Source organism: Scyliorhinus canicula, chromosome 4, assembly GCF_902713615.1.
Source record: "Scyliorhinus canicula chromosome 4, sScyCan1.1, whole genome shotgun sequence".
In the NCBI taxonomy this organism is placed as follows: Eukaryota; Metazoa; Chordata; class Chondrichthyes; order Carcharhiniformes; family Scyliorhinidae; genus Scyliorhinus; species Scyliorhinus canicula.
Genome location: NC_052149.1, coordinates 134,694,022 through 134,982,379, shown reverse-complemented (window position 1 = coordinate 134,982,379; position 288,358 = coordinate 134,694,022). Strand labels below are relative to the sequence as shown.

Below are 288,358 nucleotides of genomic sequence, written 5' to 3'. Positions count from 1 at the left end.
CCTTTATCCGAAAGGGCGAAGGTGATTTCATCTTTTATATACCAATTCAATGTTATGCCATTTGGCATGAAAATCGCCCCAGCCACATTTCAACGGTTAACTAACAAAGTTGTTTCAGGATTACCCAGTTGTGCAGTATACATTGACGATCTGGGCATTTTCAGCCAGACATGGAAAGAACATTTAAAACATCTGATGGAGTTATTCGATCGACTTCAGGAGGCAGGTTTGGTGATAAACCTAGTCAAAAGTGAATTTGGAAAAGCCCAAGTCACTTTCCTTGGCCATACAATCAGACAGGGTCGAATGGTCCCACGGGATGTGAAAACAAAAGTTATTGGGGAGTTTCCAATACCCTCCACACAAAGGGAAATAATGCGATTTCTTGGCATGAGTGGATTTGATCGAACATTTGTGGAAAGTTTTTGCAGCGTTCACTGATGGACTTGCTGAAGGAACGTCGAAAATTTCAGTGGACAGTGGAGTTTCAACAGCAGTGACTGCCTGAAAGCTGTGATAACTAATGCTCCTGTGTTGGAGAATTACTAGGAACTCTGTGATCATAAGAACATATGAACTAGGAGCAGGAGTAGGCTATCAGGCCCCTCGAGCCTGCTCCGCCATTCAATGAGATTATGGCTGATCTTTTGTGGACTCCACTCCACTTTCCGACCTGAACACAATAACCCTTGATCCCTTTATTCTTCAAAAAAACTATCTATCTTTGTCTTAAAAACATTTAATGAAGGAGCCTCAACTGCTTCACTGGGCAAGGAATTCCATTGGATTGAACTAAAGTATCTGACTTTAAAGAGAAATGCCAAGACATAGAGAAATGGATGGATTGTGCAGAGACCTTCTTGTCCAAAGTGACTGGCAATCGAGAAGGATTCCAGTTGGAGGAAGAAGAACAAAAATGGACTATGTTATTATTAAATGTTTGCGTGTTTTGTTTTGTCAAAAAAATGTATATTCATTGTGCATATTTCTTAATGGAAAGCAAAAAGGTGAAAAATGAAACCATCTTGAAGTTGATGTTTTTTTTTCCCTTGGGGGGAGATGTCATGTGAGTACCTTTAAAAAATGTGGGGTTATAAAATAGCTGTAGTGGATGTACCTTTAAGAAATAGGTGTTTATCAGTGATGTCAGAGTGTGGGTGGAGCTGGGCTGTCTGTCTGCTTTTACTTTCGCTTTGGGTTCGCAGCTACAGGGTGTGTATAGTTTTGTTTTAGATTTAGTGGAGCTGCAGTCACAGCAAGAAGGTGTATTAGTCTCTCTCTCTCTGTAATCTAAAGACAGTCTTTGGTGATTTAAAACTAATACCTGTTTTTGTAGAAAAGTTAAACCTTTCTGTAAAAAGGGTTCTTTTTGTCTTATGGATGTTGCAAGGAAAGATTAAGAGTTACTTAGAGAGTACTGTATTCTTTGGGGGATATATTGGTGTTGATAGTTGTTGAGATGTTTACTGTGGGTTTATAAAGTGTTAACTGGTTTCATAAATAAACAGTGCTTTAATTTAAAAGTACTGTAGATTTCTGTTGCATCACACCTGCAGAGTAGGCCCGTGTGCTCCCCATAACCAACTATCTAATAAAAGTTGTGGGTCAGGTGAACTCCATGATACACTTTGGGGTTCTCTGAACCCTGGCCCATAAGAAATTTCCCATCATTCCCCACTGTGATCCTACCCAAAATTAGGTGGGAATCAGGAAATGAATTGTGTGATGATGCTGCAATAGTAATTTGAGACACATGGGCACAGACTATTATTGCAATGAAAATTATATTATATTGTGCCTGTTTATCAACAAAAGGAGTTCTTGTATATTGTAACTGCTTGATTTATTGGTAGTGGGAGTGAAGTGCAGAGTCAACGTCATTGAGTCTCATTGAGCACAGAAGAGGCCTTTTAGCCCATTGAGTCTGCACCAACAAAACAACACTAAATCTACACTAATTTTACTTTCCAGCACTTGACCCATGGCCTTTAATGTTATGAAATTTCAAGTGCTCATCCACGTACCGTTTAAAGGTTGTGACGTTTCTCGCCTCTACTACTCTCCCAGGCAGTTCATTCCAGACCCCCACCACTCTCCGGGTGAAAACAATTTTCCTCAGATCCCCTCTAAACCTCCAGCCTTTCACCTTAAAATTATGCCCCCTCATTATTGAGGCTGCCACTAAGGGGAACAGCTGCCTCCCATCCAGCCTGTCCACGTCCCTCATACGCTTATACAGTTCAATCAGGTCCCGCCCTCAGACTTCTCTGTTCCAAAGAAAACAACCCAAGCTTATCCAGCCTCTCTTCATTTCCACCAGAATGAAACTGGGACTCATAGGGTTAAATTATGAGGCCAGGTTGTATAAAGGCGAACTCCTTGACTTTTAAAATATTGAAAGCGGTGTTTTTTATAAAATCAAATCCCTACAGTGCAGAAGGAGGCAATTCAGCCTGTCGGGTCTACATCAGCCCTCTGAAAGAGCACCCTACCTAGGTCCACTCCCCGCCCATCCCATCCTAGCTCTGTAATCAAACTTGCACATCACTGGACACCAAGGGCAATTTTAGCATGGCCAAACCACCTAACCTGCTCAACATTGGACTGTGGGACAAAACCGGACTAAACACAGGTAGAACGTGCAAATTGCACATAGACAAGGCTGGAATCGATCTGGGTCCCTGGCGCTGTGAGGCAGCAGTGCTAACCACTGTGCCCCCTCAATCAATTGAAGTGTTTAAATGATAAAGGAATTCAATAGAGAAGATATGAAAAGATTAATTCTGGGTGTGGGCAAAACCTTAGAATTAAAGCCAAGTCAACGAGGAGTGAAATCAGGGACATTTTCACACAAAGGGGCTCATCTCACTAATTTTAAATACGATGGATGGCAAATGGCAATTGGAACAAGAGCAGAATGGATAGATTTCTGCTGGATACAGGTAAGAAGGAATTTGGAGAAAAGGTTGGAGTACAGAAGGGCCAGGACCGAACAGGATGGCAGAGCAGGTTTGAGGGGCAGAATGTTTTCCTCATGTATTTATGTTACTTCTGCCTTCTTAAACACGGGAATAGGAGGGTGGCATGTGGTGCAGTGAATAGCACTGGGACTGCGGCACTGAGGACCTGGGTTTGAATCCCGGCCCTGGGTCACTGTCCGTGTGGAGTTCGCACATTCTCCCCATGTCTGCGTGGGTTTCACCCCCACAACCCAAAGATGTGCTGGTTAGGTGGATTGGCCATACTAAATTACCCCTTAATTGCTAAAGAAAAATAATTGGCTACTCTAAATTTAAAAAAAACATGGGAATATGCATTTTAGATTGTTGGTGCGTTGGAAGCCACTTGGGCAAGATATGTTAAGTGAACAGTCTTGGTGTGCGATAACCTAATGCACTGCAGAGGTTTGGTATCATTAGAAGTTGAAGGAGGGGAAAAGATAAGAAGCGGACCAGGAAAGTCTTGGAATAGTTGAGTCTGAGAGTTTCAGAGCCGGATGGGCTGCTGCAAGGTCAGAGGTGGGCAATAATAATAAAAAGGAGGTGATGTTTGCGATGGGGAGTAGGTGTGGTTGGCAGCTCAGCTTAGGGTTAAAGAGGGCAACAAGAATACAACGGACTGGTCAGTATGAAATCATGACCAGGGAGAAGGATGTAATCAATGGTTGGGTAAAAGGGGGAAACTGACGATGGTGACTTTGGTCATCCCAATATGTATCTGGAGGAAATCACAGCTCACTTGAGGATCCTGACAACACAAAGGCAGCAAAGAGGTTGATGACAGAGGGATAGAGCTATAAGAGTTGTGTACATGTTGAACTGTCTCTGCATGGTGTTCGGTCTGATTTTATCTTTGTGTAAGTGAATGGATTTTGAGTGAGTTAAAATTGGGACAGGGATATCACCAAGCGACAAAAGATGAAGAAGAGAGAATCCAGGATAGATCTGTGGGGAACTCCAGAGGTAATGGTGCAGGGGTGAGAAGAAAAAATAGTTCTGCAGATGCTTTGTCTACAATTGGATAGGCGAGAGTGAACCAAGTAATGTCCCTTTGGAGGGGAGGTATTGAGGGTGTTGTGGTTCAACATGGCAATGGATGAATCCAGGATTTGGGGAAGCACGGGAGCATTGTGGTTAGCACAATTGCTTCACAGCTCCAGGGTCCCAGGTTCGATTCCCTGCTTGGGTCACTGTCTGTGCGGAGTCTGCACATTCTCACTGTGTGTGCGTGGGTTTCCTCCGGGTGCTCCGGTTTCCTCCCACAGTCCAAAGATGTGCAGGTTAGATGGATTGGCCATGCTAAATTGCCCTTAGTGTCCAAAATTGTCCTTAATGTTGGGTGGGGTTACTGGGTTATGGGGATAGGGTGGAGGTGTGGACCTTGGGTAGGGTGCTCTTTCCAAGAGCCGGTGCAGACTCGATGGGCCGAATGGCCTCCTTCTGCACTGTAAATTCTATGAAATTCTATGAAAAGGAGAATAACCATGTCAGTCAGTCAGAGAGGATAATTTGTCACTTTAAAAGTGGGAAGGAGGTTGGCGAGGGATACAAGAAGATGGCTTTGCCTATGAGCAGTGAGGCAGTGTGAGGGTGACAATGCTAAGAGGTTGGTTGAAAATATTGGTCGGAGTGTTTATGTAGAGGATGACAGGAGGGAATTAAAATCAGAGATGAGGAGACGAGGAGAATGGAGATAGAGCTTGAAATCATTGAGCATGCGGAGTCGTTCAGTGCAGAGACTGAGGGAGGGAGGTGAAGAAATAGATTAATGACTGCAGTGAAAAATAAAATCTGGCAAATAGCTCAACCTGAACAGATTGGGTGGAATAATTGTCCAGAGAACAAAGGTTCATGTTGTTCATATGAATAGACTTCTGACTCATAGCATGGTATTTATCAGAAAAAGAGCCAGGGTGTAAGGATGAGAGGAATTCAGGATAAAGGGAGGAGGAGACAATGGCCTCTTGGGTACCTCCCAATACGGAGAAGCCTAATCAACGGTTTGAGTTCCACTCCGCAGGCAAGAATAGTATTAAAAAAAAATTCTGAGAAACTGTTATCCGATAAAATCAGTTTCATAGTAATCTTGTTTCTCTTCAACATATTACCAGCCCCCAAGTCGAGTCAAAGATACATGCTTTAAAATCCTACAAGAACCATCCCTCAAAATGTATCGGGCCTATCATTGACACGATCTGAAACCAGCCTGCCGACTCAATTTATCAAGTGATCGTGTGTTAAAATCTTCCCAGGCGAAATCATTTAAGAATAGGTAGTGGTTGAAGGAAAATGGGTAAAGGGATGTGGGACGGGGTGAGCACAATATGGCCACTAATCATGTGGTGAATGAACAGCAGCACATGCTTGGGTGAATGGCCTGCTTCCCTTGCTGCTTCATTTACTAAGTATTATTTCTGCGCAGCTCCTATAAAATCAATATTCACTTGGAACATTCGCACGCAATTAGCAGAGATAACTTGCTCATTAAATGCAAATCATGCATGAGATTTTTTGCATATTTAAGAATCAAATACTGCAATTTAACTTAAAGCCACATGTTTGATATTCAAACAAAATGAATACAACTCCATGGTGTAACACCTGTCTCAGTGGCAGCAGGACAAGTATTGAAGCAATTTTAAACAATTCTCTCGTGAAACAATTCCCTTTTTGCAATAGTTTTAATAATCCATTTCACAATGTGTCACTATGTGAGGGAGGCTAATGAAAAACTAGCTGCTGATTTAAGCATTTTTATTGCAAAACCTATTAGTCGGCACAATGGTTTGACAGAGGAAATAAAATGGTGATGTTTCTACATGTTCATTATCGTTAATATCTTTGAAAACAAAGAAAAATGAGAGACTGTCTTTAGTAAACATGATCGTTTATCTTTTTAATCATCGACGCAGTGTCATGCAATAACAGCTTGCTTCTATATAACTCCTTTAGCTTCATAAAATGTCCCAAAGAAGGTGCGTTATCAAACAAACTTTGACACTGACAACGCAAGAGAATATTAGAACAAATGAGTAGATTTTAACGAGTGATTTATGGGAGGAAGAGAGGTGGTGAGGTATCGGGATGCTTCGGATCCAGCATTTAGGGTCCTGACAGCTGAAGGAATGGCCAACAATGGTGCAGAGATGGACTGAGTGGCACAGCAGCAGAGTAGTTAACACTGTCGTCTCACAGCGCCAGGGACGCGGGTTCAATTCCGGCCTTGGGTGACTGTGTGGAGTTTGCACTTTCTCCATGTCTGCGTGGGTTTCCTCCGGGTGCTCCGGTTTCCTCCCACAGTCTAAAGATATGCAGGTTAGGTGGATTGGCCATGGTAAATTGCCGTTAGTGTCCAGAGGTTAGGTGAGGTTGCGGGGAGGTGGGCCTGGGTGAGTTCTTTCAGAGGGTCAGTGCAGACTCAATGGGCCAAATGGCCTCCTTCTGCAGTGTAGGGAGTCTACGATTCTATGAAATTGGAGATGTTGAAGAGGCTGGAATTGGAGGATTTCTGAGAAACCGAAGCTGCGTGGGGCTGAAATAAGCATTAAAAATAGGAGGTGGTCAGAAATGAGGATGCGAGTGTTAAAACTGAGATGTTGATGGACTGGGGGCTAATGTAGGTCATTGAGCATAGGGGTGATAGGTGCCCGGAACTTAGAGTGAGTTAAAATGTGAAGAGTTTTGGATGTGTTCAAGTTTACAGGCAGTGGAAGATGGGAGGATAACCAGGAAATCATTGGAATAGTCAAATCTGAAGGTAAGAAAGGCATGGAGAACACATTGACAATCACACTAATATGAGAAAGTGACAAACTAAAAACTTTTTACAACTTTAAGGAAAGTATAGCATCAGGATACTTCTGATGAAAATTTATCACATTAAACTGTTTTAAAACCAACTGCTGGCGCATTGACCGTCTTTTAGTTTTACTTCGCTTGACAGCCAGATAACCAGCCTGTACAACTGTAAGCATAATTGGTGAAGTACGAGGAAGAACAAAAAAAACAGTCTACCCACCATTCTGAAATAGTCAGCTAAATAATTCGGAGTCCACTGAAGGACATCGTTGCGATTGGGAAGGTTTCTGAAAGCCATCTCTTTGTTCGCAAATTATTTTTCAATCGATTTCATATTATCACATGCAGCTGAAAAGAATAACTGGCCTTTTCTCTTCCTGTCACACACCACAACCTTCACAGTACCTAGAAAGGAAGTGCGTAGGGTGCTGATCGATGAATAAAATGAATACAGCAAATGTTTGGTTCGTTCTTTAACATAAAAAATGTAGCCTGAAAAATAAATGCTATTCATAAACCTTTAAGTGAAACTGTACCCTAACATCCTTCTCGATTTTATTTTAAGATAATCCACAAAGAAATGGACTTGACTAATTTCCTTTGTTACTTCCTCTCCTTATTCTACAGAAATATAGCAGAAACCGTCCTTCCATAATACCAAACGTCAGTGCACGAAAGACACTTGGTTTAAATGAGCTGAGTAATTTATCGTTGCTACTTAAAGCTTGGAGCAGAACTAACTTCACTAAACCAAATGTGGGAGGTGCATATTCAGCCCATAGTCCAGAAATACCAGTCATAATTTGCCTTTTAAAAAATACATGATTAAGATTGAATCTGACGGCACCAGACACTGTAAAATGAATGTTTAGGAATTAATTTCAACCTGGAATTTGTCAGATACAGTAGTTTTGCAACTAGGTTGCTAGTCTAGAAGCAATTTTCACAATCATTCAGAGAATGAGGGGTTAAATCCCACTGTGGCAGTTTAAGAATTCGAATTCAGTTTTGAAATTCTGGAAATAAAACTGCTGGCGTCAGTAAAAGAGATGGGAAAGCTAGAAACTGTCAGAGAAACCCAAGTGGTTTATTAATGTCCTTTCAGAAGGAAATTGGGTGTGTTTACATTGTTTGGCCCAAAAGTGACTCCAGTCTCACATCCAACTCTACAATTGTATCAAACCACTTGGTTCAATAAACCAGCTGACCGGCAGCTTCGAAGGCAAATCAGTGACAAGCGATTAGTGCCAATCTTAAGAGTACAAAGAACAAAGAAAATTACAGTACAGGAACAGGCCCTTCGGCCCTCCCAGCCTGCGCCGATCCAGATCCTTTATATAAACCTGTCTCCTATTTTCCAAGGATCTACTTCCCTCTCTTCCCGCCCTTTCATATACCTGTCTGGATGCCTCTTAAATGATGCTATCGTGCCCGCCTCTACCACCCCCGCTGGTAAAGCGTTCCAGGCACCCACCACCCTCTGCGTAAAAAGCTTTCCACGCACATCTCCCTTAAACTTTCCCCCTCTCACCTTGAAATCGTGACCCCTTGTAACTGAAACCCCCACTCTTGGGAAAAGCTTGTTGCTATCCACCCTGTCCATACCTCTCATAATTTTGTAGACCTCAATCAGGTCCCCCCTCAACCTCCGTCTTTCAAACGAAAACAATCCTAATCTACTCAACCTTTCTTCATAGCTTGCACCCTCCATACCAGGCAACATCCTGGTGAACCTCCTCTGCACCCTCTCCAAAGCATCCACATCCTTCTGGTAATGTGGCGACCAGAACTGCACGCAGTAATCCAAATGTGGCCGAACAAAAGTCCTATACAACTGTAACATGGCCTGCCAACTCTTGTACTCAATACCCCGTCCGATGAAGGCAAGCATGCTGTATGCCTTCTTGACCACTCTATCAACCTGCGTTGCCACCTTCAGGGTACAATGGACCTGAACTGCCAGATCTCTCTGTACATCAATTTTCCCCAAGACCCTTCCATTAACCATATAGTCCGCTTGTGGTGAATGAGATTCACACGGTATTGTAATCTGGATATATATGTATCAATATTGTAAGTGCAGTTGCACTACCTGACCACCAGGGGGAGTAGCTCTGGGAGTACTCGAGAGTTTGTACTGGGCTCCTCCCTTGGCTCCACCCAGGACTCCTCCCCCTGGAGCTGCTGTATAAAGATTCGTGCCACAGGGTCAGCCAGCCAGTTCACCGAAAGTTCAACGGCTAACAGGCTGGCTCTGTTATAAGTATATTAAAACCGCTATTCTAATCCTACAAGAACGTGTCCGTAGAATTGTTGGTTCCAACACCGCTCTTGAATTTGATCTTCCAAAATGCATCACCTCGCATTTGCCTGGATTGAACTCCATCTGCCATTTCTCTGTCCAACTCTCCAATCTATCTATATTTTGTTGTATTCTCTGACAGTCCTCCTCGCTATCTGCAACTCCACCAATCTTAGTATCATCTGCAAACTTGCTAATAAGACCACCTATACCTTCCTCCAAGTCATTTATGTAGATCACAAACAGCAGTGGTCCGAGCACGGATCCCTGTGGAACACCACTACCACTAGTCACCCTTCTCAATTTTGAGACACTCCCTTCCACCACTACTCTCTGTCTCCTGTTGCCCAGCCAGTTCTTTATCCATCTAGCTAGTACACCCTGAACCCCATACGACTTCACTTTTTCCATCAACCTGCCATGGGAAACCTTATCAAACGCCTTACTAAAGTCCATGTATATGACATCTACCCTATGACATATGCCCTTCCCTCATCAATTAACTTTGTCACTTCCTCAAAGAATTCTATTAGGTTTGTAAGACATGACCTTCCTTGCACAAAACCATGCTGCCTATCACTGATAAGTCTATTTTCTTCCAGATGTGAATAGATCCTATCCCTCAGTATCTTCTCCAACAGTTGCCTACCACAGACGTCAAGCTCACAGGTCTATAATTCCCTGGATTATCCCTGCTACCCTTCTTAAACAAAAGGACAACATTAACAATTCTCCAGTCCTCCGGGACCTCACCCGTGCTCAAGGATGCTGCAAAGATGTCTGCTATGGCCCCAGCTATTTCAACCCTCGCTTCCCTCAGAAACCTGGGATAGATCCCATCCGGTCCTGGGGACTTGTCCACCTTAATGTCTTTTAGAATACCCAAAACTTCCCCCTTCCGTATGACAACTTGACCTAGAGTATTTAAACATCCATCCCTAGCCTCAACATCCATCTTGTCCCTCTCCTTTGTGAATACCGATGCAAAGTACTCATTAAGAATCTCACCCATTTCCTCTGAGCCCACGCGTAAATTCACTCGTTTGTCTTTGAGTGGGCCAATCCTTTCACTAGTTACCCTCTTGCTCCTTACATACAAATAAAAGACTTTGGGATTTTCCTTAACCCTGTTAGCCAAAGATATTTCATGACCCCTTTTAGCCCTCTTTATTGCGCGTTTGAGATTCGTCCTACTTTCCCGATAATCCTCCAAAGCTTCATCAGTTTTGAGTTTTGAGCCTCGATCCTATGTATGCTTCCTTTTTCATCTTAACTAGTCTCACAATTTCACCCGTCATCCATGGTTCCCTAATCTTGCCATTTCTATCTTTCATTTTCACAGGAACATGTCTGTCCTGCACTCTAATCAACCTTTCCTTAAAAAACTCCCACATTTCAAATGTGGATTTACCCTTTAACAGATGCTCCCAATCCACATTCCCGAGCTCCTGCTGAATTTTGTTATACTCTGCCTTTCCCCAATTTAGTACTCTTTCTTTCGAACCACTCTTGTCCTTGTCCATGAGTATTCTAAAACTTACGGAATTGTGATCGCTATTCCCAAAGTAATCACCGACTGAAACATCAACCACCTGGCCGGGATCATTCCCCAATAACAGGTCCAGTATGGCCCCTTCCCGAGTTGGACTATTTACATACTGCTCTAAAAAACTCTCCTGGATGCTCCTTACAAACTCTGCTCCATCACGGCAGCACGGTAGCATGGTGGTTAGCATAAATGCTTCACAGCTCCAGGGTCCCAGGTTCGATTCCTGGCTGGGTCACTGTCTGTGTGGAGTCTGCACGTCCTCCCCGTGTGTGCGTGGGTTTCCTCCGGGTGCTCCAGTTTCCTCCCACAGTCCAAAGATGTGCAGGTGAGGTGGATTGGCCATGATAAATTGCCCTTAGTGTCCTAAAAGAATAAGGTTGTTGGATTAAGGGTATGGGGTGGGGTGAATATGTGGGTTTGAGTGGGGTGATCATTGCTCGGCACAACATAGAGGGCCGAAGGGCCTGTTCTGTGCTGTACCGTTCTCTCAGAATCTACGCCTCCAACACTACACGAATCCCATTCAATGTTGGGGAAGTTAAAATCTCCCATCACAACCACCCTATTGCTCCTACATTTTTCTATCATTTGTCTGCATATTTGTACCTCTACTTCATGCTCACTTTTGGGAGGCCTGTAGTAAAGTCCCAACAATGTTACTGCACCCTTTCTATTTCTTAGCTCCACCCATATTGCCTCAGTGCTCGCATCCTCTATCGTGCCCTCCTTAATCACAGCTGTGATATCATCTATGACGAGTAATGCAACTCCTCCAGCCCTTCTACCTCCCTCTCTATCCCTCCTCGAGCATCTATACCCTGGGATATTCAGTTGCCAGTCCTGCCCTTCCCTCAACCAAGTCTCAGTAATACCAATAACATCATATTCCCAGGTACTGATCCAAGCCCTAAGTTCATCTGCCTTACCTGCTACACTTCTCGCATTAAAACAAATGCACCTCAGACCACCTGTCCCTTTGCGTTCATCATCTCTTCCCTGTCTACGCTTCCCCTTAGTCACATTGAGTTTATTGTCTCGTACCTTTAGTTGCTGCTTCTTTACTGACCTCTACTTCCTAATCTGGTTCCCACCCCCCTGTCACATTAGTTTAAAACCTCCCCAACAGTGTTAGCAAAAGCACCCCCTAGGACATTGGTTCCAGTCCTGCCCAGGTGTAGACCATCCGGTTTGTAATGGTCCCACCGCCCCCAGAACCGGTTCCAATGTCCCAATGTCCCAAAAATCTGAACCCCTCCCTCCTGCACCATCTCTCAAGCCACGTATTCATTCTGAGTATTCTTGAATTTCTACTCTCACTGTCCCGTGGCACTGGTAGCAATCCTGAGATTACTTCCTGTGAGGTCCTACTTTTAAAACTTATCTGCCAACTCCCTAAATTCTGACTGTAGGACCTCATCCCTTTTTTTACCTATATCGTTGGTGCCTATATGCACCACAACAACTGACTTCTCACCCTCCCCCTTTAGTATGTCTTGCAGCCGATCGGAGACATCCCTGACCCGAGCACCCGGGAGGCAACATACCATTCGGGAGTCTCGTTTTCAACCACAGAAACGCCTGTCTACTCCCCTTACAATTGAATCCCCTATGACTATAGCCCTGCCAGTCTTTTTCCCGCCCTTCTGTGCAGCAGAGCCAGCCACAGTGCCAAGAGCCTGGCTACTACTGCCTTCCCCTGGTGAGTCATCTCCCCCAACAGTATCCAAAACGGTATATCAGTTTTGGAGGGAGATGACCGCAGGGGACACCTACACTGCCTTCCTGCTCTTTCTCTGCCTTTTGGTCACCCATTTCCTGTCTCCCTCACCAATCCTAATCTGCGGTGTGACCAACTCACTGAACGTGCTATCCACGACCTCCTCAGCATCGCGGATGCCCCAAAGTGAGTCCATCCGCAGCACCAGAGCCGTCATGCGGTCTAACAGGAGGTGCAGCTGGACACACTTCCCGCACATGAAGGAGTCAGGGGCATCGGTCGCGTCCCTGAACTCCCACATTTCGCACGAGGAGCATAACACGAGTCTGGGATCTCCTGCCATTTTTACCTTTACCTTAACTGATTAGAAATATAGTATCAAATAATTAATAAGTGAAAGGAATAAAGATTTTACTTACCAATCACAACACACGAAGAGTTAAATTTCTCCCAGCAACTGCTAACTGGAGCACTTTCCTTGCCAGCCAATCAGGTCATTGCTTTGCTGAGATGTCACCCTTCATGGTACCTTCCCGTCAACCACGGTTGGTTTTTTTTTGGTTAGAGGAGAAGGTAGGAAGGAAGGGAAACACTGAGGAAGTGTTTCGGGTTTAACTGTCACTTGACAACAGCCCCTTCACAAACCACCTTCAAATTACGCTGACCGCACTGCACGTATGCAAATCTCCCGGAACAGCCAATCAGTAGCTCCGCTCTGCTGCCTTCTGCTGGATGCTTGACTTCACTCGAACACCTCAGGTCTCTTCCACAAGTACACCTTCAAATTATGCTGACCGCACTGCATGTATGCAAATCTCCCCGGAACAGCCAATCAGTAGCTCAAATCAGTAATGCCAATGCCCAGAGAAAGAATTTTGGAAAATCAACTGGCACCGTGGATTTTCAACAGGAATAAATTACAGGTTGGATTGTATTTGAAGGTTTTTTTTTAAGATAGAACAGTACAGCACAGAACAGGCCCTTCGGCCCTCAGTGTTGTGCCGAGCAATGATCACCCTACTCAAACCCACGTATCCACCCTATATCCGTAACCCAACAACCCCCCCCCCCCTTAAACTTACTTTTTTTTAGGACACTACGGGCAATTTATCATGGCCAATCCACCTAACCCGCACATCTTTGGACTGTGGGAGGAAACCGGAGCACCCGGAGGAAACCCACGCACACACGGGGAGGACGTGCAGACTCCACACAGACAGTGACCCAGCCGGGAATCGAACCTGGGACCCTGGAGCTGTGAGGCATTTATGCTAACCACCATGCTACCATGCTGCCCTTATGGCTTTTGTGTAGAATATCTTTGGCATTCGCTGTTGACTTTCCACATGGTTGAGTTAAGTAGCTTTCAAATAAAACAGGGCTAAAAGGACATAGGCCCATAACTCAGTCCCCATTTTTAAGTCATAGGCAGTATTTTCCGGCCCCCGCAGCAGGTTTTTCCAGAACGTAGGCGGCTTGCCCTTGGCTGTCGATGGAATCTTGTCCCACCGAGCTCCACGGCATTTTGCATGGCTTACCCGGCCCCGCTGCTGATGTATCGACGACGGGGGTCAACTTCGGCAGGATGAGAAGATCCCACCAGCTGGAAGGGTTGCAAAACTCCACCTGGGCGGGATTCTCTGTAGCCCGACGCCGAAATCGTGATCGGCGATTGGGTGGAGAATGGATTTTCGTGCCAAAATCAGGGCTGGAGCTGGTTTGATGCCAGTCCGCCATTCTCCGCACCCTCCAAACTGACGACATCATGAGGCACGCCGCGTGCTCCGCCCCGGATAGGCTGAGTTCCAGACCGCGCGGGACATGTGGTCCCAACAGTCTGGAACCTCACGTGCCAGCTGCGGACTGTGTCCAGCACCGCCACACTCGGCGAGGATCCATGCTGCTGGCCAGCGGGCTTCTGCTAGGGCTGGTGGGTGGCCAAGGGGTAGGCTGTGGGGTCACGGATGGCGGTTTGGGTTCGTGCGTGGCCGGTGCCATGTTGTGCGGCGCGATCGCTGCAGGTCGTCAGCCGTGCAAATGCGTGGCCCGGGGCACGGCCATTCTACAGTTGCTTTTGCAGCAGGAGGCGGGAGTTTCAGTCGGCGCCAGTGCTAGCCCCTCACCAAGGCCAGAATCAGTGAGGGCTTCATGCCGCTTTTTCAGTTGTAAAAGATCACACATGCTCTGCTGGTGATGGTACTTAGCTTTTGAAATGGAGAATCTAGCCCTCTGTGTTCACAATATTTTTAAAAGCCTGTGATACATGCACTCCTATCAATCTTTGCATTAATTGCAAAGGCTATGGATAATAGTACTGAAGATGAGTGCTCCAGACCTTGCCGCGCTCCGAGCCAAACTGTTCCAGTACAGCGACAACACTAGCATCCACATTCAAAATACTCACATATGTCCTGTTCACGAAAAGCAGGACAAATCCAACCTGGCCTACAACTATCCATCAGTTTACTCTCGATCATCAGTAAAGTGATGGAAGGATTCATCATCACTGCTATCAAGCGGCACCTACACAGCAATGACCAGTTCACTGATGCTCATGTGGGCTTCCATCAGGGCCACAAAGCACCTAACCTGATTAAAGTTCCAGACATGAGCTGAACAGCTGGACTCAAGAGGTGATGTGACAGTGACTGCCTTTCACCACAAGACAGTGTTTTTAAGAGTATTGTATCAAGGAGCCCTAGCAAAAGTGGAGCCAATGAGAATCAGGGGAAAAGCCGGTTAATCATTTTAGTCACGGACTTCACTGCAGTAATTCCTCAGGATAGTGTCCTAGGCCCAGCCAGCTGCTTCATCAAATTACCTCCCTTCCATTATAAGGTCAGAAGTGGGGATGTTTGTGGATGATTAGATAGATAGATAGAGAAATACAGCACAGAACAGGCCCTTCAGCCCACGATGTTGTGCCGAACTTTTGTCCTAGGTTAATCATAGAATTTTGGACACTACGGGCAATTTATCATGGCCAATCCACCCAACCTGCACATCTTTGGACTGTGGGAGGAAACCGGAGTACCCGGAGGAAACCCATGCACACACGGGGAGGATGTGCAGACTCCACACAGACAGTGACCCAAGTCGAAATCGAACCTGGGACCCTGGAGCTGTGAAGCAATTGTGCTATCCACAATGCTACCGTGCTGCCCTTAAGAAGAAATTAATCTACACTCCATTATTCTACCCTAATCCATGTACCTATCCAATAGCCGCTTGAAGGTCCCTAACGTTTCCGACTCAACTACTTCCACAGGCAGTGCATTCCATGCCCCCACTACTCTCTGGGTAAAGAATCTACCTCTGACATCCCCCCTATATCTTCCACCATTTACCTTAAATTTATGTCCCCTTGTAATGGTTTGTTCCACCCAGGGAAAAAGTCTCTGACTGTCTACTCTATCTATTCCCCTGATCATCTTATAAACCACTATCAAGTCGCCCCTCATCCTTCTCCGTTCTAATGAGAAAAGGCCTAGCACCCTCAACCTTTCCTCTTAAGACCTACTCTCCATTCCAGGCAACATCCTGGTAAATCTCCTTTGCACCTTTTCCAAAGCTTCCACAGGGTAGCACGGTAGCATAGTGGTTAACACAATCGCTTCACAGCTCCAGGGTCCCAGGTTCAATTCCGGCTTGGGTCACTGTCTGTGCGGAGTCTGCACATCCTCCCCGTGTGTGCTTGGGTTTCCTCCGGGTGCTCCGGTTTCCTCCCACAGTCCAAAGATGTGCAAGCTAGGTGGATTGGACATGATAAATTGCCCTTAGTGTCCAAAATTGCCGTTAGTGTTGGGTGGGGTTACTGGGTTATGGGGATAGGGTGGAGGTGATGACCTTGGGTAAGGTGCTCTTTCCAGGAGCCGGTGCAGACTCGATGGGCCGAATGGCCTCCTTGTCCACTGTAAATTCTACGATCTATGATCCTTTCTAAAATGAGGTGACCAGAACTCCAAATGTGGCCTGACCAAGGTTTTGTACAGCTGCATCATCACCTCACGGCTCTTAAATTCAATCCCTCTGCTAATGAACGCTAGCACACCATAGGCCTTCTTCACAGCTCTATCCAGTTGAGTGGCAACTTTCAAAGATCTATGAACATAGACCCCAAGATCTCTTTGCTCCTCTACATTGCCAAGAACCCTACCGTTAACCCTGTATTCCGCATTCATATTTGTCCTTCCAAAATGGACAACCTCACACTTGTCAGGGTTAAACTCCATCTGCCACTTCTCAGCCCAGCTCTGCATCCTATCTATGTCTCTTTGAAGCCGACAACAGCCCTTCTCACTATCCACAACTCCACCAATCATTGTATCATCTGCAAATTTACTGACCCACCCTTCAACTCCCTCATCCAAGTCGTTAATAAAAATCACAAACAGCAAAGGACCCAGAACTGATCCCTGTGGTACGCCACTGATAACTGGGCTCCAGGCTGAATATTTGCCATCCACCACCACTCTCTGTCTTCTATCGGTTAGCCAGTTCCTTTCCAGATGCTCAGAAATCCTATCCCTCAGTACCCTTTCCATTACTTTGCCTACCACCGAAGTAAGACTAACTGACCTGTAATTCCCAGGGTTATCCCTATTCCCTTTTTTGAACAGGGGCACGACATTCGCCAATCTCCAATCCTCTGGTACCACCCCTGCTGACAGCGAGGACGAAAAGATCATTGCCAACGGCTCTGCAATTTCATTTCTTGCTTCCCATAGAATCATTGGATATATCCTGTCAGGCCCGGGGGACTTGTCTATCCTCAAGTTTTTCAAAACACCCAACACATCTTCCTTCCTAACAAGTATCTCCTCGAGCTTACCAGTCTGTTTCACACTGTCCTCTCCAACAACATGACCCCTCTCGTTTGTAAATACTGAAGAAAAATACTTGTTCAAGACCTCTCCTATCTCTTCAGACTCAATACACAATCTCCCGCTATTGTCCTTGATCAGACCTACCCTCGCTCTAGTCATTCTCATATTTCTCACATATGTGTAAAAGGCCTTGGGGTTTTCCTTGATCCTACCTGCCAAAGATTTTTCATGTCCTCTCTTAGCTGTCCTAATCCCTTTCTTCAGTTCCCTCCTGGCTATCTTGTATCCCTCCAGCACCCTGTCTGAACCTTGTTTCCTCAGCCTTACATAAGTATCCTTCTTCCTCTGAACAAGTCATTCAACCTCTCTTGTCAACCATGGTTCCCTCACTCGACCATCTCTTCCCTGCCTGACAGGGACATACATATCAAAAACACACAGTACCTGTTCCTTGAACAAGTTCCACATTTCACTTGTGTCCTTCCCTGACAGCCTATGTTCCCAACTTATCCACTTCAATTCTTGTCTGACAGCATTGTATTTACCCTTCCCCCAATTGTAAACCTTGCCCTGTTGCACGCACCTATCCCTCTCCATTACTAAGTGAAAGTCACAGAATTGTGGTCACTACCTCCAAAATGCTCCCCCACTAACAAATTTATCACTTGCCCTGGTTCATTACCAAGTACCAAATCCAATATGGCCTCCCCTCTGGTCGGACAATCTATATACTGTGTTAGAAAAGCTTCCTGGACACACTGCACAAACACTACCCCATCCAAACTATTTGATCTAAAGAGTTTCCACTCAATGTTTGGGAAGTTGAAGTCACCCATGACGACTACGCTGTGACTTCTGCACCTTTTCAAAATCTGTTTCCCAATCTGTTCCTCCACATCTCTGCTGCTATTGTGGGGCCTATAGAAAACTCCCAACAAGGTGACTGTTCCTTTCCTATTTCTGACTTCAACCCATATTACCTCAGTAGGCAGATCCCCCTCGAACTGCCTTTCTGCAGCTGTTATACTATCTCTAATTAACAATGCCACCACCGCCCCCCCCCCCCCCCCCCCCCCCCCCACCTCTTTTACCATCCTCCCTAATCTTGTTGAAACATCTATAACCAGGGACCTCCAAAAACCATTTCTGCCCCTCTTCTATCCAAGTTTCCGTGATGGCCACCACATCGTAGTCCCAAGTACCGATCCATGCCTTAAGTTCACCCACCTTATTCCTGATGCTTCTTGCATTGAAGTATATACACTTCAACCCATCTCCTTGCTAGAAAACTAGTACTAGAAAACCCCCCACCCAGGATATTGGTGCCCCTCTGGTTCAGATGCACCCCATCCTGCTTGTACAGGTCTCACCTTCCCCAGAATGCGCTCAAATTATCCAAATACCTGAAGCCCTCCCTCCTTAACCACTCCTGCAGCCACGTGTTCAACTGCACTCTCTCCCTATTCCTAGCCTCGCTATCACGTGGCACCGGCAACAAACCAGAGGTGACAACTCTGTCTGTCCTGGCCTTTAACTTCCAGCCGAACTCCCTAAACTTGTTTATTACCTCCACACCCCTTTTCCTACCTACGTCGTTGGTACCAATGTGCACCACGACTTCTGGCTGCTCACCCTCCCCCTTCAGGATCCTGAAGATACGATCCGAGACATCCCTGGCCCTGGCACCCGGGAGGCAACATACTTTCCGGGAGTCTCGCTCACGACCACAGAATCTCCTATCTATTCCCCTAACCATTGAATCTCCTATTACTATTGCTTTTCTATGCTCCCCCCTTCCCTTCTGAGCCCCAGAGCCAGACTAAGTGCCAGAGACCTGGCCGCTAGGGCCTTCCCCCGGTAGGTCATCCCCCCCAACAGCATCCAAAACAGTATACTTGTTTTGAAGAGGAACGGCCACGAGGGATCCCTGCACTGTCTGCCTGTTAGTTTTCTTTTCTCTGACTGTAACCCAGCTACTCTTGTCCAGTACCTTGGGTGTGGCTACCTCCCTGTAACTCTTCCCGATAACCCCCTCTGCCTCCCGGATGATCCGAAGTTAGAACATAGAACATAGAACATAGAACAGTACAGCACAGAACAGGCCCTTCGGCCCTCAATGTTGTGCCGAGCCATGATCACCCTACTCAAACCCACGTATCCACCCTGGGTTTGGTACGTTTCGGCGTGGCCAGTTCGACGTAGCCGATTCGACGGAGGAATTTTTCTGCGGAGGGACGTTTCGGCGTCAAATTAGTTATAGTCGCAAAAACTTAAAAGTTGGATTGGAGGGAGAGAGCAGCCGGCAGTGTCAATTTCAGCGGCCGGCTCACTTTGATCCGGAGAGGGAAGCTGCTCTCTCACTGAAACAATCAGCCGGCCGCTGAAATTGACACTGCCCGCTGCTCTCTCCCTCCAATCAGAAACATTAAAACTTAAAAGTTGGATTGGAGGGAGAGAGCAGCCGGCAGTGTCAATTGCTTCAGTGAGAGAGCAGCTTCCCTCTCCGGCCGCTGAAATTGACACTGTTTTAATTAGATCCACGACGGGGGTTTTAAATTTATTTAAAAATCTATGCTAGCGCTTCCCATTGTGAGTCTACGGGGGTCTGACCTCTCCCCCCGCCCCCAGTAGACTCTCAACGGGAAGCGCTAGCATAGATTTTTAAATAAATTTAAAACCCCCATCTTGACGTCTTGACGTCCCTCCGCCGAAAAATTCCTCCGCCGAATCGGCCACGCCGAAATGTCCCATTCCAATCGGCTACGCTGAACTGGCCCCGCCGAATCGGCCACGCCGAAACGTCCCATCCCCATCCATATACCCGTAACCCAACAACATCCCCCTTAACCTTACTTTTATTAGGACACTACGGGCAATTTAGCATGGCCAATCCACCTAACCCGCACATCTTTGGACTGTGGGAGGAAACCGCAGCACCCGGAGGAAACCCACGCACACAGGGGGAGGACGTGCAGACTCCACACAGACAGTGACCCAGCCGGGAATCGAACCTGGGACCCTGGAGCTGTGAAGCATTTATGCTAACCACCATGCTACCCTGCTGCCCCAGGTTCATCCAGCTCCAGCTCCAGTTCCCTAACACGGTCTCTGAGGAGCTAGAGTCGGGTGCACTTCCCGCAGGTATAGTCAGCGGGGACACCAGTGGTCTCCCTCACCACCCACATCCTACAGGAGGAGCATGCAACTGCCCTAGCCTCCATCCCCTCTTACTTTACAGAATTAGCTGCCCCGTAGACCAACTGGACCTCCGCCCTCCGACTCTGCTTCCAGTCAGCTGTACTCTCTGTAAACACCTGGTTCCCTTCACGCTCTTTGAGGAAATGTAGGAAATGAAATGTAAGGAGCACCTTACTCCCTCCTCACCTAACTCCCTCAGTCACCAAACTCTCACTGTAGCACTCAAATGCACCAAGTTCAGCACTCCCTCAGTCACCAAACTCTCATTGTAGCACTCAAATGCACCAAGTTCAGCACTCCCATAGTCACCAAACTCTCATTGTAGCACTCAAAAGCACCATGTTCAGCACTCCCTCAGTCACCAAACTCTCCCTGTAGCACTCAAATGCACCAAGTTCAGCACTCCCTCAGTCACCAAACTCTCATTGCAGCACTCAAATGCACCAAGTTCAGCACTCCAGTGCAAACAAAGTCTGCACTGTAGCTGGGTCCTTTTTATACTGTGAATCTAGCCTCTGAAAACTGGCTAATCCAATTAACTAATTAACAAGCTCCAGCTGCAAGTACCTACAAGTGGAACCTTGTTTAAGGCTGATTCAAACTTTACCTTCTTCGAAACCAAACAGCAACTTTTAAGTTAATTAACTAAATAAAATAAATACTAGACTTTAGATAAAAATGAACCCTTATACTCCCTCAGTCACTAAACTCTCACTGTAGCACTCAAATGCATGGAAAACATTCAGGCTTGGGCTGATAAGTGGTTAGTAACATTTGTGCCACACGAGTGTCAAGCAATGACCATCGCCAAAAGGAAAGAATCTAACCATCACCTCAGGACGGTACGGTAGCACAGTGGTTAGTGCTGTGACTTCACAGCGTCAGGGTCCCAGGTTCGATTCCCCGCTGGGTCGCTGTCTGTGCAGAGTCTGCACATTCTCCCCGTGTCTGCGTGGGTTTCATCCAAGTGCTCCGGTTTCCTCCAAAAGCCTGTCCACCATCCACAAGACACAAATTAGGAGTGTGATGGAATACTCTCCACTTGCCTGGGCAAGCACAGCTCCAACCACACTCAAGAAGTCAGATGTCCTCCAAGACAAAGCAGCCCGCTTTATTGGTACCCCATTCATCAACTTAAACTCCCTTCACCACTTGTGTGCAGTGGCATCAGTGTGTACCATCTATAAGATGCACTGCATCAACTCACCAAGGCTCATAGATCATAGATTTTACAGTGCAGAAGGAGGCCATTTGGCCCATCAGATCTGTACCGGCTCTTGGAAAAAGCACCCCACGTAAGCCCACACCTCCAGCCTTTCCCTGTAAACCAGTAACCCCACCTAAGTTAAGGGCAATATAACATGGCCAATCCACTTGACCTGCAAATCTTTGGCTGTGGGAGGAAACGGGAGCACCCAGAGAAAACCCATGCAGACACGGGGAGAACATGCAGACTCCGCATAGACAGTGACCCAAGCTGGGAATCGCACCTGGGACCCTGGAGCTGTGAAGCCACAGTGCTAACCACTCTCCTACCGTGCTGCCCACTGCTCCTCTGAAAGCACCTCCCAAACCTGCGACCGCTGCCATCGAGAAGGACAAAGGCAACAGACACATGGGGACACTATGTCCTCCTCCAAGCTGCACACCACCATGACTCAGAACTATATCCCGGTTTCTCCACTGTGTCTGGGTCAGAATTCTGAAATTCCCTCCCTAACAGCACTGCGGGTACCTACACCACATGGACTTCAACAGTCAAGAAGGCAGCTCATCACCAGCTTCCAAGGGCAATTAGGGATGGGCAATAAATGTTAGTAATACCCATTCGGTAGCACCTTGTTAGTACTGTTGCTTCGAAGCACCAGTCTGTGTGGAGTTTCCATGTTCTCCTCGTGCCTGCGTGGGTTTCCTCCGGGTGCTCCGGTTTCCTGCCACAAAGTACCGAAAGACGTGCTTATTTGGTGAATTGGACATTCTGAATTCTCCCTCTGTGACCGAACAGACGCCAGAGTGTGCGACGAGGGAATTTTCACAAGAACTACATTGCAGTGTTAATGTAAGCTTACTTGTGACACCAATCAAGGTTATTATTATATCCCATGAATGAAAAATGAAATGAAAATCGCTTATTGTCACAAGTGGGCTTCAATGAAGTTACTGTGAATAGCCCCTAGTCGCCACATTCCGGCGCCTGTTCGGGGAAGCTGGTACGGGAATTGAACCGTGCTGCTGGCCTGCCTTGGTCTGCTTTAAAAGCCAGTGATTTAGTCCAGTGTGCTAAACCAGCTAAACAAACAAAAGCAAACAATCCACCATAAATCCCATTCCCTGTATTTATAGTGAAATCCTGTAATTATACTGCCTCACAAATTGTGGGAGTGCAACACTTCCATTAGGAGAAAAGGATAAGGTGTCAAATTTACACAAGCGTTTTCAGTTATAAATGTGGACATAGGAATGAGGAAAGATGACAGGAAATGTATGTAAACACAAGTTTTAATATTTAATACGGGACTCTCCGTTTCTAAGACTAAGGGCATAATTCTACGGAAAAGTCTCTTAAGTGAGTCAGCGAGTGGGAAATGCCGCGACCTTCCCGGCGCTCGGCCCAGCGAACCCAGCAACGCAATTCAATTTTAATTGGTTCACTTAACGAGTCCTCACGGGCTTCTCATCGCAAATGCAGGTTCGCCAACTGATTTGCCAGGACCGCGCTCGTCAGTACCCCACTAACAAGGTCGTGCAGCACTTAAGCTGCACTTGCTCAGCCAAACCCAGCCAACTCGCAATAATGGCGCCAAGGAGGCCGGCCCCAAGATTCGGGGATGCTGATCTGGGGAGGCTGCTGGACACCCAACCCTTTCTCCAACTCCTCCCCTTTCAATCTCCCCAACCCATCCTTCACATACCTCCACCCACTGTGAACCATGCATGTGGCTGATGATGCTCTCTGTGTCTTCTCAGGAAAAGCATTCCCATAACCGTCGGGAGAGGGCCCAGGCTGGTGGAGGGGTGCCGGACTTAAGAATCCTCACTTCCTTCGAGGAGCATGCCCTGGAGGTTACTGGGGTGGCCGACGACAGATCAGTCACCCACACGGAGGCTGGCAGACGCAGCAGAGGTGAGGAACCTCTGGGTGTAGACTGAGCTGTGATCGCCTTGCAGACTGACACATTCCTCACACAGACCACATGTCCATTCTCCCACAGGTCCTGCAGCTGACGTGCTGGCCCTTCACGGGTGGAACCCTCTCCTGACTCGGAGGAACACTTTGGAGGAGAGCTCTGGGGATGCAACTGTTATAATTGCAGCATAGTTGTCATCCCCACCCTCCACCAGCGCAGATACACACACCTCGGTGGGACATTTTAGTGGACAGGCTTTGGGGGCACAATCTGGTGAGCACCACACTGTCATGAAGCACATCAGGTGGAGCCAGGAACCTCCAGACGAGGGAACAGTCAGAGGGCTGCTGGATCCCAGCCTCTGGAAGTTGGTTACCCGGAGCTGATGGAGACGATAGGGAGTGACCGGGACATTTAGAGGCGGATGTCAGTGTCATTCCAGCAGATCTGTAGCCGATTGGAGGAATCCCAGAGGCTATGGGCGCAGGGTGTGGCGCAGGCAATGCATGGCACTAAGGCCAACACTACTAGGGTGGAAACTGCAGAGGAGAGCCTGGTACATGATGTCCGCATCATGACTGAAGTGATCCAAGGTGTCGCACAGTTGGTGACGGCCATGGCTGAGTGTCTCAGCAGAATGTCCGACTCGCTAGGAGATGTCACCCAGTATCAGCTTGATGCGGTTATGTGGGACATGTCCCGCTCTCAGATGGGAATAGCCGAGGCACTGCGAAGCTTTGCCCAGTCACAGGTGGGCATGGCTGAGGCACTGCAGAGCATGTCCCAATCATGGAGGAGCATCGCTGAGGGCGTCAACACAATGGTGCAGACCATGGGGAACCGGCAGGGCTGGCAGGGCCAGATAATGCAGGGACAGCCGGGGCTCAAACCAGCTGCCCCTCCATCCCAAGGTGGACCCCAGGGCCTTATGAGCACTGACTGGTAGGAGGGGACAGTGGGTGCCAACCTGGAAATGTCCCATGGAGTGGGGATGGTGGCCACCAGCTCCCCAGAGTTAACCCCTCTGATGAGGCGGAGTCTCAAGGTCAGCACATGGGACAGGGTGGCATGGCTGTGCATCTACTGCTGACAAGTGAGCCGGGGCCCTCCGGCCCCAGAACCCCCAAAGGACATGCCGGAGGCATCAAAGGTCACGGGACAAGGTAGACAGCTGGATGCCTCCACCTCAGATGTGCATCCTGGGGAAACACTTAGACATAGTGGTAGAGCGAGGAGGGCCAGACATGTTGAGGATCACTGAGGGCACCATTGGGAGTGGGGTATTGTACAACACATTAAACACCTTTTTTGCACAACCATTATGATGCCTCTGTTACTTCGTTCCGCAATGTGGGCTGACCTTTGGAGCCTTTGTCCATCTCTCCAGGCATCACCCCCAACACCACCATCTCCTCCCCCCTTTTCCTGTGGTGCTTACCCATCCTCTGGCCATGGGCATGTCCGCAGAGCTGTGCCCATCCCCTGGGTATTCGGATGTTGAGTGTGTGGTGTTGCCTCCCGCAATGTTCAAGCACAGTACCCAGGCATCAGAGTGTGATTGGGATGCTAGGCAATGACTTCCACATGCTACATGGCCCGTCCCTCCCCACGGGAATCCACTTGGCATATGTGAAGTGCTCACTTAACCACGATTGCCAATTCCCCATTAGCAATAGCCTCCAGCCATATAGCCAGGGGCCTCAGAAGTCGTGGGGGTTATGGGTGGTCAGTGAGGCAGACAAGCAGGGACAAGGTTGCCCCTTCCCCTCCCCCCCAGTAACCATCCCCCCCAGTGCTTCCCACTGATCCTCCCATGGCTTGCCACCCCCACGTAGGTTCCCCCATCCCCATTTGAGGGTCCTTCACCCCCTACTGAGCCCTGGGGTGGCAAGCCCAATGCCCCCATGCTCTTTGCCTGTGAGCAAAGATGGCTGCTCCCTCCTCTGCTGCCCACAGAAGCCCTTTCGCCAGGTTCACATTTTTAGAAAATAGTACTAATCGGCGCCAGCCTAAGCACTGGCTACGGAGGCCGGTGAATGACAGGAGGCTGTTGAATATGGGGTGGCTCCCGTTAATTGTATGGAAATTGGGCTTAATTGGTTTCTCGCCACGATTCGGCGAGATCGCGATGGCCTCTACCGCTATTCACCGGCCTCGTTTCACTTAAGCAAGAGCATAGCGAGGCCAGAGAATCGTGCTCTAAACGTTGACGCCAACGCAGAATTCATGGACTTTCACGACAGAAAAACTGGCGCCGAACCTGGATTGATTCAGCAACTGTGGAGGGACGAGCACTGGAACCACGTGAAAGACAATCACAAACGGTGCGGGATTCGCCGGGTGATTGACATTTGGGAGGCTGACAGGCTGCAGCCGCATGTACACATTACAATGCCCACACACACTCATCCCAGCCAACAAGACGGCATTAGTTATGCTCAGCGCACCCATACAGCTGATGGGTCAGCTGGGGCCAGAGGGCACCTAGGGGATTGCCCTGGGGGAACACCTACATGACCTGTGGGCTATTAGCGTGTGTGCAGCTGCATGGCTGTTTTTGCCAGCAGCGGCATCGTGCTTGTCCACCCTGACCCCACAACCCATCTCCTGGCCATCCCCTGCGATTCCTTCCGGCCCTGGCAGAAGCCCCCCAGCCAGCGGCACAACGGTCAGCAAACTATGGCGATGTTGGACACTTTCCTGGTCTGGAGGGTGTTAGCTATGTGGAGAGGCTGAATAGACTTGGACTGTTTTCATTAGAAATACGGAAGTTGAGGGGTTACCTGATAGAGGTGTACAAGAATATGAAGGGCCTGGATAGAGAGGATGGGCAGGCACTCTTTCCCAGGGTGGAGGGGTCAGTCACCAGGGGGCATAGTTTTTATGCAGAGGGTGGTGAGTGCCTGGAACGCGTTGCCAGGGGAGGTTGTGGAAGCAGGTACATTAACGGCGTTCAAAAGGCATTTGACAAACACATGGATAGGTTGGATATAGTGGGATACGGCACAAGGAAGTGCTGAGGGTTTTGACAAAAGTTGGTATCATGACCGGTACAGGCTTGGAGGGCCGAAGGGCCTGTTCCTGTGCTGCATTGCTTTGTTTTATTCTTAGTTTCCATATTCCCCCTCTCTCCCTCAGCAGCTACAACGGCGGTTTCCTGATTTTTAAAAGCGCAAGCGAACCTCACCGTCGGGAACTTGCCTTGTCGGAGGTGGAGCCCGCTAATAAATATGCAACAGTGTTTACTGCACGTGCGTTCCGGACCGCATTGACACCGCTGCCGAGGAGGCGGAGAATTGCGATTTGTCACCAAATCGGTGTGACGGGAGCTCTCGACCCGAATCCCAGGACACCCCGGAGCTCGAGTCGGGGATGACACCGATTTCCCATCACAGTTGTCTCCATCACCCTCCACCATCCCAGATACATATACCTTGGTTGGGCACCTTAGTGACGAGGCGCCTGGGACACTCTCTGGTGCGCACCACACATATGCTCCAGAGTACAGCAGGTGGAGATTGGAACTACCGAGGGGATGGATGGTCGGAGGCCAGGGACTAGCTGCTGGTCAGATGGATTTCGGGCTTCTGGAAATGAAAGTCCTATCCATTGTGGAGATGCAGTCACAGTGCCAGGGACTGCAAGATGGTTTGTCCAACCGCGTGCAGTAGCAGGAGGTGGTGCAGACATGTGTGCCACCCAGACCAACACCGCAATGGTGGTGTCTGAGGGTGGAGCACTGTGCGTGAATGTTTCGGCATGTGAAAGGCCTGGGGCACTCTGTGCCGGAAGTAGCCGATGCCCAGGACAGGCTGCTCTCTCACGGGCAGCCATGTGCCAGGGTCACCTGGACATTGCAGCAGCGCTCCTGAGCGTAGCCCAGTCACAGCGAGACGGTCTGGACGGCACCAGGCTTCCAAGACTGGCAGCGCCAGGTGGCGGGGTGCTTCTGGGGTTAGCTCCGCTAGCAACCCCATTCCATGGAGTAGCCTGGCGGGGCCATCAGGCCCCTGAGGGAGGAGGAGGTGATGGGGCCCGTGTGGTGACTCCCGCAGGGAAGGTGCCAAACCACTGCAGTGCCTCGACCTCCACCCCTCCTGTTCCTGGAGCACCACATGGCAGTGGGCAAATTCAGACTGCACCATGCTACCATCGGAGCAGCAGCAGGGCCCATCCCAGACGACGGCCGCCACAGGACAACCAGATCACAAGGCGGAAATCGCAGCAAGCTGCCTCCACTCCTGATATACCATCTGAGGATCCAGTTCGGCGTAGCAATAGGGCCTGCAAGGCCAGAAAAGTAGACACCAGTTAAATTGGCACAGGTGCAAGGCACAGGTTACCGATAGGAGCTAGGGTATGAATCTATATTTTCACATTAAACATCTGTGCACGATGCTCTGTTAGATGGAGAAGGGGGCTGGTCTGGGAGTAGAGGGGGTGTGAGGTTTGGGGGGGGGCGCGAATGGGTGGGTGCTGGGGGTTGGATTGGCCCAGCGCTCACACTCAGGTGCCACCCCCCCTCCCCAAACCCTGGGCCATCTCCACCCCAGGGATTCGATGGATCAGTGTGATGGAATGGCCAGCTCGCGTGCAGGGATCACCCAGGTGGACGGTGGGATGTGGTCCTGTAGGCAGAAGTCAGACATTGTCAAATGATGTGGAGCACCAGAGCTCATCGCAGAGCGGGTTGTCATCATTCTCCATCCCATGGACCAAACCCGCTGTTACTGCCAACCCAGGGCCCGCACCCTGGTGCAGAAGGTATGTATCACGGAGGGGATTGCAGGGGATGGATGTATGTGGTGCAGGGGGTGGGATGAGCTGTCTGTGCCCCTGGTCAGTCCTACCCCAGTCAGTGAACATGGAGGCAATCAGAGCTTACTATGTGCATTGCCCTGGCGCACACGTTGTGCAGCCTTCTGTGCCTGCCTGGGCCCCATGTCCTGCCCATCCTCACTCTCCCTTGCATCCTCCTCGTCAGACAAGGACTGCCATTCATGCTCCTCCAGTATGTCGCCCCTCTGATGCACGATTTTGTGGAGGGCACAGCAGGCCACCGAAATGTGGGAAACTCACCTAGCGCTATATTGGAGGGCCACTCCAGAGCGGTCCAGGCACCTGAACCGCATCTTTGGGATGCCAAAGCAGCACTCAATCATACTCCGGGTTGTGGCATGTACGTCTTGTAGCAGGACTCCGCATCGGTCTGTTGTGCTGCAAGCTCTCTATTTTCACCATCTGCCACCTGTTCCTCTAGTGCACGCCCTGCTATCTCCGTAGTCCTGCTGCCAGGGGTACCATTGGACGGCCAGGCTCTTGCCAGCGGTACGCTCTGCGGGCCCCGTCCGGCACCCCCCCCGTAGGGGCTACTGTGGGCTTTGTCCTTGGGCGGGCCCATGATGCCCCGTCGATGGTGATGGCCATTTGGGGTAGGGGTGGTATGGAGGAGGGTGGGGTGCGAGGGTGTAGGCTAGGGCACAGGGGTGGTGGGATGGAGGCTGGGGTGCAAGGGTGGTGGGGTGGGGGCACCCAGACAACCGGTGGCACTCTGCAGAACTAGGAGCCAAGGTGGGTGGTCAGTGGGGTGTCCAACACGATGGCAGCCTAGCAGGCCGCGGCAATGGCGGTGCATGCGTGGACACCGCCCCAGTCCTATGGGGGGGGGGGGTCGCCCCAGCCCCACAGCCCATCCCCAGCAACAGCATTCACCCCCCCCCCTCCCCCCCAAGCCCTGCCAGGGCCCCCTCCAACTCAGCCAGCCTGGTCAGTGTAAGGATCAGAGCCCACGGTCAAGCCTCTGCATGTCCTACCTCCTCTCTCTTCCTCATCAGCCATGCCACCTGTTTCTCGATTTTTAAAAGCACAAGTGAACCTCCTAACCGGGCATTCCCCCAATGGAGGCAGAGAATTGCAGAGGTGCCAGAGAATATGGGGCAGCCCCGCTAATGATATGCAAATGTCGTTTACTGTACGTGCGGAGTGAGACACATTGACCCCACTGTTGAGGCACCGGAGAATTGCGATTTGCCGTGTACCCGACGTCCGCCACGATTTAGACGTCAAACCAAATCCTCCGCCCAATCACATTTCCCGATTTCGGTGCTGGCTGATGGAGAATCCGTCCATGATTTGAAAAGTCATGGGTTCAGCAGATTTCAGTCAAAATAGTTGGTCCCAGACTATGAATGGGACTGAAAAAAATCTTCAAAGTTGGAACTGGCTGGCCTTTGGAAATGCTGGTGGAGCAGTGGGAGGAGGGGTATTGTATCCAGTCTAGTGACATCAATATGAAGCAAATAGATGCATCAGTGTGAGTTTTATATATACTGCAGTAAATACAAGCTGTTGCAAGTTTCGGCATTAATTATAAATAAAGAGGAAATGGCGTGGCAGTTTCTGGGCAATATCTGTCATATTACATTAGTTCAGTTGAACGCTCTGAGTAACAGTGAGTCACTGAAAATCTACACGCCGTGAAGATAATCCATGTTTGAAGAATGTCGAACTACATTATATTGACCACAGACTTTGGAAGGATTGTCATTTGGAGAATCAGCCACGGTGTTCCAAATAGTGGGCAGCACGGTAGCACAAGTGGCTTCACAGCACCAGGGTCCCAGATTCGATTCCCCGCTGGGTCACTGTGCGGAGTCTGCACGTTCTCCGTTTCAAAGAACAAAGAAAACTACAGCACAGGAACAGGCCGTTCGCTCCTCTCCCAGCCTGCGCCGATCCAGATCCTTTATCTAAACCGGCCTATTTTCCAAGGATCTACTTCCCTCTGTTCGCCGCCCGTTCATATACCTGTCTAGATGCCTCTTAAATGATGCTATCGTGCCCGCCTCTACCACCTCCGCTGGTAAAGCGTTCCAGGCACCCACCACCCTGTGCGTAAAAAACTTTCCACGCATATCTCCCTTAAACTTTCCCCCTCTCACCTTGAAATCGTGACCCCTTGTAATTGACTCTTAGAAAAAGCTTGTTGCTATCCGCCCTGTCCATACCTCAATCAGGTTCCCCCCTCAACCTCTGTCATTCCAACGAAAACAATCCTAATCTACTCAACCTTTCTTCATAGCTAGCACCCTCCATACCAGGCAACATCCTGGTGAACCTCCTCTGCACCATCTCTAAAGCATCCACATCCTTCTGGTAATGTGGCGACCAGAACTGCACGCAGTATTCCAAATGTGGCCGAACCAAAGTCCTATACAACTGTAACATGACCTGCTGACTCTTGTACTCAATACCCCTGTGGTGGTATGGATATGAGCACTGCCATTGGTGCAGAGCACTGGCTTCCCATTGGCTCTGGCTGGTCATGTGCCTCTCGTCCGATTGGTTAGGACTAGTCATGTGACTGCTCTCCAATTGGTCGAGAGGCACGTAGGCCACGCCTCTGAGGCGGGGTATAAGTACCCAGAGTTCCCGGCGGTCGGTCATTCTCTGAAGTCGACCACCGGGCTAACAGCTAGCTGATTAAAGCCACAGTTCGGATCCTACATGTGTCTTGAGTCGAATTGATGGTACATCAACCCCGTCCGTTGAAGGCAAGCATTCTGTATGCCTTCTTGACCACTCTATCGATCTGCGTTGCCACCTTCAGGGTACAAAGGACCTGAACTCCCAGATCTCTCGCTACATCAATTTTCCCCAGGACTCTCCCATTGACCGTATAGTCCGCTCTTGAATTGGATCTTCCAAAATGCATCACCTCGCATTTGCCTGGATTGAACTCCATCTGCCATTTCTCTGCCCAACTCTCCAATCTAACTATATTTTGCTGTATTCTCTGACAGTCCCCCTCGCTATCTGCAACTCCACCAATCTTAGTATCATCTGCAAACTTGCTAATCAGACTACCTATACCTTCCTCCAGATCATTTATGTATATCACAAACAACAGTGGTCCGAGCACGGATTCCTGGGGAACATCGCTAGTCACCTTTCTCCATTTTGAGACACTCCCTTCCACCACTACTCTCTGTCTCCTGTTGCCCAGCCAGTTCTTTATCCATCTAGCCAGTACACCCTGAACCCCATACGACTTCACTTTTTCCATCAACCTGCCATGGGAAACTTTATCAAACTCCTTACTGAAGTCCATGTATTTCCTTTCATGTTAAATATAGGGGTGGAGGATCTTGATTTAGTCTCAGTGTTTTTGACATTATACAGTGAGAGTGAGGATGGAAGTTGTGGTATAAAAGATATGAATGATGACCTTTCAGTCACTGTGGCTTTTGAGCAGGACCTAATTTCATAGATTATCATAGAATTATCATAGAATTTACAGTGCAGGAGGCCATTCGGTCCATCGAGTCTGCACATCCTCCCAGTGTGTGCGTGGGTTTCTCCGGGTGCTCCGGTTTCCTCCCACAGTCCAAAGATGTGCACCGGCTCTTGGATAGAGCACCCCACCCAAGGTCAAGACCTTCACCCTATCCCCATAACCCAGTAACCCCACCCAACACTAAGGGCAATTTTGGACACTAAGGGCAATTTATCATGGCCAATCCATCTAACATGCACATCTTTGGACTGTGGGAGGAAACCGGAGCACCCGGAGGAAACCCACGCACACACGGAAAAGATGTGCAGACTCCGCGCAGACAGTGACCCAAGCCGGAATCAAACCTGGGACCCTGGAGCTGTGAAGCAATTGTGCTATCCACAATGCTACCGTGCTGCCCCATGCTCCATTAAGTGACCAATGCTCTTGTCGGAAACAGGTCAGAACCTCATGTGCAAATCAATGACTGGGATTTTCCAGCCCTGCAACAGGGCAGCCAAAATCCATTACGTTTTGCCGGGACTGGAAGATTCTTGCGGCAGGCAGGGCCAGAAAATCCCAGCCAAGGTCTGGGTCCTAAGATGCACTTCACTCAATCACAGAATTAGACATAGACATAGAACAGTACAGCACAGAACAGGCCCTTCGGCCCTCGATGTTGTGCCGAGCAATGATCACCCTACTTAAACCCACGTAACCCGTATACCCGTAACCCAACAATCCCCCCATTAACCTTACACTATGGGCAATTTAGCATGGCCAATCCACCTAACCCGCACATCTTTGGACTGTGGGAGGAAACCGGAGCACCCGGAGGAAACCCACGCACACACGGGGAGGACAGTGACCCAGCCGGGAATCGAACCTGGGACCCTGGAGCTGTGAAGCATTGATGCTAACCACCATGCTACCGTGAGGCCCCGAATTGTTACTGAAAAAGAAGCCTTATGACCCATCGTGTCTGTACCGGCTCTCCAAATAAGCAATTCACCTAATGCTATGGGAGAAATAGCATTAGAACCTCCCCATAACCCTGCACATTTTCACATTTCATATAACTATCTAATTCCCTCTTCAGTTCTTCAATTGAACCTGCCTCCATCACACTCTCAGACAGTGCATTCCAGACCTTAACCACTCGCTGTATGAAAAAATTCCACCTCGTGCTTCGTTACTTCTTCTGTCAATTACCTGTCAATTAATAATCATAATCTTTATTGTGTCACAAGTCGGCTTACTGTAATGAAGTTACTGCGAAAATCCCCTAGTTGCCACACTATGGCGCCTGTTCGGGTACACAAAAGGTGAATTCAGAGTGTCCAATTCACCTAATAACATGCCTTTCGGGACTTGTGGGAGGATACCGGAGCACCCGGAGGAAACCCACACAGACACAGGGAGAATGTGCAGACTACGCACAGACAGTGATCCAATCCAGGAATTGAACTCGGGTGTCTGGTGCTGTGAAGAAACAGTGCTAAACACTGTGCTGTCATGTCGCCCCTTAAATCTGTGCATTCTTGTTCTCTATCTTTCCATCGGTGGGGACTGTTTCTCTTTATCTCCTCTGGCCAGATCCCTCTATACTGAATACCTCCACCAAATCTCTTCAGCACCTTCACCACTTAGTCACTCAAGGCCAGAAGCTTCATATGGAAAATTTCAAATGCTCCGTTAACATTCTCCAGAGTGGACACCAGCCCACCACTCGAGTCCCTAACCTGAATAATCTCCCGAGAGGCCGTCTGCCGCCTCAGCTGGTGAGGTAAAAGACGGCTGGTTTTTCTCCCATATTCGTCAATAACCCCCTTGAACGCTGCAGATAGTGTAACCCCTTACACGCTGACAACAGATCAAACTGGTCTGCAGCTTCTTTCTGCTTGTCAGGTTTGGGTCTTTCGAGTTCCTGCAATCCACCTCCATAATCTCATCCGCTAGCTTCTAGTGCTCCTCTCTATACTCCTTATCCACATATGAAATGAAATGAAAATCGCTTATTGTCATGAGTAGGCTTCAATGAAGCTACTGTGAAAAGCCCCTAGTCGCCACATTCCGGTGCCTGTCCGGGGAGGCTGGTACGGGAATCGAACCGTGCTGCTGGCCTGCTTGGTCTGCTTTAAAAGCCAGTGATTTAGCCCAGTGAGCTAAACCGGCCCCAGTATGTTTTATGCAATATAATCTCCCTCTTAACACTGCCTTCAGTGCTCCCCATAAAATTCCCATTAAATCCGATGTACACATCTACAGCTTTTGATATACACCCACAGAACCCCATGTCCGCCAATAACACCACATCCAACCTCCACTCCGGGCGCTGAACCGGGCCGATCTCCATTACCAAGTCCACCAAACGTGGAGTGTGGTCTGAAATTACTGGAGCTGAGTACTCTGTTTTCCTTATCCAGGAAGAATGGATCTTCCCACCACGAAAAAGTCTATCCTAGAACAGTATTTTTCAAACTTTTTTCCCTGGGACCTACTTTTACCAACTGGTTAACCTTTGGGACTATGGCAGCCGACCTTCACGACCAATAGCGGTTGACCATCGCAACCCAGGCCTGCTGATCGTCGCGGCACACACTGGTTAACCTTCGTGGCCCACCAGTATTTATTACTTTCCATGGTGAATCTGCTTGATCCTCATAATCTCACTTCCTTTGTCATTCAAGGTTACATTTCTGCTAAGTGCATGAGCTAACGATTTAAGTTTGTGCTGCATTTTTTGAAAAAAATCAAGAGGTTGCATATAACACACATGGGCTTTGCATCCTGATTTTCACTGGCACAATTCAGAAGGCCACACCTCAATAAGTTATTTTTAGACTGCTTTGTAGTTTTCTTCTTTGTTGGGTGTTCACCAAAAGCCCTTGTGCTCTGCGTGCAGCTCACACCAGCACTGCTTTGTCTTTCCCTGGACTCTCCTGTGAAGATCTCTCCAGCAGATTCAGTTGTGGGAACCTGGCCTGTTTGTGAGTCTGGCCCTCTCTTCCTTAATACAAACTGCCCATCTTCAGTTTTCCATACAGTCCTGTTGCTTGCTTGCTGGAAGCTACAAATGGAGAAATCTTACTTTCATGGTTTTGTGCCCAAATCACGGACATACAGGGTGCTTGGCGCCAGTATACGGGCCGTGTTCGTGACTTGTTCTCTGCTACCGCTTCTGCCAGGAAGACTCCATTGTTTCAATTTAAAGGCCAATTGCAGCCAGCATTCTTAAATCCCGATCGCGGCCGTTGGAGGCTTCTCCCTCGATCAGGAATGCCACGACTGATTGTTCGCCGACCCTCCTGACACTCACCCATGACCCACCCGCAGGTCACGACCCTGGGTTTGAAAAACCCTGTCCTGGAATATACCTTATGCACTGGGGAAAAGAATAGTGAATAAACTGCCACGGATCTGCCCCTTTTCACCGGATCCCCCAATCTCTTTACGTTCCAAGTGACAAGTCTCATGAGGGGCCTCTCACCTCCCAGTCAGCCATTTCCACTGTAGGTGTATCCAGTTCTTACGCCAAATACTTCAGCCCAATGCCCACCCCAAGATGGCCACCAACCCCACCCAAAAGGCGAGACAAAGTAAAACCCCTGGTCACTTTCAGATTTCTCTCATCTCCAACCATACAACATATAAAAAGTACAAAATATCTCAAACAAACCTTACCCTACCTCCCCATTCAAATTCCAAACAAACCTTTTTAATGAAGTCCAAGTCTCTGTCCCTTGACAAAAGCCTCCGCCTCCTCCGATGCATTGAAAAAAATGGTCTTTTAACCCAAAAGTGACTCTCAGCCTCTCCAGGTACACCACTCCACATTTTACTTCACTGTACCAGCCTCCCTGAACAGGTGCTGGAATGTGGTGACTAGTGGGTTTTCACAGTAACATCATTGAAGCCTACTTGTGACAATAAGCTATTATTATTACTATTACTAATTTTGCTTGATTAAACTCCACTCGCCGCTTCGCCAAATCCGCTACGACATTCTGTTATACCCGGATAGTGCTTCCTTCTCACCTTGAGTCCCGAGTCTCTTTGGCCCATTGCAGAACCTGATCCTTCTTCAGGAAGCTGTGGAATCTGATAATCACCTCCCATGCTGGCTCACTTGCCGGGGCTACTGCTGGAGTGTTCAGTGGGCCCTCTTCCCCTCTCCCAATGCATTTCCTTACTTATCAAAATGTTTCTCGGATTGCTTTACAAATTCTTGCACCGACACCCCAGTTAGCATTTCCACCGTAAAGGACCAAGCTGTCCAAAGATGTGCAGGTTAGGTAGATTGGCCATGCTAAATTACCCTTCGTGTCCAAAAAAGGTTAGCTGGGGTTATTAGGTTACGGAGATGGAGTGGAGGTGAGGGCTTAAGTGGGTCGGTGCCGACTCGATGGGCCGAATGGCCTGCATCTGCACTGTATGCTCTATGTTCTATGTACACTCGCTAAGGCTGTCCTCCAGCTTCCCTCCCAATCAGCCTTCTGAACTTTCTGGTTCCGTCGATGGACTGCCACCTGTAGCCTTCTTGCCACCAACCTTTTTTGTAACTTTCGATATACTTTCATCAACAGATGCCTAATACAATTAGATGGGCCAGGTTTGATCATCAAAATCCCCCGGAAGCAGAGCAAAAACGACCAAAAAACAAGAACCCTCGGCAGCTCTTGAGGGACAATTTTATCACACAGAGTGGGGAGTGTCTGGAATGAGCTATCAGAGGCAGTAGTAGAGGCGGGTACAATTAAAAAATTTTAAAAAGCATTTAGACAGTTATATGCGTATCGAGGGAGATAGGCCAAATGTGGGCAGTTGGGGCTAGCTTAGTGGTAAAAACTGGGTGGCATGGACATGTTCGGCTGAAGAGCCTGTTTCTATGCTGTGAACCTCTGATTCTAGGAGCTACCTTATGTGCGACCTTCTCCTGTATGCCGCCACCAGAAGTTCATGTAAAACAAAATTTAACTGTTTCAATATAATCTTGTGTGTTTAAGTTTTCTTTTCTTAATATATGTTTTGATTTAAGATTTTAAAATCTCCAAAAGCATTACTGGAATTAATAGCTCCTAACTTCAGTACACATATCTTCTCATCGTAAAGCACAAATACGAAATAGTTGTGCTATCTTGTGAAGTTTCCCTTTGGGATTTGGTTTGTACAGCACTCTCCATCTGCCAATTCATAACATGAGGATCCTGTATGTTTTGTTAACTCTTCTGTCAACCTGCCCTGCAGCCTTCAATGACTTATACACATATACAATACAGTTCTTCTGCTCCTGCAACCCTTTTAGAAATGTACTCTATAATTTATACCGACTCTCCTGTTCTTTCTATCAAAATTAATCACCCACACTTCTCTGTATTGAATTTCAGCTGACATAGAATCCCTATAGTAGAGAAGGAGGACATGCAGCCAATTGAGTCTGCATTGATCCTCTGAAAGAGCACCCTATGTATGTCCAATCCCCTACCCTATCCCCGTAACTCCAACTAACCTGCCTATCTTTGGATACCAAGGGGAAAATTTAGCATGGCCAATCCACCTAACCTGTACATCTTTGGATTGTAGAAGGAAACTGGAACACCCGGAGGAAACCCACACGCAGAACATGCAAACTCCACACAGATAGTCCCCCAAGATCGGAATTGAACACATGCCCCTGGCAGCAGTGCTAACTACTCTGCCACCGTGCTGCCCATTGTGTCACTTGTCCATCCATTCCACCAACTTATTTTTGTCCTTTTAGGATGAGGACCTCAACACAATTCACTTTTTCCATTGCATAAGCCCCATCCTGCGGAACTGATCATAGAGCTTCAAATTCACCATTAAAAACGACTCCAAAATTAGCATTTTAAGATTATTTTTATTATTTATGTTGCCTCTGGGGCCCTTCCTACTGCTACCTTCCTGCACACTCCTGTCAAATCTTCCAGCTGCTTTGCTCTGGAAATTAGCCACCCTGTTTGACCTTCCCCTCACCCCTTTAGCACTGATGGTCTTAGCAATCTTATTGAAAACCGCTCAGTTAACAAAATTGATGGATGTCATATCCAGGATGTCAATCTGAAGATGTTCTGCCTCAAGGATCCAAGGAAAGGAAACTCAATAACACCACATCCTGAAACAATATACAGGGAAACTGCTACAAAAGAAGAATGGGGACCAAAGCACGGTTAAAAAGTGCAAATCTTGACCTAAAACAAATCTGTTATTAGCACCTCTTGACATTGCAGAATTGCAACAAATACGAAGCAACACCAACTAAGCCCACAAAAAACAAAATGCATCACGTGTGTCATGATACACTGCTCTGATGAGATAAAAGAAAGGATGCTGATAAATACTGTCACATCGTTAATTAAAGCAGCAAATTATTAGGTTAATAAAAGGTGTTAGCTGTGGGTCAGTGACTCCCATTTCCCAGTGCTAATCACTCACCTGAGTCAGATGGCTTATTGGTTGCAGTTTCATACCAGAGACTTCAGCACAAAATTAAGGTTGACACTTTGGTGCAGTATTGAGGGAGTGCTGCACTGGTAGGCTTAGTCCCCAAGAGGTAGAGGTAAGTGGCATAAATAGAGTGGAATGGCAGTAGGAGAGAGAAATTGGTGGTGGTGGGAAACATAATTGTCAATTTAACAACACTACACCAGCCAATATTGAGAGACTATAAACTAACTACATTAGGACAACTGATTATTTAGTGACAGGATTTCAATTAAAATATTTGCATATGGATTTGTATTAGACTGTAAATGTTTACATTGGCAGTGCCCATTACAAATGCTGACATGGAAAGCATCACAGAGGGCATTCCACATAGAGACTGCCCACCACATGTGGAATCTTTAATAATATATAAAAGTACATTAATAGTCATAGAATGCAGCAAAGTTCAGAATATTCTTAGAATGCACGATGCTACTGGAAGCAGCTGTACACCTCCTTAGCTGAATTATTGATGATAGGGAAGTGAAAGTGTTAATAATACCCAGACAGTAGTCTGATATCTGACCTTGAATAACAAGCTCACGATCCTCAAATTTGTGCCGCCTCGAGCAGTTCTCCAGGTCCCCCAGCTTTGCTCAAAGCCCCAATTGGCCTCGACCATGCTCCGCAGCCAGCTTGCTCGCTCCCTGGCTGGCCCTTCCACTCGACGTTCAACACTTACTCCCTACCTTCTTCTTGGCTGTTTTTCTTAATCCTTTTGACATCCTTTGCCTTCCTTGTATATTCTTTCAATCAATCATTCGCAAATTGCCCCCAGGACCGGACTTTAAAACTCCTAAAAGCATGCCTCAAACAGGAGCCACCCAACATGCGACTTCCCCTCCACATGCCGCCACCGGAAGTCCGCCAACCTGCAGGAAAGTCACCCATCTGTGAAAACCAGGCATTCAAGTTACTTTGGATTGATTTTTTTTAAAAATGCCTTATCACATCCTTAGTTACAAAGCCATGCATTGAGTGGACAGGGCAACCCCTCAATCCATTGAATTGCTTGCCGCTAAGACCAATTCAAATTGAATCCAATTGATGGTCTCCAGAAGACAGATATACGAGATCAAAGCTGACATGAAAAGGCATTGCATCGCATCGCATTGATCTTAGCCAAAAGGCTGAGGATGCAAAGTTACTGTTACAGATCTAAGTAAGGGTCAGTTTCGAGAGAAGTGAAGGGAACAGCAACCTTCTAAACTAGTAGTGACTGTTGTGGCTGGACTTTCATCCTCTAGGTGGGTAGCAGGGGCCAGGTGGGCGGCAGGTCACACAGGTAATTTGCTATAGGAGGCATAAGAGGCATGGGGGTGAGCAGAGGGACATTATTTGGCCTAGGGGTCATGAGAGGCCATGGAGGGTGAGTCTAGGGGCATATCTTAGCATAGGTGGCATGAGGGGGGCCATGGGGTTTGGGTGGGGGGGCCTTACCAGTTTTGGAGGGGTGCGCATGAGGAGGATCTTTTGAACTCCCTTTTCAAAAGATTCCATCATGCAGACCCAATGTTCATGACTCCTCCGAGGGGGCCATGAACCACGAATCTTTCAAAACCTGGCCCGGCTCCATGAACATTGTGGTGGAGAAGAACATTTCTGTCCTCAAATGGAGGGTGTGGGCTTTTGACAGGAATCATTCTGCACACTTTAAAGGCACTCCCAAAAATGAGGAAGTCCAGGAATGGTAAGTCCAGGAATGGTATTGGAAATCCCAGAATCAGGGCCTGTCGATCATTTTTAAAAGGCTCCCGAGTCGTACGAACTCAGTGAAAATTCAGGTCTTGGGTTAGGAAATACGTTGGGCCGGAATCCGCTTGTAAAATATATTGGGCGCAAATCGGCATAGACATCGCGGGACTGGAAGATCCCTCCTGCAGCCAATCGCTTACACAGCGTGGGTTGGGGTTGGGGGGGTGGAACGCAGAGAATCCTGCCCAATGTGCGTAGTTTGTTTCTAAATATTGTATAAATCACGCTGCAAATTATGGCAAGGTAGAACTAGCTTGAATGTTTGTGGTGTTTCGCTGTTAGCTTCACACAATGTTGGGGGGGGGGGGGGGGGGGGAGTGGTTTTTGTCCCCATTTCTGGTGGGCGGGAAAGATGGTGGGGGTGGAGAATCCAATTGGAGTCCCCAAACAGCTTTTATACCTCCAGGGTTTCCCATTCAGCTGCCCTCACCACCGCCAATGAAGTAATTGGCTTCCGCCATGAAGGGTCACAAACTCCTTTACCATGCATTAGTGGGTTTCCCTTCTGTGTTATCCTCCATGTTAGGAATTCTTCCCAACAGGGATTACAATAGGTCCTGACAAAATGACCTGGCTACGAGAACTCTCCTGTGGCGCGGAGGTAACTACAGCCCCCAGGGAGGAGAGGGTCTTGCCCGGGCAATACCCCCAGCAGTGCCCCAGCATTGGGGTCGGGGGCATTCCCTGTAGCATAAGGGGTGTGGGGCCGTGTCCGTTAGTGGAGGGGGGGTTCCCTTTCTATTTTCGATTGCGGAGGTCTTTCAGAGCCAGCATTTTGACACCCTTTCATTTTCTTTTCTAAGTGTTTGGAAACACGCCAGTGAAACCTGGCAAGGCAGCCGGCAAGCTGCCCCCTGGAGACACAGAAAACAAATCGTAAAATCCGCCCAAAGAATGCAGCATTAATTTCCCGATTAGGAATTGCTGTATTAATAACACATTAATTACAAATTAAACTCACCACAGAGAGTTTGGGCTGGTATTTTAACAATATAAATACCATTTTAATGAGAAGATTCCTGTATGAGCACACAAGCATATGTAATAGGAGTAGGAGTAAGCCATTTGTCCTTTTAGCACTGCTCTGCCATTCAAACAGATGTTTGTGGTGAGTTTTGCATTCCCATCTGCTCCGGATAACGTTTGATCCCCTTGCCAACAAGAATCTCCCATCTTAAAAATATTTAACCACTCCGCCTCAACTGCCTTCTGAGGCAGAGAGTTCCAAAGTCGTACAACACTCAAAAGAAAAAAAATCTCCTCACCTCTATGATATAAGGGTGACCCCCACGTTTAAAACAGTACACCCTGGGCTGGATTCTCTGGTCGCCGAAATCGTGTTCGGAACGGGCCAGTAAATTCAAATTCCTGACAGAATTCAGGGGAAGTGCCGCTTCCACGATGCACCGCCCCCTCCAAAGCAACATACTCGCAGAGTAAGCCGCGCCACGTATCCACGGCCTTCGGCCATTGCTTGATGCCCGATCGTGATGCTCCGCCCCAAACCAGCGGAGTTCCCGACGGCATGGGACTCATGTGGTCTCACCCGTCAGGAACTCGTCGTGGTGGCTACGGACTCAGTCCAGCGCCTCACAGTCAGAGGAGGGCCGATCCACGGGCAGGGGTGGACATATTTGGGGCTGGGGGCACTGTGGTGGGATGGTCCGGGTCGCATGAGCTTGCCGAAGGGGGGCGGGGGGACGACTATTTCGCAGGCCACGTCCGCGAGCGACATCCGCCATGAAGCATGGCCACGGACCTGGCAATTCTCTTGGCTGTACCAGCAGCTAGAGCCGTGTGCTCTAGGCTGCCTTCCTGCTAGCCCCCAGCAAAACGCTGAATCAGTGGTCGTTTTACGCCAGTTTTCCTGGCGTAAAACGCCACTGTTTCCACGCAGGAAACAGCTTTTCAGTTGAACTCCTCTTACAATAAAGGATAGCATTCCAGTAGCCTGGTTGATTACATGCTGTACCTACGTACCAATGTTTTGTGACCCATGCACTATAACACCTAGATCCCTCTATATCTTAGAATTTTGCGGTCAATCTTCATTCAGATTTTTCATTCTTCTTGCCGAAGTGAAAAAATTCACATTTTCCCACATCTGCCAGTGTTCTGCCCACTCACTCAACCTATCTGTCTATGTCTGCAACATCTTTATGTTCTATTCAGAAGATACTTTCCTACCTACCTTTGTGTTGTCTGCAAATTTAGCTATCTTGCCTTTGTTCGCCTCATTGAAGTCATTATGTAAATTGTAAAATGTTGAGGCTCCAGCACCGACTCCTGTGGAACTCCAGGCTTAGCACAGTGGGCTAAACAGCTGGCTTGTAATGCAGAACAAGGCCGGCAGCGCGGGTTCAATTCCCCTACCGCCCTCCCTGAACAAGTGCCGGAAGGTGGTGACTAGGGGCTTTTCACAGTAACTTAATTGAAGCCTACTTGTGACAATAAGCGATTATTATTATTATTCGTCACATCCTGCCAATCAGACAAAGGCCCATTTATGTATACTCTCTATTTTCTGCCGACAAGCTAATCTTCCATCCATACTAATATGTTAGCCCTACACCATGAAGTTTTATTTTCTGTAATAACCTTTGACAGAGTATCTTATCAAATGCTTTCTGGAAATCTAAGTACAATATATTCAGAGGCTCCCCATTATCCACAGCACATGTGACACCTTCAAAGAACTCCAATAAATTGGTTAAACATGATTTCTCTTTCATAAAACCATGCTGACTCTTCCCAATTATCTGTTCTGCACAGACAATTTAAATTTGAAAATGTTCAGCCTTGAATGATCGCTAAAGCTAAACAGACTTGGTGGGAGACTGCCTGGGAACATGAGGTGCAGTCGAATTTACTGCAGTGTTTCTGTGTTGTCGTAAAAACCTGGCTCACTCGGACCACAAAAATGGCCAGCAAACCACACAGCTGTCTTCAACAGCGATGAAGTCTACAAAAAAGAATGGAACCAATGGAATACCAGGCATCGGCCGAGGTGCTGGATACAATGACAAACATGTTGACTATGCAAATTCCTGCTTTACTAACATCTAGAGGCTTGTGCCAAAATTGGGAGAGCTGTCTCACAGACCAGTCAAGCAACAGCCTGACATAGTCATACTCATGGAATCATACCTCACAGACAATGACTCAGACATCAGCATTACCATTCCTGGGTATGTCTTGTCTCACTGGCAGGACAGACCAGCAAAAGTGGTGGCACAGTAGTATACTGCTGGGAGGATGTTGCCCTGGAAGTCCTTAACATTGATCTCGGCCCTGTGAAGTCTCATGTCCTCAGGTAAACATGGGCAAGGAAACCTCTTTATGATTGCCACATACCACCAATCGCTCATCCACTGAAGGAACCGATGTGCAAAATCAGTAAGAACTGGACAATATCCAGGATGGCAAGTGTCAAGTAACATTTGTGCTACATAAGTGCTAGGCGATGACGATCTCTAACAAGAGAGGATCTAACCATCGCTCCTTGACGTTCAATGACATTTCCATCACTGAATCCCCCACTATTGACATTTTGGGGGCTACCATTGACCAGAAACTGAACTGGACTAGCCATATAAATACTACGGCTACAAGAACAGATCAGAGGCTAGGAATCCCAAGGTGAGTAAATCACCTCCTGATTCCCCCAAATCTATCCACCACCTCAATAAGGAGCAGAGTTAGGCCATTTGGTCCATCGAGTTTGCTCCGCCATTTGATCATGGCTGATATGTTTCTCATCCCCATTCTCCTGCCTTCTCCCCATAACACCTAGTCCACTTATTCATCAAGAACCTATCTATCTATGTCTTATAAACACTCAGTGACTTGGCCTCTACAGCCTTCTGCAGCAATGAGTTCCACAGATTCACCACCCTCTGGCTTAAGAAATTCCTCCTCGTCTCAGTTTTAAAGGATTGTACCTTCAGTCTGAGGCTGTGCCCTCAGGTTCTAGTCTCTCCTACTAGTGGAAACAACCTCTCCATCTCCACTCTATCTAGGCCTATCAGTATTCTGTAAGTTTCAATGAGATCCCCACTCATATTTTTAAACTCCATTGAGTACAGATCCAGAGTCCTCAACTGCTCCTCATATGACAAGTCTTTCATTCCTGGGATCATTCTTGTGAATTTCCTCTGGGCCCCTCAAAGACCAGCTCATCCTTTCAGAGACAGGCCCCAAAACTACTCACAATATTCTAAATGGGGTCTGACCAGAGCCTTATACAGCCTCAGCAGTACATCCCTGCTCTTGTATTCTAGCCCTCTTGAACTGAATGCTAACATTGTATTTGCCTTCCTAATTGTCAACTGAACCTGCACGTTAACCTTAAGAGAATCCTGAAATAGGACCCCTCGGTCCCTTTCCAAAGCCTTTCCCCATTTAGAAAATCGTCTATGCCGCTATTCTTCCTACTAAAGTGCATAACCTCACACTTTTCCACATTGTACTCCATCTGCCACATCTTTGCCCACTCTTCTAGCCTGTCCAGGCCCTTCCGTAGCCTCCCCACTTCCTCAATACTACCTGTCCCTCTACATATGTTTGTATCATCTGCAAACTTAGCAACAGTGCCTTCAGTTCCTTCTTCCACATTATTAATGTATATTGCGAAGTGTCATGGTCCCAACACAGACCCCTGAGGCAAACCACTAGTCATCGACTGCCATCCTGAAAAGGACCCCTTTAACCCACTCTCTGCCTTCTGCCAGTCAGCCAATCCTCTATCCATGCCAGGATCTTGCCCCTAACACCATGGGCTCTTATCTTATTTAGTAGCCTCCTGTACAGCACCAAACACCTTCTGGAAATCCAAACAGATCACATCCACTGGCTCTCCTTTGTCTAACTTCCGCTTCACCTCCTCAAAGAATTCTCAGATTTGTCAGGCATGACCTCCCCTTGATGAATTCATGTTGACACAGTCCTATTTTACAATAGTCCTCCGCAATCTCATCTTCAATAATGGGCTCTAGACTTCCGGTGGCGGCCATGAAGGAGTAGGTCGCATATTTGATAGCTCCCGCCTGTAACCGACTTTTGGACCTTTTCCTCCCTTTTTTTCTGGATTTTATTGGATAAATCGGTGAAGAGTGAGACAGTGAAGAGAAATCTCCACCCAGTGTATGGAGAACCATACACTGGACCAGAAGCGGCCGTGTGGGAAGACAAAGTCCTACAAGGAAAATGCGAGCAGAGCTGGCAACGCGGGAAAGCATGGCGGAGAGTAAGGGCCGCGGGGAGAAGGCACAGTGGTCGACGGAGCAGCTGGTGAAGTTTTCGAAGATTGCTTCGCCAAGCTTAACAACACACTGGACCCGATCAAGCCTTCGATTGATCAGGTGGTGCAGAATCAAGAAACCCACGGACGTGCGATCCAGGAGGTGGAGAAAAAGGTGTCCGAACATGAGGAATACATAACCGTGCTGGAGACCAATGTGGAGATGATGAATGACCGCCAGAAAAGAATGCAGGAGAAGCTGGAGGACCTGGAGAACAGGTCCAGGAGGCAGAATCTGAGAATCGTCGACCTCCCTGAAGGCAGTGAGGGACCGGATGCGAGGGCCTATGTGACGAACATGCTGGAGAAGTTGATGGGGGCTGAGGCGTTCCCTCGGCCCCTGGAAGTGGATAGAGCGCACAGAACCCTCGCGAAGAAGCCCCGAGCGAACGAGCCGCCGAGGGCGATGGTGGTACGCTTTCACTGATTCCTGGACAAGAAACACGTTCGACGGAGCAGCAGGTGGGAGAAACGTGAGCTGCGCATTTATCAAGACCTGGGCGTGGACTTGGCCAAGAGGCGAGATGAGTTTAATCGGACAAAAACAGCGCTTTTTAAGAAGGGGATGAAATTCGGGATGAGTCACACATGAGGAACAGGATTTTTACTTCGAAACACCAGATGATGTACGGTCTTTCATCAAGGAAAAAAGGCGGGAGGTGAACTAAAGACACTGAATCCTTGGAGAGTATTGTAGTGGCGATTTGTTAAAAATCACTTTTGCACTGGTTTGAATAAGTAGTGTTACGTGCAATAAGGGGCTGTTTCGATGGCTAAAGTTAGTTTTGTCTTACTGGGAGCTGGTTGAAGGGGGAGTGGTTTCTGTGGTTGTTTTTTCTGTGGCTGTTTTTTCACTGCTTTTTCTGATGTTCGTTTACTGGGGAATGTGATGCTTTGAATATGTATGTCCAAGTGGGGGGAGAGGTGAGAAAACAATGGGGAGACAGACTGTTTGGTACCATGGGTGGGAGCTATCAAGTCAGCTTAGTCAGCTGACTCACGGAAGCACAGTGTGGGGGCGAGCAGGTGTTAATCTGGAGCTTGAGAGGGGGGTTAGGTTTCTAGTGCTGTTACTGGAGGGGAGGGAGCGGGGAGGGGTGGGAGCTGCTTTGCTGAGAGGGGAGGAACTGTTACTAGGGGACAAATGGGAGGTCGGGGTCGGCGAATTCCTGAGAGAGGGCTCAAGGAGGCTGGGAGTGCGAGCTGGAGGCTGGCCTAAAAAGGGTGATGGCTAGTCGGCAGGGGGGCGGGAAGCCCACAACCAGGCTGATTACCAGGCTGATTACATGGAACATCAGAGGGTTGAATGGGCCAATCAAGAGGGCTTGCGTGTTTGCGTATTTGAGAGGGCTGAAGTCGGACATGACAATGTTACAAGAGACACACCTAAAGGCTATAGACCAGACTAGACTGAGAAAGGGGTTGGTTGGCCAAGTATTCCACTCAGGGCTGGACTCAAAGAACAAGGGGTAGCAATCTTAAAACGAGTGGCATTCGAGGCAGGAAGAATCGTGTCAGACATGGGGGTAGGTACATAATGGTGAGTAGGAAGCTGGAGGGGGTGCAGGTGGTACTCGGGAACGTATATGCTCCGAATTGGGACGATGTGGAATTTATGATGTGGGTGTTAGATAAGATCCCAGACTTAAGAGTCACATAACTTGATCATGGGGGTAGATTTTAATACAGTCATTGATCCGGAAGTGGACCTGTCAAAATCCAGGACAGGGAGGATGCCTGCCACGGCAAAGGAATTGAAGGGGTTTATGGAATTTATGGAACAGATGCGGGGAGTAGACCCATGGAGGTTTGAACGGCCGAGGGCGAAGGTGTTTTCTTTTTTCTCCCATGTCCGCAAGGTGTACTCTCGCATCGACCTTTTTGTTCTGATGTGGAGACGCCGGCGTTGGAGTGGGGTGAGCACAGTAAGAAGTTTCACAACACCAGGTTAAAGTCCAACAGATTTGTTTCAAACACTAGCTTTCGGAGCACTGCTCCTTCCTCAGGTCTTTTTGTTCTGAGCAGGGCTCTAATACCTGGTCTAATACTGGGCCTGGTATTGGGGAATGATCCTGGCCAGGTGGTTGATGTTTCAGTCGGTGATTACTTTGGGAATAGCGATCACAATTCCGTAAGTTTCAGAATACTCATGGGCAAAGACAAGAGTGGTCCGAAAGGAAGAGTACTAAATTGGGGAAAGGCAGAGTACAACAAAATTCGGCAGGAGCTAGGGAATGTGGATTGGGAGCAGCTGTTTAAGGGTAAATCCACATTTGAAATGTGGGAGTCTTTTAAGGAAAGGTTGATTAGAGTGCAGGACAGACATGTTCCTGTGAAAATGAAAGACAGAAATGGCAAGATTAGGGAACCATGGATGACGGGTGAAATTGTGAGACTAGCTAAGATGAAAAAGGAAGCATACATAGGATCGAGGCAACTCAAAACTGATGAAGCTTTGGAGGAATATCGGGAAAGTAGGACAAATCTCAAACGCGCAATAAAGAGGGATAAAAGGGGTCATGAAATATCTTTGGCTAACATGGTTAAGGAAAATCCCAAAGCCTTTTATTCGTATGTAAGGAGCAAGAGGGTAACTAGAGAAAGGATTGGCCCACTCAAAGACAAAAGAGGGAATTTATGCGTGGACTCAGAGGAAATGGGTGAGATTCTTAATGAGTACTTTGCATCGGTATTCACAAAGGAGAGGGACAAGACGGATGTTGAGGCTAGGGATGGATGTTTAAATACTCTAGGTCAAGTTGTCATACGGAAGGGGGAAGTTTGGGGTATTCTAAAAGACATTAAGGTGGACAAGTCCCCAGGACCGGATGGGATCTATCCCAGGTTTCTGAGGCAAGCGAGAGTCGAAATAGCTGGGGCCTTAACAGACATCTTTGCAGCATCCTTGAGCACGGATGAGGTCCCGGAGGACTGGAGAATTGCTAATGTTGTCCCTTTGTTTAAGAAGGGTAGCAGGGATAATCCAGAGAATTATAGACCTGTGAGCTTGACGTCAGTGGTAGGCAAACTGTTGGAGAAGATACTGAGGGATAGGATCTATTCACATCTGGAAGAAAATAGACGTATCAGTGATAGGCAGCATGGTTTTGTGCAAGGAAGGTCATGTCTTACAAACCTAATAGAATTCTTTGAGGAAGTGACAAAGTTAATTGATGAGGGAAGGGTTGTAGATGTCACATACATGGACTTTAGTAAGGCGTTTGATAAGGTTTCCCATGGCAGGTTGATGGAAAAAGTGAAGTCGTATGGGGTTCAGGGTGTACTAGCTAGATGGATAAAGAACTGGCTGGGCAACAGGAGACAGAGAGCAGTGGTGGAAGGGAGTGTCTCAAAATGGAGAAGGGTGACTAGTGGTGTTCCACAGGGATCCGTGCTCAGACCACTGCTGTTTGTGATCTACATAAATGACCTGGAGGAAGTAATAGGTGGTCTGATTAGCAAGTTTGCAGATGATACTAAGATTGGTGGAGTTGCAGATAGCGAGGAGGACTGTCAGAGAATACAACAAAATATAGATAGATTGGAGAGTTGGGCAGAGAAATGGCAGATGGAGTTCAATCCAGGCAAATGCGAGGTGATGCATTTTGGAAGATCAAATTCAAGAGCGGACTATATGGTCAATGGAAGGGTCTTGGGGAAAATTGATGTACAGAGAGATCTGGGAGTTCAAGTCCATTGTACCCTGAAAGTGGCAACGCAGGTTGATAGAGTGGTCAAGAAGACATACAGCATGCTTGCCTTCATCGGACGGGGTATTGAGTACAAGAGTTGGCGGGTCATGTTACAGTTGTATAGGACTTTGGTTCGGCCACATTTGGAATACTGCGTGCAGTTCTGGTCTCCACATTACCAGAAGGATGTGGATGCTTTGGAGAGGGTGCAGAGGAGGTTCACCAGGATGTTGCCTGGTATGGAGGGTGCTAGCTATGAAGAAAGGTTGAGTAGATTAGGATTGTTTTCGTTGGAAAGACGGAGGTTGAGGGGGGACCTGATTGAGGTCTACAAAATTATGAGAGGTATGGACAGGGTGGACAGCAACAAGCTTTTCCCAAGAGTGGGGGTGTCAGTTACAAGGGGTCATGATTTCAAGGTGAGGGGGGGAAAGTTTAAGGGAGATGTGTGTGGAAAGTTTTTTACGCAGAGGGTGGTGGGTGCCTGGAACGCTTTACCAGCGGAGGTGGTAGAGGCGGGCACGATAGCCTCATTTTAGAGGCATCTAGACAGGTATATGAACGGGCGGGAATAGAGGGAAGTAGACCTTGGAAATCAGGAGACAGGTTTAGATAAAGGATCTGGATCGGCACAGGCTGGGAGGGCCGAAGGGCCTGTTCCTGTGCTGTAATTTTCTTTGTTCTTTGTTCTACCGGGGGGTGGTGGATACTGAGTACTTGGCAATCGCAGTGTCGTATCATGCCCCATGGGTGGCACACGGGTTAGTGTGGAGAGAGGGCACGCCCACTATGGAGGCTGGGTGTGGGGTTGTTAGTGATGAAACGATCTGTGGGCGGGTGAACAAGAATATCCAGAACTACCTGAAAACAAATGATACAGGGGCGGTCTCTGCAGCGACGGTCAGTGGTCAGAGGAGAATTAATCTCGATACAGGCCCACAGAGAAAAGGCGAAACGGGCTGAGAGGGATAGGTTAGTTGAGGAGATACTCCAGGTGGACAGGAGATACTCAGAGGCCCCAGACACGGGGCTACTGAGGGAGCGGCGGAGGTTACAGGCGGAGTTTGGGCTGTTGACTACAGGGAAAGCAGTGGAACAGCTGAGGAAGGCAAGGGGGGTGATTTAGGAGTATGGGGAAAAGGCAAGCAGAATGTTAGCACACCAGCTCAGAAAAAGGGAGGCGGCCAGGGAGATAGGGAGACTAGAGAGTAGAGGTGGGAATACAGTTCTGGACCCAGTGGGGGTGAATGAGGTGTTTAAGGACTTTTAGAGCAAATTGTATGAGTCGGAACTCCTGGCGGAGGTGGCGGAGGTGGCGGGGAAGAGGCAGTTTTTGGATAAGTTGACGTTCCCGAGGGGGGATGAGGATCTGGTGGAAGGGCTGAGAGCCCCAATTGAAATTGAGGAAATAATTGAGGGGCTGGAGGGCATGCAATCGGGCAAGGCCCTGGGGCCTGACGGCTACCCGGTGGAATTCTAAAAGAAGTTTTCAGAGATACTGAGCCCACTGCTAGTGAGGACATTTAATGAAGCATGAGAGAAGGGAGTCCTCCCCCCAACAATGTGGCAGGCCTCGATTTCATTGATCCTGAAATGGGCGAATGACCCAGAGCAATGAGGGTCATACAGGCCAATTTCTCTACCAAATGTGGACACCAAACTGCTGGCTAAGATACTGGCCACAAGGATAGAGGGTTGTGTCCCGAGGGTGATAGGGGAAGACCAGATGGGATTTGTAAAGAGCAGGCAATTCAAGGCCAATGTTCGAAGGCTGCTCAATGTTATTATAATGCCCTCAGAAGGAGAGGAGGCGGAGGTGGTGGTAGTGATGGATGCGGAGAAGGCTTTTGATTGGGTGGAGTGGAATTACCTGTGGGAGGCGCTGAGAAGGTTTGGGTTTGGTGAGGGCCTCATTGATTGGGTGCACTATCAGGCACTAGTAGTGAGTGTGTGTACGAACCGGCTGTGGTCGGGGTATTTTAAACTATACCGTTACTGTTTGTTCTGGCCAGAGAGCCATTGGCCCATGCACTGATATCGGCACCTCTTCCGTTCTCGCCAGCATGATACTCCACAAGTCCGGTGGTGGTGGCAGCTCCGGGAATCTGGGGGCAGTGGAGGAGATACAAGAGAGTGGAGGGAGCATCGGTTTGGACCCCGATTTATAATAATCATCGGTTTGTACCGGGTAGGCTGGATGGTGGGTTCCGGAGATGGCAAAGGGCAGAAATTAGGACAATGGGGGATCTATTTATAGACGGGAGCTTCCCCAGCTTGAAAGCCTTGGAGGATAAATTTGAATTGCCAGCAGGGGATGGGTTTAGGTATTCGCAGGTGCGAGACTTCCTGAGAAAGCAGGTTTTGGCTTTCCCACTGCTGCCGCCACGGGGGATTCAGGATAGAGTAGTCTCCAGTACTTGGGTGGGAGAGGGGAAGGTATCAGATATTTACCAGGAGCTTTTGGAGATGGAGGAAACTCCACTGGAGGGGTTTAAGGGCAAGTGGGAGGACGAGCTAGGAGAGATAGAAGCGGGTCTGTGGGCAGTGCCCAAAGCAGGGTTAACACATCCTCAGGCTTAGCCGGATCCAATTCAAGGTCGTCCACTGGGCACACATGACGGTGGCCCGGATGAGCAAGTTTTTTGGGGTTTTTCGGAGTTTCGCTAAAGCAATATCCACGGTACTCAAAACATGGGTGGTGCCGAGTCCAGAGAGTGTCGGAAGAGCCAGGAGTGCAGGGGCCGAAAGAGGTCGACATCTTGGCCTTTGCCTCCCTGGTAGCCCAGAGACGGATCTTATTAAAGTGGAGGGACTCGAAGCCCCTGACTGTAGAGACCCGGGTTAGTGACATGGCTGGGTTTCTCAGTCTCGAGTAAATAAAGTTCGCCTTAAGAGGGTCAATGGTAAGGTTCACCCGGAGGTGGCAGCCGTTCGTCAACTTTCCCAGGGAAAATTAAAATGTCAGCAGAAGCAGAATTCCAAAGCGGGGGGGGGCACGGACTGTTGTTTAATGGTTGGGGTGTGTGAAGATTGTGATGGGGGTGGAAATGTTTATTGTACCGTGTTAATGTTGCTGTTATTGTTCTTATAAAAACTTGCAAATACCCTAATAAAAATATTTAAAAATAAAAGAATGGGCTTTAAAATCTTACCAATGACCAAAGTCAGGCTAACTGGCCTATAATTTCTGGTCTTCTGCCGACCTTCTTAAACAAGGGCCATTTTCCAGTCCTCTTGCACCATCTCTGACTCGTGATTTCTGAAAGATCACCTTCACAATCTCCTCAGCTATCTCCTTCAGAATCCTGGGGTGTATCTCCTGATTTATTTTCTACCTCACATCGTGATGACTGCTCGGGGGGCTTGCACATAACTCCCATCAAGGGTCCTTTTTCCTTTGCGATTCCTCAACTCCACCATCACAGATTCTATGCCTTCCGACCGCATCTCGTTTCTTGCTTTCGATTTAAGTTAATTCCTTGGTAACAAGGCAAATCCGCCCCCTCTGTCCATCTGCCTGTACTTTCAATAGGACACATATCCTTGACGATTTAGATCCCAGCCCTGATCCACTTGCAGCAACGTCTCTGTGAAGCCCCCAACATCGTACCCGCCAATTTCGATGTGCGTGACAAGCTCATTTACTTTGATTTGTATATTGCGCGGTATTTAGGTGCAACACCCTCAGTCCTCCGTTGACCGATCACCTTCTCATAGTTGTCCACTTATCTGCTGTACCTGAAGTTTGATTCCTGGCGCTTTCCATACTCTCTGTAGCAAATGTTGTGCCATTGTTTAAGAAGGGCCACAGGGAAAAGCCTGCGAACTACAGACCAGCGAGCCTAACGTCTGTGCTGGGTAAGTTGTCAGAAGGTATTCTGAGAGACAGGATCTGCAGGCATTTGGAGGCAAGGGCTGATTAGGGACAGTCTTTGTAGTGGACAATCAGGTTTCACAAATTTGCTCGAGTTTTATGAGGGGACAACCAGGAAGGTAGATGAGGGCACTGCAGTCAATGTTGTCTACTTGGACTTTAGCAAGGCCTAACAAGGCACTGCATGGTAGGTTGTTGCATAAGGTTAAATTGGATTGGATTGGATTTGTTTATTGTCACGAGTACCGAGGTACAGTGAAAAGTATTTTTCTGTGAGCAGCTCAACAGATCATTAAGTACATCGGAAGATAAGGGAATAAAAGAAAATACATAATAGGGCAACACAAGATATACAATGTAACTACATAAGCACTGGCATCGGATGAAGCATACAGGGTGTAGTGTTAATGAGGTCAGTCCATAAGAGGGTCATTTAAGAGTCTGGTGACAGTGGGGAAGAAGCTGTTTTTGAATCTGTTCGTGCGTGTTCTCAGACTTCTGTATCTCCTGCCCGATGGAAGAAGTTGGAAGAGTGAGTAAGCCGGGTGGGAGGGATCCTTGATTATGCTGCCTGCTTTCCCCCGGCAGCGGGAGGTGTAGATGGAGCCAATGGATGGGAGGCAGGTTCGTGTGATGGACTGGGCGGTATTCACGACTCTCTGAAGTTTCTTGCGGTCCTGAGCTGAGCAGTTGCCATACCGGGCTGTGATGCAGCCAGATAGGATGCTTTCTATGGTGCATCTGTAAAAGTTGGTAAGGGTTAATGTGGACATGCCGCATTTCCTTAGTTTCCTGAGGAAGTATAGGCGCTGTTGTGCTTTCTTGGTGGTAGTGTCGACGTGGGTGGACCAGGACAGATTTTTGGAGATGTGCATCCCTAGGAATTTGAAACTGCTAACCATCTCCACCTTGGCCCCATTGATGCTGACTGGGGTGTGTACAGTACTTTGCTTCCTAAAGTCAATGACCAGCTCTTTAGTTTTGCTGGCATTGAGCGAGAGACTGTTGTCGCTACACCACTCCACTAGGTTCTCTATCTCCCTCCTGTATTCTGACTCGTCGTTATTCGAGATCCGGCCCACTATGGTCGTATCGTCAGCAAACCTGTTGATGGAATTTGAACCATGTTTTGCCACGCAGTCGTGTGTGTACAGGGAGTAGAGTAGGGGGCTAAGTACGCAGCCTTGCGGGGCCCCGGTATTGAGGACTATTGTGGAGGAGGTGTTGGTGTTCATTCTTACTGATTGTGGTCTGTTGGTCAGAAAATCGAGGATCCAGTTGCAGAGTGGAAAGCCAAGTCCTAGGTTTTGGAGCTTTGATATGAGCTTGGCTGGGATTATGGTGTTGAAGGCAGAGCTGTAGTCAATAAATAGGAGTCTGATGTAGGAGTCCTTGTTTTCGAGATGTTCGAGGGATGAGTGTAGGGCCAGGGAAATGGCGTCTGATGTGGACCGGTTGCAATGGTGTGCGAATTACAGTGGATAAAGGCGTTCTGGGAATATGGAGGTGATGCGCTTCATGATCAACCTCTCAAAGCACTTCGTTAGGTGGATTGGCCATGTTAAATTGCACTTAGTGTCCAAAATTGCCCTTAGTGTTGGGTGGGGTTACTGGGTTATGGGGATAGGGTGGGGGTGTGGGCTTGGGTAGGGTGCTCTTTCCAAGAGCCGGTGCAGACTCGATGGGCCAAATGGCCTCCTTCTGCACTGTAAATTCTATGATAATCTATGATTACGACTGAAGTCAGGGCGACCGGATGGTAGTCATTGAGGCACGTTGCCTGGTTCTTCTTTGGTACCGGTATGATGGTGGTCTTCTTGAAGCAGGTGGGGACCTCAGAGTTGAGTAGGGACAGGTTAAAGATGTCTGTGAATATCTCTGCCAGCTGGTCCGCGCAGTCTCTGAGTGCACAGGGATCCCGTCCGGGCTTGTCGCCTTCCGAGGTTTCACTTTCAGGAAGGCTGATCTGACTTCGGAAGCTGTGATGGTAGGTATGGGTGAATTATGGGCTGCTGGGGCACTCGACAGCGAATTGTTGGTTACCTGCTCATACCGGGCATTGAGTTAATCGGGGAGGGGTGCGCTGCTACCAGAGATACTGCTCGGCTTCGCTTTGTAGCCCGTTATGTTGTTTAGTCCTTGCCACAACCGCCGAGAGTCTGTCTGTGATTCTAGCTTGGTTTGATATTCTCTCTTGGCACCTCAGATGGCTTTGCGGAGGTCGTACCTGGATTTCTTGTATAGGTCAGGGTCATCTGCCTTGAACGCCTCAGATCTGTCCTTCAGTAAGCAGTCAACCTCGCGATTGAGCCATGGTTTCCGGTTGGGGAACGCACGTACTGCTATCTTTGGCACGCAGTCGTCCACACATTTGCTGCTGAAGTCTGTGACAGTGGTGGCATATTCATTTAAGTTGGTCGCTGAGTTCTTAAATACGGACCAGCCAACTGTCTCTAAGCAGTCACGTAGGAGCTCTTCTGTCTCCTCGGACCAGCACTGCACAACCTTCTTAGCTGGATTCTCCTGCTTGAGTTTCTGCTTGTATGCCAGGAGAAGGAGCACAGTCTTATGGTCTGATTTCCCAAAGTAGCGGGATGGAACGGTAGGCGCCCTTGATTTTTGAGTAGCAGTGGTCAAGAGTGTTGTCGTCCCTGGTGGGACAGGAGATGTGCTGGTGGAATTTTGGCAGTACACTCTTGAGGTTGGCTTTGTTGAAGACTCCGGCCACAATGAACAAGGCCTCTGGGTGTTTTGTTTCGTAGTTGTTTATAACTGTGTACAGTCATCCAGCGCCTTCCTCACTTCTGCCTGGGGTGGGATGTAGAGGATGTGATAATGGCTGAAGTGAACTCGCGTGGAAGATAGTATGGGCGGCACTTTACGGTCAAGTATTCCAGGTCTGGGGAGCAGTAGGTCGCCAGGGTCACCACATCCAAGCACCAGGAGGAGTTGATGAGGAGGCAAACCCCTCCACCCTTCGCTTTGCCTGATGACGCGGTGCGGTCCGCCCGGTGAATTGAGAAGCCTTCAGGTTGTATGGCAGAGTCCGGTGAGGTGGGGGTGAGCCATGTCTCAGTGAAGCAGAGCACACAGCAGTCTCTTACTTCCCTCTGAGAGGCAAGTCTGGCGTTAAGTTCATCCAGCTTGTTTTCGATCGCTTGGACGTTTGCCAGGAGTATGCTGGGGAGAGGGGTCTTGAAACCGCGTTACTTCAGTCTAACCTGCAGACCGCCGCGTTTCCCTCGCTTCCATGGTCAGCGGCTGCTGCTGGATGATCCTGGGATCCGATGGGAGACGTCAGCCCTTGTGGAAGGTCGGCGGTTGCGTCTGGCGGGATCCAGGGCGCTGGCGGGGACCAGGGCGCTCTTTACGTATCCGGGGTCACATCTGGCATGGACCCGGGCGCTGGTTGAGGTAGAGGGGTTGCTAGGGGGGCATGTCTGCCATCCGGATGGGTCCCGGCGTTCTGCGGGCACGGGAATACCTTGCAGCGCGTTCGGGTCCTCGCGCGGGGTCTCTGCCGTTTCTGGGGTCCTGGGCAGGGGCCACAATAAATCTCACGGAACTCAGCGGTGTGCCTCAGAGATCAGTGCTGGGTCCACTGCTATTTGTTATATATATTAATGATTTGGATCAGGCTTTAGGAGGCATGGTTAGTAAGTTGCAGGTGACACCAAGATTGGTAAGAAGTCTTACAACACCAGGTTAAAGTCCAACAGGTTTGTTTCAAACACGAGCTTTCGGAGCACGGCTCCTTCTTCAGAAGAAGGAGCCGTGCTCCGAAAGCTCGTGTTTGAAACAAACCTGTTGGACTTTAACCTGGTGTTGTAAGACTTCTTACTGTGCTCACCCCAGTCCAACGCCGGCATCTCCACATCATGGCTACCAAGATTGGTGGCATTGTGGACAGTGATAATAATAATCTTTCTTATTGTCACAATAGTCTTACATTAACACTGTAATGACGTGACTGTGAAAATCCCCTAGTTGCCACACTTCATTTGGGTACACTGAGGGAGAATTCAGAATGTCCAATTCACCTAACAAGGTTATCTAGGATCAAGGTTAACAAGGATAATCTAAAAAGGTAATCTAGGATTGCAATGGGATCTTGATCAATTGGGCCAGTGGACTGATGAATGGCAGATGGAGTTTAATTCAGATAAATGTGAGGTGATGCAATTTGGTTGATCGAATCGGGGCAGGACCGACTCAGTTAATGGTAGAGTGTTGGGGAGAGTTATAGAACAAAGAGATCTGGGAGTACAGGTTCATAGTTCCTTGAAAGTGAAGTCACAGGTAGTCAGGGTGGTGAAGAAGGCATTCGGCATGCTTGGTTTCATTGGTCAGAACATTGAATACAGGAGTTGGGACGTCTTGTTGAAGTTGCACAAGACATTAGTAAGTCCACACTTGGAATACGGTGTACAGTTCTGGTCACCCTCTTATAGAAAGGATATTATTAAACTAGAAAGAGTGCAGAAAAGATTGACCAGGATGCTACTGGTACATGATGGTTTGAATTATAAGGAGAGGCTGGATAAACTGGGACTTTTTCCCTGGATCATAGGAGGTTTAGGGTGAACTTATAGAGGTCTATAAAATAATGAGGGGCACAGATAAGGTCGATAGTCAATATCTTTTCCCAAAGGTTGGGGAATCTAAATCTAGAGGGCATAGGTTTAAATTGAGAGGGGAGAGATATAACAAGGTCCAGAAGGGCAATTTAAAAAAAAAAGGTGATGAGTTTCTGGAACGAGCTGCCAGAGGCAGTGGTAGAGGTGGGTATAATTTTGTACTTTAAAAAGCATTTAGACAGTTATATGGAAAAGATGAGTATAGAGGGATCTGGGCTAAATGCAGGAAATTGGGACTAACTCAGTGGTAAAAACTGGGTGGCATGGACAAGTTGGGCCGAAGGGTCTGTTTTAATGCTGTAAACCTCAATGACTATGAGTCTGATTGGGATTCTCCATCTCGCCAGCCCCGTTTTCCAGCGCTGGTCGGGCCCCCCCGACAGTGGAATTCTCTGTTTTCACAGCCGACCAATGGAGTTTCCCATTGTAGCCACCCTGCGCTTTCGGGAAACCCTTGGGTGTGGGTGCATTGCCAGCAAAGCAGAGGAGGGATCTCGCTAATGGAGAATAGAACATAGAACATTACAGCGCAATACAGGCCCTTCGGCCCTCGATGTTGCGCCGACCTGTGAAACCACTCTAAAGCCCATCTGCACTATTCCCTTATCATCAATATGTTTATCCAATGACCATTTAAATGCCCGTAATGTTGGTGAGTCCACTACTGTTGCAGGCACGGCATTCCACGCCCTTACTACTTTCTGAATAAAAAACCTACCTCTGACATCTGTCCTATATCTATCTCCCCTCAATTTAAAGCTATGTCTCCTTGTGCTCGCCATCACCATCCAAGGAAAAAGGCTCTCACTGTCCACCTGATCTAATCCTCTGATCATCTTGTATGTCTCAATTAAGTCACCACTTAACCTTCTTCTCTCTAACAAAAACAGCCTCAAGTCCCTCAGCCTTTCCTCATAAGATCTTCCCTCCATACCAGGCAACATCCAGGTAAATCTCCTCTGCACCCTTTCCAATGCTTCCACATCCTTCCTATAATACGGCGACCAGAACTGCACGCAATACTCCAAATGCGGCCGCACCAGAGTTTTGTACAGCTGCAACATGACCTCATGGCTCCGAAACTCAATCCCTCTTCCAATAAAAGCTAACATACTGTACGCCTTCTTAACAACCCTATCAACCTGGGTGGCAACTTTCAGGGATCTATGTACATGGACACCGAGATCTCTCTGCCCATCCACACTACCAAGAATCTTACCATTAGCCAAGTACTCTGTATTCCTGTTACTCTTTACAAAATGAATCACCTCACACTTTTCTGCATTAAACTGCATTTGCTACCTCTCAGCCCAGCTCTATAGCTTATCTATGTCCCTCTATAACCTGCAACATCCTTCCGCACTGTCCACTACTCCACTGACTTTAGTGTCATCTGCAAATTTACTCACCCATCCTTCCACGCCCTCCTCCAGGTCATTTATAAAAATGACAAACAGCAGTGAACCCAAAACAGATCCTAGTGGTACACCACTTGTAACTGAACTCCAGGCTGAACATTTTCCATCAACCACCACCCTCTGCCTTCTTTCAGCGAGCCAATTTCTGATCCAAACTTCTAAATCACCCTGAATCCCATGCCTCCGTATTTTCTGCAATAGCCTATTGTGGGGAACCTTATCAAACGCTTTACTGAAATCCATATACACCACATCAACTGCTTTACCCTCGTCCACCTATTTGTTCACCTCCTCAAAGAACTCAATAATGTCTGTAGGGCACGGCCTACCCTTCACAAAACCTTGTTGACTATCCCTAATCAAATTATTCCTTTCTAGATGATTATAAATCCTATCTCTTGTAAACCTTTCCAAGACTTTGCCCACAACAGAAGTAAGGCTCACTAATCTATAGTTACCGGGGTTGTCTCTACTCCCCTTCTTGAACAAGGGGACAACATTTGCTATCCTCCAGTCTTCTGGCACTCTTCCTATAGACAATGACTACATAAAGATCAAAGTGAAAGGCTCAGCAATATCCTCCCTAGCTTCCCAGAGAATCCTAGGATAAATCCCATCCGGCCCAGGGGACTTATCTATTTCCACACTTTCCAGAATTGCTAACACCTCTTCCTTATGAACCTCAAGCCCTTCTAGTCTAGTAGCCTGTATTTCAGTATTCTCCGCGACAACATTGTCTTTTTCCTGCGTGAATACTGACGAAAAATATTCATTTAGCACCTCTCCTATCACCTCGGACTCCACGCACAACTTCCCACTACTGTCCTTGACTGGCCCTACTCTTACCCGAGTCATTCTTTTATTCCTGGCATTCCTATAGAAAGCTTTAAGGTTATCCTTGATCCTACCTGCCAAAGACTTCTCATGTCCCCTCCTGGCTCCTCTTAGCTCTCTCTTTAGGTCCTTCCCAGCTAACTTGTAACTCTCGAGTTCCCTAACTGAACCTTCACGTCTCATCTTTACATAAGCCTCCTTCTTCCTCTTGACAAGTGATTAAACTACTTTAGTAAACCACGGTTCCCTCGCTCAACCACTTCCTCCCTGCCTGACAAGTAGATACTTACCAAGGACACGCAGTAACTGTTCCTTGAATGAGCTCCACATTTCAATTGTGCCCATCCCCTGCAGTTTCCTTCTCCATCCTATGCATCCTAAGTCTTGCCTCATCGCATCATAATTGCCTTTCTCCCAGCTAGAACTCTTGCCCTGCGGTATCTACCTTTCCCTTTCCATTGCTAAAGTAAACGTAACTGAATTGTGGTCACTATCACCAAAGTGCTTGCCTACCTCCAAATCTAGCACCTGTCCTGGTTCATTACCCAGTACCAAATCCAATGTGGCCTCGCCTCTTGTTGGCCAATCTACATACTGTGTCATGAAACCCTCCTGCACACATTGGATAAAAACGGACCCATCTAAGGTACTCAATCTATAGTGTTTCCAGTCAATATTTGGAAAGTTAAAGTCCCCCATAACAACTAGCCTGTTACCTTCACTCCTATCCAGAATCACCTTTGCAATCCTTTCCTCTACATCTTTGGAACTTTTCGGAGGCCTTTCGAAAACTCCCAACAGGGTGACCTCTCTTTTCCTGTTTCTAACCTCAGCCCATACTACCTCAGTAGACGAGTCAAACGTCCTTTCTGCCATGGTAATACTGTCCTTGACTAACAATGCCACCCCTCCCCCTCTTTCACCACCTTACCTTAGCTTACTGAAATATCTAAACCTTGGAACCTGCAACAACCAATCCTGTCCCTGCTCTAGCCATGTCTCCGAAATGGCCACAACATCGAAGTCCCAGGTACCAACCCATGCTGCAAGTTCACCCACCTTATTCCGGATGCTCCTGGCGTTGAAGTAGACACACTTTAAACCACCCTCCTGGCTGCCGGTACACTCCTGCAACCTTGAAACTTTACTCATGACTTCATTACTCTCAACCTCCTGTATACTGGAGCTACAATTCAGGTTCCCAACCCCCTGCTGAATTAGTTTAAACCCTCCCGAAGAGCATTAGCAAATTTCCCCCCCCCAGGATATTGGTACCCCTCTGGTCCAGGTGTAGACCATCCCGTTTGTAGAGGTCGCACCTACCCCAGAACAAGCCCCAATTATACAGGTATCTGAAACCCTCCCTCCTGCACCATCCCTGTAGCCACATGTTCAACTGCTCTCTCTCCCTATTCCTCGTCTCGCTAGCACGTGGCACGGGTAACAACCCAGAGATAATAACTCTGTTTGTTCTAGCTCTAAGTTTCCACCCTAGCTCCCTGAATTCCTGCCTTATATCCCTATCCCTTTTCCTACCTATGTCGTCGGTGCCTATGTGGACCACGACTTGGGGCTGCTCCCCCTCCACCTTAAAGATCCCGAAAACACGATCTGAGACATCACGGACCCTGGCACCTGGGAGGAATCTCCTATCTATCCCCCTAACTATGGAGTCACCAATGACTAGGGTTCTACTCCTTTCCTCCCTTCCCTTCTGAGCAACAGGGACAGACTCTGTGCCAGAGACCTGTACCCCATGGCTTACCCCTGGGAAGTTCCCCCCCTCCCTCCCCCACACCAGTATCCAAAGCGGTATACTTGTTACTAAGGGGAACGACCACAGGGTCGTTCCAGGGGACGTCCCAGGGGATCCCTGTACTGACTGCTTCCTCCCAGCCCCTCTCACCGTCACCCATCTATCTTCATTCTTCGGATTAACTACATCCCTGAAGCTTCTAACTATGACCACCTCTGCCTCCCGAATGATCCGAAGTTCATCCAATTCCAGCTCCAGATCACTAACACGATTTCTGAGGAGCTGGGAGATGGGTGCACTTCCCACAGGTGAAATCAGCAGGGACACTGACGGCGTCTCTCACCTCAAACATTCTGCAGGAGGAACATTGCACTGCCTTCCCTGCCATCCCCTCTAGATGAAAACAAGAAAAAGAAAGGAAGTGCTTACCTGATATTCACTCAACCCTTTAGGTTAGAGGAGGTGGAAGGGTGGGGGATACTACAAGTGTAGTGTCTCGGATTTAGCAACCGCCCAACTTATATACAGGTACTACCACGGCCGACTTCCGGTTTCCTGCTGCTCTGAAACACAAAAAAACAACTCCGAATAAAAAAAGTTAGTTAAAAAACTGAAGACTGCTTCTCCTGAAAGGTAAGTTTTTAAAGCGGGAAACTTACCTTCCCGACAGACCCCTGGTTACTGCTCTCGCTGCGACCGCTGAAAAACTGAAGGCCGCTTCTCCTGAAAGGTAAGTTTTTAAAGCGGGAAACTTACCTTCCCGACATACCCCTGGTTACTGCTCTCGCAGTCTGTTCTATTAATTGTTCTGGAAACTTTACTGACCCCTCCTGAGCCATCTGCCCCTTTAACTTGTTTAAAGTCCTCATTATTAACTTGCACTCCTGCCTGCTCCTTTAATTTTAATTTTCAGCCCTATCTGGTCCCAGCTTGATTTGGGTGAAGACCATCCCATTGGAACAGCTCCCTCCTTCCCTAGTACTGGTGCCAATGTCCCATGAATTCAAACCCATTTCTCCCATACCACCCTTTGAGCCACGCATTTACCTCTTTAATCTTATTGAGCCCGTGGCTCAGGTGGTAATCCGGAGATTATTACCTTTTTGATTCAGCTTTTGAATTTAGCCCCTAGCTGCTCATATTCCTTCAGTAGAATCTCTATTCTTGTTCTACCTATTTCATTCTACGTGGACCACGACAACTGGATCTTTACCCTCTGCAACCCAGATGAGATATCCCAAACCCAGCACTATGTAAACAACACAACCTTCGGGACTCTCGATCCTGGTGACAGAAAGCAGCGTCTATGTCCCTGACTATACTATTCCCCCAGTTACGACTACTTTTCTTTTTTCTCCCCCCATTTGAATAGCTACCTGCACCACAGAGCTCAGGTAGTGCTCAGTTTGCTCAACCTCCCCATAGTCCTCACTCTTATCCACACAGGGAGCAAGAATCTTGAATCTATGGACAAGGGCAAGGGCTGAGACTCCTTGCACAGGAACTCACTGCCTCCAGGTGAACTCACTGCCTCCAGGTGAACTCACTGCCTCCAGGTGAACTCACTGCCTCCAGGTGAACTCCCCATTTACAGAGCTCACTGTTTACAGGTGAACTCATTGCTAACTGGTGGGCTCACTGTTTACAGCTGAAATCATTGTTCACAGGTGGGCTCAGTTTATACACTCATTCCCTCCCCCACCAATGCATAATTGTGTGTGTACCATGTACACATTGGGCAGCACGGTAGCATAGTGGTTAGCATAAATGCTTCACAGCTCCAGGGTCCCAGGTTCGATTCCCGGCTGGATCACTGTCTGTGCGGAGTCTGCACGTCCTCCCCGTGTGTGCGTGGGTTTTCTCCGGGTGCTCCGGTTTCCTCCCACAGTCCAAAGATGTGCGGGTTAGGTGGATTGGCCATGCTAAATTGCCCGTAGTGTCCTAAAAAGTAAGGTTAAGGGGGGAGTTGTTGGGTTACGGGTATAGGGTGGATACGTGGGTTTGAGTAGGGTGATCATTGCTCGGCACAACATCGAGGGCCGAAGGGCCTGTTCTGTGCTGTACTGTTCTATGTACAAGATACACTGCAGGAGCTCACCAAGGTTCCATAGGCAGCATCTCCCAAGGCCACAACCACCTTGAAGGACAAGAGCAGCAGATTCCTGGGAACCCATCCACCTGCAAGTTTCCCTTCAAGCCACTCACCATCCTGACTTGCAAATATATCGTCATTCCTTCACCGTCGCTGGGTTAAAATCCTGGAACTCCCTCCCTAACAGCACTGTGGGTGTAGCTACACTACACCGACTGCAGCAGGGGCAGCAGCTCATCGCTACCGTCTCAACGGCAATTTGGGATGGACAATCAATACTGACCTAGCCAGTGAAATCCACATCCCTTGAATGAATGAATGAAACAAAAAAAAACATTACCAGAAATAAACCTTGCTCATTTGAACCTGCACTTCCCAAAACTGTCATGAAACTGGGAATTGTCACACAAACTGATCTACATCCAGTCCCCCATCGACTTCCTCACCCACCCATCGTGGCTTCAGGCTCCTCCTATCCCCTGGCACACAAACTAACCTACACCTAGCCCCTCACCCATCTATTACCCAGCCATCGTGGCTGCAGGCTTCTCATGCCCGCAAGCCCACAAACCGATCTGCACCCAATTCCCCACCCACCTCTCCACCCATCCATCGTGGCTGCAGTTTCCCCGTGCCCGCTAACTCAAAACAAACATTCCATACCAGAATCCAAGGGACTTCCAGTGCCAGTATCTTGAGCTGGTGTAAGGACAAGTGATAATTGCTCTCACCCTCCGTCATGAGGTTGAAGTACTTGGATCAGGTTCTTGAAGTTGGTTCTTTAATATCTAAAAACACAACAACATAAAAGGGTACGTGAGAAATGGGAAGGGAAATGATATGGAGGAAAACAAGAGGTCCACAGTCATCCCATCAGCCACTATTTCATGGAACCATTCAGAGTGAGGGGTGAGAGGCCAAGATGCATAAGGCAGCAGTTTACCATTTCCCTCCATGGCATTGGCAGCACTGGGTATCACTGGAGCTGTGGCACTGTTTGCAATGAATCTGTGGAATATTTCACCGAGGACGCTGACAGGATGCAAACACATTGGTCCTCCACCCATCTTCTGGCTTTTCCAGCTGTTGTGGGCCACCTTAACATCTACAAGAGACAGGGCAGAATGGCAAAGACCATGGGTGCGATTCTCTGTTGGCCAATGCCGAAATTGGGAAAAGCGATTGGGTGGAGAAATGGTCGTGAAGCCAAAATCATGGCGGGCGCCATGCTCCGGTGCCTCGACAGAAGTGTCAAAGCATTCTACTCCGCACATACAGTAAACACTTTTCGCATATCTTTAGTGGGCTTCACCCAGTGTTCCCCGGGGCCTCCACGGTGCTCTGTCTCCGCCGAGTTTCACTTGTGGTTTCAAAAATCGCAGAGGGGTGACTGTGGGCTGCCGGTCCTGTCGTTGGAAGGGCTGGCTGGCTGGGGTGGGGGGGTGGTGTCTGCCAGGCCCTGGGGGTGGGGGGGTGACCAGGAGATGGGTCATGGGGTCGGGATGACCCCCATATGACTAGGGTGCAAGGCAGCCATCTTTCTGCATGCACACCCCACTGACTGTCATCCGTGGCCCATGGTTGCGCAGAGTGACACCGGCTGTATGGGCGCACCCACCTCACCAACCCACGCACCCAGCCACCTCACCCCACCCCCAATCTAGCAATTCCACCCCCACCAACTGGTGGGGGGTGGTGAGGGAGTGTCCGGGGGTACTATCTGGCAGGTCAAGTCCGATGCAGCCGGCGCCATGTTGTACGGCGTGACCGCTGCAGGCCCATGCGCAGCCACGGACCGTGCAATTCTCCGGCCGTTTATTACAAGAAGGCAGTGTGTTTTACGTGGCACGGCTGCTAGCCCCTCATCGGTTGGCTGGTCGGTGCTGGGGCCTCTTCGATTTTTCCGTCATAAAACTAGACACTTCCTTCGCACATAGCTTCAAAATCGGAGAATCCAGCCCAGGGTCTGGGCTGGCAGATGGAGGAGGAGGCATAAGACTGTGCAGGATAGTGGGGTTAGCTTGCCACTCACCTACCCATCATCAACTAGCAGTCAACAGTCCCTTATCAGCGGCAAAGGGTATCAAACCACATGGGAAGCCACCAGGTATACTCTGGCAGCATGCCTGAAGGCTCAGGTGGAGGTAGGGGTCTGTGGTGTCTTTCATGTTGGGGCCCCTGTGCCCACGGGGAGATCCCCTACCAGAAAGCGCCAGCCCACTTGAAGACCCACAATTGCCACACCTGCACTTGGCCGGATTCGGGTTAGTGGTACCTGGAAGCCCGGGTTCGGGTTAGTGGTACCTGGAAGCCCATCTCCCTGGCATTCTTCTCCAGCATTCATCACTGGTTTGGACCAGGGCTAGATGCAGTCCCAGAAGTGGCCACCTCACCCCGTGGTGCTGCTGGGGCTGAAGAGCTGCTGGCTCTTTGATCCCGTCTCAGTGTGTATGCTGGGGGGTGTGGCAAGTGGGCACCCAGCCACCTTTCTGCCTCTGTTCCAATTAAGTTTGAGGGAGGCAGGCTCGTAGATGGTCTGTTCAGCTGCCAATTAAGGCCTTTAAATGGGTAATTAATATCAACGAACAGCAAGTGTTTTGGGGGGGGGGGGGGGGGTAAGGTGCAGAAATCCATTCCCTGCCTTTGCCATTGATTCCTCTCCATCCCTCATCTCCTGCAATCCCCATGCCTCCAGTTCCATCCAACCCTGACTCACCTGTTGTCTGGGGTCCCTCACTGATCCTGGCTGGGCCTCTGTTGATGCATTGCCATCAGCTGCCACCACTTCCGCTGCCCCTGTCCACAATGGACAGATGCCAGCCTCTGATTTGCCAGCAGGGTGGGCAGGGGTGGGGGAAGGGGTTTCCACCCCAGAATCCTTGATCTCGGGGATTGTCCATCGCTGGCTCCTTAAGCCCAATTGGCGGTTAATACAATGTGCAAGCCCCCCACTATATTTACTAGCTGTCAATTAGTGAGAATGCTGTCACCTTGATTTTTTTATTATAAAGTGCTTTGAAATTTTTTTTACAGTACCCAATGAACTTTTTCCAATTAAGGGGCAATTTAGCGTGGCCAATCCACCTACCCTGCACATCTTTTGGGTTGTGGGGGTAAAACACTCGGAAACACGGGGAGAATTTGCAAACTCCACATGAGCAGTGACCCAGAGTTGGGATTGAACCTGGGACCTCGGCGCCGTGAGGCAGCAGTGCTAACCACTGCACCACCGTGCTGTCCACTGTCACCTTGATTAAATATTGCTCCACGAGTGAAAATTGGAAGACATAAAAACAGGAAGTACTTGCGTTTATACAGGGCTTTACAACCAATAAGGGGCTTTTTGAAGTGTTGCAATTGTATAATTTGTGAACTGTAACATGCCACAAACAGCAGAGACAATCACCAGATATCTGCTCTCTTGGTGTTGGTTGAGATATAAATATTGGCCTGGGCAGAATTACCTTGTTCTTTATCAAATAGGACAAGGAGATCTTTTAGAGAGAGCAGACAGGGTCTAGGATTCATGCTTTTCTGAAAAGCATTTTCTAATGCTTTTCTGGGCAGCACGGTAGCACACGTGGCTAGCACTGTGGATTCACAGCACCAGCTCAAGTGGGTCAGTGCAGACTCGGTGGGCTGAATGGCCTTCTTCTGCACTGTATATTCTATGTATCTGTGAAAGACAATCGGAATCTATAATCCAGCACTTCCTCAGTACTGCACTGAAGTGCTAGTCTAGATTTTGTGCACGGATCTCTGTGCTGGAACCCACAACATTCTGACTCAGATCTCAGCATGATCTCATATCGGGCAATGAGCAGAAATTAATTTCCGGCATAAGGGGAATTTCAAGCTACTCAACACAACCTAATAATAATTTGCTCATTGGTATTGCTGAAAAGAGACACACTGTTGAAACTTTCTGTCTTGCTCTCATCGTGACAGATGCAAGAATACCAAATCACAAAAGGATGAACAATTTATATTGCAAGACAAAAGTGGTGCTGATTAATTGGCAAATTAGTCAGGACGAGAGAGCTATTGTTTCCATTGCTTCTGTTTATTCAAAAAAGGTGCAACGCCTGGACATATTCTTTTGACCTGCAGAGGAAAAATCTCTGCAGAGGAATGTACGTAGCCTCCAGTCAGCGTAAATGAGCTACATTGCGAACTTGACTGATAATCTACAATTGTTTTTTTAGTCTAATAATAATAAATCGTTATTGTCACAAGTAGGTTTACATTGACACTGCAATGTAGTTATTGTGCAGATCCCCTAGTCGCCACACTCCGCGCCTGTTCGGATGCACTGAGGGAGAATCCAGAATGTCCAATGCATCTAAGAAGCACGTCTTTTGGGACTTGTGGGAAGAAACCAGAGCACCCGGAGGAAACCCACGCAAACACAGGGAGAACATGCAGACTCCGCACAGATAGTGACCTAAGTCAGGAATTGAACCCGGGTCCCTGGTGCTGTGAAGCAACAGTGCTACTGTGCCAACCAATTCTTAGTATACTCGGGATAGTTCAGCAGATGCAGCCCAATAAGTTAATTGCACCAAATATTAGATGTCCAGGATCTCCCGTTCCAGTTTGCTTTGGGCGGGTTTGGTGGCGAGAGTGAAAAATATTGCGAGAAGGCCAAAGGTGCATTTCATGATGATGTAAAAGCAGGAAGCGCTTATCCCCTCCCCCAGTAGGTGGCGGACCACGTTGCCTGGCTTTCAATATCGGGAACCTCATTTTAATAAATTAACATGAAATTATCAAGCCCATACGCTGGAATCATCATTCCATGTCAAAATCTCCATCCACGGCGCCATGGTGCCAGAACGGTGTTTGGCACACCTGGTCTCAAAAGGAACACCAGGGGAGCTTTTGAGGCGAGTGCAGTGCTAAAGGCGGAGAGGGCAGTGCTCAGGGTGGAGAGGGCAGTGCCCAGGGTAGTGCCAACCTGATTCCAGCTTAATGCCAGGGAGTGTCAGGTGGTTGCAACTGGGTGAAGGTGTTTCCTGCTTTGCTAGCTGGGGTGGTCTTTTAAAACGGCGCTCGGAACATTGAGTTGCTGATTTGGTGGCAGTGTGAATGTGTCTCTAATTTACTTGTCTCTCAGTCTGGAAGAAACAGTCTCGAACACGTTCGTACTTTAGAATATTCTTTATTGGGCACCCCTCTAGGTATTCCAAAGAAACACCTCTGAGTGTGCCAAGGTTTTGCCCAAAGCATCCTATCTTTATATATATTTTTTAAGGGGCTGTCCCTTACATTCACTTGAGCTTGCCTCCAGTACAGATTACAGCTTGTTTTTACCAAATGTTTAGTACATGATTAATTTGTTATTGTCATATTTTCAATACATAATTTTACAGACATTGAGGTTATCTATTGGCACATGAGCGTATAGCAATTTTAGCAAAACACCAGGTGTCCAGCCATGATTTATCAATGGCTCTTACATTTCATATTCCGTCATTCAGCCATCTTCCTTGTTTCTCAAGGCTATTTGCCTTACAGTTATGAATCGGCTCACGAATTCAATAACAACTCCCTTATTAGTAACTTTCCACTAATGTGTCCCATTAATTCTGGATGGTTCCAGCTATTAACCCTTGCTTCACATTCTCATCCCCCCTGTGATCATTCCATGATCACACAGCCCTCAGGGACTTATCCTTGAGAGTCTGAGGAATTCCTCCGGGAAATCATCCTTCGGTCCAATGACCTCATACACATTTCCGGCATCTACTAAATCCTGCTTGTCTAACTGGGAAAGCTGCTGCAGCATCTGTGGCATCACAGAGGCGCCTAAACGATTACAAAAGCATTTAACACAGGTTATAATGATACATAGTAAAAGGCAAATAGCGATAAAGATAATAAATCCATGAAACAGATAGGTGGTCCAGGAACTAGACCACAGTCCTCCCCATCAGTCGTCCAAGGAGAACTGGCGGAGTCTCTTTACCCCATCCCTAATGTCGTCCACTAGGTGAGTAATGTTCTCTGAGCTATCAGGGATATAAGTACAGCACTCAGAACCCACTACAGTACATGTACCTCCCTCACTGGCAAGGAGGTAGTCTAGAGCCATGCGGTTCTGTAAAGCAACCGTCCAACCAGCTACTAATTCTGTGTTGAGCTCACTGAGTCCTTCTGCGGTATCATTAGCCACCTGCTCCAATATATCCCGGAGCTCTAATACTGCCGACCTGCGGCCAAAGGACAGTAGCTATCACCTCCCAAGGTACAAGGGACCTAGTGGTTCGGGCGTGGGGATGTTTGGCTAGATCTGTATAATGGGTGATGCCAGGGACTACAAAGCCCATGTAGCAAGAACCTGACTAATTTTCCGGCAACCAGGGATATGGTTTATGTCCGCATATAAAATAGGTATCATTGTACGAGGTCAAGTTCCCCTTGGCATCCGTCATCATGATTCTAGTCGGCTCCCCCCTCCAGGGGCCACCACTTGTATGGTTTTCTATTGATGACCAATTAAAGGTGAACAAGCCTTTTTGTGTAAGATTAGTTATGGGTGGTTGCCAAATCAAGGTCTGGTTACATTGGCTGGTATCTACGGGGTGGGTCCCATTGGCATGATCCTTTTTAAAACATATACTACCTTTTGGAAATTTAGCATACTTGGGGAGGATCAGGTAGGGTGGCTGACGGGTTACAGTAAATTTTGGCCACCACCATCCTTTAAATCTACTCATATTGAACCCGGCCGATCGCCAATCTATCATATCTTGTGTATCATTATCAGGGTTGGTGCGATTACGTCGCAGAGCCCATTCTGCGACCTCCTCGATCAAATAGGAAAGAGGGACCAAAGGAATACCCCCATGGGCATGGCTAGGAACATGCATACATACCCAACAAGAGGAGACATTCAATTTCTTTGCATAAGTATAAGACATAAAAAGGAATGAATTCACAGTCACATGGTGCGTTGCCTGCTTCCTCCTGGTAGGCGGGTGAGTATGAATAGTCTTACACATTCAGGAACTCGTGGCTTGCCTTTCCTCGTACACCAGTAGTCCCACCGGCAAGCGTAGCGATCGCAGGTCAGGGATCTGCGGATAGTCAGGAACCGAGGCTTCTGCTCGTCTTGATGAATGATGGTGGTACAAGTATCGACCGGAGTTGCTGTCCATAAGGTCTCATCTGTGGTGCTGTTGGCACAGCTAAAAGTGTCCTTACGACAAAGGTGCAGAATTCGTCCGCCGGGTCTACATCGCCGGTCGCTAGTAAATGTAAACTGGATGGCGCTGGCGAGGATCACTAGTAAAAAGAGCAGCTTCATCGTGGGGTCCTGCTCCTATTCCGAGTAAGGTCGTATGTACCTAAAACTTAAAACGAGAGTTAATAATCACGAAAACTTCACTAGTTTACAGTGGTGGGTGTGAATCCACGCATTGCGTCCTTCAACTTTGACTGCCGTGGGGGTGGTAAGGAGAACTTGGAACGGTCCTTCCCAACGTGGTTCCAACCCCTTCCGTGTCCAATTGCAGATCATCACATGATCTCCTGGTTGTACAATATCAGAGCTAGTTAAAGGTGGCACTTCCTCTTGTGCGGCATGTACTCATAAGTGGAGACTCTTTAATACTTTAGTCAAGGCTATTATGTAATTAGCCATTTCTGTAGTCATGTGGTGGAACTGGACCTCTTGGGGAATCTCACAATCCCATGGAGTGCGGAGTGCAATAGGTAATAGTTTGAGCCAAGTGGCTACAGTCTCAGCTTGCAATTTAAAAAGTCTTTAAAGTCTGGTTAGCTTTTTCCACTATCCCAGCTGCTTGGGGTCTGTAGGTGCAGTGTAACTGCTGTTTAATTCCTAGTTGAGTGCAGAATTCTTTATTAATCTGTCCCACAAAGTGAGGTCCATTATCAGAGCTTAAACGATAGGGAATTCCAAATCTTGGTACAATTTCGTGCATAAGAACATTTACTACAGTTGAAGCCTTATTATCTACAGTAGGATAGGCCTCTATCCATTTACTAAACACATCAACAATCACTAATACATGCTTATAACACTGGCATCTTTCCAACTCAATGTAGTCCAGTTGCAGGGTCTCAAAGGGACCCTCGGGCAATGGTGTTTTCCCCTGCTCACAGGGCACTGCCTTACCAGGGTTATACTGCTGGCATATCAAGCAGTGACTGCTAATTCGTTGGGCTATCTCCTGCAGTCTGGGATGCCACCAGGTTTTTAACAATATATCACCTGTAGCGCGAGCACCACAGTGAGTTGCAAAGTGTACACATTCGGTCACCCAGGCTGCCAAAGCATCGGGCATACATGTCTGCCCTGCTGGGGTGAACCACAGCTTACTTTCTTTATCATATGTACATCCCAATTCTTCCCATAACTTTTTATCGCTAGCAGGAGCGTCCTCCTGTAGCTGGATTACATCAGTAATGGTTGGCATAGGTTTTTTTAGAGGGAGACTTGTCTTTTGAGCTTTTAGTCTGGCTCATCATTTTAGGCACTACCATGGCCTTTGACTTTGAGGCTTCTTTTGCTTGGTGGTTGGCCTGCCTATTTCCTTCATCTACTGGAGTTTTTCCTTTCGTATGGGCAGTACACTTTATCACTGCTACCTTTTCTGGGAGCATAAGAGCTTGGAGTAACTGGGTTACTAGCTGCTGATGGGAAATTGGGGTGCCAGCGGATGTTAAGAATCCTCTGTTCTTCCATAATTGTCCCAAATCATGTACAACTCCAAAGGCATATCTGGAGTCTGTATAAATATTTACTTTTTGCCTGCTCCTAGTGCGCATGCGCGTATTAGTGCAAACAATTCTGCTTGTTGGGCCGAGAGAATGGAGTTTCAAATGCTGCTGATTCTGTCTCCCTATCCTGGTTGACTATAGCATATCCTGATAACTGCTCCCCCCTTTCACCGATGGAAGCACTTCCATCTGTGAACATGGTCAGGTCTGGGTCGTTAAGAGGGTGAACATTCAAAACTTAAGATTTGTAAGTTCCAATTAAAATGCATCTTCAGCTGTGTGGACTGTTCATTACTTTATCAGAATTTAAAAGGCTAGAGCTCACAGGCAAACCAGCATGGGAGTGTCAAGACATCTTCTGGATTACACACAAAAGCTTGTTGAAAGGGTTAATTGTCTTGCAGAGACAAAAAGGGGCGTATAGTGGGTGGATAAATTGGAATGATGCCATTCGCATCTCTAAACTTTAAAAAAAATATTTTTCACTCAAATGGACTGGGAGTAAAAGTTGGAGTGCTGCCAAATTCCCGTTATCAAGTCTTTCAGCGAACACAATATGTTATTGAAACTCATGGACATATTTCATTTACCCATCTGTTGTTTATAAGTAATTCTGCAATCTCATAATTAAAACATCTGCGTTGTGAGACAGTTTCGTTTCACCCTACTGAAGATTATTTGTGTCAGGGAAGTTTTAACCCTGAACTAATGAAACACCGGCTTGACCATATTTGTCATATGTATTTCAACTATCCTAACCTCCACTGAACACCATAAAACTAATATTTTAAAAAATTGTTAACTGTACTCAAAACTATAATCTTTAAAGCCAATTCGTAGACAATTTGAAGCTTTCAAATAATCACAGCTCGTAAAAAGTCAAGGTCTGAAGTCAAAGTCTGAATACAGAGACAGTGAATAGTTCAGAACAAAGTTTAAATGCCTAAAACTCTCTCTCTGGAACTCTTGTCGCTCTTTCTCTTTATCTAACTACCCCTCCCCTTCTCTGTCTCTCCCTGACTCGCTCTCTCAACTTTCGCTGTCTCTATCAGTCTCTCTCTCTCTACGTAACTCTCTCTACGTAACTCTGTCTGTCTCTCTTTCTCTAAAATGGAACAAAATTAAAATACTGAACAAAATTTTTCATTCTCCTTCGAAAACTTTATCTGTGTCATTCCATTTAAGTCAATTTCCACTGATTAATTTTAGAGGCATTAGTTTTTCTTAGAGATGTATATTTCTTTGTGCAGATGACCTGCTTGCTGAAATGGTTAAATTTTTGTACAGAATCAAAAGTGGTGGAGAACTTGGCATGATGCCATCTCCGTCCGCTATGTGACCTTAGACATTACCCATCCTTTCTTTCAATTTTCAATGTTCGTTATTTAACCAGTTTTTGGAAAGAGACATTACTGGATGTTTATTTTCCTTTTATTTCAAATTAGTTGAATTACTGCTGAATTTATCTGGACGGCTTAAAACGATCTGAAGTTATTCTCAACATGTATCCATTGTTAAATTTCTAACCGTAATCTTGTATTGATTTTCCTCCCCATTTTTTCCGTTTTGGGAGGGTTAGTCATCCTCAGATATTCCTGAACAAAACTAATTGAGTGTTTGACCCCTTTCTGATCTTTTGGACTTCACTTAATTTAATTGTTTTTTTCTCTCCTTGAGACATTCCGGGACAGTCGTTAGCCGTAATTGTTGGCAGTTTTGTGAGGTCTTTACGCTATCTTTACCCACTTGATTGCTTTGCTTAAAGGAGTTAGAGCTCAATTCCTTTAAACCAGCCTGTCTTCCAAATGGTGTGAAGGTTGAATTTATCATTTGTGCTTCTAACTTTATTTGTCTTATCTTTACTTCTGTGTATCTCACCATTTTTCTCTGTTCCACAGAAATCACACCCATCTTTGATCATTGTTTTCTTTCCAGAGTATTTTGCTCTTCAAAAACCAAAAAAAAAATTTTAAACTGACTTTTTTACTCATTTGGCCTTGATACTAGATTTATTGGATGTTACCTCACCGTCTGTCCGCCTTGCCAAGTGATTCTAATTTTAGGCGGTCAAAGGTTTGACTACTCGCCTTGTCCACCGGCTCGAGCGGCGTCCAGCTCAGCAAATCCTTCCAGACTTACACTAAATGTTAGGGGTGAAAATATTCACACGAAGGCCTGAATATCAGTAACAAAGCAGTTTACTATGTCAGAATTCTGGGAGATAAGATTTGGGAACTCTACAGTCCCTGACAGCACCTTATCTCACTTAAGCTTAAACTCACATGAATTAATATACAGATTCAAGGCGGATAGCCTAATGACTTGATTCTTTTCCCATATGTGCCTTCCTTTTTTTTTAAGACGTTGGCTGTTTTAACTATTTCTTTCTCTGTTAATTTTATACCCAATTTTAATGCATTATTTTTCCCCCAGTGGCCATTTTTCTTCTAAATTTGTATGCAATTCTCCTGACAATTGTCTCAGTTGCTTGGAATATTCCGGATATTGTTCTCACAAGGTTTGAAGCGCGCTTCCACTATCAGAGGTTGTATCTAATGTGTTACCCATCTTTAACACGATTGGCAGTTAATGATCCTTGCGATTATTGTTTATTTAGCGAAATGGTCCTAGACCACTTTATTCAATCGTGAATTTAAACGGGGTTATCCTGCTCCGTTGCCCAATTCAGGCAGGCTCATCCGTGCCTGCAAGCCTATCTAACTACAAGGTTATAACGCCCTTGTTATATTTTTAACTTAGGGTTGATCACGCACCCTTCTAAAGCCTCTTATCGCGGGGGCACTTTTAAACAAAAGCAAGGATCATGATAATGCCAAAACCTCTTCTGTAGCTATTACTGTAGGGCCAAACTCCCTCCCTTTAAAGCACTAGCCCCGACTATGCCCAGTGACGATTACTGTAGGGGTCACACTCCCTCCCTTAAAGCACTAATTCCTGACTGTGCCTGTGATTATTACTGTAGGGGTCACACTCCCTCCCTTAAACGGGTTCGCCGGACTGACCTGGATTTCGTAGGAGCGTCCCTGAGCGCTGACAGCGGGGCTGAATCGTGGACGGTACAGCGGAGGGGAATACCAAAGTGGCAAAAGCTTTACTCAAAATGGTGGCCCAATTCCTCCTTCGCTCCCGGACTCGATCAGTCGCTTATGCCGCCAATCCCAGCGGAAACTCTTTGAAATCCCACCGCTGCCACCAAAATGTGAATGTGTCCCTAATTGACTTGTCTCTCAGTCCGGAAGAAACGGTCTCGAACACGTTCGTACTTTAGAATATTCTTTATTGGGCAGCCCTCTAGGTATTCCAAAGAAACACCTCTGAGTGTGCCAAAGTTTTGCCCAAAGCATCCTATCTTTATATATTTTTTTAAGGGGCTGTCCCTTACATTCACTTGAGCTTGCCTCCAGTACAGATTACAGCTTGTTTTTACCAAATGTTTAGTACATGATTAATTTGTTATTGTCATATTTTCAATACATAATTTTACAGACATTGAGGTTATCTATTGGCACATGAGCGTATAGCAATTTTAGCAAAACACCAGGTGTCCAGCCATGATTTATCAATGGCTCTTACATTTCATATTCCGTCATTCAGCCATCTTCCTTGTTTCTCAAGGCTATTTGCCTTACAGTCATGAATCGGCTCACGAATTCAATAACAACTCCCTTATTAGTAACTTTCCACTAATGTGTCCCATTAATTCTGGATGGTTCTAGCTATTAACCCTTGCTTCACATTCTCAGCAGGACAGGTGAATCAGAGGCCACCCGCTAGTGACAGGTCACGGAACCCGTCACTTTAATTTATTTTCTGTGTCCCAAAATATATGGTGGTAAAGTCCCCACGTCGACAGCCTTAATACTGCTTTTCTGCCCGATAGTGGCTTTCGTCAATATCGGAGAAAGTCCCGCCCACTTTGTTCTGAGTTTTGCAAGTGTGGTAGTCACCACTGATGTATATACTGTATATATGTGTTTTACGGAAAGGCCCCTGTACTACAGGTATGGGGATAGATCCCTGCCTGCTGGCTCCGCCCAATAAGTGGAGTATAAATATGTGTGCTCCCTGTACAGCAGCCATTTCGTCAGCTGCTGTAGGAGGCCACACATCTGTGTAATAAAACCTCGATGTGGAGATGCCGGCGTTGGACTGGGGTGAGCACAGTAAGAAGTCTTACAACACCAGGTTAAAGTCCAACAGGTTTGATTCAAACACGAGCTTTCGGAGCGCGGCTCCTTCCTCAGGTGAATGACGAGGTATGTTCCAGAAACATTTATATAGACAAAGTCAGAGATGCTGGACAATGCTTGGAATGCAGGCATTTGCAGGTAATCAAATCATTACAGATGCAGGGAGAGGGATAATCACAGGTTGAAGAGGTGTAAATTGTCTCAAGCCCGAACAGTTGGTAGGATTTTGCAAGTCCAGGCCTGATTGTGGGGGGTGGATGTAATGCGATATGAATCCAAGATCCCTGTTGAGGACGCACTCATGTGTGCGGAACTTAGCTATAAGTTTTTCCTCGGCAATTCTGCGTTGTCGCGTGTCCTGAAGACCGCCTTGGAGAACGCTTACCCGGAGATCAGAGGCTGAATGCCCTTGACTGCTGAAGTGTTCCCCGACTGGAAGGGAACATTCCTGCCTGGTGATTGTTGCACGATGCCCGTTCATTCGTTGTCGCAGTGTCTGCATGGTCTCGCCAATGTACCACGCTTCGGGACATCCTTTCCTGCAGCGTAAGAGGTAGACTACATTGGTTGAGTCGCACGAGTATGTGCCGCGTACCTGGTGGGTGGTTTTACGTGTAATGGTGGTATCCGAGTCGATGATCTGGCATGTCTTGCAGAGATTGCCCTGGCAGGGTTGTGTGGTGTCGTGGTCGCTGTTCTGAAGGGTGGGTAATTTGCTGCAAACAATGGTTTGTTTGAGGTTGCGCGGTTGTTTGAAGGCCAGTAGTGGGGGTGTGGGGATGACCTTGGCAAGATGTTCATCTTCATTGATGATGTGTTGAAGGCTGCGAAGAAGATGTCGTAGTTTCTCCGCCCCAGGAAAGTACTGGACTACGAAGGGTACTCTGTCAGTGGTGTCCCGTGTGTGTCTTCTGAGGAGGTCAGTGCGGTTTTTTGCTGTGGCGCGTTGGAACTGTCGATCGATGAGTCGAGCGCCATATCCCGTTCGTACGAGAGCATCTTTCAGCATCTGTAGGTGTCTGTTACGCTCCTCTTCGTCTGAGCAGATCCTGTGTATACGGAGGGCTTGTCCATAGGGGATGGCTTCTTTAATGTGTTTCGGGTGAAAGCTGGAGAAGTGGAGAATCGTGAGGTTGTCTGTGGGCTTGCGGTAAAGCGAAGTGCTAAGGTGACCGTCCTTGATGGAGATGAGTGTGTCCAAGAATGCAACAGAATTTGGCGAATAGTCCATGGTGAGTCTGATGGTGGGATGGAATTTATTGATCTCATCGTGTAGTCGTTTCAGTGATTCTTCGCTGTGGGTCCAAAGGAAAAAAATGTCATTGATGTATCTGGTGTATAACATCGGTTGCAGGTCCTGTGTGGTGAGGAAGTCTTGTTCAAACTTGTGCATGAAGATGTTGGCATATTGAGGTGCAAATTTGGTCCCCATGGCTGTTCCATGCATCTGGGTGAAGAATTTGTTGTCAAAGGTGAAGACGTTGTGATCTAGAATGAAGTGGATGAGTTACAGAATTGCATCTGGAGATTGGCAGTTGTCGGTGTTGAGGACTGAGGCTGTTGCAGCAATGCCGTCGTCATGGGGGATGCTGGTGTAGAGTGCCGAGACATCCATTGTGACGAGGAATGTTCCTGGTTCAACTGGTCCATGGGTGCTGAGTTTCTGTAGGAAGTCCATCGTGTCGCGACAGAAGCTGGGTGTACCTTGTACGATGGGTTTCAAGATGCCCTCGATGTGGCCAGAGAGGTTCTCACGCAGGGTCCCATTGCCTGCGCCGCCATCTTACCCGCCTCAGGACCCCTGGCCGTCGGGCACCTCATCAGGCCGCTCATCGCCTGCAACCGCCGATGACCAGCAGCGTCTCGCCTCGATCACGATTGACCAGTCTCGACCACACAACCTCGCTTCAACAAAAGGTGAAGGTCAACGGGCACGAGATCTGCTGCCTGCTGGACTCCGGGAGCACAGAGCTGCATTCACCCCGATACGGTAAGACGCTGCTCCCTCACAGTACACCCCGCTAACCAGAGCATCTCCCTGGCCTCCGGATCCCACTCCGTGGCAATCCGGGGGTACTGCACCACCACCCTCACCGTCCAGGGCGTGGAGTTCAGCGGCTTCCGCCTCTACGTCCTCCCCAACCTCTGCGCTGCCTTCCCTGGACTTCCAATGCAACCTCCAGAGCCTAACCCTGAAATTTGGCGGGCCCCTACCACCCCTTACCGTTTGCGGCCTCGTGACCCTTAAGGTCAATCCACCTTCCCTTTTTGCAAACATAACCCCGGATTGCAAACCCGTCGCCACCAGGAGCAGACGGTACAGCACCCAGGACAGGACCTTCATCAGGTCTGAAGTCCAACGGCTGATTTGTGAAGGTATCACAGAGGCCAGCACCAGCCCCTGGAGAGCCCAAGTGGTAGTGGTCAAAACTGGGGAGAAAAAAACAGGATGATTGTTGACTACAGTCAGACCGTCAATCGGTACACGCAGCTCGACGCGTACCCCCCCCCCATGCATATCTGATATGGTCAATCAGATTGCACAGTACCGGGTCTTCTCGACAGTGGACCTGAAGTCTGCCTACCACCAGCTCCCCATCCGTAGGGCGGACCTCCCATACACGGCGTTCGAAGCAGACGGCCGCCGTTACCACTTTCTTAGGGTTCCCTTCGGCATCACCAACGGGGTCTCGATCTTCCAACGGGAGATGGACCGAATGGTTGACCGGTACGGACTGCGGCCCACTTTCCTGTACCTGGGCAACGTCACCATCTGCGGCCACGACCAGCAGGACCATGACGCCAACCATTCCAAATTTCTCAACACCGCCACTCTCCTCAACCTCACATATAACAAGGAGAAGTGCGTGTTCAGCACGAACCGCTTAGCCATCCTCGGCTATGTGGTCCAAAACGGAGTTCTGGGGCCCGACCCCGATCGCATGCGCCCCCTCATGGAACTCCCCCTCCCCAACTGCCCCAAGGCCCTCAAACGATGCCTGGGGTTCTTTTCGTATTACACCCAGTGGGTCCCAAACTATGCGGACAAGGCCCGCCCACTCATTCAATCCACCATTTTTCCCCTGACGGCCGAGCTCACCAGGCCTTCAACCGAATCAAGGCCGACATCACCAAGGCAGCGATGCATGCGGTCGATGAGACGTTCTTCTTCCAAGTCGAGAATGATGCATCAGACGTCGCTCTGGCCGCCACCTTCAACCAGGCAGGCAGGCCCATGGCATTCTTTTCCCGCACTCTCCATGCCTCCGAAATTCGGCACTCCTCCGTCGAAAAGGAGGCCCAAGCCATTGTTGAAGCTGTGCGGCATTGGAGACATTACCTGGCCGGCAGGAGATTCACTCTCCTCACTGACCAATGGTCGGTAGCCTTCATGTTCAACAGCACACAGCAAGATCAAAAATGATAAAATCTTGAGGTGGAAGATCAAGCTCTCCACCTCCAACTACGAGATTTTGTATCGCCCCGATAAGCTCAACGAGCCCCCCGACGCCCTATCCTGAGGTACATGCGTCAGCACACAAGTGGACCGACTCTGGACTCTGCGCGACGATCTCGGTCACCCAGGGATCACCCGTTTTTACCATTTCATCAAGGCCTGCAATGTGCAAGTCATTGAGATGTGCGGATTGTCTACCTTGTGACACACTGGACTGAAATTCAAATAGTACATTACTCATCTGTGGATAGACAGAATGTCTTCCTGGCTTGATGGCAGCATCTGGTTCACGACAAACCCAATCTTATTGCCAATGTAAGTAACAAAGTGAAACTACTGTCTGCACCTGTTTAAATTTCTGAGACTTTCAGACGGAGTTTCCGTTTCTGTTGACGCCGGGGCAGGATTGATGGAGTTCCACAATTGCAAAACTGGTGCTGCACCTGGACCAATTTAACGAGCGTTAAGGGGCTAGCACCGGCGCCACGTGGAACACAATCGATTCCAATGAGAAAAAGTGCCGGATTAGCTTGGTTCAGGATTGACATTTAGGAGGCGGACAAGCTTATACACACTTCACTTTCCACACACCATCCTAGTCAACTAGATAGCAGCAAGATGAGTGGCACCGTGATTTGCCGATGTGGAACTGGAGACACGTGGACGACGTGGAGGAGAGGCATGTTCCCCGGGTGGGCTGTTCGCCAGGCCGGGCGCAGGTAGCAGAAGTCATCAGCTCCATGGGCGTCTGGGCCGGCCAGCAATGCCGAAAGAAGCTGCACTATTTCCTCAGGGCAGTCAGGGTGAGTAGACAGCACGGTGCTCCGGGCACAAACCCCCCCCCCCCCCCCCCCCAGGAGTTGGCCAAACCCCCACCTTGCTCCACATGCTGGCACCCGTACCAGCTGCCATGGCCCGGTGCCCTGGCCAATGAAGCCACCAACCACCCACCCCACGGGCTGCATGCGTTTGAGTGTCTAACACTGTGCGTTTTCTGTTCCCCCCTCCCACCCCCGACCAGGAGAAGGCCGTGTACAACCACTGAGAGCAGGACTGGAGGGGGACTGTCAGACCTGCAGCCCCTCACCGCAGCGGGCCGAGGGCATTGGAAGTGGTCTAAGGGCCTGAGGAAAGGGCAGTCGCCGGGGCGGAGGTCGGCATCGGGCGAGGAAGTGAGACTGCACTGAATTGCAGTTCCCCGTAACACGTGTGTCACCCCTCCCACCACCACCGCTCCACGCACCCCCACACCACCCTCGTACCCCCTCTCCACCACCCCTGACCCTCTCACTACCTCCAATCCCCCTTGGCCATGATGTGATCATGCGTCTTGTCTTGTGTATTGCAGGAGCTGCTGGTGACAGCGCGGGCCCTTGTGGTGTCCGCTGAACCCAGTATCAACCAGCGACAAAGACAAGAAGGGTGCGAGGGTTGGGCTGGACTGGGCTTGCCGCAGAGGGGGCGGGGAATAATGGACAGATGTTGCGGGTGTGGTTGGCTCCCGGACTGCACTTCAGCTGACATCTCTGCTGACATCAAGCCAGGTGGATGGAGGAAAGTGCTACTGTGGGCAGGAATCAGATGTTGTCCAACAATGCGGAGCACCAGAGCTCATCCCAGAGCGGGTTGTCATCATCCTCCAACCTATCCTCCATCCTCCAACCTAGGGGCCTCACGGTAGCATGGTGGTTAGCATCAATGCTTCACAGTGTCAGGGTCCCAGGTTCGATTACCGGCTGGGTCACTGTCTGTGTGGAGTCTGCACGTCCTCCCAGTGTGTGCGTGGGTTTCCTCCGGGTGCTCCGGTTTCCTCCCACAGTCCAAAGATGTGCGGGTTAGGTGGATTGGCCATGCTAAATTGCCCGTAGTGTAAGGTTAATGGGGGGATTGTTGGGTTACGGGTATACGGGTTACGTGGGTTTAAGTAGGGTGATCATTGCTCGGCACAACATAGAGGGCCGAAGGGCCTGTTCTGTGCTGTACTGTTCTATGTTCTATGGGTCAGACCCGTGTTATTGCCAACACAGGTGGGGGGGCTCGAACAAAAGCTGGCGTTAATTTCCTGCTCCATGACGTCACTCCTCTCCTCGATGTTCTGGAAGACACAGCAGGCCAGCATAATGGGGGGAAACTCTCCGACCACTATGCTGGAGGGCTGTTCCTGAGCGGCCCAGGTACCTGAACCGCATTGTCAAGATGCTGTAGCACCGCTCGATCACGTCCCTGGTAACTGCAAGGGCGTCGTTATAGCGGGCCTCAGCGTCGGTCTGTAATCTCTGGATAGATGTCATCAGCTTGGACCTCAGCAGATAATCCCTGTCACCCAGGAGCCAACCCCCCAACCGGAGGCACCTCGAAGAGGCCAGGAATCGTCGAGTGTGCCAGGATGAAGGCGTCATGCTCACTGCCCGGGTATCGGTCACACACCAGCTGCACGTTCATCAAGAGTGTTCTTCCAAGTTCTTTCAATTTGTGAAGAGCAGTTGCTCTTGAGGCAACATGCATCTCGTCGATCATCGCCTGGACTCAGGGCATCTTGGCAATGGCAGTGAACCCTGCTTCCTGGGCATCCAGGTGGGCTTTGTCCATATTGAAATGGATGCATTGTGCCGATTGTACTTATAGGGCCTCTGCGACGAGCTGTGCACCAAGCTCAGTGAGATTCTGCACAGGTCCCCACCTGGAAGAACCCCATGGCATAAAGGTTCAGGGCGACCAGCACTTTGACGGCCACCATAGTGAGTGTTCCCCCCATCCCACGGAGGTGCCAGCTGCACCATGATCCGGCAGATATGTCGCAATGTGCCCTTGCTCAGCTGGCGTCTTCGATGGTATGCCCAGTCTGGTTCGAATGACAGGTGCTACCTATAAACGCAAGGCCTCATGCGGTACCTCCTTTGCATCTCCTCTCCCACCTCAGCCTGTTGGATGGCTGGCTCTCCATCCTCACCAGTTGCCTCCTGTTGCTACAGCGTCATCCTCCTCGAGCAGCTCCAGCTCGTACAGCCTCAGTGCATCCCCCAGGGCTGCGGCGACTAGCAGGAAGGCCACTATTGCTGGTTGAATTTCAATATCCAGTGTCTTAGGGCAGCACGGTGGCCTAGTGGTTAGCACAACCGCCTCACGGCGCTGAGGTCCCAGGTTCGATCCCGGCTCTGGATCATTGTCCGTGTGGAGTTTGCACATTCTCCACGTGTCTGCGTGGGTTTCGCCCCCACAACCCAAAAATGTGCAGAGTAGGTGGATTGACCATGCTAAATTGCCCCTTAATTGGAAAAAATAATTGGGTAATCTAAATTTATTAAAAAAAAGAAAAAAAAAAAAAAATCCATTGTCTGCAGGGGGAAAGCCGACATGGTCGCATGGTGCGTACCCCCGTGCCCAAGCAGGTCCAATGGGCTGCACGGTGGCCTCAATTGGCACTGCCAGCCCTCCCCCCTGCATGTCCCTCCTCCCCTGCTCACCCATCTCTGCACCGCTGGCCCTGTCGGGGCTTCTGGCCCTATTGCCTGTCCCTGCTACCAAGGGTACCATCGGCTGGCACTGCCCTTGCCAGCGGTGTACTCCATGGCCCCCGTCCGTTGTGCTTGGGGCCATGTGATGCTCTGCCGATGGGTGGTCTGTGGCGTGTGCAGCAAGATGGCTGCCTTGCAGTACGCGGCAATGGCAGTCCGTGCCTGGACAACACCCCAGTCCCGTGGTTGGGTCACCCTGGGCCAAACACCGGTCCCCTGGTCCCCCCACCCCCTTCTGGGCCCTGGCAAGCCCCCCCACCCCACCCGTAGCCAGCCTGAGCAGGCCACGTTCACGCTTCTCGGGGCGGGGGGTGTCCAGACGATCAAAATGAACAGGCTGCCCAGGCCCGAATGTGGCATTTCACAGTAACTTCATTGAAGCCTACTTGTGACAATAAACGATTATTATCCATCCCAATCTATATCCCCAAGGATTTTTTTTCCAGAAATTATTTCCAGAGCCGTATATAGAAGACTGTTAAATACATTAAGAGCCCACAGTGTTACGCTAAGGTACTGGCTAGAGGATTGGCTGACTGGCAGAAGGCAGAGAGTGGGGATAAAAGGGTCTTTTTCAGGATGGCAGCCGGTGACTAGTGGTGTGCCTCGGGGGTCAGGTGTTGGAACCACAACTTTTCACAATATACATTAATGATCTGGAAGAAGGAACTGAGGGCACTGTTGCTAAGTTTGCTGATAATACGAAGGTATGCAGAGGGACAGGTAGTATTGAGGAAGCGGGGGGGGGGCTGAAGAAGGATGTGGACAGGATAGAAGAGTGGGCAAAGAAGTGACAGATGGAATACAAATTGGAAAAGTGCGAGGTTATGCACATTGGTCGGAAGAATGGAGGCATAAAATATTTTCGAAACGGGGAAAGGCTCAGGAAATCAGAAGCACATATGGACTTGGGAGTCCTTGCTCCCGATTCTCTTAAGGTTAACGTTGGGAAGGCAAATGCAATATTAGCATTCATGTTGAGAGGGCTAGAATACAAGAGCAGAGATGTACTTCGGAGGCTGTATAAGGTTCTGGTCAGACCCATTTGGAATTTTGAACCCCATCTCCAAGGAAGTGCTGGCTATGGAAAGGGTCCAGATGAGGTTCACAAGAATGATGCCTGGAATGAAGAGCTTGTCATATGTGGAGCGGTTAAGGACTCTGGGTCGTTAGAGATTTGGAACCAACTACAGCAGCAACTCGGACTGACCGAAATGTCTGACAAGGCCCTCATCTACAATAATCACAGGCACTAATGATGCCACGTTTAAAAGGTGGAGACAGGACGGAGGGGTGACAGTCAGGGACCTATATACTGACGGTAGGATCACGCCTCTGGAGGAAGAGCATTGCGGAGGCCCCAGAGAATATCAGGTCAGGCCCGCCAATGATATGCAAATGGAGTTTACTGTACGTGTGGAGTAGAACGCATTGACATCGCTGTCGAGGCACTGGAACACTGATTTCGCGTGAACCCGGCGCCAGCCACAGTTTCAGCATCAAGACCAATTCTCCACCCCATTACCTTTCCTGATTTCGGTGTCAGTCTACGGAGAATCACGCCCTTTATTCTTTCAGGGTAATTTGATATAGACTATGCACCTTTCATATCAGAAATTGATGGCTTTTTGCCAATTTGTGAGTATGCGTAATGCACAGTGCGCTGATCAGGGTTATCATTATCTCACAGGATAGCTTCAATACAATCTTTTTCAACATCAAGCTTTTCAACATCAAGCTTGTACAGCATATATTGACCAGTGAAGTAGGCTTAAATAAATGAATAAAGGACAGCATTCTATTGTCTTCTGAATTACTTGCTTTGCCTGCACGTTAATCTCTTTGATTCATGGACAACACCTAAACCTTCTTTAACATAGAACATAGAACATAGAACAGTACAGCACAGAACAGGCCCTTCGGCCCTCAATGTTGTGCCGAGCCATGATCACCCTACTCAAACCCACGTATCCACCCTATACCCGTAACCCAACAACCCCCCCCCCTTAACCTTACTTTTTTATTAGGACACTACGGGCAATTTAGCATGGCCAATCCACCTAACCCGCACATCTTTGGACTGTGGGAGGAAACCGGAGCACCCGGAGGAAACCCACGCACACAGGGGGAGGACGTGCAGACTCCACACAGACAGTGACCCAGCCGGGAATCGAACCTGGGACCCTGGAGCTGTGAAGCATTTATGCTAACCACCATGCTACCCTGCTGCCCCAGTTTATGCAGTATTTTATGCAGTACTTTATGCAGTATTGTCAAGTTTCTCTCCATTTAGATGATATTTTGTTTTTCTATTCTCCCTGCTAAATGGACCTCACATTTTGCTCCATTGACCAAATTTTGCCCACTTAAACTATCTATATCACGGTGGCACAGTGGTTAGCACTGCTGCCTCACAGCTCCAGGGACCCAGGTTCAATTTTGAACTTGGGTCACTATCTATGTGGAGTTTGCACTTTCTCCCCGTGTCTGCGTGGGTTTCCTCCGGGTGCACCGGTTTCCTCCCACAGTCCAAAGATGTGCAGGTTAGGTGGATTGGCCATGCTAAATTGTCCCTTTGTGTCCAAAGGTTAGGTGGGGTTGGTGCTGGGTTGTGGGGATGGGGTGGAGGTGTGAACTTAAGTAGGGTACTCTTTCAGGGACCGGTGTAGACTCGATGGGCCAAATGGCCTCCTTCCGGACTGTAAATTCTATGATATCTCTTTGCAGACTCTTTGTATTGTCCTCAAATCTTGTTTCACTATCTATCTTTGTATTATCAGCAAATTTGGCTACAATAGCATCGTTCCCTTCATCCAAGTCATTACTGTAAATAGTTGAGGCCCAACAAATCCCTGAGGCACTCCACTAGTTACTCCAACCCCAAAATGATTTATCCTGAATCTCTGTTTCCTGTTAATTAGCTAATCCTTGTTATATGCTGATATATCACCCCCAACGCCATGAGCTCTTAATGTGGCACCTTATCGAATGCCTTTTTGAAATCCAAATTTGCTGCATCTACTAGTTCTCCTTTATTCACCCTGCTGGTTAGGTCTGCAAAAAACTCTAATAAATTTGTCAAACATAATTTTCTTTTCACAAAGGCACACTGACTGTCTTATTGTATTATAATTTTCTAAATGTCTTGCTCCCACCTCTTGTAAGAATTAATTCCAGCATTTTTCCAATGACAGATGTTAGACAATGATTTCCTGCTTTCGGTCTCCATCCTTTCTTAAACGGAGGTGCTATATTTGTGGTTTGCCAATTCGCTGGGACCTTTCTAGAACTTAGGGAAGTTTTGAAAGATTACTGGAAATTATTGCCCATCCATTGTTGTCTGTTAGACCACTTCTGAGGACAATTATTAGTTAATCCCTAGGGGACTAGTAACACAAGTAGGCCAGGCTGCATCAGGCAGCAGATTTCCTTCCCTGAAGGGTATTAGTGACTGGTTGGTCTTTTTGAACAATCTGACAGCTTCATGGTCACATGTACTGACCCAGCTTTTTATTCAAGGTGAATTCACAGTTACAAACTGTCAGGGTGGCACTTCCTCTGATTAAGTAACATAGCCCCAACACCACCACACCCCTGTTGCTAGGATATACTGTGCTTGGAAGTTGTGGTCACCTTTGCCGTCCGGCTGCAGTTTTTAACTGTGGGCTCACAGCCAGCACGTCGTGTTGGACGAGGTTTTGTCAGCTTGCTGTTTTGTAGATGTAGGTCAGAGTAAAGAACTTTCCCCCTCCCTGCAGAAAGGTATTTTCTTTTGCAACGAGAGGGAGGCATTTCTAGATTTGTTGTGGTAGAAACTTGTTCTTTCACTAAGCCCAGGCTTCTTGTAACAAGTGGGCCAGTGAATTATATCTCAACTGATGGATGATTAGAGATGTTGGTGAAACAAATGCTGTTATATAACTTAGTGTAGTGGTGGCAACTTTATTTAAAATGAAAGCGTGAACAGGAAAATGTTGCCACACGTCAGGGAGGAAGAGGAAGAAGAACATTGACTTGTAGAATGTGAGGCAGAGTAACAAAATGTTAGGACATCCCCTATAACCTCCTTTCTGAAGTTAATCTTACATACAACTACTGTACTCTCAGATAAATGCCTTGTTGAATCATTAATCTAATATTCTTCTAACTTGTAAAACTTCCATGGCATTGGTTGTGGAAATATTCGGGTTATATTTTAATGGGCCAAGGAGAAACAGAAATTCTGATTCTGGCTTATAAATTAAAACCCCCAGCCTGCTGCCAATGTGTTTGTGGCCCCCATCAGGATCATCTTTCTTCCCCACACCCAGGGCTCCACAAGACCTGCCCTATTACATTTTCCTGTTTTCCCAACCGGTGAGCCACACCCGTTTGACACCCAGTCACTGCTAGGATTTAGATGGGGGCTCAAAACTAACGTAGTTTGAAACCTCATTTGGTCACAGGTTACGGCAGAGTGTTCGTTTCACCAACGTTATGTTCAAGAGTTGATCTTTCCCCAAGCTAATGTGAGGTATAGCCTTTACAGCAACTTTCCAACAGCCTTCTAAAGGACCTTTACTGACCTACATTTTCAGAATCAGTATGATTAAGTCCTTTATATGATCCATTGGAAGCTGATCGTGAGCCTATGAATATAATATTTGATGTGCCTGAGGTATAACTTGCAATTATACTGACTGATTCAAAGCAGTGCGAGGTGTGAACCCGATTTCTGGGTATTAAATTGAGATTACCAGTTGCATGTAAGAATTGCATTACTGAAAGACACCAAGAGGAGGATAGAGGTCATCACACCTCGAGGTGAAGGGGAAGAATAGATCAGGAATGGTGTCTTCCCTTTCTGGAGAGAGTTAGCTGGATTGTTCTTTCACCGTGCTGCTAGAATCAAAACAGAAACCAAACTCAAACCTTGAAACTCTGAAAAAGCATCCCAGTGGAATAGGATTTAATCACACCCCATTACTGGGCAGAGCACAGCCTTTTGGGCCAATAAATTGGCCATCAGCCAATCAATCTATTGAGTCCCAACCCATCTCTCTCTGTCACTAATGCTGGCAACTCTAGTTTAAACTAGAACAGTCTTCTGGATTCTTCCTGTTTGAATTAAAAATATAGGGTGCTTGCCTTAAAGTGGCATGTCCATTAATCATCCATGGATCAAAGACGTAACGGAAAAAATAAAAGAAAGAGGAAATAAAGGAACTATTCATTTTTGAATTCTGAAAGTGCTTCTCATTGTGGGGATAATCTTTAAGGCAACCTTCCTGCAGCATTATTCTATTTTCAATCACAAAATGTTACATCACAGGAGGCCATTCAGTCCATTGTGTCCATGCTGGCTCATTGCAAGAACTATCAATGAGTCTCACTCTCATGTTCTCACCCTATCCTCCTGCATTTTCTCCCTTTTCATATGTCTGTAAAATTCTCTTTTGAAAAGAGCAGTCAGATCACAACTCGGGTACGGAAATAAATTACCTTCCCCTCACCAGTTAATTTGCCAAAATAATTAAATCTGCATCATCTGATTGCCAGTGTTACTGCCAGCTCACTTAATATGCTGGACAAGACAAAAAGATTTGATTTTTAGGCAGAAAGGGTATGGAGAGGCAATGCAGTCTTACCAGCTCTCATGAATGCGCAGGAACAGAGGGAGCTGCGGTTCAGGTGCATAGCTCTTTCTAGGTGGTCAGATATATTGTGTGATTAGCAAAGCACTTCAGATCTTGGGCTTCATAAATAGAGGCATTGAGTACAAAAACTGAGAAGTTATGCTGAACTCTTACGAAGCTCTGGTTCGGCCCCACCTAGAGTACTGTACCCCATTCTGGTCACCGTACCGAGGAAGGACGGGAGGGTCTTTGAGAGGGTTCAAAGGAGATTTACCAGAATTGTTCCAGGGATGAGGGAATGTAGTTACAAGATTAGTTTGGAGAAGCTGGTTGCTCTCGTTGGAGCAAAGGAGATTGAGGGAAGATTTGATAGGATTGTACAAGATTATGACAAGATCATCTGAAGGGACACAGATTTAAGCTCTTGGGCAAAAGATCTAGGGGTATTGCAAGGAAGAGCTTTTCTACACATTGAGTGGTAATGACCTGGAACTCACTACCCATGAGGCTGGCAGAAGCAGAAATGATCAATTATTTCAAAAGGAAATTAGATGGGGTCTTAAAAGAAATAAACCTGCAGGGCTATGGGGATCGAACCGAAAAGTGGGACTGATTGGTTTGCTCCATGAGTGTTAGCATAGACTCAATGGGCTGAATGGCCTCCTTCTGTGCCATAAATGTCTCACTGTCTCTATGACACTGAGCTTCAATTAAAAAGGGATGACTCTGAGAGGAGATTCAGTACTTGGTAAAATGCGCTACTGAGTGGTATACACCAGGGAGCTGATGAAGAATTTGAGAGATTCCATGAATGTCAATGATAGCGAATAACTATAGTTGGAGTCATGCCTCTTGAGGTGTTAAGCACTCTAAGAAATTGTGTTTTGGAGCCCTTGGGGGCAAAGTCATTTTGTTAAAATGCTGAGTACATTGTGTAGGGCTTTGAGAAACTGTGAGAGTAAAAATGGTGCTGACGGGGTGGGTAAGTAAGATGGGTCAAGTTGCAGTGCAGCATGGATACCTTTGAAGATTAGTTACTTTAACCATCACTAAATGAGAAAAACTGAAACTCCGTTTGCTAAAAATGTGAATTAACAAAAAAATGAGCATTGTTTCTCTATTGCATGAAGCAGATTTAAGGCAAACTACTGTTTAAGATACAGTCCCGAGAATATATACTCATGCACTTTGCCTCACTTCACATATTAGCTATCAGTTTGGTAATATCATGGATAATGGTGGCTGTACCTAAATCATAGATTCATAGAATCCCTACAGTGCAGAAGGAGGCTATTCGGCTGATCGAGTCACCCTACCTAGGCCCACTCCTTGCTCCATCCCCGCAACCCTATCTAACACTTTGGACATGGACGGGGCAATTTAGCATGGCTAATCCACCTAACCTACACATCCCTGGACCGCAGGAGGAAACCGGAGCACCCAGAGGAAACCCACGCACCTCATCGAGTTGATATTTGCTCTGAATGAAATCTGTTAGCAGTTATATAGTACACTGCTTATTCTGCCCACATATACCAATAACGATGCATAACTGGAGTTGTAACAATGCTTCTGAAGTTTCAAGGCTATGTGAGCCTAGGGCAACTCATTATCCAACTTCTTCTTTGGCGATCGCTCGCTAATGAGCATGATTGTCCACCTCAGAAACAGAAAATGGGTTCTGTGGATTCTTGCACGGCTGATGTGCCTGATCCTAGAGCTGCATCTTCAACTGCAGGAGTTTCCAGAAGATGGCATCAGTCCTTGGACAGGGGGAGGTGGTGGGGTAGTGGTATTGTCACTGGACTAGTAATCCAGAGACCCAGGATAATGATCTGTGTTTGAATCCCACCATGGCAGGTGGTGGAATTTAAACTCTATAAAGTATATGGAATTAAAAGTCTAATGGTGATCATGAAACCATTGACGATTATCGTAAAAACCCATCTGGTTCACTAATGCCCTTTAGGGAAGGAAATCTGCCATCCTCACCTGATCTGGCCTACATGTGACTCCAGACCCACAGAAAAGTGGCTGAGTGCCAGGTCTGTGGACTCGGGATCCCCCTCAGGTACAGGGTAGCGTGGCTCAGACCGCCATTTCTGCAGCATGTGTTTTAAATGCCCCCCTTTGGTGCTACATACAGGCCCTGGCTGTTCACTCCGCTGACTGCTCACTGTGTCCTGTAAATAATCTGAGAGCCTCTGATCATCTGGGAACTCACCCAGCCTGCCACTCAGGAAACCTTCAGACCCCAGAAATATCATCCAAGGGATGGACGTGACCTGCTTAATCACCGGCACACAAGATACTGACACTCAATGCACTCATCAGAAGCGCTGGGGAAGCAGGAGAGCAGCAGAGCTCACCCTAAACAAAGGACACATGCACAGTAGCCTTTTACACCCTCCCCAGCACACAGCCCCTCTGAGCAGAAGCCTCAACAGTGACACTATCAGATAGCTCACCCTTCAGGACCACGAGCTGTCTCCAATCGTTGCCTGCGCACCGTGCTCCTGCTTCTATCCATCCTGCCCCTGGCCAGGAAACCTGACTGTGGTGATATGCCTGTGAATAATATTGTATATAGTTAGCAATGTGACCTCCAATCAGCTGGTGGAGTCAGATATTGGTCATGTGACATCCAACTCTCCCCAGCTGGAAGTAACAGGAGTCGTACACAGGGTAGTTCTAGGAGAGTTCACAAAACTCAAATAGCAACTTAGTCTGTATGGTATTCTGTTTGTTACCTGTCCACGTGTTAATCAATAAATCATCAGTTTAGTTAAGTCACCAGCAGTTCTGTATGAAACATTGCAAAGACAAGGTAACAGGACACAACACTGACCAGTTCTCTGTCACAACCTGTGTTACACCCAGGCCCCACATCACACTGCAGCCAAGTTCCCAGCAGATGCACACTTCCCTCACTCACCCCATGCAAACCTCTAAACATGGAGGCAATTGGTGGGACACATTTATCCTCTCCACTTCACATCCTGCCATCCTGCTGGTGGGATAACACATGGTCAATCGAGTAAGGAGACCCAGAGTAGACCCCAATAAGGGAGACAGGACAGGGGCCACAGAGCCTATTGCTGACATGGGTTGCGAGGATAGAGGATCCCCACATCACAGGTCCGGTGCCACTTACTGATGGGGACAGGTGTACAAGGGTGGATGGCAACATATCGGGGAGATCAGCTGAAGGTTGGGGGTGGGGGCATGTTGAGGGTGGCACGGCAGTACAATCTAGAGTCACCATGTAACCTGGTGGCTTTGGATAGTCAAGGGAATATTCATCTTGTTAACATATCTGTCTCTCTCTCCACCCCCCCGCCTCCCCTCATAGAATGAATTTCGGAGTGCAGCCAGCTAAGCTTGCTATCTACCTGCCCGCAGCTGCTGTTGCGGTTGCAGAGGGGCTGGAGGCACAGGGCCTGCTCAAGGAGGACCCTGCACAGGGGGAGCCTGCCTCAGAAGCTCAGCCGCCAGCCGATGAGACTCCAGTGCTGGCCATTCAACAGGCTGAGGAGGTTGCGAAAGAGGCGCTGCATCAGGGCTCGTATGTACTGTCGGCGCCGGTCCTTCGTAGAGCTGCAGGAGCACCTGTGCTGTAGACAATTTTGACGAACGAGTAAGACCATGCAGCATATGGTCGTGCACCTGGCATCGTGGGAGTTTGGAGGACGACGCCCATTCCCGGTGGCCGTCAAGGTGACAGTCGCCCTGAACCTTTATGCCTCCAGATCATTCCAGGGCTCGAGCAGAGACCTGTTTGAGATTTTGCAAATGTCCGCAAACAGGTACATCGGTGCTGTGACAGGTGCGCTCTGCGCCCGGACAGCAGCCTACACAAACTTCAATCTTGACCCAGCGCACCAGGATGTCCAGGCAGGAGCATTTCCACCACTGCTGGCATTCCCCAGATAGATGGAACGCTTGTACTCCCCCATTCACCAGTTCATCGGGGGTGCCCTTCATCCATAGGAATGGCTTCCACTCCCTGACTGTGCAGTTGGTGTGCGACTACCAGCTGCACATCATGCAGGTCTGCGCCCGATATCCAGGCAGCGTGCACACCGCATACATCCTGACACACTTTTGAGGCTCTCCCTCAGGTGAGGTCTTGACTTTTGGGTGACAAGAGTGATAGAATCAACTATTTCCTGATAGATCTGATAGGTAAAAAGGTTATTTTAATGTAAATATTAAGACCCAGTTTTAACACCCATTTTAGAAAGAGGATTTCAGCACTCATAACCTCAGGTCATGAAAAAACACATAGCTTCAACAGAGACACAAAAAGCCTGACACATGCATAAACTCATTGGGGATAAAAGCAACATTTTCACTAAGTAAGATGAAAAAGCTATCATCCTGATGAACATATTTTCAAAATCAGTTTGACATTAAGAAAATAAGCTGTACCAGTAATCTAGATCAAGGTCGAAGTAAGCACCATAGCAACATGGAGGCACCATTGTTCATAATGTGGATAAAGCAAAGTCAGTAGAAACCAGTCTTGATAAAAGCACAGAATCGCATTCCATAACATACACAAATATTCAAACATGAAACATTCAGAACTTATGTTGCATACTAAGGATTGACAGTTAACCATTGAATCAAATGTATTTGATTCTAACCCAAACCAATTAGGACGACATAGAGGTGCAGATAGATGTCTAAAGTCTGATAAAATTCTCTTTAAACATGATGGTCCGTACGGCCATCTTTATCCAGGATCATCCTATACTTTGGTCTAACTACTCGCTATGCATATTTTCATATTTTCCACTCTGACTCTTGAAGTAAATGCAAGCTGTTTGCCGTAAGCAAGAAACTATCTCTGTATTATTTTGAAAGTTAAATTGTTTATAAGTTACTTCTCTTTAAGTCCTTTTGCTAGCCGGACTTTATTGAGAATAGATTTAAGTTTCTCTCAATTGTAATCAAATAGAGGCAATAAAGATTCTTGTTTACATCCGAGAAGATTAACTCCAATTTCTACTGAGTTTTAGTGTCGTAAGACTTCACTAATTCCGCATGGTAGATCTTATCAAAGAGCTACCTATTTGAGGTCATGGCTTATGATGCCAGTCCTGATAGAGACAATGGCCCCGATGCAGCAATCAGGAGAGTCACTGACTGGTGCATAGACATCCTTACGATGCGCTTCCAATGCTGCTCTCGTGGGCTCTCCAATGTAACCCCAGGAAGTCTCGAACATCGTGCTGTCCCTCTCTTCTTCCCTCCACCTGCCCTGTAACTCGCACCTTCCTTCAACCTGCCCTGCCCTTCATTTATTCCCTCCCCTGTCCAGGCCCTCACTCCTTCCCTGTCCCTCACTCGTTCTGTCCATTTTCCCTGTCTCTCATTCCTTCCCTCCAGCTTACATGTCCCTTACTCCTTTTCTCCATCTTAACCGTTCCTCATTTCTTCACTCCACCTCCCCCTATCCTTCCATTCTTTCCCAATACCAGAGCTCCTCCTCCCCTCTCCGAGGGTGATCCCTGCATATCTGCTGGCCAATTCATCTGATAGGCCCATAAATACTTGGGGGGGGGGGGGGGGGGGGAATAAAGAAGTTCTAGGAGATGGTGAATGGTTAGGGCTCACCCATTGGGTAAGCTGTCATACAAGGTGAGCTCACACTTCTGGCTCTGCGCCCTGCCAGGTACCGCTGAGGGTGTCACCATGTGGGACGTTAATGTCATGGGGACACTGCCCTGCCCCATCCTCCAGCAGCACCCACTCCCCGCCCCCACCCTCCCACCAGCACATCATCTACACTCAGACCCAGCCCATTCCTAACACCCAGCAGACAGAGGTTAGAGTCATGCAAAAATATTAGATGGTGAGTGCATACATGGTTGTGTCTAAGCCCTGTCACCCATGTGCTACACCCGTGCCAACTCAAGTATTATCTAACTTTCTTGTCTTCTGTGGCCTACCGCTCCTTCTAGATGTAACCCCAGACAGTACATCAGAAGTGGAGGTGGCCTTCTGTGTGTCTCGCCCTCTGACGCCTTTGTTGGCTGCCCTCTGGGGAGCTGGATGGGCCCGGTGGACATTCAGGTCTCACAGTTGGAGATGTGCCACCCTGTTTTGCCCGCTGCCCATGAGATGTACCAGTGTCATGTGGTGGCTGGGGGGGGGGGTTTGAAAGTTAAGTCAGTTCCAACAGCTTCCCTGCGAGAGGTACAGGCATGGGTTCCATTACTTCATCCTCCCTGGGGGTGCTCGATGGCCCCCGGCCTACTCCACGGGATGAAGGGGAGGTCAGAGTGCAGAGTGAGCCCTGGTGGTTCCGCCGTCACGTGGTGCTGCCAATCCTGGTGGCCCGCTCTCGTCTGAGCCATGGTCTTGATATCCTCAGCGATGAAGCACTGAGACTGGGACATGTCCCTCAGCGAGTGAAACATGTCCCTCACTGCCTTGTTCTCAGGGTGGCACAGTGGTTAGCACTGCTGCCTCACAGCATCAGGGACCCAGGTTCGATTCCGACCCCGGGTAATTGTCGTGTGGAGTTTGCAGTCTGCGTGAGTTTCCTCCGGGTGCTCCGGGTTTCTCCCAGAGTACAAAGATATACAGGTCAGGTGAGGTCATGTTGAATTGCCCCTTAGGGTGTGGTTGCAGGACTAGGATGAGAGATTGGACCTGCAAAAGGTAATTCAGAGGATCAGTGCAGACGTGATGGCTGAAGGGTCTCCTTCTGCACTGTAGGGATTCTAGGTCTCTCTGTGCCTGTGACATGTCCCTCTGTGACTGGCTCAGGTCAATCAATACCCAGTCAATGCTGTTGATGGCCTCAGCCTTGATCCTTTGTGAATGGGCCAAGCTCTGGAGCACTGCATTAATGTCCTTATATGTGCTGAGAAGCAGCTCCAGCTTGTCAGGCTCTTCAGCGCTAATTCTGACCCCAGTAAATTAGATGACAGCGCGAATGGGAATTGCTCTTAATTCACATGGGCAGAGCGTTGGCCTCTTTGCATGTCCTGCATTGCTGAACAAATAATGCCTCCAATGGAAATGCGAATTACTTGTTATTCAGTTCCAGCGGGATCACTTATCTCCCAAACAGAGAATCTTGGCCAGTGTATTTGTAAATAAAAGCTTGTATCAAGACTTCACCACATAACTGTCTGAGTTTCGCATCCCATCCAGCATTCATCCCATAACCAATATCATCAAAACAGGTTCTGTGGTCATTAACTTGTTGCTGATTGTACTAAACTGGCTGCCACATTTCCATTACAGCAGTGACTACACTTCAAAAAACACTTCATTGAATGTCATGCACTTTGTAACATTTGCAGATGATGAAAAGTGCAATAGAAAAGGGGCAGCACGGTGACATTGTGGATAGCACAATTGCTTCACAGCTCCAGGGTCCCAGGTTCGATTCCGGCTTGGGTCACTGTCTGTGCGGAGTCTGCACATCCTCCCCGTGTGTGCGTGGGTTTCCTCCGGGTGCTCCGGTTTCCTCCCACAGTCCAAAGATATGCAGGTTAGGTGGTTGGCCATGATAAATTGCCCTTAGTGCCAAAAATTGCCCTTAGTGTTGGGTGGGGTTAGTGGGTTATGGGGATAGGGTGGAGGTGTTGACCTTGGGTAGGGTGCTCTTTCCAAGAGCCGGTGCAGACTCGATGGGCCGAATGGCCTCCTTCTGCACTGTAAATTCTATGAAAACTATGAGAAATACAATCATCTTATGTGGCTCCATTAGATGCAAGTGCTTAATATGAGTAGTGTGCTCAGTGTTCACTTTGCCACCTCCAGATGGGGCACAGGACAAACTGATTCTCATGTCAGCATTACCAAGCGCTCAGATAAAATAAGGGGATGCCTCCATGTTTGAAAAGGATACATAATGTTCTCCCAACATGTTTCCCCAAACTTCGACTGTCAAGCTGTAAGTGGTGAGTGATGCCATAAAATTAAACCATATGTGAACATAAGTCACTTGACAATCTTCCTAAAGCAAACACAATTCTGTCACATTTGCTCACAGGCCCAGTTAGAACATAGAACATACAGTGCAGGAGGAGGCCATTTGGCCCATCGAGTCTGCACCGACCCACTTAAGCCCTCACTTCCACCCTATCCCCGGAACCCAATACCCCCTCCTAACATTTTTGGTCACTAAGGGCAATTTAGCATGGCCAATCCACCTAACCTGCACATCTTTGGACTGTGCGAAGAAACCTGAGCACCCAGAGGAAACCCACGCAGACATGGGGAGAACGTGCAGACTCCGCACAGACGGTGACCCAGCAGGGAATCGAAACTGGGACCCGTCGCTGTGAAGTCACAGTGCTATCCATTTGTGCTACCGTCAGCACTCAGTTGCCTTGATTCAAGTTGCTGGAGAATGGCGATAGAGCATTACAGAGTATTTGCAGTCCAGAATCAAGCCATTCAGCCCATTAGGGTCCCTCGTCAGGATTCATACTTCACAGGAGTCTCTTTCTATATCACTTCACCTCATCATTCTAATCCTTCCTGCCTTGTGTACCTACCTAGATTCCTCTTAAATCCATTAATACTATTCACCACAACTATTCTATATGGTAGCCAAGTTTCACATAACCACACAAATAAATTTCTCCTTACTTCGTATATATCCTATCGCACCTTGTCTAGCTGTGCAGCTAAAGCTGCCAGGTTACCCTCTTGATATAAACTTAACCCTGCTTTGGGTAAAATAGCAGCAATGGGAAGGGATGAAGAATTCAAGTGGCCATTAATGGGCCACAATATGACCCACATCCTTTAAAATGGGGGAAATGTTGGGGGCTGGGTTTAAACGATGGGCAGGCCACATGCTGAGTTTTACAGCATCCCTACCTTCGAGCACACTGGTGGCATGTCACAGTAGATGGCATCAAAATATACATTTCAGTCAAATTGATGGGTCTAAGTGACTATCAAATTCAGATTTGTCTTGGGTGGGGGGGGGGGGGGGGGGGGGGGCGGGAACTGTCACTGTTTTAAAAGAAAAATACCACAGATGCTGGATATCTAAAATAAAAACAGAAAATGTTGGAAATACTCTACAGTTCTGGGAGCATCTGACTAAGGGGTATCAACCTGAAATGTTAACTCTGGTTTTCTCTCCACAGATGCTGCAAGAATCTAAGCACATAAGTTTTAAATTGGAGTCACTTGCTGTGATGCACATAAATATTTACTTTCCATTTATTTCTTTATTATTTAGCTTAGTACATTACATAAGAATGTTCCTTACAGTAGCTGGTTGCATTGACTACTAACTTTCACTTCCAAATAATTAATCCCAAAAGCAGTCCTTAAAATAATTATAATGCTGAGTCCAGCAGAATTACAGAAACTGGAAGCCACAATTTTGGGAGAAAGAACTTGCATTCCTATAACGCCTTTGATGACCTCAGGACATCTAAAGTACTTTCATGCAACTTTTGAAGTGAAGTCATGGTTCTAAAATGAGAAATGACAGCCAAATTCTACATGCAGCAATGTACATCAACTGTAACCTTGAAGTCAGGCGCCAAAGAGAAGCAAAAACAGAAAGTGTTTTTTTTCAATGAGTTTGGTTTTGCTCCACCGCTTGGAGATGAGTTTCAGGTGAAGTGAAACTGTAGACTATTTTCGATCAGCTCATCTGCCTGTTATGCTTGTGATTCTCTGATCATTTACTATTCAAAGAACCTTACAGAAATGGAGTCAGATGCCCACAAGCTGTGTCACTCTTACAATCTCAGGAGCCATGTAGTTTCAAAAGAATCGTGTGCTATAACTGGTGAAAGGAAATATATAGAGGGCTACGATCAAAATGTTGAAAATTTACTTTCAACGTGAGGAAGGAGAAAAAAAATCATGGGCCAGATTCTCTGATTTTGAGGATCTATGGCATTTTACGTGGGAAAAATCGATGCCGCTTTCTGATCGATCCTCCGACCAGTGAGGGACTAAGCAGCTGCACCACATAAAATACCCGGCCTCCACGAAATAAATGGTCGGAGAATTGCCAGGCCCGTGGCCATGCTTGGCGACGACCTGCAACGGTCGCACCGTACAACATGACACCAGCCATGCATGGACCCTTTTGCCAGATAGTGCCCCTCTCGACACTCTCTGGCCACCCCCACCAGTCCCTCCTGCCCGCGGCAAAGCCCCCACCCCCCCCAGCACGACTGTGGTAAAAATAGATTCTCCGCCCGAACAGCGATTACGAAATCGGTTTCGGGAAACATAGAATCTTACCCCATGTTTCTGTTTCAAGATCGATTAAATATGGGTTCATCAAACCACTCAGGCTCGTCAGCTAGCTCCTCGGATTTCTAAACTTTACAGGTAGGCTTTGACTTTACCACTTTCAAGTTACAAATGGACTCGAAAATTCAACTTCATGCAGCCAGGTCAGCAAGTTCATACATGACTTTCTGTGCCACCCATTTGTATGACTTGACAGGTCAAACTATCATTATTAGGTTGGAAAAAGTGTTTTATTCTGTTAAATGTATTTTGCATAACCATCACAATTTTAATTCATTTTTCACTCATGTATTTAAAATGCGCTCAGACTTGCATAAGATCAAAGTTAAACATGCAACTGGCAGCGATCAAATGGCTTCTCTATTCTTTTTAACTAAATTTTAGAGCACCCAATTATTTTTTTCTAAGGAGAAATTTAGCATGACCAATCCATCTAATCTGCACATTTTTGGGTTCTGGGGGTGAAACCCACGCAGACACGAGGAGAATGTGCAAACTCCCCAGGACTTGGATTAAAACCCGCGCCCTCAGCGCCGTCGGCAGCAGTGCTACCTACTGTGCCTCATGCCGCCCTTAAATGGCTTCTTAATATCCCTCACACTAACTGAAGAATTCAGGCTAAGGCGTGCAGACATCACGTTACCTCAGCATCTTGACAGGGCAAAAGTTGAGAGCATTTTACACTGCCTGGAGCCCCATCAGTGATTTATAACCTGGAACCAATCCCCCACTTATATCTTTTTCCTACGGGAAAATCAGTCCCAACTTGTGATATTTTGACTTAAAACGCACTTTTCAGGAACCAATTGTGTTGCAAGTCAGAGGACTGCCTGTATTGGATTATGTAAACAATTGCAGTGTTGCGGTAGAATGTACCATTGTTGCCACAACCTCAGCTAAGGCGCAAACAATTCCAACATCCCTTGACCCAGAGTCGCAACTTAAGTGAATTAATCAATAATTCTTATAAACGTTTCAAGATCTTTGGCCCTAGACTGCCCCAAGGACTTACAGGCACCAGATTTGTAAGTAAAAACACAATAGCTGTTGATTTAACAAGAAAAGAGTTGAGACATTCAATAATTGAACTAGAACAACGGCCTATTACTTTACCCTTTGACCAGTCCACATCAATCCCAAAACACACAAGACCGACGCACAGAGGAAGGGAAGGGATAAAATGATAGGGGATAAAAATGTGAAAGATGTTTGGTGCTGATGTTGAATTCCAGGGAATTGACTGGCTCTCGGGGGTGGTGTTCAGGAATGTTCTGCCAAACTCAAGAGGGGTCCCATTTTGTAGAGTGAAGTTGGCTATCTTCTCAGGACACAAGTGTTGAAAACCACCAGTTGGATTGGATCTTCTGGTATGTGCATTCAGTTAGAACTTGCAATTATCAGCCTTACCGAGGTAAGGTCAGGGTTCTACAATTATCTGATTTTAAAAGGAGGTTTTCAAATCACTCAGCCAGCCTGGTGCTGGTCTGGATCTTCCTGCACGTTTAACTGGTTCTGAAGAGAGAAAGGCCTTTTCTTCATGACATTAGAGAGATCATCAGGAGTGAGAGAGAGCAGCTCTCCAAGCCTGTTAAACATAAGTGAACTGCACTTCTTAATAATATGAACTGCACTTCTTAACTCTACAAAATGGGGCCCCTCTGAGTTTGACAGAATATTCCTGAATACCAGCACTGATCACCACCAAGAGCCAGTCAAGTCCCCGGAATTCAACGTAGCCGATTGGCTGCCAGCCAAGTCCATCAAAATATGTCACCACTGGACTAGACAAAATAGCACAGGGTGTTCTGAGGCCAAACCAAACAGCACATCTGCCTGGGGTGGGGGGGGGGCATCTTCAGTAATCATCCAGATACAAAGTTATAACAGCCAAGATAACAAAAGAGAATCAGGTTTAAATAGGAGGATCCTTACACCATCAGCAATGTGACAATTTTAAAGATGCAAGGCAGGTGTAGTTATAGATGGCTGGCAACAGTGGCATCATTACCAATACTTGCTGTTTGAAAACAAAGAAGAAATGATTATGATCTGAAACTGTCAAACGCAACGTGAGTTTGGCAGGTTGTAAAGCCTGTAACCAAAAGATCAAATGTGTTTCTCTGAGCTTTTGTTGAGCTTTATTGAAAGAGTCTAGTGAACTTTATTGAAAGAGTGTAGGAAGGCAAGAACAGAGAGGTCAGAGAAAGAGTGGGTTGGAGAAATAAGCAAGTGACTGGAAACACAGGGTCATGCTTGCAGAATAAATGGATGTGTTTCACAAAGTAGTCATCCAGTCTGTAGTTAGTCTCCTTATGTAGAGGAAATTGCATCAGAAGCAGCAAATTCCTGATTTTATATTGAAGTAAGCACAAATAAATCACTTTTCGCCAAGGTGTATAGAAGGCCCTGGATAATGGATTGTAATCACAATTTCCAATGAGGTGAACCATAACAGATATATTTGCTATCATATCTTTCATTAATCCTGTGAAAATTATTTGTGAAGATCAATGATTTTATTTTTGAATTTGACAGGTACAATGAGAAAGAAACTGTGGATATGCAGAGAGAAACAGGGACAAGAATATGCTAAATGAGTACTTTGCATCAGTATTCACCAAAGAGAAGGAATTGGTGGATGTTGAGTCTGGAGAAGGGTGTGTAGATAGCCTGGGTCACATTGAGATGCAAAAAGACGAGGTGTTGGGCGTCTTGAAAAATATTAAGGTAGATAAGTCCCCAGGGCCTGATGCGATCTACCCCAGAATACTGAAGGAGGCTAGAGAGGAAATTGCTGAGGCCTGACAGAAATTGTTGGATCCTCACTGTCTTCAGGTGATGTCCTGGAGGCCTGGAGAATAGCCAATGTTGTTCCTTTGTTTAAGCAGGCTATCAAGGATAATCAGGGAACTACAGGCCGGTGAGCCTGACATCAGTGGTAGGGAAATTACTGGAGAGAATTCTTCGAGACAGGATCTACTCCCATGTGGAAGCAAAGGAACGCATTAGTGAGAGGCAGCATGGTTTTTTTGAAGGGGAGGTCGTGTCTCAGTAACCTGACAGAGTTTTTCGAAGAGGTCACAAAGATGATTGATGCAGGTAGGGCAGTGGATGTTGTCTATATGGACTTCAGTAAGGCCTTTGACAAGGTCCCTCATGGTAGACTGGTACAAAAGGTAAAGTCATATGGGATCAGGGGTGAGCTGACTAGGTGGATACAGAACTGGCTAGGTTATAGAAGGCAGAGAGTAGCAATGGAAGGGTGCCTTTCTAATTGGAGGGCTGTGACTAGTGGTGTTCCGCAGGGATCAGGGCTGGGACCGTTGCTATTTGTAGTATATATATATATATATATATACATGATTTGGAGGAAAATGTAACTGGTCTGATTAGTAAGTTTGCAGACGACACAAAGGTTGGTGAAATTGCGGATAGCAATGAGGACTGTCAGAGGATACAGCAGGATTTAGATCGTTTGGAGACTTGGGCGGAGAGATGGCTGATGGCGTTTAAGCAGACAAATGTGAGGTAATGCATTTTGGAAGGTCTAATGCAGGTAGGGAATATACAGTGAATGGTAGAACCCTCAAGAGTATTGAAAGTCAGAGAGATCGAGGTGTACAGGTCCACAGGTCACTGAAAGGGACAACACAGGTGGAGAAGGTAGTCAAGGAGGCATACGGCATGCTTGCCTTCATTGGCCGGGGCATTGAGAATAAGAATTGGCAAATCATGTTGCAGCTGTATAGAACCTTAGTTAGGCCACACTTTGAGTATAGTGTTCAATTCTGGTCGCCACACTACCAGAAGGATGTGGAGGCTTTAGAGAGGGTGCAGAAGAGATTTACCAGGATGTTGCCTGGTATGGAGGGCATTAGCTATGAGGCGTGGTTGAATAAACTTGGTTTGTTCTCACTGGAACTACGGAGGATGAGGGGCGACCTGATAGAGGTCTACAAAATTATGAGGGGCATAGACAGAGTTGATAGTCAGAGGCTTTTCCCCAGGGTAGAGGGGTCAATTACTAGGGGACATAGGTTTAAGGTGCGAGGGGCAAGGTTTAGAGTAGATGTATGAAGCAAGTTTTTTTTTACACAGAGGGTAGTAGGTGCCTGGAACTTGCTGCCGGAGGTGCTGGTGGAAGCAGGGATGATAGTGACATTTAAGGGACATCTTGATAAATACATGAATAGGATAGGAATAGAGGGATACGGACCCATGAAGTGTAGAAGATTGTAGTTTAGTCGGGCAGCATGGTCAGCACAGGCTTGGAGGGCCGAAAGGCCTGTTCCTGTGCTGTACTTTTTTTTGTTCTTTGTTATTCAGCCTCCGGAATGTATTATTTTCCTTAACAAGATTTTGGCTGATCTGTATCTTAATTCCTTCTATCAGTCTTGATTCTGTGACCCTTAATACCCTTACCTAACAAACAATTCAGGTCTGAAATTTTCAATTGACCTAGTCTCAACTGTATACCATCAACAAGATGCACTGCAGCAACTCACAAAGGTTCCTTCAACAGTACCTTCCAAACTCCTGACTCTAATAGATAGAATGACAAGGGCAGCAGATATATGGGCGCACTATCAGCTGCAGGTTCTCCTCCATACGATACACAATCCTGACTTGGAAATATATTGCCGTTCCTTCACTGTTGCTGGTCAAAATCTGGAACTCCCTCCTTAATAGCACCGTTGAGTATACCTGGCCCACATGGATTGCAGTGGTTCAAGGCAGCTTACCACCACCTTCTCGAGGGCAATTAGGGATGGGCAACGCATGCTGGCCTAGCTAGTGAAGCCCACATCCTGTAAGAAATGAATTTTAAAAAGTCTCTAACTCCATCCCTGATTCACAGAGACAACCTCTGTGGTGGTTTACCAATCTACCCAACTGTGTTCTCAGTTCTCCCAGAGGATATTGAGAATCTGAGTTCTCCGTGTATTGCCTCAAACTCTGCTGGCAGAATCAGTTCACCATCCAGCCCATGTGCCTGAAGAATTGGTCAAATCGTTTAGAAGTTTGCCGCCTTGTAGAAATGAGCATTCCTGTTCCTTCACACATTTTCTGTCCCTACAAGATATCATCGTAGATGTGGTGTTTCCTCACAAAGCCGGCCTTGACAAGCTTTTATTATGAATCCACACCGACTCTCAAGACTCTCTCGGGTATTCTGTGGTGATTATTGTAGTTTGGCATTTGACTGGAATGAAACCCATCCTCCTTTTCCTTCAGATCCATTCTCACGGTCTGGGTGGAAATGAGGATGCCATCAGAGATTCCCTCTGCTCCTGCCAATGGATAACACACATATTGCAATTAAATATCATCTCTTCCAATGATTTGGAGAACCCTGGCCACCAGATAGTATTTTTCATTGTGGCTCGACATTTCGTGATACCCAGATGACTTTGGTGTAAGCTCTGCAATAAATCGAGTCATAGGACTCTAAATATAACCAGCTGCTCTTCATAAATTAACAAGATATTGCCTCAGAAGAGGATTTTGTGGTCTGTGAGAAGTGGCAAGGTGAGGGGCAGCATGGTGGCAAAATGGCTGGTACTGCTGCCTCAGTGCCAGGGACCTAGGTTCAATTCCGTCCTTGGGTGACTAAAGTCGAGTTTGCAAGTTCTCCCCGTGTCTGCATGGGTCCAATATTCATGTTTTCTAAATTGCACAAGAACTTCCCCCATTTGCTTCTCCTCCCACACAAAAAAAAATTGCTGGAGTTCTACAACATTTTGAAGAGGTGGAAATTCTTAGATCACTAGCTTAATGAGGACCTGCACGGATCCCCATTAATGTACCATATGGTCTCAGAATTTAAGTCGGTTGTGAGAATTCACATTTGTTCTTAAGGGTACATCCTGCTTCTTCTAGATGTTGTAGCACAGATCTCACTGGTATTATGCTTGATTAAAGTGGAACCATGTGCTAGGACGTCATCCATGTGGAAAATTACTCGCTCCACTCTTTCAAGGATACATGTTATTTGCCTATTAGCATATCTCAGGAGGAGGCGTGAAACTAAAAGATAATCCATTAAAGCAAAATCTCCCAAATGATGTAGTAATTTTGATGCCTCATTTCTAAGGGCAGTTGCCAAAAAACAATATTTGTATCTAGTTTAGTAAAATTGGATTATTTCCCAGCTTTGTGTTTTCATCCCAATTGATGTTCTAACTGGACGGCAAGATCCCAGAATGGAACCCTGGTTCAAACTATCGTAACTTTTATTTTTTTATAAAGAAAACGTGGAGGAACAGAGTTACAGGAATGCCAATTGGTTTTAGCAAGAAAAAAGATTAAACATGAAAAGTTGGATTATTATACAATACTCCTTTAATTTAGTTTAACAAACACACAGATTTAAAGATTAACATGGATTACAAAGTACATCCTGAACTACAATGGTTTCATTGAACAGTGAATCCAGTCCAAGATTTCACACCAACCCCTTTAGGATTTCTTGGTCTTCATTGTTGTGCAAACTGCTCACAATGGCGTTAACCTTTGATTCCCAGACGGTATTAAATTGACATCAAATGTCTGTCTACCTCTGAAGTCTGCTATCTCACCTTAAATTTAATTTAAATTTAGAACTCAAGACTTCTTAAAGAGTCTTTCTGTTCCAATTCCCTGGTTATCTGGACTGTATCTTGTCCTCAGAAAGCTTGCATATTTGCAACTCCTGTCCAGCCTCTGCTGGCAGAGTTAAGAGCTGTTCATTCCTCCATGATCCACTGCCTTGATTTCCAGTTAAAACTAAATAAAGGAAAGATCTTCCCTCTGGGCAATGGGCCCCTGTTGCTAAGCAATGCTCCAGTAACTACTATTTATTCTTCACACCGTAACCCTCTCTAAGCAAAATTGGAACTTAACCAACCGCCATACACACAAACACCTTCTGTCCAGCATGAATCTAACTATAGGTTTTACCCTTCCAGGCACATAAACATTAAATTAAACCTACTTAAAACTATACCTTATTTCTAATGTTTACAATACAAATATAAATCCCTTAAAACTACCTTTATTTCCCCAACATTTGCCAAACACCCAACCACAGACGTTGGATGAATTTGCCTTCCAACAGATTTAACTGTGCGAGATCTACATAGATCCTTTGGGATACATTAGATTTTGGTATTGGAATCATACCTGAACAACAACTTGTAGGGTGTGTGTCAGATGAGATTACTGCTTATCATAACATTGAGGCAACTTCCTGCTTTGCCTACTGCAGAAGTGGACGAGGAACCTTCCTCAACACACCGGCTTTGTCTCAGCACGAAAGGTGAGGTAATGAGCTGTTTTCAACTTCTCAAGCCCCTTCAACAACTGTAGAAATTCAGCTCTAAAATCTTTCGGCTGCTGGTGGTTTTTCAATTCCTTCACTCCATGGATCAATTGCAAATCTGTACTATCTCTTCTACATAAGAATGAACAATCCTGGTTCTGAATTACATACAAGATTTCAGTGATTCTCCTTTCCTTATATTCAAGTTTCGTAGTCATCTGTCCTGTGATGTTAAGTTGTTTGCCTCCTGTTCCATGGAGTTGTACCCTAGGTGGCTGGAGCAGCTCTCACTCCAATCACGATTCAGCATGGGGGAAAAGCAAAACTCCAGTATGTAGTTTAAAACAGGTTTATGCCTGTTGAATAAAATTTTAGCACCCCAATAACTTCCCATTGCCTCTTTCATCTTGCCCAGCAACAGCATGTGCAAATGATTAACATTTTCAATTGTTGAATTTTAATTACCAACATACATGAGAAAACAAAGGGTAAGTATGGGAAGTTTGGGGAGCCTTGGATAACAAGGGATATTGTGAACCTCGTCAAAAAGAAAAAGGAGACTTTTGCAAAGTCTAGAAGGGTGGGGACAGTTGAAACCCTCGAGGAGTATAAAGAAAGTAGGAAGGTACTGAAGTGGGAAATTAGAAGGGCTAGGAGGGGGGGTCATGAAAAATCCTTGGCAAGTGAATCTTAAAACTTTTTATTCATATGTAAAAAGGAAGAGGGTGGCAAGGGAAAAGATTGGACCACTTAAGGACAGTGGGAAGAATCTATGTGTTGAGCCAGAGAAAATGGGTGAGGTACTAAATGAGCAATTTGCATTAATGTTCACCAAAAAAAGGGACTTTGTGGAAGATGATTCTTGGGTAAGGTATGTGGACAGTGTGGATCATGTTAACATTGAAAAGGAGGTTGTATTGGGTCTTTTAAAAAATATCAAGATAGATAGGTCTCCTGGGCCGGATAGGATTTATCCTAGAATACTGAAGGAAGCAAGAGAGGAAATTGCTGGGGCATTGACTGACATATTTGGATCCTCATTGGCTGTAGGTGAGATCCCAGAGGACTGGAGAATAGCTAATGTGGTACCATTGTTAAAGAAAGGTAGCAGGAATAATCCTGGAAACTACAGGCGGTGAGCCTCACGTCGGTTGTCGGTAAATTATTGGCGAGAATTCTCAGGGACAGGATTTATACCCATTTGGAAACAAATGGACTGATTAACGATTTACAGCATGGTTTTGTGAAGGGGAGGTTGTGCCTCACTGATTTGATCGAGTTTTTTGAGGAGGTGACAAAGGTGATTGATGCGAGGGGAGGGCGGTGGATGTTGCTTAAATGGACTTCAGTAAAGCCTTTGACAAGGTGCCTCATGGCAGACTGGTATAAAAGATGAAGTCACGCCGGATAACAGGTGAGGTGGTAAGATGGATACAGAACTGGCTCGGTCACAGAAGGTAAAGGGTAGCAGTAGAAGGGTGTTTTCCTGAATGGAGGGTTGTGACTAGTGGTATTCCACAGGGATCTGTGCATGGGCCTCTGTTGTTTGTAGTGTACATAAATGATTTGGAGGAAAATGTAGCCAGTTTGATTATTAGGTTCGGGGATGACACCAAGGTTGGTGGAGTGGCAGGTAGTGTTGCGGATTGTCAGAAGATACAGCAGGACATAAATAGGTTGGAGACTTGGGCAGATAAATGACAAATAGAGTTTAATGAGGACAAATGTGAGGTAATGCATTTTTGGTATGTCTAACATAGAGGGGAAATATACCGTAAATGGCAAAACTCAGAGATCTGGGCGCGCATGTCCACAGTTCTTTGAAGGTGGCAACACAAGTGGACAAGGTAGTCAAGAAAGCATACGGAATGCTTACCTTCATTGGACGGGGCATTGAGTCTAAAAAATGGCAAGTTATGCTACAGTTGTATAGAACCTTGGTAAGGCTGCCCTTGGGATATTGCGCACAATTCTGGTTGCCACACTACCAGAAGGATGTGGAGGCTTTAGAGAGGGTGCAGAGGAGGTTTAGCAGGTTTAGCCTGGTATGGAGGGTGTTAGCTATGTGGAGAGGTTGAATGGACACGGACTATTTTCATTAGAAAGATGGAGGTTGAGGGGTGACCGAAGAGATGTCTACAAGATTATGAGGGGCATGGATACAGTGGATGGGCAGGCACTCTTTCCCAAAGTGGAGGGTCAGTCACCAGGGGCATAGGTTTAAGGTCCGTGAGGAAAGTTTAGAGGAGACGTGCGAGGCAGATTTTTTTTTTAAATGCAGAGGGTGGCGAGGGCCTGGAATGCATTGCCAGGGGAGGTTGTGGAAGCAGATACATTATTGCCGTTCAAAAGGCATCTCGACAAAACACATGGATAGGATGGGTATGGAGGAATACAGCACAAGGAAGTGATGAGGGTTTTGGCAAAGGATGGTACAGGCTTGGAGGGATGAAGGGCCTGTTCCTGTGCTGTATTGTTCTTTGCACATCTAAACAAAAGAATTAGCAGTGGGAATAGGTAACTCGGCCCCTTGAGCTTGCCCAAACGTTCAATAAGATAATGGCTCATATGACTGTCACCTCAATCTTACATTTCTAACTACCCCGATAACTTTTCGCCCCTTATCTATTAATACTCTATTTAGCTCTGTCTGAAAAATATTCAGACTACGCTTCCATTGCCTTTTGAGGAAGAGCGTTTCAAAGAGAAAGACAATCTCCTCATTTCTGTCTGAAATGGATGAGCCTTTATTTTTAAACACCCTAATTCTAGATTCTCCAACAAGAATAAACATTTAAGGGCGACACGGTGGACCAGGAGTTAGCACTGCTGTCTCAAAGCGCCAGGGGCCAGGGTTCAATTCCAACTTTGGGTGACTGTGGCGAGTCCGCACATTCTCCATGTCTGTGTGGGTTTCCTCTGGATACCCCGGTTTCCGCCCACAGTGCAGGTTAGGTAGATTGGCAAGCTAAATTGTCTATTAGTGTCCAACGGTTAGGCGGGGTTGAGGATGGGGAGTGGGCCTAGGTAGTGTGCTCTTTCAGAGGGTTGCGGTAGACTCGATGGGCCAAATGGCCTACTTCTGTACTGTAGAGATTCTAAGTTCCAGGGGATAAAAGCTTAGCCTGACCAACCATTCCTCAACCCATGTATTCCAGGTATTAGTCTAGTAAACATTCTCTGAACTTCTTTCAATGCATTTACATCCTTCCTTAAATAAGGATACCAATACTATAGTAAGAAGTCTTACAACACCAGGTTAAAGTCCAACAGGTTTGTTTCAAACACGAGCTTTCGGAGCACGGCTCCTTCTTCAGGTGAATTCTTCACCTGAAGAAGGAGCCGTGCTCCGAAAGCTCGTGTTTGAAACAAACCTGTTGGACTTTAACCTGGTGTTGTAAGACTTCTTACTGTGCTCACCCCAGTCCAACGCCGGCATCTCCACATCATGGCTACCAATACTATACACAGTGCTCCAGATGTGGTTTCACTAATGCACAGTCCAATCTCCCTACTTTTGTATTCAATCCCCTTTGCAATAGACAACAGTATACTATTATCTTTCCTTTTTATTTCTTAAAAGAAATTTAGAATACCAAATTATTATTATGTGTTTTCCATTTAAAGGGCAATTTAGTGCGGCCAATCCACCTACCCTGCCCATCTTTGGGTTGTGGGAAATGAAACCCACAAAGACACGGGGAGAATGTGCAAACTCCACACGGACAACTATTATCTTTCCTAATTGATTTGATTTATTATTGTCACATGTATTTGTACACAGTGAAAAGTATTGTTTTTTGTATGCTATACAGACAACACATACCGTACACAGGGAAGGAAGGAGAGACTACACAATGTAATGTTACAGTCATAGCTAGGGCGAGAAAAGAGATCAACTTAATACGAGGTAGGTCCATTCAAAAGTCTGATGGCAGCAGGGAAGAAGCCGTTCTTAAGTCAGTTGGTAAGTGACCTCAAAACTTTGTATCTTTTTCCTGACGGAAGGTGGAGGAAGAGAGTATGTCCGGGGTGCGTGGGGTCCTTAATTATGCTGGTTGCCTTTCTGAGGCATCGTGAATTGTGAATTATAGACAGAGTCAATGGATGGGAGGCTGGTTGCATGATAGACTGGGCTACATTCACAACCCTTTGTAATTTCCTGCGGTCCTGGGCAGAGCAGGAACCATACCAAGCTGTGATACAACCAGAAAGACTGCTTTCAAGCCAAATTTCCTTAGTTTTCTGAGAAAGTAGTCGTTAGTGGGCTTTCTTTACTAGTGTCGGCATGAGGGGCGGGGGGGGGGGGGGGGGGGGGGGGGGGGGGACCAGGACAGGTTGAAGCTCTCGACCCTTTCTACTTCGTCCCCAGTGATGCAGACATGGGCATGTTCTCTATGCTTCCTGAAGTCAATCATCATCTCCTTCGTTTTGTTGACATTGAAGGGGAGATTATTTTCGTCGCACCAGTTCACCAGATTCTCTATCTTATTCCTGTACTCTCTGTCTCATCATTGTTTGAAATCCGACCCACTACCGTGGTGTCATAAGCAAATTTGAAAATCGAGTTGAAGGGGAATTTAGCTACACAATCATAGGCGTATAAGTATACTAGGAGGCAGATGGCACAGCCTTGTGGGGCACCTCTGTGGAGGATGATCGTGGAGGAGGTCTTGTTGCCTATCCTTACTGATTGTGGTCTGTGGGTTAGGAAGTTCAGGATCCAGTCGCAGAGGAAGGAACCGAGGCCCAGGCCACGGATTTTGGAGATGAGTTTTAATTACTTGCTGTGTACTACTCATGTATGAGGACACCCAGATAGATCCCTCTGCATCTCACCATTTAGACATGTTCCTTTTTTATTTTTGTTGCCAAAATAGATAATTACATATTTTTCCACATTATAACCAATTGCCTTTTCTGCAGCCAGGGAGAAGATCACCTCTGATGTTCTCTCCTCGGATGGGCTAATTATTACATTCAGCAGCTGCCTGATGTTCGTAGTTAGCTGTGTATCCTTGACAAAGACCGTCAGGTCCTCTGCAATCACCTCTGGTGCACAGTTGGACAGTCAAGATACTTTTTCCCAGGATAGAGGGGTCAGTTACTAGGGGGCATAGGTTTAAGGTGCGAGGGGCAAGGTTTAGAGATGTACGGGGCAAGTTTTTTTACACAGAGGGTAGCGGGTGCCTGGAACTCGCTGCCGGAGGAGGTGGTGGAAGCAGGGATGATAGTGACATTTAAGGGGCATCTTGACAAATACATGAATAGGATGGAAATAGAGGGATATGGACCCTGGAAGTACAGGAGATTTTAGTTTAGATGGGCAGCATGGTCGGCGCAGGCTTGGAGGGCCGAAGGGCCTGTATCTGTGCTGTACTTTTCTTTGTTCTTTGTTCTCCAGTCTCCGAGCCCGGACTTTTGCGAATATTTATGTGTCCACGTCGGGTCGGTATGATCTGCATTCCGTCTTTTTTGGGTATCAGCGGTATCGTGGCCTTTGTTAGCATTGGAGACAGGGTACTCCTCGCTAGCGAATCCACAAACATTTCCCGAAGGTGTGGGCCTGGATTGGTGCAAATTTTTTTGTAGAAGTCTCCTTCACTGCCTGCATGGAATTGATATTCTCCATGATCTCCCCCAATCCTATTTGTGCTTCCAGTTGTAGCCACCTAAGATGGACACTGGGCTACAAAATGGAGAACTGCTAAGGCTGCAGGGAAAAACAGTCTTAGCAAGGACAAGCAGTTTGCAGAAGACTAATTAGCATTCTGCACGTACAGAAACCAGTTTTTGGCCAGGTGCAGAGTTTCAGCCAAAGGTGTAAATGGCAACAAGATCTACATAGTAATGAGGTGATCCAGATCCAGACCCCGCACAATAGAAACATTTAAGTATGAATGGATACTTTTGAGTAGACGCCCAGACAACGGCACCACAGTATCCAACACAAAGAACCATAGGGACCGCCCTACCCATCGAGGGACGACCCTCAGATTGGGAGGTTTAGAAGATATCGATTGGGAAAGGCCCAATCGATACATGGCAGGTAAAAGGCCCGCCCCACGGGGGCACGGACTTCTAAGACCTATAAAAGTAGACCCCGCACATGGTTCGGTCTGCTTTGGCTCCGGCTCTGGCTGCTACTTTTGCTCCGGCTCCGCTTTGCTGCTACATCGCATCCTGACTCCAGTTCCATCACCAGCCGTTGAGCCATCAGCCATCGAACTGTAAGTGCCAATAAACAGCCTGAAAGTAACCATGAAGCTCCTGGAAGAGTCGGGCTTCTCGGGCTACAAACTCAACCTGGGCAAGAGTGAGGCATTCCCAGTGTACCCAAATGGGGGAGGGACCCAGGCCGACACTGCAAAGGAGGAAAGACATGGTTGGCCTGGCCCTCCCGAACCTGCAATACTATCACTGGGCAGCCACAGCCAAGAAGGTGGGGGGATGGATATAACAACCGAACCCAGAATGGGCGAGGTTGGAGGGGTCTTCCTGCAAGGGAACGGAGCCCCCGCCACGGCAGCGCTCCCATCTCTGCCGGCAAAATACACATCCTGCCTAGCTATGGTATCCACATTGAGGAGGAGGTGGAATCAAATGAGGCAACAGTTTGGTTTAATCGAGATATCGTCCATCCCTTAATTAGGGTGCTCTTTCCAAGGACCGATGCAGACTTGATAGGCCAAAAGGCCTCCTTCTGCACTGTAAATTGTGTGATACTGGAGGAACTACTAAACATGGACAGCAAGGAGGGGGAACCGTGGGGACATCTGTGGATGACTGTTGGAAAGGGCAAGCACACCATTGGATGGAGCTGGGCAGAAATGCGAGTACAGACTCAGGACAGAAGTGAGTTGGGGACTCTGGAGCGAGGCACACCACCTCCTGCGCAAGGCTACCAGAAACTGAATGAACAGGTTCTTCCCGGAGGTGGAGGATAAATGTGAACAGTGCCAGAGATGCCCGGCCAACCTCGTCCATATGTTCTGGGCCTGCCCCAGACTTGTCGAGCTCTGGACAACCTTCTTCGAGGCAATGTCCAATATTGTGGGTGTGAGGGTGGAGCCATGCCCGAGAGTAGCAGTCTTCAGAATATCAGACCAGCCAGAACTATATATGGGGAAGAGGTCCAACGCTCTGGCTTTTGCTTCCTTAATCGCACACCGGAGAATCCTGCTCAGCTGCCGATCAACAGCACCAATCACAGCTGCAGGCAGACCTATCGGAGTTTCTCCATCAGGAGAAGATCAAGTACACCATCTGAGGGTGTTGGAAGCCAATAGTGATTAGCAACAAAGGGGGGGTGGGGGAGACTGGGGGGGGACCGATGAGGGGAGACAAGAGCACACAGAGCAGAGGGGGGGGGGGGGGGAACAAGGAAGGAACCCAGGGGAGTAGCAGAGAGTGTCATGGGAAAAAAGGGGAGAGGAGAGGGGGGGGGGGGGAGAGGAGAGGGGGGGGGAGAGGAGAGGGGGGGGGAGAGGAGAGGGGGGGGGAGAGGAGAGGGGGGGGGGAGAGGAGGGGGGGGGGAGAGGAGAGGGGGGGGGAGAGGGGGGGGGGGAGAGGAGAGGGGGGGGGGAGAGGAGAGGGGGGGGGAGGAGAGGGGGGGGGGAGGAGAGGGGGGGGGAGAGGAGAGGGGGGGGGGAGAGGAGAGGGGGGGGGGAGAGGAGAGGGGGGGAGAGGAGAGGGGGGGGAGAGGAGAGGGGGGGAGAGGAGAGGGGGGGGAGAGGAGAGGGGGGGGGAGAGGAGAGGGGGGGGAGAGGAGAGGGGGGAGAGGAGAGGGGGGGGGGGGAGAGGAGGGGGGGGGGGGGAGAGGAGAGGGGGGGGGGGAGAGGAGAGGGGGGGGGGGGAGAGGAGAGGGGGGGGGGGAGAGGAGAGGGGGGGGGGGAGAGGAGAGGGGGGGGGGGGAGAGGAGAGGGGGGGGAGAGGAGAGGGGGGGGAGAGGAGAGGGGGGGGAGAGGAGAGGGGGGGGAGAGGAGAGGGGGGGGAGAGGAGAGGGGGGGAGAGGAGAGGGGGGGGAGAGGAGAGGGGGGGGAGAGGAGAGGGGGGGAGAGGAGAGGGGGGGGGGAGAGGAGAGGGGGGGGGGAGAGGAGAGGGGGGGGGAGAGGAGAGGGGGGGGGGGAGAGGAGAGGGGGGGGAGAGGAGAGGGGGGGGGGAGAGGAGAGGGGGGGAGAGGAGAGGGGGGGGGGAGAGGAGGAGGGGGGGGGGGAAGAGGAGAGGGGGGGGAAGAGGAGAGGGGGGGGGAAGAGGAGAGGGGGGGGGAAGAGGAGAGGGGGGGGGAAGAGGAGAGGGGGGGGGGAAGAGGAGAGGGGGGGGAAAGAGGAGAGGGGGGGGAAAGAGGAGAGGGGGGGGAAAGAGGAGAGGGGGGGAAGAGGAGAGGGGGGGGAAAGAGGAGAGGGGGGGGAAAGAGGAGAGGGGGGGGGGAAAGAGGAGAGGGGGGGGGAAAGAGGAGAGGGGGGAAAGAGGAGAGGGGGGGGAAAGAGGAGAGGGGGGGGAAAGAGGAGAGGGGGGAAAGAGGAGAGGGGGGGAAAGAGGAGAGGGGGGGGAAAGAGGAGAGGGGGGGAAAGAGGAGAGGGGGGGGAAAGAGGAGAGGGGGGGGAAAGAGGAGAGGGGGGGGAAAGAGGAGAGGGGGGGGAAAGAGGAGAGGGGGGGGAAAGAGGAGAGGGGGGGGAAAGAGGAGAGGGGGGGGGAAAGAGGAGAGGGGGGGGGAAAGAGGAGAGGGTGGGGGAAGAGGAGAGGGTGGGGGAAAGAGGAGAGGGGGGGGGAAAGAGGAGAGGGGGGGGGAAAGAGGAGAGGGGGGGGGGGGAAAGAGGAGAGGGGGGGGGGAAAGAGGAGAGGGGGGGGGGGAAAGAGGAGAGGGGGGGGGGGAAAGAGGAGAGGGGGGGGGGGGAAAGAGGAGAGGGGGGGGGGGGAAAGAGGAGAGGGGGGAGAGGAGAGGGGGGGAAGGGAGTCCCCCCTCTAAGCAGAGGAGAGAAGAGGTATCCCCCCAGAGGAGAGAGAGAGAGTGCCCCCCCCCCGCCCCCCGCCAAAGCGAACCCACAAAGACAACAGGAACCGCATAAAAGAGCGAAATACAGCAATAGGTACCCAGGGTGAAAGGCTGTGCCTGGAAGGAGCCTGACTACCAACAGGGGGGTGGAGGAGGGGAGCAGGGAGGGCAAGGGTGGATGTAAAATTGTACATAAAGAACATCATACCTTGTAAATATTGTGTGCTTTATATGTTAAGCTGTTATATTGTTAAAATTGGAAAATGCCAGTAAAACTATTAAAAAAAACATTTGCCAGATCTTTGCCCACTCACTTTACCTAGCTATGTCCCATTGTAGCCTCCTTACTGCCCTTCACAACTTACTTCCTACCTATCTCTGTATCATCAATAAATCTAGTAACCATTCCTTCGATGCCTATATCCAAGTTTGAGGCCTGAGTATTGATCCCTTGTGTCACACAACTCATCTTACCAACCAGAAACAGACCCGCTGATGCCTACTCCATTTCCTGTTAGCTAGTCAATCGTCAACCCATACCAATGTTACCCCTACACCATCAGCTTTTATTTTACTCAATGTGCTTTGATGTGGCATCTTATCAAATGCCTTCTGGAAATCAAAGTCCGACAGAACATTGACAGGTTCCCCTTAATCCACACACAGTTCCACTCACCCATTGACCAATAACCAGAGGACAGAAGTTTGAAGAGGTAAATTCAAAACTAATCTGAGAAACCATGATCTCAAAGACGGAATAGTCAACGGCTGGAATCTGGATCATTAATAATTTATGCTGGGAAAAATCTACATAAAGTTCAAAATGTAAGTCTTGTGCTCGAGAGTAGGACGAGAAGACCAGCGATGAAGGTGCCAGCCTTTGACTGTCACGTGTGCTGGCTCACTACCAGTGGGTGTGGGTCACGTGGTTCTAGCTCCCGGCCGTGGGGCGCGGGTGACGTGGTGCTGGCTCCCGGCCGTGGGGCGCGGGTGACGTGGTGCTGGCTCCCGGCCGTGGGGCGCGGGTGACGTGCTGCTGGCTCCCGGCGGTTGGGCGCCGGGTCACGTGGTGCTGGCTCCCGGCGATTGGGAGCGGGTCACGTGGTGCTGGATCCCGGCCGTGAGGCGCGGGTCACGTGTGCTAGCTCCCAGCGGGTGGGCGCCGGGTCACGTGGTTCTAGCTCCCGGTGGGTGGGCGCGGGTCACGTGGTGCTGGCTCCCGGCCGTGGGGCGCGGGTGACGTGCTGCTGGCTCCCGGCGGTTGGGCGCGGGTCACGTGGTGCTGGATCCCGGCCGTTGGGCGCGTGGCGCGCGGGCATTGAGAAAAGAGGCGCCATGAATGTCACGATTGATAAGGAATCGCTCAATGACAGCTTCGTCACCCTGTGCGGGATCTGGGTGCTGTGTGAGTCTGGACGCTGCTGTCTGCCGCTGGGAAACAGAACCGACACTGAACTGCAGCCCAGGGTTAAGGCGGGAGGGCAAGGATCGGGGGAACCTCGATCCCATGGGGAGAGGGCACCTCGACCCCCCAAGGGGCGGTTGGACCACCATCGCGTGTGGCGGCGGGGGAGCTGGGGGGTCCTGAGGAGGAAGGGGTGATGGACAGGAAACCAAACTCCTGCCTCAAGTGAGGTAGGAGGCAGCACAGCCATGTCCGCTCTTTGGGGAGAGCGGCACAGTCGAGGTATTGGGATGGATAATAATAATTGTCACGATTCGGCTTACATTACACTGCAATTAAGTTACTGTGAAAATCTGTGATAACAGGGTTCAGCAGTGCTCAGGAAAGAGGACCATAGTCACAGCTTAAGGCGGGGGGGGGGGGCGGGTAGGGGTACATTTCAGGGTCTCATTCAACCTTTACACAATATGTATTACATGTACTTTCCAGGAAAGCTCTGGATGGATTAGAGTGATGATTCCTTTTTTTACGATCGGTGTACCTGTATACACCCCTGCTGAGAATGGTGATTCCCCACAGGGGGCAGCACGGTAGCATGGTGGTTAGCATAAATGCTTCACAGCTCCAGGGTCCCAGGTTCGATTCCCAGCTGGGTCACTGTCTGTGTGGAGTCTGCACATCCTCCCCCTGTGTGCGTGGGTTTCCTCCGGGTGCTCCGGTTTCCTCCCACAGTCCAAAGATGTGCGGGTTAGGTGGATTGGCCATGCTAAATTGCCCGTAGTGTCCTAATAAAAGTAGGGTTAAGGGGGAGGTTGTTGGGTTACGGGTATAGGGTGGATACGTGGGTTTGAGTAGGGTGATCATGGCTCGGCACAACATTGAGGGCCGAAGGGCCTGTTCTGTGCTGTACTGTTCTATGTTCTAATAACCTGAGCTTTGGTTAGAATCAAAGCTACGGTTTTCCTGGTTGCACTTAAACACTGATATGACAGAAGATTCCCCTCCATATCTCCAAGCCTATTTCCAGCATAACCTTTTTCAACAGCATTTTTATTTTCACATTTCTGAACTATCTATGTGACCATTCCGAGGTGTGAGAATAAATTCAGTCAAGGCCTCCTATTTGGTTTGAATAGTAACTAACTGGACTTAAATATCAGTCAGTCAAATTGTTATTGATCGCTGCTCTGCAGGTATAACCTTATGTTTGCACCAGTATAAGTGGATTCCTCAGTATGTCTTACAAACAGCTGTCAATGTTCTGGCTGCTTGAGCATTCAGTAGGGGGGAGGGAAAGGAATAAAAATAACGGATTGGGCAGCATAGTGGCGTAGTGGTTAGCACTGCTATATCACAGTGCCGAGGTCTCAGGTTCGACCCAGGCTCTAGGTCTCTCGTGTTTTCACGTTCCCCCCATATTTGCATGAGTTTCGTCCCCACAACCCGTAGGTGGATTGGCCACACTAAATTGCCCCTTAATTGGGTACTCTAAATTTGTTAAATAATTAATACCCGAAAAAAAACGGATTAAAAAAACAGGATCTTCACAGCTGCAGTTGAGGTCCTTGAGGTTCAGGCGGTGATCTCTTCAGAATGCAAGTTGTTGCAAACCATTGGTGAGTTTAGATCTTTTAAGGACCATCATCCATTAGAACTCCCAGACTAGGGGCTGGATTGTCTGTCCTGCTGTGCCACATTTCTGTTTCAGCACACTGGCGGGAAGCTCCGTTACGCCGGCTGGTCAATGGGGTTTCCCATTGTGGGGCAGCCCCATGCTGTCATAAAACCCTTGGGCTACTGGCAAAACGGAGCATCCCACCGGCGAAGAATCAAGACCTCGGTCTTTGGGCAATCACCATCACACAGGAGATTCAGTCTGTGCAATTCTATCATGTGACCATCAGAAGGACTCTCAGTCTCCCTGAGATATTACTGGAATTTTCCACCTGAGAATTTACAGCAGATTTCACATTCACTCTGCCCTTCAACCACTTGTCTAATAGCTGCAAAGATTCTGGCTGTATCGTGAAGAGAGTTCTCAGACTGGGCTTTTCCCAGCCATTCAGACAGAGGAATAATCTGTTACTGACCTGATGGAAGAACCTGCTCACAGCTTTTCAAACCAGTAGTCCCCTTCACAGGTCTGGTTTGGCGCCTCTTGAATCGCCTGGCAGAGAAAAAGCTGAGAGTGTGCCTTGAAGCTGCTTCGTGCTTCGATCTTTCATGTAACAAACAAAATGGGTCTTGCTTCTGTTCCAGAGTTTCTGAAAAGCTCCATCAATCCCAAATGTGAATCGGTCCAAGGCCCAGATTTCAAATGAGCTGATTGGCTGCTTACCAAGTCCATCAACACGACATCATGGATGGGCTATGCCACAGAGCATACTGAATGAGGGGATCTGCTGGATCAGTCCACATAGTTTGTGTGTGTGTGTGGGGGGGGGTGGGGGGGGTGGTTCTGTTCAAAACCAAAAGTCTTGTGATTTTAAAACCAGCCAGCAGGATAGGCATTAAACGAGAAACACAAAACAGTTCAGGATTTAGCAAGTTCCTTACAAGATGCACCTGTTTTATTGAGCAGAAGATGGCAACTCTGCATTACTTGGCTGTTGGGGTGTGTGGTGAGCTGTTAGCATGTGGGAAAGTACCTGGCCTTGAATCTTTGTCTCCCACTGACAATCAGTCAGACGCAGGAAATATGTGCTGTTTGTGAGTTGAGGAGAAAACCATTTCATCAGTTTGAAAACAATTTGTTTCATAGAAGTTCAGACATGATTCATTTATGTATGTGAGTAACATGGGAGCTTCACTATTGGCAGGTTATTCATACAGGTGCCTGTGACATAGTTACACAAAGTGCAGTGAGAAATGGCTCTTCAGCAGTAAATATACCAACTTTAGTGTGGAGGTAGATTTTGGCAAAAATTGTTGGGTGTCTCACCTTATGGAGGAAATGCTGCAATTGGAGATATGTACTAGCACTCCTACTAAATTTGTTTATATTTTGGTCACCATTTTACTCACTCTTGGGGTACTTGCATCACTGGTCTGGCAAGATCAGCATTTATTGCTCATTCCCAATTTACCTAAGAAGATGAAAAAAAAATGAATGCATGCCAGATGATGCTGCAACTGGCTTACTGTACCATGTTGATGTGGGACTGGAGTCAGATAGGCCAGACCGGGTTTAAGGACAGTAATTTGCTTCCCTGAAGGGCATCAGTGAACTACCGTAATTTCCGGACTATAAACCGCTACTTTTTCCCCACGTTTTGAACCTCACGGCTTATACAACGGCGCGGCTTATTTATGGATTTTTCCCGCTTTCACTAAACCAATGAAATTGCTTAACGGGTTAAGGTAAAACAATGTAACTTTTTAGTTTACTGTTTAGATTAAATCGAGCGCGCTCAAACATCCCATCATTCTGATTACGGTAGTCATTTTGTCACCCTCATCATGGCAAAGACACGGAGAAATGCATATGATGCAGCTTTCAAGTTGAAGGCGATCGATCTGGCTGTTGGAAAAGGAAATAGAGCTGCTGCACTAGAGCTTGGTCTTAATGAGTCGATGATAAGACGTTGGAAACAGCAGCGTGAGGAATTGACTCAGTGCAAAAGACAACTAAAGCTTTCAGAGGGAAGAAAAGCAGATGGCCCCGAACTAGAAAATGAGCTCGAAGACTGGGTCAACATGCAGAGAGCAGACGGCCGAGGTGTTTCAACTGTACAGATCCGACTGAAAGCCAAAACAATCGCCACCGCAATGAAGTTTGAGAATTTTAGAGGTGGACCATTGTGGTGTCTCAGATTTATGAGACGTAAAGGCCTGTCCATCAGGGTACGGACGAGTTTGTGTCAGCAGCTCCCTCCCGACTACGAGGAAAAAATTTCAAACTTCCGCAAATTCACTGATGCAAAGATAGCGGCGCATTCCATTGGCCCGCACAATATCATAAATATGGATGAGGTTCCTCTGATGTTTGACCTGCCTCTCACTCGGACTGTCAACAGGAAAGGTGAATCATCCGTCATGCTGAAAACAACTGGGCATGAAAAAACGCACTTCACCTGTGTTCTGAATTGCACGGCATCGGGAGAAAAGCTTCCACCGATGGTGATTTTTAAACGCACGACGATACCAAAAGAAAAATTCCCTACAGGAATTGTTGTGAAAGTCAACAAGAAAGGATGGATGACGGAAAGCCTAATGCATGAATGGCATACGGAGTGTTACGGCAAGCGACCGGGAGGATTCTTTCACAGGAACAAGGCATTGCTTGTTTTGGACAGCATGAGGGCCCACATAACAGATTCTGTGAAAGAAGCCATCAAGAGGACAAACTCAATTCCAGCTGTGATTCCTGGGGGCACAACAAAGTATTTACAGCCACTCGACATCAGTTTAAATCGTGCATTTAAGGTGGCGCTTCGTGTTCAGTGGGAGGCTTGGATGACAAGTGGGGAGAACTCCTTCACTAAAACGGGCCGCATGCGAAGAGCAACTTATGGTCAAGTCTGCCAGTGGGTCCTGACAGCGTGGAGCATTGTTAAAAAATCCACTATCATCAACGGGTTTCGAAAAGCTGGATTGCTGCGTGTTGAAGAGGGCAGCATGAGCTCAGCGGGAAATTTGCCTCCGGATGAAAGTGACAAGAGCGACAATGAAAACAATCCAACATCGGATGAAGCAATTCTGAGGCTATTCAACTCTGACACCGAAGGAGATGACTTCAGTGGTTTCAGTGCACAAGAGGAGGATAGTGACTGTGATCACCTGGGTTGGTGATATCTTGATTACGATCAGTAATAAAAGACTTCTTTTTACACATGATTTATTTATTCATTTTTATTATATATTTTTAATGTTTCAAACTGATGATTCTATGTTAATCTTAAGAGCTTAATCGGATTGATTTCGCTCCACAGTGACCAATGACTTTCTTGGTAGGCTATTCTTTACCGCTAATTTTTTATTTTTGTTACAAGCCGTATTTCGTTAAAGCCTGTGTAAAGCTCATTTGTTTCAATGTACCGGTAAGCACCTGCGGCTTATATACGTGTGCGGCTTATTTATGTTCAAAATAACAATTTTTAAAAAAAAATCAGTGGGTGCGGCTTATAATCAGGTGCGCTTTATAGTCCGGAAATTACGGTAGTTGGACTTTGTAAAACCAAAATTCAAATTGGTAAACTGCCATGCTGGATCATTTGCCAGTAAAATGGCAGCATATTACTGTACCCCCATGTTGTCTACCTTTAACAATCCAGTTTGCATTAACAGTCTACCCTCCGCATTCGTACAGGCACTCTTTTTCCTCTCCCACATTCACACTTTAAATGTTGTGAGGGTTCCCACCTCTACCACCCTTCCAGGCAGTGAGTTCTAGATTCCTACCACCCTCTGGGTGAAGAAGGTTTTCCTCATATGAGAATTGAGAGATCAATCTGTGCCCCCTGATTATTGACCCATCCGTTAAGGGGAAAAGTTCCTTCCTATTCAAACTGTCTATCCCCTTCATAATGTTAGAGACTTCAATCAGATCCCCACTCAGCCTTCTCTGCTCCAAGGAAAACAACCCCAACCTATCTTGATGGCTGAAATTCTCCAGTCCAGGAAACATCTAGGTGAATCTCTTCTACACCCTCTCCAGTGCAATTATTTCCTTAACGTAGTGTGGCAACCAGAACTGCTGTGGCCTAACCAGCCTTTTAAACAGTCCCATCATAACCTCCCTGCTCTTGTATTCTATGTCTCGGCTAATAAAGGCAAGTATCTTATATGCTTTAACCGCAGAGAGCCACAGATATGCACACCAAGTTCCCTCTGATTCTCTGTACTTCCTAGGTCCCACCATTTATTGTATATTCCCTTGCCCTGTGTCCTCCCATGATCTCACACTTTCCAAGGTCAAATTACCACTGTTAATTTACCACTGTTCTGCCCATCTAATCAACCCGTCTAATCGTCCTGTAATCTAAGACTTTCCTCCTCACTATTTACCACACTACTATTTACCACACCATCAATCTTTGTATCATCTGCAACTTACTGATCATAACTCCTACATTCATATTCAGATCATTAATGTACACGACAAACAGCAAGGGACCCAGCAACAATCCCTGCGGAACACCACAGAACCCAGGGTTCCAAGCACAAAAACAACCTTCGACTATCACCCTCTGCCTCCTGCCAGTAAACCAATTTTGGATCTATTTAGCCAAATTGCCCTCGATCCCAAGGGCTATTACCTTCTTGACCAGTGTGGTGTTGATAGCGCATAAACCAGTCTCCATGTGAGACCTTGTCAAAAACCTTGCGCAAGTCCATGGTCCATATTACGGGCCAGGGTTTAGAAAACTCCAAAGTATATCATGGAGTTCACCTGATCCATGACTTTTAATAGATTTTGGTTATGGGGAGCACAAGGGACCACTCTCCAGATGTTATGCAACAGAGACCTTAAGTATAAACATGCAGTAAACATCTTATCAACTACCGACACACGTAACCCCACAGGTACAATATTCTATTGGTAACCCTTAATACCTTTCCAAGCAACAGCCATAAGCCAAACCCTTTTTTAACAAAGTCAGCGGGCGGGATTCTCCGACCCCCCCCCCCCCCCCCCCCCCCCGGGGCCGGGTCGGAGATTCCCCGGGGGGGCGGTGCGAATCCCGCTCCAATGCTGGCTGTCATATTCTGTGGCCCGCAAAAAAGTCCGCCAACGGGAATCGCGAAGCACGCTTGGCGAGAATCGGCGCAACACGATGATCCCTGGGGCTGCTGCAAATCTCCAGCCCGGATGGTTGGTGTAAATCAAAGTAGGTCTGAAACGGCATCAACTAGTTATGCTGGCTGACGCCAGCGAGTGAGGAGGTAGGGGTCGGCTTGGGGCGGCCACCGGAGAGGAGACGGCACGGCCGTGGCTGGGGGGCGAGTGCCAGTTGAGGTTGCTCCCTAGGGCCGGGGATGGGAGTGCTGGTGATCGGGGTCAGTGCCGGGGGTGGGGGTGCCAGGGAGGGGATCGGGGGTGCTGGGGAGGGGAGTGCCTGGGGGGGGGGTTTGCCTGGCCAAGTGCCAGCTGGCAACAGTCGCAACCATGCAGCCCATGGCATATGGGGGCGGTATGGGCAATGATGACATGTCGTGTGTCCCCACCCCCTGCAGACCGTTATGTTTGGGCATCACCCATCGATGTCGGCCGCCGTAGCAGGAACCACCCGTCTACATGTTTCCCTATGGGAGCTGGAGCAAGAGCATGCCAGGGAGGCGGCGGAGGCTGCCGCAGAGGGGCAGATGGCATCCGCCCAGCCTGGAGAGCCGCCCGCCCGACAGGACGAGGAGGTGGTGGTGCTGCCACGGTGACGGAGGCACCCTATGAGGCCCCGTGTATACCGGCGCCGCTCATCGTACCAGGATCTCATGGACCGAGCATGCAGGAGGAGACTCAGGATAAGCCTCACGGTAGCATGGTGGTTAGCATCAATGCTTCACAGCTCCAGGGTCCCAGGTTCGATTCCCGGCTGGGTCACTGTCTGTGTGGAGTCTGCACGTCCTCCCCGTGTGTGCGTGGGTTTCCTCCGGGTGCTCCGGTTTCCTCCCACAGTCCAAAGATGTGCGGGTTAGGTGGATTGGCCATGCTAAATTGCCCATAGTGTAAGGTTAATGGGTTGATTGTTGGGTTATGGGTATACGGGTTACGTGGGTTTAAGTAGGGTGATCATTGTTCGGCACAACATCGAGGGCCGAAGGGCCTGTTCTGTGCTGTACTGTTCTATGTTCTAAGCCGGGAAACTGTTGCCCATATTTGCCACCTGATGGCACACCTGGCACTGCGTGGGACTGGGGTGGACACCCTCTCCTGGTGGCCGTCAAGGTGATGCTGGCCCTGAATTTCTACGCCACGGGTTCGTTCCAGTCGCCGAGTGGAGACCTGTCCGGTATCTCCCAGGCATCGGTGCACTGGTGCATCTGTGCAGTGACTGACGCCCTGTACGACATTGCGGACCGCTACATCCAATTCCCTGTGGACAGCACCCACCAGGATGTCCGGGAAGCGGGCTTTGCTGCCATGGCCAGGATGCCCATGGTACAGGAGGCAATTGATGGGGTGTACGGCGTCATGCGGCCACCAACGATTAACAGGGCCGTGTTCATGAACAGGAAGGGGTACCACTCCATGAACATTCAGGTGGCCACCGCATGAAGATCCTGCATGTCTGCGGCCAGAATCCGAGGGCAGTGTGCCTGACTCGTTCATATTGGCACAATTGTTCATCCCCGCCATGTTCGAGGGACACCCCACCCCTAGCTGAGGGATTGGTTGCTGGGCGACAAGGGTTACCCGTTGCGGTCGTGGCTGATGACGCCTATACGGAGGCCAGAGGCTGACGCGGAGACCCGCTACAATGATGCCCATCCAGCGACCAGCGGTGTGGTTGAGTGTTACTTTGGGCTGCTACAGATGCGCCTTAGGTGCCTGGACTGTTCTGGAGGGGCCCTCCAGTACCCGTCGGAGATGGCCGGCCGCATTGTTGTGGTCTGCTGCGTCCTGCACAACATAGCCCAGCAGAGGGGAGATGTGCTGGAGGCAGAGGAGGGGGAGGGGAAGGAGCAACACAACGAAGGGCAGGCCTCTCCAGATGAGGAGGATGGGGGCAATGTACGGAGGAGACGGGCTGGACAGGGACGGGAGGCTGTCCACCGTCACCGGCTGGGCCAGTGTGCACGGGACGGGTTGATAGCCGCATGGTTCACGGGGGGGTAGGAATCGCGAGTATGGGCATGGACAGCACAGTACGGCACCAGCCCACAACCCTCACCCCGCCCACCACTGCATCACCCACATGCACACCACCCCTCCATTGCACATCCACCTGCGGCACAATGGGCAGGGCTCAGACAGTAGAAGTGGGTCTACTGCATGACATGCAGGATGATGACAACCCGGTCTGCGATGAGCTCCGGCCTCTACATCTGACTCATGGCCAGGGTAACACCCTCCACCGGGGCAGTCCATGCATGCGGCCTGGACACTGCAGCGCACGGTCGCGTCCTCTGCCCGGGGGTGGGATGGCGTGGGAGACTCGGCGGGGGAGGGGGGGGGCTTACCTGAACTCGACGACCTATCACCCCTCACACACACGTTGGCGCTCACCTCACACCCCACACGTATCGGACGGAACATAGGGGCAGCTCCTGTAGGTGTGAATGTGATTTTAATGACAAACAGTTCAGACATGTGTGCCCTCGCCCCTATAACTAGTCTGTGCTCTGCACCCGTTTCAACTTACTCAGTGTCTAATCTTTTGGCCTTACGGGCCCTGTGACTACGTCTAAATGGTTCCCCAAACGGTACAGCAGAACTGGAGGTGGACTGCTGTGATTCCTGCCCTGTGACTAGGGTCCCCTTTGGCGGCCGTTTCCTGGCATGGCCCAGCCTGGATGGGCTAGGCTGCGCTTCGGGCGAGAGGGGTGATGAGCTGCCCACCAGATGCACCTGTGTGGGCGGGGAGTCCAAGGTGTTGCGGTGTTCCGGGACCTCCCCTGCAGGGGGACCCGCAACGGGCCTCAGCACCTCCTCCTCCCTCGGGGTACCCGATGGCCCCCGGGCCTCTCCAGGGGTCGGACATGTGAACGGAACCAGCACCCGATGTACCACCGGCACCTGGCGCTGCCAGTCCTGGAGGCGTGCCCTGGTATCAACAATCGTCTGCAACTTTGCAGCCATAGAGCTCAGGGAGGTGTCCATCCCTTCCTGTGTCCGGGCGATGCCGGCCAGCACCTGGGCAATGGTGCCGATGCCCTTAGCGATGGCCTGCTGAGACTGGTCCACGGAGTTGTGTGCCGCTGCGATCTGCTTCCTGTGAGAGGGCAGCCATTTCCTGGACCATGGACGCCGCCTGCACGGAAAGCCCCAGGCCTTGCATGCTGCGACCCATGTCTGACACCATCGCACACATTGCCTCCACCGTGGACACCCCCCGTGCGGTTTCGGACTGGGTGGAACGTGTGGCCTGCACCACTCACTGCTCCTGCACGCGGGTGGAGTCTTCCACCTGTGTCTGCAGGTGCTGCAAGCTAGCCGTCACCCCCTTCGATCGTCCCTGGGTCCTTGTCTGCATCGGGTCTATGGGAGGGTGTGGTAACTCCAGGAACCCAGGACCCGTCTGGGAGGCAGCTGGCTGCTGGGGCCGGGCTGACCTTCGACCGTCCGGCCCCTTGGCTGCTCCCAACCCCACCTGCTGTGTGGTGCGCACCAGTGAGTGTGCCAGAAACCTCATCGCTAAAGTGACCAACCGAGGTGAGAGTCTCTGTGATGGTGGAGGGTGTCGGAGATAGCAGTGGCATAATGTCGAGGTCCTCATTGGACCCAAAGTCCGGGGTCTTCTGGGGTGGTGTTTCCTGTCTGTCCGTCGCCTGTCTTTGGGTGTCCTGGGTGGGTGTGTCCTGTGTGTGGGTGTCCTGGGTGGTTGAGTCCTGTGTGTCACTGTCCTGGGTGGGTGTGTCCTGGGTGGTGGTGACCTGGGTGGTTGTGTCCTGTCTGTCAGTGTCCTGGGTCGACTGGGACAGGGGCTTGTTGGTGTGGCTTCCCTCCCTGTCGCTGGAGGTGGCACTACGGCGTCAGCGCACTGACACTAGATGGGGGCGGCGGACGCCTGATGGTCTGGGTCTATCCCTGTCTTGTGGACGCCCTGGCACTGGGTGGGAGCGTCGTATGCCTGACGGCCCAGGTCGGTCCATGTCCCGTGGGCGCCTTGGCACTGGGTGGGGACGTTGTATGCCTGACGGCCCAGGTCGGTCCCTGTCCTGTGGGCACCCTGGCACTGTGTGGGGGCGTCATGAACCTGACGGCCCTGGTCGTTACATGTCTTGTGGGCCCCCTGTCACGTCCTGGGGACGGTCGACATCCGCAGGGACGGCTGCCCTGACTAGGTCATTGATTTTCTTGTGGCACTGGCTGCCTGTCCTGGCTGTTACAGCCACGGCGCTGACGACCTCTGCCTCCTCCCTCCACAGGTGCCGGCTAACGTGTGGTGCGACCCCGCGGCTGTGTCCGAGTACAGGGCCTCCTTCCTTTCCTCCACTGCGTCCAGGAGTGCCTCGAAGTCCCGCTCCTTGTACGTCGGCACTGCGCGTCAGGCGGCCATTTTGCCAAGTCTCTGGTGGTGGCGTCTTTTCTGGAGCGACGGCGCGCGGGTCTGTGATGGGTCACGTTGTCGCGATTGGCATCACACTGGTGCTAGCCCCTTCCAGGGCGGAGGATTCCTCAACTTCCGGGCGGCCCGACGCCGTAGTGGATCGCGCCGATTTTGACACCGGCGTCGGGCCATCGTGCCGATTTCGGAGAATCCCGCCTAGTAGGTTTGAATTCTCCACAGCAACAGGTATTACTTTGAAATCATCAAGTGAGCTGAAGACATTCTTTAGCTTGTGGAGAGAGAGATTACACGCTCTGCTTGCTTTGAACACAGCTCTCCAACTCTGAAAACCAAACCAAAAACAGAGCCACAAAGCAGCTTTTCAGTTCAAAACAAAAGTGAAAGACAGACAGACAGCCCAGCTCCACCCACACACTGACATTACTGCAGCTATTTGATAACATTTCTTAAAGGAACATGCACATGACAACACTACATCAACTGCATTACCCTCATATACACACCTAGCCACCTCAAAAAATTGGATCAAATTTGTATGACATGATTTCCCTTTAACAAAGTCATGCTGAGTTTACTTGATTAATCCTTGATTCCTCAATCAGTTATTAATATTAATAATAATAATAATAATATTAGTGTCACAAGTGGGCACCCTGGGGCAGCACGGTAGCATTGTGGATAGCACAATCGCTTCACAGCTCCAGGGTCCCAGGTTCGATTCCGGCTTGGGTCACTGTCTGTGCGGAGTCTGCACATCCTCCCCGTGTGTGCGTGGGTTTCCTCCGGGTGCTCCGGTTTCCTCCCACAGTCTAAAGATTTACAGGTTAGGTGGATTGGCCATGATAAATTGCCCTTAGTGTCCAAAAAATTGCCCTTAGTGTGTTGGGTGGGGTTACTGGGTTATGGGGATAGGGTGGAGGTGTTAACCATGGGTAGGGTGCTCTTTCCAGGAGCCGGTGCAGACTCGATGGGCCGAATGGCCTCCTTCTGCACTGTAAATTCTATGTAAGTAGGCTTGCATTAACACTGCAATGAAGTTACTGTGAAATCCCGTGGCCGCCACATTACAGAGCTTGCTCGGGTACACAGGAAGAATTCAGAATGTCCAAGTCACCTAACAGGCACGTCTTTCGGGACTTGTAGGAGGAAACCAGAGAACCCGGAAGAAACCCACGCAGAAACGGGAAGAATGTGCAGACTCCGACAGACAGCGACCCAAGCCAGGAATCGAGCCCGGGTCCCTGCCGCTGTGAAGCAACAGTGCTAACCACTGTGCTACCATACCGCCCATTAATTCTGTCCCTCATAAAATGTTTTCAATACTTTCCTTCCCACTAAAATTAGACTCAATGGCCTGTAATTACTTGGTCTCTCCCTACCAGTCTTCTTGAATAATGTCCAGTCCTCTGGAGCCTCTGCAATCTCCTCCCTTGCCTCCCACAGCAGCCTGCGATACATCTTATCTGTGCCTGGGGATTTATCCACTTTTACGCCCACTAAAATCGTTTGTACCTCCTCTCTCTTAATGGTAATTTGTTCAAATACATCACTCTCCCCTTCCCTAATTTCTATACCTCCATCATCCTTCTCCATGGTGAACACAGCTGTAGAGAACTAATTTAGAACCTCACCTGTGCATTGAGTTCCACACACACATTACCACGTTGGTCCCTAATGGCCCCTATTCTTTCCCTCGTCATTCTCTTGTCCTTAATATACTTATGATACACCTTTGGACATTCCTTTATTTTACCCCCAGTATTTCTTCTTGCCTTTCTTCACTCTCCTAATCTCTTTATAGGTAACCCCTTGCACTTTTGTGCTCATCTAGATCATCTGCAGTTTTGAGCCCTCTGTATCTGCTCTCGGTCTCACTTTTTTTCCTTTTCCAACCCTGGATATCCTGTGACATCCAGGGTTCTCCGGACTTGTTGCTTCCTTCACATTTACAGAAACATGTTGGCCCAGTACTCTTTTCTTTCTAAATGAATCCCACTGCTCTGATGTAGATTTTCCTACAAGTAGCTGCTTCCAGTTGACTTTGGCCAGATCCTGTCTTACCCTATTAAAATTGGCCATCCCCAATTCGAAACCTTTATTTCCGGTCTATCTACGTCCCTTTCCAGAATTACCATAGATCATAGTGAGTTATGGCCACTATCACCAAAGTGTTCCCACACTGAAACTTCTACCACTTGTCTGACTTCATTCCCTAAAACTCGGTCCAGCACCGCGCCCTCTCGTCGGATATTCTTTGTACTGGCATAAACATTGAGCGTGATTCTCCGACCCTGTGATTCTCCACTCTACGTGGCACCAGCCCCCTCCGGCGATTCTCCGTGCGCGATGGGCCGAGTGGTCGTCGAGATAGGCCAAGTTCCGCCGGTGCCGTTCACGTGTGGTCCTACCTGACGGGACCTCGGCATCCATCCTGTGGGGGGGGGGGGAATCGACCCGGTGGGGGGAGGGGGGGGAATGGCCTCCACTGTGGCCTGGCCCGTGATCGTGGCCTACCGATCGGTGGGCCGGCTCCTCCTGGTGTGGGCCTATGTTCCTCTGCGCCGGGCCCCTGAAGCTCTCTGCCATGTTGCGTCGTTGCCGGTGCGGAGAAGGCAACTAGTGAGTTCGTGCCGGTCATAATGGGCATGTGCGAATTTGCGTCGGCCGTACGGGCATGCGCAATTCGCGCCGACCGTAGCGTGGATGCGCAGACCCGGAGCGCCGGTTCTGAGGCCGGTATCAGCAGCTGGAGCTGTGTGAGTTGCTCCAGTGCCGTGCTGGCCCCCTGTGCGGTGCAGGATCACTGCTCCTTGGGGCCTGTTGACGCTGTCATAAAACGCGATGGCATTAACGACGGCGTCAACACTGACGGCCTCAGGATCAGAGAATCCCACCCATTATTTAAAGTATTTTTATTCAGCAAATTTCCAACACAGAAATAACCCCACAAAACTCCCCTAGCGTCACCCCCTCAACAGTCAACAGTAACCAACTCCTGAAAATGTATGATGAACAAACACCAACTATACTAGAACCCCTCACTTGCGCCTCCCCTGAGCGCAAACGTCATCTCCAGGGTCAAAGGTCAAAACTCCAGCAAGCCCCCCCCCCCCCCCCCCCACCCCAAACAAAACTCACCTACAGGCAATCAGTGAGGCAAAGGATAAAACATCTGCCCCCACACCCGCCTGCAGCTCCGACCGGTCCAACACCCCAAATATCACTTCTAGGGGATTGGGCTCAACATGTAAAACTGCCAAAATGGTGTGGAACAACGTCCTCCAAAACCTTTCCATATGCACATTGTTCACAGAGACCCTCCCACAACACTCACAGATATCCTCCACCCCCCTCGATATCCAGCACATCCTTGATTTAAAAAGAAATTTAGAGTATCCAATTTTTTCCAATTAAGAGGCAATTTAGCATAGCCAAATCACCTACTGTGCATATCTTTGGGTTGTGGGGGTGAAACCCTGCAGACACTGGAAGAATGTTCAGTGACCCTGGGCTGGAATCGAACCTGGGTCCTCGGCGCCATGAGGCGGCAGTGCTAACCAGTGCACCACCGAGCCGCCCGATCCTTGATTTTGTAAAGTGCACCCTTACACTACCTTCAGCTGTATCAACCCCAACCTCACACACTATGTTGAGGCACACACATCAAACCACAGAGCCTCCTCCAGCACAACCCCCAAATCTTCCTCTCACTTCGCTTTAACCCCCCCCGCGCGGACACCCGTCCTCCAAAATTCTCCCATAAATCGCCAAGACGAATTCTGTCTCCAATCTCTCCACACAGACAGCATCGCCTCCAACAATGAAGAGGCAGGCGCTATCGGGAAGGTTGGAAAGACCTTCTTCGCAAAATCCCACATCTGCATATACCTGAAACTTTCACCCTGAGCCAGTCCAAACTTCTCGCCCAACTCCTGCAAACTCACAAACATCCTCCATGGAACAGATCCTTCATATCCTTAATCCCATTCTCTTCCCATCTCACTCTTCCTATCCCTGAAACCTTGCATCCATCCTCCCTGGCTTGAACCCATGATTCCCCCTAGTCGGCATCCCTCCTGACCCGGCCCTCAACCTAAAGTGCTGTCTAAACTGCCTCTAAATCTTCAACGTGGCCGCCACCACCGGACTCACAAAATACTTCACTGAGGCCATTGGGGCGGCGCTGTTGCCAACGCCCACAACCCTGACCTCCCCTGCAAGAGTCCAACTCCATCCTCAGCCACAGAGCACACTTCCCCCCCCTCCCCTCAACTCCAGTCCCGCACCTTCTCTGCATTTGCCGCCCAATTGTAATATAACAAATTTGGGAGGCCTAACCACTCCCATGACGCCGTCCCCTCCGCAGTATCACCCTCCTAATCCTGGCCACCTTCCCTGCCCAAACAAAAGAGGAGCTCAATCTGTCCATCCCCTGAAAAATGCCTTGGGGCAATAAGACTGGCAGGCATTGAAATAAAAACAGGAATTGTGGCAAAACATTCATCTTAACTGCCTGCACCCGGCCCGTCAACGACAGAGGGAGATTGACCCACCTCAGCAAACCAGCCTTTACCCTTTCCACTAAACTAATGAAGTTAAACTTCAGAAGCCCTGCCTAATTCCTGGGTCACCTACACCCCGAAATACCTAACATAAGATTCCGCCAGGCGGAATGGCAGCCTCCCCATCCGCCACACCAGAGGAGAGACCACAAAATACTCATTTTTCCCTAAATTCACTTTGTACCCTGAAAATTCCCCAAATCTCTGGAGCAACCCCATTATAGCGAGCACTTTTCCAGGAGACTCATCCGGAGTGAGACTCATACAGAGTGGGAGATTGAAACTTGGTAATTTGGTGCAGTGAGGTAAATCAGCAAAGGTAAGTGGAAAATCTAATTCTGCTGTTTTTCAGTTAAAAGTGCAGTGTGGAGCTTAGTGTCTGATTGGTTGAAGCTGCCCCCACCCTAATTGCTGAGAGGCAGTTATCTGGCAATCACCTGAGGCCTCTTTAGGGGCACATTGTATTCTTCTCTTTGAAGTTAAGGTATTTTTTGAGTCATCGGTTAGCTGAGGTCTGTATAAAAGACAGACAGACAGCGCACACAGTAAGCGAGCACTTTTCCAGGAGACTCATCCGGAGTGAGACTCATACAGAGTGGGAGATTGAAACTTGGTAATTTGGTGCAGTGAGGTAAATCAGCAAAGGTAAGTGGAAAATCTAATTCTGCTGTTTTTCAGTTAAAAGTGCAGTGTGGAGCTTAGTGTCTGATTGGTTGAAGCTGCCCCCACCCTAATTGCTGAGAGGCAGTTATCTGGCAATCACCTGAGGCCTGTTTAGGGGCACATTGTATTCTTCTCTTTGAAGTTAAGGTATTTTTTGAGTCATCGGTTAGCTGAGGTCTGTATAAAAGACAGACAGACAGCGCACACAGTAAGCGAGCACTTTTCCAGGAGACTCATCCGGAGTGAGACTCATACAGAGTGGGAGATTGAAACTTGGTAATTGGTGCAGTGAGGTAATTCAGTGCAGAGTGTGAGGAGGTGCTCTTTAACCCTGGTAAGTGACTGGTAAGTAGTCTCTCTTTTTCTTTTCATTGTCTAATTTATTTATTTTTATTTTGAAATTGTAGTTGTTTAAGTTTACCAAGGGTTTAAGACATGGCAGGAGATCCCAGACCCGTGTCATGCTCCTCGTGTGCGATGTGGGAGCTCAGGGACACGTCCACTGTCCCTGGCTCCTTCACGTGCAGGAAGTGTGTTCAGTTGCAGCTCTTGTTAGACCGCTTGACGGCTCTGGAGCTGCGGATGGACTCACTTTGGAGCATCCGCGATGCTGAGGAGATCGTGGATAGCACGTTTAGCGAGTTGGTCACACCGCAGGTGAAGGTTACTGAGGGAGATAGAAAATGGGTGACCAAAAGAAAGAGCAAGAGTAGGAAGGCAGTGCAGGTGTCCCCTGCGGTCATCTTCCTGCAAAACAGATATACCGCTTTGGATACTGTTGAGGGAGATGGCTCACCAGGGGAAGGCAGCAGCAGCCAGGTTCATGGCACCGTGGCTGGCTGTGCTGCACAGCAGGGCAGGAAGAAAAATGGCAGGGCTATAGTGATAGGGGACTCCATCGTAAGGGGAATAGACAGGCGGTTCTGTGGACGCAATCGAGACTCCAGGATGGTATGTTGCCTCCCTGGTGCAAGGGTCAAGGATGTTTCGGAGCGGCTGCAGGACATTCTAGGGGGGGGGGGGGAGGGTGAACAGCCAGCTGTCGTGGTGCACATAGGCACCAACGATATAGGTAAAAAACGGGATGAGGTCCTACAAGCGGAATTCAGGGAGTTAGGAGTTAAACTAAAAAGTAGGACCTCAAAGGTAGTAATCTCAGGATTGCTACCAGTGCCACGAGCTAGTCAGAGTAGGAATGCCAGGATAGATAGGATGAATGCGTGGCTCGAGAGATGGTGCAAGAGGAAGGGATTCAAATTCCTGGGGCATTGGGACCGGTTCTGGGGGAGGTGGGACCAGTACAAACCGGACAGTCTGCACTTGGGCAGGACTGGAACCGATGTCCTAGGGGGGGTGTTTTCTAGAGCTGTTGGGGAGGGTTTAAACTAATGTGGCAGGGGGATGGGAACCAATGCAGGAAGTTGGAAGGTAGTAAAACAGGGACAGAAACAAAAGGAAGTAAGGGGAAAAGTGCAAGGCAGAGAAGACATAGTCAGAAATACATAAGGGCGACAGTACAAGGTACAGTGACTGAGGGGAGCACAGTGAATAGGCCCAGTAATAAAAGGAATAAAACTGGAGATGTTAAGATTCAAAACAGAGGTAAAAAAACTAACATAAGTGTACTTTACCTGAATGCTCGTAGTATTCGGAATAAAGTAAATGAGTTGGTGGCACAAATCATCGTGAATGACTATGATTTAGTGGCCATTACTGAAACATGGTTAAAGGATGGTCACGACTGGGAGTTAAATATCCGAGGGTGTCAAACTATTCGGAAGGACAGAGTGGATGGTAAGGGAGGTGGTGTTGCTCTGTTATTTAAGGATGACATCCGGGCAATAGTAAGGGATGACATCGGTGCTATGGAGGATAAGGTTGAATCCATTTGGGTGGAAATCAGGAATAGTAAGGCGAAAAAGTCACTGATAGGAGTAGTCTATCGGCCACCAAATAGTAACGAGATGGTGGGGCAGGCAATAAACAAAGATATAACTGATGCATGTAGAAATGGTACAGCAGTTATCATGGGGGATTTGAATCTACATGTCGATTGGTTTAACCAGGTCGGTCAAGGAGTTTATAGAATGTATCCGCGATAGTTTCCTAGAACAGTATGTAATGGAACCTATGAGGGAACAAGCGGTCCTAGATCTTGTCCTGTGTAATGAGACAGGATTGATTCATGATCTCATAGTTAGGGATCCTCTCGGAAGGAGCGATCACAATATGGTGGAATTTAAAATACAGATGGAGGGTGAGAAAGTAAAATCAAATACTAGTGTTTTGTGTTTAAACAAAGGAGATTACAATGGGATGAGAGAAGAACTAGCTAAGGTAGACTGGGAGCTAAGACTTTATGGTGGAACAGTTGAGGAACAGTGGAGAACCTTCCAAGCGATTTTTCACAGTGCTCAGCAAAGTGCTCAGTTATACCAACAAAAAGGAAGGACGGAAGAAAGAGGGAAAATCGACCGTGGATATCTAAGGAAATAAGGGAGAGTATCAAATTGAAGGAAAAAGCATATAAAGATGGCAAAGATTGCTGGGAGATTAGAGGACTGGGAAATCTTTAGGGGGCAACAGAAAGCTACTAAAAAAGCTATAAAGAAGAGTAAGATAGAGTATGAGAGTAAACTTGCTCAGAATATAAAAACAGACAGTAAAAGTTTTTACAAATATATAAGACAAAAAAGAGTGGCTAAGGTAAATATTGGTCCTTTAGAGGATGAGAAGGGAGTTTTAATAATGGGAAATGAGGAAATGGCTGAGGAACTGAACAGGTTTTTTGGGTCGGTCTTCACAGTGGAAGACACAAATAACATGCCAGCGACTGATAGAAATGAGGCTATGACAGGTGAGGACCTTGAGAGGATTGATTATCACTAAGGAGGGAGTGATGGGCAAGCTAATGGGGCTAAAGGTAGACAAGTCTCCTGGCCCTGATGGAATGCATCCCAGAGTGCTAAAAGAGATGGCTAGGGAAATTGCAGATGCACTAGTGATAATTTACCGCAATTCACTAGACTCTGGGGTGGTCCCGGTGGATTGGAAATTAGCAAACGTGACGCCACTGTTTAAAAAAGGAGGTAGGCAGAAAGCAGGAAATTATAGGCCAGTGAGCTTAACTTCAGTAATAGGGAAGATGCTGGAATTTATCATCAAGAAAGAAATAGCGAGGCATCTGGATAGAAATTGTCCCATTGGGCAGACGCAGCATGGGTTCATAAAAGGCAGGTCATGCCTAACTAATTTAGTGGGATTTTTTGAGGACATTACCAGTGCAGTAGATAACGGGGAGCCGATGGATGTGGTATATCTGGATTTCCAGAAAGCCTTTGACAAGGTGCCACACAAAAGGTTGCTGCATAAGATAAAGATGCATGGCATTAAGGGTAAAGTAGTAGCATGGATAGAGGATTGGTTAATTAATAGAAAGCAAAGAGTTGGGATAAATGGTTGTTTCTCTGGTTGGCAATCAGTAGCTAGTTGTGTCCCTCAGGGATCCGTGTTGGGCCCACAATTGTCCACAATTTACATAGATGATTTGGAGTTGGGGACCAAGGGCAATGTGTCCAAGTTTGCAGATGACACTAAGATGAGTGGTAAAGCGAAAAGTGCAGAGGATACTGGAAGTCTGCAGAGGGATTTGGATAGGTTAAGTGAATGGGCTCGGGTCTGGCAGATGGAATACAATGTTGACAAATGTGAGGTTATCCATTTTGGTAGGAATAACAGCAAACTTGGATTATTATTTAAACGATAAAATATTAAAGCATGCCGCTGTTCAGAGAGACTTGGGTGTGCTAGTGCATGAGTCACAGAAGGTTGGTTTACAAGTGCAACAGGTGATTAAGAAGGCAAATGGAATTTTGTCCTTCATTGCTAGAGGGATGGAGTTTAAGACTAGGGAGGTTATGTTGCAATTGTATAAGGTGTTAGTGCGGCCACACCTGGAGTATTGTGTTCAGTTTTGGTCTCCTTACTTGAGAAAGGACGTACTGGCGCTGGAGGGTGTGCAGAGGAGATTCACTAGGTTAATCCCAGAGCTGAAGGGATTGGATTATGAGGAGAGGTTGAGTAGACTGGGACTGTACTCGTTGGAATTTAGAAGGATGAGGGGGGATCTTATAGAAACATTTAAAATTATGAAGGGAATAGATAGGATAGATGTGGGCAGGTTGTTTCCACTGGCGGGTGACAGCAGAACTAGGGGACATAGCCTCAAAATAAGGGGAAGTAGATTTAGGACTGAGTTTAGGAGGAACTTCTTCACCCAAAGGGTTGTGAATCTATGGAATTCCTTGCCCAGTGAAGCAGTTGAGGCTCCTTCATTACATGTTTTTAAGGTAAAGATAGATAGTTTTTTGAAGAATAAAGGGATTAAGGGTTATGGTGTTCGGGCCGGAAAGTGGAGCTGAGTCCACAAAAGATCAGCCATGATCTAATTGAATGGCGGAGCAGGCTCGAGGGGCCAGATGGCCTACTCCTGCTCCTAGTTCTTATGTTCTTATACTAGGGGGAGATGGCTCATCAGGGGAAGGCAGCAGCAAGGTTCATGTCACCGTGAACACGTATAAAAGACAGACAGACAGCGCACACAGTAAGCGAGCACTTTTCCAGGAGACTCATCCGGAGTGAGACTCATACAGAGTGGGAGATTGAAACTTGGTAATTTGGTGCAGTGAGGTAATTCAGTGCAGAGTGTGAGGAGGTGCTCTTTAACCCTGGTAAGTGACTGGTAAGTAGTCTCTCTTTTTCTTTTCATTGTCTAATTTATTTATTTTTATTTTGAAATTGTAGTTGTTTAAGTTTACCAAGGGTTTAAGACATGGCAGGAGATCCCAGACCTGTGTCATGCTCCTCGAGTGCGATGTGGGAGCTCAGGGACACGTCCACTGTCCCTGGCTCCTTCACGTGCAGGAAGTGTGTTCAGTTGCAGCTCTTGTTAGACCGCTTGACGGCTCTGGAGCTGCGGATGGACTCACTTTGGAGCATCCGCGATGCTGAGGAGGTCGTGGATAGCACGTTTAGCGAGTTGGTCACACCGCAGGTGAAGGTTACTGAGGGAGATAGAAAATGGGTGACCAAAAGAAAGAGCAAGAGTAGGAAGGCAGTGCAGGTGTCCCCTGCGGTCATCTCCCTGCAAAACAGATATACCGCTTTGGATACTGTTGAGGGAGATGGCTCACCAGGGGAAGGCAGCAGCAGCCAGGTTCATGGCACCGTGGCTGGCTCTGCTGCACAGCAGGGCAGGAAGAAAAATGGCAGGGCTATAGTGATAGGGGACTCGATCGTAAGGGGAATAGACAGGCGGTCCTGTGGACGCAATCGAGACTCCAGGATGGTATGTTGCCTCCCTGGTGCAAGGGTCAAGGATGTCTCGGAGCGGCTGCAGGACATTCTGGGGGGGGAGGGTGAACAGTCAGCTGTCGTGGTGCACATAGGCACCAACGATATAGGTAAAAAACGGGATGAGGTCCTACAAGCGGAATTCAGGGAGTTAGGAGTTAAACTAAAAAGTAGGACCTCAAAGGTAGTAATCTCAGGTTTGCTACCAGTGCCACAAGCTAGTCAGAGTAGGAATGTCAGGATAGATAGGATGAATGCGTGGCTCGAGAGATGGTGCAAGAGGGAGGGATTCAAATTCCTGGGGCATTGAGGCCGGTTCTGGGGGAGGTGGGACCAGTACAAACCGGACGGTCTGCACTTGGGCAGGACTGGAACCGATGTCCTGGGGGGGGGGGGGGGGGGGGGTTTGCTAGAGCTGTTGGGGATGGTTTAAACTAATGTGGCAGGGGGATGGGAACCGATGCAGGAAGTTGGAAGGTAGTAAAACAGACGGAAGCAAAAGGAAGTAAGGGGAAAAGTGCAAGGCAGAGAAGACATAGTCAAAAATCAAAAAGGGCGACAGTACAAGGTACAGTGACTGAGGGGAGCTCAGTGAATAGGCCCAGTAATACTAAAAGGAATAAAACTGGAGATGTTAAGATTCAAAACAGAGGTAAAAAAACCAACATAAGTTTACTTTACCTGAATGCTCGTAGTATTCGGAATAAAGTAAATGAGTTGATGGCACAAATCATCGTGAATGACTATGATTTAGTGGCCATTACTGAAACATGGTTAAAGGATGGTCACGACTGGGAGTTAAATATCCGAGGGTATCAAACTATTCGGAAGGACAGAGTGGATGGTAAGGGAGGTGGTGTTGCTCTGTTATTTAAGGATGACATCCAGGCAATAGTAAGGTTGAATCCATTTGGGTGGAAATCAGGAATAGTAAGGCGAAAAAGTCACTGATAGGAGTAGTCTATCAGCCACCAAATAGTAACGTTATGGTGGGGCAGTGAATTAACAAAGAAATAACTGATGCATGTAGAAATGGTACAGCAGTTATCATGGGGGATTTAAATCTACATGTCGATTGGTTTAACCAGGTCGGTCAAGGCAACCTTGAGGAGGAGTTTATAGAATGTATCCGCGATAGTTTCCTAGAACAGTATGTAGTGGAACCTACGAGGGAACAAGCGGTCCTAGATCTTGTCCTGTGTAATGAGACAGGATTGATTCATGATCTCATAGTTAGGGATCCTCTCGGAAGGAGCGATCACAATATGGTGGAATTTAAAATACAGATGGAGGGTGAGAAAGTAAAATCAAATACTAGTGTTTTGTATTTAAACAAAGGAGATTACAATGGGATGAGAGAAGAACTAGCTAAGGTAGACTGGGAGCAAAGACTTGATGGTGGAACAGTGGAGAACCTTCAAAGCGATTTTTCACACTGCTCAGCAAAGGTTTATACCAACAAAGAGGAAGGACGGTAGAAAGAGGGAAAATCGACCGTGGATATCTAAGGAAATAAGGGAGAGTATCAAATTGAAGGAAAAGCATATAAAGTGGCAAAGATTGGTGGGAGACTAGAGGACTGGGAAATCTTTAGGGGGCAACAGAAAGCTACTAAAAAAGCTATAAAGAAGAGTAAGATAGAGTATGAGAGTAAACTTGCTCAGAATATAAAAACAGACAGTAAAGTTTTTACAAATATATAAGACAAAAAGAGTGGCTAAGGTAAATATTGGTCCTTTAGAGGATGAGAAGGGAGTTTTAATAATGGGAAATGAGGAAATGGCTGAGGAACTGAACAGGTTTTTGGGTCGGTCTTCACAGTGGAAGACACAAATAACATGCCAGCGACTGATAGAAATGAGGCTATGACAGGTGAGGACCTTGAGAGGATTGTTATCACTAAGGAGGTAGTGATGGGCAAGCTAATGGGGCTAAAGGTAGACAAGTCTCCTGGCCCTGATGGAATGCATCCCAGAGTGCTAAAAGAGATGGCTAGGGAAATTGCAAATGCACTAATGATGATTTACCAAAATTCACTAGACTCTGGGGTGGCCCGGTGGATTGGAAATTAGCAAACGTGACACCACTGTTTAAAAAAGGAGGTAGGCAGAGAGCAGGAAATTATAGGCCAGTGAGCTTAACTTCGGTAGTAGGGAAGATGCTGGAATCTATCATCAAGGAAGAAATAGCGAGGCATCTGGATAGAAATTGTCCCATTGGGCAGACGCAGCATGGGTTCATAAAGGGCAGGTCGTGCCTAACTAATTTAGTGGAATTTTTTGAGGACATTACCAGTGCAGTAGATGACAGGGAGCCAATGGATGTGGTATATCTGGATTTCCAGAAAGCCTTTGACAAGGTGCCACACAAAAGGTTGCTGCATAAGATAAAGATGCATGGCATTAAGGGTAAAGTAGTAGCATGGATAGAGGATTGGTTAATTAATAGAAAGCAAAGAGTGGGGATTAATGGGTGTTTCTCTGGTTGGCAATCAGTAGCTAGTGGTGTCCCTCAGGGATCCGTGTTGGGCCCACAATTGTTCACAATTTACATAGATGATTTGGAGTTGGGGACCAAGGGCAATGTGTCCAAGTTTGCAGATGACACTAAGATAAGTGGTAAAGCGAAAAGTGCAGAGGATACTGGAAGTCTGCAGAGGGATTTGGATAGGTTAAGTGAATGGGCTCGGGTCTGGCAGATGGAATACAATGTTGACAAATGTGAGGTTATCCATTTTGGTAGGAATAACAGCAAATGGGATTATTATTTAATCGATAAAATATTAAAGCATGCCGCTGTGCAGAGAGACCTGGGTGTGCTAGTGCATGAGTCACAGAAAGTTGGTTTACAGGTGCAACAGGTGATTAAGAAGGCAAATTGAATTTTGTCCTTCATTGCTAGAGGGATGGAGTTTAAGACTAGGGAGGTTATGTTGCAATTGTATAAGGTGTTAGTGAGGCCATACCTGGAGAATTGTGTTCAGTTTTGGTCTCCCTACTTGAGAAAGGACATACTGGCACTGGAGGGTGTGCAGAGGAGATTCACTAGGTTAATCCCAGAGCTGAAGGGGTTGGATTATGTGGAGAGGTTGAGTAGACTGGGACTGTACTCCTTGGAATTTAGAAGGATGAGGGGGGATCTTATAGAAACATTTAAAATTATGAAGGGAATAGATAGGATAGATGCGGGCAGGTTGTTTCCACTGACGGGTGAAAGCAGAACTAGAGGACATAGCCTCAAAATAAGGGGAAGTAGATTTGGGACTGAGTTTAGGAGGAACTTCTTCACCCAAAGGGTTGTGAATCTATGGAATTCCTTGCCCAGTGAAGCAGTTGAGGCTCCTTCATTAAATGTTTTTCAGGTAAGGATAGATAGTTTTTTGAAGAATAAAGGGATTAACGGTTATGGTGTTCGGGCCGGAAAGTGGAGCTGAGTCCACAAAAGATCAGCCATGATCTCATTGAATGGTGGAGCAGGTTCGAGGGGCCAGATGGCTTACTCCTGCTCCTAGTTCTTATGTTCTTTACTCCCCAGTGAAGTGCTCGGCTCTGAAATCTGCAGCAACAAATCATCGGCATATAAGGAAACTCGTGTTCCACCCCACTCCCCATTATGCCCCTCCACCGAGTTCCTCAGCACAATAGCCATGGGCTCGACAGCCAATGCAAAGAGAAGGGGGGACATGGGGCACTCTGCCACGTGCCTCGTACGCCGATGTAATATGAAATACCCTGAGTTCATACTGTTTGTGCACACGCTCGCCATCGGCTCCTTATAGCAGCTGCACACTAAATTTCTCCAAAAACACCATCAAATAGCTCCCCTCAACCCGATCAAACACCTTCTCCACATCGAACGCCACTACCTTTCATTTCCCTCCCCTCTACTGGAGAAAGCACCACGTTCAGCAACCTCGTCACATTCGAGGATAACTGTGTTCCACCTTTGGGAGACACTCTTCTAACCTTAACGCCAACACCTTTGTCAGTATCTTGGGATTCAGCAGAGATATGGGCCTATACGACCCAGACTACACTGGTTTCTTTTCATTATTTAACAACAGCGAGATGGAAGTCTGCCTCAATGTTTGCGGCAAGACATCTCTACCCAACACGTCATCAAACATTCCCACCATCAACGGCGTCAACTTGTCCTTAAATCTTTTATAATATTTGACCGGAAATTCATCGGGTCATACCGCCTTCCCTGCCTGCTTCCTCCCATTTCCACTTTAACCTCCTGCTTCCCCACCAGCACTTCCAACACTGCCCTCTCTGTCTCTCCCAACCTTGGACACTCCAGCCCACCCAGAAACTCCCTCATCTCCTGCTCCTCCGGTAGCTCCTACCTATACAGATCCCCATAAAACTCCTCAAACACTTCATTAATTTGTTTTGGTGCCACCACCAACTCCCCTGCCTTAACCTGCACCAAACTGTCTCCCTTCGGAGCTGACCTGCCAGCTTCTTCCCATACTCATAGACAGCTCCCCTCACCCTCCTCAGCTGATGCACCGCTTTCCCCGTGGACAATAGGTCAAACCTCGCCTGCAACTCCTTCCTCTTTGCCAGGAGACCCGGGTCTGGGTCTCCCATGTACCTTCCATCCACCTCCAAAATCTCTTCTAGTTGCCATTCCTCCCTCTCCATCTTAGCTTTAAACAAGATCACCTCCCCCCTCACCACCGTCTCCCAGACCACCGACCACAAGACCTCCCCAGAGCAATAAACCCCACATACTCCTCAATCACCTTCCCTATCTTGTCACAGAAGTTCCAGTCTGCCAATAACCCCACATCCATTCTCCATCCTGGCGTCTGGGCTACCCACTTCTCCAAAACCAATGCGGAGCATGACCCGAGATCACAATTGCAGAGTACTCCAACCTCTTAAGCCCAGCCAACAGAGCTTTCCACACCACAAAAAAGTCAATTAATACATCTTGTGCACCTGGGAGAAAAACAAATACTCTTGATCCCTTGGGTGTAAAAACATCAACGGGTCCGCCCCTCCCATCTCCCTCATGAGCCCATCCAACGCTTTTGCAACCCATCCACCCTCCTCTGCGACTGGGTCAGCGTGCTCGGCTTGCACCTGTCCACCTTCGGTTCCAACACTACCTTTCGGTCCCCCTCCCCTCCCTACTATCAGCTCATGGGTGGCACGGTAGCACATTAGTTAGTACTGTTGCTTCAGAGTGCCAGGGACCTGGGCTCAATTTCCGGCTTGGGTCACTCTGTGCGGCGTCTGCACGTTCCTCCCGTGCCTCCTCCAGAGACTCTGGTTTTCTCCCACTTGTCCCGAAAGACATGCTTGTTAGTTAATTTGACATTCTGAATTCTCCCTCAGTGTACCCGAACAGGCACCGGATGTGGCGACTGGGGGATTTTTTTTACAGTAACTTGATTGCATTGTTAATTTAAGCCTATTTGTGACACTAATAAGGATTATGATTATGATCATGGTTATCTAAATCCAGGATGGCACTCAACGCCCTCTTCACAAACTCGCATCATCCCAATTGGGGCCACATACGCTTGCCAGCACCACCAACCTCCCCTCTAACGGACCTATCACGTACCTGCCGCCCGCCCCCCCCCCGATTAGACACCACGGGTGGGATTCTCCGACCCAAACCCCCCCCCCCCCCCGGGCGCTGGGTTGGAGAATCGCCGGGGAGGGGGGGGGGCGGTGTGAATCCTGCCCCCTCCGGCTGCCGAATTCTCCGGCACCGGGGATTTGGTGGGGGCGGGAATTGCGCCGCGCTGGTCGGCGGCCACTGGCACCAGCCCCCCAGGTGATTCTCTGGCACGTGATGGGCCGAGTGGCCGCCCGTTTTCGGCCGGTCCCGCCAGCATAAATTAGAGTAGGTACTTAACGGCGGGACACTGGCTGCGCGGGCGGCCTCCGGGGTCCTTGGGGGGCGGGGAGGATCTGGCCCCGGGAGGTGCCCCTACGGTGGCCTGGCCCGCGGTTGGGGCCCACCGATCTGCAGGCGGGCCTGTGCCGTTGGGGCACTGTATTCCTCCGCGTTGGCTGCTGTTTTCCTTGTGATGGCCGACGCAAAGATGAACCCCCCTTCTGGGGGGTTGGCGTTCCCGCGCAAGTGCCAACTCGCGCCGGCCGGCGGAGGCCCTTAGGCGCCGGTTGGAGTGGCGCCAAGCCCCTTCTGCACCGGCAGATGGGGCGCAAACCACACCAGCACCGGCCTAGCCCCTGAAGGTGCGGAGGATTCCGCTCCTTTTGGGCGGCCCGACGCCGGAGTGGTTCATGCCTCTCCTCGGCGCCGGGACCGCCCGCCCCACCGGGTAGGGGAGAATCCCGCCCCACCTTCTCCATCTGAAACTTCATCCTGTTGCCCACCAATATCGCTACCCCCCCTCCTCGAGCCCTACTTTCGAACCCCCCGAACCCCGAATGAAACACCTGACTCACACAACCCTTGGTGAGCCACACCTGATCTTTCACCCTTAAATACATATCCTGCAGCATCACCACATCAGCTTTTAAACTCTTCAAATGAGCAAAAACTCTTGACCTCATCACTGGCCCCCGAATCCCCCCACGTTCCATGTCACTATTCTGACCAGAGGTCTCTCGCACACCTCCTGTCTGCTATCATCATAACCCGGGCCCTGTCCCTCCGGCCAGGCCTGCCCCAATCTTTTGTTATGGTTGAACCTTCTTCCAGAACAGAATCCCCCCTTCCACTTCCTCTTACAAACACCTCTCCCAGTAATCATTCCCTCCCCCAACTTTCAACCTCGCAGGTCCATTGAGCCCTGTTCGACCAGGATCCAGCGACTGGGGCTCCTCCCCCCACCACACCCCCGTTCACTAGCCAACGTTTGTTTGCTAGTGCAGTGACCCATGCCAGCGCTTCCCCCTCCTCAGTAAACCGGCTCCACATACCGCAACAATCCCCCACCTCCCTCCTATTAAAGAACAATACATAACCATGCCCATAGAAAAAATGAATAAAACCAAAACCAAACACAAGTGAATAACAGTAAGCAAAACCTCCCCATTCGAGAGACAGAAAAAACAACAAAACCCCAAATAAATGGAAAACCTCCATAAGAAGAAAACACCACCCCCATCCTAACAAACCAAGTCCAAGTCCCAACTCTCATCTCAGTTCCAGTCCTTCAACTTAACGAACACCTCCACCGTCTCAAAATCAAAATTCCTCGAGTTGTGCGTCACTCTCAACTACGCAGGGTAGACCACTCCAAATCTCACTCCACTGCTATACAATGTCACCTTCACCCGTCCAAAGGCCATCCGTCTTCTCGCCAGCTCCACCGTCAGGTCTTGGTATATTTGTATACCAACGCCTTCCCACTTCATCTCTTGTCTCTGCTTCACCCAGCTCAAGACCTTCTCCTTACATGGAACTTGTGAAAGCAGATTATAACCTAGCTCCCTCAATTCTTGTTGTCGGACCTGATCCCTTTTTCTACCTATGTCGTTGGTACCAAGGTGAACCACAACCTCTGTTTGCTCTCCCCCATCAGAATGCCCGCCAGCTGTTCAGTAACATCCCTGACCCGGGCATCAGGGAGGCAACACACCGTCCTTGAGTCACTTCTGCGGCCACAGAAATGCCTGACTGCTCCCCTCATATCCCTGAGTTGTCCCTTGTAACAGTGGACAGGTTTTGGGGAATCAAGATGTAGCTTAAGTACACCAGAATTTCCAGCCGAAAATAACGTGCTACTGTAGAGACAGTAATCAGCTGGTTCAGTTTGGGTTCTGGTGAATGGTTAACCCCTTGGATGTTGTTAGTGGGGGATTCAGCACCGGTAATGCCTTGAGACAGTTAGATTCTGTCTTGTTGAAGATAGCCATTGTCTGTATAAGGACCCTGTTGATTCCCTTAGTTCATATTTCTTTTACTTTGTCTTTATTGTTTTTGGCCCATGGATCATTAGTGGAGAAATACCTTTAAGTCAAACAGAGGAAGTAAGGAACTCAAAGTGTCAAAATAGTACACTGTTATCAAGTTCTGTATTTTGGGCAGAATAACCCAGACTTTATGGCACCCAAGAGATTGGAGGGGTTTGATTTGATTGGCCATCTGCCAACCAACAGATTGGCCATGGACAGTATTCTGCCTGGCAACCGACAGCAATTGATTTCTGTCAAGTGGGAGAACCCAAGAGGGTTCTCAAGGAACCCAAGGGGCAGCACGGTAGCATGGTGGTTAGCACAAATGCTTCACAGCTCCAGGGTCCCAGGTTCGATTCCCGGCTGGGTCACTGTCTGTGTGGAGTCTGCACGTCCCCCCCGTGTGTGCGTGGGTTTCCTCCGGGTGCTCCGGTTTCCTCCCACAGTCCAAAGATGTGCGGGTTAGGTGGATTGGCCATGATAAATTGCCCGTAGTGTCCTAAAAAGTAAGGTTGGGGGGGGGGGGGGGTTGTTGGGTTACGGGTATAGGGTGGATACGTGGGTTTGAGTAGGGTTATCAATGCTCGGCACAACATCGAGGGCCGAAGGGCCTGTTCTGTGCTGTACTGTTCTATGTACTGTTCTATGTTCTAAGCCATTAGACCCTCAAAGTGGAAGCAGCTCTACCTCTCTGCTCTACCACCAACATTCTGAAGGCAGAAGCCTCTAGACCTTCAAACCCTTGAATGCTACCTGCTATTTCTGTGAGTCGACTGTGAAAATCGTTACAAGGTGAAATAAAAGATAACATTCATCGGAAACCTAGACTGAAGAAGAAACTAACTTGAAGACATTCATCTGAATGAGTCTTATCCTTTTACTGTCATTACACCCCTCTTTCCCCTCTGTATTTGTTTGTCGGTTTGTGTAGAGGGTGCGATGAGTTTAAAGGGAAGGGGTTAGAGATTCGATAGTAGTTAACTGGTTGTATTTGTTGCCTATTTAATTATAGTTACTCTTAATAATAAAAGTTAAATTGAGTTTAAATTTACAAACCACCTGGTGACTATATTTGTTGGGTAGCCGAAGACTTTGGGTATTTAAATATAAAAGTTAATTTCAACCGTGTTGGGACTCCGTGTCAAGTGGGGCTTGAATTGACCTCACAATCATAGATCATCGAATTTACAGTGCAGAAGGAGGCCATTCGGCCCATCGAGTCTGCACCAGCTCTTGGAAAGAGCACCCTACCCAAGGTCAACACATCTTTGGTCCAGCGTGTCGAACACCTGGCACTTGTGTTAGGAATGTTACTTGCCATTTTTCAACCCAAACATGTTGAACAGTCCTCCTGACGTTGGTAATGGAGGGAAATTTAATAGCAGACTACTTGAAAAATAGTGGCAGGATTGGACAGTCAGCATGGACTTACGAAAGAGAAATCATGCTTGACAAATCTGTTGGATTTCTTTCAGAGTGGAACTAGTAGAGTTGAAGTGGGGGAGCCAGTGGATGTGGTTTATTTGGACTTTCAGAAGGCTTTTGACAAAGTCCCACATCCAAGACTAGTGTTTAAAATTAAAGCACATGGGATATTAGGGGTTGTATATTGGGATTGATAGAAAACTGGTTGGCAGACAGGAACCAAAGAGGAGGAGTAAACAGATCTCTTTACGAATGGCAGGCAGTAATGAGTGGGGTACTGCAGGGATCAATGCTGGGACCCCAGCTATTCACAATGTATATTAATGAATCAGATAAGGGAACTAAATGTAATATCTCCAAATTTAAGGATGACAAAGCTGGGTGGAAGGGTGGGCTGTGAGAAAGATGCAGAGATGCTTCAGTGTGATTGGGCAAATGTATAGCTGATGCGAGGTTATCCACTTGGTAGCAAAAACAAAGGGCGGGATTCTCCCGCAATCGGCGGGGCGGGCTGTACCGGCGCCAAAGAGTGGCGTGAACCACACCGCCGAGGTGCAGAATCCTCCCCACTTTACTGGAAGGGTTCGTACCGCAGGGCTGCCGTGGACCGGCGTGAGTTGGCGCATGCGCAGAACCGCCGACGTGTTGTGACGCATGCCCAGGGGGCTCCATGGCGGAGCCTTACACAGACCGGTGCGGAGGGAAAGGGTGCCCCCATGGCACAGGCCCGCCCGTAGATTGCCCGGGCCGGATCCCCCCTGAGGACTCTGCAAACTGCCCTCAAAGCCAGGTCCCGCCGGGCTAGACCATGTCTAATCCATGCCGGTGGGAAAGGCCAAAATGGATGGTCGTCCAGCCCATCGGGGCCTGGAGAATCGCCGGGGGGGAGGGGGGAGCCACTGCCAACGGCCCCTGACCGGCACGATCCCTGCCCCCGCCGAAAAACTGCCGCCGGAAAATTCGGCAGCCGGCGGTGGGGTGGGATTCACGTCCCCCCAGCGATCTCCGATCTGGTGGGGGGTCAGAGAATCTCGTCCAGGAAGGCTGATTATTATCGAAATGCCTAGAGATTGGGAATGGAGCGTGCACTGTGTCCTTCTGCACTAGTTGCTGAAAGTAAGCATGCAGGTGCAGCAGGCGGTGAAGAATGGAAATAGTATGTTGGCCTTCATAGCAAGAAGATTTGGGCACTGGAATAGGGATATCTTGCTGTAGTTATACCGGGCCTTTGTGAGACCACGCCTGGAATAGTATGTGGAGTTTTGGTCTCCTTATCTGAGGAAGGATGTTCTTGCTATCGAGGGAGTGCAGCAAAGGTTTACTGGACTGATTCCTGGGATGGCGCGACTAACATATGAGGAGCGATTGAGTCAGTTAGGATTTTATTTGCTGGAGTTTGGAAGAGTGAGGGGTACCTCATAGAAACCTACAAAATTCTAACAGGACTAGACAGAGTAGATGCAGGAAAGATGTTCCTGATGGCGGGGGAGTCCAGAACCAGGTGTCAGTGTCTAAGGATACTGGGTAAAACCATTTAGGTGAAGTTTTGAGGGTTGGCTGCAGGTGGGATTGAGCAGTTTGGGGGCCTGTTTGTAGGGGGCAACTTTGCAAGCTTAGAATACCTGGAGGAGCTGAAATGAAATGAAAAATGAAATGAAAATCGCTTATTGTCACGAGTAGGCTTCAAATGAAGTTACTGTGAAAATCCCCTAGTCACCACATTCCGGCGCCTGTTCGGGGAGTCTGTTACGGGAATCGAACCGTGCTGCTGGTCTGCTTTCAAAGCCAGCGATTTAGCACTGTGCTAAACAGCCCCCTGTGAGCGACCTGGTAGAATTTCTGAGGTTTGAAAATATTGGGTGGGATTTTCCCCGACCCGGCGGAGCAGACGGTCCCGACGCCGAGGAGTGGCATGAACCAGTCGGGCGGCCCCGAAGGTGCGGAATCCTCCGCACCTTCCGGGGCTAGGCCAGCGCCGAGTTGGCGCATGTGCGTGAGTGCCAGCGTGTTCTGGCGTCATCCCAGCGCATGCGCAGGGGGGTTCTTCTCCGCACCAGCCACGGCGGAGGACCACAGCAGCAGGTGGGGAGGGAAAGAGTGCCCCTCACGGAACAGGCCCGCCCACGAATTGGTGGGTTACGTTTGCGGGCCAGGCCACCGTGGGGGCACTACCTGGGTCCAGGTGGTTCCCCCCCCCCCCAAGGACCCCGGAGGCAGTTCCCGCCGGTAAGTACCAGGTCTAATTTACGCTGACGGGAACGGCCTAAAACGGGCGGCCGCTCGGCCCATTGCGGGCCGGAAAATCGCTGGGGGGGAGCGCTGGCAGCGGCCGCCGCCCGGCACGATTCCAGCCCGCACCAAAACCCGGCGCCGAAGAATTCGGCGGGGGCGGGATTCACCCCCCCCCCCCGGCGATTCTCCGGCCTGGCGGTGGGTCGGAGAATCCCGCCCAACAAGTTTGTCTTAAGAGGGTTGGTTCGCCCCGCAATGGAAGCCATACATCGACTTCTTTAAGGAGGATTGAGGTGTCAGTGAGGAAATGAACAGAAAGGCATAATGGGTAGTTAGGCCAAGTTAGTAGTAAAATTTTACTGCAGTAGAATAAGGAGTTAGGTTAGTGGACTTTTAAACACCAACTGGGATTCAAGGCAGGAAGAGGGGGATGGGCAGCCACTAAGACCATTTCTTTGTTGCCAGGGATACTGGGAAAAGGGGCCTCAGGCCAGGTTAAGGAATGTGGGGAAAGCCTATGGGAGCTTTGCATTTGTACCGTTGCCTTATTTGGTCGTATGTATGTGACACTTGATGCAACTTGAATGTATATGAAATTAGATGTTTTTCCTTTGTCCTGCACTCTGACTGTTGAAGAGGCAGGAGACTGGTGGTGTCCTGCTCTCCCAATAGAGTGAGTCACCCAGCTAGCTGGTTAATATAAACAATAATTGATACTTGCAAATCCGTCTCATTATTGAGCCCACACTGGCAGCAAAAGAATCGGGATTGTCATCAGCAGGGGCGACGGGGGGGAAGGCTGGACTGGAGGAGGGGAGGGGCTGGTGGGGTGGTGTTGGTTATTTATTATGTTGTGCCAGTTTGCTCATTCTCTTACTTGTGTGTTTGTTGTTTATATAAATGCCTCAATAAAATATTTAAAAAAAAAAACAATATTCTAAATTCTCCGGCAGTTACTAATACTTCTGGAAAATTGGGAAATATTGTCAATGAAAAGTGTTTTTCCATACTTTCTTACACTTTAAAATTTGAATCAAGTCATGTAAAATATGATTATGAATTAATTTTGTATTTGAATATTGCTATTGATAACATGGTGTGTTGCATTGCATTATTATTGTATCATTGGAAGTTTAAATCATGTCTTTTTTTGTTTTCATTTCTAATGTTATTCCTTGTGTTACCAAGCCATTACATTACATACAAAGGGCATCATATGGAATTACATCACTGACTATGCGAAGGTGGGGGAACATGTAGAGATGGATATTATTAAATGTTTTCTGTGGAATAGACGTTTCATATGTAACTATTCCTAATGATTTTTATCTCGTTCAGCAAAAAGCCTCATTCATGGAACACGTGGACTTTACAAATTTATTTTCTCACACACCGTTACACCAATTTATTACAGATTTAATTTTCATTGCAGTAATATTATTTGGTGTTCTTGTGTTTTTGCTTTTTCTATTAATTTTCCCTCTCCCCCCACCACTTTCTCTCCTGAAGGTGTTGGCTAAACTGCATTGTAATTCCACATGTCTCCGACATTCCAATCCCTCAACCAAGTGATTATTCTTAATATGTGGCACTGTGCAATAGGTTATTCAGCTTTTATGGATTTCGGAACCTGAAGTCCAGACACCTACACATCCACAGGGATCACTGGATAGCAGCAAAGAAAAATATCCTTTTCCATTTTCCCCTCAATGCTCCAAGGCATTGAGGTTAATTTTAGGACTAATGCCTCACGTTAGACTATCTAATTCAATGCAGACCAAGAATTGGAGTGTAATCTTCTTGGTACCGTGCAGGTGGGCTCGAAAGTGGGACTGGGAGGAATTTCATAGATGTTAGCTTCAGGACAGTAGGCAGATGTGTTCCCGCTACTGAAAGATCTTCTGCCCAGCAGCATCATGTTGCCGATCTGCATAATGAACTGTCCATTGAGGGCCAAGCCCAATGGGTGCATGGAGGTGGCTTGTTGTGGCTTGCCTAGGGGAGGGGCAGAGTGGCCTGCCCCTTCCCTAGTGAGCCACAGCAGTCGTTGACATTCCGAGGAGGGATTTCCCCTTCAGAGGAGATGGCCTTGCAGCTGTAGCAACTTTGTTTTAACCAAATCCAAACGTGTTCAAAAGGTGCTTCAAGATGGAGGCACTCTCACGTTATTGCTCCTGTGACACTGGCAGGGTCCACTTCTAGCAGTAGGGCTGTCAGCCTTGCAAGACTGATGGCCTTCAGATTGGACCAGTAGCCTCAAGGACTGCCCACCTCATAATTGGCCCCTTCCAGGAAAATCTCCCAAGTGGGTGCCCTAATAGACCAGGGTCAGGACCTGGAAGTGGTCCTGACTCCATGCTGATATCCTGGGAGCAATAGATTCCACCATGCTCACTCTCTATGGCTGAGTTACTGATTGCTTTAGCCATCAAAATTTGTTTAAAACTCCATTAAAAGCACTTGCACTCCTTTAGATACTTTAAACTCCAGTACTTGGAAGTAAATGTGGATTTCAGAAATAATCAGCTCCACTATGGTTTTATAAATTTTAATTTTTTTTCACTTTTAATGCAGTTATGAAAGTTGGATTAACTTGCTATGAGGTTGGAAGATCACCAGCACCAAGTACTGTTGCCATCCTGTTTAAAAATGTGGTAGATACATGTAAGTCTTTTCTGTTTTTACCACTGAGAGTACTTATTTTGGTTATTGGTATTACAGTTAAAATTTTTTGTCACGTATTACATACTTCAAAAATTATCGACAAATTATTTAAATTAAAATTGGTATTGCACCCATTAGAGTGATTGTTAGCACATCTAGTAGTGAAGGCGGATTGTCATTGAAGTCACGCGCTCTGATTTCTATAAGTACTAAAGTTTGTGTCAGAAACACATTTCTATAGTCATTGCTGAATCCTGGAATTATGTCAGGTGTGAAGAGAAAAAGAATGTTAGCTTTTTGTGTTTTCGGTCGGGAAAGAAAAGGCTCAGTAACATTTGAAGGATAGGCTACCCTCCTGCTTGTCCACGGGAGAACCCTGCCTCCACAATGCATGAAATGTCCAGTGTGTTCCATTACTGTATATAAAGTGGGATTGCAATTCTTAAAGTGAGCTTACATCACCTGATTCCATCATTTCCCAACAACTAGAGAAGATGTGTTGGCTGCAGCGAGAGTCTCAGAGCTCACCATCCCGTCTCACCCAGACAGCTTCTCTGTTGCCTTTCTGGAGCTTCTGTGGAAAATATCTACATATTTTCAAAAAATATTTTAGTCAAGGCATTTTCAGATTACATACAAAACACAACATAAAACACTTTGAACAAGTATTTCTCAACAAATACCCCTGTCTTAAACTCTTTAAACACTTTGTAACTATACTTTAAAGAATAGATAAAACGAACAAAAAAACCCGAAAGGTCCTACTGCCGAACCCACCCCTTTGCTGACACTTAAGAATTCTTAAAGAAGGGAATGAATGGTTTCCACCGCGAATGGAAACCCTTCTCTGATCCCCTCATGGAAAACTTTATCTTTTCCAAATTGAAGAATTCTGCCATATCACTCATCCATCCCTCTGCTTTAGGCAGCTCCGAGGCTCGCCAACCAAACAAGATCCTCCTCCGGGCTATCAGGGAGGCAAAGGCTAACACGTCGGCCTCTCTCCCTGTCTGCAGTCTCAGATCCTCTGAAACCCTGAAAATCGCCACCCATGGGCTCGGTTCTACTATCAGCCCTTAAAACCCTGAAGCCCTTAAAACCCTAAAGTCCTTGCAAATGCTTCCAAAAACACCACCAGTTCCGGACAGTATCAAACATATGGGTGTGGTCTGTCAGCCGACTGGAGCATCGCCCACATCCTCCACCTCTGAAAGAAAATCGACCCATACGCGACTTTGTTGTGTGCACTCTATTCACCACCTGAAATTGTATTAACCTTGACCTCACACACGAGGAAGTTGTATTTATCCTTCTCAATGCCTCACTCCAAATCCCTCATTCAAAGGTTTCTCTAAGTTCTTCCTCCCATTTCATCCTAATCTGTTCCAACGACGCTTTCTCCCTTTCCATTAGTTGTCCATAAATTTCGGAATCATGCCCTCTCCAATTTCATCCTCTGACACAATCTTGCAATCAGTGACAGCAGAAACATGGCCAACTCTTTTTAAAAAAATCTTAGATCTGCAGGTACCAGAATCTGTTTCCTTCCGGCAGGTGAAATTTCTCCACAAGCTCGTCTAATTTTGCAAATCTCCCTTCCACAAAAAGGTTTCTGAACCATTCTATCCTCTCTTTTCTCCATCCTTTGTATGTTGAGTCCAGCCCTGCAGGGGTAAATCTCTGATTATTACAGATCAGAGCCCACAACATATCCTTTATCCTAACATGTTGTCTGAGGTGGTTCCAGATCCTCAAAGAGATGACCACCACTGGACTTGTGGAGTACCTTGCTGGTGAGAATGGAAGGGGCGCTTACAGCAGTGCTCTCAGACTTGTCCCTCTGCATGAGGCCTCCTCCATCTGTCTTCACATCGAACCCTCCTCTGTAGCCCACTTCTGAACCTTCTCCATGTTTGTTGCCCAATAGTAATTGAGCAAATTTGGGAAAGCCAAACCGCCCGACACTCTGTCCCGATCCAAATACATCCTCCAGGTCCTAGGTAGCTTCCCCACCCGTATAAAGTTCGAGATCATCCGGTTCATCCTCATGAAAAAAGAAGATCAAGAGGTTCTGGACGAGAAACAGAAACTCCGGGAGGACCGTCATCTTCACGATCTGGATCCGAGCCACCAGAAACAGCGGACGAACATCCCAGCTGTTGAAGTCTTCCTTCGTCCGATCTCGCAAACTGATCAGATTGAATGTATGCAGCTGTGCCCAGTTATGAGCCACCAGGATTCCTAGATACTGAGAGTTTATTTTAACCAGCTGAAAAGGTAGCATCTCCGAATCCCTCCCCTGTATCTGTGTATCGATCGGCAATACTTTGCTCTTTGCCACATTAAGCTTATATACTGAGAACAAGGCAAATTTTGCCAGTATCTCCAAATTCTAATCTATACTGGAAACCAGGTCACTGACGCATAACAGCAGGCCGTCTGCATATAAGGCGATTCGGTGCTCCAACCCACCCCGCCCCATAAAGTCTTTGGAGAGAAGCTTTCAGAAGGCAGACTGAGAAACACAACTCCGTTCCTCAGAACCCAGAGCAGAACTCTAAAATGAAACTAGAAGCGGACACAGGACAGGGCTGCAAAACTAAACTCAAAACAGACCTAACTCCTCCCATGAGCGACATCATGCCCTGCCTAAATGTTAACACCATCACAGCTTTAGCAGACATCATGGGCTTTGTGTGCTCTCGCTCAAGCGAGATGAAGCCGGTGAATAGCAGGGGAACGAGAACCAGGCTGGGCACAAAGCCATTTGTGATGCAACAGGCCCGCACCTGCAAGCGAAATTGGGATGCTTCTGTAGCGTGGTAGGGGGTGGGCCACTATGGGTGGGTGGATATGCGCAGATCCGCCATCCCAACCCCTGTTCCCATACTGGGCAACCCAACCGCTGCCTGCCCACCGATCACCCCTAACTCCCACTGACCAAGGAGGCCTCTGGCCTTGTGGCTGAAAGCTATTGCTAATAGGGAATTGGCAATCGTGGCTAAGTGAGCACTTCACAAGTTCCAGTGGATCCCCGTGGTTGGGTGGGCCATGTAGCATGTGGGGCTCATTGCCGAGCATCCCAGACACACGTTGATGCATGGACATTACTTGAACACTGTGAGATGCAGCCCCATAGACGCAGCCAACCTTTGATCACCCTGGGATGGGCCCCAGCCCTGGGCACATGTTGCGGCCGGTTGAACATAGGCAGAGAGTGCCGGATGGGCCTGCTATGTCTGGGGGGGGAATTGGGCTTGTAATCGGTGGTCGGCCTGGATTATGGAACAGAGCCAGAGTCGTCACAATGGTTGAGGTGAGGGTATTTTAATTTCGTACAAGTGTGAACCACTGCCCCACTATCACTCCCCTCCACCGTCCCCCAATGAACATTCCACTCCTTATCCCCCACCCCCCAATGCCCTCCGTGATCCTCAATGTGCTTGGCCTTCCTTGCTCTACTGCTACATCAAGGTGTATCCAGGATACACATCAGGTGGAGGAAGCCAGCTGCTTACCACGTCCCATGGCCTTCGATGCCCCTGTCTGGCATCCCCTGGGGCTGGAGGGCCTCGGCGTACTGGGCGGCACATGCACAGCTGTCCGCCCTGTTCCGTATGCTGGTTGTGAGACGTGGCTTCAGTGGAGTGGAACTCAGGAGAGCTGGTGGCACTGTCGCCAGTCCATAGGATGGGTCCAGGTTGCCAGCCAACACTCCTCTCAGTCAGTGCCCAAAGGGCCTTGGAGTTCATCTTGGGAGGGAGGGGCAGCTGGTTCGAGCCCCGGCTGCCCCTGCGTCATCTAGCTCTGCAAGCCCTGGCGGCGCCCCAATGTCTGCACCAAGGTGTCGATGCCCTTGGTGATGCTCCTCAATGTTGCTCGTTCTGGGTGAGTGTGCTTAACACTCAAATTTGGCTCTGTTTCGTTACTTCGCTTTGGAGTCGCCAGGTATCGTTAAGATACCGCCACAAGTTTCAAGGTCAAGTTCAAAGCAATAAATCCATACACCAATTAGTAAGTTCAAACAAGACACGTTTATTATATTACAATAATCTACTAATCATGCATATAAAACTATAAGACTAGGCTAATCCTTCCACTAATAGGCCAAATACTTATCTGGATAAGGGTACTGCCGGATCAGGGAACAACGGCTTCTAGCTTTGTCCTGGGTCCGCAGGCTTCCAGTAGTTATGGACTACAGGGGGTCAGGAGTGTCTACTCTCGTAGCATGCTTTGTGACTTACTTGTTGGCGGCTGCTGTCCAGACCTCTCCTCCTCAAGGTTTTTCTGCTGCAACGGTGTTCTGCTGGGAGGGCTGGCTGGTCAAGGAGAGGCTGGCAGAGAGAGAGAACTGGGGTCGCGGTCTCTGTCTTATACTCCTCTCAGGGTCTTGCGCCCACCTGGGCGGACCCTCTATACTCTCGCAATCGATTGGGTCTCTTCCCAATCGATTGATTTGAGTTCCCCAATAACGGGGCAGTACCTCGATCACTGGGGCGGTTCTTGGGACTTATTGTTTTGGACTTCCATTCAATGTATCGATTTGTGTTTAACTTGTTTCCATTGTGCCTGGGGATCGCCCGGTATCGCCTCATTAGTATGCTAACTGTTTTCTTTTCATAGTGCTGTCTGGTTTCTGCAGCAGTCAAAACTGGTTTCTGCAGTAGTCTGAATATACAAGCGCTTTACAAGCTGCTTGCTTTTACAACATGTCCAATTTCCCTGCATTCCTTGCAATCTTCCATTTTGTGTTGGGCAGTGGTCGCCCCAGGTGGCTACACAACTACTTGAACAAGCTCCGCAGCGCCTCGGCCATGCCTATCTGAGGGCGGGACATGTCCTTCAGCACCTCACCAAGGTCAGCCTTGTACTGCGTTGTGTGTATCTGTGCTGGTGGAGGGTGGAATGACAGCTGTGACACATCGACTATGGTCTCCATGGTTTTCTCATGTGAGGCGGAGGTGGGGACCTTGGATGGACCTGTGGGGGAGATGAAACTGGGGTCAGTGGAAGGAATGGGTCAGTTTGTGTGGCAATAACAACTTGCGTGTGACTGTCCATCCAGGTGAGGCCCGGTGGATCCTCACCTCTGCATCGTGCGCCGACAACCCCATAACCGCCAAGGCCCATTCCTTAAAGGTTGTGAGGATTATTATATTCGGCACCCCTCCACCAGCCTGGGCTCTCTCCTGGCGATTGTGGGAGAGCTTCTACTGTGGAGACATAGAGAGGGCATCGTCAGCCGCAAGTACGGTTGTGTGGTTCACATTGGTGGGGGTTGTGTGGTGTGAAGGGAGTGTTGGGGTGAAGGGGGGGGGGGCAAGGGTGGGTTGGGGGGACAGATGGAGGGTTGGGGCAGGGGTTGGTTATGGGGAGAGGGGTCAATTTACCCATGCTGTCTGGTGTAGGTCATGGTCCTTGCGGCACTGGAGGCCAGTCCTCTTGGTTATGTTTCCCCAGCTGACGTTCACTGCTACTTCGTCCCAGGCGGCATTGGCTGCCCTGTGGCTCACTCTCCAGAACTATCAGGGGAACAGGACATCCTTCCTGGCCTCCCAACGCATCTAGGAGCATCCCCAGGCCCACGCTTCCAAACCTGTCTCCAAGTGCTGGCCAAGTGGAGGCCTGGATCAATGATATGGCGGGGTTTATCAAATTGGAAAGGATGAAATTTGCCCTAAGGGGATCAGTACAGGGGTTTTTCAGGCGGTGGCAGCCTCTTCCAGATTTCCTAGCAGAACGGTAGGGAAAAAGGCCAGCAGCAGCAGCAGCCCTGGGGGGGAGGGGGGGTCGTTTCGGTGGTTGGGTTTGAAGAGACGTGTACATATGTTCTTTGTTTACGACGGGCGTTAATCTATTTTTTCTTTTTTGTATTTACGGGGGGGGGGGGGGGGGGGGTCTGTTCTCTTGTTTTTCTCAGTTAATATATAATATTTTCTGTTATTAATATTCTGTAAAAATTTGAATAAAAATTATTTAAAAAAAAAAAACAACTTACAAGAGGAGGAGAGTATACCACAGCTATCCACAGTGATAGTAGAGCACAACAAGGCTGAACGTAGGAGCAGACCATTCAACTCATTGAACCTGCTCTGCCATTCAGGGACTATGGATGATCATCCACAGCAATGTGTTATTGCCCACACTAGCCTCATATCCCTTTATGTCATTAATATTTAGCAATCTGTCAATCGCTGCGTTAAGCATACTCCATGAGGGAGCTTCCAAAGCCATCTGGAGGAGAGAATTCCAAAGATTCACCCACCTCTGAGTAAAAAAACATTTCTTCACCTCAGTCTTAAGTGACTTCCCCAGATTCTGAGACTCCCCAATCATAGAACAGTACAGCACAGAACAGGCCCTTCGGCCCTCAATGTTGTGCCAAGCCATGATCACCCTACTCAAACCCACGTATCCACCCGATACCCGTAACCCAACAACCCCCCCCCTTAACCTTACTTTTTTTATTAGGACACTACGGGCAATTTAGCATGGCCAATCCACCTAACCCGCACATCTTTGGACTGTGGGAGGAAACCGGAGCACCCGGAGGAAACCCACGCACACAGGGGGAGGACGTGCAGACTCCACACAGACAGTGACCCAGCCGGGAATCGAACCTGGGACCCTGGAGCTGTGAAGCATTTATGCTAACCACCATGCTACCCTGCTGCCCACTAAAGGGAAGAAACATCTTCCCTGAACTACCTTGTAAATCCCATGAAATATTTGGTAATTTTCAGTGTGATCAACAATCATTCTTGAAACTCTAGAGAGTTAAAGCACATGAGCTAGGAGGTAATATATTGGCATATAACCCATGCCATATATCAGCTCCTATCCATGTACTTTAATTTTGCTAACTGAGCTCTTGTGGGGACTTGTATCAAAAACCTTCTGAAATATCAAAAGCCTTCCGAAAATCCAAGTATTCTGTTTCCACTGACTTCCCTTTATCAATTCTGAATAATATCCTCAGAGAAAATCCAGACAGATTGGTCAAAGGTGATTTCCCATTCATAAATCCACCTCCTCACTTCCAAACTGCCAGCTTAACACTCTAGCCAAGTAGCACTGAAGACTTTGGTTCTTTAAAACTTCTGAACGACTGATTCACGTTTTTAATAAAAAAATCTTTTTATTGGCATTTTTGATTGTATGTACATTGACGTTCGTGTTTATTTATTGTACAGTGTAAAGAAAAAAAGGCTTTTGTCTTACGTTACTTTATTTACAGATTGTTGCCATCTAGTTCGATTTGTCTTTTAATCTGCCCCCCTTTCCCTAAGCCCTCCCCGTCTCCACCCCTTTGCTATCCTCCCTGGTCAATTGGGGGGGTGCTCCCCCTTCTCCTTGCCCCCCCCCCCCTTTCTACCCCCATTCCCCTTTCTCTTCTCCCTTTGTCGGCTTCAGCCGTGTTTTTCTTTGTGGATGAGTGGGGGAGTGTTGTCCCTCTTTGTCCAACACCGACTCTCTGCCTCCTTTACCACTCTCCACCCCCCACCCTCTCGGTTGTGTGTCCCTGGCTTTCCTCCTTGTCTTTTGTTTTTCCCCTCTCTCGTCCTTCCAGTTTCCCCTCTACTGGTTGTTGTTGGCCTCAAACAGGTTTTGGAAAAGGCCGACAAATTGGCCCCATAAAGTAAGGAAGCCTTCCTCCAACCCTCAGATGGCATATTTTATCTTCTCCAGGTGGAGAAATTCCAAAAGGTCAGCTAGGCAGTCTGCAGCTGTGGGTGGTGCTGCTGATCGCCAGTCGAGCAGGATTCTCTGGCGTGCGATTAGGGAAGCGAATGCTAGGGCGCTGTTCCCCATGTGTAGCTCTGGCTGTTCTGATACCCCGAAGATTGCAACATTTGGGCATGGCTTCACCCTCACCCCACAACCTTGGACATTGCCTCAGAGAAGGCTGTTCAGAACCCAACAAGTTTGGGATATGCTCAGAACATGTGGGTGTGGTTGGCCGGGCCCCTCTGGCACCTTTCACATTTGGCCTTCACCTCTGGGAAGAACCTGCTCTTTTGGGTTCTGGTCAGGTGTGCTCTGTGCACTTCTTTGAACTGCATACGGCTGAGCCTTGCACAGGATGTGGTGGAGTTAGTCCTCAGTGCTTTGCTCCCGAGTCCCTACCCTACTTCTGTCCCCAGCTCATCCTCCCATTTCAGTCTGGTCTTGTCCAGTGGTGTTTGGGCTCTGTCCAGTAGCTGTCCGTGTATTTTCCCACATAGTCCCCCCTCCTTACAGTCCGTTGTCATCAGGTCCTTTAATTGTGTGGTCTCTGGGGCCCAGGGATATCCTACTGTCCCTTTGCAGAGGAAGTGTTTCATTTGTAAGTGTCTCATTTCCTGTCCTGCCGACAATTTCCATTCCTCCGTCAGTTCATTCAGCTTCTCTAGTCTGTGCCCCACGTGGAAGTCACTAACTGTCAGTGTTCCCCCGTCCTGTCTCCATTTTTAAAACGTTACGTCTTGCATGGCAGGTGGGAATCTGTTGTTGCCGCACATGGGGGACATTTTGGTCAGCCCGAAGTGCTGTCTTTGTTGGCCATTACTATTGAGCACGATGTGTATTTCGCCAAGGGGGATGGGACTGCTGCTGTGGCCAGGGCCCGGAGGGTCATTCCCTTGCAGGAGGTGTACCCACTCCGAGTTGGGTTCCTGCACCCATCCCAACACTCTTGCCTCTGTTGCTGCCCAGTGGTAATATTGCAGGATGGCAGTGCCAGGCCGCCCTTAATTTTCCTTCTTTGCAGTGTTGATTTGATTTGGGGCCCTTGGATTCTTGCCCCTCCCTACACACACATATGCCATAATTAAACTAGGTTCTGGAAGAAGGCTTTGGGGATGAAGATCGGTATGGACCTAAACAGGAAGAGGAACCTCGGCAATACGTTCATTTTGATCGTCTGTACTCTCCCTGACTGGGAGAGTGGGAGTGCGTCCAAAGTCCTTTTTGACTTCACCCACCAGGCTGATAAGGTTCCACTTGTGGATCTGTGTCCAGTCTCTGGCTATTTGGATCCCCAGGTATCGGAATCTGTTTTGGGCTATTTTGAATGGGGGTAGCTCCAGCTCTGTCCCTCCCCTGTTTGGGTTCACTTTTGACCAGGTTGCGTTTGTAACCTGGGAAGGTTCTGAACTCTTTTAAGATCTGCATAATTGCTTTCAGTCCTTCCTGTGGCTTTGAGAGTTCCGGTGGCGGTGATGTGTTGAGCGGACACACATAATGTAGCTCTCCTCCCAATCGGATCCAAAATAGCAAATTTTCCAGGCTTCTTGGTTCAAGAAGCCACCCATAAATCCTTAAAATGCAAAAGCCATTAGTAGCGAAGAAGCAGAGAAGAAGATGCCAGCAAACGGTAGCCCAAAGTTCCGGTGAGTAGGCAGAAGCGGCGGAAAGGGGCAGGAACAACGAGCAGACGTACCAGCGGAGACGCAAGGCGACCAGTGACCTGAACAGAGGAACATGAACAGACAGTGACGCCCCCCCACCACACCGGGGGATGAATGGAAGACATGCCTAAAAAAAAGAACTGGCTGCCATGAGGGAGGCAATCAAAATGTAACTCCAGGTGGTGATGAAAGATGTGGTAACGGAAGCGATGGCCGCCCTCCAGCACACGATAGATGGCATGGGAAAGAATGTGGATGCCCAGAAAAGGACGATCCTGGACCTGGAAATGGCAACAACCGACCAGAGTGATAGGATCGTGGCCCTAGCGACTGAGGTGAAGAGGCGGTGGCGCCCAAGGGAACCTGAGGGGATGGTAGAGGACCAGGAAAGCAGGTCCAGATAACAGAACGTCCGTATTGTGGGACTGCCAGAGAGGGTGGAGGACTCAATGACCTATATTGCCTGAATGCTGGGCAATTTGGTCGGGAGTGACATCTTCCCAAACCCACCAGAACTCGACAGGGCACATAGGTCACTCCGACCAAAACCCAAGACTAGGAAGCAGCCGAGAACGAACATTGCGAAGCTGCACCAGTACCAGGAGCGGGAAAAGATTCTGAGGTGGGTCCGACACACAAAGTCGTGCTCATGGGAATGACACAGAATCAGGACATTGGGGCAGACCTCACAAACATAAGGGCCAAATTTAATAAGGCAAAATCGGCACTCTGCAAGAGCGGATGTTGTTCCCGGCCAGACTCTGGGTAACTTATAAAGGGAAAGAATATTACTACGGCACCCCGGCGGCGGCCGAAGAGTTCATGAGAACCAACAATCTAGAGAAGCAACAAACGCGGCAATGGTGAGGACAGCGGGGAAAAAGGACGGAAAGTGGAGGAAGAAAAGGAACCAAGATCTGCTGTATGGATTCTGTGTTTGCGCGGGACTGTGCTACCTCATTCACGGACTAAAGTAGTAAGACAGAAACGGAAGCGAGGATAGGGGAAACGGCTGAAGGGGCGAGGAAGGGAATAGAGGAAGGCAGACTGTGGTAAACCACTTACACCTGTATTAGGTGATGTAAGGTAGGACCTGTATTACAGGTTCGCCGGTAGCCTAGGAAGAGGAGTATAAATATGTGTGTCCTCTATTCAACTGCCATTTTGCCAGCTGCTGTAGGAGGCCACGCATCTTACTGCAATAAAGCCACAGTTGTGCCCAATCTGAGTCTTTTTTCAATTGATCGTGCATCAATTTATTGCAGTAAGATTTTCTACAAGATGGACCTCCGAATCAAACCAGATCGCTTGCAGCTGGATCCGCAATCGGCCGACGCCAGAAGAGACTTTAATCACTGGCTAGCTTACTTCGAGGCTTACATAAACTCAGTGACCAACACATCGACAGAGGCTCAGTAGATACAGATCCTGTACTCAAGATTGAGCTCCAGGGTGTTTCCGCTGATCCAGGACGCCCCGACGTACGTGGACGCCATGGCGCTCCTCAAAGAGAACCACGCGCAGAAAGCCGACTCACTCTTCGCCAGGCACGTACTCACCACTCGCTCTCAACTTCCTGGTGAGTCCATTGAAGACTTCTGGCAGGCCCTAATCCCATTCATCCGCGACTGTGACTGTCAGGCCGTCACGGCCACTGAACATTTTAATCTCCTCATGCGCAAGGCTTTTGTAACGCGGATTGGGTCGGACCTCATCCACCAAAGATGGCTCCAAGGGGCTATGATCGACCTAGCGGAGACTAAAAAGCTAGCGCTCTCCATGACAGTCGCCTCACGTAACGTTCAGGCCTACCCCTCCGGCCGTGCGGCCCACCCCTCCTATCCCTCGTGGACCCCGCAAATGGCTGCCCCAGCCGGGGCCATACCCAGCCAATACGCCTGCGCCATCTGCCAATCTGCGCACCCCGGGGGTCCCCGATGTTACTTCTGCGGCCAGCAGAAGCACCCTAGCCAATGCTGCCCAGCTCGCACTGCCATTTGCAAGGCTTGCAGCTAAAAGGGCCACTTCGCTGCAGTGTGCCAGGCCCGTGCAGTCGCCGCGATTGCCTCCTCACCCCTGACACACGCACAATGGGCATCTTCGTCCGGGACCACGCACGGGCAGTGGGCGGCGCCATCTTCACCACCCCGGACCACGCGCAGCCAGTGGGCGCCGCCATCTTCACCCCCCGGGGCCACGCACAGCCAGTGGGCGCCGCCATCTTTCCCCCTCAGTCCACGTGCGGTCCATGGGCGCCGCCATCTTGTTCAGCTCCAGCACCGTGCAGACCATGGGTGCCGCCATTTTGTCCCCAGCAGGATCTTCAGTCGCCGCCATTTTGTCTTCCCATGGGACATGGACGCCGCCGACATTCCACGACCGGGGCCCCCCACGCTCCCCGTCTTCTGACACCAGTGATGATCAACCGCAGCTCGCCTCGATGACGCTCAACCAGTCCCTGCCACGTGACCTCTTGCCTGCTGGACTCCGGGAGCACCGAAAGCTTCATCCACCTGGATATGGTAAGGCGCTGCTCTCTCGGTGTCCACCCCGCCAACCAGAGAATCTCCCTGGCCTCCGGATCCCATTCCGTACCAATCCGGGGGTTCTGCATGGTCACTCTCACGGTCCAGGGCGTAGAATTCAGCGGCTTCCGCCTCTACATTCTTCCTAATCTCTGCGCTACCCTATTACTAGGCCTGGATTTCCAGTGCAACCTCCAGAGCTTCACCCTCAAATTCGGCGGGCCCCTAACACCCCTCACTGTGTGCGGCTTCGCGACCCTAAAGGTCGACCCGCCCCCCCCTCCTCCCTCTTTGCCAATCTAACTTCGGATTGCAAACCCATTGCCGCCAGGAGCAGACGGTACAGCACCCAGGACAAGACCTTCATCAGGTCCGAGGTCCAGCGGCTGCTTCGGGAGGGCATCATCGAGGCCAACAACAGCCCCTTGAGAGCCCAAGTGGTAGTTGTGAAGACTGGGGAGAAACACAGGATGGTCGTTGACTACAGTCAGACCATCAATCGGTACACGCAGCTCGACGCGTACCCCCTCCCACGCATATTTGATATGGTCAATCAGATTGCGCAGTACCGGGTCTTCTCGACGATTGACCTAAAATCCGCCTATCACCAGCTCCCCATTCGTAAATCGGACCGTCCATACACTGCCTTCGAGGCGGACGGTCGTCTCTATCAATTCCTCAGGGTTCCCTTCGGCGTCACTAACGGGGTCTCGGTCTTCCAAAGGGAGATGGACTAAATGGTCGACCGGTACGGTTTGCGGGCTACCTTCCCGTACCTAGACAACGTCACCATCTGTGGCCATGACCTGCAGGACCACGCTGCCAACCTTGCTAAATTCCTCCGCACCACCACTCTCCTCAGTCTCATCTACAATAAGGAGAAGTGTGTGTTCAGCACGACCCGCTTAGCCATCCTCGGCTATGTGGTCCAGAACGGAGTTCTGGGGCCCGATTCCGACCGCATGCGCCCGCTCATGGAGCTCCCCCTTCCCCACTGCCCCAAGGCCCTCAAACGCTGCCTGGGGTTCTTTTCGTACTATGCTCAGTGGGTCCCAAACTACACGGACATGGCCTGCCCACTCATTTAGTCCACCCATTTTCCTCTTACGACCGAGACGCAACAGGCCTTCGCCCGTATCAGAGCAGACAAAGCCAAGGCCGGGATACACGCAGTAGACGAGACACTGCCCTTCCAAGTAGAAAGCGACGCATAAGACATCGCACTTGCCACCACCCTCAATCAGGCAGGCAGACCCGTGGCATTCTTTTCCCGCACCCTTCATGCCTCAGAAATTGGGCACTCGTCCGTCGAAAAGGAGGCCCAAGCTATCGTTGAAGCTGTACGGCATTGGAGGCATTATCTGGCCGGCAGGAGATTCAATCTCCTCACTGACCAACGGTCTGTAGCCTTCATGTTTAATAACACACAGCGGGGCAAGGTCAAGAATGATAAAATCTTGCGGTGGAGAATCGAGCTCTCCACCTATAATTACGAGATTCTGTATCGCTCCGGCAAACTCAACGAGCCCCCAGACGCTCTATCCCGAGGTACATGTGCCAGCGCACAAGTAGACCGACTCCGGGCCCTACACGACAGGCTTTGTCACCCGGGGGTCACACGGTTGTACCATCATATCAAGGCTCGCAATCTGCCCTACTCCATCGAGGAAGTATGGACAGTCACCAGGGACTGCCAGGTCTGTGCGGAGTGCAAGCCGCACTTCTACAGGCAGGACCGTGCATGCCTGGTGAAGGCCACCCGCCCCTTTGAACGCCTCAGCGTGGATTTCAAAGGGCCCCTCCCCTCCACCGACCGAAACACGTATATTCTCAGTGGGGTCGATGAGTACTCTAGATTCCCCTTCGCAATCCCATGCCCGTCATCAAGGCCCTCAACACAATCTTAGCTCTGTTCGGTTTCCCCGCCTACATCCACAGTGACAGGGGATCCTCATTCATGAGTGATGAGCTGTGTCAGTTCCTGCTCAGCAGGGGTATCACCTCAAGCAGAACGACCACCTACAACCCCTGGGGAAACGGGCAGGTATAGAGGGAGAACGGGACGGTTTGGAGGGCCGTCCAGCTGGCCCTACGGTCCAGGAACCTCCCAGCCTCTCGCTGGCAGGAGGTCCTCCCTGATGCACTCCACTCCATCCGGTCACTGCTGTGCACCGCTATGAATAACACACCCCATGAATGTCTTTTTGCCTTCCCCAGGAAGTCCACATCCGGGGTGTCGCTCCCGATTTGGCTCACAGCTCCAGGACCGGTCCTGCTCCATAGGCACGTCCGACTCCACAAGGTGGACCCGTTGGTGGACAGGGTACACTTGCTCCATGACAACCCCCAGCACGCCTATTTGGCGTACCCCGACAGCTGCCAACACACAGTCTCCCTCAGGGACCTGGCACCAGCAGGTTCCACCCCCCGGCCAGGCGCCTTCCTCCCCTCCCCCGGCGCTTCCAACATTAACCCTACCAGGACCATCCCTCCTTCCCCTCCCATTCAAGAGGATGATGAGGATTTCGGCACACTTCCGGAGTCACCCGACATCAGGCCACACCGACGTCGCCAGCATCGACATCGCCGCCACCGTTACGTCGCTCCTAGCGGAACGTCAAGGCACCAGACCGGTTGAACCTCTAACTGGCACCGTACTTTCAAAAGACATTTTTCCCTTTTTGTTTCTAATAAAACACTACATAATTTTCAGTACAGTATATAATTCTACACCACCCCCGCCGGACTCATTTTTAACAGGGGGAAAATGTGGCAAACCACCGTTACACCTGTATTAGGTGATGTAAGGTAGGACCTGTATTACAGGTTCGCTGGTAGCCCCTGCCTGCTGGTTCCACTCAGGAAGAGGAGTATAAATATGCGTGTCCTCTATTCAACTGCCATTTTGCCAGCTGCTGTAGGAGGCCATGCATCTTACTGCAATAAAGCCACAGTTGTACCCAATCGGAGTCTTTGTACAATTGATCGTGCATCTCAGACAGAACAGAGACCGGGCGACACCAGCCCAGGGAGGGGAGCCACAATACTAGCAGGGAGGACAAGCACGGGAAGACAAGCAGTAAAGGGGAGAGGGAGCGTCTGGCTGGGTGGGGGGGGGGGGGGTGCAGGACAAAAAGGGGACAAATACAGGGGGAGGGGAATGGGGGGTGGACTGACAGAAAGAAAAGGGGCAGAAGGATAGGGAAGGGTTGGCAGCGAGACAGGCACAGGCCTCAGCAGGCATGGAGCAGGCCGAGAAATCAAGATGGCGCAGCAAGCAGCCACTTTGGAGGATTCCCAAACAAAGGGAGACCCCGGAGTGCTGTGGCGCACCCATGTGGCATACACACAGTCGGCGGCCATGTTGGGTCCCCCCTGGACAAAGGGAAACTCCGGGGCGCAGGGGCCCAACCACATGGTGAGAATGGCGACCGTGGCCATTTTGGACAGCCCCCTAACAAAGGGATGCCCGGAGTGCAGGGACTCGTCCACCAGGTGAGTATGGTTGATTCTACAGGACCGGTGGGGTCAGAAACCCCCACCAGGATAGCCACCTTGAACGTAAGGGACTTAACAGCCCAGTGAAAAGATCCAGAGTCTTTGTCCACCTGAGAAGCCTGAAGGCTGACATAATCTACCTAAAGGAGACACACTTGAAGGAGAAGGACAGACTCCTGGTAAGGAAGGCTGGGTGGGACAGACGTACCATTCATGCTGCGGGACGAGGGCTCGGGGAGTAGCCATACTGATCAGCAAGAGGACGAGATTTACTCAGACTGGGATGGTTACGGACCCAGGGGGACGGTACATCATGGCCAGCGGTGTCCTAAACGGGGCACCGGTAATAATAATAATTTTTATTATGAAATGAAATGAAAATCGCTTATTGCCACGAGTAGGCTTCAATGAAGTTACTGTGAAAAGCCCCTAGTCGCCACGTTCCGGCGCCTGTCCGGGGAGGCTGGTACGGGAATTGAACCGTGCTGCTGGCCTGCTTGGTCTGCTTTAAAAGCCAGCGATTTAGCCTGGTGAGCTAAACCAGCCCCTGTAGGGCCTACTTATCACAAGTAGCCTTACATTAACACTGCAATGAAGTTACTGTGAAAAGCCCCTAGTAGTACTGGTAAATATGTACGCTTCCAACTGGGACAACATAGACTTCATAAAAAAGACCATGGCGGAAATTCCCAATATTGACACGCACAGATTGATTATAGGGGGTGAATTTCACTGCGTACAGAACCCATTCACTGACTGATCAAGCCCCAGAATGGGGAAAAAGACTGGCATGGGTAAGGAACTGGGAGAATTAATGGAGCAGATTGGGGTGGTGGACCCATGGAGGTTTCCACACCCGGGAGAAAATGAATTCTCTTTTTTTCGCAAGTGCACAAGGTATATACCCGTATCGACTTCTTTGTAGTGGGGAAATCGGTGCTTCCAGTACTTATTGGAGTGGAGTACTCCGTGATAGTGATCTCCGACCATGCTCCGCACTATGTGGATGTGAGGTTGGAGACGGGCTGTGACCAGCACCCCACATGGAGGCTGGACACGGACCTCCTGGCCGACAAGGCCTTCTGCGAGAAAACATCGCAGGCCATAGGTGACTACGTGACTAACAACCGGAATGGGGAAGTCTCATCTTCCACGTTCCGGGAGGCACTGAAGGCTGGGATCAGAGGGGAAATTATAGCCTATAAGGCATGTAGAGATAGGGAAGCGAGGGAGACCAGGCAACAGCTGATCAACTCCATCATGGAGGTAGACAGAAAGTACTCCGAGGCCCCGACTGTAGAGCTGCTGGCGGAGAGGAAAAAGCTACAAATGGACTTTAACCTGCTATCCACCAGGAAAGCAGTGTACCAACTCCACCACACGGGGGACCTTTTATGAACACGGAGAAAAGGCTGGCCGCCTACTGGCTCACCAGTTGAGACAGCTGAAAGATAACAGGTAGCGGAACAAAAAGAGGTCAATCAAGTATTTGAGACTTCTCCCGAGGACTGTATACCTCCGAATGCCATGGACGAAGACGCAGGGATGAAACAGTTCATCGACGGACTAGAAATACTGGGTGTGGGGGAGAACAGACGGTGGGGGGGGGGGCGGGGAGAGCTGGAAGCACTAATAGATCTGGTGAAATCAAGGAGAGCATCAGCATCATGCAGGCGGATAAGGCGCCGGTTCGGACGGGTTCCCGGTGGACTTCTACAAAAAGTTCACACCGGCCCTGGCCCCACATCTAAGGGACATGTTCGCAGACTCGCTGGCAAGGGGCTCTTTGCCTCCTATGGTAGCGCAGGCTACAATTTCATTGATACCCAAAAAAGACAAACCCGACGGTGTGTGAATCATACAGACCCATTTCGCTACTGAATGTGGATGCAAAAATACTCACAAAGGTCCTGGCTAAAAGGCTGGAGAACGCCGTACTGGTGGTCGCTGAAGACCAAACGGGCTTTGTCAACGGTAGGTAACTCATTGCGAACATCAGGTGGCTAATGAACGTAATAATGACACCCCCCCCCCCCCCACTCTGGGGAGAGAATACCAGAGGTGATCATCTCCCTGGGCGCAGAAAAGGCCTTCGACAGTCAAATGGAAGTACCTCCTTGAGGTACTGGAACAGTTTAGGCTAGGAGCAGGATTCACCGCCAGGGTGAGACTCCTGTACAACACTCGCAAGCAAGATTTCAAACTAACACCATCAACTTTGAATACTTCCAGCTAGAAAGAAGCACAGGGCAGGGATGCCCGCTGTCCTTGCTCCTATTTGCATTAGCAATTGAATCCCTGGCAATGACCCTGGGGGTTGTGAAAAACTGGAAGGTCATCCAAAGAGGAGCCAGAGAGCACAGAGTCTCACCCTATGCAGATGACCTGATTCATGTTTCTGAAAACCAGTCAGCTATCTAATTAATTAGCTGCAGCTGCTCTCAGAGAGCTTGTATATACTGGTTTAAGGCTGGAATAAACTAAACTTTGCTATATTGAATAGCCTAGACTGAGACATTGACCTTTAGATTCTCTCGCTCACCAGACTGAGCAGCTCTCAGTGTAGTTGAAGCATTTGCAGCCATCTTCAGCCATAAGTGGCTGCTGTATGATCCATCTTGGCTTCCTCATGAGGTTTATTTCAGAATTCAAATTCATCCATCATGGTCAGATTTGAACCTGGAACATCAGAATATTACTCTAGGTTTGTGGTTCACCAGTTCAGTGACCTATACCACTAGGCCACAAGAGGAACCCAAAGCAGTGCAAATTGGCAGGTAGTGAAGGAAATCAGAATGTGGTTGTGTGTCCCTCAGCATCAGATGCCAATTTGATTCACTCCATGTGAAATTTAAGGTACTGGATACTGCAAAGGCTATGGGCCCTAACAATATTCTGGCAATAGTACTTGTGTCCAAAGCTAGTTGCTATTCAGTGCCACTGTACACTGACACTTAATTTGGGCTCCTCCAGGGCAACTCAGATCGTGACCTCATTACAGCCAATGTCCAAATGTGGAAAAAGAACTGAACTCCAGAGGTGAACTGAGAGTGACTTCCCTTGACATCAAGGCAGTATTTGACCAAGGATGGCATGTAGGAGCATTAACCAAGCTGACGTCAATGGGAATCGGAGGGAAAACTCAACACTGTTTGGAGTCCTACCTAGTACAAAGGTTGTTGAAGGTCAATCATCTCAGTCCTGGGACATTGCTGCAGGAGTTCCTCAGGATAGTGCCCTATTCCTAAGCATCTATTGCTTCATAAGTGACCTTTTACCTATCATAAAGTGAGGATGTTTGCTGATGATTTTACAATGTTCAGCACCACTTGCGACTCCTCAGATACTGAAAAAGTCCATGTCCATGTGCAGTAAACTTGTACAAAGTGCTGACTTGGGCTGGTGAACGACAAGTAACATTTGTGCTAAAAAAGTGCCATGCCATGATCATCTTCAACAAAAGAGAATCCAACCATCTCCTCTTGACATTCAATAGCATTACATTCGCTGACTCCCCATCATCAATATGCTGGGGGTTACCATTTACTAGAAACTGAACTGGACTAATATAAATACTGTGGCTACAAGAGCCTTTCAGATGCTGGAGAGAGTAACTCGCTGACTCCCCAAAGCCTACTAAGAAGTCTTACAACACCAGGTTAAAGTCCAACAGGTTTGTTTCAAATCAGTAGCTTTCGGAGCGCTGCTCCTTCTCAGGTGATTCACATGAGGAAGGAGCAGTGCTCTGAAATCTAGTGATTTGAAACAAACCTGTTGGACTTTAACCTGGTGTTATAAGACTTCTTACTGTGCTCATCCCAGTCCAACGCTGGCATCTCCACATCATGGTCCCCAAAGTCTGTCCATGGTGGACAAGACAAAATTCAGGCATATGATGGAATACTCTCCACTTGCCTGGATGAGTGCAACTCCAACAACACTCAATACCTCCGGAACAAAGCAGCTTGGTTGACTGGTGTCCTATGCTCCACCTTTAACATTCAGTCCCTCCACCACCGATACATTGTGGCAGCAATATGTACCATCAACAAGATGAACTGCAGAAACTCACCAAGACGACTTTGACAGCACCTTCCAAACCCACAACTTCTATCACTTTGAAGTCAAGGGAAACATTTGTATGGCAAAAGTACTACCTGCAAGTTCCCGTCTGAGCTACATGACACCCTGGCATGAAACTATATTGGGCATTCCTACACTGTCACTGGCTCAGAATCTTGGGTTTCCCAACAGCACAGCGGGTGGGCCTACAGCACATGGACTGCAGCGATTCAAGAAAGCAACTTACCAGCACCTTCTGAAGTGCAATTAGGGATGGGCAATAGATTCTGGCCACCTAGTGACACTTGAATCCCATGAATGAATGAAAAAGGTTCAATGATCTCACAAGAACAGCACCTCTTTCACCAATGCTTTGCAATGCTCTTCACACACTGCCCTCATCACCGTTAACTATTACCTATCTCCAACACATCCAACAATATTAATGTTACACAAAACACCCGTTTCTCATAATAGCCTCTTCCTTTGCTCTCATCAAACCACACACGTACATAGAACATAGAAGCGCAGTACGGGCCCTTCGGCCCTCGATGTTGCGCCGACCTGTGAAACCATCTGAAGTCTATCTGACCTACACTATTCCATTTTTATCCATATGTCTATCCAGTGACCACTTAAATGCCCTTAAAGTTGGCGAGTCTACTACTGTTGCAGGCAGGGCGTTCCACACCCCTACTACTCTCTGAGTAAAGAAACTGCCTCTGACATCTGTCCTATATCTATCACCCCTCAATTTAAAGCTATGTCCCCTCGTGTTGGTCATCATCCGAGGAAAAAGACTCACTGTCCACCCTATCTAACCCCCTGACTATCTTATATGTCTCTATTAAGTCACCTCTCAGCCTTCTCCTCTCTAACGAAAACAACCTCAAGTCCCTGAGCCTTTCCTCGTAAGACCTTCCCTCCATACCAGGCAACATCCTAGTAAATCTCATCTGAACCCTTTCCAAAGCTTCCACATCCTTCCTATAATGTGGTGACCAGAACTGCACGCAGTACTCCAGGTGCGGCCGCACCAGAGTTATGTACAGCTGCAGCATGACCTTGTGGCTCCGAAACTCAATCCCCCTGCTGATAAAGGCTAGCACACCATGTGCCTTCTTAACAGCCCTATTAACCTGGGTGGCAACTTTCAGGGATTTATGTACCTGGATGCCGAGATCTCTCTGTTCATCTACACTACCAAGAATCTTGCCATTAGCCCAGTACTCTGCATTCCTGTTACTCCTTCCAAAGTGAACCACCTCACACTTTTCCGCATTAAACTCCATCTGCCACCTCAGCCCAGCTCTGCAGCTTATCTATGTCCCTCTGTATCCTATAACATCCTTCAGCACTATCCACAAGTCCACCGACCTTCGTGTCATCTGCAAATTTACTAACCCATCCTTCTACACCCTCTTCCAGGTCATTTATAAAAATGACAAACACCAGTGGCCCCAAAACAGATCCTTGCGGTACACCACTAGTAACTGAACTCCAGGATGAACATTTGCCATCAACCACCACCCTCTGTCTTCTTTCAGCTAGCCAATTACTGATCCAAACCGCTAAATCACCTTCAATCCCATACTTCCTTATTTTCTGCAATAGCCTACCGTGGGGAACCTTATCAAACGCCTTACTGAAATCCATATACACCACATCAACAGCTTTACCCTGATCCACCTGTTTGGTCACCTTCTCAAAAAACTCAATAAGGTTTGTGTACTATTTTCTTCTCACCTGCTGCCATTACATAACCAACAACTACTTTCACCACTTCTGCCTCACAACATCATGTGTACTTTCCTTTAATACCTCTCTCTAATCATTCCATTAACATTGTTTCTAAGCCTATTACAACATCCATGATATTCACCTTTGCAACATATTTACTGATTTGCACCCTAACATGCTGCAGCACATCTTGTAAGGGAGAGGAACACGATGGGCAAAGGATCACCACCGTTGCTGCGCACAGGCAGAGCAGTAAGTTGTGGAAAGCACTGGCCCAGGCAGGATCGTGAGCATTTGGAGAAGCAGAGGATGATGGCTTACCCAGATATGGGGCGGAATTCTCTGTTGGCCAATGCCGAAATTGGGAAAGGTGATTGGGTGGAGAATCAGTTTGCATGGCAAAATTGGGGGAAACACTGATTTGATGGCTAATTGCGATTCTCCGTCACCTCGACAACGGCGTCAATGAGTTCCGGAACGCATGTATAGTAGACACCGTTTGCATGTCATTAGCGGGCCTGACGCGGTATTCTCTGGGGCCTCCGCGATTCTCCGCCTCTAATGGGCCAATGTTCCTGATGGCGCGGTTCACTTGTGGTTTTAAAAATTGTGAAACCCACATCGTAGCTGCTGAGGGAAAGAGGAGGTAGGACACGGAGAGGAATGACTGCGGGCTGCCAGGCCGCTCATTGGCTGGGCCGCCAGGGCTGGAGGAGGGGGGAGCAGGCCGAGCGGCCGGGATGATCCCACTCACAGAACTGCATTCATTTTATGGACCACCATTATGGTGGCCATCTTGCTGCGCACCAACTGACCACGCACCTTGGCCCCTGGCTCTGCAGTGTGACACCGGCCAAATGGGCGACCCCACCCCCGTCATACCACCCCACCCGGCTGCCAACCGGCACCCCACCCAGAGCAATGCCCACAGTAGCTCCTGGTGAGGGCAGTGCCAGCCAACGGTACCCCGGCATCAGCGACAGGCACCAAGGTCAGAGGGCTCCATGGTGCCGGGCACCGACAGGCCAGGGGTGCGGGAATGGCGGGGTGGAAGAGACATGCAGTGGCTCAAATATCCCCGCTAGTGTGATGTGGTGTTGGTGAAAGTTCAGTTGCGAGTCAAATGCCTTCATCTATTCGATATGGTACCATCCGGCTTTCTTGGGGCCCATAACACCTTGTATACAGAGGGCTGGCCTTATCTGTCCCGGATAAGGTCCTGTGTATTTGGGCCCTGGTCGCTGCTTTGGGCCTGTTTCAGGTCTTCGACCTTGGTCTGGCTGACACTAACAGCTTCAATGAATTCAGTGATGAGTGGTTGCCAAAATTCTCCCTCCCGGGCACCTTGTTTGCCTGATGCATCCGCTCTGCTATTCTGCTAGGATTTGGTGAAAAGACAATTAGAGTTATAGATGTTTACAGCATGGAAACAGGTCCTTCGGCCCAGTTTGTACATGCCGCACAGTTTCTATCACTTAGCTAGTCCCACTTGCTCGCATTTGGCCCATATCCCTTTTCCCCACCCTGCCCATGTAACTGTCTAACTTTTTTAAAGGAAAATTGAAAAAACAGGCCTCTGGCAGCTCGTTCCAGATGCTCACCACTCTGTGTGAAATAATTTCCCCTCTGGCCTCTTTTGTATCTCTCCCCTCTCACCTCAAGCCTATGCCCCCTAGTTCTACCTTTGGGAAAAGATGTTGACTATCTAACTTATCTATGCTCCTCATTATTTTATAGACCTCTATAAGATCACCCATAAGTCTCCTACACTCCAGGAAAAAAGTCCCAGCTTCTCCTCATAACTCAGACCATCAAGTCCTGGAGCATCCTCGTAAATCTCTTCTGCCCTCTTTCTAGTTCAACAATAAAGGGCGAAGGGTCTGGTTTACACTAAATCCCCTCCCACAGAGTTCTTTCAAGTCCTGCAACTATCCTAGATCTTTTCCTCACGTTCCAGACACCTAGTTTATGGCCCAGTCAGCTGGTCAAATCTGTATTAGTCCTTCACTTACTAAGACTGGCCATTACGTGGGCTTTTCTGCCCTTTTAATTCCCAGGTGGGGAGGTGCGGTGGTGGGCCTTGACTTTTATTATTCCATACTCTCTGCCTGGAAAATGAATCTCAATAGTAGGGCTAATGGCAAGAGGCTTTCCATCCGCCAAGATAAATCCCCTTGCTGCCCATAGGGACATAAAATGCATTAAACTGTTGCAGACATACATACTATCTGAATGTATGTCTGCTGGCGTGGGAAACAGGTCGGGGTGGCTGACTACATAAGCTATTGCTGCTAGCTCTTCAGCCTGGGCACTCATGTGCATGAAGTTTTATGGCTATCTCTCTCAGGGGCTTGCCTTTGTGGTCTTCCACGTAGATGCCGTATCCCGTTTTCCTGCTTCCATCCTCCACCATGGAGGATCCATCAACATAAATGTTTAAGCAGTTCTGAGTCTATCTGGCTCCCCTGCTTTCTCCCCTCATTTGTTTCGGCAGAAATGGCCCCTTGGGGTCATTTACTGCGGGAATCAGGAATTCGTGGGGCTCCCCCTGTAATCTTATTATTTGGCTATCCTTGTCTTTAATTTGGTTAATTTAATTTGAAATCTACGCCGAATGACCTCAACAATGGCCATCACCAAAAACAGCCCACAGAGGGAAGGAAGAGCAGAGTCAGAGTATGACTCCAGCAATATTCTCCTTCGGATCCCAGATCCGGTTTTGGGGTTTCGCCCCACTGTACCCACTTGGGCCATTTACTGTTTTTATATGCGTGGAGGACATCCGCCCACTGGCACGACTGGCCATCACTATTCTGCTAGGATTTGGTGAAAAGACAATTAGAGTTATAGATGTTTACAGCATGGAAACAGGTCCTTCGGCCCAGTTTGTACATGCCGCACAGTTTCTATCACTTAGCTAGTCCCACTTGCTCGCATTTGGCCCATATCCCTTTTCCCCACCCTGCCCATGTAACTGTCTAACTTTTTTAAAGGAAAATTGAAAAAACAGGCCTCTGGCAGCTCGTTCCAGATGCTCACCACTCTGTGTGAAATAATTTCCCCTCTGGCCTCTTTTGTATCTCTCCCCTCTCACCTCAAGCCTATGCCCCCTAGTTCTACCTTTGGGAAAAGATGTTGACTATCTAACTTATCTGTGCTCCTCATTATTTTATAGACCTCTATAAGATCACCCATAAGTCTCCTACACTCCAGGAAAAAAGTCCCAGCTTCTCCTCATAACTCAGACCATCAAGTCCTGGAGCATCCTCGTAAATCTCTTCTGCCCTCTTTCTAGTTCAACAATAAAGGGCGAAGGGTCTGGTTTACACTAAATCCCCTCCCACAGAGTTCTTTCAAGTCCTGCAACTATCCTAGATCTTTTCCTCACGTTCCAGACACCTAGTTTATGGCCCAGTCAGCTGGTCAAATCTGTATTAGTCCTTCACTTACTAAGACTGGCCATTACGTGGGCTTTTCTGCCCTTTTAATTCAGGCTCAAGACGGAGTGTTGGAGAATACTGGGTTGAAGGTTTGACTCTATCGCTTCTTATCTGATATAACCTGCCTGATTACTACTGGCTGGGAGTAATTGCAATCCCACAATCCTTAGTGAGTATGAGCTTCCCCAATGAAGGGGGCGAAGACATCATTAGCAGTCACCTGCATAAATAGAGCTGGCCAGTGTGGAACCAGCTAGAGAGGAGTGAGCAGTGGTGAAGTACTGCTGCTCTTGTATATATGTAATTGCAAATAAAGTTATTTCTTTCAATTCTACAAACTCGTGCTGGATTCTTCATGGCCCTCACAAAATTATCGAAGGACCGTCTGGAGTGCCAAAATGTTGTACCTGTCCAATTCAGATACTGCAACCAGCTCCTTAATTAAAGTTTACCCAGATGTCTTTATTTGTGAGTAGAACAAAGTACGGACATGGATATATGCAACACACTTTATTAAATACAATTAACCCGTAAATTATCCACTATACATACATGAAACACCCAGGATTCGACTACTACCCGCAAAGGTGGTTTGGTAAGTTGCAGATCCGATCCAAGTCCCCACGGTTCCTCTTTGCAAAGGTGGTTTTTGCTGGGTGTTTCTTACTTGCTTCCTTTTGGTTTGGCCAGGGTCATCTCACACAGAGTCTTAGCTTCGAGTCTTTTGTTTCTTCTGCCTCTGGTGTCTCTGAGATGCCTATTTCTAACCCCTCCACTCGCTTTTCCAGAAACTTCTTTGCTTTCTGGCCAATGAGGTCTCGGGAGGGGGTCCCAGCAGCCAATGGAACGGTTGATGACTTTGACAGGCCACCTGAGCCTGCCCCAGGTGTCCCATCTCTGGTGGTGTGGGCGGCACATGACCTGTTTCCATATAAGGTAACAGTAGATACTCTCAGTGATGGAAAGTTTGGCTCGATCTGGGCGACGAACAACAGGCTTCCTGAGGTTTGACCACACCGGGATCTCACAGGCCTCGATACACAGGTGTATCCTTGTCACGGAAGCCCTTTATGCCGAGGCGGCTCAATATTTCAATGTGGACTGAGCCCACCAGGATGCCCGGGCAGTGAGGTTCGCTGCCATTGCAGGGATGCCCTGGGTCCAGGGGGCGATCGATGAGATGCATGTCCCCCTACAGGATGGTGGGAGAGTGGTTAGCACTGCTGCCTCATGGTGCACTATCAATTACAATGAGACGAGAGTAGAATGTAATTGAGGCTTTATTACACAGAGATGTGCGGCCTCCTACAGCAGCTGGTGAAATGGCTGCTGTTCGGAGAGCACGCACATTTAGATGCCGCCTACTGGGCGGAGCCAGCAGGCAGGGATCTACCCCCGTACCTGTAGTACAGGGGCCTTACCGTAATACCAATATATATACAATATAATACAACAGTGGTGACTACCACATTCACCCCCTGTTAAAAATGAGTCCAGCGGAGGTGGTGGAAAACTATATACATACAGAATGGTTTTTAAATTACAGAGAAGGTTACAAATTTAGACGATCGGGAACCTTGATCTATCAATGAGAGTGCCGCAGTGCTGGTGGCGACTCAGGCGTCGGCTTGGTCTTCGGTGACTCCGGGAGCGGGTTGAAATCCTCTTCATCCCTGGGTGGGAGCAAGGGGAGGACAGATTGCTCTGAAGCAGGGGCTGCGGTGGGGTGCGCTTGGGGGAGGGAGGGTGGTGCTGGGGCGGAGGGTGGGGGTGTGTGGGGACCTAGCTGGTGCCAGGTCCCTGAGAGAGACTGTGTGTTGGCGGCTGTCAGGGTACGCTACATAGCCGTACTTCGGGTTTGCGTAGAGTAGCTGTACCCTCTCAACCAACGGGTCCGCCTTGTGGAACCGCATGTCCTTGCGGAGGAGAACGGGTCCTGGAGCTGACAGCCACGTTGGGAGCGAAACCTTTGAGCGCAACGTTGGGAGTGGACGTCCTGGGGAAGGTAAAGAGATGATCATGGGGGTTTCGTTAGTCACGGTGCACGGGAGCGCCAAATAGAGTGACGTGCGTCGGGGAGGACCTTCTGCCAGCGGGAGGCCGGGAGATTTCTGGATCGTAGGGCCAGCTGTACAGCCTTCCAGACCGTCCCATTCTCCTGCTCCACCTGCCCGTTTCCCCTGGGGTTGTAGCTGGTCGTCCTGCTCGAGGCAATGCCCTTGATGAGCAGGTACTGGCGCAGCTCATCGCTCATAAATGAGGATCCCCGGTCGCTCTGAATGTAGGCGGGGAAACCGAACAGAGTGAAGATGGTATTGAGGGCTTTGATGACGGTTGCAGACATCATATCGAGGCATGGGACGGCGAAGGTGAATCGGGAATACTCGTCGACCACATTAAGAAAATACTTGTTGCAGTCGGTGGAGGGGAGGGGCCCTTTGAAGTCCATGCTGAGGAGTTCAAAGGGGCGGGAGGCCTTCACCAGGCGCACACGGTCTGGCCGGGAGAAGTGCGGTTTACACTCCTCGCAGACCTGGCAGTCTGGTGATAGAGATACTTCCTTGATGGAGTAGGGCAAATTGCAGGCCTTAATGAAGTGGTAAAAGCGGGTGACTCCTGGGTGACCAGAGATCGTCGTGCAGGGTCCGAAGTCGGTCCACTTGTGCGCTGGCACATGTACCTCGGGACAGGGCATCGGGGAGTTCATTGAGTTTACCGGGGCAATACAAAATCGCGTAATTGTAGGTGGAGAGCTCAATCTTCCACCTCAAGATTTTATCATTTTTGATCTTACCCCGCTGTGTGTTAAACATGAAAGCAACTGACCGTTGGTCAGTGAGGAGAGTGAATCCCCTGCCGGCCAGGAGATTGCTGCACAGCTTCAACGATCGCTTGGGCCTCCTTTTCGACGGAGGAGTGCCGAATTTCTGAGGCATGGAGGGTGCGGGAAAAAAATGCTACGGGCCTGCCTGCCTGGTTGAGGGTGGCGGCCAAAGCGACGTCTGATGCACGCTCTCGACTTGGAAGGGGAGCGTCTCATCGACCGCGTGCATCGCGGCCTTGGCAATGTTGGCCTTGATACGGTTGAAGGCCTGGTGAGCCTCGGCCGTCAGTGGGAAAGCGGTGGAGTCGATGAGTGGGCGAGCCTTGTCCGCATAGTTAGGGACCCATTGGGTGTAGTACGAAAAGAACCCCAGCCATCGTTTGAGGGCCTTGGGGCAGTGGGGAAGCTGGAGTTACATAGAACATAGAACAGTACAGCACAGAACAGGCCCTTCGGCCCTCAATGTTGTGCCGAGCCATGATCACCCCACTCAAACCCACGTATCCACCCTATACCTGTAACCCAACAACCCCCCCCCCTTAACCTTACTTTTATTAGGACACTATGGGCAATTTAGCATGGCCAATCCACCTAACCCGCACATCTTTGGACTGTGGGAGGAAACCGGAGTTCCATGAACATAGAACACTACATAGAACACTACAGCGCAGTACGGGCCCTTCGGCCCTCGATGTTGCGCCGACCTGTGAAACCATCTGAAGCCTATCTGACCTACACTATTCCATTTTCATCCATATGTCTATCCAGTGACCACTTAAATGCCCTTAAAGTTGGCGAATCTACTACTGTTGCAGGCAGGGCGTGCCACACCCCTACTACTCTCTGAGTAAAGAAACTGCCTCTGACATCTGTCCTATATCTATCACCCCTCAATTTAAAGCTATGTCCTCTCGTGTTGGTCATCACCATCCGAGGAAAAAGACTCTCACTGTCCACCCTATCTAACCCTCTGACTATCTTATATGTCTCTATTAAGTCACCTCTCAGCCTTCTCCTCTCTAACGAAAACAACCTCAATACCCTGAGCCTTTCCTCGTAAGACCTTCCCTCTATACCAGGCAACATCCTAGTAAATCTCATCTGAACCCTTTCCAAAGCTTCCACATCCTTCCTATAATGTGGTGACCAGAACTGCACGCAGTACTCCAGGTGCGGCCGCACCAGAGTTATGTACAGCTGCAGCATGACCTTGTGGTTCCGAAACTCAATCCCCCTGCTTATAAAGGCTAGCACACCATATGCCTTCTTAACAGCCCTATTAACCTGGGTGGCAACTTTCAGGGATTTATGTACCTGGATGCCGAGATCTCTCTGTTCATCTACACTACCAAGAATCTTGCCATTAGCCCAGTACTCTGCATTCCTGTTACTCCTTCCAAAGTGAACCATAAGACCATAAGACATAGGAGTGTAAGTAAGGCCATTCGGCCCATCGAGTCCACTCCGCCATTCAATCATGGCTGATGGGCATTTCAACTCCACCTACCAGCATTCTCCCCGTAGCCCTTAATTCCTCGCGACATCAAGAATTTATCTATTTCTGCCTTGAAGCCATTTAGTGTCCCGGCCTCCACTGCACTCCGCGGCAATGAATTCCACAGGCCCACCACTCTCTGGCTGAAGAAATGTCTCCGCATTTCTGTTCTGAATTTACCCCCTCTAATTCTAAGGCTGTGCCCACGGGTCCTCGTCTCCTCGCCTAACGGAAACAGTTTCTTTGCGTCCACCCTTTCTAAGCCATGTATTATCTTGTAAGTTTCTATTAGATCTCCCCTTAACCTTCTAAACTCCAATGAATACAATCCCAGGATCCTCAGCCGTTCATCATATGTTAGACCCGCCATTCCAGGGATCATCTGTGTGAATCTCCGCTGGACACGCTCCAGTGCCAGTATGTCCTTCCTGAGATGTGGGGCCCAAAACTGGACACAGTACTCCAAATGGGGCCTAACCAGAGCCTTATAAAGGCTCAGTAGCACATCGCTGCTTTTATATTCCAACCCTCTTGAGATAAATGACAACATTGCATTCGCTTTCTTAATCACAGATTCAACCTGCATGTTTACCTTTAGGGAATCCTCGACTAGCACTCCCAGATCCCTTTGTACTTTGGCATTATGAATTTTCTCACCGTTTAGAAAGTAGTCTATGCTTGGATTCTTTTTTCCAAAGTGCAAGACCTCACATTTTCTCACGTTGAATTGCATCAGCCATTTCCTGCACCACTCTCCCAAACTGTCTAGATCCTTCTGCAGCCTCCCCACTTCCTCAGCACTACCTGTCTGACCACCTAACTTCGTATCATCGGCAAACTTCGCTAGAATGGGCTCACGGTAGGGCCTCACAGTAGCATGGTGGTTAGCATCAATGCTTCACAGCTCCAGGGTCCCAGGTTCGATTCCTGGCTGGGTCACTGTCTGTGTGGAGTCTGCATGTCCTCCCCGTGTGTGCGTATGGTTTCCTCCGGGTGCTCCGGTTTCCTCCCACAGTCCAAAGATGTGCAGGTTAGGTGGATTGGCCATGCTAAATTGCCCGTAGTGTAAGGTTAATGGGGGGATTGTTGGGTTACGGGTATACGGGTAACGTGGGTTTAAGTAGGGTGATCATTGCTCGGCACAACATCGAGGGCCGAAGGGCCTGTTCTGTGCTGTACTGTTCTATGTCTATGTTAATGCCCCCAGTCCCTTCATCCAGATCATTAATATATATGGTGAACAGCTGTGGCCCCAACACTGAATCCTGTGGGACACCGCTGGTCACCGGCTGCCATTCCGAAAAGGAACCTTTTATCCCAACTCTCTGCCTTCTGTCAGACAGCCAATCCTCAACCCATGCCAGTAGCTCACCTCGAACACCATGGGCCCTCACCTTACTCAGCAGCCTCCTGTGTGGCACCTTATCAAAGGCCTTTTGGAAATCCAGATAGACCACATCCATTGTGTTTCCCTGGTCTAACCTACTTGTCACCTCCTCAAAGAATTCTAACAGGTTCGTCAGGCACGACCTCCCCTTATTAAATCCATGTTGACTTGTTCTAATCCGACCCTGCTCTTCCAAGAATTTAGAAATCTCATCCTTAACGATCGATTCTAGAATTTTACCAACAACCGAGGTTAGGCTAATTGGCCTATAATTTTCCATCTTTTGTCTTGATCCTTTCTTGAACAAGGGGGTTACAACAGCGATCTTCCAATCGTCCGGGACTTTCCCTGACTCCAGTGATTTTTGAAAGATCTCAACTAACGCTTCCGCTATTTCTTCAGCCACCTCCCTCAGAACTCTAGGGTGTAGCCCATCGGGGCCAGGAGATTTGTCAATTTTAAGACCTTTTAGCTTTTTTAGCACCATCTCTTTTGTAATGGCAACCATACTCAACTCAGCCCCCTGACCATCTATAATTTTTGGGATATTACTCATGTCTTCCACTGTGAAGACAGAAGCAAAGTACTTATTAAGTTCTCCAGCCATTTCCTCGTCTCCCATCACTAGCCTTCCGGAATCAGTTTGAATTGGCCCAATGTCTACTTTGGCCTGTCGTTTGTTTCTTATGTATTGAAAGAAACTTTTACTATCATTTCTTATATTGCTGGCTAGCCTGCCTTCATATTTGATCCTCTCCTTCCTTATTTGTCTCTTTGTTAACCTCTGTTTGTTTTTGTAGCCTTCCCAATCTTCTGATTTCCCAGTGCTTTTGGCCACTTTATAGAATCTCTCTTTTTCTTTGATACGTTTCCTGACCTCCTTTGTCAGCCATGGCTGTCTAATCCCTCCCCGGATAATCTTTATTTTCTTGGGGATGAACCTCTGTACAGTGTCCTCAATTATGCATACAAACTCCTGCCATTTTTGCTCTGCTGTCTTCCCTACTAGGGTCTACTTCCAGTCGATTTTCGCCAGTTCCTCTCTCATGCCCTCGTAATTACCTTTATTTAACTGTAACACCATTACATCCGATTTTGCCTTCTCTCTTTCAAACTGCAGACTGAACTCAACCATATTATGATCGCTGCTTCCTAAGTGTTCCCTTACTTTAAGATCTTTTATAAAGTCTGGTTCATTACATAGCACTAGGTCCAGAATAGCCTGCTCCCTTGTGGGCTCCATGACAAGCTGTTCCAAAAAGCCATCTTGCAAGCATTCCATGAATTCCTTTTCTTTGGATCCACTGGCTACGTTATTTACCCAATCCACCTGCATATTGAAGTCCCCCATGATCACCGTGACCTTGCCTTTCTGACATGCCTTTTCTATTTCCCGGTACATGTTGCGCCCCTGGTCCTGACCATGTTAGGAGGTCTGCACATAACTCCCATTATGGTTTTTTTGCCTTTGTGGTTCCTCAATTCTACCCACACAGACTCCACATCATCCGACCCTATGTCGTTTAGTGCCATAGATTTAATTTTGTTCTTAACTAACAAGGCAACCCCACCCCCTCGGCCCACCTCCCTGTCTTTTCGATAGGTTGTATATCCTTGGATGTTTAACTGCCAGTCCTGAACCCCCTGCAGCTATGTCTCTGTGATGCCTACCACATCATAATCATTCACGATGATCTGTGCCATTAGTTCGCCTACTTTGTTACAAATGCTACGAGCATTCAGGTAAAGTACCTTAATGCTAACTTTCTTATCATTACAGATATTGGAAGTCCTAAGATGTCCAAAGTTATCCTTCCTTTTTGTTGAATTCCTAGTCTGCATCAAGCTTAAATCCACCTGCCTACATGTTATCCTCCTACGTATCTTGCCATTTAACTCCATGCTCCCTGTCGCTTTCACTTTCCCTTCCCCCCAACTCAGAAGTTTAAAGTCCTACTGACCACCCTATTTATCCTCTTTGCTAGAACACTGGTTCCAGATCGGTTCAGGTGGAGACCGTCCCAACGGTACAGATCCCCCCGGTTCCAAAACTGATGCCAATGTCCCATGAAGTGGAATCCCTCTTTCCCACACCAATCCCTTAGCCACGTGTTTACTTCCCTAATTTTCTTGTCCCTATGCCAATTGGCACGTGGCTCGGGCAGTAATCCGGAGATTATGACCCTTGAGGACCTGTATTTCAATTTTCTTCCTAGTGCTTGATAGTCCCCGAACAGGCCCTCCACCCTAGCTTTACCTATGTTGTTAGTCCCAACGTGGACCACAACAACTGGATCCTCCCCCTCCCGCTCCAATATCCTTTCAAGCCGGTCAGAGATGTCCCGCACCCTGGCACCGGGCAGGCAACACACCATGCGAGACTCCCGATCCGGCTTGCATAGGATACTATCTGTCCCCCTAATTATAGAATCCCCTATAACAACTACTTGTCTTTTTACTCCCCCCTCTTGAATGGCCTTCTGCACCATGGTACCGTGGTCAGCTGGCTCATCCTGTCCAGAGCCCTTTTCCTCATCCATACAGGGAGCAAGAGTCTCATACCTGTTGGACAAGGTCAAGGGCTGAGGCTCCTGCACTCCTGAACTCGGGTTCCCCCTGCCTGCCTCACTTACAGTCACACTCTGAAATCCCTGGTCACTTACTGAATGTGAATTACTTAATCTCCCAGGTGTGACTGCCTCCTGAAACAAAGTGTCCAGGTAACTCTCCCCCTCCCGGATGTGCCGCAGTGTTTGAAGCTCAGATTCCAGATCATCAACTCTGAGCCGGAGTTCTTCCAGCAACCAACACTTGCTGCAGATGTGGTCATTGCCACCTCACACTTTTCCGCATTAAACTCCATCTGCCACCTCTGAGCCCAGCTCTGCAGCTTATCTATGTCCCTCTGTATCCTATAACATCCTTCAGCACTATCCACAACTCCACCGACCTTCGTGTCATCTGCAAATTTACTAACCCATCCTTCTACACCCTCTTCCAGGTCATTTATAAAAATGACAAACAGCAGTGGCCCCAAAACAGATCCTTGCGGTGCACCACTAGTAACTGAACTCCAGGATGAACATTTGCCATCAACCACCACCCTCTGTCTTCTTTCAGCTAGCCAATTACTGATCCAAACCGCTAAATCACCTTCAATTCCATACTTCCTTATTTTCTGCAATAGCCAACCGTGGGGAACCTTATCAAACGCCTTACTGAAATCCATATACATCACATCAACAGCTTTACCCTGATCCACCTGTTTGGTCGCCTTCTCAAAAAACTCAATAAGGTTTGTGAGGCATGGCCTACCCTTCACAAAACCGTGTTGACTATCGCTAATCAACTTGTTCTTTTCAAGATGATTATAAACCCTATCTCTTATAACCTTTTCCAACATTTTACCCACAACCGAAGTAAGGCTCACAGGTCTATAATTACCAGGGTTGCCTCTACTCCCCTTCTTGAACAAGGGGACAACATTTGCTATCCTCCAGTCTTCCGGCACTATTCCTGTCGACAAAGATGACATAAAGATCAAGGACAAAGGCTCTGCAATCTCCTCCCTGGCTTCCCAGAGAATCCTAGGATAAATCCCATCTGGCCGAGGGGACTTATCTATTTTGACATTTTCCAAAATTGCTAACACCTCCTTTTGAATCTCAATTCCATCTAGCCTGGTCGACTGAACCTGAGTGTTCTCCTCGACAACATTGTCTTTCTCCAGTGTAAACACTGACGAAAAATATCCATTTAATGCTTCCCCTATCTCCTCTGATTCCACACACAACTTTCCACTACTATCCTTGATTGGCCCTAATCTTACTCTAGTCATTCTTTTGTTCCTGATATACCTATAGAAAACCTTAGGGTTTTCCTTGATCCTATCCGCCAATGACTTTTCGTGTCCTCTCCTCGCTCTTCTTAACTCTCCCTTTAGGTCCTTCCTGGCTAACTTGTAACTCTCAAGTGCCCTAACTGAGCCTTCATGTCTCATCCTAACATAAGCCTTCTTCTTCCTCTTGACAAGTGCTTCAACTTCCTTAGTAAACCACGGTTCCCTTGCTCGACAACTTCCTCCCTGCCTGACAGGTACATACTTATCAAGGACACGCAGTAGCTGTTCCTTGAAAAAGCTCCACATTTCGATTGTACCCATCCCCTGCAGTTTCCTTCCCCATCCTATACATCCTAAATCTTGCCGAATAGCATCATAATTGCCTTTCCCCCAGCTATAATTCTTGCCTTGCGGTATATACCTATCCCTGCCCATTGCTAAAGTAAACATAACCGAGTTGTGATCACTATCACCAAAGTGCTCACCTACATCTAAATCTAACACCTGGCCGGGTTCATTACCCAGTACCAAATCCAATGTGGCCTCGCCCCTTGTTGGCCTGTCTACATACTGTGTCAGAAAACCCTCCTGCACACACTTTACAAAAACTGACCCATCTATAGTACTCGAACTATAGTATTTCCAGTCAATATTTGGAAAGTTAAAGTCCCCCATAACAACTAACCTGTTACTCTTGCTCCTGTCGAGAATCATCTTTGCAATCCTTTCCTCTACATCTCTGGAACTATTCGGAGGTCTATAGACAACTCCCAACAGGGTGACCTCTCCTCTACTGTTCCTAACCTCGGCCCATACTACCTCAGTAGACGAGTCCTCAAGCGTCCTTTCTACTGCCGTAATACTTTCCTTGATTAACAATGCCACACCCCCCCTCTTTTACCATCTTCTCTGTTCTTACAGAAACATCTAAATCCTGGAACCTGCAACAACCATTCCTGTCCCTGCTCTACCCATGTCTCCGAAATCGCCACAACATCGAGATCCCAGGTACCAACCCATGCTGCAAGCTTACCCACCTTATTCCGGATGCTCCTGGCGTTGAAGTAGACACACTTCAAACCAGCGTCCTGCTTGCCGGTGCCCTCTTTCGAACTTTTAACCCTATCCCTGACCTCACTACTCTCAACATCCTGTACACTGGGACTACAATTAAGGTTCCCATCCCCCTGCTGAATGAGGGGGCGCATGTGTTCGGGGTCAGGCCCTAGAACTCCGTTCTGAACCACATAGCTGAGGATGGCTAATCGGTTTGTGCTGAACACACACTTCTCCCTGTTGTAAGTTAGGTTGAGGAGTGTGGCGGTGTGGAGAAATTTGGAAAGGTTAGCGTCGTGGTCCTGCTGGTCATGGCCGCAGATGGTGACGTTGTCCAGGTACGGGAAAGTGGCCGGCAGCCCGTACCTGTCAACCATTCGGTCCATCTCCCGTTGGAAGACCGAGACCCCACTGGTGACACCGAAGGGAACCCTAAGGAAATGGTAAAGACGGCCGTCTGCTTCAAACACTGTATGGGCGGTCCGCCTCACAGATGGGGAGCTGGTGGTAGGCAGATTTCAGGTCCACTGTTGTGAAGACCCGGTACTGTGCAATCTGATTGACCATATCAGATATGCGTGGGAGGGGGTACGCGTCGAGCTGCATGAACCGATTGATGGTCTGACTGTAGTCAACGACCATCCTGTTTTTCGCCCCGATTTTCACCACTACCACTTGGGCTCTCCAGGGGGTGTTGCTGGTCTCGATTATACCTTCCCGCAGCAGCCGCTGGACCTCAGACCTGATGAAGGTCCTGTACCGTCCTGGGCGCTGTACTGTCCGCTCCTGGTGGCGACGGGTCTGCGATCCGGGGCGAGGTTTGCAAACAGGGGTCTTACCGTAATACCAATATATATACAATATAATACAACAGTGGTGACTACCACACCTCACAGCTCCAGAGTCCCAGGTTCAATTCTGGCCCCGGGTGATTGTCTGTAGAGATCGCACTTGCTCCCCATTTCTGCGTGTGTTTCCTCTCACAGTCCAAAGATGTGCAGGTTAGGTGGATTGGCTCTGCTAAATTGACCCTTAGTTTCCAATAGGTTAGGTGGGGTTACGGGGAGACCCCATGCATACTCGTCACTCGCTCGTGACGTCATGCATACTAATCGATTGCGCATGCGTAAATCGATCATCAGGTGTTGCGCGCTTTTTCTTCAACTGCGCATGCGCAAGCGATCTTTGCCCAATGCATCTTTTATCAACTGCGCATGCATGGCTTTGGTTTTCTGCGCATGCGCAGAATGGAATTTTGCCAGTTGGCGTCTTTTGTTGATGTGCGCATGTGCAGACGGTTTTGAATTAGAGGCGCCACAATGAAGAAGCTGGTTTGAACACAGGGACACCATTTTAAGTGTCAGCCTCGTGGAGAACGTTTTCGGCATTCTTTGTTTGTGAAAGCTCAAGGTACTCATTTTTTTGCAATATGCACTTTTCAATCGCGATTTCCAACATTAAACCTTTCTGTTTTAATAATGATTGTTTGAGTTCCGCATCACTTACTCCCTGTGCAATTTAGTCTCTGAGCATTGAATGTCTTAAAGCAGCGTAATTGCACGTGTTACAGTGATCTTCAAATTTTTTGAGTATCACTTTCAATTTAGTTCTGTCCTCAGCTTCCAAGTAATTAAAGGAGTTATAGATCTCTCTAGATTGATGTCCTGCTATTGCTAGCAGCAGTGCTATTTTTTTCTCCTCAGAGGCCGTGTTCAAAACATTAGCTACCACATATATTTGGAACATTTGTTTAAAAAATTTCCAGTTATCATGTAAGTTACCAGATGTTTTCAGCTGCCATGCAGGTCGAACATGTTCCATCAAATCCATCGGTCTTCGAGGATCCATATGCTGCGAGGTCTTCCACAGTCGAACAGTTGGTACTTTTGTTTCTGGCACATTTCAACGGTTAATTAACAAAGCCGTTTCAGGATTACCCAATTGTGCGGTATACATCGACAATCTGGTAATTTTCAACCAGACATGGAAAGAACATTTAAAACATCTGATGGAGTTATTCGATCGACTTCAGGAGGCGGGTTTGGTGATAAACCAAGCCAAAAGTGAATTTGTAAAAGCCCAAGTCACTTTCCTTTGCCATACAATCGGACAGGGTTGAATGGCCCCACGGGATGTATAAACAAAAGTTATTGGGGAGTTTCCGATACCCTCGACACAACGGGAAATAATGCGATTTCTTGGTATGAGTGGATTTTACCGAAAATTTGTACCGAATGCTAGCAGTGTGGTTGCTCCACTGACGGACTTGCTCAAGAAGCGTAATAAACTCCAGTAGACAGCATAGTGGCAACAGGCATTTGACGGCCTGAAGGCTGTGTTAACCACTGCTCCTGTGTTAGCCATCCCAAATTATACAAAACCATTCAAAGTGGCGGTTGATGCGAGTAATGTGGGCGTAGGTGCGGCGCTTCTACAAGACGATGACGAATGGCTAGAGCGGCCTGTTGGTTATTTTTCAAAGAAATTGAATTCTCACCAGAAAACGTATTCAACGATTGAGAAGGAGACTTTGAGTTTGGTGCTGGCTTTGCAACATTTTCACATTTATGTGACCAGCAATCCGTCTGACACCATTATATATATTGACCTTGGGCAGCACAGTGGCCTCGTGGTTAGCACAGTTCCCTCACGGCACTGAGGTCCCAGGTTCAATCCTGGCTCTGGGTCACTGTCCGTGTGGAGTTTGCTCATTCTCCCAATGTCTGCGTGGGTTTTGTCCCCACAACCCAAAAATGCGCAGAGTAGGTGGATTGGCCACACTAAATTGCCCCTTAGTTGGACAAAATAATTGGGAAATCTAAATTTTTTTAAATGGTTTATTTTTTTTCTTGGGGGTGGTGTCATGTGAGAGTACCTTTAAGAAATGGGTGTTTATTACTTCAGTGATGTCAGAGTGTGGGTGGAGCTGGGCTGTCTCAGCTTTTAGTTTCACTTTGAGAAAAAGCTTGGGTGTGTCTGTTTTTTTGGTTTTGTTTCAGTGTTGGAGCTGCAGTCAGCCACAAAGGTGTAATGGTGTTTTTCTCTGCCATCTAAAGAATCTCTTGATCATTTGGTGAATTCAGAGTGACAACTGTTCTCAGGAGTGAATTTAAACCTGATGTGCTTCTGTTAAATGTTTTTTTTTACGTCTTATGGATGTTAAAAGGAAAGTTCAAGGATTACTTACTGTTGTATTCTTTGGGGGTTGTATTTGAATTGATGGTTGCTCAGATGTTCATTGTATGTTTAAAAAGGTTAAATTGAGTTCATAGAGTAAACATTGTTTTGCTTTTAAAATTAATTTTCGAACTCAGCAGTACACCTGTAGAGTGGGCCGTGTGTTCCATATACCACAATCTATTAAAAGTTGGGGGTCAGGTGAACTCCATGATACACTTTGGGGTTCTCTAAACCCTGGCCCCTAACAATAGCATCAGCAACACGGTTGAAAAGTTCAATACGACCCTACTCACGGTAAATGAATCCAATACCATGATGCAAGGGCAGATCGTTGATACATTGGATAACAGCAAACTGTCAAATAGCCAAGAAGAAAACAACGCCACACTGAGAGTACTGACTGTCTCCGTTGAGAGAGCGCTAATCGCCTCCACCGAGAGAACACCGCACAACTCTACAGAGAGTGCGAAGAAAAAATCCACAGAGAGAGTGATGCAAGCCTGTTGCTATGTTTATCTGGTTATAAATACAGCGGTCAATATGGTTGTCTTCCTTAATCCTAATTATGTTTGCTCTAGAGTCGCCAGGTATCTTCCGATACCGACACAAGGTTCAAACCTGAATACTAATCAAAGAACCAATGCATCAGTTAGTTAGTTCAAAATCAATACTGTTTATTTACACACACAGTAATATCTACTCATGCGCAAAATACCACAAACTAAACTACCTCTAACGCTAACGCCTATACTTAACTTCGGGTGCCCAATCAGTCAGAGGAACAATGGCCGTTGTTCGGATCTAAGGCTGCTGGGTACAAAGAGTAACAGGAGAACAGCTAAGGTCGTCTGTCTGATGGCGAGCGTTGACCTTGGACTTACTTGCGTCTGGTGCAGCTGGTGGATTGGTCTCTCCGCTTCGAGAGCCGAGTCCAAGAGAGCGATTCTCTCTCGGGAGCTTCTTCTTATACCCAAAGGGGCTTCGCGCGCTTTTGGGCGGGCCTTGAACTTGGCCCCGATTAATTGGGCCGTACCTTGATCACTCGTATTGATCTTGACCAATACAGGGGTGGGTGCCCTGATGGCTGGGCATGTCTTTGGTGGCCATTGGCCTTGCTTTGTTTGTGTCTTTCTGGCGCCGGGATGTCTGCAATTGTATCGGTTACTTGAATGTTATTCCTTTGTTCCCGGAGATGGGCCATCAATATGCTAATTGCCTTATAGTTTCAGTCTCGTCTGGGGGCTGAGTTTCCAATACGCATACAGGCTCTGTGCCTGCCTGCTTTCTTAGCATTGTCCATAGTTCCCTATAGTCTTTGCAAACATCCATTTTGTATTCTGGAAGTGGCCATCCCAGATAGCTACACTCCCTCCTTGTGATCCTCAACGTGAAGCGTGAAGGATTAAATAACTGCATCTTCTTTGTTCTCCTCCTAAGTCGGGCACCCATAAGCAAGGACAGGCCCTACACTACTCTGTCCTATGAATTGAAACTTTTACCTAAATTACTTCATAAAATTCTACGGGGCGCTATGACATTCAGGCATGCATTACAGAATAAAAAAACTGGAACCCTAAACTATCCTTAACTAAACTATCCTTAATCAATCAAAAGAATTTACAATATTTTAAATTCTTTTAAACTGTACAATAGCAGCAACACAGGTCTCTCTGGCTTGGCAGTCAAAGACAGAGTTTTGCATTTCTTTTATTAGAACGAAGAAACACACAAAAAAACAGATGCACTTTAATTCACTTAAGGGGGTTAGGGGGTTTGTTGAGTCCGAAAATAGGGGATCTGAATGTGTATATCGGAGCGCGGGAGCCTTTCCTCCACCATTTCCTGAGTCTTAGGGTCTGAACGACACTGCAGGGTATCGCAAATACTAATAGTGATCCACAACGTAGGACAGGGAATACCAAGTTATGAACTTGTCACACCAGGTCGGTATATCGGTTACTATCTCAGGGTACAGTGAATGGCAAGGGTGGAAAACATTCACGGCCTGCGTAGTAGGGGTCAGGGGGGTAGCGTCCGTGCGTAACTGGAGGGATCCCGCGAAGATCCATCTGTACAGCATGATGGTTGTCTTCATATTTTCTTCTTTTTTTCTTCCTCTTAAGCCTTCTGTGGTTCCATGGTTTTATGGACACAAGCATAATTGCTGTTATTATCTTGTTTAAGATCTCGTACGTCAGTCTGTCTGTCCTTTTATTGCCAATTACCCGTTATAATTGGTCACCATCTGTGACTCCCTCATTTAAAAAAAAACCAAATCTTTGGGACAAGACATCCGAGAAACAGCCTGTGCGATCTACCATCCCAGTGTTCGACGATGTAAATAGCATTTGGAAGCAACCAAAGGGTCGCCATAAACAAACAGAAGAATTTTGAACTAAAAAGTGTCAAAATGGGGTGCGTATGGGCCGCGTCGGGTAAGAATGGGTGGAAACCCCAGGTAGGACGGTGACCAGTGTCGCATGTGCTCTACCCGAGCATAGCTGACCAGGGGGTCCTCAGGCAGGGCGGGGGCCACTGCCGTTACTCCACTGCCTGAGTGACCGGACAAGAATGGTAAGAATCTGTGTTCGCCGTGGATTTTGCCTCTTGTGATTACCTTTGAATCAGAAGAGTAGCTATGATCGGTTGTCTGCCAACAAACTCGTTCCTTTAAATGCCAGTGGGCGTTAAAAGAGTGCTGACATGAGGCCATGGATTAACTTCAACATTTAACATTCACAATAACAACAAACATACATAACAAACATGGTGCAGGTTCCATCAGAAAGAAGGACACCGTAAATCACATTTGGCTGGGGGTGTAACTAGCATATGGAGTCAGTGTAGTGTGACCGAAGAAGAGAGTAAGGAGGAGAGAAACAAAAATGAATTGGCATTGCTGAGGTGTCCCTGCCATGAGAAGTGGTGGGTAAGCGTTCACAGTTTTCATGGGGCAGCTGGGACCTTGCAGCTGCTGTGGGTGGTGTTCTCTTTCATATCTGGGGGCTAGTGTAGCTCGTGGTGGGGGTCTCCTGCAATCTCGGGCGAAGTGTCCTGACTGGCCACAGTTGTAACATGACCCCTGGGGCACATAAGGTGGTGCAGGCTCTCTGGTGCATTGCTCCCTTGGGTATGGTTCCCTGGGTGGTGGGTCGGGCTGATGGTGTCGTTGCTGGTTCAGGGGGGCATCGGTGGGCTAATACCTTTGCTGTTTCGGGGCGCTTGACATTCTCGTGCGTAATGATCTAATTGGGCGCAATTATAACACTCCTGGGATTTGGTTTGTTGTGGGCTGTTTCTTCCCTCATTTACCCCGTGCGGGGTTCTGGTGCGTCCTAACTGGATGCATGTCTGCCTGCTCTTCCTCTGCTCTACCATACGCTGATTTACCTCGGATGGACTGTTCCCAAGCACGGGACAATCTTTTCAAAATCCTTTTCTCGTTTTGGGCCTCGTCTGAGGGGTCGTAATTTGCGCAAGCTCTCTGTCCTGCCTCTGTCGCATGAGAGACTAGGATGCGGGTCCATTTGTCCATATAATCTGGGGACAAATGGGGGCGTGCTAACTCTCCAAACACCGCAGTAAAATGTATCCACAAGCGTCCAGCAAACGCTGTGGGGTGCTCTGTCTTCTTCTGCCTACACTTGTTTAGGCCTTCTACGGGGTCTCCTTTGTTATAGCCAATCGCATCCAGCATCGCTGTGTGCATTTCTTGGAGCATGCCTCCTCCTACATTTTGTGGGTTGGGAAGGGCTGCCACGACTGTAGGGTCGAGGCTTAAAACTGTGAATTTCACTTGCTCCTTCTCATCCAGGCCATACATGGTCGCCTGCTGTTTTACTCTTGCAAAGAACTGGTGGGGGTCCGATGTGGGTAGGAATGGTGTAATCTTCTCACACGCATCCCTTAATTGAGTGACGGTTAATGGGGTCGTGTACAGGAAATCTGGGTCTCCGTCTGTTGTGGCCCTGCGCTGTGTGGTTACAGGATTCATAGGGGTGTGTTCTGTCTGTGCAGTCGGGGGTTGGGGTGCTTTTTGTTTCTGAGATTTTTCCTGTCTACATGTGCCATGTACATATCTTTGGGCAGTCTCACTTAACTCCCGCCAGTTGGGGCCATTTTCTTGGTCTAATTGGGGTCCAAACGTGCTCTGGAACCCATTCTGAACAGAAAGCAGAGATTGCAATTCTGCAATTTGCTTCCGGCACTTTGCGTGGTCTACCGAGCTCTGCCTTTGTTCCGTCGTGGAATTGTGGAGTGCTCGTAGGGCTGCTTTTAAGTCGTTACACTGTTTCTGCAACTGCTCAACCTGTTGTTCGGTTTCCTGTCTTACCAAGACCCCGTGTTGCATGTCTTGGTAGGCCTTATCATATTGGGTCTGAAAACTACTCAAATGGGCGAGACAAGATTGGTGTGCCCGCTTGGCATCAGCCACCTCTTTGTCCCTCACTGCTAACTGCTCTCTCAGTTCCCTGTTCTCTCTCTCATATTTGTTCACATCTCCTTCACTATTCCTGTCTCTCTCCTCAATCTCTCTACGGAGCGTCCTAATGACCTCCTCTGTGCCTCGCAATTGTGTCAAGCAGGACACGATTGCCATCGGCTTGCGAGCTTTCCCTAAGCTCTGCTTGTGAATCTCTGGCAGGTTCTCCCACCAAGTATGCCCTCTACATCCTGGACCTGTTTCATCGTTCGCGCAGAATTCGCTCCAAAGGGGCCAACCTTTACCTTTGAGGTACTTTCTGATTTCCTCTTCCCATACGGGACATTGTCCTACTCTACTGGTCGCTGCGACCTCGAATGTTTGGGGGTTCATAAGGCGTTCCATTGCCTTCATTGCCGTTTTTCTCGCTATCTCTGGGGTCGCTACTGAATTTGGAACGGTGGTGATAAAGTGGTGATGTAGACACGGGTACGGCTTACGCTAATTTCCGGCCTACAAAACTCCCGACAGTTTTACGGAACAAAATCTCTCAGGTTTACCTTATCTACCTGTTAGTACGCATGCAAGTAACACACTTCTGATTTTGATGGTTGATCAGTCTTGGTTTTACGCTTGTGGTTTTTCTTTTCCCAATTGGATTCTAATTCAAATTTGGATTCTCTCGGAGTGACGAGGCCACTTCTAGGTCGAGTCCCACCAGAGTCGCCAGTAAATGTTGCTATATTTATCTGATTATAAATACAGCGGTCAATATGGTCGCCTTCCTTAGTCCTAATTATGTTTGCTCTAGAGTCGCCAGGTATCTTCCGGTACCGCCACAAGGTTCAAAGCCAAATACTAATCAAAGAACCAGTGCATCAGTTAGTTAGTTCAAAATCAATACTATTTATTTACACACACAGTAATAGGGGCTGGTTTAGCTCACTCGGCTAAATTGCTGGCTTTTAATGCAGGCCAGCAGCACGGTTCAATTCCCGTACCAGCCTCCCGGACAGGCGCCGGAATGTGACGACTAGGGGCTTTTCACAGTAACTTCATTGAAGCCTACTTGTGACAATAAGCGATTTTCATTTTTCATTTTCATCTACTCATGCACAAAATATCACAAACTAAACTATCTCTGACACTAACGCCTATACTTAACTTCAGGTGCCCACTCAGTAAGAGGAACAATGGCCGTTGTTCGGATCTGAGGCTGCTGGGTACGAAGAGGTAACAGGAGAACAGCTAAGGTCGCCCGTCAGATGGCGAGCGTTGACCTTGGACTTACTTGCTTCTGGTGCAGCTGGTGGATGGGTCTCTCCGCTTCGAGAGCCGAGTCCAAGAGAGCGATTCTCTCTCGGGGGCTTCTTCTTATACCCAAAGGGGTTTCGCGCGCTTTTGGCGGGCATTTTGCTATCGTGGTTTCCCATTAGAGTCGATTGTGTTCCACGTGGCACCTGTGCTAGCCCCTTAACGGAAGCGGAATCGGTCGAGGTGCAGCGCCGACTTTTCTGCCGTAAAGGCTCCCCCAACACCTGGTGCAGCCAGTTCTGGAAGCCCCCTCTGGTCTCAACCACGGTCTGCACGCTCAAGGCCATGGAGCACAGGGAGTGGACCATCTCCATCAGGGAATGCGCCACATCATGCTGCGACTGTGCCACCACCTTCTGGGTTGTGTCACATCAGCCACTGATTGCGCCAACACCCTCTGGGACTGGGCCAACCCTCTCTTTGTCTGTGCTACATCAGCCAGTGACTGGGCCACCTCCCTCTGGGACTGTGCCACCTCCCTCTGTGCACCATACCTGCCAGTGCCTGGGCAATGCCACTAACATCTCCAGTCATGGCCTGCTGTGACTGGGCCACACTCGGGAGTGCTCACAATTTCCAGGTGGCTCTGGGACATGGTCGCCTGTGAGGAGCCCTGTTGTGGGCCTCGGCCAATGCCTGCACAGAATGCCCCATGCCTTGGACATGCGAACAGCCAAAGGGCTGTTTAGCACAGGGCTAAATCGCTGGCTTTGAAAGCAGACGATGGCAGGTCAGCAGCAGGGTTCGATTCCCGTAACAGCCTCCCCGAACAGGCGCTGGAATGTGGCGACTAGGGACTTTTCACAGTAACTTCATTTGAAGCCTACTTGTGACAATAAGCGATTTTCATTTCATTTCAATGCCTCTACCGTGCAGTGTTGGCCTGGGTGTCAGGCATTGTCAGCACCACTTCTTGCTACTGCATGCAGTTGGACTCCTCCAACTGCACGTGCAGGTACTGGATGCTCGCTGACAACCCCTCATATAGTCCCTGGGTCTGCGACTGCATTTCCACAATCGATGGGACTGTCCTTTCTAGAAGCCCGAGACCCATCTGGACGGAAGCTAGTTCCTCGGGTCGGCCTGCCATCCAACCATCCGCCCCCTCGGCAGTTCCTATCTCCACATGCTTTCCCGGGACAACTGTGTGGTATGGACCAGAGAGTGTCCCAGGAGCCTCTTCACTAACATGGTCAACCGAGGTGAGTGTCTCTGGGATGGTGGAGGGTGTTGGAGATAGCTGTGACGGAACGTCGGTATGATCCTCCACCAGAGTGTGTCCTGATCTCGAGTGGAGGGCTGGTGTCTGAGCTGCTCCCATCGCTGCTCGGCTCACGGGGGTTGGGGGGGGTTCCAGCTGGAGCATTGGCTGGGGATGGGGGGGTGGGTGGAGGGGCGCCAGATGGACCCGCCCCACCTCCAGCAGGTCCTGCAAGACACAAGCCATGATGCATGGTCAGGGAAGGAAGTGGATGTGAGCTTGGGGGATGTGAAGATGCTGTGGGGATGAGAAGGGTGTTGGTTTGACGGTGGTGTAGGGGTGAGGATGATGTGGGGTGGTGTTCTGGGGGGGGGGGGGAGCTGACACGTGTCACAGGGAAACTCAGCAACTTCTCACTTTCTCACCCACGGCCGAGCTCCACCTCGGCGACCTCCCTTTCCTACGGGCTGCCGTCTACGTCCAGGGCCCTCTGCTCTGCCACGATGAGGGGGCGCAGGTCCGGCAGTCCCCATCCTGTCTTCTCCCGCTCCCGACAGTTGTGCATGGCCTTCTCTTGCTGGGCGGTAGGAAACATATCAAACAACAGTGTTAGACAATCAGACGCATGTGATGGAACCATCAATTCATCAGACACGTGTTTCCGATATGAATCTAGGCTTTAATCGACTTACTTCAGAGCCAGCCTGTTACCCGTTGATGAACTCTTAGCGAACTCAGGCTGACTCTGGGCAAGGGTATTTATACAGCTGCACTAGGGGGAGGAGTCGTGGGCGGAGCCAAGGGTGGAGCCCAGTACAAGTTCCTGAGTACTCCCAGTGCTACTCCCCCTAGTGGTAGGATAGCGCTACTGCTCTTACAAAGACAGTGTGAATTATCATATATATATATATATATTACATTCAACCACATTCACCACCTGCAAAAAACATCAAGTCCGGCGGGGGTGGTGGCCTACAACGTCAGTCTGTCTGGTGGTTGAATTGTCCTTTGTGATCTGCGGAGCACCGGGGTTGCAGCCTCTTGCGGTGGCTGGATGGGTGTTGTGTGCTGGGGTATGATGGCGGACTCCAGGGAGGGTTGTATCCGAGCTTCATACTCTCCTGGTTCGACTGGGGGCGCTGGGGGCAGGCCGGCGCGGGGGCGCGGAACTGGTGGAGCGAGCTCGTGGGCTCGGGAGCGCAAGGGGGTGGCAGCATGGGGTGTAGGGTGAGAGGTCCTTCTGTGGGGGTAGAGGGGGCGCTGGACCCGGCGGGTGCCAGATCCCGGAGGGATACCGTGTCCTGACGGCCGTCAGCGAACTCGACGAATGCGTACTGGGGGTTGGAGTGGAGCAGGCACACCTTTTCAACAAGGGGGTCGGTTTTGTGCGCCCTGACGTGTTTCCTCAAAAGTACGGGGCCCGGCATCCTCAGCCATGCCGGAAGTGAGACCCCCGTGGTAGTGCCCCTGGAAAAAATGAAAAGCCTCTCGTGAGGGGTCTGATTGGTCGCCATGCACAAAAGGGACCTAATAGCGTGGAGCGCGTCTGGGAGGACTTCCTGCCACTGGGAGACTTGGAGCTTTCTAGACCGGAGGGTCAGTAGGACTGTCTTCCAGACAGTCGTGTTCTCCCTTTCCACCTGCCCGTTCCCCCTGGGGTTGTAGCTGGTAGTCCTGCTCGAGGCAATGCCCTTGTCGAGCAGGTACTGACGCAGCTCGTCGCTCATGAAGGACGAATCCCGGTCGCTGTGTACGTAGCTGGGGAAACCAAACGGGTTGAAGATGCTATGCAGGGCCCTAATGACTGTGTGGGAGGTCATGTCGGGGCACGGGATAGCGAATGGGAAACGGGAGAACTCGTCTACGATGTTCAAAAAGTAATCGTCCTTGTTAGTTGAGGGGAGTGGCCCTTTGAAATCAATCGCGAGGCGTTCAAAGTGCCTATAAGCCTTGACCAGGTGGGCCCTGTCTGGTCTATAGAAGTGCGGTTTGCACTCCGCACAGATCGGGCAGTCCCTGGTGATCGCTTTTACCTCCTCGTTGGAGAAAGGCAGGTTTCGGGCCCTGATGTAGTGGGCGAGCCGGGTGACCCCGGGGTGGCAGAGGTAATTGTGGATGACTTTTAATCGATCGATCTGCGCGCTGGCGCATGTCCCGCGGGATAGGGCATCCGGAGGCTCGTTGAGCTTCCCAGGTCGATATTTAATATCGTAATTGTAGGTGGAGAGTTCGATCCTCCACCTCAGTAGTTTGTCGTTTTTAATTTTGCCCCTTTGCCAGTTGTCGAACATGACGGCAACCGATCTTTGGTCGGTGATGAGTGTGAACCTCCTACCTGCGAGGTAGTGCCTCCAGTAACGGGTAGCCTCCACAATGGCTTGTACTTCTTTCTCGACTGAGGATTGTCGGAGTTCTGAAGCTGATAGGGTACGGGAGAAAAATGCGACTGGTCTCCCTGCCTGATTTAACGTGGCTGCAAGAGCTACCTCTGAGGCGTCGCTCTCTACCTGAAATGGGGTGGATTCATCCACCTCCCGCATGGCCGCTTTGGCGATGTCCTCCTTGATGCCGTCGAAGGCCTGGCGTGATTCGGCTGACGGGAAATCGTGTGACGCTAAAGAGTGGGCGGGCTTTGTCTGCATATCGAGGGACCCACTGGGCGTAGTAGGAAAAGAAGCCCAAGCACCGTTTGAGGGCCTTGGGGCAATGGGGGAGGGGGAGTTCTAAGAGGGGGATACGGTCCGGGTCTGGGCCCTGGACTCCATTTTCCACGACATAGCCGAGGATGGCTAGTCTGGTTGTGCAGAAAACACATTTCTCCTTGTTGTACGTGAGGTTCAGTTTTTGTGCCGTCTGGAGAAAACAGTGGAGATTGGCGTCGTGGTCCTGCTGGTCATAGCCGCAGATGGTGACATTGTCCAAGTACGGAAACGTGGCCCACAGCCAGTACTGGTCCACCATTCGGTCCATTGCTCGTTGGAACACCGAGACCCCATTAGTGTCGCCGAAAGGGACCCGGAGGAAATGGAAGAGGCGGCCATCGGCCTCGAATGCCGTGTAGTGGCGGTCCTCCGGGCGGATTGGGAGCTGGTGGTATGCAGACTTCTGATCCACCGTGGAAAAGAGCCGGTACTGGGCGATCTGATTTACCATGTCTGCAATCCTGGGGAGGGGATACGCGTCGAGGAGCGTAAATCTATTTATGGTCTGACTGTAGTCGACCATCATACGGAATTTTTCCCCGGTCTTAACGACCACCACCTGAGCTCTCCAGGGACTATTGCTGGCCTCTATAACCCCCTCACTGAGTAGCCTTCGGACCTCTGCTCTGATAAATACCCTATCCAGCAGGCTATACCGCCTGCTACGAGTGGCTACGGGTTTACAGTCCTGTGTGAGATTGGCGAAGAGAGGGGGGGGGGAATTCGCAGCGTAGCAAGGCTGCAGATCGTGAGTGGGGGCAGGGGCCCTCCGAAGCTGAGGGTGAGGCTCTTGAGGTTACACTGGAAGTCTAGGCCTAATAAGAGTGGCGCGCAGAGTTTGGGCAAAACGTAGAGTTTGAATTTCGAGCAGCTAGCGCCTCGGATTGTGTGTCGCGGCGGTGCGCCCCTGGATCTGGACCGAATGGGAGCCTGAAGCGAGCGAGATAGTTTGCTGCACGGGGAAAACGGGGAGCGATCAGCGTCTTACCAGGTCTGGATGTATGAAGCTCTCCGTGCTCCCGGAGTCGAAGAGGCATGGCGTTTTGTACCCGTTGATATGGACCTCTGCCATCGAGTTTTGTAGATTCTTTGGTCGTGATTGGTCCAGGGTGATCGTGCTGAGTTGCGGGTAGTCGGCGGCTCAATGAGCTGTGCTGGAGTGGCCCTGTGATGACTGCCCTCTGAGTTCATAGTCGAATTCGAATTCTTCCGCAGAGTTGTCGGAGCGCGGAGATGTCGATCAGGCCCGTGGATCGCACGTGGCAGGCGACGAGGAAGATGGCGTCCAAGATGGCCGCCCCCATAAGTCGCACGTGGCCGGCCGCGTGGTGGAGGTTTTCCAAGATGGCGGCCCCCATGGATCGCACGTGGCTGGAGGGGGCGGAGTCGGGGAAAAGGCCGCAGCATTTCGGGCCCCGTGGGCCTGCGAGTGAGGGGAGCGATTACTTCGAGTCACTGGGGAGTTGGAAGCTGGGGCCCTTTTAGCGAGGCACACTCTTGCGTAATGTCCTTTTCGCCCGCAGCTGCTGCAGGTCGCGCTGCAGGCCGGGCAGTGCTGCCACGGGTGCTGGTTCTGGCCGCAGAAATGGCAGGCTGGAGCAGCATAGTGGCTGGCTGGAGCAGCATAGTGGCTGGCTGGGGCAGCATGGTGGCTGGGCGGCCGCGTAGCACAGGCCTGGGGGAGTCGCTGGTCGGGGGCCCATGATTGGGTCGCAGGGGTCCGCGGGGAACTAGTTAAGGCTGCGGAAGGAGACCTCCATCGTGGTAGCAGCTTCCACAGTCGTTTCTAAGTCCTTGGCCCCCTTTTCCAGCAATCGTTGGCGCACATAGTTAGACCTGAGGCCCGCTACAAAAACATCGCGTACCGCAAGTTCCCTGTGTTCAGCTGCGGTAACCGCTTGGTAATTACAGTCATTGGACAAATTATTGATTTCCCTTAGAATTCGGCGAGTGATTCTGTAGGCCGCTGGCGGCGAGTCGTGAACACATGGCGAGCGTAACCTTCATTGATAGGCCTTACATAAATTTTATCGAGAACTGCTAGCACCGCAGTATATGAACTGGCCGAGTTTAGTTGCGAAGAGATTCTGTGGCTCACCCTCGCGTGCAGTAGACTTAGCTTCTGATCCTCTGTCATTTCGGCTGTGCTCGCTTCTGCCAGGTAGGCCTTGAAGCTCCGGATCTAGTGAGAGAAGATTTCTTTAGCCTCTGCATCCTGCGGGCCGAGTTCCAGGCATCCAGGCTTGAGGGCCGATTCCATAATCGATCTTTACTGTTCTTAAGTCGATTAAATTGATGCATGCAGCCCAGGGGGTGCGTACATGATGGCCTCAGTGGCCAGGTCACCCGGCCATTGCTGGTATGGGTAACTGCAGGTGGTGCAGCGTGGAGATTCAACCGTCCCCTGGGGGAGGGGGGGGTGCTGGGTGGTTGGGTTACGGTTGTGTTGGACGGGGCTAGTGCCAGGGGTACACTACTGCCTACTCACTTTGGCCACCCTGAGGTTGTGCAGTTTTTGCGGCACTGCTGGCCCGTCCGGAAGATGTTGCTGGTGGCGCTCATGGCCTCTGCCACCTGCGTCCAGGCAAGATGAACGGCGGCAGTTGGGCCGGGATACAGGGTCATCCGCCACTACTCCACCGCGTCAAACAGGATCTCAGCTCGGTGTCTCTGAACCTTCGGGCTGCTCTGCTCCCTGCCATCTTGTTGGCTAGGATGGTGTATGTGTGGGAAGAATTGTTTATATACGGCTGTAGCTTGTCAGCTTTTGAGTGTCAATTGCGAACGGCGAATCCGGCACCGTTTCCCATTAGAGTCGATTGTGTTCCACGTGGCACCTGTGCTAGCCCCTTAACAGAAGCGGAATCAGTCCAGGTGCAGCGCCGACTTTTCTGCCGTAAAAGTCCACAGATTCTGCATTGGCGTCAACACTTTGTCTCAGAAATGGAGAGTCCTGCCCATGATGTCTTCCAGTTGGGTCAGATCCTTGGTATCAATCAAGTTTCAGCAGTTTGCTTTGACCCTATGCAAGAGCAGGGACCCAGAAGCTATCAGTCATGAACATCTCCAGAGTCCCATATGGTGAACTGCTGCCTTCCACGAGCATTGCTTATCTCACGGGGGGTTATAACTTGCAGGAGTAGCAGATTTAGGATCCAATAATGTAACGATCCAGGGTTGAGGACTACTGATGTAACATATCCCCATGTCCAGCAGGAAACAGGTCTAACACAAAGGTTACAAAGACCGATGACATGCTGTCTGGAGAAGACCAGACTCCTCCCTGTCAACAGGGACCCAGGTCGCAGGGCAGGAATCACAGCAGGCTGCATCTGCTCCTGCTGTGTCGTCTGGGGAACCAGCTAGACGTAGCGTTTGGGCCCGTAAGGCGCGAAGTTTAGACACTGTTTAAGTTGTCACGGGTGGAGGGCACAGTATAACTATAGGAGCTAGGGCACAAAACTATATATATTCGTTCACATTAAACACCTGAAACCACTGTTACAACCTGCCTCAGTACTGTGTCAGATGGGTGTGAGGGGTGGGCTGGGCGGTGCTGGCCTGTGGGGGAGTGAGGGGGAGGCGAGGGATGATGGAGATGGACGGATGTTGGGGGGAATTGGCGGACCTTCTGGGTGGCCTGTGTGATGATATGCATAATGTAAGTTTGTACATAATGTCCTGTATGACCTGTGACCACTAGGTGGCATTGTAAACCCATCATGTCACCATGTGATCTCGAGTTGGGAGTTGGTCGTGCTGAGAGATAGACATATTTGCAGTAGTCCACAATAGTTACTTAGCGTTAGTTGTTGTTCATTATTTTATTTGTCCGAGTTATCTTACCACGGAGTTGTTCTATAATAGACGATATTAAACTATATGATCTGTGGTTCATCATTCACTGCGGCCAGTCTACAGAACATGACAGCCTGGGCTCTGCCACCCTAGGGATCTGATGGCACCATGTGATGGAATGGTCAGCTCGCATGTAGGGGTCACCCAGGTAGATTGTGGAAAGTGCTACCATGGGCAGGAGTCAGATGTTGCCATATGATGCGAAGCACCAGAGCTCATCACTGAGTGGATTGCCATCATCCTCCCATGCCATGGACCAGACCCGCTGTTACTGCCAACCCAGGACCCCCATCTCGTAGTGCGGCAGGTATGTATCGTGGAGGGGGTTGCAGGAGGTGGGTGGTCAAGCTGGAGGTGGGGTGGGGAGTTAGGAGGTTTCCAGTTGGGATGCAGTGCCCCTGGCCAGCACACCTCCCCACCCCCATTCGGTGAACCTGGAGGCGATCAGAGCATCCCATGTGCGTTGGCCTTGGCGCACACGTCATGCGGCCAACCGTGCCTGCCTGGACTTCATGTCCTGCTCCCCCTCCCCCGCATCCTCCTCGTCGCATGAGGCCTGGCATTCCTCTTCCTCCTCCAACACCGTCCCTCTGCTGTGCGATGTTGTGGAGGATGCAGCAGGCTGCCATGATGCGGGTGACCCTCTCAGCATCATACTGGAGGGCACCTCCAGAGCGCTCCAGGCACCTGAACCGCATCTTCAGGAGCCCAAAGCACCATTTGATCATGCTCCTGGTCGCTGCATGGGCTTCGTTGTAGCGGCTCTCCTCGTCGACCTGCGGCGTCATCATCCATGGCCACAGTGGATAACCCCTGTCACCCAGGAGCCAACCCCCTCAGCTGGGGGCATGTTGAACATGTTGCGAATTGTCCAGTGTGCAAGGATGAAGGCATCATGAACACTGCCCAGGTATCGGGCACAGACGTGCATGATGCGCAACTGATGGTCACATATTAGTTGCACATTCATCGAGTGGAACTCCTTTTGGTTGGGGTAGAGAGGCCTGTCATCTGCAGATGCTTGCAGGGGTCATGCATCCCGTCGATCACACCCTGGATCTGGGCCATCCCAGTGATGGCAGCAAACCCCGTTGCCCTGGGACACTGGCAGATTCGGTCCACATTGAAGTGGATGTATTGAGCCGCCTGGGCATACAAGGCCTCCGCGATGGCCTGGATGCACTTGTGCACTGAGGTCTGTGAGATCTCGAACAGGTCCCTGTAGTGATCCTCACTTGAGTGTGTACAGAAGGGGCTGATGGGAAATGGAAATACCATTAGGGGGCAGCACGGGGACGTATAAGAGTGACGCCGAAGGCCCTCCCCCTCACTTTGTCTGAACAGACGGTGAGGAGAACAGGGACGGAAGTGAGCTCAGGGCTGCTAGTGTGGCCAGGCCTAGTTGCAGAGCATAGAGAAGTGTAACCTTTACAAGTGTAGTTCTGTAAGTAAGAGCTCACACAATCATTTAAGTTGTGTAGCACAATAAACCTTCCTTCAACTACTGGACGACTTCTAGCATTCTTTCCAGTAACATTACAGTCCCCACTCGGCGCCTGGAAGGACCTCATCGCATACAGGTTCAGGACGACTGTCACCTTGAGAGCCACCAGGAGCATGTGTCCTCCCCCATACCGTCACGGTGCCAGGTATGCCATCATCTGGTAGGTATGGTGCACTGTCTCTCTGCTCAGCCAGAGTCTTCGACATGCCCGGTCCGGCAAGTCCTTGAATGACAGGCGTTGTAGGTACACACGAGGCCTCGTGCGGTGCCTCCTTTGTACCTCCTCCTCGGCCTACTGGGCGGCTGCCACCTGTCCCTCTGCTGCATGCTCCGTTGCTGCCCACTCTGCTGCTGCAGCTTCCTCCTTGAGCAGGGCCACCATTGTTGGTTGAATTCCAATATCCATTGTCTGCAGGAGATGAAAGGCCAATGTGTTAGCATTGGTGTGTACCTCCCGTGCCCAGCCAGGTCCTTTGGGCTACATGGTGGCCCCAGTTGGCACTGCGGGGTCCATCACTGCATGTCTCCTATTCCCCACCTCCCCACCTCCAATTCCCACACCCTTGGCCCCATTGGTGGCCGGTACTGTGGGGGCTTCTGGCCCTGGTGCAAGTCCCTGATGCTGCCTGGCACTCTGCTTGCCAGGGTTATGCACCGCGGCCCTTGTAGCAGCTACTGTAGGTTTTGCCCTGGGTGGGTGTCGGTGGGTGGCGTCTGGTTGTGGTTGGGGAGGGGGTGGCGGGTGGGGGTGTGTGGGGGTGGGTGAGCCCATACGGCTGGTGTCACTCTGCAGAACCAGGGGCCAAGGTGGGTGGTTAGTGGCTGTGCAGCAAGGTGGCCACCGTAAAGGCGGTCCATGCCTGGGCACCGACCCAGTCCCGTGGGGGGGGGGGGGCCACCCTGACCACTTGGCCTGTTCCCCCGTCAGCCCTCCATCCCCCAACCTTGGCAGGGCCCCATCTACCCCAGCCAGTACGGCCAATGTCCGGCCCCGCAGTCGCTCATCTCCATGTCCTACCTCCTCTCTCTCCCCCTCAGCAGCCACCACACCGATTTCACGATTTCTGAAAGGCGCAAGTGAACTGCGCTGTCAGGAAGTCGGCCCATCGGAGGAGGAGAATCGCAGAGGCCCCGGAGAAAACCAGGTTGGGCCCGCTAATAATGTGCAAACGGTGCTTACTTACTGTACGTGCGTCCGGAATGCATTGGTGCCGCTGTCAAGGTGACGGAGAATTGCGATTTGGCATCAAATTGGCACCAGCCGCGATTTTGGCGTTGGAGCCTATTCTCCACCCAATCGCATCGGCAATCCCTCCCATGCTGTTGAAGATTTATTCACTGACTTTAATCATTAGCTGAGGCCGTTAAACCTTTTGCACTGAGAGCCTCGGGATTACTCTTCTTCCCATTGCTTTTTCACAGTTTATCTGAAGGGCATTTGTGGATAAAGGGCATGTCTCCTCTTTTCCACTTCCTGCACCAAAGCCTCCTGTGGTGTGTATTTGAGCCTTGATCTGAACTCTCTGTCCTGTTTCCCCCATTAGTCACCGTTCTCCCTGCTCAGAATGCCTTGCCCAGCCAATTCCAGCATCTTTTCCAGCCAAAATGCACTTCTCCAAGAATTGCAAGTTGGCTTTAAATAGCCTAACCTAGCTTTAAATGGTACTGGCATTGCATAAACTTGAGCCCGTGCTGAGACATGCAACACTTTCAGAGTCACACTTGGCTCTGGGCATCAGGCAGCTTTCATCTAAATCCGCAGTCTGCACAAAGTTTATAAGCTACCTGCAATGGAAGAAACCGGCACGGAGTCATTGCACAATATGATCCCCATACTATTTGCACGGGCTATCCAATTTTGCTGCCTACATTTTCAAATAGCGCCTTAGAAAACTTTGCAAAAATAATTACATGGTGTAACAAAGTCCATTGCATAATTGAATTTGCCTGACTATCTTTGTATGGCTTTTTTCCGCTCATTTCCATTGAATACAACATTTCTAACACACAAAACTATACACAGATATTTAAAAAGGCATTACACTTAAAATTGGTGAGACACACTACGTTGTACTCTAAAGCAAAATAACCCACATGTGAAAGTTTCCCACATGCATTTCACATGGTAAGATGTTACTTCTTACCACAAGTAACATCTGGACCACTGCAAGAAAAAAGGAAATATAACATCAAAAAAATTTTGGACTACAGTTGTGCAACTCCTTGAAGCAGAACAATATAAAACGAGAGAATTCCTCTGAATTACTTACAAGCTGAACACATTTAATAAAACTTTGAATTTCTGTGAATGTTTCAGAAATAGTCAAACTAGTTAGGAAATTGGCTTTTCAGTCACTAATCTGACTTAATTCTGTACAGCACTGAAAAATTAATTAATAAGGTTTATTTTGTTTCGTAGTTGTGTCTTTACTTGCCTACTGGATACACGGCTATGCCTTTGCTTTTGGAGATCAAGAAAGAATTATTGGAAATAAGAATTTCTTTACTTTTGGAAATGTCAACTTTTCACACTTCTTTTTTAATTATGCAAGATGTGCTATTGTAACCACTATCGTATCAGGCGCTATTACACAAAGAACAGAGCCAATTGGTTACGTCATATCCAGCTACATTTTGGCAGGTAGTGTACATATTTTTTATGGATATGCATCTATTGAAGTTTTAATGTACAGCAGAAATTATATTGCTTGCACACTTTAAAGAATGCATCAAGATTGGTACCAACTCAATGCCTTGCATTTGTGAATAACAATATTGGACTAGCAAAATTTGATGTAGTAACATGTATTAAGTTGTTCAATTGCAAAGAATACAGTGCTGGATTCTCCGTCGACAGGATCCTCCGCTTCGCCGGCAGCGCACTCACGGCTGCGGAATTCCCAACAGCATGATGGTGCCCATAACGGGAAACCCCATTGGCCAGCTGGCGGGATGGAGGGTCCCGCTGCTGGCGGGGGTGCGCCACAACAGAAAACGAGTATGAAGAGCCGGAGAATCCCGCCCACAGTTTTAGCTGGCTACTGATTTCCTTTTTTTGAGAAAGCTCCTTATTTTTCTCTAAAATCAAGAAAATCACAGTGTTTATCAACATTGTAAATAATTTTTGTGTGGCAGGCAAAATCTGTGCTTTGGAACTTTAATGATGTTTCCTGATTCTAGTGAGTCACTAGTACACTAATGTAAACGTGCCCAATTTTACAGGGTCAGCTTATTTGACTAACTGGCATAAACTCATTGCGCAGTTCTCTCAGGCTTTTGCCAGTGGAGCGTGTTCAGAATCTAGACAGCAGTTTAAATTTTAAATTAAGTGGCTACATATGGGATCAAATATTGTTTGATCTTTTATAAAGGAAATTAATTATGTTTACCAGGCTTTTCCAGAGCTGTGCGAAGTAATGGGTACAAGGCAAGAATGGGGTGAAAGAAAACCAACGGGGCAAAACATTCCATCCCATGGAAAACTAATGGAGACCAGTGCAGCACATGGAAAACAAAGTAGGCATGCTACTGCATGCGATCAGTTGGTTCCTTATTTTGTACTGTATTGCATCATCCTGAGGAAAATATACCTTTGCTTGCCAGGAGATGATGGCCTTGCTCAATGCTATTTCCAATACTTGGGTGCCATCCAGCATGCTCAGTATTCTTGGGATCCTAGCATCCAAAAGAAATCCTGTGCTGGATTCTCCATTGGTGGGTTCCTCCGTTGTGTTGGCAGTGCACCAACGGCCGCGTGTTGTCCGGCGGGGTGGGGTGGCCACAATGGGAAATCCCATTGGAAGGTGGCAGGAATGGAGAATCCTGCTGCCGGTGAGGGCGCGCTGCCCAGGAATACTCGGCTGGCGGACTGGAGAATCCTGCCCTCTGTGCTTTGGAAAGTTGAATTCCCATTTTCACAGGGATGGAGATGAACATGCTGCCCCACGCACACAAAGCCTTCGTTGATGGCCTGATGCATATATGGGCAGCCAAATGACTGATTTGGCATTTGTTATCGTGGCTTGGAATGATCCAAAGATGTGCCTGTTGACCTGTTGTCTGCAGATCACCTCCAAAACGTTGCCCATCTATGGAGTGGTTCATGAGTGAAACTGAGTTTGAGGCAGTAGGTGGTCATGGGGTAAGGACAAGAGAGCACATAACACGTGAGAAACATTGGTGCTGCCTACTCAAAAACTGCTGTTCCTTCTGAAGGAGTGAGAGTGAAATAGTGAGAGGAAAATTCTGCAATGTGTGTCTGGTTTATTATTCAAATACTCTGAGCACTAAGTTAATTAATAGTCACATTTTAAATTTGCTTTGTTATAGGATTTGTTTATCCAATTGTTTCTCGATCCTTTTGGCATCAGTCAGGTCTTTTTTATCTAATTCTTCCAGTTGAGGCAAGTAAAATGCTAAAGTCCTAAAATTTTAATGTACACGTAATTGTTAGGCCACTTGACAATTAGAAGATCATTTTATTTTAGGTTGCATTGTACAAATTAAAAATTACAAATTTTCACCACTTCAGCATCAAAAGTAGCAATGCTGTCCATGTGTGACATAGTCATAGAATCAGACAGCACAGAAAAGGCCCTTAGGCCCATCGCCTCTGCACTGGTCAAACACAACCATCTGACCATTGCAATCCCATTTTCCAGCTTTGACATCTGTTACGTATTGGATTCAGAACATTGTGTTGTTTGCTATGATTAATGATTTGCTATAATTAATTAGGGGCAGCAGGGTAGCATGGTGGTTAGCATAAATGCTTCACAGCTCCAGGGTCCCAGGTTCGATTCCCGGCTGGGTCACTGTCTGTGTGGAGTCTGCACGTCCTCCCCCTGTGTGCGTGGGCTTCCTCCGGGTGCTCCGGTTTCCTCCCACAGTCCAAAGATGTGCGGGTTAGGTGGATTGGCCATGCTAAATTGCCCGTAGTGTCCTAATAAAAAAGTAAGGTTAAGGGGGGGGGTTGTTGGGTTACAGGTATGGGGTGGATACGTGGGTTTGAGTAGGGTGATCATGGCTCGGCACAACATTGAGGGCCGAAGGGCCTGTTCTGTGCTGTACTGTTCTATGTTCTAATGCAATGTCGCCTGTTGATTTGGCTCCTGCTTGTTGGTGTAATTTAGGTAAACAAAACATGTAGAATTTTCACTTGCAGATGTACTGTGTTACGACACCCTGGGCTAGTGTATGGTCAATTCCAGCCCACTTGACCTGGAGTCACAATTGAATTAAGCAATAATACTCAAACAGAAATACCCAAAGTCTTTGGCCCTTGGCTGCCCTATAATTACAGTCACCAGGTTTGTAAATGTAAATACAGTTAACCTTTATTAATAAGAACTATAAAGAAATATGCAGCATATACAGATGGTTAACTGTTACCTAATTCCCCGCTTTAACTTGTTCCCCACCCTCTACATGAATCATTAATTGGTTTCAAGAGGAGACTGATATACTTCTCATGAAAAAAATCAGATTAAAGGGATTTGGGGAACCAGCAGGGAGGTGGATTTAAGATCAGCCATCATCTGATAGAATGGCAGAGCAGGCTGGAAGGGCTGAATAACCTACTTCTACTCCTAATTCCTATGTTCCTATGTAGCAATTAGACAAAATCACAATTTCCTCTTTATTGGCAAGCTAAATGTTTAAACTGCGTGCAGCATAATTGGGCATGGTTTTTATATAATGGTAGCCTATTCAAATTGTGACGATGACTCCTATCAAATAATCCAATATAGCTTATTGAACTGCAGATGTGCCCAGAACCATGGGCCAGTGCAATTTATGTTGTATCATTATCAGAAAATCAGGCTTCAAGTGTTTTCTTATGCTTTTACCTTCCACTGTCAAGATCTTTGAAATAACTTGTATATTCTATAAGTACCACAATATATCCTTAACTAGTTGATCCATTTTATTTTTTAAGGATTATGCTGGAAGTGGAGTGGTATTCTTAGTTGGGGGCACAGCAGCACTGATTGCATCAGTTGTCACAAATGCGCATGTTGCCCGCAGTACAACACCTATCACCAATCAAGGCTATAGTTTACCTGTAAGTCAAGGAAAAGTTATACATTTTTAAAAGCTGAAATTGTTGGGAACATGAACATTAGAAGTTAAATCTATTTAACTTACTGTATTTAAAGGTCCTTATTTGCTTCATGTTTTTACCTTCCAACCCTCTTGGATTACTCTGTGGTGGAGTATTATTTGATCATATCCCAATTCCCTTGGGATAAATAAAGCCAGTGGTTTTAACGGCATGGGCCAATTCCTGAAGGACCTGATGCAAGGATCATCTCCGATTCAGATGGTAAATCTTGATCTGTTAACTTTGAGTTCCTAACAAAGAAGGAAAAAGGTGAAGAGGAGATTTGAAATGAAATGAAATGAATGAAAATCGCTTATTGTCACAAGTAGACTTCAATGAAGTTACTGTGAAAAGCCCCTGACAGAGGTATTCAAAATCAGGAGAGTAGATGGGGGAAACTGTTCCATTGGCAGAAGGTACAAGCACCAGATAAAAGAAGAGTAAATGGCAAAAGAAGCATTGGCGACATGAGGAAATGGTTAGGATCTGTAATGCACTGCCTGAGAGCATGGTAGAGGCACATTCAATTGAGGCTTTCAAAGGGATATTTGAGTATTTGAAAAAAAAATTGCAGGGCTATATGGTGAAGACAGGGGCGTGGCATTAAAGAGGTAAATTGTTTTTTTGGAGAGCCAGCACAGACATGACATGCCAAATGGCTTCCTTCTGTACTGTGACCATTCTGTGTCAGCAGAAATTCCGTTGGGCGCACACCCAGTCAGCTTCTGCAACTTAGATGGAAATTCTAGATAGACCATAAATGAAAATTCCAGCAAAGCCACAGGCCCTGATGTTCATTCCACTATCCATGTCAGAATAAAGACAAGAGATTTAAAAATGGCAGATGGGATCTGATTCTAGGATTCTTGCCCTCGTTCCCACCATGCTGGATTTTATGGCTCAAGGAAAAAATAATGGGTAGTAAGCTCGTATTCCGTAATCATGCTTGCTGACTCTACCCACTATTTTCATAGAGTGGGGACTATTTTGATAGATGATTTGCTTCACAGAATATCGGGCTGGATTCTCCACCGGCGGGATGCTCCATTTTGCCGGCAGCCCCAGGGTTTCCCGATGGCGTGGTGCTGCCCCACAATGGGAAACCCCATTGATCAGCCGGCGTAACGGAGCATCCCACTGGCGTGCTGAAACATAAATATGGCGCGGCGGGATGGAGAATCCTGCTCCAGAGGTGTTGCGAACTATGGGGAAACCCAAGTCCCAAATGGGGAAGAGAGAAAAGTCACCTACGCCTGGAATTGCGTGACATGTAGCACAGTGGTTAGCACTATTGCTTCACAGCGCCAGGGTCCCAGGTTCGATTCAGGCTTGGGTCACTGTCTGTGTGGAGTCTGATGTTTTCTCCATGTCTGCGTGGGTTTCCTCCCGCTTTTCCGGTTTCCACCCACAAGTCCCGAAAGACGTGCTGTTAGGTAATTTGGACATTCTGAATTATCTCTCCGCGTACCCAAACAGGCGCGGAATGTGGCAACTAGAGGCTTTTCACAGTAACTTAATTGAAGTGTTACAAAATAAGAACTAGGAGCAGAAGTAGACCGTCCGGCCCTTCGAGCCTGCTCCGCCATTCTATAAGATGGCTGATCTATTCGTGGTCTCAGACCACTTACCCGCATTCTCGCCATATCCTGTAATTCCTTTATTTTTCAAAAAAACATCTACCCTATCTTTAAATATATTCAATGAAGTAGCGTTTACTACTCCTTTCGGTAGGGAATTCCATACTTTAACCACCCTCTGAGTGAAGAAGTTCCTCCTTGATTCAGTCCTAAATCTGCTCCCCCTAATCTTGAGGCTATGCCCTCTTGTCCTACTTTCACCTACCAGTGGAAACATCCTTTCTACTTGTATCTTATCCATTCCCTTCAAAATTTTATATGTTTCTATTAGATCCCCCCTCAACCTTCTGAATTCCAGTGAATATAATCCCAATCTACTCAGCCTCTCCTCATACGATAACCCCCTCAACTCCGGGATCAGCCCAGTGAACCTCCTCTGCACCCCCTCTAGTGCTAGCACATCCTTTCTCACGTGTTTTACTCCAGTGATTAATTATAATAATCTGTCCTGCAGACAAAAGTAAGAAGTCTTACAACACCAGGTTAAAGTCCAACAGATTTGTTTCGAATGACTAGCTTTCGGAGCGCAGCTTAACAGGCGCCGGAATGTGGCAACGAGGGACTTTTCACAGTAACTTCATTTGAAGCCTACTTGTGACAATAAGCGATTTTCATTTCATTTAATTTCACCTGATGAAGGAGCTGCGATCTGAAAGCTAGTGATTCAAAACAAACCTGTTGGACTTTAAGCTGGTGTTGTGAGATTTCTTATTGTGCCCAGCCCAGTTAAGTGATATTCATTTTTGAATGGGATTTACGGATTACCTTTTTTCAGTTTGAAGTGTATTTGGATATTACAGTTTAATTAGATTGTTGGATGTTTATATCTTTAAATTTCCATTTCAAATATTCCCTGAGCTCTGCCAATGGTACATACTGATTGGGCTATATGGAGAATACGATAAAAAGATATGGAGTGGAAATGGAATTTATAGGGGGCATGGAGTGGGAATGGAAGATATGGAAGTGGCAGGCGTTATGGAAGGTATGGTGTATGAAGATGACGTGGGGGGTATTGACTATGGTGGTTCGTCCTTATTGCCTTGCCCTATGTTTGTGGATTGATGCCCATTAAGGTATGTGTAACTAATTGTCTCTCTCTAGTGGAAAGAGATGTCTGTGGTCCTTTGTGCCCCACAGCTAATTACCTAATCTTGTGGGTTCTTGAGTCTGATATTGGACCCTGAAATAAAAAAATTAATTCCCCCATATAGGCATGACTCAATTTGATCCAAAATGGGGGAAGCACGGGCAGCACGGTAGAATAGTGGTTAGCACAATTGCTTCACAGCTCCAGGGTCCCAGGTTCGATTCCCGGCTTGGGTCACTGTCTGCACATTCTCCCCGTGTGTGCGTGGGTTTCCTCCGGGTGCTCCGGTTTCCTCCCACAGTCCAAAGATGTGCAGGTTAGGTGGATTGGCCATGATAAATTGCCCTTAGTGTCCAAAATTGCCCTTAGTGTTCGGTGGGGTTGCTGGGTTATGGGGATAGGGTGGAGGTGTGGACTTGGGTAGGGTGCTCTTTCCAAGAGCTGGTGCAGACTCGATGGGCTGAATGGCCTCCTTCTGCACTGTAAATTCTATGATATAAGCACTCCTCAATTTGATCCAAAATTTGTAATTTTCTTCCTATGTTAAGAAATTTTCTGTCAATTATAAAGCCTCTTCCATCATAAGGGATAATTATAAAGTGAAATGTAAAGTAAAAGACAAGGGGCTGGATTCTCCGCTCTGCCGCTCCACATTTCTGTTTCACCTCGCCGGCGGGATGCTCTGTTACGCCGGCTGGTCAATGGAGTTTCCCATTGTGAGGCAACCCCATGCCGTCGGGAAACCACCAGGCTTCCGGCCAAACGGAGCATTCCGCCAGCGGAGAATCCAGCCCAAGATGTACATATCTGGTGACTTGTTCCTTTTTTTTTAAAGCTTGCAGTTCTTGGAACTTTTATGCAAATAATTGGCTCCTTAGGCTTTGTTGTTGGTGCACAAGGTCACATTACAGAGTCTGGAGATGGTCAGTTGGCCAGTCTTGCTGTGGTCAATACTCTGCTATCAACAGGATCTGCCGGTCTATATGGTTTGTTTTTCCTGAGAATGAGGAGAGACACCTACAGTATGCCACGATTTATTAATTCAGCACTAACTGGAATGGTAAGTATTTATATGTTTCAACTGAGACAAACATATTCATTACGTGGTGTGTAGAATGTACAGGGCTAACAAAGACCAAAATAAGCAAAACATAGATCATAGAATTTACAGTGCAAAAGGAGGCCATTCAGCCCATTGGGTCTGCACCGCCCCTTTGAAATACCACCCTACTTAAGCCCACGCCTGCACCCTATCCCTGGAACCCAATAACCCCACCTAACCTCTTTGGACACTTTAGCAATTTAGCATGGCCAATCCACCTAACCTGCACATCTTTTGACTGTGGGAGGAAACCGGAGTACCTGGACGAAACCCACACAGACACGGGGGGACGTGCAGACTCCGCACAGACAGTGACTCAGCTGAGAATCAAACCTGGGATCCTGCCGCTGTGAAGCAACTGTGCTGCCCCTTTTTTTTTTCAGTTTTATTTACAAGAACATGGGTACATTTTTCCCGAACCACAAAAAATCAACCCAGGAAGGCACAAAAATGTTGAACTCGCTTTGTAGAATGAAGGTGAGACTGCAGAACAGGAATGAAAGACCCTTTATCCTACAGGAGATCAAATTATTACATTGGTCTCTCAAAGCTCTTTTTATGACAGACATAGCAAACAGTTGCTCTTCTAAGAAGTTAAGTGTGTGCAGTAGAGCTGGAAAGAGAGCAGCACCTCAATATTCTATTTCTCAAACCTCTCCATGCCCTTTTCTACCAAATATTTATCCCAACACCCCCTGGAACGTGATGACGTTATCACCTCCACAACTCTTTCAAGGTACATTGTTCCTTTCCTCTTTTCGCCTTCAACCATCTCCCCCCCCACCCCTCTCCCACCCACAGAATTATAGAGCTTGTGATATCAAATGTCAGACAATTTACAGTTTTGCATCTTAAATTTCTCAATAAAGATCTGTCTAACCTTTGCAGTAAAAACTGAAGTTTTTCCTCCTGGCCCAGATTCTTAATCCAAAGTATCAGTTTAGTTCTCCATCATAGATCCTTCTCCAGTGCCAAACTGTCCCCAATGTAGAATGATTATTATGAGTGGAAGCAGATGGTACCAGATCAATGATTTTTACAAGTTCATCCACACAAACTATCTCTCCTGTCTTCCACCTGACAATTGTATTCCTCACTGCTGCCATACTTGCTAAATGGACCTGTTTCCTCCACTTTGTGTTGTATAGATTATTACAAATAGATCTACATTCACAATTGCTTTCCTGTCTCAGCAGTTTGCATCTATTCACATGGAACATTGTCAAATACTTGTCAGCTAGGCTTCCTAATTCTTCTCTGTGGGCTGGATTCTCCGACCCCCCCCCCCCCCCCCCCCCGGGCCGGGTTGGAGAATCGCCGGGGGGCAGCGTGAATCCCGTCCCCGCTGGCCGCCGAATTCTCCGGCACCAGATATTCGGCGGGGGCGGGAGTCGCGGCATACCGGTCAGTTGCCCCCCCCCCCGGCGATTCTCTGGCCCACGATGGGCCGAAGTCCCGCTGGTGTCCTGTCCCGCCGGCGTGAATCAAACCACCTCCCTTACTGGAGGCGCGGGCGGGCTCCGGGGTCCTGGGGGAGACGCGGGGCGATATCTGGCCCTGGGGGGGTGCCCCCACGGTGGCCTGGCCCACGATCGGGGCCCACCGATCCGCGGGCGGGCCTGTGCCGTGGGGGCACTCTTTTCCTTACGCGTTGGCCATAGCCTCCGCGATGGTCGGCGCGAAGGTGAACCCGCCCCGGGCATGCACGGACTTCTGCCGGCCGGCGAAGACCCTTCGGCCCCGGCTGGCGTGGCGCCAAAGGCCTTCCACGCCAGCCGGCAGGACAGGAACCACTCCGGCGCGGGCCTAGCCCCTCAAGGTGAGGGCTTGGCCCCTGACACCTTTGGGGCAGGTCCGACGCCGGAGTGGTTCACGTCACTCCATCCCGCTGGGACCCCCCCCCCGCCCCGCCGGGTAGGGGAAAATCCAGCCCTGTATCTGTATCTCAGAAGTTGGTTCACTTATGTTTTTGGTAAATAATACCACTCCCCTCTTCCACTTTGGTACTTTGGCTGTGGCCTCTTCCGGCAATAACTTGCATTTATGTTGTGTCTTTAACACAATAATCCCAAGGTACTTTGTAGACGTACAATCAAGCAAAATCAGATGCAGAGCTAAAATAAGAGACACCATGAGCGGAATTCTCTGATAATGGGGCTATATTCCCACGCCGGCGAGCAAACGGACGCAACTCACTCTGGACTTCTTTCTAGAAAGTCCAGAGTGATTCTCTATTTTGAAAGGGGCTACCAGGGCCCCGGAGTAGTCCACGCAGCTCCGGCTGCCGATACGGGGCCCTGCACTTCCGGCCGCAGGTCCTTGCATGCGTGCGGCGGCCCTGCACAGTGTGCGGCCCCCACAATATAGGTGCCCCCCTCCAGATCACACGTGCCCACTGATCGGTGGCCCCCGATCGCGAGCTTGGCCGTCCTGGAGATCCCCCCGGTGATGGATCCCCCCGCCCCCCATCAGGGCGGACTGTGTCCGCAGTCGCCACTCCGAGCGCCCGCCGGGTGGAACCATGAGTGAACCACGCTGGTGGGAACTCGGGCAGATGTCGGCGGAGAATCGCTGCGGGGACCTCTTTCAAGGGCCGCCGACCGGCGCCGTGTCGACCACGCACGCGCGACTGCCGCCGATTTTCCGGTCCATGGAGAATCGCGGGAAGATGTCGGACCCGATTACGGGTCTGATGCCCCATTCTCCGCCCCTATGCCGAGCGCGAATTCGGTGCGGAGGCTCGGAGAATCCCGGCCCATATTCCTGAAAGGAACCCAGGCAGCTGCGGCTTCATCCCACTCTAAACTTGGCTCCGGGAAATGTCTTGGAGACCCCAAGCAGCATCGGCACCAAGATTCAGTGATGCATCTCTGGAAGCACTGCTGAATGCAGTGGAGGGATGTCCTCTACCCCAAGGATGGATGGAGGAGGCCTAACCGACTCACCAACCCTGCATGGGAGGCAGTCACTAGGGTGGTGAGTCCAAACTATATATGCCAGAGGACAGGAAAAGGGTGAACAACCTCATCTTCGCTGCCTTAGTCCTATATTCCTTCATAACGGTTGCGAACATAAAAACTATCGGCCACTGTTTTAATATTAACAATTGGTTGAGCATCAATTGCCGTTTGCAGAAACAAGTTGCAAGATTCCAACACTCTTTGCTTTCCACCCCTGAAAGGGCAACATTATTTTTTTAGGCAATGCTCCTTAGTTTTAAACTCCCCCAACTAATGGAAGTTACTTCTTTCAACCTATCCTATCTGTTCCCCGTTATATTTGGAAAATTTTGAGTAAATTGCCATTCTCAATTCCAGGGAATACAATAATCTCTCACAGCAGTTTAATTCTTGGAGTCCATGTACCATTCTGGTAAATCTTCACTATGCACTCCCTCCATGGTCACTATTTCCTTCCTAAGATGTGGTGCACAGAACTGCTCATAGTACTCCTGGTGAGCTCTAACTATGTCTTTGTATAGGCGAAGCATGACTTCTGCTCCTTTGAATTCTGTTCCTCGACATATTAAGGCCAGCATTCAAATAGCCTTTTTGATCATTTTCTGTAACTGCCCATACCATTTTAATCATCTGTGTACATGGACATCCAAGTCTCTTTGGACTTCCCCTGTTTCTAGTTTTGCACCATTTAGAAAGTAACTGAAGTGGAAAACTAGAGAATGACCATGGATATGGTTTATATGACTCTCCAGAGGATATTTAATACACTTCCATATAAGAGACTGAGCTGATATTAAAGTTTATGGAATCCAAGACCTGGTTAGATTGGTTGGGCAATTGAAGCCAAGAGTAGGGATAATGGGTAGGTACTTGGGTTCAAATGAAGTAACTAGTGATGTCACATATGGATCTGTGCTGGAGGGAGTGCATAGTGAAAACATATCAGAATAAACTGCAAGACGATGTGATTTTATTCCCTGGAATTTGGAAAGTTAAGTGGCAGCTAGTCACTTACTAATAACTTAAATAACACAATAGAGTGCCAGATGAGACAAAGATTGGTGATATAGTAAGAAGTGTGGTTGGAAGTATTGATAGATAATGTGAAACTGCACCAAATCGATTTCAACTCAGGTGATGTTTTGGAACAAAATAGGACAGATCGCAGTGTTATTTAAATGTTGAGCAACTAGAAACAGTGGATGTCCAAAGAGGTCTGAGTACCTTTTGTGTACAGATTATGTCATCACCTGGGTAAGCAGACCATGGGACACTAATGAAACCTTAAGCATGTCATAGGACACTTATGAGACTGGGGGATTAATACTCCCAAAGGGGAATACACGCTTCCCCCACTGAGGAGGACACACATCCTGTGTAAAATCAGAGGGCCATGAACTGTGAAGGCTCCTTGTAGTAAGAGTAACTGCTCTGTACTCTTGTTCTGTTGCATTAAACCTTTTTCTTTTGACTCAACCTGTTTGGCTCCGTATGGACTCCTTTCCGGACTTTATAATAAATTATGGAAATGTTTTAATAGGGTAAAAACAAATCAAAAAGATGAATGGAATGTTATTCTTTGTAACTAAAATACAAAGAGCAGGAAGTTTCCATTAACTGTACAAACCCTTATTTAGACATTCCAACTGTTCGCTGGTGGTGGATTCTCTGGTCCTCCTGGCAGCCACTGGGAATTCGCATTGACAGCAGCGGGAGTAAAAAGTTCCGCTGCCAACAAATGGCGCATCCCTCCTGCCGCCGAGAAACATGCACCTGGGAGACTGGAGAATCCCGCCCCACATCTGGAGTATTGTCTACAGTTCTGGATGCCACATATTAAGAAAGGATTTGTAGCTTTGGAAGGGGTGCAGGGACCCCAAGGGTTAGTTTATGATGAGAGATGATGTAAACTCGGCTTGAATTCTCTGGAATGTAGATAACTAGGAAGGATAACTTGATCGAGATCGTTAGGATTTTGAAAGGAATTGAGTGGATCGATAGAGACAATTTCTGCTGGTGAAGAAATCTAAGAAAAGAGGATATAACCTTAAAAGCAAAGCCAATCCATTAAGGAGAGAATTTAGGAAACACTCCTTGCACAAAGGATGGTAGAACTGTGAAATTCTCCCCAAAGGAATCTATAGATGCTAGCTCAATTAATAATTTAAAATCAAATGTCAATTTTTGCTAGCCAGATGTATAGATTAATATGCAGACAAGGTGCCTAAATGGGACTCAGATGCCAATCGGCCCTGAGCTCAGTGAGTGATGGGACAGGTTCAAGGTGCTGAATGGCCTACTCATGCTCCTATGTAGCAGGCTGCCCACATCTTTCCTCTCTCCCTGTCCTTAGTGGGGCCTATGCCAACATTCAAAATTAGTTTGGATGGATGGATGAAGAATACAGAAATTGTCAATTTTCCTCTGCATGCTACTGGTCTACTTTAATAAGACATGACTCAACTTTAGCATGTTGACATGTAGTTATAACAAGTAATTAGGAAGACAAATGGAATGTTGGCCTTTATTGCAAGGGAGAATGGAGTATAAAAGTAGGCAAGTCTTGCTAAACTGTCCAAGACATTGGTGAGATCACAACTGGGGTACTGTCTACAGTCTTTTTCTCCTTACTTAAGGAGGGATATACTTGCATGGAGGCAGTTCAGTGAAGGTTAACTAAGCTGATTCCTGGCATGAAGTCTTATGAGGAAAGGTTGAGCAAGTTGGCTCTAAAGGTATCAGAGCTCAGAGGAAATAGAGGCTCTTATTGAAGAATGTTAAACTTGAGAGAGCTTCACAAGGTAGATGCTGGGAAGGATGTTTCCCCTCGTGGGGAAATCTCAACCAACGGATGTAGTTTCTGAATAAAGGGTCATCAATTTAAGATGGCGATCAGGAGGAATTTCTTCTATCAGCGGGTCGTGAATCTTTGCAATTCACTACCCTAGATCCATTGTCTTGATGAATAGTGTAACAGGCTCAAGGAGTTGTAAGACTGGCTCCTGCTCTTATATTTTAGTTCTGACAAAACATAATAACACATCAGCCAGCAGGCCAACATACCCCAGCAGTCTGCTAACTAAGACCGGTTCCATGTTTTAAATCATGAGCTGTGCCATGTTTATGGTATAACACAAGCATTTTTAAGTTTTTCTAAATGCATGCATTGTGCACAATATTTATCCACCCATTAATTATTGTTTGCTTTGCTTTTGTCAGGTAGCGGTTTGTGGAGGTGCCAACAAGTACATGCCTGCACTGGCAGTAATGTGTGGGGCCTCAGCATCTCTATTATATATGGCACTTGAACATTTATGCACAGTTGCCAAGATTGATGACTCAACAGATACTATTGCCAGTAAGGTTCTTCACAAACGAATGCAGTATTATTTAGTAAGGGATTCTATTAATTTATTACTTTTCTTGACCTCAGCATGTCCCAAAATACTTTACAGCCATGTAAGTACTTTTTGCGAAGTAGTCACTAAATTAGAAAAAAGCAACAATCAATGTGCATACAGAAAGATCCCACAAACAGTGTTGTGATAATGATCACAGAATCTGTTTGAATAATGTTGATTGAAGGATAAATTTTGACCAGGAAATTGATCAGGTTCTCCTGATTCTACTCAATAGATTAATGGAAAACCTTTTTGCTCCCTGTATACGGGATTTCTGTTAATCTTCTATTCCAGAGCAGTCAATTGTGGGACCCCAGTGGAAATTTGCCGTGCTGCCTTATAATTCCAATTTCAATTCCCTTTGCGCACCTGATGGTGCACTAAGGCAGACTTTTAACTGTTTTCATAGCTAGTAATTACCGGAACAGGTTGTTAGTCTGTCGCTAGGGATTTGTAGTTTATGGCGAGTCACTCCACATCAAGTGTGGTTGACAAGGAGTCTCTCCCGCTCTTACCGCCAGTCATTGGTGTGTTTGGAAGGATTTATAGATTGACACTCAACCTGTTTGCCGTGTTATGAACACACCTTCCATGGCCACCAAGTGCTGGGGTGGGACTCAAACCCAGAGCTTCTGGCTCAGAGGCAGGGACACCACCCACTGCGCGACGTCTTCGACACCTTCACACATGGTGCCGACAATGTGCACCAGGCTCTCTACTGTGGTCACCAACCGAGCAATGTTGGCCTCGGTGCCCTCAATACCAACCCCATGACCTGTGGCTGTAGCCTCTGAGACTCCTCCAAGTAGCTATTGATCTGCTGGAGTGACGCTGACATCTCCCTCTGAATGTCCCGGCCACGCCCTATCGATTCCATCAGCTCCAGGTAACCCTGTTCCAGATGCTCAGCTTCAAGCAGATCTCCAACAGCTGTCTCGCCTGGGGATTCCTGCTTCCATCATCAGCAGTGTGGTGATCACCAGATTGTGCCCCAGAGACCTCACCATTAACATGTCCCACCAAGGTTTGTGTATCTGCGCTGTTGGAGGGTGGTGATGGCAGCTGTGCTGGAACTATTAACAGTTATTGCATCTTCGGAGCTATCCTCCGAGGTGTTCTCCTCGGGGTCAGGAGAGGGTGCCGCCCAGGATGGGATGGCGTCGTCGGCTGCTGGACCTGCGGGAGAATGGACATGTCAGTGGGAGGGATGGGTCAGTCAGTGAGGCAATCACTACTCACGTTTGACAGGTCCTCCGGGTGGAGCTTAGTAGTTCCACACCTCTGCGACCTCCACCAGCCTCCATATTGGTGACCGCCCTGTCCTTGGCCATACCCCTTCTCGAAGGAGGTGAGGATTCTCAAGTCCGGCGCCCCACCGCCAGTCAGGGCCCTCTCCCACCGATTATGGGAGAGCTTTTCCTGAGGAGATACATGGAGAGGGCATCATTAGCCACACGGGTGGTTCACAGTTATGGGGTGGAGGTGTGAAGAGAGGATTGGGTGGAGGGAGGGTTTAAGGGGTGGGTAGAGGGAGTGCTGAAGCAGGAGGGGGTGGAGGGAGGGTTGGCGGTTGCTTGGTGGGTGTGGGATGTTGGTGTCTACTCACTCATGCTGCCCGGTGTAGATCATTGACCTTCTTCCAACACTGGAGGCCAGTCCTCTTGGTCACACTGCCCGAGCTGATTGCTGCCGTCACCTCGTCCCAGTGCTGCCTTGTGGCTCACCCTCAGACCCTCAGGGGAACAGGACATCCCTCCTGGCCTCCACTGCATCCAGGAGCCTCCCCAGGTCAACTTTCCCGAATCTTGAGGCTGGTCTCCTTGGCGCCATTGTTGCGAGCTGGATGGAGTTGGCTGAGCAAGTGCAGCTTAAGTGCTGCTCGACCTTGTTGGCATTTGGACAGAGAAGCCCATGAGGCCTCATTAAGTAGACCAATTAACGTTGAATTGCAATGCCGGTTTTGCTGGGCCGAGCAACGGGAAACCTGCGACAATTCCCACTGGCTGTAACACTTGGAAATATTTCCAGAAGCTCGGGCGTGATTCTCCGCTCCCCAGGCCGGGTGGGAGAATCGCGGGAGGGCCGCTCTGGCACCCCTCGCGATTCTCCCACACCCCCCAAAATGGCGTGTTGCGTTTTGCAACACGCCGCACGGAGAATCGCGGGTCGGCGTTTTTCATGGCGACCCGCGATTGTCCGGCCCGGATGGGCCGAGCCTGCCGTTCCCGACCTGTTCACGCCGGCGGCAACCACACCTGGTCGCTGCCAGCGTGAACATAGCGTGAAAGGTAAGTTTGGGATCTGTGGGGGGCGGAGAGGGGATTGAGCACCACGGCTGTGCTCGGGAGGGGACAGGCCCACGGTCGGTGCCCACCGATCGTCGGGCCGGCGTCTCTAAGAGGCGCACTCTTTCCCTCCGCTGCCCCGCAAGATCAAGCCGCCACGTCTTGCAGGGCAGCGGAGGGGAAGAAGACAACCGCGCATGCGCGGGTTGGCGCCGGCCAAAGCCCCCGGGGGGGGGGGGGGGGGGGGGGAAATAGGGGGCGAGGAGCGGCCTTGCAGAGAATTCCGATCCTCGTGTCCATAGTCTCAAAATAGGAAAGTAACGGCAAATGTTCCTATTCCCAGTGGATAGAGTATTTTATAATGAACTGAACCCAAATTGTTATGGAGAATCCAACATTCATAATTTACAGGCATGTTTGTAATTCCATTTGTGGAATTTGAGTTTTTATTATTTGAAATAAATCATTCAGAGAACATAAGTGAACATATTAAATTAATAGTTTGAACAGGGGTAACAATTGTCAGTAAAATATTTTTATATATTTTGTTCTAGTCTATCTGAGTGGAGGCTCATTGGGCCTGATGTTTGCTGGATTATTTACAGACAAGAGAAATAATCAAGGACAAGCCGTGGTAAGAAAAAAACTATCCGAAGGTTATAAAATACCTTAACTCGTTTTTAATTATTAAATGGAATGCTGAACAACTGATTAAAAACATAAATTAACCAAGAAACTAAAGCCCATGTTCCATAGATTATCATATGATTGAGACAATAAACTTGGTAAGGATAAAAATGAATAACTTTTGACCAAGCTGTAACATGTTAGGAACACAAGAATATGAATACACCATTCAGCCCGTCGGGCCTCCTCTGACTTTTAAAACGATCATGGCTGATCGGACACTTCAATGCCCTTTTTCACACACTATCCCCATATAGTAAGAAGTCTTACAACACCAGGTTAAAGTCCAACAGGTTTGTTTCAAACACGAGCTTTCGGAGCACGGCTCCTTCTTCACCTGAAGAAGGAGCCGTGCTCCGAAAGCTCGTGTTTGAAACAAACCTGTTGGACTTTAACCTGGTGTTGTAAGACTTCTTACTGTGCTCACCCCAGTCCAACGCCGGCATCTCCACATCATATCCCCATATAGTTAGAGGTGCAGATTCTGTGGTTCTGTGGCAACGATAGAGGCTCACGGTTGGTGTGTTGCCTCCGGGGTGCCAAGGTCCGAGATGTCTCTGATCATGTTTTCAGGATCCTTAAGGGGCAGGGAGTGCAGCCACAAGTCATGGTACACATCGGTACCAATGACATAGGTAGGAAAAGGGACGGGGATGTAGAACAGAAATACAGGGAACGAGGGTGGAAGCTGAGAGCCAGGACAGACCGTGTTGTCATCTCTGGTTTGCTGTCTGTGACATGTGCTAGTGAGGAACAGGGAGAGAGTGCAGTTAAACACATGGCTACAGGGATGGTGTAGGAGGGAGGGTTTCAGTTACTTGGATAATTGGAGCACATTCTGGGGAAGGTGGGACCTGTACAGACAGGACAGGTCACACCTGAACCAGAGGGACACCAATATCCTGGGAGGGAACTTTGCTACAGCTCATCGGAGGGGGTTTAAACTAATTTGGCAGGGGGATGGGAAACTGATTTGTAGTCCAGGAGATAGCATTGCTGGAGTTCAGGAAGTTGAGGGTAGTGCAGTACTGAGCAAGGTACCAAGGTCACAAGAATGGACCTGCAGGCATGAAGGTGGTTTGAAGTGTGTCTCCTTCAATGCAAGCAGCATCAAGAATAAGGGGTGGGATTCTCCCCTACCCGGCGGGGCAGGGGCTCCTGGCACCTTTAGGGGCCAAGCCCTAACAGTGAGGGGCTAGGTCCACGCTGGAGTGGTTGGCGCCCCGTCTGTCGGCGGGAACGGCCTTTGGCGCCACGCCAGCTGGGGCCGAAGGGACTTCGCCAGCCGGCAGAAGTCTGCGCATGCACCGGAGCGTCAGTGGCTGCTGACGTCATCCCCGCGCGTGCGCAGGGGAGGGGGCCACTTTCGCCTCCACCATCGTGAAGACTATGGCGAAGGCAGAAGGAAAAGCATGCCCCCACGGCACAGGCCCGCCCGCCGATCGGTGGGCCCCGATCGCGGGCCAGGCCACCGTGGGGGGACCCCCCTGGGGCCAGATCGCTCCGAGGACCCTGGAGCCCACCCGCGCCACCTGGATGTAGCCACCTAAAATGGACGCTGAGCTACAAAATAAGCCAAGCGCTAAGACTGCTGGGAAACAGACAGTTTAGCCAGACCAGCAGTCTGCAAAGAGAGCATTTTGCATTCTGCAAGCAGCAGAAACCAGTTTGGGCTCAGGTGAGAAGACCTTAGCTAGGTGCAAATGGCAAAACGCTTTGCATGCTAATGAGGCAATCAGACCTGAACACCCACACAATAGATACATTTGATTCTGAATGGACACATTTGAATCAAGGCCCAGACATCGAGGCACCAGAAACCTCCAAACAAAAGGGCATAAGAAACGCCCCCCCCATCACGGAGACCCCCTCGCATTGGGGAATTAAAACAGTATCAATGAGGAATTGACCCAATAGATATCCAAAGGTTAAAGCCCGCCCAAGAAGAGGGAAGGACAATGGGATCCCTATAAAAGACAGGGACCTCGTGTTGTCCGGTCTGTTTTGTGCTCCGGCTTAACTTCGATCAAGGTCTGTTATTCCGTGCTCCGGCCCTGACCAAGAACTTGAAGATCCACTCTGACTCCAGCCGTTGAGCACCAGCCGCCGAACCGTAAGTGCCAGTACGACGCTCGCTACGCGAACTAAGCCCGCTAGAACCCCCAGTGACCAGAACGCTTGCTGAAGGTTGCAGCCCAAGACCAGGACGAAGGCCTCGCTCCCTGACCTTGCCTGTTCCTGTTAGATAAGTATTCTGATTACTTTAGTTTAGTCATAGCTTAGTCTCTTAGTGTGTGCATGAATATTTATTATTACTGTATAATAAATATTATCGTTTGGACCTTACTAATCGGTGTATCGTCTTTATTACTTTGAACTTGACCTTGGAATACTCGTGACGGTGTCTATACGGCACCTGGCGACTCCTAAGCTGAATAAATACATAGAACAGAGCCTAGTGGTGTTAAGCACTTGGAAGTTAATACACCCCAATAAACACGTTTTACGCCCATAGTAAAACGTGCAACATTTAGTGGCGACTTCCTGACGGGACACGGTTGTAAGTGGAAACCCCACACCGTCCAGGACCCTGAAATTTGAATTAGAACTCCAAATTACAGAGAAAGTAAGAAAGTAAAGAAAATCACGAGTATTCAAGGTGTTCAAACTAATAAGCGTAATTCGGAAGTGTGTTTTAGTGCATGCGTACTAACAGGGCTGTAAGGTAAAACTGAAAGCATTTTTGTTGCGACAAACTTTCGGTAGTTTTGTGAACGGAACATAGTGTAAGCCGTACCCGTTTCTTGAAACACAACCCCAGCAACCCCCTGTTCCAAATTAACTAAAAGAGAGTCAGAGAAAATGGCCATGCAGGCAATGGAACGTCTGATGGATCCAGAAAGGTTTGTGGTCGCAGCGACCAGCAGCAGTAGCAGGGTAGGTCAGTGTCCCACGTGGGAGCTGGAACTCCGCAAATATTTACAAGGAAAGGGATGGCCCCTTTGGAAAGAGTTTTGTTTGAATGAGGAGACAGGTCCCGGAAGTATAGGACATACTTGGTGGGAGAACCTCTCTCAAATTCACAAAAAGAACCTTAGTAAAGCACGTAAGCCGATGGCGATTGTGTCCTGTTTGGCACAATTGCGAGGCACAGAGGAGGTCGTCAGGACGCTCCGGGGAGATTTAGAGGAAAGGAACCGAATGAGTAAGGTCGATGTCAGGGACATTGAGAAGGAAAATCTGGATCTAAGAGGGAAGTTGGTAGAGAAAGGTAGAGAGGTGGATGATGCCAAGAGGGCACATCAGTCTTGTCTAGCCCATCTCAGCAGTTCCCAGACCCAGTACGAAAAGGCTTATCAGGACGTGCAACGTGCCGTTCTGATAAGAGAGGAATCAGAGAAGCAGGTGGAGGCATTGCAGAGGCAATGCTCTGATCTCAAAGCAGCTTTGAGAGCGCTCCATGCTGCAACCACAGAGCAAAGGCAAAGTACTGTGGATCACGCGAAATGCAGGAAACAGATTGCAGAGCTGCAATCGCTGCTTTCGGTGCAAAATGGGTTCCAAAGCACCTTTGGAACCCAGTTACATGGAGAAAATGCCCCAGATTGGCAAGAATTAAGTGAAACAGCGCAGCGATATGTTCAGGGAACATGTGCGCCAGCAGCGCAACAGAAAAGGCAGGCACCCCCACCCCCCACAGATCAGATCATAACCGCACCCATGAATCCCGTAACCACGCAGAGAAAAGCTATAACAGAAGGCGCACCAGATATAACCTACACCACCCCCTTAACTGTAACCCAGCTCAGGGACGCATGTGAGAAGATCACTCCGTTCCTCCCCACCGCAGACCCCCACCAGTTTTTCGCTAAAGTGAAACAGCAGGCTACCATGTACGGCCTGGATGAGAGAGAGCAGGTTAAGCTCACCGTGCTGAGCTTAGACCAGTCAGTAGTAGCAGCCCTCCCCGACCCACAGAACGTTGCCGGAGGCACCCTAGAAGAGATGCACACCTCCATTTTAGATGCCATAGGGTATAATCGAGGTGACCCCGTGGAAGGACTGAATAAGTGCCGGCAGAAAAGATCCGAACACCCCACAGCATTCGCAGGAAGGCTGTGGTTTCATTTCAACGCAGTTTTCGGCGAGTTAAATAGAGCGCATTTGAACCAGGAAAATATGGTCAAATGGACGCGCACCATTATCTCACACGCAACAGAGGCAGGACAGAGCGCTTGCAACAGTTATGACCCCTCAGAAGAGGCCCATAATGAGAAATGGGTCCTGAAAAGGTTGTCCCGCGCTTGGGAGCAATCAATTCAGGGAAAGAGTAAGGTTCAATCCCCAGAAGAGGCTCAGGCTGCCGCAGATATTCAGGCAGTGAGAGAGCATCAGAAACCCGCATGGGTAAATGAAGGGAAGAGCAGCCCACAACAGAAAGGCCAGGAATGCTATAACTGTGGACAGTTAGGGCATTGGGCAAAGGAATGCAATGCACCCCAGCGATCTCAGAGAGGCCAGCAGACAGGCACTCTGAACCGCAGTAAGGCAAAACCCATCCACAATATAGCAGTACAGTCAGGACCCACCAATGTGGACGAGACGAACTGACGGTGTTCGGGCTCCCCCACTTGGGTCTGTGACACACTCTGGGATTCATCAGGGAGACCCGTAGTCACAGCCAGAGTAAAAGGGAAGCCCATAGAGTTACTGTGGGACACAGGAGGCTCCCGCACCACCATTAACTCTACGACCACGGCACACGCAGACACGTGGCCGACCACATCCACCATTACACTTAGCGGGTTCACCGGACACTCACAGCAGGGACATATCACAGCACCCGTAGCGATCCAGCTAGGGAACATCTCAACCAAACACCCCGTTGTATTAGTAAATCTTCCCCGGACAGCAGAACACATCCTGGGGATAGATTTTATGAATGCCCATAGCTTGTCGTTCGACCCAGTGAACCAGTGTGTCTGGCGAATGGCTAGATCAGACAGAGCACCAGCCACCCTCACAGTAGGAGACTACGCTAATCGGATTAGCGCAGTGGGAGAGTACTCATTTGACCTGACTACACTCCACACCGACAGACAAATAAAAGCCCTACTGAACAAACACAGGACAGCATTTGCCAGTCACCGTCATGACTGTGGCAGAATGACTGGACCAGTTCACGTTACCGGACAGGACCCCCGACCACAGAAACAGTATAGATTTCCCCTGAAAGCAGAGGTGGAAATAGAAAAGGTGATAGGAAGCTTATTGGAGCAAGGTGTGCTCAGAACGGTAACCTCGACCAATAATGCCCCTATTTGGCCAGTGAGGAAGCCCGATGGATCATGGCGTCTGACCATCGATTATCGGGAACTCAACAAAGTAACCCCCGCAGTAGCCCCAACGGTAGCTACTAGTCCCGAGACCATGCTCAAGCAGGGACTCAACTCCAAATACTTCACGGTATTGGACATCAGTAACGGATTCTGGTCAATACCATTGGCAAAAGCGTGCCAGTACAAATTTGCCTTCACTTTCAAATCGCAGCAGTATACGTGGACATGCCTCCCACAAGGATTCCACAATTCCCCCTCCATTTTCCACCGACGGTTGGCAAGTGGTTTAGAGAAATTCTCCCGCCCCGAATGTCTGGTACAGTATGTAGACGACCTACTACTGCAGACAGACACAAAGGCAGAGCACATTACGCTTCTGGCCGAACTCCTGGAACTGTTGACTTCAATTGGATGTAAAGTTAACCCAAGAAAGGCCCAGATTTTGGAAAATAAAGTGATGTATTTGGGAACAGTCATCACACACGGCAAACGCGAGATCGAATTCAAAAGAATTGATTCGATTGTCAAATTGCCCCTTCTCCAAAATGTTTCAGCCCTCCGGTCGTTTTTAGGACTGGTTGGCTATTGTCGGAACCACATCGACGGATTCGCGACAAAAGCCGCCCCACTCTCAGACCTCCTTAAGAAAGGAGCCCCCTGGGAATGGCTTCCGCAGCATACAGAGGCTGTGGAAGAGTTAAAGAAAGCCCTTAGCGCAGCACCCGCGCTACAAGTCCCAGACCAACTTTCCCCCTATGCAATAGAGGTAGCGAGCACAGATCTGACCCTCTCGGCCGTGTTGCTTCAGGAACGGCACGAGCAGCTAAGACCAGTGGCTTATGCCTCCCGACTGTTAGACCCGGTAGAACAAGGATTTTCAGCCTGCGAGAGGCACCTCCTTGCTGTCTTCTGGGCAGTACAATACTTCTCATACATTACCGGACTCAACCCCATTACTATTCTGACCGAACACACACCCACACAGCTACTCCTAGACGGTCGACTGAAGGACGGTTCAGTTAGCCAGATTAGGGCAGCTAGATGGACACTACTTTTACAAGGACGGGACATTACAGTAAAACGGACCCGCACACACACATATTTAGCAGACAACCTCCAATACCCCGGACAGCCCCATGACTGTGAAATTGTAGCTCCCCTGCATAACACAGGACCCTTCATAGCAAAAACACCCCCCAGGAAGATAGGGAACCCAAAACAAAGCCCCCAACCCACAGACACGTGTGGACCACTGAGGATTTACGTGGACGGTTCATCCACAGTTTTAAATGGTGAGCGTATCACAGGATGCGGCATCTATGTAGAGGACGCGCAGGGGCGCGCTCTCGAAGAAATCGCTCTAAAACTACCAGGTCACTTAGGCGCGCAGGCAGCAGAGCTCGCGGCCATAGCGTATATAGTGGACCACCCCGATTCTTTCCCCAGCCCAGCAGACATATATTCAGACAGCTTATATGTCTGTAACAGTTTGACCGATTTTCTGCCCCTGTGGAGGACACGAGGTTTTGTCTCCGCAGACGGGAAACCCCTTCCATCAGCCCCTCTACTCCAGCATATTTTAGAAAAAGCGAAGGACAGGACCTTCGGAATAATAAAAGTAAGAAGTCACCATAGGTCATCACCCTCTGGGAATGTAAAGGCCGACGCACTGGCTAAGGCAGGTTCCAGGCGAGGACACTTATGGACCCCCCCAGCTAGCGCACCAGCTAGCGCCCCTGTGAGCGCAGTCCAAATCTCACAGACAGATATTAAAGATCTTGTGGCAGCACAGAAGCAGGATAAGGACCTCAGGGAGGTTTTTAAAGGCAACTTTGTGCCAGAGTACGAGAGCTTTAAACACGCACTGACCACACATGAGGGTGTGATCATAAAAGAACAACTTTATGTGGTCCCGCAGCAGGACAGGAATGCAATGATTGCTTTATTCCATGATAACCACGGGCATCAGGGAATTGATGCAACAACGAGGCACCTCAGGCAACTCTGTTGGTGGCCTAATCTCAGGACTGATGTAACGCATTACATTGAGAATTGCCTTATTTGTGCTCAGAATAACCCGGAGAGGTATTCTAAGAAGGCACAACTTCGGCATACTCGCCCAGTTAACGGCCCCTGGACAAACCTCCAGATCGATTTTATAGGACCATTGCCCCCTTGTAGGAATGGCTATAAATACGTTCTGGTGGTCATCGACACCTTCACCAAATGGGTGGAGGCATTCCCCTCTAGAACAAATACAGCTAAGACAGCTGCAAAGATCCTGACCCACCACATCTTCACGAGATGGGGTTTACCCCGAAGTATTGATTCGGACCAGGGATCTCACTTTACAGGACGGGTCATGAAGAACGTCCTGACAATATTCGGAATAAAACAAAATTTCCACATTGCGTATCATCCACAGTCCAGCGGGATTGTGGAGCGCATGAATCGGACTCTAAAAACTACCCTTAGAAAAATGGTTCAGGAGAATAACTCCACATGGGATTCAGTGCTCCCATTTGCACTCATGTTCATAAGGAACACTGTTTCCACTTCCACAGGCTACACACCACACACACTCATGACCGGACGCCCTATGAAAGGGACAGAATTCCTTTTAGGACTGGACATGACCAGCCCCGAGGTGACGGCCCTCACACACGAAAAGACGGTTAAAGACTTGGTTGAGACTGTGAGGTCTGCACAGATTGCAGCCGCAGTTCAGCTAGGCAAACGCCGTCAACAACGCACAGCTTGTTTTAATAAGACCGTACACCCCACAGAATTCCAGGTTGGGCAACAGGTAATGTTATCTGTTTACAACCCCAGCAGTTTTTTGGCTCCAAAATATTCCGGCCCTTACTCAATTTCGGATAAAATTAGCCCCTCAGTTTACAGGGTAAAATATCCTAATGGGAAGACCGCGTGGTTCCATATCAACCAGTTAAAGGCATATGGAACACAGTCTAACCATGCTCATCATGTACTGCGAGATGCAGCAGAACACTTCACCCCACCCACTAGAGACACTTTTCCACCATCCCCCTCACAGACCAGTTCATCAACGGACTCGCCCACGACTCCGCCCACAGACCACAACAGACCACGCCCCGAAACGCCCACAAGCTGCCACAGCAGAGACAGCAGGACAGACACTGACTCTGAGGACAGCGACAGCACACAGCCATACAGCCCACACTGCACCAACTACGACCCCGACTCCAGTGACCCCATGGAAGTCACTTACCTTAAAAACCCAGAACCACCACCCGACCCCGACACCACACTTGACACAACACTATGGCACAGGGACAATTCCTACAGACTTGTCCGCAATGACGAGAGTGACCCCCGGTCACACAATTCGAAAATAGCATGCCTGATCCACACAAGGGTGTGGGATCCGGGAGAGCAGGACGACACGGTGTCTGAATCCCGACACGGCAACCCCTTTGTGACCCTGTTCACAGAGACAGAGGAAAAGTGAGGTGTCCAGATGATGTAACATAGGAATCGTTTGAGGGAAACGATGTCCTTTCTGATGGAACCTGCACGTATGTTTGTCTTTGTTTTATGTTTGTATTGTCTCAGTACTGTAAATGGTTCAGCTGGAGGATGGACATCTTCTTTTCAGCTGAAAAGATTGTGACCACCTCACATACACGTTAGTTTCTCTGCCGAAACCTCTGAGAACTTCTATGGTGAGCAGCTCACCGTATCGGCTACAATATCTGAAGCCCAGCTCAAACCTCAGTGGGAGCATCTTGGCTCCCTTGTTTTTAGGTGCCCCTCTATTCGGTGAATAGAGGCTGCAAGTCACGGTTAACACATTTGTACCCGTTTAATCCAGGTTACTCAGGCAGTGGACAAACGGCACTGAGGACCCGCCCTGTCTGAGAACCAACCTTGGTCAGCCAAGCTCGGGTATGGCACAGCACGCCCTACCCGGGGATCCCATCCAACTCGTACCCGTAGCGGCCCATACGCAACTCATTCGGACGTTTCTTTCAAAATTTTGTTTTCATTTTTCGTTAGGCAGCCCTTAGGCCGCCATCCCACATGCTATTTACATCCAGGAACATTCGGATGGTAAACTAGCAAAGCCTGCGAGACGGCTCGCAGGAGAAGGATTGTTAGGTGTATTCTGGTCTTCAAATTCGCTTTTGAAAAAAAAAAAATGAGGGGAGTCACAGGGTGTGACTTGGCCAGTCATTTTTAAAGGGTCAATCGGAATATAAAAGACAGATGCACTAACAGGTAAAGATCTTAAACTGTGTATTGACAGATACTGTGCTTGATCCCATAGCTTTCGAAGGAAGAGACAGGGATCGAAGCAAGGATTGTCCATACAGGAGGAAGAAAGAAGGAAAACCAAGTTGAAGATGATGGAAGCTCACCTACTGTTGTTAACTGTTATATTTGTATGTGTGGAAACAAGACACGTTTCCCCCACAACCCCCACAGTAAATGTTTCCCTTACAGCCACTCCCCAGTGCTCAGCTCTGATCAGTGAGGTTCAGACCTGGTGCACTAAATTTATGACATGGTACTCCATGTCATACGTAATCGAATCACTACTGGTGATTGCGATCCTCGTTATCCTTGTACAGACCCTCAGGTTGAGGAAGTGGAAGAGGAGAGCCTCCCGTTCTTGCCCTTCCGTCTATGGAGTTCGATCTCCGATTTTCCGATTTCATCAATCCCCTCTGCCCCATGATGAATAAAGAACTGTGTAATGAATAAAAATTCGACCCTGTATTGTATTGTCCTATACTCGACTGCCGAGTTAGGAAATGTGATGTTGTGGTGTGAATGGTTAAGGTTTTAGAGTGTGAGGAAATGTTTAAGTAAAGTTAAGGATAATTGTGATAGGTAGAGGTTCCCAGTTTATGGTAATGCATGTCCCCTTTGACATAGCGCCAAGTAGAAATGTAAGGTAAAAATTTTCTTCCCATAGTTTAAGATAGAGTAGCCCAGGAACTGGCAAGAGGTCAGGGGACACAAAGAAGGCAACCCAGATGCACTCAAGGCGACGTACATAGGTGATCCTTCACAATATTTTGATTGTGAGGATCACAAGGAGGGAATGTAGCCACCTAAAATGGACGCTGAGCTACAAAATAAGCCAAGCGCTAAGACTGCTGGGAAACAGACAGTTTAGCCAGACCAGCAGTCTGCAAAGAGAGCATTTTGCATTCTGCAAGCAGCAGAAACCAGTTTGGGCTCAGGTGAGAAGACCTTAGCTAGGTGCAAATGGCAAAACGCTTTGCATGCTAATGAGGCAATCAGACCTGAACACCCACACAATAGATACATTTGATTCTGAATGGACACATTTGAATCAAGGCCCAGACATCGAGGCACCAGAAACCTCCAAACAAAGGGCATAAGAAACGCCCCCCCCATCACGGAGACCCCCTCGCATTGGGGAATTAAAACAGTATCGATGAGGAATTGACCCAATAGATATCCAAAGGTTAAAGCCCGCCCAAGAAGAGGGAAGGACAATGGGATCCCTATAAAAGACAGGGACCTCGTGTTGTCCGGTCTGTTTTGTGCTCCGGCTTAACTTCGATCAAGGTCTGTTATTCCGTGCTCCGGCCCTGACCAAGAACTTGAAGATCCACTCTGACTCCAGCCGTTGAGCACCAGCCGCCGAACCGTAAGTGCCAGTACGACGCTCGCTACGCGAACTAAGCCCGCTAGAACCCCCAGTGACCAGAACGCTTGCTGAAGGTTGCAGCCCAAGACCAGGACGTAGGCTTCGCTCCCTGACCTTGCCTGTTCCTGTTAGATAAGTATTCTGATTACTTTAGTTTAGTCATAGCTTAGTCTCTTAGTGTGTGCATGAATATTTATTATTACTGTATAATAAATATTATCGTTTGGACCTTACTAATCGGTGTATCGTCTTTATTACTTTGAACTTGACCTTGGAATACTCGTGACGGTGTCTATACGGCACCTGGCGACTCCTAAGCTGAATAAATACATAGAACAGAGCCTAGTGGTGTTAAGCACTTGGAAGTTAATACACCCCAATAAACGCGTTTTACGCCCATAGTAAAACGTGCAACACGCCGACGGGACCAGCATGACAGGGCAGGACTTCAGCCCATTGCGGGCCGGAGAATCGCCGGGAGGGGCCCGCCGACAGGTGCAGCGCGATTCCCGCCCCTGCCGAATCCCTGGTGGCGGAGAATTCGGGACACGGCAGGGGCGGGATTGACGCCGGCCCCGGCGATTCTCCGACCCGGTGGGGGGTCGGAGAATCCCGCCCAAGGTTTGTGATCTTGAAGCATGGATTGGTACCAGGGACTATGATGTTGTGGCCATTATGGAGACGTGGATAGAACAGGGCAGGAATGGTTGTTGGAGGTTCTGGGGTTTCGATGTTTCAGTAAGATCAGGGAAGGTGGTAAAAGAGGTGGAGGAGTAGCATTGTTAATCAAGGATAGTATAATGGCTGCAGAAAGGCAGTTTTAGGAGGATCTATCCACTGAGGTAATGTGGGCTGAAGTTCGAAATAGGAAAGGAGCAGTCACTTTGTCAGAAGTTTTCTATAGGCCCCCAAACAGTAACAGAGATGTGGAGGAAAAGATTGCAATGCAGATTTTGGATAGGTGCGGTAGTCATGGCAGTTGTCATGGGTGACTTTAACTTTCCAAATATTGATTGGAACCACTATAATTCGAATAGTTTGGATGGGGCTGTTTTTATCCAGTGTGTGCAGGAGAGTTCCTTACACAATATGTGGATATACCGACAAGAGGCGGGGCCAGATTGGATTTAGTACTGGGTAATGAACCGGGCCAAGTGTTAGATTTGTTTGCAGGAGAACACTTTGGAGATAGTGACCACAATTCGGTGACTTTCACTATAGCATTGGAGAGAGTGAGGAACATACGGCAGGGCAAGGTTTATAACTGAGGGAAGAGTAATTACGATGCGATTAGGCAAGAATTGGGGAGCATAAGATGGAAACAGGAACTGTCAGGGATAGGCACAATTGAGATGTGGAGCTTGTTCAAGGAGCAAGTACTGCATGTTCTTGATATGTATGGGCATATCATACATATTATGGGCAGCACGGTAGCATGGTGGTTAGCATAAATGCTTCACAGCTCCAGGGTCCCAGGTTCGATTCCCGGCTGGGTCACTGTCTGTGTGGAGTCTGAACGTCCTCCCCGTGTGTGCGTGGGTTTCCTCCGGGTGCTCCGGTTTCCTCCCACAGTCCAAAGATGTGCGGGTTAGGTGGATTGGCCATGCTTAATTGCCCGTAGTGTCCTAAAAAGTAAGGTTAAGAGCGGGGGGTTGTTGGGTTACGGGTATAGGGTGGATACGTGGGCTTGAGTAGGGTGATCATTGCTCGGCACAACATCGAGGGCCGAAGGGCCTGTTCTGTGCTGTACTGTTCTATGTATGTCCCTGTCAGGCAGGGAGATACTGCTTTTCTCATTGGAGCGAAGGAGGATGAGATGTGACTTAATTGAGGTGTGTAAGATGATGAGAGGGATAGATAGAGTGATCGTTCAGCGACTTTTTCCTCGGGTGGATGTAGCTGTTACAAGGGGGCATATCTATAATGTTCATGGTGGAAGATATAGGAGGGATGTCAGAGGTAGGTTCTTTACTCAGAGAGTGGTTGGGGCGTGGAACGCATTGCCAGCTATGGTAGTGGAGTCAGTCACTTTCGGAACTTTCAAGCGGTTATTGGATAGGCATATGGAGTACACTAGAATGATTGGGAGTAGGTTGATTTGATCTTAGTTTCAGACTAGATCGGCACAACATCGTGGGCCAAAGGGCCTGTCCTGTGCTGTTCAGTTCTATGTTATATAACCCTTTATGTTATCAGTGAGCAGGATTCTCCGAGGAGAAGGTAGCGCATAATTGGAGGGAGAAGGAGAAGACTGGAAGGGGGCCGTTGTGGAGTGGATCTCATCACTGGACCTGATTAGTGGGCCAGGGAGAGGGTAGTCACTGAGGCGGAAATTGACATCAGGGAACCAAGCGAGTTGCGGTGTCCCTATGGCATGAATACCACCTCCCCCACACCACCCCAACTCCCCTACACCATTCCAACCCCAGCATCCCACCACTCGCACATCATCTCCCCTTCACCACCCTACCTTCCCCACACCATCCCACCAACCCGCGATCCAACCATGCGTCATGTCTTGTGTCTTTCAGGATCACCTGACGACGAGGCTGGCCCTTTTGGTATTCTCCGGACACACCCCAGGACACGTCCAGCGAGGAGGCAGCAAAAGTCAAAGGCGCGAGCCCCCAAATGCCAGTCTGTGATACCCTGAAGCACCAGTCCGGCGGTGACACCGATCTCTTGTCACAGCTGTCTCCAACACCCTCCACCATCCCAGGGGCACTTCCCTCGGTTGGGCATATTAGTGAAGAGGTTCCTGGGGCACTATCTGGTGTTCACCACATATGTGCAGCGCTACATCAGGTGGAGGTAGGAACCCTCGAGGGGGTAGACGGTCGAAGGGTGCCCTGACCCCAACGTCTAGCTGCTGTCCAGACAGGTCTCAAGCTTCTGTAAATTGCAGTCTCATGGATGCTGAAGATGCAGACTGAGAGCCAGAGACTACATCAGCGCTTCCAGCCAGCACAGAGCAAGGAGACGCTTCAGCAGCACAAAATCGTGACCTCCCCATGGTCCAAGGTGGGCATCGACCTCTTTCACGCCAATGGTCGTGATTATGTGTTAATCACTGATTATTTTTCAAACTACCCAGTTGTCATGAAGCTCTCGAACCTCACATCGAAGACCGTCATCAAGGCCTGAAAGGAGACGTTTTTCAGGCATGGTATTCCACTCACTGTCATGAGTGACAACAATCCTTGCTTCAGCAGCCAAGAGTGGTCAAGATTTGCCCAGTTACATCAGTTTCATCACGTCACTTCCAGCCACATTACCTACAGTCCAACAGGAAGGTTGAGAAAGGGTGAACATAGTGAAGCAGTTCCTCTGCAAGACCGCGGATTCTGCTTCTGACATCGACCTTGTGCTGCTTGCATACAGGGCAACCCCTCTGCCTACCGGCATGTCACTGGATCAACTCCTGATGAACAGGGACCAGCAGACGACTCGTCCAGCTATACACTTGCCTGATCTGGATCACCTCCCAGTGCTACAGAAGGTGCAGAAACTCAGGGACCGGCAAAAGCAGGGCTATGATGCTCATGCCACCAATTTGCCTGTGCTATCCCCGGCCAATGCTGTTCGGATCAAGCTACCTGATGGAGGCGGGTCAGCTCCAGCTGTTGTTGTTCGACAGGCTGCTCCTCGATCATATGTTGTGCGTATGGCTAATGGCTCTGTTGTGCGGCGAAACAGACAGGCATTGCGCACAGTTGCCCGCTCGCAACCACATTCTTCGTTGTTTCCATCTGTTATTGTGCCACCTCCTGATACCTCGAACCACGAGGCCACCAGTCCGGCTTCAATCCCGCCTATCAAGATGCCGTCGTCCCCACCACCACCTCTCCGCTGGTCGACCAGGATCAGATGCAAGCCCCAGATACTGGACTTATGAACATTTGTTTTGTTTGCTATGTTCTGTTTTCGCACATTAGACACCTGGGCCGGCATTCTCCCCTACCCAGCGGGGCGGGGGGGGTCCTAGCCTGTTGGAGTGGCATGAACCACTCCGGCGTTGGGCCGCCCCAAAGGTGCGGAAGTCCCGTTCACATTGAGGGGCTAGGCCCGCGCCGGAGTGGTTCCCGCTCCGCCGGCTGGCGTGAACGGCCTTTGGCGCCACACCAGCCGGGGCCGAAAGGACTTCGCCGGCCGGCATAAGTCCGCGCATGCGCCGTAGCGTCAGCGGTTGCTGACGTCATCCTGGCGCATGCGCAGGGGAGGGGGTCTCTTCCGCCTCCGCCATGGTGAAGACCATAGCGAAGGCGGAAGAAAAAGAGTGCCCCCACGGCACAGGCCCGCCGGCCGATCGGTGGGCCCTGATCGCGGGCCAGGCCACCGTGGGGGCACCCCCCGGGGTCAGATCCCCCCCCCCCCTCCAAGGATCCCGGCGTCCACCCGCGCCACAAATCCCGGCGGTCAGGTAGGTGGTTTAATCCACGCCAACGGGAAAGGCCTGTCAACGGCGGGACTTTGGCTCATCGCGGGCCGGAGAATCGCCGCGGGGGGTCCGCTGACCAGCGCGGCACGATTCCTGCCCCCGCCGAATCTCAGATGCCGGAGAATTCGGGACACGGCGGTGGCGGGATTGATGCCGGCCCCGGGCGATTCTCCGACCCGGCCTGGGTTCGGAGAATCCCGCCCCTGTTTTCGCATGCACATATGTTCCCATCTGCCATTGTATGCAAATAAGTTAGTTTTTCGGCCTACACATGTAAATAATTTCACATATGCCACAGAAAAACATTTCAAAAGGGGAGATGCCATGATATGCAGACACGCACATAATGAGATACAGACAGGCAGCTAATGAACACAGAGAACAAGACCTAACTGTGTGACAGGTTCAATAAATCAAATTGAACTAACTTCAAGGTCTGGAGTATATTTCAGTTATAGCTGTATCCAGTTGCAGCTCGTGTTATCTCAGTGTGCTTAACATGACACCGACCATGCGTGTCAACCAGGCCATCCAGGCCAACAGCGCAAGGATGGCGTCTGTGGTGGAAGCATTGGGGGTGACGGTATTGACCATGGGTCAAGATGTCCAAAGCTTGGGGCACTCTGAGCTGTAGTGGCTGAGGCAAAGGACAGGGCTGCCCTGTCACAGGCAGCTGAGTTCCAAGGCAACCTGGACATTGCAGTGGTGCTCCAGATCATGGCCCAGTGACAACGGGTCACGGTTGTGGGTGTTGATGGCATTGCCCATGCGCTGGCTTGCCTGCGAAAGTCACAGAGGGACGTGGCATACTCCCAAAGGCAGATGGCCCAGTCTCTGTGCTCCATGGCCACGAGCATTGAGACTCTAGTCGAGACAAGTGTGGGCCTCCAAAACTGGCAGCGCCTCCGGCCGTACCTCTGTCCCAAGGAGTAGCCCTGGGCCATCAGGCACCCCAAGGGAGGAAGCGGTGATGGGGCCCATGCCGGTGACCCCCGCAGTGGAGGTGCTAGAACACTGCAGTGCCTCGGACTGCCGCTGCCGCTGCCCCCCCATCCCTGACACATCCGATGGGCATTTTGACATCGTATTAGGACCCGTAAGGCCAGAAAGTTATTCACCAGTTATGTTGGCACGGGTGCAGTACACAAGTTGGTGTAAGGGGCTACGGCGCAAACCTGTAGATACAGTGTGGTGAATGTGTAACTGGTAATTCACACTGTACCTTACTGTTGTCCCTGTGGGCCCCATCTGTGAGCCACCGTGCAGCTCTGCCCACAGGGGGAGATGAGGAGCATGCACAGGGCTGCGCCCTCTGCTCCGTCCCCTTTAGGGAGTATAAGTGCTGCGGTCTTGCGAGACCGCCCTCAGTATCGTGCAGTCGCAGGCAGGCTCAGTTGTAAGCTGATTAAAGCCACAGTTTACTCCAAGTCGTGTCTCAGAGTGAATTGATGGTCGCATCAATTTAATCGGCTTAAAGAACTTCTATGGAATCAGCCCTCAAACCTGACCGACTGGAATCGATCCACAGGCTGCAGAGGCAAAGGAAATGTTTTTGTATTGGCTTCGGTGCTTCAAGGCCTACCTGGCTGCGACGACGACTACCTCCGTTACAGATGAACAAAAACTAAGTCTCCACACCCAGGTGAGCCATCGTATTTCTACTCAACTTGATGAAGCTAACTCTTAATACTGAGGCCCTCGCGATACTCAAACGCCTGTACGTGCGGCCTGTGAACGAGGTCTACGCGCGCCACATCTTCACAACTTGCTGCCAGCGTCCTGGGGAGTCGCTAGATGACTATCTGCGCGACCTCAAAGCCCTAGCACGCGACTGTAACTACCAGGCAGTTAGGGCACTCAGCACATGGAACTCGCCGTCCGAGACGTGTACGTTGCGGGGATCCGATCAAATTATGTGCGGCAGCGTCTCCTTGAGAAAGGGGCCCAGGACCTGGAGGACACGGTAAAACTGGCGACCTCGTTGGAGGTCGCTTTCCAAAGCCTAACTGCGTTCCCGGCTGATCACGCGACCCCATCGTGGACCCCCGACCAAAGGCTGCCCTAGACCTGCACCGCGCGGCCACACGCCCACCACGGAGGACTATCATGCCATTTTTACGGCCAGCCCCAACACCCCCGGCAGCAATGCCCGACCCGCAACGCTAACTGCAGCAGCTGCAGGCGAAAAGGATACTTCGCTAAGGTCTGCCTGGCCAAATCAAAAAACTCAAACCCTAACTCAAACACTCGCTCCTCCGACTCTCCGGCCCGCAGACCCCGTAATGTGGCAGCGTGCCTGCCGACTCCGCCTCCACACAACATGTGCGACTCACGGGGGCTGCCATTTTGGCCATCCTCCCCCACGCCTCCGGCCATGTGCGATCCATGGGGGCCGCCATCTTGGGCGCCATCTTCCTCGCCGCTCACCACATGTAATCCATGGTGGCGGCCATCTTGGACACCATCTTCCTCGCCGCCTGCCACGTGCGCCATCTTGGCCATCATCCGCTACGCCACTCTAAGATTACGACCTTTGAGGACGGTCATCGCGGGGCCGCTCCAGCACCACCCACCACACCACCGACTACCCTCAACTCAGCGCAATCACCTTGGACCAGTCGCGCCCAAGCACCTCAAGAGCTCCATGATGCCCATCCGGATCAACGTATACGAGACACCGTGCCTGTTCGACTCTGGGAGCATTGAGAGCTTCGTTCACCTGGATCTGGTAAGGCGCTGTTCGCTCCCGATATTCCCGACACAGCAAACAATCTCCCTCGCCTCGGGGTCGCACTCAGTTCAAATACAGGGACGAATTACTGCGACTCTGACAATACAGGGCGCCGATTACGCTAATTTCCAATTGAATGTGCTCCCAGACCTCTGCGCCCCTCTCCTCCTAGGACTGGATTTCCAGTGCAACCTCAGCTTTGGTGGACCCCTGCCCCCACTCACTATATGCAGCCTAGCAACTCTGAAAATCGACCCCCCTCCACTCTTCGCTAATCTCACCGCCAACTACAACCCAGTGGCCACTCGCAGCAGGAGGTATAGTCTGCAGGACAAGGTGTTTATCAGATCCGAAGTTCGACGTCTTTTGCGTGAAGGAGTCATAGAGGCCAGTAACAGCCCCTGGAGAGCTCAGGTGGTGGTCGTCAAAACCGGGGAAAAGCTCCAGATGGTTGTTGATTACAGCCAAACCATTAACCGATTCACGCACCTTGATGCGTACCCCCTTCCCCGGATTGCAGACATGGTAAATCAGATTGCACAGTACCGCGTGTTCTCCACGGTGGATCTGAAGTCTGCATACCACCAGCTCCCAATCCGCCCGGAGGACCGCCACTACACGGCGTTCGAGGCAGACGGCCACCTCTTCCATTTCCTCCGGGTCCCCTTTGGCATCACGAACGGGGTTTTGGTGTTCCAATGAGCAATGGACCGAATGGTGGACCAGTACAGGCTGCGGGCCACTTTTCTGTACTTGGATAATGTCACCATCTGCGGCCATGACCAGCAGGACCACGACGTCAACCTCCACCGATTTCTCTAGACCGCCCAAAAACTCAATCTCACCTACAATAAGGAGAAATGCGTTTTCCGCACTACTAGGCTAGCCATCCTCGACTAACGTCGTGGAAAACGGGGTCCTAGGACCCGACCCTGAACGTATGCGCCCCCTCTTACAACTCCCTCTCCCTCACTGTCCCAAGGCCCTCAAGAGGTGCCTCGGATTTTTTTCATACTATGCCCAGTGGGTCCCCCAGTATGCGGACAAAGCCTGCCCACTATTTAAGGCCACCCTCTTCCCACTGTCAGTCGAGGCTCGCCAGGCCTTCAACTGTATTAAGGCGGACATCGCCAAAACCACCATGAGTGCGGTAGACGAGTCCGTCCCATTCCAGGTGGAGAGTGACGCATCAGAGGTCGCTCTCGCTGCCACCATTAACCAAGCAGGCAGGCCGATAGCGTTCTTTTCCTGAACCCTCTTCGCTTCGGAACTTCGACACTCCTCAGTCGAAAAGGAAGCCCAAGCCATTGTGGATGCCGTGCGGCACTGGAGGCACTACCTCGCGGATAGGAGGTTTACCCTCATCACAGACCAAAGATTGGTTGCCTTTATGTTTGACAACTCGCAGCGGGGCAAGATCAAGAATGACAAAATCTTGAGGTGGAGGATTGAACTCTCCACCTATAATTACGATGTAGTATATTATCCTGGGAAGCTCAATGAGCCCCCAGATGCCCTATCCATGGCACATGCGCCAGCGCGCAAGACGACTGACTACAGGCTATCGACAATTACCTCTGCCATCCGGGGGTCACCCAGCTCACCCATTACATCAAGGCCCGCAACATGCCCTTCTCCACTGAGGAGGTTAAAGCCATCACCAGGAATTACCCTATCTGCGCGGAGTGTAAACCGCACTTCTATAGACTAGACAAGGCCCACCTGGTGAAGGCATCCCGGCCCTTTGAACGCCTGAGTATTGATTTCAAAGGGCCCTCCCTTCGAACAACCGTAACACCTACTTTCTCAACATTATAGACGAGTTCTCCCATTTCCCTTTTGCCATCCCATGCCCCGATATGACCACCCCCACGGTTATCAGAGCCCTGCACAGCGTCTTCACCCTGTTCGGTTTCCCCAACTATGTCCACAGTGACAGGGGTTCGTCCTTCATGAGCGACGAACTGCGGCAGTACCTGCTCAGTAAGGGCATCGCCTCGAGCAAGACTACCAGTTATAACCCCAGGGGGAACGGGCATGTGGAGAGGGAGAATGCCAGGAATCTCCCGATCTCCCACTGGCAGGAGATCCTCCCCAATGTGCTCCATACTATTAGGTCCCTCCTTTGTACGGCCACAAATCAGACTCCTCATGATCGCTTATTTGTCTTCCCTAGGGGAACTACCACGGAGGCCTCGCTTCCGTCCTGGTTGAGGACACCGGGCCCTGTCCTCCTTCGAAAACATGTTCGGACGCATATGACCGACCCTTTGGTAGAGAGGGTCCAGCTCCTGCACTCGAACCCCCACTACGCGTATGTTGAACACCCCGATGGCCGGCAAGACACCGTTTCCCTCCAGGACCTGGCACCTGCAGGCTCTACCACCACTACCACCGATACACCCCCACTCTACACCCCACCCGACCTCCCATGCCCTGCGCACCCGCACCTATTTGCTTCCCGCGCTCCCTTCCACCTGGCACACTAGTCTGCAGGAGCGAAGCTCAGGAAGAGCCATCCCCGGAGTCCACCCCAGGCCCACACCGAACATCCTTCCACAGCCACCTGAAACGGCTGCAACACCAGTGCTTCGTCGGTCACAACGGACGATCCGGGCGCCGGAACGACTGAACTTATAAACCCGTCACCCCCGCTGGACTTGATTTTTAACAGGTGGTGAATGTGTAACTGGTAATTCAGACTACTGTACCTTACTGTTGTCCCTGTGGGCCCCATCTGTGAGCCACTGTGCGGCTCTGCCCACAGGGGGAGATGAGGAGCATGTACTGGGCTCCGCCCTAGGCTCTGCTCCCTTTAGGGAGTATAAGTGCTGCGGTCCTGCGAGACTGCCCTCAGTATCGTGCAGTCGCGGGCAGGCTCAGTTGTAAGCCGATTAAAGGCACAGTTTACTCCAACTCGTGTCTCAGAGTGAATTGATGGTCACATCATACAGCTTCACCTGTTCACAATAAACCTGCTCACCAATGTTTCAACCTGCCCTGGTGCTCTATCAGAAGGCTGTAAACCATGGGCAAGCTGGAGAGGGAGTTCTGAATAGGGAGAAGGGCGACCTTTGGAGGGGGCCACGGGCCAGGGCCTCCAGCTGAGCCACCGCTCACCTTCCCGGTACCCGGCACCATACCCATCCCAACCCAAACCTCCTCCCACCCCCAACCCCCGCGGTGCACCAGAGTTCATCATAGAGTGGATTGTCATCATCCTCCATCCCATGGTCCAGACCCACTTTTACTCCCAACCCAGTGCCTGCACCCCTTCGTAAGGCAGGTAGGAATCACAGAGGGGGTAGCAGGTGCAGCGGAGTGGGACGGGATGTTCATGCTGCCATCGGCCAGGCTCCTTAAACCTGGAGGCAATTAGGGTGTTCCATGCGTGCCAGCCCTGGCACACACGTTGTGCGGCCTCCTGTGCCTGCCAAGGCCCCATGCCCTGCCCATCCTGGCCCTCGGCAGACGAGGCCTGGCGTTCATCCTCCTCCTCCAGCATTACGCCCCTCTGCTGAGCGATGTTGTGAAGGTCGCAGCAGGCTACCACAATGTGGGACTCTACTGGAGGACCCCTCCAGAGTGGTCAAGCACCTGAACCAGGACGCCGATGCACCACTCGATCATCTCCCTGGTCGCTTCATGGGCGTCGTAGTAGAGGGTCTTCCCGTCGGTCTGTGGTCAGTGGCCTCCAGAGAGGCGTCATCAGCCACGAGCGCAGTGGATAACCCCTATCACCCAAGGACCAACCCCTGCCTGGAACGTCCCCGTGGCGAAGACGTTCAGGGTGATCATTACCTTGACGCCCACCGTGGGTCGGTGACCTCCCCATACCCTGCTGTTTTAGGTGCACCTTGATCTGGCTGATATGTTGTATGGTCTCCGAGCTCAGTCGGAGTCTTCAATGGCATGCCAAGTCCGTCTGGTCCTCGAATAACAGTCGCTGGCGATACACACGAGGTCTAATGCAGCGTCTCCTTCCCACCTCCTCCTTGGCCAGTTGGGTGGCCGGCTCTCCGTCCGCACTAGCTGGCTCCTGTGCCTCTGGGCCAAGCTCCGCTGTTTCTGGGCCCTCCCTGAGCAGTTCCTGCTCTTACAGCCTCAGTACATTTCCCAGGGCTCTGGCGGCAACCATTCCTGGTTGGATTCCGAAATCCACTGTCTGCAGGTGAAAGGCAGAAATGTTAGCATCGTGGGTACCCCCGTGCACAACCAGTTTCAACGGACCATATGCTGGTCCTGGCCTGCACTGCAACCCCTGCTCGACCACCTCCCCTCTCCCTCCCCTATCCTCACACTCACCCCTGGCCATTCCCCCGGCATTCTGCCCTCTGCAACGCACCCCTGGCCCCATCGGTGGCCGGCACCACGGGGGCTTCTGAGCCCCGGCACCTGTACCTGCCATCCATGTCAGAGGCACGCTCTGTGGCCCCATCTGGCGCCGTCCTATACGGGCTCCCATGGTTGTTGCCCTTGGGTGGGTCACGTGATGCCCCACCGGTGGGTGGTGCCTGTTTGTGCGTGGGGGGTAGGTGGGGTGGAAGGAGGGGTTGGGGGAAGGTTGGATGGGCTTCAGTGGGTGATCAGTTGGGTACGCAGCAAGGTGGCTGAGTTGCAGGTGCAGCAATGGCAGTCCAAGCCTGGGCAACCCGGTCCCGGAGGTCAAATCAACATCACACCCATCCCCTGGTCAACCCCTGCTACACCTGCTCCCTGGCAGACTCAACCCCCCATCCCCCCAAGCCACACAAGACAGCGGCAGGGCTGGCAGCCCACGGTACTACTTCTGCTCTCTTCCTCAGCAGCTACTGCGCCTGTTTCTCCACAAGTGAACCTCGCCATCGGTAATTCCTCCTAGCGGAAATGGAGCATTGCAGAAGCCCTGGAGAATACTGGGATGGGCCGGTTAATATGCCAACAGCATTTACCGTATGTGAGGCGCAGAATACATTTACACCACTGTCGAGGCACTGGAGCGTTGTATTCAGTCGGGCGCCTGGTGCCAACCTCCATTTTCGGCTGATGCAGAATTCTCTGCATATTTATGTTTCCTGATTCCGGCGACGGCCGATGGAAAATCCCGTTCTATACTCTCTCACCGGAGCTGAATAGCATCTGATTTCCACTCCCAGGAAACGAGTCCCAACTCTTTGCCATGCAAATTTATGCATCCTGCTATTGGGCCGCCATTTTGAGCGGGCCGCCATTTTGAGTGGGCTGCCCCCCCCCCCCGACAGTACAAGGGTGATCCTACCCCTTCACCAGCGAGCCCCCACCAGACACCTCCTAATTGGAGAGACCCACACCAGAGGCCCCCAATTAGAGAGAGCCCCACAAGAGAACCCCCGATTTAGAGTGATCCCCATGAGAGACCCTGTAATTTGAGAGACCCCCACCAGAGACCCTCCCATAAAAGAGACTCCTGCCTGAAAGCCCCCCCCCCCCCCCCCCCCCCGGCAATAAGAGAGACTGCTGCCTGGAAGCTAGAGAGCAGTCCAAATAGAGGCAGTGAAAAATATCACTGTTTAAAATTCACCTGTACAATCAGGCAGAGAAAGCAGCACCTGTCAATTCCTGGAAAGAAAAAAGCAGTCAGCTGGGTTTAAACCCCCTCAGATATTTGATCTGCAAGCATTTGATTCATTTCTCTGTGAAATTGCTTTTATTACGCTTTGATTAACAACTTTCACACACACAGCTGTCTGCATGTTTCATTCATCTCCCTTCACGCTTGAGTAGATTTGAAGTAGCCAGCTTTGAAACTAACAAAAAACACTTCATTGTATTTGATGTGATCCAGGAGCTGTGAAATTGCAAAACAACAGATATAGCTGGCCTCACCACTCAATTACATAATAACGCATTCTTCAGTCCCCTCCCAGTAAGATGTTCCATGACTGTTTATCTAGGACTAAGCATCATCCCGCATAAATTATTACACCTCAGGGATCCTCCAAATATTCCATTTGCCATCTGTCTGTAAATAGTTGAAACCGATGATTACCTGACTTTATAACCCTTTAATCATAGATTTAACAAACATACTGCCTGTATGTATCTTAAGGCAGAGTTTTTAATAACGTTACTGCAACAAGTAATCAAAATATAATCTATTAAAATTTCCTAAATGTATCACTATATCACCAGCCCTGTGTGCATCTGCTTCTTCACCAGCTTTCATATTCTAACTCACACCATGTCCTGCTCACTGTTGCCTCATCCGCACTGATCGTGATTGGTTCCTGGTTCCCCAATGTTTCACATTTGACAATATATCCCTTTTCTTAAAGTTTTCAGTGGCTTCTCTTTTCTGTGGAGCTTCTTGAAGCAGTGCAACTCCCACCCCCGCCAACCCTTGGCCCTCACAGCTCTTAATTCAATTTCTGTTTTTAATACCTTTGCCTCATTCGTGGTGACTGTGCCTTTGGTCATTTGAGGTCTATGCTCGAGAGTATTTTACTCAGTCCTCCCACCAACTTCTCACAAACCCTGACTTGGTCTCCATAATACAGGGGACTACCTTTCCTTAAGTCTATTGAGGCACTCACTGACCAGTTAAGTGGCAATAAAGGATCTTAATCCGCCTCCACTGCTATAATGCACTGGGCATTGGAAGGTGAGTGGTGAGCCCTTTTTTCACCAAAGTTGGGTATAATACACTTCTTTGTGGGCCTTGGTGCAGTCCCAGCAACTGCCATTACTCTCCTTTTAAAATCTGTCAGTTTGTGACCGACCTTTCTTCCGGGGGAGCAGAAGCAGTACTTCCGAAAAATTCACCACGTTGTATCGTTAATTTGCCTCAAAATTGACCAGGGATACCAAAAAGGTCAACAGGACATTGGAAGAAGAGATTAAAAATGGTAGGAAGATATCCAAGATGAAAAAGAGGGGTTTAATTAGTAAACTAGCTAAATTTATGGAAGATAAAATCCTGTGTGAAAATGAGTGGCAATTGTCATTTTCAGTGGCTGTCATGAAAATTACCAGAACAACTATCAGGAAAGACTGAACAGGTTGATGTACTTTTCTCTGGAGAAAAGAAGTCTGAGGAGTTGGTGATAGAATGTTATACAATTATGAAGGGGGTTGGTAGGGTAGGCGTACAGAAGTCATTTCTACCTGTGAGAGAGACCAGAAATAATGGCTGTGAATATGAGAGTCACAAGTAAAACCAACAAGGGATTCAAGAGAAACATTTTCATGCATTGATGATTAGCATGTGGGTGGGAGATAGCTTGCATGAAACAAACACCACTGCCATTTACCTATTTGGTTGAATGAGTCACTTTTGTGATGCAAACTTTTATGTAATTCTATGTAACATAGTCACGCTGATATTTTTGTAATGTTATGGAAATAAAATTTGGATGTTTGCAGTGTATGAATACATAAATAAAGGGACAGAAATCACAGTGCAATAGTCCACACAATTCCTTGAACAGATTATGCACATAACACATCAATTATACTTCAGTCTAGAGAATTCTTGAGACATCAACATACCTCTTGCAGAAGGGGTATATGTAATTGTTCAATTTTCAAAATCAATTTTTCTTCAGAATGATCATGTTTGCAGTGTGTTTCAAACCATTTGTCACTCTTATGTTTGTATGTATGTTTTGTGTGCAAAGATTTGTCAACATTGTCCAACATGACACAGGTTTCAATTGTGGATGTTTCTTCTCCCCTGGTTCCATTGCTGTGTGCCACCTGATTTCCTTTCTAAAAAGACATTGTGTAATATGCATGCCTATGAACTTCAGAATTAGCTTTACAAGTTTATGATTTATAACAATTGTATATTCAAGAGTTGGTTGAAATAGTGACTAAATATGTCAAGTTTTGTATCAAAATAATGCTCAATGTTTTGAAAGAATTATTTGTTTCCATTTGTTGCAGACTATTGAATATAATTGTGTTGCAATTTGTGCTGTGATGGTTTGGACTACATTTGTTATGGGTTTTGTATATCTCTTGCTGAAATTTGTTGGAATTCTAAAGCCATTTCCAAAAATAGAACAAGGTAGGTTTATGGATATTTTAATATTTCACAGAACTCTTACAAAGTATGTTATTAATTATTTTGCTGTGACATATGAACAGAAAATGCTGAAATACACATCCGTATCTGTGGAATAAGAAGCAAATTTAACAACTAGATTTTATAGAGGTGGGTGGGGGGAAATAGCATCAAAACATAAGACTCAAAAAAGTCACTGCTTTCCGCCCCACCCATGTTGTTTGGCCGGCTTGCTCCGCAGCCATTCCCACTGAAAGGATTTGAAGTGGAACTTCTTGCCCCATCAGGGAGAAAGCACCACCTCTGAAACATGCCAGCCCAATCAAATGGCCAACAGCTCTCTGGTCCCAGCAGCATCGCCAGGAATGGAGGCCACTGTTGCAACTGCAACCAGTTCCCAATAACGATCGCCATTGGAGCCAGATAAGTGGGGGGAAGGTATCGTCGGGCCCAGGTGAGGGGATGGAGTTGGGATGAACAAGGTGGGGGTGGGCATTGCAGGGGTGGAATGATCTTGGTAGGGCCACTGATGGATACAAGGGACCCAGAAAGGAGGTACCTGGCCCCTTGGCTAGCCACCATCCCCAGTAGTGCGCTGCTGGGACCAGTAGTGGAAGCTACTGGGCTGCATGCTTGGCATGGGCCTTTCCCGTCATATAGATATAGAAAATTAGGAGCAGGAAAAGGCCATATGGCCCTTTATGGCTGCTCAGCCATTCATTATGATCATGGCTGATCATCCAACTCAATAACCTGTCCTCGATTTCTCCCTATATCCTTTGATCACTTTCGCCCAAAAAGCTGTATCTAACTCCTTCTCGAAAATATACAATGGGCTTGACCTAACCAAAGTGTGGTAGTGAGGGGAACAGTCGGGTGTTTCCCGACAGCTAACCCAGCGAGGCCGCCACTGATATCTAACGTTAATTAGTGAACTTAGGGCAGCACGGTGGCGCAGTGGGTTAGCTCTGCAGCTTCACGGAGCCGAGGTCCCAGGTTCAATCCCGGCTCTGGGTCACTGTCCGTGTGGAGTTTGCACATTCTCCCCGTGTTTGCATGGGTTTCACCCCATCAACCCAAAGATGTGCAGGCTAGGTGGATTGGCCATGCTAAATTGCCCTTAATTGGAAAAAATTAATTGGGTGCCCTAAATTTATACTTTAAAATAAAAGCAAAAAAAATTAGGGAACTTAATGATACCCCACGGGCTTCACACCGAAAATGACTAGCCCGCCGGCTGATTCGCCGGGACCGTGCTCAGCAGCCCCCCGCTAACGAGGGGGAGCATCAGTTAAACCAGTCCCACAGAGCAAACCCCAGACAGCCCACAACCATGCCATCGCGCTGACCAGCTCCATGATTCGGGGCCACACTAATGGACAGCAAGGTCAGGCTGGGGCACCCTGTTTCCTCGAGGGGGTTGGAGGGTCAGCCACTGCCGTCTGGGTGGCAGTGGCAGTCAGCTGGAGAGTGACAAGGAAGACCACCACCCAGTGCCGTAAGAAGATTAACGATCTCCACCGGGCTGCACGACCTCCGGCGACCCCTAGCACTAGCCCCACCTGCCACCCATCGGGCCCCATCCCCCAATGGTGCTACTGCCCGGTAACCCCCCTCCCCTGTACAATAATGCCACATGCACTAGCACACCCTGGAATCCACCAGTACACCCTACCCATGCCCAGCGTTGGTGCCCACGCCTGTCCCCCGCCATGCCACCCCCTCCCTCACGATGCATGAAACGTGGCTTCAATGATCTCCCTCTCTGCCATGCAGGAGAAGTTGGCCCGCAACAGACAGGGCCCAGATGGTGTTGCTCGTTTTGCTAAGTGTGCTTTACACTTAATTGCTCTGTTTTATAACCTTGCTCTAGAGTCGCCAGGTATCTTTATGATACCACCACGAGGTTCAAGTTCAAGTGCTGATCAATAACTCAATACATCAGTTAGTAAGGTTCAAATCAAAACACATTAATTATATACACTTGTCATTCGCTACTCATGATAAAATACTACAGAACTAGACTATTTCTACCACTAAAGGCCAATACTTAGCTTTGGAAAAGGAACCCACTGGGTCAGGGAACAATGGCCTCTCGTTTGATCCTGAGACTGCAGGCATGGACTAAGGGTTAGGAGCGCCTATCTCGTAGCATGCGTTGACTGGACACTTGTTGGTGTAGCTGCTAGGCAATTCTCTCCGAGTTGAGAGTCACGATCGAGTTCTTTGAAGGCTGCTAAGAAGACTTGCCAAGAGACCGAACTGAACTTGGGGACTCTACTTTATAGTCCCCAGGGGCTTTGCGCCCTTTTGGGCGGACCCCATACCTGGTTCCAATTGATTGGACCATGTTCCAATCGATTGGTTTGATTTCCCCAATACTGGGGCTGATCGCTGGGCGGTTCCTAAGTGTCCATTGGCTTCTTTTGTTTTGGCTCCTGCTGGTGCCGAGGAGTCTGGCTTTGCCTCGATTATCTTAACTGTTGCTATTGTTCCCGGGGATCGCTCATCAATATGCAGATGTTCGTCAGTTTCAGTGCTGGCTGCTTTCTGCAAGTATTTGCAAGTCATAAACACGACTGTGGCAGGATGGCTGGTTCCATTCAAATTACAGGACCTGACCCTAGACCCCAGAAACAATATGGATTTCCCCAAGAGGCAGAGGGAGAAATCGCAAAAGTTATCGACAGTTTATTAGAGCAGGGTGTACTTAGATCAGTGGCTTCTACTAACCCCCCCCCCCCCCTCCCTCACGATGCATGAAACATGTGGCTGCAAGGTAGCATGGTGGTTAGCATAAATGGGGCAGCACGGTAGCATGGTGGTTAGCATAAATGCTTCATAGCTCCAGGGTTCCAGGTTCGATTCCCGGCTGGGTCACTGTCTGTGTGGAGTCTGCACGTCCTCCCCGTGTGTGCGTGGGTTTCCTCCGGGTGCTCCGGTTTCCTCCCACAGTCCAAAGATGTGCGGGTTAGGTGGATTGGCCATGCTAAATTGTCCGTAGTGTCCTAAAAAGTAAGGTTGGGGCGGGGGGGGGGGGGGGGTTGTTGGGTTACGGGTATAGGGTGGATACGTGGGTTTGAGTAGGGTGATCATTGCTCGGCACAACATCGAGGGCCGAAGGGCCTGTTCTGTGCTGTACTGTTCTATGTTCTAATGCTCTCCCTCTCTGCCATGCAGGAGAAGTTGGCCCGCAATAGGGTTCCAGACCTCAGGGTCCACACCCCTGACAAGGAACTGCAAGTCATGAGGGTGGCCAAGGACAGATCTGTCACCGACATCGAGATCGGCTTATGCAGCGGAGGTGAGGATCCACTGGCCCCCTGCCAGGAGGCCTGTCACATGGGAGTTGTTCATGCCAATATGATTATCCTTCCCTCTCACTGACCACATGTCCATCCTCTCGCAGGATCGCAACTTAGCACTCCCCCGCCTCCGAAACCTTGGAGGAGAGCTCTGAGGATGCCACCATCATCACCTCATGCTGTCAACCCCACCCTCCAGCAGCACAGAGACATACCTCGGTGGGCAAAAGTAGTGTACAGGCTTATGGGACACAATCTGGTGAACACCACACAGTTACAGATGCAATTCTGGTGGAGGCAGGAAAATCCAGGGGAGACAGAAGCCAGAGGTTTGCTGGATCCCAGGACCCAGCTGAGTCCCAGTCAGATGTTGAGCCTCTGGACCAGGCTGTCCTGGAGCTGACGCAGTTGATAGTGTGCGGCTGTGAGATTTAGAAAGGAATGTCAGCGACACTCCAGCAGGTCCATAGCTGATTGGAGCAGTCCCAAAGGCTATGGGCGACACTGCTCTAGTGGAGAGCCTAGAGCACGACATCAGCAGCATGAGTGGTGGTGTCCAAGGCGTTGCTCAGTCGGTGACGACTATGGCTGAGCGCCTCCACAGCATGTCCTGGTCGCCAAGGGTTGTTTCCCTGACACAGGTGGACTTTGTCGAGGCATTGCGGAGCATGTCCTGGTCTCAGGTGGCCTTTGCCAGGGCGCTCCAGAGCATGTCCCATTGCTAAGGCACTCCTGAATGTGCCCCAGTCACTGACGTAGGAGTGCATTGGCGAGGCACTGCGGAACATGGCCCGCTCACAGAGGGGAATCACTGAGGACATCGACACCATGGTGCAGATATTGGGGAGCTGCCAGGGTTGGGAGAGCCAGATGATGCTGAGGTGGCCCTCGGGCTTTACGGGCGCCAATTGGGAGGAGGGAGCACTGGAGGCCGACACAGAATCCCTTTACAGGAAGACAACGGCAGTCACCAGCTCTTCTGAGTCCACCCCCGCTGACAACGACATGTCTTGGGTTTAACATGCGGAACAGGGAGGCACGGTGAGGCATGTGCCACTGGCAAGTTGGCAGGGATCCTCCAGCCCCAAGCCCTGCAGAGGACCCCTGTCGGGCATCAAGGGTCACAGGATGCGATAGGCATAGGGCTGAATCCAACTCTGATGTGCATCCTGGGGAAACACCTAAATGCAGCGGTAGAACACGGAGGGCTAATCAGTTTGAACATCACTGAGAGGCCACTGGGGGGATGGGGGGGAGGGTGTGGTGGCACCATCGGTAGCAAGGGACAGTTGGGGTCACGATCGTGCACTGTTAAACATACATTGCACTCAAGACATGTGAAGCCTCTCCATTATTCCGCACTGCGGTCCGGCCTGCGCATCCTTCCCCAGTTGCCCACCCCGGCGCGAGCTCCTGCTACTGGACCTTGGCATTCCACTCACACCCACCCCCCCCCCCCGGCCAAGACATAGCATGTGCAGGTGATTGATGTGAGCACGCACTCAGTGGACAGACAGGAGTCAGACTATTGCATAGATTGAAGAGCACCAGAGCTCAGCTCATAGCAGGTTACCATCACCCTCCTGCCTTTTATATTGACCCGTGACAGAGCCATCACCTTGAGTGGTGAACACATGGGAGGGTGAAACAGCGTGATGAGGGAGGCGGGGGAGGAAGGAAGGGGCAGGGCGTTGGGGATGGGGGACGGTGAGTGAGAGGGGGTGAGAGGACTGTCCTATGTGAAGGTGAGGATGGGGACCTCTCTGGGTCCTCCCCGGGCTCACACTCCATCCCCTCGTGGTCCAGCTCCTTCGTGTCTTCTCGTCGCAAATAGCCGCATGTTCCTCCTCATCCACCTCCGCTGATGTGCCAGGTTGTGGAGGGCACAGCAGACCACCACCAAGTGGATGACCCTCTGGGGGTGTACTGCAGTGCACCGCCAGAGAGGTGGAGGCATTGGAACCACATTTTTAGCAATCCAGTGCACCGCTCAATGACAGCCCGGGTGGTTCTTGTTATATCAGGTATCGGCATCGGCCTCCCTACTGGCATCATCAACCAGGTCCTAAGCAGGTACTCCTTATCCCCCAAGAGCCAATTGATCACCCTGTGGTGTGTCTCGAAGATGCTGGGTATCTCTGACTGCCCCAGAATGAAACTGTCATGCACATCCCTGGGCCGCATGTCCACACGTGCATAATCTTCATGTGGTGGTCGCACCAAGTTGGACGTTCAGGGAGTTGAAACCTTTCCTGTTAATGAAGGGCACCCCGAACCATTTGGTGCATGCAAGCAACATGCATGCCATCTATTACCTCCTGTACCTCGGCCTCCCGCCGATGATGGAGAATCTTGCTGCCTGGGCACCTTGCTGCGCTTGGTCTAGGTCAAAGTTAATGTGGTTGGCTGCCGAGAAAACAGGGCATCCGTGACGTCCTGGCACACTTGTAGGCTGTTGACTGGGATATGCCATACAAGTCCCTGCTCGAGCCCTGGAATTATCCTGAGGCTTAAAGGTTCAGGGCTGCAGTGACCTTGACGGCTAATGGGAGTGGGTATCCTCCTCCACGGGATGCCAAGACTTCAAGGACATGGCACAGGTGCCACACTGTCTCCTTTTTGAGGCGGAGCCTCTTCAGGCACATGCTGCCCGTCATCTGTTTGAAAGACCAGCGACGCCTCCCCCTCTGGGTACCTCTCTGGCCTGATGGGTGACAGGGTCCTCAGAGTGTGTGGAAGGCCCCTCCACATGGGCTGTCACCTCAAGCTTCTGTTGACATTTCTGCCGCTGCCTTCACCAATGTCCGGCCGCCTACAACGAGCACCGTGATGACAGTTTCCACTGGGTCCACTATATCACCCACAATGTTATATTTACAAGAGATTGGAGAGGGTGTGAGACAAATGAACAGCTATGGCTTCCACCGGAGGACCCTCGGATTGCCCAAGCGTCCCTCACCCTCACATACCCTGCCAACGCTCAGGGTGCCATCCAACTTGCCGTGCACATCCACCCTCGGCCGTAACAGGGGCCCCTGGGCACTGCACCCAGACACCCACTGGGAATGTTAGCTGGTCTGGTGTTGGTGCCCTTCCCAGTCCACACACATACCATCTGGTCGCGAGATTTCCCAGTGCTGAAGCCCAGCCCCTGGGTGTGTGAATGTTGGCTGCTGCCTCTGCAGTGTTGACCCCCCGGAGTTCAGGCAAAGTTTACAGGCCTCTCGGTCTGATTGGTATGCTAGGCAGTAACAACCGCCTCCTTCATTGCACGCCTACCTACGGGAATCCACTTGGGATCTGTGAAGTGCTCAGATACCAGTCTTACCAATTCCCCATTTGCAATGGGCTTTCAGCCAGTGGCCGCACCGGTCAGTGGGAGTTAAAATGACCATCACCATATTACACGGATGGGGCTCTGTCCTGGGGGTGTTCGGTGGGACAGAAAGGCAGCAGCTGGAGCTGCCCCTTTTTGGGTATACACCAGAATAACTCCTGGTTCTGGACTCCCCTGCCATTGGAACATCGGTGGCACAGTGGTTAGCACTGCTGTCTCACAGCGCCAGGGACCCAGGTTCAATTCCAGCCTCGGGTAACTGTGTGGAATTTGCACTTTCTCCCCGTGACTGCGGGATTTCCTCTGGGTGCTCTGGTTTCCTCCCACAGTCCAAAGCTGTACAGGTCAGGTGGATTGGCCATCCTAAATTCCCCCTTAGTATCCAAAAGATTAGGTGGGGTCACGGGGATAGGGAAGGGCTTTTTCAGAGGGTCGTGCAGACTTGATGGGCCGAATAGCTTCCTTCTGCAATGTAGGAATTCTATCCTTCCTGCAACCCTGTCTAGTTCTGTTAGAATTTTATAGGTTTCTCCCCCTCATTCTTCTGAACTCCAGCATATATAATTCTAACTGACTCAATCTCTCCTCATTCGTCAATCCTGCGATCCCAGGAATCAGTTTAATCAACCTTTGCCTGACTCCCTCTATAGCAAGTACATCCTTCCTCAGATCAGGAGACCAAAACTGTACACACTATTCCAGGTGTGGTCTCATCAAGTACCTGTGTAATTGCAGAAAGACATGGCTGCTCCAGTACTCGAATCCTTTTGCTATGAAGGTCAAGAAACCATTTGCCTTCTTTACCATCTGCTGCACCTGCATGTTTACTTTCAGCTACTGGTAGATAACGATAGCCAGATCTCGTTGCACATTGCCCTCTTTCAATCTCTGACCAATCAGATAATCATCTGCCTTCCTCCTTTTGTTACCAATGTGGAAAATCTTGTATTTATCCACACCTAATCCCATGTGCTTTAATTTCACACGCTGATCTCTGATGTGGGACTTGGTCGAAAGCCTCTGAAAGCCCAAACTAAATTCCGTTGTTGGCTTCAAACAGGTCTTGGAACAGGCTGTCGAATGGCCCCCACGCTTTGAGGAAACTATTGTCCGACCCTTGGATGGTCTATTTGATCTCCTTCAGTTGGAGAAATTCCAGAGGCCATTGCCATGCAGGAAGACGCATCCATCCTCAGCCAGTCTGAGCTGGGGATGGTGCTGCCGGTCGCCAGTCGATGCAGGATTCTCTGGTGGGCAATTAGGGCAGCAAATGCAAGGGCGTTGGCCCTCTTCCCCATATGAAATTCTGGTTGGTCCGATGCACCAAAGACTGCCACTCTCAGGCACTCCACCCTCACCCCCACAATCTTGGATGATGAAGCTGTCCAGAACCCGACTAGCCTTCCGCAGGAGGAGGTGGAGTTGGCCCTGCTTAGTGCTTTGCTCCAGAGTCCCCACCCTACTTCCGTCCCTAATTCTTCCTTGTTCCGTCCAGTTATGGACGCATCCTTTCTAAAAGTCATCCGTATATGTCCCTGCAGTTCCCTTTTTCCATACTGTCCGCGTCCAGTAGGTCCCCCAGCATAGTTTCTCTCAGGGCTCGCAGGTACCTTGCGGAGAAAGCGTTTGACTTGTAAATGTCGGCGTTCTTGTCCGTTTGATTGTTCCAGTCTCTCCGTCAGATCTTCTAAGGTCGCAAGTCTGTACCCGTGTAAAAATCCCTGCTAGCGTCCCCTCGTCCTGTCTCCACCACTTAAAGATGACATCTAGCATGGATGGTGGGAACTTGTGGTTGCCGCAGATGGGGACAATGGTGGACACCGCGGTTAAATTGAAATGCTGTCTCATCTGGTTCCAGGTTCTTAATGTTGATACTACCACGGGGCTGGATGTGTGTTTTGCTGGCGGGATGGGAGCGCTATCGTGGCGAGGGCTCGGAGGGCCGTTCCCGTGCAGGAAGACTTCTCCATCCTCACCCATTGCATGTTCGGTTCCATCACCCATCCCCTCACTCTCGGCCGTGGCTGCCTGTTGATAGTATTGCAGGTTCGGGAGGGCCAGGCTTCCACTCAAACACCATAATCATTTTGTCTTTTTTTTGGCCTTTTAATGATGTCCGGTATGGATCTAAACAGGAAGCAGAATCTTGGCAGTACGTTCAGCTTGATCATCTGCACCCTTCCGCCAGGGAAAGCGGGAGTGCATCCCATCTCTGTAGGTCCTTTTTAACTTCCTTCACCAGACTGGTCAAATTCCACTTGTGGATCCGTGTCCAATCGTGGGCTATCTGGATCTCCAGGTCGTGGAGTTTGTTTTGGGCTATTTTAAATGGGAGACCTTCCAACTCTGCCCCTCCCTCTCTCGGGTTCACCGGGAAACCTCACTTTTTCCTAGGTTGAATTTGTAGCCTGAGAAGGCCCCGAACTCTTCTAGGAGCTTCAAGATTTCTTTCATGCTGCTTTGCGAGTCCAAGATGTAGAGGAGCAGATCATCCTCATCGAGTGAGACTCTGTGCTCTCTGCCTTCTCTTCGATACCCTTTCAACCTCTTGCGTTTCGCAGGCCGATAACCAGGGGTTCAATTGCCTGGGCGAACAGGAGCGGGATAGCGCGCATCCTGTCTTGTGCCTCTGTGCAGCTGAAAGTATTTAGAGTTGGTGGTGTTTTTCCATACGCTCGTCATGGGAGCCTTAGACAGGAGTTTTACCCATGAGGTGAACCCTGTCCCTAGCCCAAACCATTCCAGTACCTCAATGAGGTACTTCAGTCGACTCTGTCAAAGGCCTTTTCTGCGTCCAGGGAGACGATAATCTCTGGTGTTCTCTCCCCAAATGGAGTCATTATTACATTCAGCAGCCGCCTGATGTTTGCAGTTAGCTGTCTATCCTTGACAAAGCATGTCTGGTCCTCTGCGACCACCTCTGATATGCAGTTCTCCAGTCTCCTGGCCAGGGCTTTTGCGAGTATGTTTGTGTCCACATTGAGCAGCGAAATGGGTCTATATGATCTACATTCCAACAGGTCTTTGACCTAGCAGCATGGCGGCCTGTGTTAGCTTTGGAGGCAAGATGCCCCTCACTAGTGAGTCTGCGAACATCTCCTGGGGCGAGAGCCGGTGTAAATATTTTGTAGAAGTCTTCCAGGAACCCGTCAGATCCCAGCGTCTCCCCTGCTTGCATGAGTTGATACTCTCCATGACCTCTCCCAGTTCTATTGGTGCTTCCAGTTCCCCCCATCTGTCGTCCCCCAAGTTTGGTATGTCCAGTTCATCGAGGAACCATTTTATCCCCAAGTCTCCGTCGGGGACTCAGAGGTGTACACTCCCGGTAGAAGGCCTTAAATGCTTTGTTGACCTTTTTTGGTTTGGCTGCCAGTCCGCCTCTGCTGTCCTTTACCTGTGCTGCTTCCCTCGTGGCTAACCTGCTTTCTCAGCTGGTGAGCCAGCAGGCGGCTGGCCTTCTCTCTGTGTTCATAAAATGTCCCCCGTGTCTGGCGGAGTCGGTACACTGCAGGATGGCAGGTTAAAGTCCATTTGTAGCTTTTTCCTTTCCACCAGAAGCTCTATGGTCGGGGCCTCCGAGTACCTTCTGTCTACCTCCAGGATTTGTCGCCGTAAACACAGTCCTCTTGCTTATCAGAATAGCTACCCCTTTAGCTTTCGTCCCATGGCAGGTCTGACACCCAGCCCTTCCTTTCCCGCAATTGGTCCTTCTCCGTCAGGTGTGTTTCTTAGAGGAAGACTATGTCGGCTTTCAACCTTCTCAGTTGGGCACAGACTTTGATCTTTTCATTGGGCCGTTAGGTCTCCTAATGTTCCAGGTGACTATTCTGGTGGGGGGTTTGTGTTTCCCCCCCCCCCCCCCCCCCCCCACTCTTGCGGGATCAACCATACTTAGCTTGTGGATGCGCCCCTGCACTCCGAGTTTTCCTTGTGTGAGGGGGCCATCCAAAATTGCCGCGGTCACCATACTCACCATGAGGCTGGGCCCCTGCGCTCCGGGGTTTTTCTTTGTCCAGGGGCACCCAACATATCTGCCAACTGTGTGTACCCTGCGTGGGTGAACCCCTCCAAACCGGCTGCTTCCGGTGTCATCTTGTTCCTTCAACCCAACCTGAGCTGCTGAAGCCAATCTAAAACCCTTCCTTTTCATTATTAATCAAAATTTGGGTTCTGGTCCAGACTCATAATATTTGGGGGAACTTTGACGGGATTTAAAAAGTATAATTCCTTGTTTGGTTTAGGAGTATTGAATTAAAACACAGTGAGCATTTTGAGCTACTATTGGCAGGTGTGGATACACTGTCAATTTCATATGGAGTGACTTGTAAAATGGCTCTTTCGGGGCTAAGAGTCCCCTGGATGTTTAAGAGATGTCTCGGGGTGGTTTACAAAAGGTGGTCAAAACAAAACTTTTGGAATGGGCAGTCAAGTTGCAGTTGGATTTATCTGTGGGACCACGAAGGTAGAGATAATTGAAGCGATCACTCACCATTTAAATTTGGAAAGAAACAAAACCTGGATCATGATAAGAATCAGTGAAATTAGGTAAAATTCAATTACAAATAAAACATAGGAATGCACCTAATGAATTAATTAAATTTAGTCCTTTCGAATTGATTTTGGTCATGAGGTAAGAGGACACTTAAATTGACTATGTGTCAAACTTACATAAGGCTGGTGAGTTGGTTCGGTCACAGCATGTGATGAAAAAAGAGATGGATAAGAAATCAAAGACTAATAGTTTTGTTAGTTTTGCTAGTGGGGAGAAAGTATTAGTGTTACTACCTGTAGTAGGTGCCCCTTAAAAGCAAAATTTAATGGGCCTTATCAAATTGAAAGGAAACGTGAATTATGTGGTAAAAAGCCGGATGGAAGGAAAACTACAAGTATGCCATGTTAATAATGCTCAGAAGGTATTTTGATAGGTGTTATTTATTTATAAATGTTTTTTATTGGATTTTTGAACAAAGTATATTTGCCGTTACGTACACAGGATATGATATATAGCTATATAGAAGGGAAGGGCACACACAAATCACAAAGGGAGAGGAGAAAAGAAAAAAAACTAACAACACGAGAGAAGTACAAAATCAAATAATGTAACTGGTAGGGTGTAATGCACCCGCCAGGCCGCAACAACTCTGTACACTTGGCAAAATTATTTACACACATAAGTAAGCATCTGTTTGTGCCTGAGAGACAATTCCGGAGGGCAATCCTTGAATGGTGCTGGTGTTGCCCCTTGCTTCTGGATGGATTTCGCTGCCGGTGTCGTTTCGTGCTCACTACCGCTTCAGCCGGCCCTCCCGTCTTCCACCTGTAGTCTCCTTTTTCTTTGTTCCTGTGGATGTTATAACCTGCCCAGATCCTATTGGCTGGGGACAATTGGTGACCCCATTAGGGTAACCTAGGGGAATATGAGCTCCCCCAATGATGGGGCGGGTAATCTATAGTTTTTGCAACTGTATAAATAGAGCTGTGGTACCGGCTAGAGAAGAAAGCAGTAGTGAACTACTGCTGCTGTGTACATATTGTTGGAAATAAAGTTAATTTCTGTTTAACTCTACATACTCGTGCTGGATTCTTCGTGGCCCTCACAAAAATGGGGAAGGAAAGCAGGAAGATGTGTCAGTAGTTATAACTTAGGGAGAAGAGATAAATCCAAAGGATTGTGAATTGGACATTCCTCAAATTAGATGGGACAATGAGAAAGTAATAAGAAATTGGGATACATTGCTGAGTTACCTTCCCGAGGAAAATCAGAATGACCGGAAAGAGCTGTTGCATGGAGTTATGTGTGGGAATAAATTAGGAAGTACAAGGGTGATTATGTAGATGTAGGAAGTTCTGTTCCAATTAGCAACATCCTCATAGACTGGATTCACTCAAGTTGGCACAGGGTCAAACAGATTTAAAGCATGCTCAAGAATGAGATCATGTGATTGTAGTAGTAGTAGTGATTGGAGCCCACCTATTGTGTTGCTTCCAAAACCAGATGGAACACAACAATTCTGTGTAGATCATCGGAAAGTCAATGCAGTAACAAAGTCAGATTCGTACCTTATTCCTCAATTGGAAGACTGTATTGAAAAGATGGGAAAAGCAAATTTCCTGACCGAAATTGACCTACTAAAAGAACACTGGCATCTACTTTTATAGGAAAGGGCTAAAGAAGTTTCAGTTTTTGTGTACGCCAGATGGTCAGTACCAGTTTAAAATCATGCTTTTTGTGTTGCAAAATGTGCCAGCAACATTTCAAAGACTAACCAACAAGGTCATTTCTGGACTAAATAATTGTGCATAGATGATCTGGTGGTGTTCAGGCAAACATGGAAAGAACATTTGGAATATTTGTCGGAATTGTTTGATCAACTACAGGAGGCTGGCTTGGTGGCAAACATGACTAAAAGCATGTTTGCAAAAGCTCAAGTCACATTCTTAGGCTATACTGTTGGACATGATCAGATGGCCCTACGGAACATGAAAACAAAAACGATTGTGCAGTTGCCCATTCCCTGAATGAGAAGAGAGGTTTTGAGATTTCTGGGCTTGAGTGATTTCAACAGAAAATTCGTGCCAAAGTTTAGCATTGTGGTTGGTCCACTGACTGAACCTTTGAAAAAGAACAGGAAATTTCAATGTACTATCACGAGGCATTTGATAATTTGAAAACTGCGTTGACCAGTTTTAGCGACTCCAAATTATGACAAGTAATTTAAGGTTGCCATTCATGCGAGTGACAAGGACATTGGCATTGTATTACTTTTTAAAAAAAAATACTAATTCAGGAGCAATTTAACGTGGCTGATCTACCTACCCTGCACATTTGTGGGGGTGAGACCCATGCAGACATGGGGAGAATGTACAAACTGCACATGGACAGTGATCCGGGGATGGGTTTGAACCTGGGTCCTTGGCACCGTAAGGCAGCAGTGCTAACCACTGCGCCACCGTGCTGCCCAGCATCTCCTTAATGGGCCATTCACCAGAGGCCCTGGAGCTCTCCCCAACAGATTTAGTTGTGGCATCCTGCTCTCTTCTTGTCTCTGGCCCTCTCTTCCATGTTACAACATGATCCATTTTAATTTTTTCAGTCCTGTTGCTTACCTGCTCCTAACAAAATGGAGGAATCTCTCCTCAGCCCAAGGCACATGACGTCAGTGTATGGGGCGTGTGACCTGCTCACTGCCGCCGCTCCATGCAGGAAGACTCCATCACTTTAAAAAGAAAATCTACTCCTTAGTCAGCATGCTGACATCAGGAAGAGGCAGTCTTCCCCACTTGACTTAGGGCCTGTGCACTTCTGAGGGCAGGCGCTGGATGGCCGGCATTCTGAAAGCTGGTCGTTGTGGTGATATGCCTGTGAATTGTTTTGTACATGGTTAGTAATTCCATCTCCAACCAGCTGATGGCATTAGACATTGGTCATGTGATATGAGACTCTCCCCAGTTGGTAGTAAGGCATACAACAGGACAGTTGCACATTGGGTAGCTCCAGGAGAGTTCACCAAACTTACATAGTAATTTTGTCTGTATAGTAATCTGTTATCTGTCCAGGTGTTCATCAATATATTATCGGTCTAATTAAACAACTGGACGTTCTGTGTACATCATTGCAATGGCACAATAACAGAACACAACATGGTACCAGGAGTGCAGAAAATTTAAAGGGAACAACAAAAAAGACGAGGCGAAACAGGCCGAAGAACGAAAAAGAGAAGATTCTTCTGCTGACCTGGTGTTATGGGCCAGGGTTTAGAGAACCACAAAGTGTATCATGTAGTTCACCTTACCCACAACTTTTAATAGATTGTGGTATGGGGAGCACACAGCCCACTCTACAGGTGTGGTACAGCAGTAATGGAAAAGTATTTTTTAAAGCAAAACAATGTTTATTCTATGAACTCAAGTTAACCTTTTTAAAACATACAGTGAACATCTTAGCAACCATTAATTCAAATACAACCACCAAAGAAGACAACACTAAGTAATACTTAATAACTTCCCAAACAATATCCAGAAGACAAAAGAAACACCTTTTAACAGAAGCACATTAGGGCCACCGCAATGTCGGCATTCACTGCTGAGAACATTTATAATTCTGAATTCACCAAATGTTCAAGAGATAGTCTTTTCATGGCAGAGAGATCAACAGCACAACACTGAAAACAAAACTAAAACACACCCTGCAGCAAACAACCTAAAACAAAAGTAAAAAGCTGACAGACAGCCCAGCTTCACCCACTCTCTGCTCTGACATCACTGCATAGTAAACACCCATTTCTTAAAGGTACTTTCACATGACACCTGGAGAACTACGGCTATTGGCACCTCAACTCAACAAATGAGGGTGAAGTTCGAGATGGAAGGATTAAACAAACCACCAGTTTCAAGTCTCGGGTAACATAGACAAAAACTTAAACTCCTATGTTTCAGTCCTTGGCCTGCAGGCACAGCCTGAGAAGAGGCATATTGCATTGTTGCTCATGGTAGCAGGTCCTCAAGCAATCAAAATCTACGACACCTTCACTTCTGACGGCGAAGAGGAAAGCAAGAGCTACAATGAGCTGATAAAGTACTTCGCTCGGCATTGCTCTCCTAAAAAAAAAGAGACATTTGAAAGATATATATTTAATATGCATACCCAGAAACAAGGGAAATGTTTTGACAAATTTGTAACTGACTTATTCCAATTTCAGCAGTCTTTGGCGCACATAGTTAAATCAGGCCTGCTACAAAAACGTCCCGCACAGCAATCTCCCTATGTTTAGCCGCGGTAACGGCCTGATAATTACAGTCATTGGAAAGATTGTTCAGTTCCCATACAAACTCGGCTAGCATTTCTGTAGGCCGCTGACGGCGAGTCGTAAACACATGGCGTGCATAAACCTCGTTAATGGGCCTAACGTACATTTTGTCCAATATTGCCAGAGCTGCGGTGTAAGAACCGGCCGGATTTAGCTGTGTGGAGATTCTGTGGCTTACCCTCGCGTGCAGTAGGCTGAGTTTTTGTTCCTCCGTTGTTCCGGCGGTGCTGGCTTCTGCCAGGTAGCCCTAAAAACATCTCAGCCAGTGGGAAAAAATGTCCTTAGCCTCTGCATCCTGCGGGTCGAGTTCTAGGCGGGCTTGAGGGCTGCTTCCATGATTTACTTCGACTGTTTCGTAAGTATATTAAATTGTTGGAACCAACAATTCTACGGAGACGTGGTTGTAGGATTAGAATAGCGGTTTTAATATACTTACAACAGAGCCAGCCTGTTAGCCATTGAACTTTCGGTGAACTGGCTGGCTGTCCCTGTGGCACAGATCATTATACAGCAGCTCCAGGGGGAGGAGTCCTGGGCAGAGCCAAGGGAGGAGCCCGGTACAAACTCTCGAGTACTCCCATAGCTACTCCCCCTGGTGGTCAGGTAGTGCAACTGCACTTACAATATTGATAGATATATATACAGATTATAATACCGTGTGAATCTCATTCACCACAGGAACGAATCTGGGTGGTCCACTATGTATGCAATGGCCGCGAGCTCTGCTGCCTGCGCGCCTAAGTGACCTGGTAACTTTAACACTATCTCCTCTAGTGCGCGTCCCTGCGCATCTTCCACATAAATTCCGCATCCAGTGATGCATTCGCCATCTAAAACTGGATGAACCGTCCACATATATCTTTAAGGGGGCACACGTGTCTGTGTGCTGGGGGCTCTGGCTTGAATTCACTATCTTCCTGGGGGGCGTTTTGGCAATGAATGGTCCTGTGTTGTGTTGGGGTGCTACTATCTCGCAATCATGGGGTTGTTCTGGATGCTGTAGGTTGTCCGCTAAAAATGAGTGTGTCTTGGTTCGTTTAACTGTAATGTCCCGTCCTTGTAACAGAAGTGTCCACCTAGCTGCTCTTATCTGGCTCATTGAACCGTCCTTCAGTCGACTGTCTAAAAGTAACTGTGTGGGGGTGTGTTCGGTCAAAATGGTGATGGGATTGAGTCCGGTAATGTATGAAAAGTACTGAACTGCCCAACATACTGCTAGTAGGTGCCTCTCGCAGGCTAAAAATCCTTGTTCTACGGGGTCTAAAAGTCTGGAGGCGTAAGCCACTGGTCATAGCTGCTCGTGCCGTTCCTGAAGGAGCACGGCCGAGAGGGTCAGATCGGTGCTAGCTACCTCAATTGCATAGGGGGAGAGCTGGTCTGGAACTTGTAGTCTAGGTGCTGCGCTGAGGGCTTTCTTTAACTCTTCCACAGCCTCTGTATGCTGCGGAAGCCATTCCCAAGGGGCTCCTTTCTTAAGGAGGTCTGATAGTGGGGCTGCCTTGGTCGCAAAACCATCGATATGGTTCCGACAATACCGAACCAGTCCTAAAAACGACCGGAGGGTTGAAACATCGTGGGGAAGGGGCAATTTGACGATCGAGTCAATTCTTTTGAACTCGACCTCGCGTTTGCCGTGCGTGATGACTGTACCCAAATACATCACTTGATTCTCCAATATTTGGGCCTTTCTGGGGTTAACTTTACATCCAATACTTTGCAATAGTTCCAGGAGTTCGGACAGAAGCGTGATGTGCTCTGCCTTGGTGTCTGTCTGCAGTAATAGGTCGTCCACATACTGTACCAGACATTCGGGTCGGGAACATTTTGCTAGTCCACTTGCCAGCTGTCGGTGGAAAATGGAGGGGGAATTGTGGAATCCTTGTGGGAGGCATGTCCACGTATACTGCTGTCCTTTAAATGTGACGGCAAATTTGTACTGGCACGACTTTGCCAATGTGATTGACCAGAAGCCGTTGCTAATGTCCAATACCGTGAAATATTTGGAGTGGAGTCCCTGTTTGAGCATGGTCTCGGGACTTGTTGCTACAGTGGGGGCTACTGCTGGGGTAACTTTGTTGAGTTCCCGATAATCAATGGTCAGACGCCATGATCCGTCGGGCTTCCTCACTGGCCAAATAGGGGCATTATTAGTTGAGGCTACTGTCCTAAGTACACCCTGATCTAATAAGCGCTCTATAACCTTTCCAATTTCTCCCTCTGCTTCTAGGGGAAATCGGTACTGTCTCTGTGGTCTCGGGTCAGGTCCAGTAACTTGAACTTGTCCAGTCATTCTGCCGCAGTCGTGCCGGTGACTGGCAAATGCTGTCCTGTGTCTGTTCAAAACTTCCCTAACCTGTTTGTCCGTGCTGAGCGTGGTCGGGTCAAAACAATAGTCGCCTACTGCGCTAATCCTGTTCGCATACTCTCCTACTGTGAGAGTTGTGGGCGCTCTGTCAGATTTTGCCACTCGCCAGACACATTGATTTACTGGGTCGAACGACAGGCTGTGGGCATTCATGAAGTCAATACCCAGTATGTGTTCTGCTGTGCGGGGCAGATTAACTAAAACAACGGGGTGTCTGGTGGAGACATTCCCTAGCTGAATTGATACAGAGGCTGTAATATGTCCCTGCTGTGAGTGACCTGTAAATCCGCTGAGTGTAATTGAAGCTGTAGTGGGCCACGTGTCTGCCTGTGGTGTAGTGGAGGAATTAATGGTTGTGCGGGACCCTCCTGTGTCCCAAAGTAATTCTATGGGCTTCCCTCTAATTTTTGCTGTGACCACCGGTCTTCCGGATGTGTCCCAGAGGGTGTCACAGACCCAAGTGGGGGAGCCCGAACACCGTCAGTCTGTTCCGTCCACATTTGTCTGTCCTGACTGCGTCCCTATACTGTGGATTGGCTTTGCTTTGTTCCTGGTCAGAGTGCCTGCCTGCTGGCCTCTCTGAGATTTCTGCGGGGTGTTGCATTCCCTCGCAAAATGCCCTAACTGTCCGCAGTTGTAACATTCCTGCGACTTCTGTGAGGGGCTGTCCTTAAACCTAGATTCTCCTTTTTGACGTCCCTGACATCCACTTTGTTCATTCTATTCCTCTCTTCTAATTCTTTGCGGAGCGTCCGAACAACCTCCTCTGTGCCTCGCAATTGTGCCAAGCAGGTCACAATTGCCATTGGCTTGCGTGCTTTTCCTAAATTCTTTTTATGAATTTGAGATAGGTTCTCCCACCAAGTATGTCCTATACTCCCGGGACCTGTCTCCTCATTCACACAAAATTCACTCCAAAGGGGCCATCCATTCCCTTTGAGGTACTTCCTGAGTTCCAGCTCCCACACGGGACACTGACCTACTCTGCTACTACTGGTCGCTACGACCACGAACTGCTCTGGGTTCATGAGGCGTTCCATTGCCTGCATGGCCATTTCTTTTTCTTTATGCTCTCTTTAATTTGGAACGAGGGATGATAAGGCAATGCTTAAAATACGGGTACGGCTTTCGCTATGTTCCGACTTATAAAACTCCCGACAGTTTGTCGCAACAAAAATCTCTCGGTTTAACCTTACAACCCTGTTAGTTATGCATGCAAAAACACACTTCCGAATTATGATTATTGGTTTGAACTCCTTGACCACTTGTGGTTTTTCCTTTTCCCAATTGGATTTCTGATTCAAATTTCTGGGTTCTCTTGGAGTGGGGGGGGGGGGGGGGGGGGGGCACTTCTAATCGAGTCCCGGCGGATGTCGCCACTAAATGTTGCTCGTTCTGGGTGAGTGTGTTTAACACTCGATTTGGCTCTGTTTCGTTACTTAGCTCTGGAGTCGCCAGGTATCGTTAAGATACCGCCACAAGTTTCAAGGTCAAGTTCAAAGTAATAAAACCATACACCAATTAGTAAATTCAAACAAATGAGTTTATTATAATACAATTATAATCTACTCATGCACACGCTATGATGACTAAACTATTCCTACCACTAAATAAACCAATACTTATCTTAAAGGAACTGCCGGATCAGGGGACAAGGCCTCTTGCTCTGCACTGGTCCGCAGACTTCAGGTTGGTACGGGTTAAAAAGGGGTCAGGAGTGTCTATCTCTGGTAGCGATCGTTGTGAGACACTTACTTGCTGGCGGCTGCTGTCCCAAACCTCTCCTCTCTCTCGGTCAAGGTCTTCTTCGGTAAAAGGCTGGTCGAGAGGGCTGGTCAAGAGAGGAGGGCTGGTCAAGAAGAACGAACTAAGTTTGGGACCTGTCTTTTATAGGTCCTAGGGCTTCGCGCCCTTTTGGACGGACCCTCTACCTGCTGGGAATCGATTGGGTCTCTTCCCAATCGATTTGTTTGAATCCCCCCAATACTGAGGCTGTCCCTCGGTTACTGGGTGGGCCTTCAGCAAACTTTGTCCATTTTAACCTGCAAGCTTTGCGTTCCTCCATTTTGTACTGAGGGAATGGCCAACTTCGGTGGCTTCAAGTGGAGACCAGCTCGCGTGGGGTTATGATGCCCACCCGATATGGAGACTCGAGGCAGTCAGCACCGGGGTCCGTTGGGCTGTCGGGATCAGAATCCTGCATGTCTTGTTGTACCGAGTGGACACTTCTGCGCCGTACCTGGGATCGTTAGCTGATAATGGGTGGAGCAGACGTGCAGAAGGCCACGTACTGGCCAGGCTTCCCACACTGCAGGCATCGCCGTCCTTTGGCTGGACATTGCCGCTTTAAATGGGCGGAGCCGCAATTCGGACACGTCGTAACGCTGACGTCAGCGCGTTCCGTGCACGAACGTGCATGTGCAGTGCGGTCGGCCAACATACGCACTTGCGCATTAGGGTTTTCGGCCTTGCCGTCCACCAGGTCATGCCGCGCATGCGTAGGAACCCGGGAAAAGCACGCGAAACGGCCACGCTCCTCGATACTCAGGCTTTGCATTTTTGCAATGGCCTGCACCCGTTCTGCCTCGTGGGAGGCCAGTTTTGCAGTTTCTGCTGGCCTGATGTGGGAGTAATGATTCTTGGCATGCTCATGGACCACGCACGTCTCGATAGCGACGGAGAGGGTCAGCGGTTTGATTTTGAGGAGCTGCTGCCGCAGGGAATCGGAGTGGACCCTGAAAGCGATCTGATCCCGGATCATGGAATCAGCCATTGAGCCATAATTATATGACTGCGCCAAGATGCGGAGATGGGTCAGGAAGGACTGAAAAGGTTTATCCTTACCCTGAAGCCTCTGTTGGAAGATGTACCATTCAAAGCTCTCATTCACTTCAATGTCGTAGTGGCTGTCGAATTTTAGCAGAACTGTTTTGAACTTCGTCTTGTCTTCGCCATCGGCAAATGAAAGCGAGTTGTAGATATGGATGGCGTGGTCCCCCGCGGTCGAGAGAAATAGTGCGATCTTCCTGGCATCCGATGCGGCCTCGAGGTCGGAGGCCTCTGTTAATCCCTGATTATTTTGCTGTCAGTCTAGATTCAATAAAATCTGAGATGGATTTGCAGGTATCATATCATTTAATAATAACTAACTTGCATGGCTGACTCAATCCATAGGACCTCAGGACACACACACAGTCTTCAGAGAGCCCAGAATAAAAAGAATCTCAGAACAAAGGAACACTGGAGATATACTTCAAATCACATCAAGATTCGCATACAAACTTCCCATTGGTCATTTTACACACCTCCTGACCTGGTCATATATCCTAATTGGCTCACTTATCCTGGGCCTCTTTTTACCCATCATCCTTTTCACTATTCTCTCCACGAGGCAAAGCTCCCCTCCCCTTTCCTAGCCATGCTGTGCTCATCCCTTTGTTCTCTGTCTGTGAACACATTACCCTCAGGGTCCTACTGTCCATCATATTCGTTTGTTCACTTCCTCATCTCGATATACAGGAGGAACATTTGCTTGAAGATTTCCCAATTGGCGGCGAGGTTGCCGGAGATGCGGAGCTGCGGAGGAGGCTGGATGTTTTCCATTTCACTGGATGGCCGTTTGCTGGTCGTTGCAGATTCACTCGAGGTAGGTTCAGCAGGATTAATAGCACTCTGGTACCATGATGTGTGAGGCAGGTTGGTTCGACGTTGACTGCAACTGGATGCAGGGAAGCTAGAAACAAACGTCTGACACAGGAGATGATCCAACACTGTTTTATTTAACTATGGACTGCTGTACATGTTCAGCTATGGGTTGACACTCTACTAATACAACTGATGACCTCTTACTGGCTTGACCAGACTTACTAGCTACCGCATGGTAATAGTGCTCACTAACTTGTGCACTCTGACTGTCTCAGTAGCTGGGTCCTGAGAGAGGGAGAGTCTTAATGCTCTGTGGGCTTTATAGTGGTGGTGTCTTGTCTGGTGATTGGTTGTTCTGTGCTGTGTGTTAATTGGTCATCCTGTGTGTCAATCACTGCCTGTCTGCGTCTCATTATATACGGGCGGTGTGTGGTACAAGGGGGAACATTGGCGAGAGGGGAAGCGCCCGTAGGGGAACCAGTGGGTGCCAGATCCCGCAACGAAACCGTATCCTGCTGTCCGTCCGAGTGCGCAACGTAGGCATACTAGGGGTTTGCATGTAGCAGCTGGACCCTCTCGACCAGAGGGTCCGTCCTATGGCTCCTCACATACCTCCGGAGAAGAACAGGTCCCGGAGTCATCAGCCAACATGGAGGCGAGACCCCGGAGGTGGACTTCCTGGGGAAGACAAACAAGCGATTGTGAGGGGTCTCGTTCGTGGCTGTGCAGAGGAGCAACCTGATGGAGTGGAGCGCGTCGGGTAGGACCTCCTGCCAGCGAGTAGTTGAGAGATTTCTCGACCGTAGAGCCAAAAGGACAGCCTTCCAAACTGTCACGTTCTCCCTCTCCATCTGCCCGTTTCCACGCGGGTTGTAGCTGGTCGTCCTGCTCAAGGTGATGCCCTTGCTGAGCAGGTACTGATGCAGCTCATCGCTCATGAACGATGCACTCCGGTCGCTGTGGATATAAGCGGGAAAACTAAACAGGGTGAAGATGCTGTGCAGTGCCTTTATAACGGTGGCCGAGGTCATGTCGGGGCAGGGGACAGCGAATGGGAAGCGGGAGAACTTGTCGATGAAAGTTAGGAACTAGGTATTGCAGTTGGTGGACAGGAGGGCCCTTTGAAGTCCATGCTTAGTCGCTCAAAGGGCCCAGAGGCCTTCACTGGGTGAGCCTTACCTGGTCGATAGAAGTGCAGTTTGCACTCCACACAGATCTGGCAAGCCTTGGTCATGGTCCTGACATCCTCGGTGGAGTAAGGTAGGTTGCGGGACTTAAGGAAATGGGCAAGCCGGGTGACAGAGGTCATCGTGGATAGCCCGCAGGCGATCCTCCGCTTTGGCGCACGTGCATCTGGGGCATCTGGGGGTTTGTTGAGCTCCCCTGGATGATACTTAATATCGTACGCGTAGTTAGAGAGCTCGATTCTCCACCTCAAGATCTTGTCGTTTTTGATCTTGCCCCGCTGCGCATTATCAAACATGAAGGCGGCCGACTGTTGGTCGGTGACGAGGGTGAACCTCCTACCGGCCAGGTAATTCCTCCAGTGCCGCATGGCCTCCACAATAGCTTGCGCCTCCTTCTCGACTGCAGAGCCCGTACTGGTTCACCATTTGGTCCATCGTCCTCTGGAAGATGGAGACCCCATTAGTAATGCCGATGGGGTCTCTAAGGAAGTGGAAAAGCCGGCAGGCCACTTCAAAGGCAGTATAGAGGCAGTCTTCCGGGCGGATAGGGAGCTGGTGGTAGGCAGATTTTAGGTCGACCGTGGAGAATACCCGGTATTCCGCGATCCGGTTGACCATCTCTGATATACGGGGGAGGGGGTATGCATCGATCTGCATGAAGCGGTTTATGGTCTGGCTGTAATCCACGACCATCCATTTCTTTTCCCCGGACCGGACTACTTGTGCCCTCCAGGGGCTGTTGCTTGCCTCGATGACCCCCTCTTTCAGTAAACGCTGGACCTCTGACTTGATGAAAGTCATATCTTGGGCACTGTACCGCCGGATTCTGGTGGTGATGGGCTTACAGTCGGGGGTGAGGTTCGCGAATAGTGAGGGGGGGTGCAACGTTCAGTGTTGCGAGGCTGCATACCACGAGGGGGGGGCAAGGGTCCATCAAACTTCAGGGTCAGGCTTCGGTGGCCACATTGGAAATCCAGGCCGAGCAGCAGGGGGGTGCAGAGGTGAGGGAGGATGCACAGCTTGAAACGGGCGTACTCTGCGCTCTGGATCGCGAGATTCGCAATACAGTACCCCTTGATTTGGACCGAATGGGACCCAGAGGCGGGGCAATGGTTTGGGATGCGGGATAGGTGCGCAGGGAGCAGCGCCTTACTGTTTCTGGGTACACAAAACTCTCCATGCTCCCGGAGTCGAAGAGGCAGGGAGTGTCGTGCCCGTTGATCTGGACGAGCATCATGGAGTTCCGCAGGTGCTTTGGCCGCGACTGGTCGAGGGTGATTGCTCCCAGCTGTGGGTAGTCAGAGTCTTCTGCCAAGTCAGAGTTACAACATGGCTGCCCCGTCGGTCGCACATGTCGGGTTTAGAAGATGGCTACCGCCAAGATGGCCGCCCCCATGACTCGCACGAGGCTGACGATGCATCAGAAAGGGGCGTGTCCGACCAGCATGCAGCTGTGTTGCGGGGCCTGCGGGCCTGTGAGCTCGATTTTCAGGCCTGTTGAGTTTTTTGTTTCTGGGCCTTGGGCCTGGTCAGGCTGACCCTCGTGAAATGTCCCTTCTTTCTGCAGTCGCTACAGGTCGTGGAACGGGGAGGGCAGCGCTGCCGTGGATGCTGGCCCTGCCCACAGAAAAAGCACGGTGTGCCCCCAGTCTGGGTTGGTCGCCGTGCAGCGCAGGCCCGTGGCGTGGCTGAGTCCGGGGAAGGCCGAGAGGGGCTCGCAGGGTCCGCGGGGTACGTGCTGAGGTTCTGATTGTCCACTTCCAGGGAGGTGGCGAGCGTTACCGTTTCCTGCAGATCTTTCGCCCCGTTTTCCAGGAGTCGCTGCCTAATATAGTTCGAACGTATTCCGGACACATAGGCATCACGGATGTGTAGGCTCGTGGACCTCCGCGGTCACATCTTGATGGTTACAGTTTCTAGCGAGCATGGTGAGATTTTCCAAATACTTGTCCAGTGATTCCCCTGAGCGCTGCTGGCGAGTAGAAAGCAGATGCCGTGCATGTACCTCATTGATGGGTTTTACGAATCGCTTCTTCGGAATCTCGATCGCGGCGCTGTACTCAGCCGCCTTCTCGATCAGGCCGGAGATTCTGTGGCTCACCCTGGCGTGGAGTAGGCGCAGCTTGCGAGGCTCGGCAACGGGGACTGACGAGGAGTCCAGCTAGGCCAGTGTTCAAAAATTTCTTTGGCTTCCAGCGTATGCGCGTCCAGGTCGAGCTTTGCAATCTGTTCATTAAATTGATGTACCCTCAATAAAGACACGAGAGAGTGTACTCGTAAATGAAGGCTTTAATAAACAGAGAACTTCGCCAGCCAGAGAGATGAGTGCTCACTGAGCGCCGCCCACAGGACATTACCTTATATCCGGAACCCTGGAAGGTGGAGCCGGAGGTGGAGTCCCCCAGGCTGGCAAACCCAGTTTTAAAGGGGCATTACATGCATCGGTCTTAGAGGCACATTGCCCATTCATCACACAGTGTGACCATCTCACTGAACGTGCTATCCACGACCTGCTCAGCATCATGGATGCTCCACGGCGACTCTACCCTCAGCTCCAAAATGCGGTTAGCCAATAGTTGCAGTTGGATACACTTCCTGTACTGTACTAAACACTGTACTTAACATATGCCACACTGTGCATTCCTAGCAGAAATAACTTGCAAGTAAAACATAAAACACATCACTATTTAAAAGAAATTACAGCATTCACTTCAGTACCGTCTTAAATTGACCAGGCTCAATCTAGTGGCACAGGTTGCTCACTGCAGGGTGCAGCTAATGTCCCAGTATTACCTGCACTGACCAACTTCTGGCTCTAGATGGAGGCCAGAATTTCAGTGTGAGTCAGAACCAGGTGCCCAGCAGCTGACCCTGGGACTGAAGATAAGAACAGAGGACTGGAGGCAGACTGGTTGGGGAGCAACACGGGAGCCAATACCCGGGGGGCAAAGGCGAAAACTGCAGGGAAAGAGGAACTGAGCATGGGGGCAGAATTGCTGTGGGAAAGGTTTCATTCTCAGGCAAGCCACAGAAGAGGACGTCTGGTTAATGAAGTCAAAGTGAAACCGGAAACATTAAATGCATATTTGGACACAACTTCATTAGCGATGTTAAAGTGAAACAATGTTAAGCAGGGACTTACCATAGTGAATTTGAGGAAATAGAACTAGTGAGTCACACTGCACAGCACATGCCAAGAAATGATAGAAAAATAACAGGCTTGCTAGATCGCCTATCCTTTGCGGTGAATGCACCTGTGGAATTTTGGAAGGAAGTGGAGTATTTAATATGGAATAGTAAAACACTGAAACACTGAAACACTAGCATAATATACGGAGAAGTCAGCACATGGGAATTGAATATTGGAGCAATTTACATTTTGATCCTGTTTTACAGAAATTGACAAATACAAACAGGAAACTAACTTTGCTCCAGAGAAGTGTGAAGTATCAGTTAACAAGATTAAAAGAAAATGACTATTTTCATGAAGGAGGATCCTGTTTATTACCTGCCTTTTTTTGTTTGTGGTAAGGTAATCTTCTGCATTTTAATATGACAAATTATTACTAGCTTCTTGGCATCTAAATCTTAGTTGTCTTTTGACATTTGCTACAAGGCTTGATTTTATGTAAATTTTTGATCTTTAATATTATAAAGAAGAATTCTAAAAATGTGCGTAACTGAATTGCATTTTTGAACACTCGTGAAATCTTGTCAGTGTTAAACGGCATTTTTGATACTGAAATTGTACTCACCAATTCACAACAAAATGTTAACACTTTTTTCTTTTCAATTTTTGCTCTTTGAAAAAAGGTATTGGAAGAATCTAATCTAGAGTAAGGTTTTGATGTATTTTTGAGCCTGCTTGTAATAATAATTACCCCAAAATATGGTAAATACTTTGACAGACCAAATTAATTACAATTTTCCAACACTGATATTGGTTTAAAGGTCAAACAATGTCAAGAACACAAAGCTCCTGGCCCTGCTGTAATGCAAAATATAAGATTACACTTCTTTCTGCTGCTGTGTTTAGTGTAAATTATCACCAAGACAGGATTCCTAATTGCTTCATAGTTCTGTGTGAAATAGCACCGGAACTAGCTTTGAGCCGTCCTGTGCTTAGTTTGAAGTATCTATAAGATTACACTGTGTCCGCCCCTGGGTTTAGAGTGAAATATCATCTAACTGCACTCCTTTCAGATCTCCAGATGAGTCAAATATCGTCCAGACTACAATTCTCTCTACCCCTGGGATTAATGTGAAATATTCTCAAGACTGCACTCCTCTTTGTCCCAGGGATTAAAGGGAAATATCATCCAGACTGCGCTCATCTGTGCCGTTGAGATTAAAGTGAAATATCATCTAGCCGACACTCCTCTTTGTTCCTGGGATTAAAGTAAAATTTAACCTAGACTGCACTCCTCTTTGCCTCGGGATTATTATGAAATATCGTCCAGACTGCTCTCCTCTGTGTAGATTGCACTCCGCTCTCCCCCGGAATTAGTTTGAAATATCGTTTGGATTACATCCTCTGTCCATGGGATTAAATGAAATTTTGCTCGATCCGCACTTGGCACAACCTAATGGAGTGGCCTTCCCATTTTACATCACAATGTTCTCTAGCCCAGCAAAGATTTTGTTCCTCTTCTTTGAAGCTATGAAATCTTACAATCACCACACAAGGCGTATCTCCATATTGAGGCTTCAGTTGCAGTGAGCGATGGGCCCGATCCAATTCTGGGCAGGGGGGGGGGGATATAAATACACCCTCATCCACCACCTTGTAAAACTTGCTTGACAAATATTCAGTAGGGGTATACCCTCCGGCAACCCCACAATGTGAATGTCCTGCCTCCTGGATCTATTCACCAGGTAATTGAGTTTGGTCTATAATGACTTGTTGCCTTTGACCACCGAATTAAGATCGGGTCCCAGAGAGGTTATCCGGTCATTGTGGTCTTTTAATGCTGTCTCGATGGCCTTAATTGTAGCTTCATGAGCTTTGATGGTCTTATTCGTGTTTTCCAAGGCCAAATGAATCGGTGCCAAGGCCTCTTCAATCATTCCTTTAAGATCTATCATCAAACTCTGACAGTGTTTCTCTTGCTCGCTCGTCAAAATTCTGGTGAGGTCTTTGGCTGTTAGTGGTGTGGTTGGAGAGGGAGAATCTACTCCTGCCATCTTATTTCCAGAATGTAAGGTTTCAGAACTTCGGCTCGAATCCTTGGTTCTGTCTCTCCTGGGCCTCTCAGAAAGGTAAAATCTCTATTCCACTAACTCACAAGGGTTCCTGAAAAGTAAATGGTCTGTGGCGCCAGAAAAAAAGGGCAAAAAAGATCTGCTTTCCAGCAGGAGCCACTTCATGTGCATCCTCCCCTTACATCGTGCCACCAGACGTCCCATGAAAAGGGAAGTTGAGCAGGATGGACCTGTACTCATTGGAATTTAGAAGAATGAGAAGTCTCAATATCAATGATCAATCTCATAAGACATTGATTTGCGCAGTGGTGCTCAACTCTGTGTTAAATATTGCATGGTGTGACTCAGGAGCCCCACTTTGGCCTGGCCATTCCTGTCAAATTTGCTGAAAGGAAGCCAGTGGGCTGAGAAGATTCACTGACCTGTTTTTCTGGGTTCTCTCCTCAGCTGGCTGGGCCTTTCTTTTCCTCTCACCTCTTCCAATGCCCTTCCAAACAATTAGTCTCCAGAGATTACGCTGTCAGTGACTGTCCCCTAGTTGGCAGTGTCAATGTCGCTATCTTCATATTTCACATGTAGGTGTCCCTGTATTGGAGATAAGGATGCCCAGGAGGTCGTGACCCAGGTGGCATGGTTCCTGTACAGAAAGTCATTGGGTATACGGCCATCATCCATCCGATGACCATGGTCAATTCAGCATAGATGTCATTGACTTAGCAATGAGTATATTGCTAAGCAGACTCCAGGACTTCTGAATTGAACATAGAACATAGGAAAATACAGCACAGAACAGATATTGTGCCGAACTTTTGTCCTAGATTGGTGACCTAATCCTGTTAGGATATGCCGAGGATACGTCTGCGACAGTGAAGGTGGAAACTACTCAAGCCTTTCCTCCTGCCTAGCATGTATTGTCCAGGTCTTAGCACTGTAGTGGTGTGAACCGAGGATGCAGACTTGGTAGGACTCACAGTTTGGTGTTCTCAGTCAGGTTGCTGTTGTTCCACACACCTCTTACTCAGCTTTGAAGTACCAGCTGCAGCTTTTGTGATGCAGGTTATCATCGTTATACTGGTGATTCTGGGCACCTAGATATGTGTGCTATCAGCAATCTCCAGTCTCCCATTGTTAATGCTGGTATAGCAACATCCTGGACCATGACATTTGTCTTCCTGATGTTGATGGGATGAGAGTTTTTTTTTTACAGAAACATACAATTCTGAGACGACGTGGCAAGGTAAAAGTTGAGACAATGCTTTCCTGTAGTGTGAATCTAGAAATAGAGGCAAATTTCAAAATTAGGGGTCTCCTATTTAAGATGGAGATGAGGAGGAATTTCATTATTGAAAATTCTCTTCCACAGAGAGGATGGAGGCTGGGTCATTGAATATATTCAATACTGAGGAAGACAGTTTTTTAATCCACAAGGATTATTCGGGGGGAGAGACATGAAAATAAAATTAAGGCCACAATCAGATCCGCCATGATCCTTTTGAATAATGGAGTAAGCTTTGTGTATCAAATGGCCTACTCCTGTTCCTGTTTCTTATGAATTTGGTAGTAACAGGTGGCAATATAGTCAGGGGGATAGATACTGTTCTCTGCAGCAGTGGCCTGGAATCCCTAAGATTGTGTTGCCTGCCTAGTGCCAGCAGTAAAGACGAATCCTCGCACCTGGATATGTTCTTGGAGTGCGAGGGTGTGTGGATCCATCACTAGATTGTTACCTGATCCCCATTCCAATTGGGTCAGGCAGATTAGAGAATTAAATTCTTATGTGACAGAATGGTGTGAGAAGTGGTTTAAATTCATGGGGTGCGATTCTCCGAAATGGAGACAAAGTCCCGACGCTGGAGTGAAAACTGGAGTGTTTCACTCCAGCGTCGGAGCCCGCTCCCAGCCCCAGCCGCCCCCCCCCCCCCCCCCCCCCCCCCCCCACCCCGAGGCCGCCCCGCAAGAAGATGGCAGATGGATCTTGCGGGGCGGCGGAGGAAAAGAGGTCCTCCTTTAGAGAGGTCGGCCCGCCGATCGGTGGGCCCCGATCGCGGGCCAGACCCCATCGGAGGCCCCACCCGGTGAAGGAACCCCCCCTGCCCCCCCCCCCCCCCCCCCCCAGCGTTCCCGCACAGTTCCCACCGGCAGCGACCAGAGAATGGCGGGGGTACCGGAGAATCGCTGTTGTGAGTGCCTTGGGCGATTCTCCGGCTGACGCAGCGCAGAACTCGACGGGGCCGTTCTCGCCGGTTGGGATGGCGGGGCGGCGTCTCGCGATAAGATTGCGCGGCCGGCGATTCTCCCAACTGGCGCAGCTTCTGAGAATTGTGCCCATGGAATCCTTACAGTGCGAAAAAAGGCTATTCAGCCCACCTACTCTGCACCAACCCTCCAAGAGAGCACCCTACCTAGGCCCACTCCCCACCATAGTCCAACGCATTGATCATGGCCAATTCACCTAACCTACACTTCTTTGGACATTAAGGGGCAATTTAGCATGGCCAATCCATCTAACCTGTACAAATGGGAGGAAGTCAGAGCACCCGGAAGAAACTCACGCAGACATGGGGAGAACATCCAAACTCCACACTCACCCAGGACTGGAATTGAACCCGGGTCCCTGGTACTGTGCTAACCACTGTGCCACCCCAGTACCAGCAAAAGATGAAGCTGTCCCATTGGGATGGGCTCCACTTAAATCAGGCTGGGATCAGTGCACTAGTGAATTGTACAACTGGTCTGCGGGTAGAGCTTTAAAATAAGAGTAGTCTGACAGACGTCTATTAGTTTCAAGCTCTACCCGCTGGCCAATTGTACAATTCACTAGTGCACTGATCCCAGCCACTCAAAGGCTACTTCAGGATTTCCACCACAATAATAGTGGGCAGTAAAGACAGGTGCTGATGCAGCCCAGTATTTGCCAGCTCAGGGTAACAAGTTGTATCCTTTTGAGGATCTCCTGGATCCTTCCATACTAGCAGCATGGTAGCAGAGTGGGTAGCACTGCGGCTGCACAGCACCAGCATCTCAGGTTCGATTCCCGGCTGGGTCACTGTCTGTGCGGAGTCTGCACGTTCGCCCCGTGTCTGCGGGGATTTCCTCCGGGTGCTCCGGTTTCCTCCCACTTGTCCCGAAAGACGTGCTGTTAGGTAATTTGGACATTCTGAATTCTCCCTCTGTCTACCCGAACAGACGCCGGATTTTGTGGCGACTAGGGGCTTTTCACAGTAACTTCATTGCAATGGAAGCCTATTTGTGACAATAAAAATTATTTTTTTTTTAAAAAAGAATGCTTCCCCACCCCAACCACTCCCCCCACTTGCTAGGGCAATCACTCCCTCCTTGACCAAAATGTCTGGACTTCACTTTGCACTCTACTGTGACTACTCAGCTGCCAGCCAATCAGATTGGTTGGCAGCCCTTGAGGTGGGTGCTCCTGTACCCAAGGGGTGAAGTCTCACTTGAACCTTGTTCAGGCCATCCCCAATGTATCATCACTGCAGGCCGATCAGCTTTTTGACCTGAAGGATGAGGGAACTGTACTTGCTCCAGTATAAAATTCATCTAATAGTTTTTAAATGTCCAAAGTTGTTAAATAAACATTACACATTAGACATTTTAAAAATATAGACAGAATGGAAAAGGAGTAGCCCAGATATTAAATGATGACATAAGGACATTAGTGAGAAAGGATTAAAAGCAGAAAATACTGGATAGGTCTACATGACCTATACGGATTAGAAATGTTAACTGTTTCTCACCACAGATGCTGCCTGATCTGCTGTGTTTATCCAGCATTCCAATTTCCAGCATCCACAGTATTTCGCTTTTATGTTGATGAGAAAGAATCTTGGCTCAGAAGATCAGGAATTAGAATCAATACGGAAGATTAAGGAATGAAAAGCATCAGAAAATGCTGGTGGAAGTGATTCATTGGCAACTGAACAGTAGTTTTACCGGGGTGGAAAGCCTTCTCATATTTAGAGCTACGTACAATAATCTTCGAGAGCCGTAAAGCACAGACAATATTTAGTCAGTTTTATTACTATTGCACAAATTTCTGTGAGTAAATCTTCAGCTTTTTCCCTTCTCTTCCAGGCTCCCTTCACACACACCTGATTGTGTCAAAAACACATTTGCTTCACTGACACACATCAAAGCTGACACATCCCCACTCCTTAACTTTAGCATTTTGCTGATCTCGGGCTGGATTCTCCCCTACCCGGTGGGGCGGGGGGTTCCGGCGGGATGGAGTGGCGTGAACCACTCCGCGTCGGGCCGCCCCAAAGGTGCGGATTTCCGCACCTTTAGGGACCAAGCCCTAACCTTGAGGGGCTAGGCCCGTGCCGGACTGGTTGGCGCCCCGCCGGGAAAGGCCTTTGGCGCCACGCCAGCCGGGGCCAAAGGGACTTCGCCGGCCGGCGGAAGTCCGCGCATGCTCCGGAGCATCAGCGGCTGCTGGCGTCATCCCCGTGCATGCGCAGGGGAGGGGGTCACTTCCGCGTCGGCCATCGTGAAGGCTATGGCCAACGCGGAAGGAAAAGAGTTCCGCCCCTGGCACAGGCCCACCCCCCGGGGCCAAATCGCCCCCCCCCCCCACCCCCCAGGAGCCCGCCCGCGCTGCCAGTCCCGCAGGTAAGGGAGGTGTTTTGATTCACGCCGGCGGGAGCGGCATTACAGCAGCGGGACTTTGGCCCATGGTGGGCCGGTTAATCGCCAGGGGGTCCCACTGACAGGCGCGGCGCAATTCCCGCCCCCACCAAATCTCCGGTGCTGGAAACTTCGGGAGATGGCGGGGGTGGGATTCATGCCGCCGCCCGGCAATTCTCCGACCTGCGGGAGTCGGAGAATCCAGCCCCGATGTGGAAAATCAATCAAGAGGTTCAAAAAAGACTGATTTTACTCAGCGCCGGCCCTAGGGTTGCTGGCGCCCCGGGCAAGCTGAACTTCAGCACCCTTCGGGGCGGGGCCGAGGGAGGGGGGGGCGAGGCCGGGGCCGAGGTGGGGGGGGCGGATGGAGGGGGGGCCGGAGGGGGCCGCCCTGGGGGAGGGCAGCCACCACGCATGCGCTGGTTGGCACCGGCCCAACTGCGGGACCCGAGTCTGGCACATGGCGCCCCGGGCGACTGCCCGAGTTGCCGGTACCTTAGGCCGGCCCTGATTTTACTTGAGTTGAAACCACCTACTGAACAATAGATTTGAATAATAGTACCTGTGTCCCAACACAGTAGATTCTTATGTTCCTTGTCTGTATGAAACTGTTCCCTTCCGTTCCAAACATAGATTGCAAGTTAGAAGGCTAGCAGCAAGAGTTAGGGAGCCAGGATAAATGGTGCTGGGGGTCATGTTGTCCTACACAAGTTCAGCAGGAAACTGAAATAAATCTTGAGACAATACTGGTATGGAGCATTGATCTTAACCCTTCTCCCTCTCCTCCCAGTGCTCTCCTGTTCTCTCCCTTTGTGAAGCTGTTCATGGCTGAGGCTGCACCCTGCTGTTTACTTCCCTCCAGTGCACAACTTAATAGGTTTTGCAGCTCAAGGAATAGGCTGCAGGTTGTCTGTCAAAATACTGCATGCAACTCGTGAACAATGGTTTGGCCACTCCTGAGTCACAGCATTGGACAGAGTATTAAACAAGAAATGAATAGAACTTGTAACAAAGTCAATGCCATTATGTTGGGGAAATATATTAACATCGAACAGTACAGCACTATACAGGCCCTTCGGCCCACGATGTTGTGCCGACCAATTATCCTAATCTAAGATCAACCAATAGAACAGTACAGCACAGTATCCCTTCGGCCCACGATGTTGTGCCGACCATTTAATCTATTCTTCATTGAGATTTCAGCAATCAATTTGGAAAGGATGTTCTGGAAGGTAAGTTCGTAGAACGCTTTTGTGAGTTTCCTGGACCAACAAGACACAGTTAGACTAAAACTAGCTTTGAGACAAGTTTAATTTGTCATGTAGTAAAAGATGCATTGGAAAAAATAGTAATGCAATTAAATTCTAAATTATCTTGTCAAAATGTTCAACAATACATTTTATTAAAAAACATAAACAAGCAAGCAAGACCCATCCGAGGCTTAATGGGGAAGTTAGAGATATTTGATTGAAAATTATAATGTTGCAACGGTTCCTAATAAGTCTGAGGATTGGGAGTTTTAGAAACAAGCAAACGAAGAGCAAAGAGAGATTGAAATTGGGATCAGGAATGGTGGGAGGTGGGATATGGAACATCATCCTTGGGTGAAAATCTTCTTGAAGCAGGAAGCCTTCCAAGCCGACATGGAATTCCACACACCCAAGCAGGAAATGACATCCAAATCCCCAAAATATGAAGTAATGTCACTAAGTGTTCATTTAACCATTTATTTAACAGTTTTATTGTTTTGGACCAACATGGAATGCCGGAAACAAGGGGCGCGATTCTCCGCTGCCCACGACGGATCGGAGAATAGCGGGAGGGCCTTCCCGACATTTTTCCCAACCTCCCGCTATTCTCCCCCCCCCCCCCCCCCCCCCCCCCCCCCTCAACGACACGAATCGCTGCTCGCCGTTTTTTACGGCGAACACCGATTCTCCCCAGGCCGATGGGCTGAGTTCCCAGGCCTTTACGGCCGTTTTCACGAACGCAAACACACCTGCTCTCACCGTTCGTGAAAACGGCCGCAAAGTGCCGTCCCGGACAACCACGGCACCGATTGGCACGGCCGCACCACGGTCATGCCAGGGGTGGCATGGGCCTGCGATCGGTGGGCACCGATCGCGGGCAGCGGGTCCAATACCCGCACACTCTTTGTTCCTCCGCCGCCCCGCAGGATCAGTCCGCGGGACGATCGCTAAGCCCGCGATGCCGTGCTTCATGGGGCCACGCTGCTAGCCCCGCCCGGGGGGGGGGGGGAGAATCGGGTCCCAGGAGGGGGCGCGGAGGCTGCCGTGAAACACGGCCAGTTTCACGGCAGCCTTTACGACTCGCCGCATTTGCGGAGAATCGCGCCCAAGGGTTCAGCGAATGTGGTTTGAAATGTGAACAAATGTATCGGTGGGACAGTGGCCTGGTGAAATGACAATGTCCCAACCCAACTGGTGGAGTTGCAGATAGCGAGGAGGACTGTCAGAGAATACAACAAAATATAGATAGATTGCAGAGTTGGGCAGAGAAATGGCAGATGGAGTTCAAACCGGGCGAATGCGAGGTAATGCATTTTGGAAGATCAAATTCAAGAGCGGACTATATGGTCAATGGAAGGGTCCTGGGGAAAATTGATGTGCAGAGAGATCTGGGAGTTCAGGTCCATTGTACCCTGAAGGTGGCAATGCAGGTTGATAGATTGGTCAAGAAGGCATACAGCATGCTTGCCTTCATCGGACGGGGTATTGAGTACAAGAGTCGGCAGGTCATGTTACAGTTCTAAAGGACTTTCGTTAGGCCACATTTGGAATACTGCGTGCAGTTCTGGTCGCCACATTACCAGAAGGATGTGGATGCTTTGGAGAGGGTGCAGAGGAGGTTCACCAGGATGTTGCCTGGTATGGCGGGTGCTAGCTATGAAGAAAGGTTGAGTAGATTAGGATTGTTTTTGTTGGAAAGACAGAGGTTTAGGGGGGACCTGATTGAGGTCTACAAAATTATGAGAGGTATGGACAGGGTGGCTAGCAACAAGCTTTTTCCAAGAGTGGGGGTGTCAGTTACAAGGGGTTACAATTTCAAGGTGAGTGGGGGAAAGTTTAAGGGAGATGTGTGTGGAAAGCTTTTTACGCAGAGGGTGGTGGGTGCCTGGAACGCTTTACCAGCGGAGGTGGTAGAGGCGAGCACGATAGCATCATTTAAGAGGCATCTAGACAGTATATGAACGGGCGGGAACAGAGGGAAGTAGACCTTGGAAAATAGGAGACAGGTTTTAGATAAAGGATCTGGATCGGCGCAGGCTGGGAGGGCCGAAGGGCCTGTTCCTGTGCTGTAACTTTCTTTGTTCTTTGTTCATAGTCCAACTGCACTCGTATCCTGGAGTGAGGCTGCATACGTCCGAGGGGATAACTCTGGAAATTGTGTCGGGCACTGAGACAATTAAAATAATAATATAAACACCAGGATAGAACATAGAACATAGCAGCGCAGTACAGGCCCTTCGGCCCACGATGTTGCACCGTCCTGTGATACCCTTCTAAAGTCCCTCTACACTATTCCCTTATCGTCCATATGCCTATCGAATGACCATTTGAATGCGTTTAGTGTTGGCGAGTCCACTACTGTTGCAGGCAGGGCATTCCACGCCCTTACTACTCTCTGAGTAAGGAACCTACCTCTGACATCTGTCCTATATCTATCTCCCCTCAATTTAAAGCTATGTCCCCTCGTGCTGGACATCACCATCCGAGGAAAAAGGCTCTCGATGTCCACCCTATCTAATCCTCTGATCATCTTGTATGCCTCAATTAAGTCCCCTCTTAACCTTCTTCTCTCTAACGAAAACAGCCTCAAGTCCTT

The 288,358-nt window shown here is 49.0% G+C and overlaps 2 protein-coding genes across 4 annotated transcripts in view; one reads left to right on the top strand and one right to left on the bottom strand.

Annotated features, from left to right (window-relative positions):
- The window catches only part of LOC119965024 (lymphocyte cytosolic protein 2-like), a 220,454-nt gene extending 213,246 nt beyond the window's left edge, over positions 1-7,208 (bottom strand). The window contains exon 1 of the mRNA XM_038795232.1: positions 7,018-7,208. Within this exon, the coding sequence (XP_038651160.1) occupies positions 7,018-7,095 (78 nt within the window). The 5' untranslated portion in view covers positions 7,096-7,208. The remainder of the gene's footprint in view (positions 1-7,017) is intronic.
- Positions 7,209-117,030: 109,822 nt separating this feature from the next.
- LOC119965023 (putative ammonium transporter 1) lies at positions 117,031-278,278 on the top strand. 3 transcript variants are annotated; one of them, XM_038795230.1, is made up of 11 exons: positions 117,084-117,159; positions 151,642-151,697; positions 153,028-153,117; positions 208,979-209,200; positions 210,889-210,962; positions 212,498-212,623; positions 216,225-216,449; positions 222,671-222,809; positions 225,692-225,771; positions 251,900-252,023; positions 278,063-278,278. In XM_038795230.1, exons 3-11 carry the CDS (start codon positions 153,030-153,032, stop codon positions 278,140-278,142), a joined length of 1,158 nt encoding a protein of 385 aa, XP_038651158.1. In that variant the 5' UTR covers positions 117,084-117,159; positions 151,642-151,697; positions 153,028-153,029; the 3' UTR covers positions 278,143-278,278. The 3 variants fall into 3 exon arrangements, with proteins under 3 accessions (XP_038651156.1, XP_038651159.1, XP_038651158.1); XM_038795228.1 differs by lacking the exon at positions 151,642-151,697 and having other exon boundaries at positions 117,031-117,159; XM_038795231.1 differs by lacking the exons at positions 151,642-151,697; positions 251,900-252,023; positions 278,063-278,278 and adding an exon at positions 239,360-239,636 and having other exon boundaries at positions 117,031-117,159.
- Positions 278,279-288,358: the final 10,080 nt, after the last annotated feature.

What these genes read in the sequence shown, in the direction of transcription:
- LOC119965023 (XM_038795228.1), top strand. Translation starts at nt 117,090, where the DNA reads ATGAATGTCACGATTGATAAGGAATCGCTCAATGACAGCTTCGTCACC. An exon ending in GTGCGGGATCTGGGTGCTGT is followed by an intron (nt 117,160 to 153,027) that starts GTGAGTCTGGAC and finishes CTTTTAATGCAG; the next exon opens with TTATGAAAGTTGGATTAACT. An exon ending in ATTCAGCACTAACTGGAATG is followed by an intron (nt 216,450 to 222,670) that starts GTAAGTATTTAT and finishes TGCTTTTGTCAG; the next exon opens with GTAGCGGTTTGTGGAGGTGC.